The following is a 252,251-nucleotide window of genomic DNA, read 5'->3' on the forward strand; positions in this document are numbered from 1 at the left end:
AAAAATAAGGTGATGAGTAGGGGGCATGTAGGGAAAGTTGTGGGGGTAAATCTTGAAAAAAGCTCCATGGTATTAAATAAATACTTTGAAGTATAAATGATGGAATTGGTGGAAAAGTAGGGGAATTTTTTCTTTCTAGATTGTGGGTAATTGGGGAGAATATTTGGGATAAAGAAGTGAAATGTACGAGGGAAGTTTCATGTTCCCAAGGGAATGCTTTAGGCATGTGCAGCTTCTGAACTGCACAAGTAAGTCAGGCTCTCACAGAAACCTTCCAAACCTGGAAGGGACAGGGCAGAAAATTCCAGGAGTGGTGTGGGAAGTGCTTTCTCCCAGGTCTGGACACCACTGAGGTTGAAATGACTTAAAAATATTCCTTGTTCCTCTCTTGTTCCCAGCCCAGGTCTAAGTTGGTGTTCCCTGAGTGGCTGCAGCTCCCTGGATGCGGAGGGAGGAGGTCCCTGCTGGCTGCTGTGTGCCTGGTGGGCAGAGAGAGAACTCTGGTCTTGGCAGGATGGGTTTGTGAGTATTTAATCAATCCCACCTCCTTTTCATGAGGTGTTTCAATGAGCCATCAGCAGGGATCACTTTTAGCCGGCTTTAGTTGGGGTCTTCCCAGATTTCTGAGCTTCACAAGGCAGGAGATGGACAGGTGGGAACTGAACACTCCCGAGGAATTGCGTGGTAACACCTCCATGTTTGACAGCTGATCCTTGTGCTGAAAGGATCCCTCTTTCTTCCCTTCAGGCAATTCCAAGGCTCACTGCTCCCATCTGGGAAGAGTCCCCAGTCTGGATCTTCTCATGGAAGAGTATCCCTGCAGCCTTCCCTGCTGGGATCCTGCTCAGGAATCCATGGGGTACAAGTTTAGCCCAGTTCTAATTCCAAAGCATTTGGTGTCTGCCTTACCCGGCTGGAGTCTGCTTCCAACTCTGTTCTTGCTGCTTCTGCTGCTTTCCATTTCCCAGGAATTCCACCAACACAGTGACAGTGTTTTCACCTCCTCCAGGATTCCCTCTGTCTGGGTGCTGGAAGAATATCAAAACCTGGGCCTCCAGAGCTTTACTATCAGGAATTACATCCCTGGATTTGTTCATTTCCAAATATTACCTCTTCTCAACAAAGCCCTGGGCATCCAAGGAATGTAGAAATGGATGTGCTAACCGCTGGTTGCACCTGTGGAATGTCAGAGCTTGGAAAAATGGGCAGTTTGGGCTTTTCCTGGTGGTACCTGTGAGGTGTGTTTTACCTAAGAGCTCTTCCCATGTCTTTCCCTGTACCCACCAAAAATCCACTTGTTTATTCCCCAGCTGCTTCCTCCCTCTTTTCCTTTACCCAACAGAATTTTAACAGGTGAATATTCCCGTCTGTAATAGCACCTTTCATTCCAAACCTAATGACAAATGAATAATTTCCTTTGACCTTCATTATTAGGATTTCACCAAGAGCTGGTGGATGGAAAATGATCCTCTCCTGGCCCCTGCTGGATTCCTGGAGCAGGGATTCTTTTCCTCTTTCCCCCACTCCCTTTTCGGGCTTTGTTCCACAGCTTTTGCTTCCAATCCTTGGATCCTTTCCTTCACTCCAGGAGCTCCCAGCAGTTCCACGCCCTCTTTTCCTCATCCTGGTAATTTCTGCAAGAACAGATCTGTGCATTTCAGTTCCCTTCTCTTTTTTCCAACAGTTCCCACCAATCCAGACCTAAAGCTGACATAAGGAGCTCTCAGTGACCACAGATCCAAACCCAGACCTTGCCATCCCTAAACCAGCAACTCCAAACACACAACCCCGGACAATTTGCATTAATTAAAATCTAACACACCAAATATTTTAAAATTCCCAAGAAACATCCTGTTGCCTTCAGCTCCCAGGGGTTTTTTGCTTTGAACTCACACCGATTTGGGGATCAAGGGATTTCCCTGGAAAAACCTGCGCGGCGCATGCTGGAATCCCCAATCCCCTGAATCCAGGGAGTGTTAAAAGCTTAGTCCAACCTGGGCCACCATAAATTTTTGCCAAATATCCCCCCAAATCCTTGGGATAACAGAACCCCCTGGTACTGCATTTCTAGTGTTGGAAAACCAGGAATTACTTTATTATGCTGCCTCCTTTTCATGAGGTGTTTCAATGAGCCATCAGCAGGGAGCACTTTTAGCTGGCTTTAGTTAAGCTTCTTTTTCACAGATTTATTGCTGTTTTGATCATGAAATCAGCAAAACCTTAAGTTTGCTAAATTAACTCTGAAAAGCTTCAATGAACAAATCCTGAGAGAATTGGGCATTGGATATTTGGGATCTTATGGCCCTTCAAGGACATGTTGGGTTTACCTGCTGATTTTGGTGCCAAGGGAAACTCCAAGTCAAGAATAATCAAAATATGAACCAGTTCTCATGAAACTCAGCTTTCCAAATCTTTATTTAGGATAAAAAAAGATGAGAATGACCTTGGCAAATACAATAATGAAATAAATCTATGCATATCCCACAGTGATACAGACCAGCAGCAAAATCACTTCTCTCATATTTCTGCTTTTTACCTTCCAAAAAAGGGACTAAAACTTGAAAACTTGAGTAGTATTTCAACTTTGGAGCATAGTATTAAAGAACAAGTTTCAGAAGCACATATCAAAAATTCAAGACTCAAGGCAAACATCAAATTAATAAAATTAGTAACAGTATTACCTAGTTGAGGTTCCTTAAATTAACTGTAGTATCTTTGCCTTTTAATTCTTGCTGGAAAATGAACCTTTTAAATACACCATACCCACCTGTTGTAGGGGCACAAAAGAAAACACAGGGAGCTATGACCTCGAATTCTCACCCAGTCTTTAAAAATTGCTACTGTACACTGACACCTGTAGCTACCTCAGCACCCACAGTACTTCACACATGACTACACATCCTTTCAGTCACTCTGATGTCATCACCAGAACAAGGTTTTTAGTTTCCCAGACTCCTTGCAGGACACCTCTAACCTCAGCAGCATCTCTGCTGGTCAGAAGCACGAAGCTGGGCAAGCAAGATGCCTACTGCGTCCTAAAAACTAGGTAAAAGGCTGCTGTAAAAAAAGGATATTAAAAAATAAAAACTGAAGCTGTAGTAAACAGCTTCTAAGAAACAGTTTTAGACTCAGTGAGACACTTGAATTTGCTGTCAGTTTGGTGATTTAAGGCTGTTCCCGAGTATCCTTACCAAGCAAACCCTGGGGAGCTTTGCCTGATGGAGACACGGAGGCGATCGGGTGCTACTGCAGGCAGAGTTGGGCTGCCTGCCAACCCCTCCCAGCAATGAAACCTGGCCTCCCTTCAGGCCAAATCCATCTCTGGGAAACAATTAACAGGAAAAGCTGATCGTTTTCACCCAGCATTTTTTTTCACTGCACAGGACATGCAGAACAACTGCTTTTGTACTCCTATGCCATTGCCCAGTACTTAGGAGTAAATACAAAATTAAGATTTTTTTTTTCAGTATTCCACACATTATCAAGCAAAAAATTCAAGGTACTTGTGGAACAGTACCCAAAGCCACCTTCTGTAGTTTCTTTCATTGCCCAGGGATGAGAACTGTGACCAGCTGGAAAAGTGTTTGCACTTAAGAGAGGCTATTCCAAAATACAAAGGAAAACCATTTTTTATCCCTGCCTACCTCTCTGTTTTGATTAACACGGAGACTGCAACAGCTTCAGTCATAAATAGTTAACTGGCATCCTTCAGCTCAACAAGCATCTTTAAACTGATGTTGCAAAGGTTATGGGTACAAGGCAAACACTCCTGGCCCTCAGAGCTTTGTAAGGATTACAATTTGGCATAAGCAAGATGAATAATCCAACACTTTTCATTATTTTCATGGTTCATACTGAATAAAATCCTGGGTATGCACAGTGTTAGGAAGTAGGATATTACTGCCACTTGATTACAGCACTAAGAAAAAGCATAAATGAGTGTGTGCTGCCCTGAGCAGCTGCACTGTCCTCCCTGGACATGGAGCACACAACACAGAGCGCAAGGCATCACCACCTCTCCATACACAGGTTTAGCACACTTACGTGTCTTACTTGCCAGAGAGTCTGAAAATATGAAGCCTTTTAAATGTAAATGTATTTTCCCAGCACTGTGCATCAGCCACCTCTGTAACTTTGTCCTGTTCCCCATTAAATGTTTTTTTCCTTCCCTTCTACACAAGATCCCTGAATTACCAGTCGTGTTTAGAAGGAGAACCTCATGTCCTTGGCATAGCCCAGTTTGTCCAAGTTGGGAATGCAAGCATACTGGATCATTGGAGGAGGTCCACACATGAGGATCAAAACATCATTCTGAGGTGGGGGCAGATGGTCTCTGATCATCTCTTGGTTCACAAATCCTTGGCTGTAATCCCAATCTGTTAAAAAAAAAAAAAAAAGAAAGTAGGGGAAGGGGAATGAGGTTAAAAGAAGGGAAGGAAAGATACAAGTCACTTTAGAAGGGAGAAATCCAGCTGGTGAAGTTGTTCCCAGCTGGAACACTTACAGTGAAAGCCAGTTTTACTGGGATTCAGGTTTAACCATCCCTGGATGCAGAACAAACTTTTGCTGCTGCTCACCCAAACTTTTGGGCAGCATAAGACTACACATTTTTTTATCCCAGTTTGGTCAGGTTTCATATACGACCATGAAAGTCTGCAGAACAGTCCTGAGGAGGTCCAAGGAGGAACTTTTATCCCAACTGCTAAGATCAGCTTACAATTTCCCCAAAAAATGAATGGTGATCAGAAATTCCAGAACACTGATTACACAGGATGACACAACAGCACCAGACTGTGGGGAGGGCAAGACCCTTCCCTCACCGTACCAGAGGCGTATTCTTGGCCACAAGAAAGAGGAGGCACATGGCCTTTCCTTCTCTGCCCCAAACTCCCACTGAATACAAGTGTGAATATATCCTGACATGGGTGGGCATGACAAGGAATGGCAAGAAAGGAAAACCACAAGGAATGACACTGTTTAGCCTTCTCTTCCTCAAGCTTGTTCAGCAAGCTCAGGCAGGGATCTGTGCTGGTGAGCTACACGGTGCCTCTGGCACTGCAGCTGCCTCAGGGCAGGCTCCAAACACAAGGATAACGTGATATTTATGTCTGTGGGGGAAGAGAAAAGAAGGTCACAATGGAGACAATGATAAGTATTTGGGTGTAGCCATGGGAGGAACACTGCACTGCCACTGTCTTGAGGTGAGCTTTGGAAAGACTTATCTGCTTACACCTGAGCCTCTGTGCATCCCTGTGTGGGGAATGATGCTACTGGATGCACTCAGACATTCGTTACGCAAGAAATGAATCATTAGGCTCAGAAATACACACGACATAGCATGTCTCCTGTAAAACACATTAACACTCGTGAGTTTCACATGAAGTGGCATTTCAGGTCTTACTTTCAGGTGCTGTGTCCAGTGTGTACCAACACTTGAAGCGACTGGGATTCTGAGCCTGGATCTCATCGAGCTCGGAACGTAACAGGATATCCTTCTCAGTCTGCAGGACAAGGAAAACAACGATCACACCCTGCATGTGAGTGCAGCCCTCAGATGGCAACAAAGCAGCAGCTACTGCACAGCTCTGAGAGATGGAAGAGATGATTCAACTCCATTTGACAGGCTGAAGAGACCAAACCCAAGTTATTTCCACGCCTAGCCTGTGGCAGAGCTAATAAAAGGCTCATAACTTTCCTAAATCCTGACCATGAAATGCCTTCCCTCTAAAAATAAAACAAAGTAGAACCGTCACTTCACCAGGGAATCAGAAGAATAAAGCCCTTTTTAGCACTATTACATCAAAAAACTAATCATGACTGCACAGAAATATCTCCCTACCGCTTTGTACTGTGCCATCCATTCAGGAAAATGCCAGGTTTTTCACCTTTGCCAATTCAAGTATCAGCACTGCTATATGGAGACTGCCTGGCTTTTAAAAAGGATGTGGAACAAATAACCAAAAGGGTATCAAGTTCTGGCTGGAACAACAAACATTACTCAGGGTATCAAGTTCTGCTCCTCCCTGATGCAGCATCACTGAAGGCCAAAGGAAAGCCTTATTTCCCTAAGAGCAGCTGCAGCCTTGGCAGGAAGGAAAAGGGTAGGGACTGAAAGTGCTGCCATCCCGGGCACCCTTAGTAATTTGGCACTGAGGTCACCAGTGAGTCTGTAACTGTGGGAGTAAGCAGGAATGTGCAGCAGCTATTCCAGAGAAGGTGCCTATTCCTGGATCTGCAGCTGTGGGTGCTCCAGAAAAACTCCTACTGCCTCTGGCCAACTCAAAGTGTGCCAGCCAGAAGCACAGTAGGAGCCCTTGCACATAGGTTTAAACACTTTAAAATATTTTTTAAAAACTGCTTTCTATTTGTGCAGTTACTGGGTGCAAGGACTCTCTAAAGCCAGGGACTGATGTTTCCACAGGCTGTTGCTAACATGCAGGGAACTGTTCCCCAGGCTCTGCCTCCAAGCTGCAATGGGTTTCTCATGCTGCTAAAGCAGTTCCAGCCCTGTGTTAGTCATTCTGAATCATTCCTAGCAAATCCTGGCCCTCCTGCCCTGATACCACTGCACTTTATGCCAAATCCAAGGGCTCCAGCCAGAAGCAGAGAGCACTGGCAGGGCTCTTCAGAACTGGGAATCTCAGCACTTGGATCATATGTCCTGGGCAGATAAATCTCAGGTTATAACTCGGGTATCACAGAACTGCCTGGGTTGGAAGGGACCTTAAAGCCCACCCGGTTCCACTCCCTGCCAGGGGCAGGGACATCTGCCACTATCCCAGGTTGCTCAGAGCCCCATCCAACCTGGCCTTGGACACTGCCAGGGATGGGGCAGCCACAGCTTCTCTGGGCAACCTGTGCCAGGGCCTCCCCACCCTCACAGGGAACAATTTCTGCCTCATATCCAATCTAAACCTGCTCTCTGTCAGTGTGAAGCCACTGCCCCTTGTCCTGTCACTCCAGGCCCTTATCAAGAGTCTCTCTGCCATCTTTCTTGTAGGCCTAGATATGGCACAAATGAAATGAGGATACAATGAATATGAGAAGAAAAATAGAGGAGAGCCTAAAGAAGCTAAAAACCACAAGCATAAAGTGAAGCTCACCACAAATAATGACTCATAATCCAGAAACAAATATTAATGAGAGAGAGAAATCAAAAACCAGAAAGATTCACAGCAGAAGAACATCAGGCAAAGAAGGGGTGTTGCTCAGCAGCACACCAGCATTTGGGTTATCCAAAAAATCTCTCTTGCAAGGATTCCATGGATGAGAGAGCTTCCCTCTGGCCAGCATTCAGGATGCCACACCTCAAGGAGCAAGAGAAGCACGTGAAGAACTGACAGAGGGGATGGAAATGAAAGCAGACAAGCAGAATCACAGTTCTGTAACTGAGGGACCTGCAGGAGACCACAGTTAATTTTAGCCTCATGTGGATACAAATATTGCTGCTAGCAAGAATTTTTCTTGCTTCTTTCCAGTTCTTTCCAGTCCCATGAGATATTTTTCTCTCTCATGGAAGATATTAGCAGAGTTCTATAAACTATGAACACCTGCGACCTTGCAGAGCTTTGTTTATGGTACAGTAGAAGAATATTTTGACAATGGATGTTTTAGGATTTTAGCCAATCACCCCAAGGGGTGGCTGACCCTTTGACCAATTAGACTATGAAGAAAAAAGTCTATAAAAGAGCTGTAAAATAAATAAATAAATCAATCTTGCTGCACAATTCCTGCCTGCTGGGTATCTCTTCTCCTCCTTACCACTGCGGGATACCCGTAACAGCCTCACCCCAGACGTCCTCAGACAGAAAGATTCCACAGACAAACCCTGTTGCAAAGCTGGGGAGTTAAAACTGCTGGAGGAGACAAATGTCCACCCCTTTCATGTTTCCACTAAGAAAGACGGCTCTGAAAGTCTGCCCAAAACATTAACAACTTGCACAATGGAATGCAGGGCTTTAACATTCATAAACTGGATTAGAAACAGAGCAATGAGTCACAGGAAGGCAAACATTAGCAAACATTTCTGTAGTAATGCTAAACCCCCAATTTATTACAGTGCTTTTATATGGGAGGTTTCCAACACTTCAGTTCACTTCTCCCCTCAGGGTTTGTATCTGTGTACCAAATTTCCTCAAAGAGGTTTTCATTTGCTGAGTGGAGTTCTGCTAGGTAAGTAAAACACTACAAACAGAGAAAAAGGACAGAATTACCTGATTAGCAAACAGCAGCTGGCAAATGGTCGGGTCATCTTTGTCCTTTATGATTGCTCGAATGATCTGCAGCATTGGTGTTATCCCTGGAAGAGAGAGGCAGGTCAGTGATGTGAGGATGGGGAGTAAAAGAAGGGACAAGTGGGAAAATGTGAGCAAATGCATCCACCAGCTGTCAGAAACCACAGATGAAGCCTTACAGATACCTACCAGTCCCCCCTGCAATCATCCCCACATATTTCACTGTCTTGGTAACTGGTTCAGCTTTCTTTTCTGGCCGAATATCAAACTTGCCTGAAGAGAGAAAGAGATGGAAAACACTGAAGCAAGCAGGAAACACCTCCTGTTATCCTTTTCCAGCACATCCTGCTAAACTGACTTTGTTTCAGCCCTGTCACCCTTCCCTCCCAGGGAACAGAAAAGGTGAAGTTGTCCTGAATTAAAGCAATCCTGGAAGATGATTTTAAGACATGAGGTGGTAACATCAGACACTGTCACGGGTTACGAGTTATCCCTGACCACAGCCTACATACACACCACGTGTATTTCTATTTGCTCACATCCCAACCCCCAGTGACATTCACAAGCCCAGATTCTGGAAACAGTTCTACACTAAGGAACTGATCTGCTCAGTGAATTTATTTCCCTGTGTAGATTATTTTAAGGGAAAAACATAAAATATGCAGCATGGTTGGTTTTTTTAAAAATTTTTCTCTATTTGAACCCATTTGCCCGTTTCAGCCAAACACAACAGAGAGTCTGAAAGTCCCCAAAATGCTGTGTTGTATTCACAGCTCTCTTCATCCAGGATAACATGAATGCTACATACAAAGCTCTGGAAAACCACGTGTCGGGAGTTCTGCTTCACACAAAACTGCCAGAAGGTTTTTGTGACACATTTGTGGCTGTGTTATACAAAGTGAGATATTTTATATTGACATAAAAGTAATGCCTACTCATAAAGTTCATTTTTACTTGGGAAATTAGCAGTGGACAGTGCAAATACCCAGTGTTTTTGTCAGTGTATAAACTATGTCCATATAAGCATGGAAGAAACCCATCCCTTACTTGAGAACAGCATCAACAAAAAGCCCTTCTAGAGTAATAAGACATTTTTCCTGTACTGTTTACTCTGGATAAATTCTATCTTCCAAACCAGCCTTGCCTTTTCCTTTGTACACAAGGAGGCCACTTGGTCCTCTGAAGTCAATGGTGTCCCCTATTTTCAGGCTGTCCAAGTACTGAGACATCTTCCCCCCATCAGGAAACTTGGGATGGACACCTCTGAAGTAGACCTGTTAAAAACAATAATGAAGCAATTCAATCTCACAGCTCAGAGATGAGCATTTGCCCTTCAAATTTTTAGGTACAAATACTCCTCATGCAAAGAGCACAATTACTCCATGAAGTCTGACTGACAAAAGATCAAAATGCCACCTCTGCCCCAATTTTTGGACAGAGACTGGTGATTTCTCCATCGTAGTTCTGCAACACAGAAAATATTGACAATAATCAACACAATTTACACCCAAGTTTAAAAGGGGCTAGAAAAATAAAGAAAAAACCCAAAATACTGTGATTCCAAAGAGCAAAATTCTAAGAGGAAATCCAGTGCAGATATTCATATTTTAAAGCCATCAGGAATTTAAATGATAGGCAGTCTAGCTACCAAGAGGCAAAACAAAAGTACATTATCACAAGACTTAAAATCACATTCTTACCAATTAAATCTATCATTCACACTGCTGGGATCAGCAATGATAATGATCACTGCTCTCAGTGATCATAATGACCAAATTCCATTAGCTTCAGAAGCAGTTGCCCATTCAGGCAAGGTTAATTCCTTATTCCAGAAAGGTTAAAAAGTGTATGAACATCTGCAGGTCTACACAGAGGGTGGAAAATGATGCAACATCTCATGAGACACCCTCACTAAAGAAGTGCCTGCAAAATACCATGTGGACTGTAGGTAATGGCACATTTCTAATGAGAAGCCAGCACACCAAACTTCACATAAAGGCACTGTAAAGGTGGCTCAGAAGTTGCCCAGCCTGGGAACAGAGCATGACATTCTCACCTTGACAACAAGATCCACAAAACCCTTGTCATCATCACTGGAAACTGGAGTGTAAGGTCTGACAACGAGAGCTCCATCAATCCGTGCAGACAGGTATATGTGCTGCCCTGTTGCAGGGAAGAAAACACAAAAACTAGTTTTCTTTCAAAAGGTTTTTCTTTCAGTGGATGTGCTGAGTTGGCATGGACTGAAATGCAGCCTCAAAGCTCTAACTACCTTATTTTGGGGCATCACTTCTTCCCTTCTTATTTTCCTGACACTGCAACACCTTGGCCACAGTTGCTAGCCATGCACAGATCTACCTGAACAGACAGACGACTCCACTGCTAATTCTGTGTGCCAATCATAACTTCATGCATTTACATTTACCAAAGCCTGAACTGTACCTGAGACCTTGCAAAAGATGGGATTTGTCTCTCCTGTACAGACAAATAAAAGGGACACAGGAGGAGAAAACTGTCCAATGCTGTTCACACATCTTTAGTAACGTGTTAGTTGTAAACTGCCACAGTTTAGTTAAAACTGAGCTTATAACTGTTCTTGCATTGACCACAGATCCCTCTCATCTTCCAGGAGCTCTCCAGCTGCTTTTGTTCAGGCTGCCTAGACACAAAGCACTTTTCTAACCCTGCTATTCCTCCAGCTTAACATGCGAATGTAGCAATCACGTTTCCATCTGTCACACATCCTCTGAACTCTCTACAAGTTTCTCTTCTCAATGTCTACATCTTTTTTTTTCTGGAAAAAAACAAGAAAAGAATTAACTTCTATGGAAGGTTTTCCTATAAAATTCCAGCATTCTGAAGAGACCCAAGTGCAGATTAACTGGGAGGGGAGAGAGAGGTTTTGGGTTTTGGTTTTTTAACACCATTAGGTCAACAGAACAAAGCATTTTCAAAGATGGCACAGCTCCTCGGCCTGTTATGGCAACACAAAGAGGGGATTTTACAAGGAGCTAGTTTGCAAATGATCATAATGACCATATTACATTAGCTCCAGAAGCAGCTGACCCTTCAGGCATGGTTAATTCCTTACAGAATTCAGAAGGATTAGAAAGTGTTAGGTGAAGGAAGATGTGTTACGTGGTGACTTGGGGAATGGGCAACTCACCTGAAGCTGCACATGGACATCATATTCCAATAACCCTCCCAGCCAAACCTACAGACATCCTGCTAGGGCAGACCTGAAAGGAACTGCAGCAGGCAGCTCCTGTTCCTTCTCTAGGGCAGAAGTGGCTGCAGGCACAGACCCACAGACCTCTGGTGACCACTGCAGCCTGGACAGAGGTGCTGCTGCTGGGGCACATCTCACAAGAACTGGTACAAAGCCAGAAAAGGTGCCCTTTCCAGAGAGAAAATGTGCCTTATGCCCTCACCTGTTACAGCCTTACCCCACCCTGACAGGACAGAAGTTGGCAGCCTCTGCGTGGGGCCACACACAACCCTCTCCCTCAGAAGGAACCTTTCAGTGTTTTTGGTGATACAAGGCAAATGCTGGTGCTGGACTAAACAGCATCTGTTTCCCAACTGCAGCTCTGCTGTTCCCAGCTGCTTTTCCACCCTCTGCAGCTTTCAGCTTTCTCTGCTTCCTAAGTCTCACCCTGCAAACCACTCCTCAATGTCCATTTTGGGCAAGCCAGGGAAAGGAGCTTTGCTTTCATGGCTACTTAAAAAGATCAAGAGATTTTTAACACCCCAGACGAGAGGGAAATTAACACCTGGAAAAGGTGCTGACAACAACCACAAAGAAAGGAGCCAAGGATCACTGCAGCAGCTTGTTAAAGCAGAAGTCCTATTAAACACAAGTCACAATTAAATGCTCTTTATACAAGCAGGAGGAAACAATGGCACTAAGCTGTTATGGAAGGCACCACACCACGTGGCAGGGCGTTTGGAAACAGCTACCCCCGGGTGATTCAAAAGTTCCATGAAATTCAGAAGTGAGTAGATCATCTGGTAAACCGCATGTGTTAGAGAAGTGGATGAGAGTGGTGCCTCAGGGCACAGAAAGGGACTGCAGGGATTCAGCCCCACAGGAATAACACACGCTGGAGAGCTGAGACTGGAGAAGTACAAGTGAAGACCTGTGTTCCTACTCTCTGCACACAAACAAGCTGGATGTTCACTCATATACACTGCATTTCAGAACCTGCAGATTAGTCACAGCATGAGGACAATCTTGCAGAGCTCTCAGTAACAGCTCCAGCCACACGAGCAGTATTCAATTCAAAATAAAGGGAAAAAGCCCCCAAAATCTCTTATAGCATAATTAATACAAGCAGCACTTGGATTCTTCATAAGGAACGTACCTAGAGGGAGACCCAGAACATGCTCCATGGAAGGGAGAGCAAATCGAAATCTCCTTGTGTCATGGCTAATTTCCTGAAAGAGGAGAATCAAAAGAACAGTCAGCTGTGTTGTTGGGATTTAATGTTTGTGATTTCACTCGTAAAACAAGCCAAGTCTGGAGTCCTGCAGGATTAAGAATTAATGATACTTAACGATACTCATGTGCAGATTAAGTGATAACTTTATAAATATTATGGACATTTACACTGCCTTCTGTGAGAAGGCCACAAGATAAAAATAAATTAGTTCTTCAATTCTCACTTCAAGTTTACATATGCAGCAGTTCAAGGCCAAAGTATTCTGGTTTTCATCTCTCAAAATCAGATGAATTAACCATTTCAATGGAAGTAGCAACCTAGTTCCTTCTGCTATGGTAAGATCCTTAAAAATATTTTCCCTGTAAAAACTGAATTAATCCATAAATAAAATTGAAAAGAGCACTGTATTTAGATATGAACAAAATTATGACAATATATGCAGTCCTGCTGGGACAATTATTCTAATCTTCACTAGGAAAGTCACACCTTGAATAAAATTTTGGCAATAAGTAATTATTATTTCTTATATTATGTAAGTATTACGCTTCAAAAATCAGGTCATATTCACAGGAAAGAAAAACAGCAAAAAAAAAAAAAACAGAAAGAAACAGCATGCAGCTTAATGCCTCATCCAGTGACTTTCTGTTTTTAAGGGTTTTGCAACCCTTCTTTTGTTTGCTTAACTGTTTTTAAAGTAACCAGTGGAGACAAATTCCTTCCTCACAGTTTGTCTCCCCTTACTATGGTCATACTGATGAAATTTTCTTCACAGTACCTCATTTTAAGGCAAATCCTGAAGGAAGAAGGGAACTGATTGGCAGTCTCAAAAGGGCTTCTCTGTACGTATGTCTATTCAGGAGCAGTAACTGCCATTGAAAATTCCTTCAGAAAGACAACTAATGTGGACTTAACACTGCTGCTCTCACTCTGACTGCTGCTGTTTCTGTATGGAATTTTCAGCACTGTATGGAAATCACTGGATTTTGACAATAATGCTTCATTTTTATTATGCTGTCTTTAACAGCATGCAGAAAGAACAAAGCTTTGAATTCCCACTTAATCATCTCACCAATTAAAGTCGAGAGAGTTTAGCTGAAAGGTGACTAAACACAAGTACTTTGGTGCATCATGAGGCAATTGTGAGAAACTAAGAGGCTCAGGGAATCCCCAATACCTAGATCAGCACGCCTGTGCCTCTCTCTGTCACACAGCCAGGACACTGAGCCTGCCACTCTGCAAGGTGTCAGTCAAGGCTGGATTACAGACAGCCTTGGATCAGGATCCACTTCCAGCGCGGGGTCACCTCACACTATCACTCCCCTTTGGCACTGCCCTAAGCACCTGGAAGCCCTTGGCCACACACTTCTGTCTCAAGTTGCAGTGCCAAGGAGTCTTCCACTCTTGCCAAATGCAAAGCTGGATAACAGTTTTTTGCAGGCTCAACACTTGGATCATATGTCCTGGGCAGATAAATCTCAGGTTATAACTCAGGTATCACAGAACTGCCTGGGTTGGAAGGGACCTTAAAGCCCACCCAGTTCCACCCCCTGCCATGGGCAGGGACACCTTCCACTATCCCACCTTGCTCAGAGCCCCATCTGGCCTTGGACACTGCCAGGGATGGGGCAGCCACAGCTTCTCTGGGCAACGTGCACCAGGGCCTCAGCACCCTCAAAGGGAACAATTTCTTCCTCATATCCAATCTAAACCTGCTCTCTGTCAGTGTGAAGCCATTCCCCCTTGTCCTGTCACTCCAGGCCCTTGTCAAGAGTCTCTCTCCATCTTTCCTGTGGGCTCCCTTCAGGCACTGCAAGGCCACAGTGAGGTCACCCCAAAGCCTTCTCTTCTCCAGGCTGAACAATCCCAATTCCCTCAGCCTCTCCCAGCCTCATGAGAAGTAGGGAGTCTGTAATAACAGTGTGGTTGCAGTACACCTAGGAGATAAATTCAGCAAGTACACCTGGGAAATAAATTCAGCAATGCAACCCAGCCCAAGCCACAGGGAAGCTTTCAGTTCCCACAAACCCAGGATTCAAAATGACAGTGACTGTTTCCTTTGACAGACAGAACCAGGGAAAGCCAAGCTATCAGTGCACCCTCTAAACCTCAAACAAAGCTCTGTTCCAGTCCAAAGTCTTCTGAAAAATTTCTGAATAGCTTATAGCCTTAAAAAGTCAACACTAAAGATATCTTCAGGTGTGACTTTACACCTGAAAAACCAAGATTTCTCTCTCATGCTTTTGATGGTGGGTTTTTCCAAGGTAAACCTGAACTTTTCAACTTTGGTGTCTTTGGCTCACTTCCCACAAATTTAGTTACCAACTTCTGATGGCAAGATCCACCCCTGAAAGCATCATGACTTTCCTCTGGTATCCCACTTGAGCAAGAACTCAATTTTGTACCAGGAGGCTTTACTTTTAACAGAAAGAGAAGCTGAGACAGCTCAGGTGCTGTCAGGACTGCATGACTTAAACACCTGTCTTCCTGTAAGGCATTACAGTACATCAATCCAGTAACAGGAATCAGTGTCAACATAGTTCTGACAGCTGCTGTTGAATGCTACTGACCATGGAAAAGTTGCCTGCCCTGTCTGACAGCAGGACTTGTGTCCCTTAGCCCAGCCAGTAATGCACAGTTTGGGAATTTCTGCTGATGTGCTCCATAACATGAGATGCACGTGACCGTGAGTTTGATCTTTTCTAAAGCAGCATTCTCCACTCTAAACTGCTTGGAAACAAGCTGCCTGCAGAACTGCAGAACTCAGTTATACCACACAAAGAGCTTTTATAAAGGAATTCTTTCCTGAAGACAAAAGTATCCACCCTGTTGGGACATCACCCAAGACTTCAGAAGCTGTAAGCATTTCACAGCGTCTGTGGAGAGGTCATGCTCAGCACTGCACGTGCACCTACCTCCTTATCAATCAGCCTCAGTGCATACTTCACTTCTGGGTCCTTCAGGGTAATTGCAGGCCGGGGATTCCTGAAAATCCTCATGACAGTGGTGTAGATCAGCCATATTGGGTATGTCACAACCTGACGCAACTGCAGCAGCACAGAAACAGTGTCACACACACGTGCAGAATGAGAGAGAGTTATTTGGGTGACAAGGAAAAGGGTACTATGCCATGACAATCTAACCACCAGCAGAGAACATGGTTCTTCGAGCAGCAAGACAAAGCATTATTACAAAAGAAATCCCAAACCCACAGATTTGCTTTATGAAGACCTGGTGTCACTCCTGTGTTGAGGCACGTGCACACCAGCATGGGGTTGCCACGCTGGCAGCTGGACACAAGCGAGGCTGTCACAGCTCCATATCCCCAGGTCCCCTGTTAGGGAGCCTGAATCCCCATCTCCAGCAGGCACACAGACACATGTGTCACGTGTGTCCAAATACACACAGAATCACAGAATATCCTGACTTGGGAGGGGCCCATCAGGATCATCCGGTCCAACTCCTGGTCCCACATGGTCCAACAATCCCACCCTATGCCTGAGAATGTTGTCCAAATGTTCCTTGCACTCTGTCAGGCTTGGGGCTGTGACCATTCCCTGGGGAGTTCCAGTGCCTGGCCACTCTCTGGGGGAAGAACCATTTCCTGATACCCAACCTAAACATGTGGCTGACCACACTGACCAACACAGCCAGACACTCACACAAACAGCACCGATGGGCTCATCCCGTTCCTCTCCCCGCTGACCAGGATGAAGGTCCATGAGTGGGAATTCTGTACACGCGCACACGTGTGTGAGGTGGATCCCCCAGCAGCTGGCTTTGCCCTGGCAGACTGTGCCCACTCTCCAGGCTCCCCAGCTCTGGACATAGAGGCCACTGCTGCACAGACCCCTACACACCCCACCCCACGCGCTGCAGACACCCCGTAATTTGGGGTCTCGTGCCTGACCACAGACCCCATGCTGTCTCTGGCAGCTGAGCAGGACTTTGCCAGCCACCCCCACTGCTGCTGGGTGCTGGCACCATGCACACACCCTCCACCTCAGAGTCGGGGTGCAGGCATTGGTGATTCCACCACCACATAGACCCGTGCACACAGAGCGGCACCCCCTCCCTGGGAAAGCAGCTAAGCTGCAGGACAGAGCCAAGGGACAGCCCTTTTTGTCCCTTTATCATTTCATCTCCCCCACATTTGAAGCCCTGAAAGACAGCAACAGATTATGCTCTGACACCACACCACCCCCTTCACACTGGAGCAGGAGAATAAACTGCACAGCTACTTACAAAAATCCTCTCTGACTCAGTAATTTATTATTCAACACTTCAACAGAGGTGAGGGGAAAAGCATGACTATAGCAAAAATTTAAAAAAAATGAGCTCGAAGTTCTGCCTGCTTAGCTTTCATTTTCACTTTATTTTAAAGGGACCTGACCAGTATTTTAGAATGGCATTTGTGCAACTGTGACAGTCCCTCAGGAGGCTACAAAAACTTCCAACATTATTAATAATAAAACTGCGGGATGGCACAAATTCTCTCTTCTTAAAATGCTGCTGTACAGGTTTAAAATGTATCATCACTGTGTAGAGCCTGAGGGCACACCATGCTATATACACACTGCATTTTTCACTTTTACTTGGGAATACTGCAGTAGCTCCACACAGGCTGTTTCTGAAGAAGCTGAAGTTTACAGGAAAATTATTCCTAAACTCTTATAGATCCACCACATTACTGAAGCTCTGGGAAGAACTTTTGTTATTGAGTCACAAAAGAGGGCAGAGGGAGGAAAGTTGTTCAGGGTGACAGAGCAGCAAATAAACTCCTTAATAAGAAATTAACATGTGAGTGAGATCTGGTGGCAACAGCAAGCTGACTCTGCAGCAGGTGTTTCAAATGAGACATTAATATTTTAAAACAGTTTCATTTACAAATGTGACTATCTAAAATGAACAAAAAATAGTGCTGCTGTGGTCAGGCAATGACAAATAATTTTAACATAGCATTAACCTCGTGGAAAGCAATTTGTTGCTCATGGTCAATTAGTGCAAAAGTCTCATGGGATTTGGCCTGGAAAGAAACAGCACACCCACTTAATTCAGAAAGCTATTTTAGTTCCTTACTCAGATCTATGACCAGGTGGGCAGAAAAAAGGGGAAGAACTGAAGGCTGAATGATTACAAAAAGTCATGCTTGCTAAGAAAAGCATTCTCTGGGTTAAAAGTGGCCTATATACCCTCATCACAGGGCAGACCAAGATATTAATGAAGAAAACTGCACAGCATCAGGTCTATGGCAGCAGAGAGCAACAGGCTGACCAAAAGGCCTGAGAATCACTAAACAGGGACCTTGTGACTCATCATTTCCAGCTGCACAAATCTTTGCAAACAGAGAAGGCAGAATTAGTAACTGAGCAGGAATTTTTATTAATGGAAAGAGGCCTCTGTGTGATAACAAAGAGAAAAGCCATGGAGACTGCACTGCCGGGGTGTGGTGAGCACAGCACCTTCAAAAACACAAGCTCACGGCTCCACACTCCAGCACTGCCCTGCAAACACACAAACCAAACCCTGCTTTGGCATGACAAACCTTGGACCCTCAGCTTCAAAAACCCTGTTTTTGAAGTAATCTCAGCTAAACATTCTTCTCATCTGTGTCAGAAACCAACGAGAGGATAAACGGATTTCATAACTTCTGCAGCTTTAGCCTCATCTCCTCTGTTCAATGCACCTTACGAGCAGCTGTACCCAAACCAGCACATGTTGAATCCAGCTCTATCCTGCTTCTCTCACAAATCCAGAGACAGAAGTGTTTGAGCACCGGAGCAAAGAACCGTAACACGCAGCTGAGAAAAGAGGGTAACGATGCGTGGCAGAGGTGACAGCGCTGCAGAACCCCCGCTCAGCAGGCATGATCATAGAATCGTGGAATGGTTTGCGTTGGAAGCGACCTTAAAGATCATCTCGTTCCAACACCGTGGGCAGGAACACCTCCCACTATCCCAGCTTGCTCAGAGCCCCGTCCAGCCTAGCCTTGGACATTGCCAGGGATGGGGCAGCCACGACTCCGAGCAATCGGTGCCAGGGCCTCGCCACCCTCACAGGGAAGAATTTCTTCCTCATACCCACTCTAAACCTACGCCCCTCCAGTCTGAAATTATTCCGACGGAGGAAAAACACCACAAGCGTTCAGAGCCATCAGCGCGGGCCCCCAACAACAGCAGCAACAATAACAGAAACAATAACAAAACCAACAACAGTTATCCACAGAGCTGGGAGGGCAAAATCCCGGGCCAGGCAGCCAGCACAGGCACCAACATCGCCCCGGGCGCAGGAGCCGCGGGACGGCCCCGGAGCCTCCGCCGCGCCCGGCACCGCGCGGTCCCCGGGCGGCGGGGACACGCTGGGACACCCCGGGACACCGCCACGCCCCGGGGTGCTGCGAGCGGAGCAGGGGTGAGCAGGAAGGGACCCCCGCTCCCGGCCGACCACCGGCACTCACCGCGCTGAGCTGCGCCCCCATCGCTGCCCCGACACCCCGCGGGCACCGCCCCGCCCCGCCCCGTTACGCCGCACGGCGCCAGGCTGCACCGCCCCGCCCCGTGACGTCACGCACCGCGCTGGGCGGCGCCTGTCCCGCTCTGCCCCGTGACGTCACGCAGCGCGCGCTGGGCTGCGCCCCGCCCCGTGTGCTGACGTCACGGCCCGCCCCCCTCCCCCCCCCCCCCCCCGCCATGGCGGTGCGGCTGCCCGGGGCTGTGTGCCAGGCACACGCCTTGTGTGACCGCACCGCGCCCCGAGCGCCCCGGTGCGCTCTGTTAACTGCCTAAATAATCACAGACTGCTTGGGGTGTGAAGGGACCTTAAAGATCATCCAGTTCCACCCCCTGCCAGGGGCAGGGACATCTGCCACTATCCCAGCTTGCTCAGAGCCCCATCCAGCCTGGCCTTGGACACTGCCAGGGATCCAGGGGCAGCCACAGCTTCTCTGGGCAACCTGTGCCAGGGCCTCCCCACCCTCACAGGGAACAATTTCTTCCTCATATCCAATCTAAACCTGCTCTCTGTCAGTGTGAAGCCATTGTCCCCTGTCCTGTCACTCCAGGCCCTTGCCAAGAGTCTCTCTCCATCTTTCCTGTGGGCTCCCTTCAGGCACTGCAAGGCCACAATGAGGTCACCCCAAAGCCTTCTCTTCTCCAGGCTGAACAATCCCAGTTCCCTCAGCCTTAAGGATTCATTGATCCGAAAAGAACTGAGCTGTGCAGGAAGATAGGATATTTCAGCCAGGCTCCCTAAAATTTTGGTTTACACCAATGTGTGAAAATTAGTGACTAATAACCCCAATGTATCTTTGTGCTAAATGTGAAACACTTCAAAACTCTTTAATTAATATGTCTTCACATACTGTGTCTTCTCAGTATGTCTTCCATGATTCCTAGACGGTTTCTCCTTACAAAATCAAGAAAGGTGTACGCTTGGCTGTCCTAAAAATAAACATAATAAAAAAGTCCTCCTTTATCCCTTAAGCTCACACAGGGGTACTGAGCCTCTTGTGTGCCCAAGCAGATGTTTTCTTTTAGCCTCTTGGTTTGCTGAGTGTGCAGCTGGCTCATCTGGCTGTGAGAACATATCATAAGTCAGTCATGATTTACTTATGTCTCGGTTTTGAAAGACAGGTGTCTGCTAAGGAAGGCAGAGGCCCCCCTTGAAGTTGCAGATATAACCCCTTTTCCCTCCAAGTTATTATATTTTGAAATCAAGGACCTTTAGGCAAAGATGTGGGAAATAGGAATAACAGTTCTTTACTATATATATATATGTATATAACCAGTCAAACAAAACAACAACAACTATGGCAGTAACAGCAATCACAAACCCAGTCCCAGCCTTCTCGGCTGTCAGGCCCTTTCCCCTCGGGTGCAGTTCCGCTCGCAGCCGGCAGGGGCGCTGGCGGCTCCCGGTGAGCAGGGCAGGTGCGATGGTTCCCCCGCGGCTGCAGGGGGCGCTCCGGAGCGAGCTCGGGAAACCCGCGGCTCTGGTGCCCTGGGATCCCGGGAAGGGATGGAACAAAGGCTTCACAAACCCCTGGGCAGCTGATCCCGGGCTCTCAGGAACAGCAGGCTGAAACGGCAGGCTGAAACGGCAGGGACGGACGCAAATCCCGGGTGGCAGGCGAGATGTATCCAGATGGGAGAACCCCACGGAGGCCCAGGCAGGCAGGGCGAGCAGGGCTACAGCGTAGCGAAAAGCTCGAAGCAGCAGCGGGGCAGGGCAGCCACAGCCCGGTCTCCAGCAGGGCAGGGAAAGCGGCTTTTGGGGTCCCGGCGTTGTTTCCAGCAGGAAGAAAGAACGGCCAAAAAAGAAAGCAGCAGCAGCAGCTCCTTTCTCTGCAGCTTCTCTCTCCGGACGCTCAGAGCGAACTGACCCCACACCCAGGTGTAGACAAAGGAGTAGCCAGGCCCGCCCCACTCCCCTTTTTGTCTTTCTTAAGTACAGCTATTTGTCCCCTAGCAACATGCATATGGGAGAAAATTCCTTTAACAGGAAAACCTAAGACTAAACTAAAACCCCAACAACTTACTAAACCTGGGAATTAGCACTGGTAAGTGCAAGAATATTAACAGACCAGCCTAATGGTAAGAAGGTTGTGTCACAGTCCAGGTACATACATGTAGCTGCAGGGATGGAATAATTTATTCCTGGCGTTTCTATGACAAGAACATGCCCGGCTCTGTAATCCTCATCGTTTTCTCTTTCAGAATGACAGCTGCTGCACCAGAAACTCCCCAGTAAGTTGTAGGGATTGTAACGCCACTGGCTGGAGAGAAGGACTCCAGGACTGAGAGGCTGAGGCTTAGGAAAAGGGAGATAACCGAGACAGGCACAGGGATCCTGGAGTTTGGTGGGAAACAATCTGGTAGGAGAGGCTCCAACTTGAATATTAATATTTAAGGAAGGGTGGAGACCTCAGTGTCCCTGTGCTCTGCTCTCAGTGAGCTCTGACCTGGATGGGTTCCCACTGACCAACTCAGGCTGTGTCTCCACTGCTTTTCAGTGTGGGTCAGCTTGTGGGGACTTGGCAGCAATAGCCAAAGCTCCCATGGGAATGTCCAGCATCCTCAGTGTCTCATAAACTTCCCTCTTCCCTACATCCACACGCAAAACATGACCCAAAGGTCTGCTCTGCCTTTTCCTGGGAAAGGACTGAGTGTACTGTAGATCTGCAGGGTGTTTGTTCCAGCTGGCAGCTTTTACTCGGTCTCCCTGAGCGAGCCTGTCCAGCTGAAACGTGCCCTTTGTGCAGGTTTGAGCCCTGGCTGCATTGGTCTGGAAGCCTGTAAAACTCAGTGTTCTCACTCACACCTCTCTTGATCAACCAAAGAGGTTTAAACTAACTCTGAATCAACCCCTTCTCCCTTCAGGGAAATGTAGGCACCAGACTAGAGGTGACAAACCAACACTTACCTGTTGGCCACCTTGGCTGGAAAAGCAAAATATTTAGGCCAGAAATGTGCAGAGATGCCTACATGCTTTAGAAACATGTTTTATACCCAGGATCTCCTTGATCCTTGACCTTGGCAAAGGTCAGCATCTGATGCTTGAGGTGGTGGTTTTGTCAGGCAGAACATCTTCCACAATTTCTCACCCCACTCCTTTGGAAGTGCTGGTCACGTGTGAGTGAGACAGCACCAAACACTCTCCCTATTCCCTCGTGACAGAAAAAGAGGAACAGAGCAGGGGCAGCCTGGCCTCAACTCTTGCACAGAAACCACATCTGCTGCCCTGTGCAATGGTTTTGACAAAGCACTGGCTGGGCTCTGCTGCAGAGGAAGCCAACCCATGTAGATACTAAGGCTGCTCTCTGCACACTTTTTTTTTTTTCTGCATTAGACCTGGGGATGACCCAGATTCTGTGCTGATCTAATTTGCCTCTGATCAGTCCTTCGTTTGTGTTGGCAGACATACCCCTGCACCTCTTCAGGAACTTTGCATTTTTCTTAGCTCAGTGTCCAAATCAAAAGACAGAAGTTTTAAAAGAGATTCAAGTACACAGTTGGTTGTGAAATTTCTGGTGATGCTACTGAGTTGTAATTTTATTAAAGATTAACTTAAAACCACTGACTCTAGTGATGATGCTGCTTGTAAGTGAAAATTCCCTTGGCTCCCATCTGGGCTCTTTCTGTTAGTGTGAGTAAAGAAGTTGCAACTTTCTTATGGACAGAATATGCCCACTGGCTTTTGTATTTTAAAGGAAAGCTTAGAAGAAGAGTTCCTGCATTCAGTTGATAAACTGGGGCAGTTGACAAATCCAGGGTAATGGATTTTTGTCATTTACCTTGTTTACCCTGAACTGCAATAAATACTATGCAGAAATGATAAAGAAAATTATTTCTGTTAAAATTAGGGACATGCAAATTTGAGATACTTTCATTTCCCCTACCAGTGTCAAAAGGAAGCTTCACTTTTAAGAGTTTTAAGTGGGCTGCATGTCTTTTTCCCTATGCAATTCTGTGTGTCAGGTGTCTTCATTACCAGGGGTTTTATTTGGCCCTAAATTAATTCTTTGAAGGGGTACATGGACCAGCGGTGCAGAACCATTTGCATGACTGGTAGCTAGCATCAAGCCATTCTGGCTTCTCTCTCTCTCTCTCTTCCTGTATCTATAGTTTAGACCTAAGGCTATGCTTTTTGGAAATTAATTATTATGAAGAAGAAAATGCTACAAGTACCAACCAAAACCCAATAAACTTTAAACCATCTGAAGGTTGATTTAGCCACATAATGAATGCAAGCTTCCCAGGACAGGCACTGGAGTGGGTACCTGCACCTACCAGCACCTGCCACCACTTGCTTCCAGTGGCACATGCAAAGTTCTGCCTTTCAAAAACGTTTCCTTGCTATAACACCTCCTAATATTCACAAGATCCCATTTAGCAGTTTCAGCTGTAAATAAAGAAGCATTTGTTGGGGGTTTTTTCTTCCCCGCCTTTGTTTTTTTTTTATCTCAGTTTAATTATCATCTTCCCTTCTACTGTCAAATAATCACTAGATACAGAATAACACTAGAATGTCCCGTCTATCACAAGGCTTTCAGGCTTGCAGTGCTTTTTTCTGGGCTCAAACGTCATCCAGAGATGTAAAATCTGTATGGCAAATAATCCAAGATGCAAGATAAAGTGAGGCAACAGCTTGCTACAGATACCTCTGACTTCCTGGTGTGAGTGTTCCTGCGCGGAGAGAGGCGTGAGTTGTGGTGTTGTCCTTAGACTGTTGTGGGAACTGGCACCTCCTGCTTCTCCTGTGCCTTCCTGTCAGGCCGAGTGACAGTCCTCAGCGGGCAAGAGGGTGTAAGAGGAGCACAGCTCTGTGCCTTGGACTACAGGAGGATTGCTGAGCTTCTGGCTGCCTTCTCCCTGCTCAGAGTATTTGCCAAGAGAAAAACTTCTTCCTGGCATGGCAAGTGGGTAAGAGACAATCATACTAATTCTCCTCTAACAGGAAGGGTAGTGGGGATGGGATAAATTTGTCTGTAAAAGGGTGAATATTACATGACATGGCACACAGCAAGAACCCTGGTCCTCCTTCTGTTCTGTTTTACTGACTCACTGCTGTGTTTCACAGTGTAAAACATCGCTGAGGCTACTGAACCATTAGCTTAAAATAAAGGCGATGCTAAAATCAGACTGTGCTTAAACATAGCTGGTAACTTAGAATCAGTTCTTCAAACATCAGCTGCCTGCCCAGGACCTTGACAGATTGTTCCACTCTTATGTTTGCCCCTTGACATTGCCTTTTCCTTTCCATGTACAAAACCTGCCATATTTATCCTTCGGTATTTCAAATACCAGCTTTAAATGAAAAAATAAAAAAATCACTGGACTCAAATAGAAGACATAGATACTGGCATAAGATGAAAATCTAAAGAATTGTTTCTATCTTCTGTTAGCCATAAAAGCTGTTGCATATATTTCCTCTTCTTCTCTATGTAAAGATTAAAGGCTCTATAAAATTGCATGTTGTTGAAAGGATCTTGGAAGGTAAATTTGCTTTGGAGAAGGTGTTCAATCAAACCTTTGCAGGGCTTCATGTGACCCATTTGCAATACATGTTTTTCTTGCTCTGACACTGTTGACTTGCACACATTATTTGCCACTGACCTTTAATTCTCTTCGTGTCTTGAGTCATTTCTGATTTATTGCAATAAAGTCTTCTTCTTGGAGCATTGTTTTGGGTAGAATGAAGAATAAAATGAAGATGTTAGATTCTTTTGCTCTAACCACACTGCTGGTGCATCAGTTACTCTTGCAAAGAGCCTCTCCCAAGTTTTCTCAGCTCTTAAAAGTGCAGACTGAGTGTGGTTACTGGTGTGGTGCTTTGCTCACATAAGCACATCCAAGCAAGGTTCCAACTGGACAAAATCCAATTGGCCAGACTTCTTGCACAGAAATAATTAATTCTACGTGAAAGCATAAATTTAACAACTCAGAACTTTCACCATAGGGAGGCGATTGAGAATTGATGATAAACATGTCTGTGTTTGAGCCAGCCATGCCATTGTGTTGAAAACCAGGGAGTAAATATGCAATACCCTTTTCCAGGAAAACCTTACCTACTTGCTGGTGTGTCATGGATTTGCATGAAGGTGTTGGGCATCTTCTCATTGAAGTTGTCTCACCTTGTATGTGTAAGCTAAGTTTATGGCCCTTTTTAAAGAAATACCATCCAGAAAGAGTTTTTACAAGATGACTGTATAGGTTGCTAGACAAGTTTTTTTGCTTTGGCAAGGGTATATTTTTTTAAATCTTCATTTACAGCATAAACAGGTGCTCTCTCTGTTTGGAAACTAAAGGGACAACAAAAAGGAGAGGAAAACTTCATTATGACATTGTGGTAGCACCTAACAGAGATAAAGGAGAGTAAAGGCTTTTATTTTGTAAAATGTAGTGATTTCAGTTTTGGGACAAGTTTCCTGAATGCAGGAATACATTTAGTAAAAGAATATTTATTAAACAAAAACGGGGATTGAAATCTCTAGGTATATGCTTGCTGTAACCCTCTCCTGAGTAGACACCTCGAGCTTATGTGATATTCCATAATATTTCTAAAGGAGGAAAGGTCAAACAGAGCCCTACAGTGCTTTATAAACACAGGACAAATCTGCCAAGAGCAGACTGAGAACAAGCAGTGGGTATTAAAGGGATGACAGATCTCTCCTAGATAGGTGACTTTCACCAAAATACACACATACGAAAATATACGTATATAAAATACTGTATCTGTGGAACAAAATATTATAATAAAACCCAGCTGACACCCTCCCTAATGTTCCACATACCTTGGATGTTCAGCAGGCAGCAGACTCCTCTCCACCACCAGTAGTTCCTTCCAAAGTAAAAACTCTATTAAACATAATATGATGGTTCTCAAACAGACGGGATAAGCTGATGCAGAGGAGGAGACAGCAAGAAGGTCCAGAATCCAGGACAAAAGTGATCCAATAAAATTAGAGCAGTCCAAGGTAAAGGCTTGAAGTTTGAAAAACATCTCTGGTACTGTTCTATGAACTCACCAGTCCTGTCCTTGGGCCTTCAGCTGAGCTGCTGAGGTGAGCAGTTTTCTGTTTGGTGGTGGTTTGTAAGCTCTTTTGAGAAGGGCTTGCTCTTCTTAAGAATCTGGAAAGAATATGGAAGTATGGCTGGAAATAAATAAAACTGCTGCTGCTGGTGGCTTCTGAGGCAGCTCCCTGGGACATTGAGCAGGGGCCTTGTTTGGGCAGCCCAGCCAGTGTTGATAATGTGATGCCACAAGCACCACTTACTCTACAAGCAGAGCCTGGCGTTTGGGCAGGGGCTGAATGAAGCTCCTCTGTGACAGCCTCCTTCTTCTCCACTGCGAGATCCATGCAAGTACGTGTTCCAAGCACAAATCTTCCTTCATATTCCTGTATAACCCTGACAATGAACATATCCTTTGGCTCCTATACGCTAGAAATTTTAGCCTTTTTCCTTTTTTCAGGTATTGACACCTGTTCGAGCCCAGTTAAAAGTTCAAGTGATCGTGTAGATTTCCAATCCACAACTATCCCAAAGTACCAGAGAACCCGAGGGAAAATGCACTGTCAGTGCCTCCAGCGTAGCTAAGGAACACAGCAGCTCAGATCTGTGGTTACAGATGGACTGAGGCGTGGCAGCTGCAGTAGTTACGGTTATCTGCCCTGCCTTTGTGCCTTTGCCACAATCTTTGTTTGCTCTTTCTGCTAGAGAGCATGGAATTTGCCACTGGCAAGAGAATGCAGTGAGTTATCTCCGTCCTGGCCAGAACAGAAGGAGAAGATTAACACTAATCAGAGGTTCAGAGCTGGGCTTGAAGGTGCCTTGATTCAGTCTGGGAGAACCAGTTGGTAAAATCATGGCAAGTTGCCCCAAGAGCTATTTTAAAGAAATGCCAATTCTTGACAGACTTCTGTACTTTTCTTCTTCTCTGGAAAACATTTCTTTTGGAGAAGAATTCAAAATTATCAAGTGGTTCTTCTCTGGGCTTTGATTCATGTGCTGGTTTGTAACTGATTGATCCCACTGTCAGTCATTTAAAGATTAATCCACTTCTTTTTTTCTCCCCTCCATCTTCTTGATCTCCTCTTAGTGTGGACATAATGTACTTGAACTGGAGCTACCTCTGAGTGCTTCATCACAATAACAACCCGTTGTGGTTTGACACTGGCCAAATGCCAGGCACCGACAAAAGCCGCTCCCTCACTCTCCCCTGCCACAGCTGGGCAGAGGAGAGAAACAAATTAATGAAGGGTTCATGAGTGGAGATAAGGACCATGAGAAAACACTCCAAGGGCAAAACAGGCTCAACTTAGAAGTACAAAGTAAATTTATTACTAAAAAAAAATCAGAGGAGGATAATGAGAAGTAAAATAAGCCCTTAAAAACATCTTTTTCCCCCCAACCCCTCCCTCCTTCCCACTGACAGCGCAGGGAGACAGGGCATGGGGGTTTTGGTCAGTTTGTCACCCGAGATCTTCTTCTGCTGTGCAGGGAGAGCAGTCTTCCCCTGTGCACAAGACTGTGGAGTCCCTCCCACAGGAGACAGTTCCCCGTGAACTTCTCCAGCGTGGCTCCAAATCTCACGAGCAGCAGTTCTCCCCAAACTGCTGCAACGTGAATTCCTCCCACAGGCACACAGTCCTCCCAAAACTGCTGCAGCATGGGTCAGTCTTCCACGGGGTGCAGTCCTCCAAGGACAGGCTGCTCCAGCCTGGAAGCAGGGCCCTCTCTCTCCACTGGGTCTCCCACTGGATCACAGCCTCCTCCAGGAATCCACCCACCCTGGCATGGGCACCTTCCCTATGGGCTGCGGGTGGATCTCTGCATCCCCCATGGACCCACAGGCTGCAGGGGCACAGCTGCTTCACCATGGTCTTCACCATGGCCTGCAGAGGCACCTTGGCTCTGGCACCTGGAGCACCTCCTGCCCCTCCTTCTGCACTGACCTTGGTGTCTCCATGTTGTTTTCCTCATGTGTTCTCACCTCCTCCTCTTCTCTGGCTAGGAAAAACTGTGCCCAGTTTGTGTTGATTTTCTTTTAAAATATGTTTTCACAGAGGCATTACCAACCTCTCTAATTGGCCCAGCCTTGGCCAGCAGCATGTCCATCTTCAGAGCCATCAGTGATTGGCTCTGCTGGACATGGTGGAAGCTTCTAGCATCTTCTCACATAAGCCACCTCCGTGGACCTGCCCGCTACCAAAAACAAGGCCATGCAAAACCAAGACACAACCCTTCTTAAATCTTGTTGATAGACAAATGGACAGACTTCTGAAAACTGTACACTATTATGCAGGAAAAGACTCCATTAAAAATAAGGGAAGGAGAAGCTTGGGTAGGTCTGTATGTGCATCAGAGATCAGTGCATGAGGGATTTTTATTGTATGCAGACCTGGTGTTTAGAGCCTTACTCACCCTTTGTCACCACTACCTTTATGCTGGGATAATCACATGGCAAAGGAAAACATTCTGTGTGGAATCTTGCTTGAAGGAAAAAGGGTAGGAAGAGTTTATATGATTGCTGCTAGAAAAGCATCATAGAGAGAATTCTGTGCTTCTTGTTCAGTTGGTAGCGTTGCAGCATGCTAGCAACAATCTCTTGCTTGCCTCTGATTTGTGCACAGAATCCTCAAGAATGAAAAAGTACCATCTTCCTTTTTGTTTTGGTGCATGGAAAACCGCAGGAAGACTTACCAACAAAACTTTGTTGAAATAGATTCTGACATAACCTTAGGGAAGGCTCAGGTTTCCTTACAGGTTGCCTGCATTCTTTGAAAAGGAATGTGGACCATAAGCATTGGGGTTTTTCCAGCAGCAGTGACAGGAAGGTGTGGGGAGAAAGAGAAACTTAATGACAAGCTGATATCCCGAACATGGAGTGGCATTAGAAGACTCTAGAAGTGACTTGCAGAAATAACAGCATGTGCCCTTTTTTAACACATATATTCCTCTGTATTTCTTGACAGGAAGGCCTTAAATCATGAACTTTCTAAGCTTTTCAATGAGATGTGGGATGTAGATGTTCACCGCCTTAGGCCTGGGGAAGACTACACAATTGATGTGCAGGTAACCAGTTGGTTAGTCAGGATTACGGGTGGTGTGGTGCTGCAGCAAAAGTGCCTTTTGCTAAAGGAGTTGCCTGTCCTTTGTCGTGTCCAGTGAGGAAAGCATCCCTTAGGAGAGGGAACGGTGCAGAGATCACAAATGTTTCACACTTACCTGGACCTTGGTTACAAGTGGAGTCTCTCAGGTGTTTGTCTTGGGCCCTGTAATATTTCATATCTCTATCTGTGAGCTGGAGGAGGAACCAGCATGCAACCCTTCCAGTTTTACAGATGACAGCAAACTGTGGTGAGGAAGTCGATATGCTCAGGTGTATGGCTTCTCTTCCACTGGACACAGGAGGCTGGAGGAACAGGCTAAGGAAGGAACATCATGAAATTCAACAACAACAAAGGAACAGGATGCCTAGAGAAGCTGTGAAATCCCCATCTCTGGAGGTTTTCAAGAGCCAACATGATGACATCCTGAGAAACAGAGTCTGAATTCAGTGTTAACCACACTTTAAGCAGCACTAGAGATGTCCTGTTCCACCCTGGGTGTTTCAGTGTGTGAGTGACAACTTGTGTGTGTGGTCTGGGTGACTTGCAGCAAGGGAGAAAGGGAGAAAGGGAGAAAGGTCGCAAGTCATTCTTAGGGGAATAAGGGAGGAATTTGAGAAATTCCTGGGTTTCTCTGGGAGAGTGGGGAGTAGCACAGAGGGGTTGGTGAAGAAGACTTCAGGACTTGCTTCCAGTCCCAGGGAACTGTGAGGGAGGAGTGAGAGATTTGATAAGCAGCCATTCACTCCTTGCTAGCTCAGTGCAGTGCAAACATGACCATGTGTTTTGACCACAAATTGCAACAGGCCAGAATATTCACAATCCAGTTTTGTCCTCACACAAGAACTCACTTTATTCTGATGTTACTCAAACACTTTATTCCAGTTTTGCTTCATATTATAACAGAAAATTTTCTGTTGCTGATAAACTCAAAATAGTGGTACCTACCTCAAGCCAAAATGCATTTGGGAAAAACTTCTCCCATATGGTTTCTCCATTTGTCAGAACAAGGATCTAGGTACCCCTTGCCCGTGTTAACAAGCTGCTATTCATCTTCTGTCTTCTTTCCTTGAGAATGCCACTTACGAAATAGAAATTTGAAAATTATCAGGAAAGCCTCCTTACAACTGCAGAGACAGAAGGTACCCAAATCTCCTTTTAATTTATTTGTGATGGGAGGAAGCCCTTGCTCTACATCACTTCTGTTTACCATTTGTGATGTATAATAGCACAGCTGGTTACTGAGCAGAACAGAACTATCACATGGGCCATCACAATCATCTGTGTCAACAGAGAAATTTCAGGCTCTTACAGTGCCAGAGATTGTCTTTTTTCTTTATGCTGGCAGTTCTGTAATGTCTTCTCTTGTTTCATAGGAAGACAATTCCTAGCAAAGAATCCTGATAGCATTATGGGGTTTGGTTTGATTATTACAAAGGCAGGCACTATCTCCTCTAAGGACATCTTACTCCTTACATTGTTTTCCTCTGGTGTTCTTCCTAGGGAAAAGCAGGCCCAGCACAGCAAGGTGACAGTGCTGTCCAGGACAACGCAGCCAGACATCTCTTTCACAACGTAAATGAAGAACGCCTGAAGAGCATAAAAACTTTTGCAAGTGAGACCTGTTCTTTTGTTAATGGTGGATGTGATATAAAAAAATCTGTGCTGGTTTTGATGTGTTTGCCTAAAATATAACACTGTATATTCTTCGGATGGTGGTGAGGATCATCAGGCTGTAGGTCATTTGAAGGGAGTTTTCGTAACAGTTGCATGGAGGGTACCTGTACCTGAGCCTCAGGAGGAACATCCTTTTGTTCCTTAGGCAAAATCTGAATTCTCTGGCTCTTCCACTACAAAGTAAAAGGGATGAGACACTTACCACAAGCTCGAGAAGTGGCCCATGGGAATCTCACAGGGATTTAGCAAGACCAAGTGCTGGTGCTGCACTAGGGTCAGGACAACCCCTGGGATCAATCCAGGCTGGGGATGAGCAGAGGGAGCAGCCCTGGCAGAAGGACTCAGGGGTGCTGTGGGTGAGAGCTGGCCCTGCCCCGGCCGTGTGCGCTGGGACAGAACCCCCCTGAGCTGGGCTGAGCCCCAGCGTGGGCAGCAGGGGAGGGGGGATTCTGCCCCTCTGCCCCGCTCTGCTGAGACCCCCCTGCAGGGCTGCATCCAGCCCTGGGATCCCAGCACAGGAAGGACAGGGAGCTGCTGGAGCCAGTCCAGAGCAGGGACACCAAGGGGAGCAGAGGGATGGAGCAGCTCTGCTGGGAGGAAGGGCTGAGGGAACTGGGATTGTTCAGCCTGGAGAAGGGAAGGCTTTGGGGTGACCTCATTGTGGCCTTGCAGTGCCTGAAGGGAGCCCACAGGAAAGATGGAGAGAGATTCTTTACAAGGGTGACAGGACAAGGGGGAATGGCTTCAAACTGACAGAGGGTAGGTTAAGATTAGAATTTAGAAAGAAATCCTTTCCTGTGAGGGCGGTTGCATTCACAGTAATGAACAGTTTGTCCAGAGAAGCTGTGGCTGCCCCATCCCTGGCTGTGTCCAAGGCCAGGCTGGCTAGGGCTCTGAGACACCTGGGATAGTGGAAGGTGTCCCTGGCAGGGAGGGACCTCCCATGGCAGGGAGGGACCTCCCATGGCAGGGAGGTTGGAACTGGATGATCTTTAAAGTCTCTTCCAACCCAAACCCTTCTATGATTCTATGTATTGAAAAAGACGCCAAATTAATCTTTACTCCTTTACTCACAGCTTCTAAGCCCTTCTAGATAGTACTAGACCCATAGCTAGTTCTTGCATTTCTGTTGGGGGCTATACTTCAGCCAAGTCTATGAATGTATGTTTCCTTCCCTAATTTTTCTCAAGCTCAAGACATCTCGTATAGGTTTATGCTCTATTATTTCTCTGCTGAAATAATGCCCACAAAACCTTGTGCCAGCATAGCTCAAGGTCCTAAGCCTGTGTCTGTAATTGTGGTGGTCAGATATGATTTGTTTTGGTAGAAGGTAATTATTACTTCATCACTCAGCTCCGTAAGAAAGCTCAGTAGCTCTTTATCTTTAAAAAGATCTTTAAAAAGTACAGCAATGATCTGGCCTTGAGTCACCTTGAGGCCTACACCTAACAGTGTACCTGGGAGTGGAATCTGACATATAAAGGAATGACTTTCTCTAAGGGCTGTCAAGGCATATTCTATGGTGACTTTTTATGATGGCACTCTAATGCCTGGATCAGGCATATGAGCAGACTGAAAGTTTCTCTTTTTTCTGCAGCCTTTATTTCCTTATTGGACAACTATGAGACATCAACTGGTGTAGCAGAAGTAGTGACTCCAGAAGAAATAGCTGAAAACAATTGTTTCCTTGATGCTATCTTAGCGACAGAGGTCATGAGAGTGAGTAACACAGATCTTTTTTGTTGCTGAAAACACTGAATTAAAAACTAAACTGTGTATGTATCTTGGTTTTCTATCCTTCAGCTAGCTCATGACTATCTGCTGAAAAAAAATCTAGCAAAGCCAAACCTTGCTGATTTCAAGCATCAGCTTTATGACATCTGGTTCCAGCTCTATGCCAGGAAAGAGGGAGACAGGTATGTTCGATGGGTATGGGCACTGAAAATCTCTGTGCTATTCCGATTTAGGTAAATGTAAGCCCAAGTGCCATGTTACACATAGAACTGGAAGAATGCTTCACACTGACAGAGAGCAGGTTTAGATTGGATATGAGGAAGAAGTTGTTCCCTGTGAGGGTGCTGAGGCCCTGTTGTATGTTGCCCAGAGAAGCTGTGGCTGCCCCATCCCTGGCAGTGTCCAAGGCCAGGTTGGATGGGGCTCTGAGACACCTGGGATAGTGGAAGGTGTCCCTGCTTTGGCAGGAGGTTGGAACGAGATGAGCTTTAACATCCCTTCCAACCCAAACCATTCTATGGCTCTATGAAACATATTAAAGACCTATGTATTTTGTTTTTTTCTTTTTCATTATAGACCTGATTCTTGTGGTTTTGAACATGTTTTTGTTGGAGAAACAAGGCGTGGTAAAGAGATCTTAGGTTTGCACAACTGGGTGCAATTTTACCTTCAGGAAAAGCACAACCAGATTGATTACAAGGGATACGTGGCTCGGAAGAACAAAACTAGGGTAAGAACAAGCTGCTGGGGGCCTTTGCAAGACAAATGGATCCAGAGATAGAAGTGTAATGGAACAGGTGTAATGATGCAATCATAGCCTCAGAGTTTTGAACAGTAATAAGTATATACAGTATATAACTGTATATAAGCAGAATGACTACTAACATGCTTTCCAGCTTCTTTTTTTTTTTTTTTTGCAAAAACTATTTTAAAAAGAAGTGCTGGTGTTCACAGAACTGCAACACTGCTGAGGCTTAGTTGGGATAAATGGTCATGTATGCTCCAGGGGTCAGGGAAAAGACTGTGCTCCAGCTATAGCACCCAGGCACACAAAGGATGACTGAAGCTTACAAAGCTCTCAAAAATCTGGAATCAGAATTTCTATCTGTCCAGTCACAGCTGTGTTGGAGATTATTCTGTTGTTTCATTTATGCTTTCAGCCTGACAAAGATGACCAAGTTTTGAGCATCCAGTTCAGCTGGAAAGGCTCAGTCAAGCCAATTGGAAGCACCTTTGTTGGTGTCAGCCCAGAGTTTGAATTTGCCCTTTACACAGTCATTTTCCTGCTGTCTGAAGAAAGAGTCACACGTGAAACAGTGAAGATAGATGAGTATGAGCTACAGATGGTTGTCTGGCGCCACGGTAACCACATTGGAACAGCATACCCAGTACTGCTCAGCACCACTAGTGAAGACTAGTAGAGTGAGCAGGAACCATTTCTTTTTAAATCAGGGGAAAGGAGGAGTGGTGGAGAGAGGAGGAATGGATGGGGGGTGGACAGGGCCAGACAGCAAAGTTAATATGTTGTTTTATACAACTCATTTCAAGTAAAAATTTATGACTCTGTCTCTTTTGGTCTGCAATGGAGTGTTTAATCAGTAGTGTTCTGTGACACTGTCTGAGAAACCATGAAACATACTCCTGCTCACATTAAATTTATATCTAACTTACATCAGTCTTCCCTCGTGCATGGTAGCACTGTACTTTTCCGCAAATAATGACATTTAGGAAAAGGTTGTATTAAAACTGATATACATATTTCTCTTATTTGTTAGTCACTGCATATCTAAAAGAGCAATAACCACACATTGCTTACACTTTACCTTCCAGACAGAAGCTTTGATTTGGCACAGGCAGAACCCCAGGATGTTTTAGTCTCCTCTCCTCATTTCATAAGAGGTTAATTTCAAATGCATTATTACCATACAATGACCTGGACACACAGGGAACATATTCAGATGGGGAGATGGTCATCAGATCCACAGCAGGCCTTAAAATGTATTCTGCTTCTTAACACAATTTTCATATACTCCCTCTGTATTCCTGAAACACCTGGATGACAACTTCATGGTACAGGTACTAAGAGAGCTGACTCGGAAAGATGCCCTCCTTGCTAGTCAACAGAGAGGATCTTGTGATCCTCTTAGTGGAGATTGGTGGCTGTCTTGGCCACAGTGACCATGAAGCCACTGAGTTTAAAATCTCTGGTGACAGAGGGAAAAGCACCAGCAAAACTTCAACCCTGGACATGGGAAGAGCAGACTTCAGGCTGCTCAGGGAACCAGTAAATAAAGTCCCCTGGGAAAATGCTTTTGAAGGTCCTGGGGTTGATCAGTGCTGATCACTTTTTAAGCACCATCTCCTGAGAGCACAGGAGTTGGCAATTCCTAAAAATCATACGTCAAGCAGGTGAGGTAGAAGGCTACCTTGGCTGAACAGGAATCTTCTTTTGGAGATAAAGTGAAAAAGGAAGGTGTATGCCCACTGGAAGCAAGGTCAGGTGATGTGGAAGGAATACGGAGATGCTGCTCACCACTGTAGGGGGAGAATTCATGTGGCCAAAGTTCCATTGCAATTGAAGCCACCAGAAATGTGGGGGACAATAAAAAGAGGGGTTTTAAAATACATTAATGGCAAAAGGCAGTGCTGAAATGACAACAGCCCATTACAGGATGAGGATGGTCACCTCACAACCAGGGCCATGGACAAGGTAGAGATGTTTAATGCTTTCTTTGCCTCTATCTTCAACACTGATGATGGATTAAGGAGGTCCCAGCACCCTGGGCTAGAGGACTGTGACTGTGAGAATGATAAACTCTGAGTTAACCCTGAAGGTGTGAGGGATCTGCAGCTCCAGATAGATCCCTATAAGTCTTTGGGGTGTGAGGGGATTAATCTGAGAATACATAAAGAGCTGGCTGATGTCATCACGAGGCATCTCTTGATGATTTTTGAAAAGTTGTGGGAATTTGAAGAGGTCCCAGTTTTCAAAGAGGGCAAGAAGGATAACCCTGGAAGCTACAGGGCTATCAGTCTCACTCCAGTGCCTGGTAAAATTATGAAGATGATGATGATTATTCTGGGAAGTATTGAAAAACACCTGAAGGACAACACAGTCATTGGTCACAGCCAGCACAGCTTTATGAGAGGAAAATCGTGTTTATCAAAACTAATTTCTTTTCATACTAAGGTAACCCGCCCATCTGATCAAGAAATGTCAGTAGATGTAATCTTTTTGGATTTCAGTAAAGCTTTGGATATCATCTATCTCAGTGTGCAGCCCGCAGCTGGATAAACACATCGTGTGATGGGTGAGCAACTTGCTCACAGGTCAAGCACAAAAAGTGACAGTAACCGGGGTGACATCAGACTGGCGGCCTGTCACCTGTGGGGTTCCACAGGGCACCATCTTAGGCCCAGTTCTCTTAAAAATCCTCATAAACAGCTTGAATGCAGGACTGGAAGGGATACTAAGTAAGCTTGCAGATGATACAAAACTGGGAGGAGCTGTTGACTCCCTGGAGGGCAAAAAGGCCCTGCGGAGAGCCTTGGAAAAATGACAGGGCTGGGCAATCACCAACTGTGTAAAGTTTAACAAAGACAAGGGCTGGGTTCTGCACCTGGGATGGGACAGCCTTGGATGTACAGACAGACTGGGGAATGAGAGGCTGGAGAGCAGTGCTGTGGAAAGGGTCCTGAGGGTCCTGGTCAGTGGCCAGTTGGACATGAGTCACCAGTGGCCTGGAGCCAGGAGGGACATCCCTGTCCTGAGGGCACCAGGCCCAGCATCGCTGGCCAGGCCAGGGAGGGAATGTCCTGCTCTGCTCTGGGCTGGGGCAGCCTCACCTCGAATATTGTGTGTGGTTTTGAGTACCACAATACAAGAAAGATCTAAAGCTGTTAGAGAGTGTCCAAAGAAGGGACGTGAAGATGGTGAAGGGCCTGGAGGGGAAGCCACACGAGGAGCAGCTGAGGGCACTTGGTCTGTTCAGCTGGAGAGGAGGAGACTGAGGTCAGAGCTCACAGCAGTTCTGCAGCTTCCTCACCTGGGGAAGAGGAGGGGCAGGCACTGATCTCTGCTCTGTGTGACCAGGGACAGGACCTGAGGGAACGGCTGGAGCTGTGTCAGGGAGGGTTAGGCTGGATATCAGGAAAAGGTTCTTCCCCCAGAGGGTGGTGGGGCATTGAACAGGGTCCCCCAGGAATGGACACAGCCCCAAGGACAATGCTCTCATGCACAGGGCACGATTGTTGGGGTGTCCCATCCCCTGGCAGGGACAGGGGTTGGATTCAATGATCATTATGGGTGTCTTCCAACTCAGAATATTCCGTGAAATTTTCAAATACTATAGAGAGCAAGGCAGGGGTTCCTACAGCTGTTGAAAGATCACAATGTGCTGCTCAGACCGGGTTACAAGGAGGAGCCATTGGAGAACACTAGGAGAGGAACAACCGAGAGACACTGATGGACAAGTTAAACCTTTCTCTGGCCCTGAAGGACAGCAAGAGAGGCTGAACACACGTTCTTCTGTACATTGAAACACAAAGGATCTGAGGCAGGTATCAGGAATGGTACAAAAGCACAGAGGTGTCACACAGAAAACCTGAGCTGGGGTCTAGAAAGCAACTCTGGGGAAGGTCAAAGGCACTCGGCTTCCTTCAGTCTGGGGAGCATCCCTGCAGCCAAGGGCCCACAGGTCACACTGCAACGCCTTGCCCACTCTTCAGAGTCCTGTTTCATCTTTGCATAGGTGGCGGGGCAGAACTGGGAATAGAGCTGAGCCAGCAGAGCCTGGGATGGGATCTCTAACTTGGTCCCGTGGCTCAGTTTTGTTCCATATGTGCACTGCATAGGTGTGCTCAAGGAGTTTGTGAAAGCTCCAAGGCACTGACTGCCTCAAACAGCTTCTTCCAGTCCTGCCAGGGAATAGGATACACAGCTTCTGGGGCAAGAGCACTCACACCTTTGCAGCTCATGCTCTTGATAGTTCTGAGGGAGCACCATTTCTTGAAGACACGAGTTAGGAGCTCTGGGCCCTGGCGCCCCCACGACCCAGCCATTGTAGTTCTGCACAAAGTCCTGCATGCAAAGTTCCATGAACTCGTGCTTGGGCTTAAAGGACAGAAAAGCCCCATTCAGTACGTCTTCACTCTGGATCCCAAGGGCATTGGTGAGGTTCTGCAAGTTCTTAAGCACAATGAAGTCTGTATCCAGGTAGATGCCACCAAATTTCCACATGAGGACAATCCTGCAGGCATCAGACAGAACGGCTAAAATGTGAGGCTCCTGGTAGCGCTGAGGCTGCAAGTACCACTGTGCCAGAGGCGTTCCAGAAAAGAGCTCTGTCAAGTCCAGGGGCTGGATTTCCACGTTGGGGAAGCAGCTCAGCAAGGAGAAAGCCCAGTGCTTGGGTAAGGAGGTGTTCCCTTTGGCCATGCCTTTCATGAGGACGTGACCCTTGACCCAGGGTGTGCCCTGGCTGCTGACTCCACAGAGCACGAGAACAGGTAACTTGGGGTAGTTTGCTCTGATGTCTCCACAAAAAAACACATTCCCTGTGGAAGGAGAGGGCCCAGCCAGCAATGTTGAGGGAAGAAGGCACATAGTGAGCACAGCTGATTTCAGCTGACAAGCCGTAGGGGTGGCCTCTGCTGTTTGGGTCCTCCCAGATGCCCCAGTGCAACTTGTGGTAGACAAAGGATATGAACGTAACGATGAGGATAAACAGTGCCCAGGGCTTGTGGCTCAGCACCACCCTGGTCAGCTTTAGGAGGCAGCTGGGCATCCTGAGCATTCTCTCTCCAGCCGGAGCCTGCTCTCCTGAGACAGCCATCATGATCTGAAAGGAAGGAAAGAAGAGAAAAAACCCTGACAGGCGAGGCAGCGCAGTATGAGCCCTTCCTTCCACAGGTGTGTCCCCACCTTCACCTCAGTGAATAACAACCCTGGGAACACCATTAGAGACCTCATCTGTCACCTCTAGAACTTCAGGTCCCTGTGAACACGAGACATGGGACACGTACGCAAAGCCCCTGGCAGGAGGAAATAGGAATGCTCCTTATGACCCACTCCTGGAGCCCTGTCAACAGACACTGCCCAGGGACAGGTGTTGGTCGTGAGGGGAGTTGTTTTCTCCTGATACACACCATGTCCTTCCCCCAAAGCAAACACAAGCCTCAGTCTCCCAGGTTGCTGACCTGGCAGCTGCTGCCTTTCTAAACCAACCACCTGCCCCACTGCTGAGAGCCTGGCTCATTGTTCATGGCATTATAGCCTGGCAGGATGGATGGAGAGTGGGAAAGGAATGGATACAAGGCAGCTCTGGAGGCAGATGCAGACAAAGAAGGACAAGAACTGCCTTAGTAAAGGGAGTTCCAAGGCTGCTTCCCAACCTGCATGGGCCACGCTGGCTCTGACCTGCTCAGCTCTGCCAGTGGATCCTGGTGGTGGACAGGCAATCCTCCTACCCTTACTTCCTCTCTTCTTCTGGCAAAAAGGGAGGGATGGAGAGGAAGAGATTATTAATGAGGCAGCAACAAACAGATAAGTCAGTCTAGCTCCATCCTCAGCGTTAGCATCAGCACTGCTGCCCTTGCCTCTCCTTAAAGTGAAGGGCAGTAGAAGCAGCACCTCCTGTGCCCACAAGCGAGCCCCAAAGGCCCACGAGCAAGAGCACATGAAGAAGCAGAGAGGAAGGTTGTGGCATTAAGGACCAGAGGAAATGGCCTCAAGTTGTGCCAAGGGAGGTTAGAGTGGACATTACTCAGAATTTTACTCCTGGAAGAGTTACCAGACCTTGGCAGAGACTGCCCGGGAAAGTGGTGGAGCCACCATCCCTGGAGGTATTTGACAGACGTGTAGGTGTGGCACTTAGGCTTACTGGTGGACTGGGCAGAGAGAGCTTTGGGGCTGGAGCCAGGCATCTCAGAGGTCTCTTCCATCCTAAAGGATTCCATCATTTCTCCTGCCTCCCTGAGCTCCATCTCCAAAGCCCCACGCTCCAGGACAGAAAGGTTTGGGGAAACAGGAAAAGCTTTAATCCAACAGCTGTAAGCAAAGAGGCAGGGAATGGGATAGAGAACCCAGCTGACACAGCCCCCATTTGTCACTGCCCTCGATCACTGTGCCTGTGTCACATACGGAGCTTCCCCGTGGCCATTAACGACTTGTCAGCCACCCTGGGAGGCATCCAAATGTCAGAGCATGGGAGCCACCAGTGTGCACCAGGCACTGGGGCCGGGGGACAGAGGAGAGGCAGCCGACAGACCAAAGCATCAGCTTTGGATCCCCAGAAGGTTTTCTCCTGCACAGAAATGCCAGCGTGTGCTGCCGGTGTTGTAGGCAGCAAAAACCAACCCACCCAGTCCTTTTACAGACCCTTTCCATTCCCCACCCTCCACACTGCAGCGGTTGAACCCTGTAAATCATTGTTTGCCTTGCAGGCGCAAGAAGAGAAAGCGGTAGAGGCTTGGGGGGAAGTTCCTGTGCCCTAAAGGGGCAGGAAAGCGCCACTCTAACCACAAGCAAGGTTCAATGTTACTGGCGCATTTTGAGCAAAAGACAGAACTTTACTACCGTCACATCTCTGTGAAGTCAGAAATACATTTCTGCTTGTGGAGCAGGTAAGACAATGCTTTAGACACTGCATTAGCCAGTGCATTTCTTTGACAAAACAAACACAGGAAGCCTGGCTCTCCCTCTTCCTCTGAAATCACAAGCACCATTCCATAGAAACTGCAAATACTACTCACCGGTCCCTGACTTCAAGACACGTCAGAATACACTGCTCAGCTGGAGAAGAGTTTTAAGAGGTTGGGGTCTGTGAGAGTGCCTGCAACTCTATGGTCTGGCACTTCCTTCTTCTGAAATGAAGAGAGAAAAAGTCTGAATACGTGGAAAAAGACAATAAAGAAGGATGTGACATCACGCATTGAGCCAGCGAGTAGCTCATAAAGAGCATGTACGTAGTCCTGCAAAGGACCAATATAATCATAAAGAAATAGTGAAAAAAACGGCGGAAATTCAGACCCCATTGCCACTACACTTTAGACTGTGGCAGGAAAACGGCTGGTTTTGTTTTCTTCTCCTTTGCTAAGAATTCCCAGTGCTCGCGCTGCTTCTGGGGCTGCCACAGTAACTGAGCTGACCCTTCCATAGAGCTGCCTGCTCCCACCCCAAGGCCAAAGTACGGAATGCTCCTTTGGAAACACACTCTTTGGACCAAACACTTCACTCATTCATTAGGGAATACTCCCTAATAAGCCAGGGACCTCACTGAAGGACTTTGCCACCACGTTCAGGTGTCCCTCATTCTATGACTCTTCCCCCTTGCCCCTGTGATCAAGGCTGGCTGACTTTCCCTTGCACGAGACACGCTGGCACATTCATAAAATCCCACCTTTATCAGTGCAGCCACTAAATGTAGGGTTTACTGCAATTCCCCCTCAGCTGCCTGAAAGAAATATTGCTCTGTAGCGTCCCACACCCCTCTCCTCTCCCCAGATCCTTCCATGCACAGCAGCACCATGGATGGACTCGTGACCATCCTTGTCCCAGCACAGAGACTGCAGAACCGCTCTGGGCTACCCGATCCAGTGTTTCACCTCCATTCCTTTCATTCTAGCTTCCCACAGCTCAATTTGTGCCCATTGTGTCTCCTCCCATCTCTGCATTGAACAGAGGAGGGTCTTGCTTGTGTCCTTTACCCACCCGCCTTCAGTCAGGTGTTTGCACACCCTGACCAGACACCCCAGCCGGCTCTAGTCCAAGAAAAGTCAGCAGAGCTCTCCCAGCCTCCCCTCACGCACCGTGTGCTCCAGTCCCCTTCTCACCTTAGTGGCCCTTTGCTGGATCTGCTGCAGTACGGACACGGCTCACTCATCCCAGGATCCCAGAAGCAGCACCCACCCCAGGTGTGTCTCACCAGTGCTGAGTGGTGAGCAAGGACTTGCCTAAGGGGTAGATGGATGACCCCCCATCATCCACTGCCTACATTCTCAGTGTCATCTTCTACTTACCAGGTGTCTGCTGGAATCCAACCCAGCAGACAGGAGACACTCTAGGAGGTCCCTGCAGCATGCGGAAGAGAACTTCCTGATACAACTGGCAGGCGAGCTCAGCAGGGGAGCTGTCCCATGGGATGTGCACTTTGCAAACAGAGGAGCACTGATTGGAGGTGGGGTTACCAGAGGCCATCTTGGGCACAGTGACCGTGACATGATTTGGTTTCAATTCTCCGTGAAGGGAGGGAGGGTGGAAGGAAGGAAGGGGGTCAGCACCTTGGACTTCTGGAGGACAGGCTTTGGTCTGTTCAGGACACTGGTTGAGAGAATCCCTTGGGAAGCAGTCCTGAGGGGCCAAGGGGCCCAGGAAGGCTGGACATTCCTCAGGAAGGAGGTCTTATAGGCAGAGTAGGAGCTCTTCCCAGTGTGCTGTAAACTGGTTCAGGGAAGGCTGGCCTGGCTGAACAGCAAACTTCCACTGGGATTCAGGGAAGAACAGAGAGTTTAGCAGCTCTGGAAGAAGGGGCAGGCAACTCAGCAAGACTACAAGGATGTCATGAGCTTAACCAGAGAGAAAACGAGAAAAGTAAAACTCCAGCTAGAAGTCAATCTGCCCCCGCATAAAAGTTAGAAAAAAATGCCTTTCCAAACACCTTAATAACAAAAGGAGACCAAGGAGATTCTCCATCCTTTATTGCATGCTGGGGTGGGAACATTGCCTCCAGGGATGAGGAAAGGGCTGAGGTACTCAATGCCTTCTTGACCTCAGCCTTTAACCAAAAGCCCAGTTATCCTCAGGATATCCAGCCTGCTGAGCTGGAAGACAGAAACAGGGAGCAGAATGAAGTCCCCACACTGCAGGAGGAAGTTGTTAGTGAGCTGCTGTGCTGCCTAGACATGCACAAGTCTAGGGAGATGCCATCCTTCCCCCTAAGGCTATGGAGGGAGCTGGTGAAGCAGCTCACAAAACTCCACTCTCCATCGCTTATCAGCAGTCCTGGTTAACTGGAGAGCTCCTGGGTGACTGGATGTGGGCCAACGTGACACCCATCTGTGAGAAGGCTTGGAAGGACAACTGGGAGAACCACAGGCCTGTCAGCCTGACCTCAGTGCCACGGAAGGGCATGGAACAGATTACCTTGAGTGCAATCACACGATGTGTGCTGCACCACTGGGGCATCAGGCCCAGTCAGCATGGGTTCAAGCAGGTCCTGCTTGGCTGACCCAATCTCCTCCTATGAACACCTCATGGATGGGGAAAGGCTATGGGTGTCGTGTACCTGGGCCTTCAGTAAAGCCTTTGATCACTGTCTCCCACAGTGTTCTCCTGGAGAGCATTGTGCTGGCAGCCCATGGCTTTAACAGGTTCCCCGTTTGCTGAGGAAAAGCTGCCTGGATGGCCAAGCACAGAGAGTGGTGGTGGAGTTAATCCAGCTGGCAGTGGGTCACTGGTGCTGTGCCCCTGGGCCCACTTTCAGGGCCAGTCCTGTTTCATATCTTTGAGGTTCAACAAGGCCAAGTGCTGGGTCCTGCCCCTGGGTCACAACAACCCCCAGCAGCTCCAGGCTGGGGAAGAGCGGCTGGAAGGAGCCCCAGAGGAAAGGGCCTGGGGCTGCTGGTCCACAGCGTGTGCCCAGATGGGCAAGAAGGCCAATGGCTCCTGGGCCGGGTCAGCAACAGTGTGGCCAGCAGGACCAGGGCAGTGGCTGTCCCCTGTCATGGGCACTGGTGAGGCCTCACCCCAAGTGCTGTGTCCTGTTCTGGGCCTGTCACTGCAAGATGGACACTGAGGGGCTGGAGTGAGTCTGGGGAAGGGAACGGAGCTGGGGAAGGGGCTGGAGCACAAGTCTGATGAGGAGCGGCTCAGGGAGCTGGGGGTGTTTAACCTGGAGGAGAAGAGGCTCGGGGGGGACCCTCTCACTCTCTACAGCTCCCTGACAGGAGGGTGCAGCCAGGGGGGTGTCAGGCTCTGCTCCCAGGGAACAAGGGACAGGACGAGGGGAAATGAAAAGAAGGGTTTGGGTTGGAAAGGACAGTAAAGATCATCTCGTTCCACCGCTCCTGCCATGGGCAGGGACACCTTCCACTATTATCCCAGGTGTCTCAGAGTCCCATCCAGCCTGGCCTTGGACACTGCCAGGAATGGGGCAGCCACAGCTTCTCTGGGCAACGTGCACCAGGGCCTCAGCACCCTCACTGGGAACAATTTCTGCCTCATATGCAATCTAAACCTGCTCTCTGTCAGTGTGAAGCCATTCCCCCTTGCCCTGTCACTCCAGGCCCTTGTCAAGAGTCTCTCTCCATCTTTCCTGTGGGCTCCCTTCAGGCACTGCAAGGCCACAATGAGGTCACCCCAAAGCCTTCCCTTCTCCAGGCTGAACAATCCCAGTTCCCTCAGCCTTTCCTCCCAGCAGAGCTGCTCCATCCCTCTGCTCCCCTTGGTGTCCCTGCTCTGGACTGGCTCCAGCAGCTCCCTGTCCTTCCTGTGCTGGATCCCAGGGCTGGATGCAGCACTCCCTGCACCAAGGTAGGTTCAGCTTGGATGTGAGGAAAAATGTCAGCATGCTTCAGCACTGTGTGCCACAAGCTCCCCGGGGAAGTGGTGGAGTCACCATCCGTGGAAGTGCTCCAAAAAAAGAGTACACAGGGCACTTTGGGATAATGACTAGTGGGTGTGGTGATACTGAATTAAAGGTTGGACTCAATGATCTTGGAGGTCTTTTCCAACCTTCACATGCTTCTGCTATCTTATTTTTGTCGCTGGGCATACTGGTCTGAGTCCTGGACTTGGTCCTTTGACTGATGTGGACATGTCTCCCTCTGGACGTCCACAAGGGGCTCAATATTCCAGTGAAAGGAATGTACAGGTTCTGCTGTAAATGTAAATGAAACACAAAGGATCTGAGGCAGGTATCAGGAATGGTACAAAAGCACAGAGGTGTCACACAGAAAACCTGAGCTGGGGTCTAGAAAGCAACTCTGGGGAAGGTCAAAGGCACTCGGCTTCCTTCAGTCTGGGGAGCATCCCTGCAGCCAAGGGCCCACAGGTCACACTGCACGCCTTGCCCACTCTTCAGAGTCCTGTTTCATCTTTGCATAGGTGGCGGGGCAGAACTGGGAATAGAGCTGAGCCAGCAGAGCCTGGGATGGGATCTCTAACTTGGTCCCGTGGCTCAGTTTGTTCCATATGTGCACTGCATAGGTGTGCTCAAGGAGTTTGTGAAGCTCCAAGGCACTGACTGCCTCAAACAGCTTCTTCCAGTCCTGCCAGGGAATAGGATACACAGCTTCTGGGGCAAGAGCACTCACACCTTTGCAGCTCATGCTCTTGATAGTTCTGAGGGAGCACCATTTCTTGAAGACACGAGTTAGGAGCTCTGGGCCCTGGCGCCCCCAGACCCAGCCATTGTAGTTCTGCACAAAGTCCTGCATGCAAAGTTCCATGAACTCGTGCTTGGGCTTAAAGGACAGAAAAGCCCCATTCAGTACGTCTTCACTCTGGATCCCAAGGGCATTGGTGAGGTTCTGCAAGTTCTTAAGCACAATGAAGTCTGTATCCAGGTAGATGCCACCAAATTTCCACATGAGGACAATCCTGCAGGCATCAGACAGAACGGCTAAAAAATGAGGCTCCTGGTAGCGCTGAGGCTGCAAGTACCACTGTGCCAGAGGCGTTCCAGAAAAGAGCTCTGTCAAGTCCAGGGGCTGGATTTCCACGTTGGGGAAGCAGCTCAGCAAGGAGAAAGCCCAGTGCTTGGGTAAGGAGGTGTTCCCTTTGGCCATGCCTTTCATGAGGACCGTGACCCTTGACCCAGGGTGTGCCCTGGCTGCTGACTCCACAGAGCACGAGAACAGGTAACTTGGGGTAGTTTGCTCTGATGTCTCCACAAAAAACACATTCCCTGTGGAAGGAGAGGGCCCAGCAGCAATGTTGAGGGAAGAAGGCACATAGTGAGCACAGCTGATTTCAGCTGACAAGCCGTAGGGGTGGCCTCTGCTGTTTGGGTCCTCCCAGATGCCCCAGTGCAACTTGTGGTAGACAAAGGATACGAATGCAACGATGAGGATAAACAGTGCCCAGGGCTTGTGGCTCAGCACCACCCTGGTCAGCTTTAGGAGGCAGCTGGGCATCCTGAGCATTCTCTCTCCAGCCGGAGCCTGCTCTCCTGAGACAGCCATCATGATCTGAAAGGAAGGAAAGAAGAGAAAAACCCTGACAGGCGAGGCAGCGCAGTATGAGCCTTCCTTCACAGGTGTGTCCCACCTTCACCTCAGTGAATAACAAACCCTGGGAACACCATTAGAGACCTCATCTGTCACCTCTAGAACTTCAGGTCCCTGTGAACACGAGACATGGGACACGTACGCAAAGCCCCTGGCAGGAGGAAATAGGAATGCTCCTTATGACCACTCCTGGAGCCCTGTCAACAGACACTGCCCAGGGACAGGTGTTGGTCGTGAGGGGAGTTGTTTTCTCCTGATACACACCATGTCCTTCCCCCAAAGCAAACACAAGCCTCAGTCTCCCAGGTTGCTGACCTGGCAGCTGCTGCCTTTCTAAACCAACCACCTGCCCCACTGCTGAGAGCCTGGCTCATTGTTCATGGCATTATAGCCTGGCAGGATGGATGGAGAGTGGGAAAGGAATGGATACAAGGCAGCTCTGGAGGCAGATGCAGACAAAGAAGGACAAGAACTGCCTTAGTAAAGGGAGTTCCAAGGCTGCTTCCCAACCCTGCATGGGCCACGCTGGCTCTGACCTGCTCAGCTCTGCCAGTGGATCCTGGTGGTGGACAGGCAATCCCTCCTACCCTTACTTCCTCTCTTCTTCTGGCAAAAGGGAGGGATGGAGAGGAAGAGATTATTAATGAGGCAGCAACAAACAGATAAGTCAGTCTAGCTCCATCCTCAGCGTTAGCATCAGCACTGCTGCCCTTGCCTCTCCTTAAAGTGAAGGGCAGTAGAAGCAGCACCTCCTGTGCCCACAAGCGAGCCCCAAAGGCCCACGAGCAAGAGCACATGAAGAAGCAGAGAGGAAGGTTGTGGCATTAAGGACCAGAGGAAATGGCCTCAAGTTGTGCCAAGGGAGGTTAGAGTGGACATTACTCAGAATTTTACTCCTGGAAGAGTTACCAGACCTTGGCAGAGACTGCCCGGGAAAGTGGTGGAGCCACCATCCCTGGAGGTATTTGACAGACGTGTAGGTGTGGCACTTAGGCTTACTGGTGGACTGGGCAGAGAGAGCTTTGGGGCTGGAGCCAGGCATCTCAGAGGTCTCTTCCATCCTAAAGGATTCCATCATTTCTCCTGCCTCCCTGAGCTCCATCTCCAAAGCCCCACGCTCCAGGACAGAAAGGTTTGGGAAACAGGAAAAGCTTTAATCGAACAGCTGTAAGCAAAGAGGCAGGGAATGGGATAGAGAACCCAGCTGACACAGCCCCATTTGTCACTGCCCCTCGATCACTGTGCCTGTGTCACATACGGAGCTTCCCCGTGGCCATTAACGACTTGTCAGCCACCCTGGGAGGCATCCAAATGTCAGAGCATGGAGCCACCAGTGTGCACCAGGCACTGGGGCCGGGGGACAGAGGAGAGGCAGCCGACAGACAAAGCATCAGCTTTGGATCCCCAGAAGGTTTTCTCCTGCACAGAAATGCCAGCGTGTGCTGCCGGTGTTGTAGGCAGCAAAAACCAACCCACCCAGTCTTTTACAGACCCTTTCCATTCCCCACCCTCCACACTGCAGCGGTTGAACCCTGTAAATCATTGTTTGCCTTGCAGGCGCAAGAAGAGAAAGCGGTAGAGGCTTGGGGGGAAGTTCCTGTGCCCTAGAGGGGCAGGAAAGCGCCACTCTAACCACAAGCAAGGTTCAATGTTACTGGCGCATTTTGAGCAAAAGACAGAACTTTACTACCGTCACATCTCTGTGAAGTCAGAAATACATTTCTGCTTGTGGAGCAGGTAAGACAATGCTTTAGACACTGCATTAGCCAGTGCATTTCTTTGACAAAACAAACACAGGAACCTGGCTCTCCCTCTTCCTCTGAAATCACAAGCACCATTCCATAGAAACTGCAAATACTACTCACCGGTCCCTGACTTCAAGACACGTCAGAATACACTGCTCAGCTGGAGAAGAGTTTTAAGAGGTTGGGGTCTGTGAGAGTGCCTGCAACTCTATGGTCTGGCACTTCCTTCTTCTGAAATGAAGAGAGAAAAAGTCTGAATACGTGGAAAAAGACAATAAAGAAGGATGTGACATCACGCATTGAGCCAGCGAGTAGCTCATAAAGAGCATGTACGTAGTCCTGCAAAGGACCAATATAATCATAAAGAAATAGTGAAAAAAACGGCGGAAATTCAGACCCCATTGCCACTACACTTTAGACTGTGGCAGGAAAACGGCTGGTTTTGTTTTCTTCTCCTTTGCTAAGAATTCCCAGTGCTCGCGCTGCTTCTGGGGCTGCCACAGTAACTGAGCTGACCCTTCCATAGAGCTGCCTGCTCCCACCCCAAGGCCAAAGTACGGAATGCTCCTTTGGAAACACACTCTTTGGACCAAACACTTCACTCATTCATTAGGGAATACTCCCTAATAAGCCAGGGACCTCACTGAAGACTTTGCCACCACGTTCAGGTGTCCCTCATTCTATCACTCTTCCCCCTTGCCCCTAGTGATCAAGGCTGGCTGACTTTCCCTTGCACGAGACACGCTGGCACATTCATAAAATCCCACCTTTATCAGTGCAGCCACTAAATGTAGGGTTTACTGCAATTCCCCCTCAGCTGCCTGAAAGAAATATTGCTCTGTAGCGTCCCCACACCCCTCTCCTCTCCCCAGATCCTTCCATGCACAGCAGCACCATGGATGGACTCGTGACCATCCTTGTCCCAGCACAGAGACTGCAGAACCGCTCTGGGCTAACCTGATGCAGTGTTTCACCTCCATTCCTTTCATTCTAGCTTCCCACAGCTCAATTTGTGCCCATTGTGTCTCCTCCCATCTCTGCATTGAACAGAGGGAGGGTCTTGCTTGTGTCCTTTACCCACCCGCCTTCAGTCAGGTGTTTGCACACCCTGACCAGACACCCCAGCCGGCTCTAGTCCAAGAAAAGTCAGCAGAGCTCTCCCAGCCTCCCCTCACGCACCGTGTGCTCCAGTCCCCTTCTCACCTTAGTGGCCCTTTGCTGGATCTGCTGTAGTACAGACACGGCTCACTCATCCCGGGATCCGAAGCAGGCACCCACCCCAGGTGTGTCTCACCAGTGCTGAGTGTGAGCAAGGACTTGCCTAAGGGGTGGATGGATGACCCCCCATCATCCACTGCCTACATTCTCAGTGTCATCTTCTACTTACCAGGGTGTCTGCTGGAATCCAACCCAGCAGACAGGAGACACTCTAGGAGGTCCCTGCAGGCATGCGGAAGAGAACTTCCTGATACAACTGGCAGGCGAGCTCAGCAGGGGAGCTGTCCCATGGGATGTGCACTTTGCAAACAGAGGAGCACTGATTGGAGGTGGGGTTGCCAGAGGCCATCTTGGGCACAGTGACCTCGACATGATTTGGTTTCAATTCTCCGTGAAGGGAGGGAGGGTGGAAGGAAGGAAGGAAAGGGGTCAGCACCTTGGACTTCTGGAGGACAGGCTTTGGTCTGTTTGGGACACTGGTTGAGAGAATCCCTTGGGAGGCAGTCCTGAGGGGCCAAGGGGCCCAGGAAGGCTGGACATTCCTCAGGAAGGAGGTCTTATAGGCAGAGTAGGAGCTCTTCCCAGTGTGCTGTAAACTGGTTCAGGAAGGCTGGCCTGGCTGAACAGCAAACTTCCACTGGGATTCAGGGAAGAACAGAGAGTTTAGCAGCTCTGGAAGAAGGGGCAGGCAACTCAGCAAGACTACAAGGATGTCATGAGCTTAACCAGAGAGAAAACGAGAAAAGTAAAACTCCAGCTAGAAGTCAATCTGCCCCCGGCATAAAAGTTAAGAAAAAAATGCCTTTCCAAACACCTTAATAACAAAAGGAGACCAAGGAGATTCTCCATCCTTTATTGCATGCTGGGGTGGGAACATTGCCTCCAGGGATGAGGAAAGGGCTGAGGTACTCAATGCCTTCTTGACCTCAGCCTTTAACCAAAAGCCCAGTTATCCTCAGGATATCCAGCCCGCTGAGCTGGAAGACAGAAACAGGGAGCAGAATGAAGTCCCCACACTGCAGGAGGAAGTTGTTAGTGAGCTGCTGTGCTGCCTAGACATGCCACAAGTCTAGGGAGATGCCATCCTTCCCCCTAAGGCTATGGAGGGAGCTGGTGAAGCAGCTCACAAAACTCCACTCTCCATCGCTTATCAGCAGTCCTGGTTAACTGGAGAGCTCCTGGGTGACTGGATGTGGGCCAACATGACACCCATCTGTGAGAAGGCTTGGAAGGACAACTGGGAGAACCACAGGCCTGTTAGCCTGACCTCAGTGCCAGGGAAGGGTGTTGGGGTCTCTCCCCCTACCATGGAGCCCTGGGAGACGGCCCTGGGGGGGAGGCACGGGGTTTCCCTGCCCCTGGTCAGCCTCATTCCCTATTGGTTGGTTTGTGTTTCCCTGTGTGGCCAAGGTCCCTCAGGTCCCATGACTGGGGGCAGTTCCTGAGCAGAGCCCCGGCTGTGCGGCTGGAGAAATAAACATCTCTGAAACATCTACCAAGAATCCATCCATATATATTTCCTTTCCACAGGACTCCTGGTTTGATATATGCTTGTTACAGTAATCCCCACTGTAACAAACTGGTGGAGGAATGCGGGCAAGACACCGATCCGTGAGGAAAATTTGTGAGTAAAATAACCACTCTAGACCTCTCTCTTCTCATGTTGGTTTGGATATTCTCTCTGGACTATGGAAGAATCGTGGGAAATGGGGCTCTCTGAGCCACAGAAAAAAATGTATCTAGAAGTAAAAGGAATCCTTGAACAACAAAACAAAAAAGTAATGCAACTGGGAGATTTAGAACATTTTTTTATCTGGCTTTTCAAAAGGTTCTCCTATATTTCTCGAGACTTACTTTTTGATATCAAACCTCCTGGATCTTGTGAGGGGTGTTTCTGGGATGAGATCTGGGATAAGGTAAGGGATCAAAGAGAAGCTTTCCGTGCATACCTTATAATCAGGGAAGCTCTTGAAGAGCATTTGTATGGTCCCATTACCCCTAAAGCAGAGGATCATACTTATCCCATGGCCGAGGCCGCACGGCCGCCATCCCTGTGGCGCGTGACTGCAGCTGTGCTGGCGGAGGTGCCTGTGCTGGATGCGCCCGGCCCCCTCGGGAGTGCGCGCCTTATCGCGGACCCCATCCCTGTCTCGGGGTCCCCGGCCACGTGGCCGCGAGTGAGGGAGCAATGCCGCAGGCGCCGCGGGTGCCGTGGGCCACGAGCAGCCAGGAACCGGGCATCGGCGTGGCAGCCGGCTCTGAGCCACACGGCTCGGAGAGCCCTGTGGAGGGAGAAGCGGCGGTTTCCACAGCGACACGAGAAGCCGCACAGCGCCGAGCTGAAACGGGGCTGCTCTCAAAGCAGTGTGGAGCTGGTGGAGCAGAACCGCTCACAGGGCACAGAGCCGGCGATGGCAGCGTGGGGCCACGCAGAGCCCAGACACGCGCCGGAGCAGCAGTGCTCGGAGGGCGCGGAGCAGCCGCAATGCGGGGGCCCGGCCAAGACATCGGAGTCAGCGAGGCGGCGGCCACGCGGGACAAGCAGCCACGACGAACACGCAAGCACGTGATAGGAGGCGTTATAGCAACGAAAATCACAGAAACTGTGAAACAGTACAATGTAAAAAAACAACTATGGATTTATAACACGAGATGATACAGGGGAAGATTTATTCATCCATAACACTGCCATTAAAAGGAATAACCCTAAAAATTACCTGCAAAGTGTAGGAGATGGGGAAGTTGTACAATTTGATATAGTGCAAGGAAAGAAGGGTTTACAAGCAGCAAATGTTACTGGGCCTAGAGGTATTCATGTCAAAGGCAGCCATTATGCACAAAATTATAAACAATATCCATCCCAGCAACTTTCCTACCCACAGCCTACTTCCCCCTTTTGCCCTATACCCAATATGAACCCCTTCCTAAATTCACCCCATCCCCAGTTTATTCCTAATCCGTTTTTCACCCCATGGCTTCCCTATACAATTCCATTTCCCTACAATTCCTCTCCGATGCCAAGGGGGGGATGAAACGGGGGAGGGAAGAAATTAAACCTTCTCCTGCCTCAGTTTCAACACAAAGCATGCCCGGAGACTTCTGTCTCCCCATTGTCAGCCCTAAGATGTTCCACAGAATCTGTTTGGACATTTAAAGACTCAGGAGGGTGGCTTGTTTTGACTCGAAACTGTTCTTGTTATGTTTATCCAGTTGTTTTCATTATCCTTTATTAAAATAAAACGGGTGAGATGTTGGGGTCTCTCCCCCTGCCATAGAGCCCTGGGAGATGGGCCCTGGGGGGGAGACACGGCCTTTCCCTGCCCCTGGTCAGCCTCATTTCCCATTGGTTGGTTTGTGTTTCCCTGTGTGACCAAGGACCCTCAGGTCCCGTGACTGGGGGCAGTTCCTGAGCAGAGCCCCGGCTGTGCAGCTGGAGAAAGAAACATCTCTGAAACATCTACCAAGAATCCATCCATATATATTTCCTTTCCACAGGACTCCTGGTTTGATATATGCTTGTTACAGTAATCCCTGCTGTAACAGAAGGGCATGGAACAGATTACCTTGAGTGCAATCACACGATGTGTGCTGCAGCACTGGGGCATCAGGCCCAGTCAGCATGGGTTCAAGCAGGTCCTGCTTGGCTGACCCAATCTCCTCCAGTGAAAACCTAATGGATGGGGAATGGCTATGGGTGTCGTGTACCTGGGCCTTCAGTAAAGCCTTTGATCACTGTCTCCCACAGTGTTCTCCTGGAGAGCATTGTGCTGGCAGCCCACGGCTTTAACAGGTTCCCCGTTTGCTGAGGAAAAGCTGCCTGGATGGCCAAGCACAGAGAGTGGTGGTGGAGTTAATCCAGCTGGCAGTGGGTCACTGGTGCTGTGCCCCTGGGCCCACTTTCAGGGCCAGTCCTGTTTCATATCTTTGAGGTTCAACAAGGCCAAGTGCTAGGTCCTGCCCCTGGGTCACAACAACCCCCAGCTGCTCCAGGCTGGGGAAGAGCGGCTGGAAGGAGCCCCAGAGGAAAGGGCCTGGGGCTGCTGGTCCACAGCGTGTGCCCAGATGGGCAAGAAGGCCAATGGCTCCTGGGCCGGGTCAGCAACAGTGTGGCCAGCAGGACCAGGGCAGTGGCTGTCCCCTGTCATGGGCACTGGTGAGGCCTCACCCCAAGTGCTGTGTCCTGTTCTGGGCCTGTCACTGCAAGATGGACACTGAGGGCTGGAGTGAGTCTGGGGAAGGGAACGGAGCTGGGGAAGGGGCTGGAGCACAAGTCTGATGAGGAGCGGCTCAGGGAGCTGGGGGTGTTTAACCTGGAGGAGAAGAGGCTCGGGGGGGACCCTCTCACTCTCTACAGCTCCCTGACAGGAGGGTGCAGCCAGGGGGGTGTCAAGCTCTGCTCCCAGGGAACAAGGGACAGGATGAGGGGAAATGAAAAGAAGGGTTTGGGTTGGAAAGGACAGTAAAGATCATCTCGTTCCACCGCTCCTGCCATGGGCAGGGACACCTTCCGCTATTATCCCAGGTGTCTCAGAGTCCCATCCAGCCTGGCCTTGGACACTGCCAGGAATGGGGCAGCCACAGCTTCTCTGGGCAACGTGCACCAGGGCCTCAGCACCCTCACTGGGAACAATTTCTGCCTCATATGCAATCTAAACCTGCTCTCTGTCAGTGTGAAGCCATTCCCCCTTGTCAAGAGTCTCTCTCCATCTTTCCTGTGGGCTCCCTTCAGGCACTGCAAGGCCACAATGAGGTCACCCCAAAGCCTTCCCTTCTCCAGGCTGAACAATCCCAGTTCCCCCAGCCTTTCCTCCCAGCAGAGCTGCTCCATCCCTCTGCTCCCCTTGGTGTCCCTGCTCTGGACTGGCTCCAGCAGCTCCCTGTCCTTCCTGTGCTGGATCCCAGGGCTGGATACAGCACTCCCTGCACCAAGGTAGGTTCAGCTTGGATGTGAGGAAAAATGTCAGCATGCTTCAGCACTGTGTGCCACAAGCTCCCCGGGGAAGTGGTGGAGTCACCATCCGTGGAAGTGCTCCAAAAAAAGAGTACACAGGGCACTTTGGGATAATGACTAGTGGGTGTGGTGATACTGAATTAAAGGTTGGACTCAATGATCTTGGAGGTCTTTTCCAACCTTCACATGCTTCTGTGATCTTATTTTTGTTGCTGGGGACACTGGTCTGAGTCCTGGACTTGGTCCTTTGACTGATGTGGACATGTCTCCCTCTGGACGTCCACAAGGGGCTCAATATTCCAGTGAAAGGAATGTACAGGTTCTGCTGTAAATGTAAATGAAACACAAAGGATCTGAGGCAGGTATCAGGAATGGTACAAAAGCACAGAGGCGTCACACAGAAAACCTGAGCTGGGGTCTAGAAAGCAACTCTGGGGAAGGTCAAAGGCACTCGGCTTCCTTCAGTCTGGGGAGCATCCCTGCAGCCAAGGGCCCACAGGTCACACTGCACGCCTTGCCCACTCTTCAGAGTCCTGTTTCATCTTTGCATAGGTGGCGGGGCAGAACTGGGAATAGAGCTGAGCCAGCGGAGCGTGGGATGGGATCTCTAACTTGGTCCCGTGGCTCAGTTTGTTCCATATGTGCACTGCATAGCTGTTCTCAAGGAGTTTGTGAAGCTCCAAGGTACTGCCTGCCTCAAACAGCTTCTTCCAGTCCTGCCAGGGAATAGGATACACAGCTTCTGGGGCAAGAGCACTCACACCTTTGCAGCTCATGCTCTTGATAGTTCTGAGGGAGCACCATTTCTTGAAGACACGAGATAGAAGCTCTGGGCCCTGGCGCCCCCAGACCCAGCCATTGTAGTTCTGCACAAAGTCCTGCATGCAAAGTTCCATGAACTCGTGCTTGGGCTTAAAGGACAGAAAGGCCCCATTCAGTACGTCTTCACTCTGGATCCCAAGGGCATTGGTGAGGTTCTGCAAGTTCTTAAGCACAATGAAGTCTGTATCCAGGTAGATGCCACCAAATTTCCACATGAGGACAATCCTGCAGGCATCAGACAGGACGGCAAAATAATGAGGCTCCCAGTGCCTCAGAGGCCACAAGTACCACTGTGCCAGAGGCGTTCCAGAAAAGAGTTCTGTCAAGTCCAGGGGCTGGATTTCCACGTTGGGGAAGCAGCTCAGCAAGGAGAAAGCCCAGTGCTTGGGTAAGGAGGTGCTCCCTTTGGCCACACCTTTCATGAGCACCTTGACTCTTGACCCAGGGTGTGCCCTGGCTGCTGACTCCACAGAGCACGAGAACAGGTAACTTGGGGTAGTTTGCTCTGATGTCTCCACAAAAAACACATTCCCTGTGGAAGGAGAGGGCCCAGCAGCAATGTTGAGGGAAGAAGGCACATAGTGAGCACAGCTGATTTCAGCTGACAAGCCGTAGGGGTGGCCTCTGCTCTTTAGGTCCTCCCAGATGCCCAAGTGCAACTTGATGTAGGCGAAGGATACGAATATAAAGATGAGGATAAACAGTGCCCAGGGCTTGTGGCTCAGCACCACCCTGGTCAGCTTTAGGAGGCAGCTGGGCATCCTGAGCATTCTCTCTCCAGCCGGAGCCTGCTCTCCTGAGACACCCTGAAGGGAAGGAAAGAGAAAACCTGACAGACGAGGCATCACAGTATGAGTCTTTCTTCACAGGTGTGTCCCACCTTCACCGCAGTGCAAAACAAACCCTGGGAACACCATTAGAGACCTCATCTGTTGCCCTCTAGAACTTGCCGTCATTCTGAACATAAAACACATATTCAAGAAACTCTGGCAGGAGGAAACCAATCAAGCAGGGAACAGGACAAAGAACCCAGCTGGCACAATCCTGATGACAAAACTCATTTTCCCCTTGATCACTGTGTGGGGGTCACATATGGAGCTTCTCATGTGCCCTGAAAATGGCTTGTCAGATGCACTGGGACTTGGGCAACAGAGGAGAGGAAGCCGATACACAGATGATCGGTTCTGGATCCCCAGAAGGTTTTCTCCTCCCACACAGAAATGCCAGCGTGTGCTGCCAGTGCTACAGGCAGCAAATACCAACCCACCCTTTTACAGACCTACCACTCCACTCTCCACACCCCACCTTGCTGAACCCTGTAAATCATTTTTTAAGCTGTAGAAGACAATGTGGCACAAGCTTGGTGGGACAGAGATAGAGCTGTAGAGAAGGCCGGAAACTCACCTGTCCCTGCTTTCAAGAAACCACAGAATTCCCTGCTCAGCTGGAAAAGATATTTAAGACATTAAAGTCTATGAGCATGCCTACAGCTCTACGGTCTGGCACTTCCTTCTTCTAAAAAGGAAGGGTGAGAAATGGAGTCCGAGCACAGGTGGAAAAAAAACGGGGAGGATGTGACATCATTCATCTGTACTGAGTAGGTGATACAAAGGTCACACAGAGCCACTGCGAACAAACTGTTAGTTATAAAGTAATAAAAAAAGAAAAAAAGAGGAAATTGAAACCCCACTGTTGAGATACTTTAGACCATGGGAGGAAAACGGCTGGTTTTGTTTTCTTCTCCTTTGCTAAGAATTCCCAGTGCTCGCGCTGCTTCTGGGGCTGCCACAGTAACTGAGCTGACCCTTCCATAGAGCTGCCTGCTCCCACCCCAAGGCCAAAGTACGGAATGCTCCTTTGGAAACACACTCTTTGGACCAAACACTTCACTCATTCATTAGGGAATACTCCCTAATAAGCCAGGGACCTCACTGAAGGACTTTGCCACCACGTTCAGGTGCCCCTCATTCTATGACCGTTCCCCCTTGCCCCTGTGATCAAGGCTGGCTGACTTTCCCTTGCACGAGACACGCTGGCACATTCATAAAATCCCACCTTTATCAGTGCAGCCACTAAATGTAGGGTTTACTGCAATTCCCCCTCAGCTGCCTGAAAGAAATATTGCTCTGTAGCGTCCCACACCCCTCTCCTCTCCCCAGATCCTTCCATGCACAGCAGCACCATGGATGGACTCGTGACCATCCTTGTCCCAGCACAGAGACTGCAGAACCGCTCTGGGCTACCTGATGCAGTGTTTCACCTCCATTCCTTTCATTCTAGCTTCCCACAGCTCAATTTGTGCCCATTGTGTCTCCTCCCATCTCTGCATTGAACAGAGGAGGGTCTTGCTTGTGTCCTTTACCCACCCGCCTTCAGTCAGGTGTTTGCACACCCTGACCAGACACCCCAGCCGGCTCTAGTCCAAGAAAAGTCAGCAGAGCTCTCCCAGCCTCCCCTCACGCACCGTGTGCTCCAGTCCCCTTCTCACCTTAGTGGCCCTTTGCTGGATCTGCTGCAGTACGGACATGGCTCACTCATCCCGGGATCCCAGAAGCAGCACCCACCCCAGGTGTGTCTCACCAGTGCTGAGTGATGGACGAGGATCACTCCCCATGACCTTGCAAGCCATGCTCCACAGGCTGTGGGGCCATCTGCTGGCTTCTGGTGCAGGGAACCACCAGGCCCTTTTCTGCCCAGATGCTTTCCAGCAAAATACTGCCTATCATTTTCATGGCCTTGCTTACTAAATTTAAAAGCCAAGTTAACCAATACAGGGCTTGAAAGTAACAAACAAAAAATGTGTCCAAACAAGAATTGCAAAATGCACAGGGACACCTCACTGCACAAGGTAAAGGCTGAAATTGAAATACCATTAAGGATCCCTTGTTCCAAGCACAGAAGGGATAAAACAAAGGAAACAAACACAGGGCTGCCTCTGCAGATGATCTTGTAACTCCACCATGCAAGGACTGCCACCAGTCTGCTGCCGCTGGATCAGCACATGCTCACATGCGTTCAGTGCAGCCTGCTCTGAGCAAAGTGACTTCCTGCCCTACATGAATAACTGTGCTTCACTGGTATTTCCTTGGTAGCAAAACCACAGACAGGAAGAAAGGGAAACAACCCAAACTAGATGATAATTGAATGATTGAATGATGGTACAGCATGAATTGTGCAGGAAACCAACTTACATGAAGCCAAAAATCATCCTGCATTCCTGCAATCCTCTACTTTCCAAACTGTAACAGCAGATATTCAGAAGTCCCTGAAAGCTGGCAAATTATTCCTAATAGGAAAAAGTGTGCATTATTGAGTGATATTCTTATAAGAGATCATATGATCTTCATGACAGTTCAAACAGTGATAACAAATGGCAAGAAATGAACTGTAAAAATTTTTTAAGGGCATGCATTTAGTGATATCAGAGAATGAAATGTAACATTCTCAGTTTGCACGGAAAGCAATTAGGATTGTTTTTACATAATTATAGTAGACCTGTGTAATTCTCAGAGTATGAGTTCTGTAGAAGGTTTTAGAACCACCAGGCCTAAATCTTAGTGTACCAAGTAATAACAAGTGTTTTAGCCAGAGGTGATCAGACGATTATAGGAAAACCACAGTTGTCCATATTGCAGAAATGAAGGTGTTGTTTCAAAAACAGAATATAAACTGAGCATGTGAATAAGGACTTCGCTATTGTTTCCCTTCTAGGATTTAATTGATATAGCTAATACCTAGGTAATTAAGAGATTCAGCATATGAAGCTGGATAGGCCTGCAAATTAGCAGGACATTACAGGAAAGAGGGTGCAAAGGGATGATCTAGCTATTAGCAAATATATGTGTATCTATAGATACATCATATACTACTAAATAAAATGGATTTGCAATGTAATTCTTTGTTGCCCCTCAGAACATGCAGAGAAACTAGAGGTGGGTTTGCATCTTAAGCTGGGCAAGACGCTTTGGTTGATCCCAGCATTTTCCAGCAATAGATGTGCCCTCTAGTGGCCAAGTCAACTGTCATTCCTGCAGTTCTGGGCACTAAAAATCCCCGTCTGGGTTTAAGGAAAGCTCTGCTGGGGTAGCAAAGCAGAGGGTGGCAAGGGACCCAGCGCTGGAGGAGTCACACCTGGGGCCGGCTGGAGGATCTGGTACACCTGAGATCAGCCAGAATTTGTCATGAACATCCAGTCTTCACGGGCTAAATGAAAGTACACCATGGTATAGCTTCACTTCTTTCTTTGTTTTATTACTGCTTGTTGTTGTTGTGTATTTTTATCAAGACTTCAACTCCTTTATGGCATTAAACTACACAAAAGCTATGTTTGAATGTACATCCAGCACAAACGCAGCAACACAGCTCTGGTCAGCCTTGGAAAAAGTGTTTGCACCAGCCCCTGTTGTGTTCAGGGGAGCAAACCAAATACCCTTGAGTTTAGTGATGTCCTTTCAGGCAAATGTGTGGACATTGGAACTGCAAAACACCGCAGGGGGTATTTGTAAATTTGCTACAAATTCAGTAATAGAGAGGAGAGGACAAGGTCCAGCAAAATACTGCTGTATACCCAGGTAGCTGCTAAGGGTCTGGAACAATAAATATCATCTATCACAAGCAGCCTGAGAGAAATATTTTGGGCACCCACCAGAAAGCAGCTGAAGATCTCCATTTTCTCCAGATTTACATTACTAATGAGAGTAGAAGAGGTGATACTTGACAATAACAGCATTCAGCAGGTGACTAATCAGTCTGCTAGAAATAGAAACACAGTGGTGCCCACCAGGGATGAATCCACCAGCAAATTCCCCTATAGTATTTAGGGGAATTAGTTTTTAGTATTTTACCAACAGCTTTAGAGCTCCTCCTCCTGAACCCAGAGAGGACGGCAGACCGAGCACGTGTGAATGTTTGAGGTAAGAAGAGAGCAAATATTGTAAATGTAGTATATTAGACCAATAAAATACTGCAGCTGAAGGCAGAGGACATTTAAGGCACCTGTCTTAACTGTATCTTCTGTATTAATCACAACTTCACCTTTCCAGAATGAACCCTGCAAGATCCAATTCACTTACAGTGGATTTAGAACTAAATTTTCTCCTGAAATAAAAGAAAGGAGTATAAACACCCTCTTGTATAGCTGTAATGAAATACTGGATAGACACTCTATGGGCTAAGATGCATTAAAAGCAAGCCACAGCAAAGAGAGAATGAGATTAGCAAGTTTCTACAAAAAAATAAACAGATTGAGGGAAGAAATGATATGGCAGTTTTAACAGCCACTGATTCCCAGATCACTGTACACAAAGCAACCACAGATGTGATGGCATCTTACTGAAGCTGTCCAGAAAAAAATATCTACAGACTCTGTTAATTTGCAATAGAAAATATCAATGATGTACCTAAGTAATGATCACAAACAGAAAAGCAAATAGCCAGACATGGCAGCATCATCACGTTTCAATTCAGCCTCCCTAAATACAATAAGCAGTAGCCCAAGATGAATGGAAAACCGTCAGTAATGCTGTTACACTTAGTAGGAAATTTGTGGGCTCAGGTTTGTCAAGGAGGACCTGCCTCTCATGAACATGTGCTGGCTGGGCTTGGCCCCCTGGTTGGTCACGCTCACTATGATCTGTTCCATAGTCTGCCTTGGTATCAAGGTCAGGCTCATGGGCCTGTGGCTCTCCAGATCCTCCTTTCAGCCTTCTTGTAGATGGGTGTCACATTGGCTAACCCCCAGTCCTCTGGGACTTTCCCAGTTCACAAGGGCTGCCAGTAAATGATGGAGAGCAGCTCAGTGAGTTTGTCCACCTGCTCCCTCAGTCTCCTTGAGTGGATCCCACCCAGCCCCGTAGACTTGTGCACTTTTAAGTGGAGCAGCAGGTCACTGTTTCCTCCTGGACTACAGGGGGTTATCCTGTCCCTATCTTCCAGCTCAGGGGGCTTGACACCCTGATAATAACTGGTCTTTCAGTTAAAGACTGAAGCAAAGAAGTCATCAAGTATCTCAGCCTTTTCCGCATCCTTGGTGGCAGTGTTTCCCCTCTTATCCAGTAAAGGATGGAGAGTCTCCTTGGCTCTCTAGTATTAATGCATTTGGAAAAAAAATTTTTGTTATCTCTTGTGGCACTTGCCAGATTAAATTCTACCTGGGTCTTTGGCCTTTCTAACTTTCTCCCTGCATAACCTAATGATACCCTTGTAATCCTCCTGAGCCACTTCCCCCTTATTCCAAAGCTGGTAATTTTTTTTTTCCCCCTTGAGTTCAGTCAGAAGCTCCCTGTTCATCCAGGCCAGTCTCCTTCCCTGCTGGCTTATCTTATAGCATACTGGGATGGCCTGTTCCTGTGCCTTTCAGATGTTCTTCTTGAAGAATGTCCAGCCTTCCTGCACCCTTTGCCCCTCAGGACTGCTTCCCAAGGGACTGTCTCAACCAGTGCCCTGAACAGGCCAAAGTCTGGAAGTCCAAGGTAGAAGTTTTTAAGAACTGAAAACTCATTTCAAGACTACTATGCTCAAGATAGACTCCAATCATCACATCTCCCACCAGCCCTTCTCTGTTCACAAACAGCAGGGCCCAGCATTCCCAAGTTCCTCTTACCTGTGGCCAGATGCAGAAATTAATTTTAGGTTGTTTCAAAGTGATCTCTGAACTCCCTTCCAGTCTCATTCCCTACTGATCTTCTGTCTCTCTAGCAGGCTTCATGTTCCTTCTGCAACAGGGAAAAAAAAAAAGGATTAATAATATTTGTAGCTTTACTATCTTTTGAAAATTGTTTTCAAACAGTGTTTTCTACAGTCTTGTGGTGTTGCTGTATTTAACTTGCCAGACCTCATGTGCCTACTTTATTTTCCCCCTGGATACAAATGCCATTTTGAAGAATGCTTTATACTTCTCATACCTCTGCCAGCATATTACAGGATGCTGTTTGGCTTCATCATTATACACAAATTTAAACGTCAAGACCTCAGCTTGGGCTGTAATGGCAGGGTGTAGCTGAGTGACCTCTTCCTGCACTTGTCTCTTCTGGACTCTGCCTGATTTCCAGGAATGGTTATAAAGAATAAAAACAGAGACCACGAGCTAGGTGAACAAGGGAATGGTCACAATCACTTGAGAGAGATGAACCTGAAGTACCTATAAAAGACTAAAGGGCTGATGTTCATAAATGGCATATCCAAACAGAGCATGGAGAGAGCTTTGCTTCCCCTCTTCTCTCCTGCTGAGGACACACCAGCCCTAGCCAGAGCTCAGTCCCCAGCATATATCAGATTAAGATAGGTAACTGCAACTTTCCCACAAGAATCTACTTTGCACTATGGCCTTCCCAAACTACACATTTTGGGAGGAGGGAGATGAAACAAGGAGGAGAATAACAAGGGGAAAAAAAGAGCGCTACTGAGCATTACTTCTTACTGTCCTGGATGCCCCCAACACGAGAGCTCCTGGCACAGGAGAGCTCTCAGGCAGCACAGAGAAAATAATCATCCTTCTATCACTTCCCAGGAGACCAGGTCCAAGATTACCTTCCTAATCCTTCCATGCTCCTCTTCTGCTGCACTGGCCAGTTCTGCATCTTCAGCCCCACCCCTGCCTTCCCCCTTGAGGTACAGCACCCATGTACCAGCTAACCTTCCTGAGCTCAAGGACAGAGGAGACATGGCATGAAATAAGCTGTATAAATGCACAGTTTAATTGAAGGGCACTGCCATCAATGTGGCAACACCTTCCTCAGAAGTGCCTGGCTCTTAATAACGTTAAAAGCCCAGAAATATTTCAAAAGGAATATATTCTTTGAAGAAAAAAAATAAAAAGTTTTCTGAAAGTTGCACAGCATTTTAGTGTCTCCTCTGCTTTAATCCCTGTTTATCTTTTAGTATAAGTTTGCATAATTTAAAATAAATAAAATCGATACAATCCAACAGTAAAAACAGAAGTTCTGTCAGACAAACCAGAAATGTGCATAATGTAACAGAGAACTATATTATGCCTCCTAAAGAGAGCTATGGGTCAGCTTGATAACATAATTTTCCATTTCAGATTAATCACTCTTCATCAGAAAACAAGAAGAAAAATCTCTGCTGAGATTTTTTTTTTCCTCTCTCATTTTTTCCCCCTCTATTGAACAAAAGCCTTATTGTTCTGTGGCTTTTCCAAGACACCTTCAGCCCCTCAGACTGGCCACTTTGGAGTGCTTCTACACTACCTGACACGTTCAAGCAGAGGCAGAGTAAGCTACTCTGAGCAGCTGCAGCTTTGGTGTGCAATGGACTGGGTTTGTCTAGTTTGGAGCTGGCTGGAACCAGCTGGAATCACAGCCCCTTTCCACACAGGTGAGCCCTGCAGCCCCTGGCTCCCCAGGCCCTGCCAGTTCTCCCTCATACAGAGTACCTTGCAGTGTTTAAATACAGAGAAGTCCCTAGGTGTTTTTTCTTCCTACAAGGGTGAAACCTGGATTTGAATGTTGGATTACCAAGTGGCGAGCTGTTCTTCACTACTTAGTGCAAACAAAACTGGTTATAAAAGAAATTAGGTGGTGAGGGTTACTGACTTCCTGAATGACTCATGTATTTGTTTCCCTTCCCTTTGTGGTAACATCAATTTCCAAAAGTTACCTGTCCAATTCTTTAAAGAAGGAAGATGAAGCCATGTCATCATTTACCGACTTGAATGCAAAGGACTTGCCAACAATTTATTGATGGCATCCCATCCCACATTTTATTATTTGCTTAAGCCTGTCAGGAGCTGATCCCAAGCAGATCCTTAGATGTACCAAAAGGCTCTCTACCAGTTAAACAGGAAGATAGGGACATCCCAGCACTGCCACACACCTGTGAAGACTTCCCAGAAACCAAAGCTTTGTGTTGCAACTAAACCAGCCTAAGGAGAAGTTGCCAACAAAGGGGGGATTACCTCAGGTATCTGAGGCAGAAAACTTTGCCTAGAAAATAAATATGAGGGTTTGGTTTCCACAGAATACCTTCATTGAAGCACAGCTGTGAGGGAGAGTAGTTAAGAGCACTACTGCTCCCTCAGCACTTCTCCCTCACAAACAGCAAGGAAATAGCGATGTTCTCATTTGGTTTCTTTTAAAGACACTCCACAGCTTAACAGGAGAGAAATACAGAAGTGTCTCAGGCAGTAAACAGGCACAGCAAATTCCAACAGCTGCTTCAGCAACAATGGTGAAAGCAGCAGGGAAACTGCACAGTCCTCCAGGGCACTGCAAGCACCTCTAAAACCAGAGCAAAAGCTCCATTTCTTCCCATCATGTCTGATGAAGTCTCATCAGAAGCTACACAACAGCTAATGGTGATGCACCCCTGAGGTCCCATCCAGCAATTTCAATGGAGGCAACAAAGCAAGAGGAACGACCACAGGCACAGGAATGACTGCCACACCAATGCAAACATGCAGCTGTGTTTGCTTGAAATTCGCTCCTGTTTTTAACTTAGTGGTGCTTTGCATCTGCCTGAAAAGCAAAGCAAACATCAATAAGTTTCCTAGTCTTGTCAGAAAGAGGTGCTTTAAGACTTTGCTGGGACAACACAGGGATGACTTGGGAGCAAAGAGGTATGACAGCAGCCAGAGACAAGAGCTTTTCCTTTAAAAGGAAACATTAAATCACAAGAAAATATGCAAAATCTTAAAATCTCAGATTAGTATCACAATTGTCAAAATAGACTTTTAAATAACATTTGGTACACCAAAATTAAATATAGTAATCTTAGATCTAGAGCTAAGGCAATTTAGAAATAACCAGTGGGTGTAATCCCCAGCAAATACATTTGGTGTTAAGCCACACTTAAGTGAAATAAAAAAAAAAAAAAGCTGGTGAAAGTTTACATAAATCAGTTCCCAGTTACTGTGTTTTAGAGCAGCTACAGACAGTCATTTTCATCCTTTTGAGCACAGAGGAAAATTCAAGATTGCAAAGCTTGTATCAAGAACAAATTAGGAAAAACCCTCTCAGAACTATGGACTGCACAAATTGTCAAAGCAAAGCATGTGGGGTCTTTCCTTCCAAAGACCACAGACAAAACTAAACAAAACTGCCCTACACTGCCCCTTCTGCTTTCACCCCTTTGCTCTTTCCAGTTCAGCACATTTGCCAAGAGCACAAACAGGAATTGGTACTCTGAATTGTTACCACGTGCTGTGGAGAGCTGTGGTCAAGACTGGTCTCTAGAAGTCCTTGGAATGAGGCAGTCTGCAGCAGAGAGATGGGCTCAGGACTCATGTTTGTACCTGTGCTTTTTTGGTTCTGCCCCAGTGCTACAGGCTGCATGGGGGCAGCAGCAGGTCAGTCTGTGTGAAGCCATTCCCTCACTCCCAGCCTAAAGGGGAATCATGGGGCCTTTCCCAAGGCTGCCCCAGGTACTGTCCTTATCACATTTCAAATGCCTTGAATTTTTACACAGCCTGCATCTAAATTGTAGGTCACTGAAGAGTACCAAAACCTATGGAACACATGGAATACCAATAGCCTGATACCAGTAACACCAAGAGCTAATAAAATTGGTTCTGTTCACTTCTGCACACTGCATGAGAATATCCCATTTGCACTTAGCTCAAACAGGGCATACCAGGATCTCTGGTGACGTCCCTGAATGCACTCCTTTTAAAATTCCATACTGTTCGTGCTCCACATGGCACTCACACAGAGAATTCACCTGCCTGATCAAGAGCAGAGGTTTCTAATTCCGAAATCATGACTGCCTGCTCAAATGAACACAGGGCTGAACGACTCAAGGGAACAGCTGGAGCTGTACCAGGGCAGGGTTAGGGTAGATTTTGGGGTTTTTTTGGTCGTTCTTCACCCAGAGGATGGTGGGGCACTGAACAGCTCCCCAGGGATTTGGTCACAGTACAAGCCTGAGAGAGTTCAAGGAGCATTTGGACATTGCTCTCAATCCATGGTGGGATTGTTGGGGTGCAGGGCCAGGGGTTGGACTCAATGATCCTCATGGGTCCCTTCTAATTCAGCTTATTCTGTGATTCTACTCAAATAGAGAGCTTGTGGGGAAGTAATTTATGTCCTACAGCTTTCCCAAAGCCCTCCAGGGAGCTCTGCAGGTATGAGCTGCCCTTCCCGGGGCCAGGCCACCAAGGTGTGGAGCAGGAAGACTCCCAGGTGACATCTGCTCCTCACTATTCAGGAATACCTGGAATTACCCAAAAAGCCCCAGGAAGATTAATTTTCTTAACTTTACAAAAAGCTGTGGCTAGTCTTAAGACTCCTTGTTGAAATGCAAGGTTCTGCATGCCCTTGCAAGGACCTGGTACGATCTTGAGTGTTTCTTAAGTGAAGATCCATAAACACAAACAAAACACTGCAGCTTGATGTCTTCCTGAGATTTCTGTGCCTATTTCATGAAAGGAGAGATAAGATTTACTTGCACCTGTCAGACACAACAGCAAACAAGCAAAGCCCCAGCAGCAGGTAATGCACAGCTGGCCAGCCCCCCCCTGCTGCAGAATACAGCATGCCAGTGATGTGGGAGCTGTAACCTGCCTCCCAGCTCAAAAAGGCCTGCAGCAACCTGAAGCCCATTTCTCTTTTTTTTTTTTGAACCTTCACCCACCCCCTTCAGGATGGGCTGTGCCCCCCCCCACTTCCTCGTGGTAGTTGCATAATTCCCCAACACCTTCCTCCCCACCCTGCCACAGTCTTTGAGCCCAGCACAGGAGACACTGGGGAGCAGCAGCTATTGTAGGATGGATTCAGGAATCAGAGGTGACCACCAACCCACAAACCCTGAGCTGTGAGGCAGGACAGAAGAAGGAATTGTTCAACAGAGGAGAAAGCTCTAGTATCTCATATTCCACCCAAAATAATACAGGAGAATCATTCTCAGCACCCTGTCAAGAAAAGTTTTCAAACACTTTTTTTTTTGTAGAGCATCTTTTGAGTCTTCTTTAAATGAAAGGAGCAGCTTTGTACCTCACAGCTTTTAGTTTTCAGGAAGCAACTACATAAACTCATCAATACTTAAAATGGATGGGATGGCAGAATTTGGCTGTGTAAAGCTGCTGGAAAGGGCAAAGAGACAAAAGGGACAGATGCTAGCAGTGGGCGAGCTGGGAAACTGATACAGCTCCATGCCACCAACAGCTTCCAAACAGTAGTTTCCTGTTACCGCATTTCTGTAGGAAGCCATGCAGGCTCCTTGTGTGCTGGGGTATAAAATTTAAGACTAAACACTGTTTTAACCCTCACAGCTCAAGAGAATACTGGCACACAGCTAGATAAGGAGCTGCGCTTTGGTGGCACATCGGAGGAGACCATGAGAATACAGAAGTCGTAACTCCACCTGATCAGGAAGTGAGAAACTCCTGTTAATTTGCAATACCACTGCTAACTACAAGGAAAGATGGTCTAACAGCAGACTACACATGGATTTATGGGACTTCTGTTTATTTTGCTGCTCTGGAAAAGGTTTCTTACAGACCAAGGAACAGGTCACTTAGAACTGAAGCAGGAAGTGTCACCTCTGATTTGAAATTATAGTGAAGCCGATGTCTAAATTTCTTCAAGGATCTCAGGGGTTGTTTTTCTGTTTCACAACTTTCCTCCTATGAGTATTGAGGATGTACTTCCCTATCTGATGGAACAACTGCAAGGCTGAACTTATTAAATATTGGGAGACATTAACCTTGCACAGACAGGAGGTTTTATGTAATTGTACAAAAAAAGGTGTGAACATTTTCCTTTCCAAAAGAAAAAATCGAAACAAATGTGATTGTACTTAATCCTTTGCTGACAGGGGAATGGCTGGTTCACAATGCCATAATCTGAAGTTCCACCACACCTCATTTAAACTGTTGGACAGAGTTCCCAGCCCCAGTTTAAGATAATTGTAAACGTCAGTAAAGACAGCAAAGAAATGAGTTACAAGAAGTGAGTTGGTAGCATATCACCCATTTCCCAGTGAAAGCACCCCCCAAAATAAGATCTGTGAACTTGTTCTGGAACCTGAACAACCCAGCAGCTTGAGGAGTTTTAGTGTTAATTTGATCAGGAGTAAAACACACCCCCCTGATGAGAGCAGAGAAAGGAATCACAAAGCCAGAAGACACAGTCCAAGTTTTTGACAAACCTGGCAAGGACAACCCTTAGGGAGCTGAATAACAGCACAGCTACACTGATTTACTGGGGGGCTGCCAGTAAAGACAAGTGGGGTGCCCCCAGTCTCTCCTGCCACCACATACTGGAACTTGATCCAGAGCACCAGGGCACTAGCAGGAAGACACACCCAGCACATGAATACCCTGCTCCTCTGATCTCACCTTTACACAGGGAGCAGGCACTTCTGTATGGTTTCTTATGGTGACTGTGACTGGCACAGAGGCTTCTCTCCACACTAGAGACCGAACAAATGAAGCTAAAGTAAGATGGAAGAAGAATTACTTATAAGCATGTCATGCCAAAGTATCTGCTGATGACGAAGCCAAGGCGATGGCTGATGGCTGCTAAAGGAAGTGGCCCCACTCCCTCCCTCCTCAGCTCTTCCTTGGTGCTCCTCTGAACCTGCTGTGACCAGCCTTGCTAAAGAAAAAGCAGCAAAAGGCTGCTTCTGCTGAAGGTTTGGATGTTCTTCCTTGTGGCACAGATGCCGGTGAGACAGACACAAAGATTGGCACAGAAAGATTCAACAACAGGCATCCAGGAGGCTGCATCCTTCTGGTGCCACTGAACTTCAGCGCATGGTAACTTGGCACAATGAAGCCCCTGAACAAGAAAAACTTCATTGAAGCCACCACTGGATGGAGAGAGTAAATGCCTTGAGTCAGTAGAGATCCTGTGAGAAGGAAACCTTGAGGCAGAGGGACATCTGCTCCCTGAACTGCACACCTAAAGCTAAACCTGGCAGGCAGACTACTTTTCACTTAACTTCATACATTCCTGCCCTCAAGGGCAATGGCCATTTGTGTGTTGCCAAACAGGACACAGGAACAAGAGAAGGGCATTCACATGTGTTTCACCAGTCAGTGCTTCCTCCTACAGAGCCAGGGACTCGAGATGCTTCTGGGATTGCTACAGAACCCAAACCCAGGGGTATTTTAGTTTCTTGAGATTTGCTCCTCTGGCTTCCATTGCAACAAATGCCATGAATAATAGTGCAAAACCATCTCAGCTCAGCAGAAGCCGGAGACAGTTTCTTCAGAGTTAAGAAACATTCAGTCTATTCTGAGAAACCTCTCACGCATTAGAAAGCAACATGTTCACTTAACCAGGATAGTTCATTTTTAGCCAAAGCTTCTAAACTTGCCTTCTTTCAGCAGCATTAATAGTTTTAGGTTACTACGGTTACAAGAGTTCTGTAATTTTTTTTATTCCTCTTTAGAAGGTGCTCTCTTCCCCCTCTCCTACAGCTCTGTTGTGAGTCTCTGTCTTTCTTCCTCAGACCTTATCCCTGTCCAGACTCCGACGTTTTCCAGAGCACGTCTGCCCGGGAACACGGCAGCCAACTGACCCTCCCCGTTCACCAGTTCTGATGTCTTTCCACCCTCTCAGCCAAGCCGGTCCTCTTAGTCACCACTGGCAGAGCGGAATTGCGCTTTCTCCTTCCCAGCGGACCCTTTCCTCTTCGTCCTCCCGCTGTGGCCATCCTCCTGGACCTTCCAGCGTCCCACCAGTGCTCCTGGGGCAGGTTGGAGCCCTTACAGCCTGCGGCACAGGCGGGCACGGCGTGCGAGCTGCTGCCCTCACTCGCCCCTTGGCCACTGCCCCCGACCGCGCTGCCCGCGCCGCACAAACCTCACGGAGATGCGGGGGACCCGAGAGAGGCTGCCCTCCACACCCCGCGGCCGAAACGCCGCCGCCCCTCCGGGAGGGAGCGCTGAGAGCTACCCACAGAGCCCCGGCGACCGCACGGAGCCGGCCCGGCACTGCCGGGGTCCCGCTGCCGCCCCGGCAGCACGGCCGCCCCGAGCCGCGCCTCCCCCGTGCGGAAACACCCCTTTCCCCGAGCGGGACGCGGGGGCCGAGCCACCCAGCCCTGGCCCAGCCGAGCCCCGCATCTCCCCGCGGCCCCGGGCTCACCTCGGCCGAGAGCGCGGCTCCATCCCGCAGCCCCGGCGCCGCCCCCACCTCCGGACAGGACCGAAATGCCCCTCCCGGGGCCGCCCCTCAAGTCAGGTCGGGCCGGGGAGACCCCTTGGGAGGGAATCGTCCCCTCCCCGAGCCCCGGCGGCGCCCCCCAAAACGGCCCCACCGCCGGCACTGCCGCTTTCGGCCGGGCGCTCTGGGGATTTTAATTCTCACTGTACCACTTGAAATTGCCCAAAGGATTTTTATCCCCCCCATCTCGCTCTCTCCTTCCCGCTTCCAGAAGTTTGTGCTCTACCCCGCGGCCGGGTAACCCGAGCCTTCCCAGTGCAGTTGTACCTCTCTGGTCTCGCTCGAGTGGCGATGCGCGACAGAAGTAACCCACCCTGCCCAGAGACATCCCGACCTCAGGGGCCGCTAAGTACGGACAGGAGGAGGAGCAGGGGAGGGCCGAAATTTCCCACACCTGTTGATGCCAAGAGAGATCATTTACAAAGCGGACGCGAGTCACTAAAGATGCGAAACTGAAAATTTCAGTTAAAAAAACCAAACCCAAACAATTAGAAGAGGAAGAAGAAGAAGAAAAAAAATAGGCAGCCCGTACCTGAGCTGCTGACGTGTTGCAAAGCAAGTTTCCAACCTATCCTCAAGCAGGAGGAATTTTTTTGCTAAATGATTCCTGGCAATGATTGCTTAACAAGTTCTTAATGAGTATGAACAAAGAAAGGAAATTTGGGCTTTCAAGAAAAGCACCGTTGACTGCTGTGCTGTAGGGTAGAGTAAATTGCATTGGAAGATCACCAGAGATTTTGGGAAGCAGGTTAGGTGATAATCAAGAATGGCTTCGAGATAATCCTACCTGGAACAAGAGTTGAACACGAGTTCTTTAGAGATGCCTTCCAGCCCCATGTTTTGTTTGCCACGATATTTGTGTTACTGATGTGTTACAAATGTTGTACCTGTGACAAACCTTTCCACCACAGAAAGACTGACACTGCTTTAAATAAAAAGCACGCTTTCCCTGCAATCAAATAATCTGAAATTGCCTCTCCCCACTAATAATGTGTTATTTCTTTTATCAGAACAGGTCTTAATCAACTTTTAAGTTAAAAGAGATTTCAAGATATTTTTATCTGTGCAGCTGATCAGAATTTAAATTAATGAGAGAGTTGCTGCTGCTGAAGGTGTCAATGCTCATTCTCCTTGGAGCATCCTGCTTGGATGCCGTTCCTTGCCTGGTCCCTGGGTGAAAGCTGCCCTCGGATGCAGCGGGAGGCAGGAAGGGGTTTGTGAAGCCCATGGTAGCATTCAGGAGCCAGCAGCTGGACCGTGTGGGGCTCATAGGGCAAGCGCAGTCCCTGCAGCACTGCCACATGCAGACACCCCGTGGGGCGGTGACAAAGTGGGGAAGGAGGGTCTGGAGCCCAGAGATCTCCCCAGAAGAGTGCCAGAGCCAGCATTTATGTATGGGGCTACTACAGCAGGGATGGTAAAATCTTAGTCTCTGGACATGGAGATGCATCCAGCTAGCAGAATTCGGATCACACGTGTGCCTCCGGGCTGTTTTACCATCAGTTCCTGAAGATTGAAGGGGGGCAGTACTCCAAGGATGCCAGCCAGCCCCACTCACAGGTCAGGGCTGGGGTATACGGGGTCTCAGGGAGCCAAGTCGGCGTGTGGGAAGCAAATCATCTACCCCGAGTTCCAGTGGGGAGCATAACAAGGTGTAAATCACCCTCCAAAGCACCCGGCAGAGCAGCAGCATCATCACCTCTGAGCTCGTTTGACAGCTGCAGATCACCCGAATAAAAGAGTCTTCAAGGTTTTGCTCCGGTTTTGGTTTGATGAGCAGTTTCCTATGTCATGTGTCAGCCGGTGAGGCGACTCCGGTGCCACCTGGGAGGGGAGAGCCCCTGGGGAGGGGTTGCTGTGACAATACGGGTGGCTCGTCCTCGTCCCTGCTTCAAATAAGCCAGCGAGCTGCTGGCCGGAGCTGAGCCCTGCGGCTGGAAAGGGCTCAAACAGAGTTTATTCCTGTGAAAGCAGCGTAGCCACAGCACCGGTCTCCCAGCCCGGCGCAAGTGAAGGGCTCAGGGAAGGTGGGAAGGGAGAAGGGCGCGGCGTGGCTGGCACCCAGCGATTAGATTGCACCGTCAGGAGCGAGGGCTGAGGCCACGGCAGGGGAGGGAGGAAGGTCACTAAGCCCTCGCAGGATCAGTCTCCCACATGTTTTACGTACCATTTCCTTTGGAGAACAGGTTCAGCCCAGATGTTCACGGAGCTGCAAGGCCCAGCGTGGTAAATGGGTGTAACCACCGGCACGATCTTGCCCTCGGGGCTGTTTGTTCCTGCCTGAGGGCAGTCTCCTGCAGGCACGGGAGGTCTGGTGCAGCACTGCTCCTGCCTTTCCATCCAGCAGCTCTTCATGGGGTCACATCAGGGAGCGGCTCCTCCTGGGGTGCTGCAGGTGGTGACTCTGGCTGGGCTGAAGGACACTCACATCTGCTCTCCTCCCTCCTGCTTTTCAGCTTCAGCTGTTGTCTTGCTGTCTCTTCTGACTTTGGTTTTAGCCAAACAGGAGTTTTCTCTCCCTTTGGAAAAGCAGATCAAACCCTCTTGTGATGCAGCCAGCATCCCTTGTCTGGTTTCTCCTACCAGGAGCCAGACTGCAGACTGAGACCCTTAAAACACTTGCCTTTTTTGTGCTGTGGTATTCCCGATCAGCCACAATGGGATTGACCCAAGAGCATGTTCCCATTCCCAGATTTTCTTGATTAAGTTTCTGTGAGAGGAAAGAAGAAGAATAAAACCGGTGAGTGGCTTTGCTGGCAGACACTCACACTTTGGAATGAAGTTCCTGAGCCTCTACCAAGACCTTTTTTTTTAAAAAAAGATGAAGTTGGCAGAAACAGATAAATCCTTTTAGAGGCATTAGGACATTACAATATTTATTGATGAGCTTGCACCAACCCTCATTTATGCACTCTGATACATTTTTCCAGTTGAGTCAAGCGTGATAATAAACACCATGTCCAGCAAGTGGATTAATAATGGAGATGTGATGTGAGGGAAATTGGAACATTGAGAGAAATTGGAACAGCGTGGTACCTTCAGAGAGAAGGCAGGATGGCTGTTACATAATTTAAACCCAAAGTGAGGTGTTCTACCACAGATAAAAGGCCAGCAGCCCCCTGCTCTGCTACAATAATGGCCAAGCAGGTCTCTGCTTCACCTTTCCGCCCATTCCAAAAATCCTGAAGGGCAGCTCCCCTGTAACTGCTGCTGGCAGCAGGGAGACCCGGAAACATTTGAGTACATGGAAATCAAGTACTTGTTTGTCCCTTTCTGTAGGAGCCTGAGATTGCAAAAGCTTTCCCTGGCCAAAGCCCAAAGTTAAAGAGTATTGAATTAATCATCACCACCAATTTGGGTTGGATCATATTGTAAAGTCATGCTGATTGTATCAAAAAGTTTTAATTTCTATCACACTTAAATAGCTTGAACCATATTCAAAACTCAAATGCTGTTTCAAAAGGAGTATTTTTTGTGAGTTGGAGGGAAAATGTTGCTTAGAAAATGTCAAATTTGTAAAATATTTTTGTATTTTTAATTCACCTCACCACATTTCCTTTTAGTTTCAATACTCATCAAAAGTCACTCCTTCCTGCCAGAAACCCAGTTTGAAAGAAATGCCAGAAAGCCCCAAACCACTGGAAAGTCCCATACTAACTCCACCAGTTACAGCAATGATTTTCTAGGACAAATTTCATAGCTACTAATAAGGACCCAGACCTGTAACGCCGAGGTAAGTAAGAGTTGCCAGTTCCCATAAATCAAGTGGTTCTGATTCGGTACCGAGATCAAGTTACAAATGCCCAGTGTTTGACTGCCCCCACCCCTGTGTTTACATTTATTTGTAAACATTTGTTTCTTGTCAGGCTCATGTCACCATTCACAGCCATAAAGCGGAGTTTTGCTGAAGGGAGGGAAGCAGCTGCAGCATTTCCCAGCTCTGATGCAGCTTGAGACAATAATGCTCTGTGTTTCACACTTGACCCACCGTGGGGTGTGGAGGTAAATAAGGCAGGGAGGACACCCTAAACCCAACTGACTACTGTGTTTCTACACAAATAAAGGTCATTGTAAGTCTTTTGTTCCTCCCTTGGTCCTTAAGGATATTTGCTGTATTACAGCACTTCATTACTCTTCAGATGGGAGTTATTCTTTACTCAGAGACTATTTGGAAGTAAAATATAGTTAAGACTATAAACATAGATACAAAAGTCCATTTTCAAGAATCCTGCCTGGCTCAATATTGATGCAGGGCTGGTCCTCCAAGGTGCTAATGCAAGAAAGCAAATTGTCTAGCTTGAGTGCTGGAGCTTTGGGGAGTTGGCCATTTTTATTTAAATGTTCCCTCTTGAAGGAGACGAACCATTTTGATAGGAAACTTGTACCAGTTTGAAAGCAGCGTGCGGCTGTCTGAGATCTCTGAGCCACCAAAACTAACTTGTGAAACAGGCAAAAATCCTCAGCTAGAGGAATAGGCAATGGGCACATTGCATGCTCATCAGCCAGATCACAAAAATATCGTTTAACAGACATTCTTTTCCTACTTTGTGTGTTGCAAGGGGTTTCATGTTTGGGTGAATTCCAGCAGACCTGTCTGGTTTTCCTGTTGGTGACATCCCTCCTTAGTCCTACGTCGGTCCGCGCTGGTCTGGCTGGGCAGAGCTCCAGACACCTGAGCCAGAGGCCAGAGCCCAAGTCTCAAGGATTAGCAGATGCTTAAGCACTGACCTTGCCAGGTGCTAGAGGTGCTGTATGAGCCAAAAATCCCACAACACTTACGCAAAGCAGAAACTACTCATCCCCAGGGAAATTTATTCCGCTCTGGGATGGGACATGAGAGCAGGATCAACAAACCCACCAAAACACCAGGGAAAAACACGTCCACGGAAGATTTTCACTCCCCCTGAGACAACCAATGCCAGCACACAGCACTTACCAAGTTTAGAGTGGATATTTAACTGGTGAAATAGAATCCTTTTGTTCGCACACAGAACTGCCGATGTTTACTGAGGTTTTCCAGGTTTCCAGCAGGCTGTGGGTGGCTGAGTTAATTACGGAACATTTTCTGCAACTCATCCTCTCCTTAAAGCTAATGGTCTTTCAACAGCCCCAACGTCCTTCCTGGGCACTGCGTCAGGTTTAATTTTGTTTGATTTCCATTTGAAAAGCAGAATTGGTAGCACAGGGGTAATATTTGTCGTTACCTCTAATCATTCATCCTTAGCCACCCCATGACTGATAAGGAAGGAGGAGCGGGCAGGAAAACCGGGGCGGTTTTCCGTAGTAGCCATGGAGTCGGTAAACACAGCAGGACTGTGGGGCTCTTAGTGCTGACTAGTGGGTAAGGTGTGTGTTCACCTGCCAGCTGGCCGGGCTGCCTTAAGCCCAGAGGAGGAGAAAAAATATCCTTGCCTACAGGAGCAGGTTAGGATTAGGGATTAATCACACCGCCGTGACGGGGAAGTGCAGGCAGGGAAGCGAGGCACTCTGCTTTCCTGGATTGAGAGCCTGGAGCAGGTGCAACCTTGGGGCTGGCAGAGGAGACTCGTGCTGAGGGGACTCGTGGCCGTGCCCTGCCCTGTGACACTGCAGTGACCACGCTTTCCCTGAAGCTGCTCAGGGCTCGCCCACCGCAGGCGGCTCTGCCGAGAGCTGCGGCAGTCGGGAGCCTCCATCAGAGTTGCACAGTTTTGCTTTCCCTGGCTCCAGAGTGAAAATAACAGCCAATCTGGAGTAGGTTAACCAAAATAAAATGAACCTAAAATTAAGTGAAACTAAAAGCAGCAGAGCTGTGCACAGTGGTAGTGGTGTTTTGGGGATGGTCAGTGGGAGAGGCCACTCTCGTGAGTGTGAAAAACGAGGTTCAGTCTCCTGTGAGAATTTAAAGGGTTTAATATAAAGACAATAAGAGACACATAAAATAAAGCAAAGAGGTAATGGCTGGGTGCCTTGGTGCTCTGCCAAGAGCATCCCTGATGCTCGAGGTGAGTCCTTTTTATACCATTTTTACTGTCTGTTCTCTATTCATATTAAAACTTTTCCTGGAGCTGTTCTGCATGGCCACTCCTTGGTTCCTCCTTTTTAGAGCATGCGTAGTCTTCTGCCTTGTGGTTTTATTTCTTTTGATTCTTGGGGTTGGGCCCGCTAGGTAAGAGTTGATGGTAGAGTGGATCTCTTAATTCTCCAGACAGTCAGGGCTGATTGCAGCTTTGGGCCTCTTCATCTCTCCAGGCAGAGCGGTGATAGTGGCTCTTGGGCTCTCCTGGCCGCCCGTTCTCCAGGCGGAGTAGCCTTTGGGTCCTTTTGTTCCCTGGACAAAGTGTTGATTAGCAGCTTCTCGGGCCTCATCCTCTGCTCGCTTGGAGGTTATCTTACTTGCTCACACTTGCTAACATTCTTGCTAAAAAGAGAGAAAACTACATCCACACAGCAAAAAGCATTTCTAACATTATATAATATCTACCTTTATACTTGCGAGAAGCCAATATTATAATATATGTTTATAACATGAGTATTGTGAGCAGGTGAAGTCCAAAGGATCTTTCCCAAGCTGTGGTTTCCATTTCCAAGGGAAGCACAGAAACTCATACCCTCCCCAGGTTTTCATCAAATGAGTCTAAGGAGGCAAATGCCAGGATGAGCAGGGGTCACAGCTCTGATTTTGTCTCTGATGCAACACCTGGCCCTGGGAGCAGCGACAGTGGGGACTTCCCTGCAATGCATCAGCACTGACAGCCAAGAGCTACCCCCTGGAGCCATCTCTTGCTGAGGGCAGAGCTCCTGTGACAGTCTTTTTCCAGCCCTTGTGCCCTATGAGTAAAGGCACAGGACCTAAAAAAGGCAGCTCCAGCTCCTTCCAGAGTGGCTGGGCTGGGAATACTCCCGGTGTGGATAGCAGGCAGCTGCAACGTGGCCAGCCTGGTCACTCCTAGCGCATCCTCCCCTGCCCTCCCTGCACCCTAAACACTTCCAGGGCCGCTATTTTCCAACCAGAAATGCCGCAGGCACTGGGCAAAGCCTCTCCTGTGTTTTGCAGCACTTCTGCTCTGTCTAGCTCCAGGGCCAGCACTGTGGCCAGGCACTGCTTGCTGTCCAGGGCTGGTGCTCCTGCCCAGGGTACAGACACCCCAATGCTCCCACAGCTGGAAATGGCCCTGCCAGCACCCCTGGGGTGGGAGAACCATCCCAAAACCACCGTGCTGCTGCTCCACAAGAGCACCAGGATAAACAATGGCACAGAGACCCGCAGGGAAGTGAGGCTTTGCCGAGGGCAGGGCGCAGGGTCCAGGAGCTGCCCCCAGCAGCTGCCCTCACACACAGGTTACCTGCTGCCAGCCCCTTCTGTTCACCCTGTGGGGAGCCGCAGACTCCTGGGAAGCAGCTCCCAAAAAAGCAGGGAATTAAAGCAAACAGGATCTGACCTGGGGCAGCCTCTCAGCATGCCAGGCTGTGAACCATGACAGCTCCAAAGGGGCTTCCCCGTGCTCTCCCTGGAGTGGCTGCCAGCATGTCAGGAGCAGGAGCCAGTGCTCTCAGCTGTCACAGTCACTGAGCCCAGAGATGCCCTTACATGCTCCACTATTCTGTAACAATAACAGTGGAGACCCCTCCTGCCCTCCTGGGGCCTTGAGGATGCCTGCAACATCTTTGGTTCCCAGCTGTTAGCTTCCGAATTTTGGACACTAGGGATTTCTCTTAGGTGCCAATAGCTCAGTACCGGATGCAGGTTTGTGTCCTGGCTGGAGGTCTAGAGGTGTGATCTCAGCCCCCCAGAGGCATTTACTTGTTTCCCTCTAGTGGCTCACCTTCTGTTTCCCTCCCCCTCCCCAGTAAATCAATAGGATTACTGCAGTACAAAAGAATATGTGCTTGGATTTGCACATATTTGGATAATCTGGCCAGGGTTTGGCCTGTGTGCCCTGAGTTCCTGTGGTCAGCACAAAGCTGCTGCACACGTGCATGATGCACCTGGCTAATTCTGCTTGTTCTTTTCCACTCCAGAACCCAGCTCTCCTCACTGCTCCGACAGGGTTCTGTGGGGTAGCACCAGCCATAGGAGTTGGCTCAGGGAGTTGATTCGGTTGCTCCGTATCCCACTGATCCCTGCAAGAGCACCTCCTTAGCATCCCTGTGTGTCCAGAGGGTATCCCAGGTGCAGGGACAGGACATCTCCTTGCACACATCTTGGTCCTGCACAGGACGCTGCCCCTCAGCCCTTCCTACAGCTCCCAGCTCTGCAGCTCCAGCTGTCACCTCTGTCCCACCCCGCAGGAATGTCACGGGGCTCCTGGGGAAGACAGCCAGGAGTTCCATGGCACATTCCAGGTGATCCTGCCTGTCCTGCCACAGGAGGCAGATCACTTCATCTGCATGACTTAATGGCAGCTAATGATGGCATGGTCCACTGGCTGCCTGGTCAGGCTGCCCCTTCCAAGGGCCTTGGAAAAACACAGGGCTTTTGGAATGGCAGTGGTGACTTCAAATGCCTGCCTTGCAGAGCTCTTTGTGGAGAAGCAAGTGTGAGAAGTTTAAAAAACCGAAACAGAACCCCAACATAATCAGGAACAGCAGCAAAGCTTTCAGTTTCTTAATCCTGAAATCCCTCCCCCACTGCTAAGAAAAAGCATTTTTTCCAAAGAAAAATGAAGGAAAGGCTGAGGGGCAAAAGGCAGAAAAGAAAAGTCACTGAGTCCTGTATGCCTGAGAGTTGTTTTGCAGGATGTGGATTTTGAGTGGTACTGGGTCTCAGCCTGGGAATCACAACAAAACGCAAGGAACTGGCTCTTCTGCATTGTCCTGAAAGCAGGAATTATTTTAAGGTCATTGCACAATGATGTGTGGGCTTGCAGATCCCATTTTCTTCCCTCTCCTAATGATGCCAGGGGATCACCTCACCCAGGAACATGAGACCATCTGGAAAATATCATCCAGTGCACTATTCCCTGTGCCAGAGGGATATTTATAGATAAAGTAAATCATGCTGTCACAATCCAAACAAATAAGGAGAGGCTGCAAGGCAGTGGAGTGTCTCTTGCCCCGCCTCTGTGCTTTGGCCCCAGGAGGGGCCACTGGGATCTTTAAAGTCCCTTCCAACCCAAACCATTCTGTGATTCCATGATCCTTCCAAATTAAGCCAGTTTTGGGGGCAGCACTCAAACCAGTCCCTCACAGGACCAGGCTCCTGCTAAGTCCCTTGCCCAAATATGCTCCAGAAAACCATATAAGGCTCACAAGGGTGTATATTTTTGACACAAAATAGGGTCATTTCAAAGAAGTTTCTCACAAGAAGTGAAACCCTTCCCCTCAGCTGAGCAGTTCAGGTTATTATTCACTGTTTGGATCTAACCCACTGAACAAAATACTGCCTTTGCCTTTGGAAAGGAACAATCCATTGAGCGAGTTCAGGCCAGCTCTCGTTACAGGCTTCCTAAATTTGTTCATGGAAAATTAAACATTCTCTTCAGATAGGGAGATATGTACATATCTGTGTCTCCAAAGCGGTTTCAGGCTCTCTATTTGTAAACTAATGGATACCATTCGCTTTGCAGCACTACCTAGAGTGGCTCCAGGGTGTGATGTTATTATGGTCATGGAAACTAAACGAAGAGCACGTGGCTGACCTTTCTCAGCTCAGGTCTGTCTTCCCAAAGGAAGTGTGTAGAATAGGGGTTGTGTGTAGAATACCCACCGTCTGGTTTATCCTCTGTTTCCTTCCCATTGGAGCTTTACCTCATCATTCCTGGGAGCATAGGAAATCCTGTTGCAACACAGCCTCTTCTTGTCCACTGGATCCATACTGGAATCCCAGAATAGAATATTCCCAGCTGGAAGGGACTCGCATGGATCATCAAGTCCAATGGAGGGAGGGCAGTATTGGGTTTGGGGTCCTTGGGATCTGGCACTTTGCAGATGACAGAGAAACAGTGATGAACCCCATGCTGGGGGACATAAAGCAGGTAGCAGAGAGGAGAGGTGGGAGAAATGTTCCCCGACGGTTTTGAAGTTTAAGCAGGCAGCAGAGTTCTGTAATATGGATGTCCTCATGTTTGTGTTTTGGTTTGGGTTTTCTTGTCCTCTGTATTTTGTACTGCTCGTCCAGAGTATTCTCCAGTACCTTCAACTGAAGAATAACAAAACAGTCGTCATCATCTTCTAAAACCAGGCCTGCATCTCTTTCATATGCTTCAGACTGACTGTTCAGATGCAGCCCTTTGTGGACTGAAAGAAGGAGGATGTTGGAATTGAGAAGAAAGGATTTACTCCGTGGTGTTCAGTTGTCTACAGTTAGGAAGAGGAGAAGCGATTACAAGCAATTCCAGTGCCCAAAGCCCATCCATCTCCCTGGGATCCATGTTCTGTTCTGCTGACCTGTAGTTAGGTGTCAGATTTGAGCAGCTGGAGTCTTTGTTCTTTCTGGCAAAACACTGCACTTTCCATAGGAACATCCAGCACTTTGTATTTCTGCTGGGTGACGAAATGACAGAAGAGTCTTTCTGCAGGATCTTGTATGAAGTTCCACCTTCTCTTTTTCTGCCAATGAACTTGGTCCAGGCTCAATGTACAGCTGGATGCAGGAAGATGCAGGGGGGCAGGGAAGAGTTGTCACTGAGTGTGTCCAGTGCTTCTCCTGCTGTGCTCTTTCAAAAGAGAGCCTCCTTGGATCTTACTTCATTTTAGTCTTTAATTGCAGCTAATTTTTCTTTTAAAACAAACAAACAAACAAACTAAAAGCAGGCAAAACTGCATTTCCTTGTGGGGCATATTTAGAATGTATGTGTGTTATCAGAGTTATGGGTGTGTGTCAGTTTCTACAGAAGAAAAGATCCATCTTTTGTCTCCAGATCACATGGATTTACTTGAATGGTGCAGAGTAAATTTTCTTTCTGAATCTCTCTCTCAAAAAAAAAAAAAAAAAAAAAAAAGAGAAATGCTGTCATGTGAAGCTGGGTTACTCAGGATGGCCATGATGTACAGGAATCACCAAGGTATGTTTCACAGGTGGAGAGGCCTGCATCTTTATCTTTCCTTCTTTCTTCCTCTCCTTGTTCCTTTGCCCTGCACCGTGACTGTATTTCTTTGTCCCTCTCACTGTCCTTTTGCCTGTACCTGTCTGGATCTGCTCAGTCCCTCTCCCTCACTGCACTCTTCTCTTTATAACCCTCTGTCCTGCTGCCCGTCCCTCTCTTTCTCCATTCCTCTGCTGTGCCTTGCCCATCTTCCCCCCACACCCACCTGCCGTGGTCATTTCCTCTCTCTGTCCTTGTTTCCCTCTTTGTGTCCCTCTGTCCTTCCTGTGTGATTACCACTCTGTCTTTATCTGTCCTTCTCCATGCCTCACCCGTGTTGCTTTTTATTCTCTGTTGCTCTGTCCTGCTCTCTGTTCCATCGTTTCTCACTGGATCCTTCTGTCCCGTTCCCTGTCCCTATGCTTTTTTAATCCCTCTCTGTCGTGCTGTCCCTCCCAGGTTGTTTCTTTTTATCTCCATCCTGCACCCCGTTCTTCCTTCTCTTCCTGTGTCCCCTCTGCTCCCACTCCCTCTTTCTGCCTCTCCTGGTCTTTCCCTGGTGCTCCCATCGCACCGCTGGATGGGTCCGTGAGCGCAGGTTGGTATCCCGGCGCTCCAGCCTCCCAGGGGTAGCAGCGGCGCCGTAGGGAAGGGATGAGACAGCCCCTGGCAGTGCCCCGAGCGCAGGAGCGGAGCGGAGCCCGAGCGGGACCCGCTGCCCCGTGCCGTGGGGCGGCCGCCAGCCTGTGACACCGGAACAGGACTTGAAGGTCCCTTCCAGCCCAGGCCATTCTGTGATCTATGGAAACACTGCAATGTCTCCATGTGAATGGAGCGAAGTTTACAAATATAGGGATGTTTTGATAACATTTGAGTTTTGTTGACATTTCTGTTAACGGTTGTTAAATGTGGGGAGATACCAGGACAGATAGGAAAATGGAGTTTGTCCCCACAGTTATTTTTATTTATTTATTATTTATTTTTATGTACGTGTTTATCACGTTTCTGTAGATATGTGTGTTGTTATACCTATCTTTATGGGTGAGACACACAATCTTTATGAAGCTGCCAGGCTCTGGGGAGCTTTACTTCCTCAGAAAATGATAATTCAAATGCATATTGTGGTAGGCATTGGTGTAGTGTGGGGTGTTACTGAGTATTGCCTAAATAGTGCTTAAAGTGAGATCCCTGCTCTTACACCTTGTTAAAAGAGGGCCTAATTGTAGGAAATAAAACTCTTTGTGTGTCCCACATGAGTTACAAATTTCTCCAGTGGTGTGGTGTTGTCCTTTGGTTTAATAGGAGTGAGTTTTCTTGTAGTACTGACTTAAATAAAACAACTGCAAACTGTTGGCATGATTTAGCTCCACAGCCTTTCAGAGTTGTCATTTTTGATGTGGTGTCATTGTCTCAAAGCAAATTTCATAACAATTACAGTAGTTGTTTTTACAGTATTGAACACTTTTTTCTGGATTCCTGTCACAGTAACTTCTCTCCCCCTGTACCATCCCATGTGACATTTTAGGTGGGGTTTTTTTTGCTGGTTTTGTTTTTTAAAAGAAAATACTTATGGCCATTTATGTCCACGGTGTTTCTGCCTTTTACTAACATTTTCCAAGCAATTAAACCTTTATGTGGTATATACATAATTCTTTTTTATCTATGCATAATTATCTTTGTTATCTGAAAATTGTGTTTCATGTTCAACCCTTCTTGCTCCTCATAATTATCATACGTCTTTCACCTTCAGCCCATAATCTTTTGGTGCTTTATTTTTATTTATTTTGATCTACTATTTTACTTGCCTTATTTCTTTTCATATCAATACAATCTTGCTAAATCTGTCCAGAATCTCCTGTATTATTGTGCTTATGAAATTCTTCTGTGGGTAGTGATGGGACTCATTGTGTCAGTAAATCCTTACTCCTGTAGAAAGCATTTGGAACTGGCTACAAACGCAAAAGCTCAGCACCGCATCAAGAAGTGCTTTTCGTTGCCCAGCTCTCTGCCTTTCCCCACGTGTCAGTGATTACAAAGAACACCAGTAGATGGGGCTGAAATGCTGCACGGTGGGAAGCGCTCCAGCACGCAGTGAAAATCGAGAGGTGGGAAATGTGGCTGGGATTGAGCCCCAGGTGAACTGCTGCTGTCTGGTGCATTTTTTAGAAGAGGGCGCAGTGCTGCAGGAGGAGCCGGGCGGCAGAGAAGAGGCAGCAGAAGTTGTTGATCCGCAGCAGCTGGTGCCCGTGGGGGGTGTGTACCACACCGATGCTCTGCAGCTGCCACCTCAGGCCCAGGACGTCAGGGACTGGAGCATGGTGGAGGTGAGTGAGGAGGGGATCGGCCCCTCACGCCCTGGCAGCCCGAGGAGCTGCTCCTGAGGTTTGTCACCGCTGTCACCTGCACTGGACACGACGTCCTGAGCAGCAAAGGAGCGAGGCAAGGTTTGCAAATCGTCCCTTTTTCCTCTGGGAAAGGTGAAAGCAGAGTGGTAACAAAAATCCCCGCCGGTCCAGCTCCAGGCTCTTCAGGGTGGCTGAGGACTGCAGTCCCTGTGCTCTGGTGTCCTCTGCAGTGCTGACCTACCCCACAGCTGGCACTGTGGAGCTGGAAACCTTTAATGAGCAAAATTCCCAGCCACACTCAGCAAGCAGGACTGTGGGCAGGCCAGGAGGGATGAGCTCTTCATTCCCAGCCACCTGTGGCCTCTCCTTCCCTCTGACACTCTGCAGCCAGAGGGGAATTACACCTCTTTTGCCTCCCAGGTGCTCCTGGTTTTCTGAGGCTGTGGATCTGTGGAAAAATGGCTGTGCCCACTGTGTGGCACTGCCTTGAGGGTGGCCTTCAGCAGCACAGGAAGGGTTCCAAGGCCCCGTGGTAGCTGCTCTTCTACTGCCTTCAAAGCTGTAGTTGGAAATGTGCAATATTAGCAAACCCTTTTAAATGGTGTACTAAAAAACTTTGCAGTGGTTGGATGAGCTCAAAGAAAAACACCTGTATTTTCTGATAAACCCCTTATCTGTCCTTTTCTCTCTCTTTCCAAAGTTGCTGGATGTTGGATTGGAGGTGTATCCATATTCCCCAGGAGAGGCTGAAGATGGCACACAGGCAGCAGTACAGATAACCCTCAGGCTCCCTGACACTGTGATTTATTTTGAAGCGCCCGTGGTAGCCCAATGGGATCCTGCAGGTATGAACTCAGGACATCAAATTTAAAATAAATTCAATAGTGGAATTTATGCCTCAGTTGGACTATTGTCACAATGCAGCTGTAAAGATAAGGGCCAGTTTGGAGCCCAGAAGTAACTGGGGGACTTCAATGTTAATTGATTTGGGGATTTTTATTTGTTTTTTATTATTATTACTTTTTTGGTTTTATTTTACTTCTGCATTACTGCCAGAAGCCTTCCACATGCCTCTTTGTATTTTTGCATCCTTTTTGTCCAGGCCAGCAGTGGAGAACTGATGGCATCAGCAACATAACCTATGAAGCACAGGAAAGGAGCATCACCTTTGGGATGGGTGCCTTTATACAGTAGCCCTTCTCCAGGATGCTCACCTGAACCTGCCCTATCAGGCCTGGGAATTGCAGCCTACTGGTGTGGATGAAGGGCTCTTCACAGTCACTGCAGTCTTTGCAACCATTCAGATACAAATTAAGGTACTGTAAATATTTTTTTTTATCAGCCATTTGCAATTAAAACCTCCCATAATTATTACAGTGTCCCTGATTAGGAATTTGAGATACTTCCACAAGAGCAGTTTGAATCTCTGTCTTTTCCTTTCCAAGCACTGTACTGGTTATTTAATTTCAGTTATTTCCTATGAGACAGCATCTGTGCATTTGCTCTGAAAAGTTCCAGTCAGTGTTTAGCTGTTGGTGGTGCCTTGCTGCATTCAAGCCTGTTCCACCTGTTAGACTTGAAAATTGTTCCTCTCCCCTCCCAATTTTAATAAGAGACATTAAAGCATTCCTAGCACCCTGCTACTAATGCTCCTTGTTTCTTCTAAAAGTTCAAGCTACACATGATTATCCATGTGCTCACTGCTGTATAAATCAGTACACTAGTGTCATTTCTGAATTCCTACACAAAGCTGGCTCCTTCAGGATCTGTAAATGAAAGGTCAAAGCCCAGAGTAGCAGATGATGTAGGTGACATGATGTAGGTATTTGAAGCCTAAAGCAGAAAATGGCTTTCATGACCAGTAAGTTGCTTTCACTGCTTTGTACAACAGGATAATCAGTGTATGTTGTCTTCAGTAGTGGTGGAAGAGGAGGAGGTGCTTTCCCCCATCACAGGACAATGGATGAGTCCTTTTGCCCTCAGAGAAGCTTTGAAAAGAGCTGGAGTGAACATTTTCCCAGCAGAGCACTCTCACAAGTATGTCCCTGTGCCCAGGAAGGTGAGTGCCAGAGAGTTTCCTGTTGGCTTTTCCCCGTTTTTCACTCAGGTCACCCTTTCCTGCACTGGGGCCTGCTGTGCTGCCAGCTGAGCCGGGGGACTGAGTAAAGCATTGCTGTAACCCAGGGAAAGAGAGTGAGATCTACTTTGTCTAACTTGTCCTTCTGCTCTGCAGGCTGCCCTGGCAGAAGGGAAGGCCTATGAAGAGATGGCTCTGCTTGCAGCTGCTTTTGCTTTTGCTCACAGCAAGTGGAATGGAGAAGCAGGGCCAGGGCAAGTCATGTTCAAGGTTTGTGGAGTCAGACCAAACCTCCAGAGCAGACCAGCACTGACCCCTCCCCAGTTAGAAACAATTAACTCAGCCATGTTGGCTTCAGCCCCTGCCTCAGTTCAGTGTCACAGACTGCACTTGAGACAGCTCTCAGGGGACACAAGTCTCAGCAACAGAGACACTTGCAAAGGTGGCAGGAAATGGAACTGATAAGTCACCAAGGGAGGCTTTAGCCAGAGCTGGGGTGACAGAGCTTCATGCTCTTCAGAGGCCCCTTGGAAGTCAGCAATCTGCTCTGCCAGCTTTTTAGAGAACAGCTGGAAATCTCTTCCTGTCTGTAGGGTTTCTTTTGCTCCCTACTGCAAAGGAGGGACTAAGCAGCCTCAGAGCTGATTTGTCTCCAGCTGTGAACTTAAACACACGGTTAAAAACTTCTCCCAGCCAGCCAAACACTCCCAGGTGTGGCTGGAGATAGGTAACACCACGCTGCTGAAAGCTGGAGCAGCTTTCTCACTCTCAGGTTCAATGCATGTGCCACAAATATTACAATTTGTGCTCTGTCAATGGCACAGGCTTCACCTCACAGTGCATTGTCTCCTGCCCTAGGTAAGTGAGCATCTGAAAGCAGATTCTGCCAAAGACAACCACTGGTCTCTTTATATGTTTAATGGTGAGAAAGTACAAACCCTCAAGCTCACTGAAACCAGTGAAGCTTTTTCAGAAGAGCTGGAAGAAGAGTCTGAATTTCACTCCACACTCTACCATATGCTCAAGGATCTTGCCAGCAAGGAAGCCATGGATAAAGTGGAAAGAGCTGGCAGCCTGTTTATTGATTCTGTGTATCAGCTGCTCCTTGCTACCAGAGTTTTAGCATTCTCTTAGATACTGTATGCTTTCCTTTAAAACTTTATTATCAAAAGCTTTCAATAAAGTTACATTTCATCCTTTTCTATTCAAATAATTGAAACAGGTTCTAAAATGCAAACATTTTATCTTTGTTCAAGCAAAATAAATTCTTTATTCTCTTGTGGCTAGACCACTTAGACGTGTTTATTGTTAGCTATGTTCAAAACTGCTGTTCTGTTGTAAACCTCAACAGAACTGAGGCCCTTTTAGCTACTTTTAAAGATGACTTTTGTCAGAATGGGGAAAAAAATATATATATTTTTTTCATTTCAAGTCATGCTTTAAAGAAAAAAAGTTCATCTCCCCCCCAAAAACTACCCCCAACCCAGCAAAACGAATCGAAACGTGTAACCTTAACTAAATCTCAGCTTCAGCTCCTGTCCTGCAGCGGCGGCAGCGCAGCTCCAGCGGGGGAGCCGGGGTTATACCGGGGGAGGGCCGTTGTGTTGCAGTCCCGTGTAGGGCCACAGCAGCTGCTGCAGCGACGTCCAGGAGTCCCCGGTGCCTACGGGGGCTGCATCTGCCGGTCTCTGCAGGGACAGCCCCGTGAGGAAGCTCGTGAGAGCAGCCAGCAGGACCAGGATGGACACGGACACCCAGAGGGTTTTGTTCGCGTTGGAAAAGGAAGCCTTGAAGTGGGATGCCCACGCTGACACCAAATTGTACCTGGGCAGGACAGGAAAGCACAGAACCCTTCAGTGTTTCTTCAAAATGTGCAGCTCTTCCCACCCCACCCCAAAAAGCCTTAAAACAAACGAGATCCCACAAACAAACATCCTCACAAGTGACAGGTTGTTACTGTTCTGGGAGCTGTGCAGGGGGAGCTTCGGTTCTGGCTTTAAGACATGGTCAAGGAAGCAAATCCTTGATAAGCTGACCCAGCTCAGCAGTCCACCCCCGCTCCCTGTACCTCACACTGCTTCTGAAGAGGATTCACAAAAGCTGCCTTGCAAGAGCAGCAAGAAATCTTGCTTGTAGAAAGCACTGAAAGTCCTGGCCTTTAGTCTGAACCCTCTTCCCCCATGCACCTACCAAACACGGCTTTAACTTGTGAAAAACACTTACACTGACTCCAAGGTCCATTTGGATGGGTATTTTCCTTTTTCAGAGACACTTTCCTTCCTGGTTGGTTGTTCCTGTACTTCAGCAGGCAGTTCTGACTGCTCATTTCTGTGAACAACAATCAACAGTTCCAAAGCTTTGCCAAATTCACTACAGCTTGGCTTTAGAGCCCTGACCAGGTGGTGAATTAAAAGCTCCTTAAAAAACAAAGCAGCACATCTGGGAGGAGGCTGCTGCTGAACTTACTTGGTTTCAAAATGCTCCTCTTCATACTCCGCCCAGGAATAGGTGCTGAGGAACCTCTGCAGCGAAGGACGCTTCTCATTCTGCTTCACCCCTAGTCTGCCCCTGCCATATATTAAAATAGTTTGTTTAAATTTCCCCAGCAGATAGAGAGCAGGAAATGAGAAATTTAGCAGCAGCCTACTCATTTGGTTGAGCTCAGACAAATAACTTCCAAATTTAATTGCTTGAAATTAGGAGTATTAAAAAAAAAACAACCCCAAACAAAACTACAGATTCATCAATGGCACATACTTAGATTTCACATTCTAGTTCTAAAGCAAGAAAGTTGAGGGGATTTTTTTTTTTAAGCTCTCAATGCTCAATAAATAAAATAGGAGAGCTCATGAGCCTCATTTACCTATTATAGCACATAAAACTAATGTGAAAGGTGTAGCCTAAACATCATTATACCTCAAGATGCTCCATCAACTGCTTAATACAGGCACAGTTAGAGTTGAAAAATATTTCCCCCTGTTCAAAGACAAGCTCAGGTGACTTTACCAACTGCTTGATCTCCTGCTGAATCTGTCAGTCCGTTCATCTCCATCAGGCTCGTGGAACTGGGCCTGGAGGAGAAATTTGCCACATTTACTGCACTGCCATTCTGATGCTTCATCCCAGCTAGTTTTGGGGAGGTGAAGCACCTCAGCATCCCTCCAGCAGCCCCTACTTACCAGTGGCACCCCAATCCCTGCATTCCCAGCACTCCTGGGCACTGTTGCAATGCTAACTCTCCGCAGGGCTGACGAGGGCTATACAAATAAGAGGCATTACTGGCTCTTAGCAGGGCACAACTGGGTTACCCACTGACCACACAAAGTACCATCTGTTTTACACAAGCTATATTAAAAAAAGATGTTGATGCTTAGCTTGAGATGACACACAAAGAATCCAATCTCAAGTGCAGATGAAATAATATTTTGAAAGCAGCATCTTTCTACACCAAGTGCTTTCTGCCCACCTGAGTGAAGCTGGCTGCACACAGCTTCCAGCAAAATACCAAAATTGAATGTCTCTAAATTCCCCTAATCTTGCTCACAGGAATTCCTACACTCAGTTTGAACTACTCCCATCTATTTTTCTCATATTTCTGTGCTAAGCCCTCCTTTAACCCCAAGAGAATCCCACATGAACAGTTTTTCTTAACCAGTGAGTGAGAGCTCGACCATTTCAGCTTCATCTTCTAAGGGGGACCACTTAGAAAGTTAGTGGGGTGACTGAAAAGTAAACCTTCATGTTTGATTACATCAGCCCATATTTGTGACAGAAAAGCACCACATCAAGCATGCAGCAGAGCACCAGCACATGACAAAGCAAAGAAAAACACACACACACTTTAAAAAATTTTGAAATTTCATATAAGGGCCATTACCTTAAAGTTAAAAGGACTTGGTAGTTTTTTATTCGTAGATTCATCTGCAAAGATATCAAACATCAGAGCATTACAGGAGGAGTTTGCTGCTTACAGGAGCGCAGTGAGTTTAATTTGCAGCTTAAGGTCTGACTTTCTGCAGTGTTTAAGCAAAGAGCACTTTCAGAAAGCAGAAATGAGACCTCAGTGAAAAGCTTCCTGACATTCATAGCATTCACACATTACCCATCCTCTGCAAGCATCTACTTCTGTCACTATCATCAAATGTATTCTATTATTGAGGCAATGTCCTGTTACAAGACTTTCACAGTCAGGACTATGATTCAAAAGGCTCCTGCAAGGATTTTACTGGTGTGCAAGACTTCCTTTTTGGTTTTTACAGGACACGACCTCCTATTTTTCAGAAGAATTTAATACTTCTCTGGCAAAACCACAAGTGCACAGCATTGTCTGCAAACCTGGCTGCTTAGAGGGGGAAATAGACACTCCCTGCACTTGAGGGGTTTGTAATTCCCATTTTGAAAAGGGCAGGGTGCATCTGTAGAGAGCAGCCAAAGCTCAGCTACCTAGAAATAGCTACTGTGAATACTCCAGCACAAACAAGAACCCAAATTTACTGCTCACAAGGAATAAGATTATCACCAACACATGCCGTGCACTTTTCTGAGAGCCAGAACATTCCTGTGTACTTGCTATGGTTCCCCCGCCCCCCCTCAGATCCCTGACAGTTTAGGTACAAGTTCAATTTCAGAGAGCTGCTTTTAATACTGTTAATAAATTACAATTTCCCCCCATTTTTAGAAGAGGGGATAAAACAACCATATAATCCCACCACCTAAGATGTGGAGGGATTATATAATTATTCTGCAGCTGTAAGGGCCTGGCTGGCAGGTGCTAGCAAGGAGAAAAAGAGGCTTTTCCTGATTACCTCTGTCTCCAAGGGAGCTGAAGGACCTCTCGTTCTGGAGCAGGACCTGCTTGAGCTCCTCGAGCTCCGCATGTTCTTTGGCATACATGCGCTTCAGGTTCTCCACGTGCTGGATCATCACCTCCACGGCCTTGCTCACCCGGCTCTCCTGAGGGAGCAGGGAAAGGAGCAGCTCTCAGGAACTGCCTCATGTTTGGAGATTTCCCCCTCAATCATCTGCTCTCCTCTGGTATCACCATGGTACAAGAGCCTCTCACTTCTGTCCTCCCTTTCAAAGCTTCACTACAACCCACAACCCAATACATTTTTCTTTTCTCCAGGGATCACTCTTGTTGTAAAATAAATAAATTAGTCTTCAGTTTTCCAAGCCCTTACAACTTGTCATCATCCTCATCTCCTCTGATCTACAGTCTCAGCTGCCACCATGCATTTGCTGGTATTACCAAGTCACATTTTCATGCTGCTCTGGGGTATTATACACAACTACACCTAACATTTGAGCAGGGCTTTGTAATTTTCCATAGATTTAGCTGATTACTGCCCTTTCCATAAGGCACAGAACAACTTTTGCAGCATCAAGGCAATTGTTACCCACTGCTTGCTATTTTGTACATCCCACTTGCCAAATCTTTTGTTTTTTTCAACCAGAACCTTATTTCTGCCGTGGGTTTTTGCACAATTCTAGTGCAGCATAGCTGCTCTCAGTGCCTGGGATTCCTTATAATAACACAGAGTGAGAAGAGTACACTACCTACATCAGATTCCCAAATCCAATCCTGGAATCAGAAGCCCAGAAAGCAAGATGTGGCTATCCCTTTACATCTGGAAGATTTTAGTTTTGTACAAAGTACTTTTAGATGGAAATTGTTACCTGATTAATAGCTCCCAACATCTCTGCTCTGCTGGCGACTCGGGCTGCATATTGGCTAAGGAACTGCAGGCTTTTCTGCAGCTTCTTAATGATCTCCTGTGCTTGGTTATCTTCTTCACACAAAGGAGCTAATGCCTAAGAGCACACAGTGGTAAGAAAACTGGTGTGAGTTACTAACAGAGAATGAAGGGTTGAGCTGAAGGCACTGAGGAGTTGTGTTCAGGCCCACATCAACATCCTCAATCAGTGTAACTGGGATAGAGAGCTCCAGTGGGCAGAGTCTGGAGCATTAAATCAGCTGAAGCAGGGGTCAAATGTTTGTGCAAGAGAAAAATTCCCTGCTGCCTGAGCAGGGAATGTACTTGGATCAAGGTTATCCCTCAATCTCTCATATTTCAACTGCATTGCTCCCGAACTTCATTCAGATTTGCTGGTCATGTATCCCATGCACACACACCCCCTTTAAAGAGCTGTTTCAAGAGAGACACTCACATCTACTTATCCCATCCACCCTACCAGCCCTGACCAATACTGACCTCTAACATCTTCACAGCATTTGTGATCTCCTTTTTCAAATTTTCTTCAGCCAAGTCTCGAGACCTCTCTTCGAGCTTCACTCTCTTGTCCAAGGTAAACAAGTCACACTTAAAACCTAAAGACAGCCTCAGAAATTCAGCCTGTTGTGGGAGAGGAAAAGATTTCTGGGTAATCCAAATGATGCAGAAGTTTAAGTAGATTTGGACACTGACATGACATTTGGGGCTATACCCTAGGAACAAAGTTTAGGGGAGATGCAGAAGAGTAAGTGAACATGACCCACTTCCTCAAAGAAGATCTTCCCATCTGTAGTGATGGGGGGAATGTTCTGCAGCCAGAAGAGGTGACATCCTGGCAGCACACTGTGCCATCTGTGCCTTTTGACAAAACTGTCTTAAATCAGCATATTCTGCCTGGGAGGAGGTCACAGCTATGCTCCTTGAAGCTTGCAAACAAATGTCACAGTAGTGACAAGTCTTTGTTCAGTTTTACAGATTTCCACCTTTCTCCATCCCATCTCTTGCAAAAATTTTCATTAGGCTTAGAAAGAAAGATTTCACAAGTTAACCTACAGAAATACATCCAGTTTAATCTGGAACATTCTTTTACACAGGAGGAGATATTAATCAGGGTTTAGCTACAAGATCTGTTGTCCGAGACACTTCAGGGTACAAGCAGCTTACCTCCACTTCCTTCTCATTTGGGGAGTCACTGTAGGAGAAGAAAAAGAACCATGGAGCAGACTGTGGCTTTAAATTCGTACCTGCAGGTGATCACTGAAAGTCAAAACACTTACGGCTCATTTTGCTTGGTTTTATCTCCTTTAATGCCACCTGCAGTGGGTGAACTCCCTGAGAAGAGACCAAAAAAAAGGTTTTCAGACCAATGTGAAAAAACAGCCTCTCCAAACCAATCTGTGAGAGTCTTTTAAGCTTCCACAGAAGCCCCTGTTCAAGATTTCCAGTGTTGAGCTCTTGCCACTGGAAACAACTCATGTGCCTCAGGTTCTGCTCATTGCAAGACACCACAGCACTGCCACTTGTACAAAACCCAAAAAGTCAGTTGTTCAGGGGACTTCAGCTGGCATCTTACTAGCACAGAAATGGTTAATTGCAGGTTTTGGCTTCAGGATGTTATGTAGGTAGGACTTACTACCTTCATTAGCTTTTAGTGAGCTCCAAAGGGAAAAGAGGAGGTGATTTGAAAAGTGGAGATGTCTAAGGAGAAACAAAATCCTGCCTTTCTATATCATCTATAGCACACAGAGATGCTTCTTTTACAAATCTCTGGGGAGAGCAGGAGTGCCAGAACTGTTTCAAATATCTCAAACTCCTCTGCAGCTAAGAATTTTCCTCCTGTCTAGAGGAACATAGAGCTGGTTAGATGAGTGTCTGCAGAAATCAGAGGAGCAGATTTTCATGACACCACTGTCCTGCTCTTCATTTTCACCTCCAATTGCAGCTACTAAGCCTTAAAACAAAAAAGCCCCGGTCATGTTTGGTGTGGGACAGGCAGCTCTCTGCATCTTCCTACATAGCTCTGAACTCAGCTGACCAAGGCTCATTACTCCAGTAATGTTAATTTGTTCAGCAAAACCTTCTTACCTTTCCTGCTGGGAACCACAGCTGGTGCTTCCTCACTCCGCTCTTTATTATTTTTCTTTCCCTGGTCCACCTCCTAAAGGCACATCAGAGCAGTTACAGCGAGAAAGCAGCCACACCATCCCTGGAAGGGCCTGTCCCCTCCTTTGTCAATGCTCAGCCAACCCAGTTTGGCTTTTCACTGTCACCAGGACTCTTACCAGGTCTTGCTTCAAAATATTTTGAAACACGGGCTTGTGTTCTTCCATCACCAGGCAGGATTCCTTCTTGATCTGACTTGGTCCTGTGGAGAAACATTCCCAAACACAAATGTAACAATTAAAAAGACACACCAATCTTCCAACACGCACTGTTTTAGCCATGGGCCAACAGGGCTGAAAAACTGCACCAAATGCCAGGAAAGACCACCAAGAAAGAGAGGCAGCAGCAAAGAACACTACAAATACACATAGGAAGAAGTGTGATGATAACTATGATTGGAAAAAATCCCAGTAAGAAGTGTTATATGTCTACAGCTGAGAATATCATGTACTTCCTGTAGCTGAAGTTGCACGAGTTGCAGTAATATTCCCTCGGATGAATAAATTTTCTTATCTTGCTACCAGCATGAAGGTTTTTTTGTTGTTGTTATGTTTTCTGTTTAAAGAGGCAGCTTATAATTAATATTTATACCTTTAAGAAGATCTGGAATATTTTGTTTTCTCGTCTGTTTATGCAGTCACACACAGGTGTGAGACAAAGAAATGGCACAGGGAAAAACAAAAAAGAAAACAAAAGCCAACCAAAACTCCAGCTTCAGGTTTGAAGCCTGCAAGGGGAGATTTATCAGCTCTAATACTAGAAACACTTTCTTTTCAGATATGTGCAACAAGCAACTGGATTCTCAGACTGTAAAGCTCTTGGGGCTCTTTTTGATCTGTTCTGCATCTCTGTTTTCTCTTTGCCAAATGCACCTGGACCACATATGAAAGTTAACAGTAGAGGGAAATCAGTAGAAAGAAAATGCTTTTAAATGAAGGGACATAATTAGATTTCAGGAAGATAGTACTGAGGAAAGAAACAAAACCAAACAAGAAACTATAGTCTTATATTGAGGTAAAGATTAAAAAAAAATTACAAACAAGCATGCACAGCTATTCTGTGCTGCTTATTCAGATCAGCTTTACAAAGCCAGCTTAAATACAGTGTGTACACACACTCCGTTTTGGTTTGGTTTTATGGTTTTTCAGTGGAAGAAAACCATCAGATCTGGTAAGAATCTGGTGGGTGTTAATGGCTCTCGCAAAAGACAGAACCATACACAAATGCCTCTCCCCTCATCTCTCCTCTTGAACCATCCCAGCTTCTTGTGCAACAGCCTTAAAAGAGAGGAAAGTGTTTAGTGGCACTGCTGAACTAAATAACATTTTAAACCCATAAAAACATTTTTTTTTTCTCTTGTCAGAATTGTCTAGGATTTTGTACCCACTCAGGGTTTTGCCAGCTGAGCAAGCCCCAAGATCTCACCAAGTTCTTTCATGCTCCCTGTCTGCAGTGCTGTCTGTAAGGTGGGTAAAAAACTTTATTCCTACTCAGCTTCAGGGAGGCTTGAGAGCACTGGTGAGTGAAAATACTTTCAAAAATAGAAATTCTCAAGTTGTTGCTCTTACTCAGCTTCCTCACTTCAAAGATGTGCTGGAAGCAAACCATTTCCTCAGTGGGTGAGTGCCAGGCAGTGCAGCAGCCACTGTACCTGACACAGGAGCAGCTGTGTCCTTATCGCTGTTTGTCTCCGTTGCTGCAGAAGTTGGCACATCTTCCCCTCTCTCATGTAAACCCTTGGGTGATCTTTCCTCCATAACAAAGCAGCCTGCAACATCAGACAGCAGAAGACACAGTTTTTATTGCTCAGTAAACACACAGACTTGGGCACATCCAGGACTTTCAGTGCCCCAAGTTAAGGACTCACTCGGTGCCGGCGCTGTGCTTTCCACTGAGGATGCAAGAGCTTCTCGGGCTGACGTTAAGTGATCACTGCCAAAACAAAACCCTTTCAGATACTCATCCACGTGATACAGATCTTGATAAAGGCTTTTAAATCTTGCACAAGACCTGACCTGGATGGGATCAGAGTGGCTGGTAGTGTTGACTCCCCACAGTCAATCTTCACAAAGAGAGAGAGAGAAGAGTTAGTATCAGAGTGATAAGCGCCAGTATAAAACTTGTATGTCAAAAACTATTCCAGCAGTGAAGAACTAGCTGGTAAGTGCAGAGATTCACCCACTAGTCTGAAGCCATCTCAGGAATGTCATACTCAGATGTGTTTGGTTCCTGACTCCATGGTTTGCTCCTAACAGACATTTTCAATGACCAACAAATGAGTTACTGCAGCACCACTGTTCCATCTTAACTCTGTGTGTTAGGAAAGATCCACTTGCAAAGTCTGGACCTCAAACCCTACAAGTGAGGTGCACAGAGCTCCACTTGGATGTAGGGATCAGATTCATTAGGTAAATAAAAGTGTTAATAGTCACATCAATGAGCAAGCAGATGGTTCAGAACACAGAAAACTTGCGTGCTGCGTTGTACGTCTTAGTGACTGCCTTTCAAGGGATCCAGTTTTAAAATATTACATATAACAATTACCCAGCCTCTTCAGAGGCCTCAGGCCTCCATGGTGTGCAAACAGCAGAGGAGCAAAGCAATTAGAAGCTGGCAGTTTTGCTCATGTTTCTTGAGCTACCACAGTGCGGTTTTGGACCCGAGTCTTATCACATCACAGACAAAACCAATATCCTCTTGAGGCTTTTAATGTCAAGGGAAGTGCTATATGTGCACTATCCCTCTTCCTCATTTCATCCTGGAAAGCTGCAGCTCACTCATTCAGTTGTTAGGTTGGTCTCTCTTTATGGGTAAAAATACAGGGGGGAACTGAGGTTTAAAGGGTTAAGCTGGTAATGACTTTTGCTGAATTACACCCACTGTTGAAGAGAAGTGCTGAATAGAAAACAAAACCACCCCAAACCCAATCGTCTCTCCAAGAAGAGGAGGAACAAGGCCGGACAGCTCACTACACATCAAGCACCCAAGAGCGCTATTGAAGTACGTGTGGAGAAACAACAGAAAAACCACATCAGCAAGTGATTGCCTGCATTCTGGTATCTTTCTTCCCCCCTCAAATGCCCTCAGAGGACACAGGAAACCCAGCAAATGAGAGCAGGAGCTGTCCAAGGGCCCTGGTCATTCTTAAGAGTGACTAACTTCTCCCAGCATCAGTAAGTGCCTTTTCCCTCCTCCCTGCCCCATCAGAGCTGGGCTGCTCTTGCATAGCCCTGCCCCAGTCAGGTGGATGTTTCCTCTAATGCAAATTCAGGCTATTTTTATTATTATTATTTGAATTCTCTCATAAGATTGAGGAAGTGCAGCACTGCATTTGCCTTGTTAGGCCATTGGGTCTGCAGGAGTATTGGGGAGGGAGAATAACACCATGCTGGAAAGAAAAGAAATCTAAAGGGCTTTTAAAACTAACACACAGCACCCAAGTAAACAGAGAAGCCCTTGCATCATCTAGAACTCACTGAAATTATATATTTCGCTACATGATCTGTCCCTGCCCAGGTGGGCACATGGTCAGTGGTTTCTGTCTGCAATGAAGGCAAACCCTGAATTCAGTTTTTAAAACCCCAAGCTGAGTACCAGGATTGTACACTCCCATGGATTCCACTTAAAGGGAAAAAAATCCCCAACCCAATAAAAGAGAAACACCACATTCTAGATTTCTTAATAAAATAGAATTATACAATGGTTTGGGTTGGAAGGGACCTTAAAGATCAAAGTGCCAACCCCCTGCCAGGGGCAGGGACACCTTCCACTATCCCAGGTTGCTCCAAGTCCCATCCAACCTGGCCTTGGACACTGCCAGGAATGGGGCAGCCACAGCTTCTCTGGGCAACCTGTGCCAGGGCCTCAGCACCCTCACAGTAAAATCTGTTTGCCCAGGATTTTAGAGAATAGCACAGTCCTTTTATGAGGAAGAATGGCCAAAGAAGATCCTGTGGTCCATCCCCGATCACTTCCCCCACTTGCATCCCTCTGAGCAGCATAATAATCCAAGGGTTCTCTATCACAGCACACGAATTCTGGCCACGGTCTGGTACAACTCATCTGAAACAATTACTAACATTTGGAAGACCTCTCATCTGGCTCTCAGACTGGGGTATGGCTTCCACATTTATAAGTCAAAACAAGAACAAAACCCCCAAGCTTCACTTGGGTCTTGCAAGTTCTCCTTTATTAAGTAGCCCCTAAACTTCTATGGTGACAATGATTTGACACAAATAATTTGAGTTACTTACATGCTGATCTGCTCAACTACATCTGCAATTGCAGTGAAATAAAGCTCCAAAGAAAACTAGAGGGACTTTTTCTACTGAGCAAGGATATACGAATTCTCCTGCATGCCAGTGTTTAGAACAAATACCGGACACAGTCCCTTTGCCTTTTCTCCGGGGCAAACTAACATTTTCATTTTCCCCCTTCAGAACATTCGTGTGCAAAGCTTATACTAAAAAATGATAAGAATAGAAAATTACTTTTCTGAGCCCAGCTGGAATTATAGAAAGCTCCAGAGCAACAAAGCACAGGTGTTTCACACACCTTTGCACAGACGTGACTTTCCAGAAGGACCTGGTAAAGTAAGAACCCTTGAGATGATCCTCTTTGATCAGTAGTAGCAGCACAAGCTGGGAGTTCTTCACCTGCTCTACCCCAGTGTGCTGAAACCACAGAGAGTCCCCAGCACTCTTACTTTCTACCCTCACTGCATTTTCTGCTTTGATTTACCACTACAACCAGACCACTGCTGCACTCACAGGTACCACACACCAGCCAGGATCACCCTGAGGTTGGCTGCTCTTTAGTCCCAAAGGTTATTTCCAGGTTCACAGAAACCACTGACCAATATTCTTCCACCATCCCCACTAATACTGGAGTTTGTAAAGCCCATTAGAAGCCCTGTGTGGTGGAGCTGAGGTGTAGATTTCAATAGTGAGGATTGAGGCACAGCTTAGGTGTGCTGAGCTGCAGTTTCTCTTGCTGTTGCCACAAGAAAACTGAAGCTCAAGCAGTAGATGCAGGATTCAGGGCAGCAGTGAAGGCATAGCTGAGTACATCAGCTGAAGGAAAGCTCCCATACAGCAAAGATGGCATTTTTCAGCTGTTACATGGTGCCCGTGGGAGAAAGTGTAAAGAAAGGCAGTACTCCGAGCTAAAGCATTCTGTGGCTTCTTGCAGGTGGAGAAAAAGAGCGAAAACACTCAGTTCTTCCCTGGCAGAACCAACTGTCACTGCAGAACCAGCACTGTCTCCAGCCTTGAAACCACATTTAAAACACTCCACAGCTAAAAGCATGACCCAGTTGCACGTGAACATTGAGACATTTAGATTTATAACCAAGGTATTGCAGAAACATGCCTAAACAGAAGGGAACACCCCCCACAGCACCCTGCTGACTGATGCCAGCTCCATCCACCGTGGAGCAGTGCTGATTTATAGCTGAGCCATCTGGACCTGGGTCTGAGCAAGGCATGAACTGCTTGAGCCTGTTCAAAACCACATCTCGGGCATCAGAGCCAGCACTCACCTCAGCAAGTGAAGAGTCCATCATTGTAATGGAAACAGGAAGGTCTGCATCAGTGTAGTCATCAGCAGAGCATATTTTCCACCTGGCAACACAGGCTTTATTTGCATATTGCCCAAACAACAGAGAGATAGAGTGCCCATTTTCCTTAAGCACATAACAACTGAAGTCACCACTCTCTGTGTAGTCAGTCAGCTGGTCTCTCAGGGAAAGACAAATTCATCACCAACATCAATCCCTCCTCCCCCGAGCAGCAAGAACCACCACCAGTCCTTTTCCCAACCTCCTCCACACTGCACAATTCTACAGAAAACCAGTGTCAAAAGCTTTGAGAGCTGCTGAGTAGTCTCTTGCTGCAGACTGCCTGCTTCTGCACCTTCAGGAACATCCTTATCTTTTAAAATATTCACTGCAATTCACTACAGCTTTCATAATCTCAGGCAGTTCAGTCTCTATTTTAAAGATCTAAGGAGGCAGCTTGATAGGCAAAGACCTCAGAATTCCTGCTCTAAGCTCTGCAAAAAAAAAAAAAGTGACTCCTCAAAGCCAATAGGATTTTGGCATCTAATGGGAATGTCAATTGTGAGTTAAACATGAAAAATAGACAAGAATACCTAAATCACATCTCAGTTCTCCAGCATGAAATAGAAACACCATCACTATATTTGGCTGGTTACAGCAGCTCCATTAAAGAGTTTTGGTATTTGTGAATAGAAGCAAAGTGTTGCCCTGGTTTACCATGAGCTGATCACCAGGTGTCCAGTATTCCCTCTAAGGGAGGCTCCTGCAGCTGAACTCAGCACATGGAATCTGCTAGACCTTGTGGACTCTTCCCCCCTTCACCCCAAAGAGGTTATTCTGCCACCTTACCTGCATTCTCCTGATGTCACATCTGAGGTGGACACTTGTCCTGCATCACACCTGTCCAAGATGCAGCTGCCAGAGCTCTGCCTGCAAGGCTGGTCCCAGCCGTGCCCAGGAGGGTTATTTGGGCAGGAGATCTCCAAGGTCAGAGCATCTGTTAAGAAGGACAAGCGTGAAGAGAGGTAGTCCTTGGCAAAGTTTGATTTAGTTACAAGTCAATTTTTCAGCTAAAATTTTAACTCTAAAATAATCAAGCAGACCAACCAAGCAAAGATTTATAATAAGGCAACTTCCATCTTGCTAAGAAGGGGTTTGGTTGTGTGGCTTCCACTTGTTTTGTAGATGGAGAGTTTGACAAACTGAAACAGCACTTTCAGAGTAGCAGACTGCTCTGATAAGGAGTACATACAGCAAAACAAGATCTACTTCCATTCCCATCACTATGGCCTGGAATTACACTTGAACATTTATAGTCTGTGTGAGAAGAGCCTTTGTGTGGTACCAGCTCACTGCTGGGAGAAATGCTTGTGTGTGAAACCCCAAGTGCAGCACCCTGCAGCCCTGCAGTGCACAGCTGTCAGTGGCTGCTTTCAATCCTTGCAAGGCTTGAGAACTGCAGGGAAGTTCAAACAAGTCAGGAATGCAGGAAACAGTAGCAAATACAATCTGCTGTGAAAGGTGGGGCAGTTCAGCCTGGAGAAGAGAAGGCTGAATGGACACTGGCACAGGGTGCCCAGAGAAGCTGTGGCTGCCCCATCCCTGGCAGTGTCCAAGGCCAGGTTGAATGGGGCTCTGAGCAAGCTGGGATAGTGGAAGGTGTCCCTGCCCATGGCAGGGGGATGGAATTAGCTGATCTTTAAGGTCCCTTCCAACCCAAACCATTCTGTCTATGATTTTATTCTCAGTAGCTCTCTTACTGTTCAGGTTGTTAAACCAGGCTGCCCTCAGCTCAGCAGCCAAGGAGCAGGACACCTCAAGGTGTGCCAGTCAGAGGGAATGGGAAGAACATAACCCATGCCCTCTAGATCCAGACTGACAAGCATCCTGTCAGGAATATACTTGGATGTATGATTTATACCAATAGTCTTAAGGTTTTGGGAACTGTCTGTCAGGTTGACAGACAGCCACCTTTTCAGGCCTTTCACTGCAAGCACTGTAATCATGGTTCAGATTCCTGGATTACACGCAGAAATAGGTTAAAGCCCACAACAGATTTTCCACACTCTACCAGCACATTCAGCACTATTTAGACTGTTCTGTCGACTCTTTCTATATTTCAGCTGAAAGACAGAAATGTCCAACACTACCAAGTCTTACCTAGCAGAGGGGAGCTGTGCCAGTGTGAAACACGTGAGGGCAGTGCCCAGGGAAAGTCAGAGTACCAGGTGGGTCCTTCACTCCACGGTTGTTTGGAGCAATGGAGCTGCTAATTGGAAAAAAAAAAAAAGAAAGAGAACTGCTGCTGTTCCACCACACTGAATACATTAATGCCACCAACTCCCCCCACACACAGGCATCTGCATAAAGTAACACCAACAGTTACACAAATACAAGTTCTTCTGCGTTTCTAGACAACAAAGCCACAGAAGATGTATCTGTAATGGGCAGAACAGCTACAGGAAGAGATAGGATACTTAAACTTTACACTTGCAACAAAAGTGTTGGTTCAAGCTAGGTCTGGAAATAAATACTACAAAACCAGGAAAGATGAGCACAACGGGAGAACCAAAGAAGCCACTGAAACCCTGTGAAGGGGGTAAAAAGAAAAAAAAAAAAATCCAAAACACACTATTTCAGCCAAGCCAAGAGGTGTCATCTGAAGAAGGCATCTGGGAAAACTTCTGAAGCAACATGTGCATAGCTGTATTTGACCTAGCATTGCTTAAACAATGAAAAATGGAAAAGAAATTGGAAGAATTGCTATCTTCAGCCTCTGACCCTTCTCAAAAAGCAACTTGCCACACAGCTGTGTTGTGCTTCAGAGGCAATGGGAACCTGGCATTGCAATAGGGTTTGGAATATGCTTTTGTATGCATGTAAACACCTGCATGCACATACACACAGATATTGATCTCAAATTTATTTTTAGTGAATGTTTAACTCGGCAAAGTTTCTCACGAGGAAAGTTATTTATTTCCCTGAGGTGATGAAGAAAAAAAACCCCAAATTAACCCAGCATCCCATTTTAACAGGCTCAGCAGCGGTCACAGGAAGAACACTTACCTTCCCTTTTACGTGTTCAGCTGATGTGGACAGCAGAGCGTAGTCAGATTCTAACTCTGCACAGCACTGTTGCAATAGAGAGAGAGTTTAAGGCAGGCAGGTAAGAGAAAGAAAAAAAAAAAAACACCAAAGATGAAAAAATGAGAAGGAGCACTGCCACCAAGCCTGAGCAAAATGCAACTTTATCTTTCAAATGGAACAACTTGCAGCTACCAGTTGCAAAACTGCAACTGCAAAACTCTGCAGTTGTTTCCCCTTGTGACTTTCAGCCTTTAATTCTGCAGACCCTAACTCACAAATATAAGTTTTATTCGCGTGCAGCTGGCCCAGTTTTGACTCTGCTCCTCTGATGCCCCTGTCACAGCCTAGGGAACATTTCGGGATCTTCTGTTTGCTGTTATAAATACCTTGCTGTTCTGTGTTGACTCCAGAGTTCTCAGATCCTGAGCTATAGCATTCCTTACTAGAGTCAGTTGGGAAAAAAGTCTTTCCACAATGTCTCCCCCTCCACCCCCTCCCAAAGTTGAAGCAAATAATTTTATTCAAAGCAAAGCACTCCGGAGTTATGTAATTTCCAACGTATTTCTCCATAGAGGGCCACAAAGTTAATAACTCTTTCATTGTCTATTCCTGGGTACTGAAAAAAAATCTTACATTATGGGATTTTAAACATTTGTTGTCAAGCCAGCCTGCAGAAGTGAGGGCTGGTTGTGGGACAAAAATCCCACCAATGCATGAGGGAAGGTTTCCCTCAGCTGCTTTTGATACGGTCACCAAAGAATTGCTCACAGTGAAGACCAACACCACACCTGTAGAGTCCTGACAACATTTTTCCCAGAAGGCTGAATAAGGAAAATAATGTGCAGATTTGTACACGCAGCTTATGTACGTGTTAGAAAAGAAGATACCAGGTGCTGCCAAATTGTTTGCAGCTGGTCTCAGCTGGGTTGTCCTTCCACCAGAGCCCCTCCTGTGCAAGCCCATCTTTCCTGCTCCCAGCAAAGGGCACCATACCTGGCACAGCAATTCACAGAGCCGCCTCTGCAGCAGTTCCCATCTCAGTGCATTAGCAGTTACTATGAAGAGACATTTACAAGTCTAACAGGGTTCCTTACAACTTGATAACGATGTTACAGCATCTCTAACTACTCGTTATCAAAATTCATTGCAGTTTGCCTTAGTCTGGTTAAGCCTGCAACAGTTTTTCACAGGAAAGAGAAAACACTGGACTTCTTCCCCTGCAAATCACAGGCAATGCTTCCCCCCATCATTAGTGTTAGGATGCCACAGTTCCCTGTGGAAACAGATCCCTCACTTACGGCTTAGGGGAAGAGAAGTATTTGGCCTTTCAAGCTGACATCCTGTACAGGCATTTTAAAGCCCATGGGCTTTATATTTAGAAGCATTTTCCCCTCTTACCATGCAGGTGAGAGGAAGTAGAGGATTGGAGTGTGTAGGTGGGGAGGAGACCACAGCCCAGCCCTTCAGTCAGAAGGGGCACCAGACCTGTCTGGCTTTCTGCAGGAACCAATATAAAGCATTTTTATTCTTTCCTTCAGTGCTAGCCTTGTTTGTCAGCTCTGTTCATCATAACACTTTGCAACTTTTCTACACTTCTCCCAGTTTATTTATCTACAGAAAGAGATTTCTGCAAATTAACTGGAGTCATTTAAAGCCAAGGTCTTAGCCATTTTCAGGGTTGTGGGGTTTTTTTGGGGGTCTCTTTGGGGTTTGGTTTTTTTTGTTGAGTTTTTTTTAGTCACAGTGGCACCAGTCTCACATATCTGGGGTTCTCTCTCAATCTACTCAAGCTCACTTTACAGAAGAACTTCATCTATTCAGAGCTGGAAAATGACAAACTATTTCCACTGTCATGCCTCTTGCTAAGAGCAAACTGAAGCAGCTGCACAGTTTGAGGGAAGCATGAAAGCAACCTGAGCACATACACATGAACAACACCAAAACACTGATCAGACTGGGGCAAGCAGAGTCTGGGGCTGTTTCTGCCACATCAGTGCAAAGTCGTGCCTTACAGCTAAAGCAAAGGGTCCCAGGGAATTTTTCATGCAAGACAAACCGTGGTTTCACATGGAGTTGTTTGTTATGCACATATATATGTTGGGCATATATGGTAAGCGCATGCCTGAGGCCAAAACATTCAGAGGGTTTCAATCAGTCAAATCTCTTTTCTATAAGAAAGTGATCAGACTCCAGAGTTAGGAAAGAAAAAGCTGCGTGTTCTGGACTCAGACCACTGCATTATTTAATTGCCCAGGCTACCGAGGTGCTGATGTCAGGAAGTGAGTAAGAAAGAGGCAATATGAAGTTTCCATGGCTCTGGCAGAAGTTGCACGTGCACGAGGCAGTGACAGGATTGCTTTCCACTAAACAGAGCAGCCTAACACCATGCAGTCATTCAAAAACACAGAGCAAACACAAGCAGGACACAGAGTGTACAAGAATCAGGTCTATTTGGTTCAGGAAGCTTAAGAAAGAGGGATGGCTTTGTTAGGGATAAGGTGGGGAACAACACCTTTGGTAAAGGAGTACCTGTGCCACCCATGGAGTTACTGATCTTCCCTCCTAGGACTAGGGGTTTCATCGGGAGCTTCTGAAGCTTTGGTGGATCCCAACACCCACTCCCTTGGGATCCCACCTTCTTCTCAACTCAGATGGTGGCAGATCTCTTCAAGGAGAAGGAAAAGTAGAAAAAAAGGAAAAAAGCCCCAAAACAAAAAGCAAGACTCCACAGAGCATTTTACTGGATGACCTACAGATCGATCCTGCTCTCCCTTGATGTAACTAAACCCTAAAGTACTTGCCCATGCAAAAAGTGAATGCTGGCACATTGCCAAGAGTTACTCACTTCTCTGGTCTTCCACCTTTTCTTGAAGGAACTGGCAAGTGCTTCCTAAAGCTGTATTCACATCCCTGAGCTTCTGCTGCTCAGAAATGGCTTCCTCCAACTTGCTCTTCAAGGATGCTGCTTCCTCACAGGCAGAGTGAAATGCTTCAACTTGATCCTCCGCCTAAGCACAAAACAATATTTAGGGAAAAAAGAAAGGAATTAAAAAAAAATAAAATAAAGCAGCCTGGCTAGCACAAGGAGCCTCTACAGTTCATGTAAATGAAACTAAACTGCATCTGTTCTTTCTCAGGAAGTGATAAAGCTCCCTCTGAACTTCTGCATTTTTACGCTGGGGTGGACTGTGTATGGAGGCTATTTTTGGGCTTTTTTTTCTCTTTTCTCTTTTTTTTTTTTTTAAGCCACCACAAATATGCAATGCTGCCTCTTTCATCAGCAAACTGTTGTCACCACCCCCTCAAATTTTACTTCCTCTGCTGGTTCCACTTTTGCAGGGAGGCACACCATTCCGAATACGCGATTCCCTTCCCCAAGGGCAGCCGTGCGCTGGTCGTGGCCCTTTACATCTCCTGGTGCCCCACACAGAGGGAACTGGGCTGCCCCTTACATGTTTGCTGGCATCCTCCAGCTTCTTGGTGGCTTTTTGCAGCTCTAAACCCAGGGCTTCTGCCTGGCCAGCAGTTTCTTCTTGTAGCTGTTTGACAGTTTCCAACTCGTGTTGCCTGCAGGGGAGAGAGCACAAACCACAGCCCGTTAGTGACGTCTTGGAGCAGGCTGGCCCAGGAGGTGACACTCTGGTTACTGGGACACGCACCAAAAGTCAGCTGTTACACACTGCAGCTCCCCAGGATCCAGAACCAGGGAATCACACATGGTTTTTCTACAGCAGGAAAGGGATGAAGGCTTTCTGTGATGTGTCTGGGTACCACAGAGGAATCACCAGAGAACTCACAAGGAGCAAGAGCTCAGTGGGGCAAGCTTTTGCAATGGACAAAAGAATGTGTTTTTCTCAGGGTTTGGGAGAAATAGTGGTTGGATACAGTCAGTCATCCTAGAAAAAGGTACCCTGGAGCTACTTCTGCTTCACTGGTTTGATTTCTTAGTGTTTTAGAGGGAACTTCACTTGACTGCAAGCAGATACCATCAGAACCGGTGCTGAAGAGGACAGCTTTCAGCAAAACCCTTCTTTCCCACTGCAGAAACCTTTGCCCATTTCCCCTCTAATTCACTTTCACTTTTTTTTTTTGGTTGCTATCATCACAAGCAATTTTGACACAGAGACAGCTTTAAGAAACCAAGCCATCAGTATTTTATCAGCTCTTTTACGAGCGGAGGGAGAGCATGTGGGAGGTGGTTCAGTGGAAGGTAAGTCAGCAAAAGTCAGTGTGGTACAACTGCTCTGCATCAGCTCTGGGGGCTGCCAGGCCCTAGGGACATCCCAAATACAGGAATGGGGCTCTGAGCAACCTGGGATAGTGGAAGGTGTCCCTGCACATGGCAGGGGCTTGGAACTAGATGATCTTTAAGGTCCTTTGCAGCCCAGGCCATTTTATGATCCTGTTTCTAAGATCACAACTCATAGAAAGAGCCCTACGCCAATAAAGTCACATTTTCATATTTAATGGCAAGTCATTTAAGCTACACCCTTGGGGAATTGAGACATCATCTTCCCTGAGCCTAGCAACTGTATCCCAAAGCAAAAATACCTGCAGATATATTTTACAGCTCTCCTGCTTCACACAAACCCACCAGTTTTTTTAATGGCTGCACCTGCTCAATAGGCAGTGCCCTCATGCTTTAACTTCTCAGTCTGTGGTCTCCCTGGTGTTTTCAAAGACACCTCCAAGACTGTACATCAGTTCAGACACAAACCTTAACTCCCACACAGTGTAGACGTTGTGCTAAAACCAGATCCACTCTCCAAAACAGAAGATCACTTCCTCTGTGTGAAAAATTCTTGAGAATTCAGCAGACTTTGCTCCACAAACCCCCCCAAAATAAAATACTAAACAGCTAAGGAACCAGTGAAAAACCCAAAAAAACCCCACAAAATAAAAAACCAAAGCCAAGCAAAACCCAATCCCCACCAAAAAAAAAAAAAAAAAAAAAAAAAAAAAGACACACATGGCTTTGAAGGGGTACCTAGCAGAGAGCTCTTTCCTTAGGTGAAGCTGTTCTGTCTTGGTTCTCCTCAGGTTGCCTGCCACTCGAATAAAATCCTTGTCCAACGAATCCTTGCATTTTTCCAAGAGCTGGAGTTTCTGGGTCCAAAGATGTCTTTTTTCTCCTAGCTCTTGCTTGAGAGCCTGTGGAATTTTGAAGTTGCCATGTGGTTAGAGGAGGAGCAGAGCCAGAGAATGAGCCAGAGCCTCAATTTACATGGTGAGGATTGAGTTCCCTGCTGCAGCAATTAATATCATCACCTACATCCCACACTGTCAGCAGTAAAGCTAAAGCTCCACCAGCAAGGTGCCCAGACACAGCAACAAAACCTGTAGCTTATAAAAGGAAGTTTTAATAATGGCCATCCTGCAGGAAGCCCTAAAATTGATAATTAAGGCTTCTGTGGCCCTTTCCTCAAAGTACAACTAAGTCCACTGGTACCAAATTGAGTTCATATTACAACAAAATAAATGAAATAACCAAGAACCAATAAAATCATATTTCAGTTTGTCGTACATGCCTAGCAGATGATCTTTTCCAGGGATGATCCCCATAACACAGGCTTTTAGATTTACCTCTGGTTTGTAGGAAGAAAAAGAAGAAAAGGGTAAAAATTAAATATTAGGTAAAACTGAGCCCTCTATTTCTCTGAACAGTGACTTGGAGTATAAAGTACTGAGGAAAAGAATCCAGTACTCTCTCTCTGACCTTGCTCAACTGAACACATGAAAGAGTGTCCTCAGCTTTTAAAGAATGCTTAATGAGAGTCAAACAGAGGTCAGGAAAGAATGAAGTTTATATTCCTGGGATTTTGCAACAATTCTAAGGGGAAAACATCAATCTTACAAACACAGGCCACGTTATCTGCTTGCAAGTTGGAGTCAGATGTTCATGAGCTTCAAAAAAAAAAAAAATAGCACATCAAGTATCATGCTTTAAAAAAAAAAAAAAACCAAAACAAAAAACCAAAAGCGGTTTTGCTGATAGGTTTCCTAGGATGTCATGGGATGTGACCATGTGCAACTGCCCACATCCTGAGGATCTGCTTCTCAGCCGAGGCAGGCAGCATTCACTAGTAGAAATACCATGATTTTGACACTTAAGTGGTATAGGCTTATCAGGGCACGTGTGCCAGTCTTATCTGCCAGTAGAAGGGTGAAAAATATTTTGCTGTCGCTGTCTATATCTACTTAAATATGTGTATATATGCACAAAAACATAAGCACATTTCAAATTCACTTTAATGCCTAATATCCTTTAGACATACTTGGAAATACTAAACCCAATAAAACATGGCCACAATGTATTTCACAGGAAATGGTGGGCAAGGCTTCTAGTGACAACTTTTGTTGTCAAACATTAAATCTTGGACCATGTGCTTCCTCTAAGGCTGGAAGAAGCTACTTTGAATCTCTTTTTTATCGGATCCACTGTTGCTCAGCTCCGTGCACAAAATTTCACACATATCTGGCTTCTTCTGTCTAGTTGAAGATAATTTTTGACATGAAGTCACTTCTCATCCCCCACCAAATAAAAGGATGAGACCTTTTATTTTTAAAGGATTTTGTTCTTTCTTGATCCTCTGTTAGCTCAGTTTCCAAATGCATCACTCTTTAGCAGCCGGAATAGGATTCACTTGCCACAATCAACTCCAACCCCCACACTGAAAGTTTTTTAGCTTCACATGTTTAACAGGAATATGATCCCAACGTGAATGTAACTTCACAAGCGTTTTTGAGCTCTGACAGCTTTGAAGGAGGAGGTTTCCAGTCAAGATCAAAAAGCTACAGCAATTCATGAGCCAGCAGTTTCCTTGAGTCTACCCAAAGTCACATCTGGGTGAAGATACTGAGATGATTGCACCTTCTCTAAGAGGAAGGTTTCAGGATTTACCTAAAGAAAAATTATTAACAAACCTGGCTCCTGAACTGGATGGCTCCCAGTGATTGCTGCAGCCCTGCCCAGGAGACATTAAGAGGCCCAGCTACAACATTCTGCAGCACCAGAAGAAAAGAGAAGGGCAGTTTTCTGCCCAAAGAACCAACAACTGCAAGCAGCACATCCCCTGGTGGCACCTGCTGTCACCCAAGGGAGATGGATTGAGGGGTTTGACATCCATTAGGGAGCTGAAAAACAGCATTAAAGTACAGCTTGAGGTTGTTCGAGCATTCCTAACAACAGATCAGCAGGAAGAAACAGGTTAGAGAAAAAGCCACGTCCAATAAGATGGAAATTTCAGAAACTGTGCTGTTACAGGGGAGAGGAGGAAGGAACAAGAGCGTTTAGTTGTGTCCAAAGGCACCTGCTACTACATGGGGAAGATATTTCTACCAGTACCTTGAGCAAAAGTCCTTACTTGCAAGCCTCACAAGAGGTATGAGGAACAGGAGAAGTGCATTATGCAAGATTAAATTGTAAAACAAGGTTTTGTTGAAAGTTTTCCTGTGGAATATACCCAGTAAAAGCAGAACTCTTTGCCTTTCACAACAAAATAAACCCTGTGAAGGTTTTGATCTGGAAATTTGGTTATAAAGCCTCATCACTCCTCTTGATGGTGAGACCATCCAGTGCCATCACCAAATTCAGAGCATGGGGGAAGTGGGTTCAAGGCACACAAACAGGCAGTGGGCAGAAAAGCTTCATTGTTCACAGGACACGGTGTTGCCACTGACCTCATTTTCCTCTGCTAATTGACCCGCTCCATCTGCCCTTTCCTTCAAGGGGTTTGAACAAAGGGAGCTCTTGCCCAAGACAAGCCAGCAAGAGCACAGCATGTAAGTGATCATCCTTTTCTTCAAAAAAACCCAGTCAAAAATATTTCTCTCCATTTCTGACCCACAGACTCTGATCTCCAGCAATTAGCATACGCATCATGCAGCGGCAAGATACCCACCTGGAGTTTTTGCACAGCCCCACCATTTCACTAAAGGCTTCAGAGAAAGTTACTCACCACAAGTTTTCTTTCCCAGGCTTCTTGCATGTCCTCATCAGGGTCTTTTACCCATTCTAATGAAGCCGTGACAAGCTCCTCTGCTTCAGAGGCTTCCTCTTGCTGAAAAACAAAATAAACCTCAAAACAACTCCCCCCAAACTCTGGCATTTGTAGTGCTCATCTAGAACAACTCTGCCCAGAATTACCCAGGATATAAGTTAGAGTAGGTGCCAAGTGATATTGTTAAACTATGCCCCCCTCTACTCTCAAACTATTCTTATTTTTGCAAAAGGAGTAAACAATCTGATTATCAATGCCTGGAAAATTCCAAGTTAAATTGCTGATCAAAACAACATTGTTATCCATGTAAGCTTTGCCACTGACCAGGTTTTGCATGATAGTCTTGAATTTTTCTCCTGCATATTCAGGCCCCTGAAGCAAAAGCAGCACTTCACGGTCCAGTGTTTCATCCAGGGATGTCCATTCAGTCCTGAGAATCTTTGAAGAGATGGAAGACCCAGCTAGTTTATTTTGACATCCCCTTATTAGAAACCAGCATCAGTGACATTTAGACTTTCCTAAAGTACCCCTGCTCTGTATTTACCAGAAGGTCAGTGCTACTGAAACTTCAGGCTTGGAAAAGCTTTGTCAAACTCATCACATCAATGGGGACTCAAAAAACCAACAACAACAACAACAAAAACAAACACACAAAAAAAAAAAACCCAAAACAAACAAAAAAACCAACCAAAAAAAAGGCAAGCCAGCCAAGCTGCTGAGTGATCCAGTGTAAATATTCATGTCGGGGTAGGCAAGAGGAAGTCAGTAATTAGTTATCTTGATTCTGAAGAGGCTTTACCAAGTGATGAATAAGCAGAGCCCTTCCTTGCTTTACAGGTGACTCGGTGGAATCGTGTCTCACTGCAGCGTTTGAAGGGCAAACAGTGACTCACTGGAGCTCTGGGGAGCTGCGATTTGAGATAAGGTACCTTAACTCTTCAAAGCTGCCTAGCCAAGCCTACCTCTCCTTCCCAAGCCTGAAGTTTTAGTCCATTTGTACATTTTTCTGGTTGTTGTTACAAATGTGAACTCTGCAAATGCACCTCGTACAAAAATAAGCAGCAATTGCTTAGCAGCATCTCTCTGCTGTCAGCTGTGCTGTACAGCTTGTATCTGAGGGGAAAACAGCACACAGAGAAGGATGAGACTCCATGGATTGTCTAAGGAAATGGGAACAGGATAGCTCAGTTTAAAATCAGAACCAAAGGCATAATTGTAGCAGGATGCTCCACCTAAACTGGGGTAAAACGGCTTCAGCAATACCCTACCTGCAAAAATTATCAGTGGTGGATAGAGAAGGGGAATCATGCTGCTGTTGGCATTGGAGAATGCCAAGACCAGCCTGATCCCTCGATCCCAAAATGAAAAGTTCTGAGGATGTGAAGAACACTGTTTCCTGACAGAAACTGGCAGGAAGTGGCAAGGTAAAGCTCCTGACAAGGGAACCAACTGAGCTGGCACAGCTGGCCTGGAAAGGTCTGACAGTTGATCACTTTATACCATAAAAGCCCAGTCCCACTTTTTAAAGTCAGGGGCTTCTGACACACCCCTTCAATCAAGGTGTGTGTGGACATCCCTCCCTCAAGTGGGGACACCCCTCAAAGTTATTCCTCAAAGCTGAACAGAAGATTTGCCCATGGTCATCAACATGGGTGAGTAACAACAAACTCTATTGAATAATTATTAAGCTAGCTTTGAAATTATTGATTTAATAGCTAGTGCACTGTACAAGTAGTTATAAGTAAATAATTCTGATTAAAGTCTTTTAGTCTAATCATTATCCTCTATTTATATAAATAACATATTTTATTCATTTAAATACATTTGGTTTACTGCCAGAGATGCTTATCAGAGTCCCTTAACAATACATTAGATGAAGACCCAACAACTTTATTAAGATGCTCACTCTAATGCTGAATTTCCTTTCTCACTACATTAGGCTTCAGAGAAAAAAGAAGTCTCCTCTTTCACAACTGAAAAAATCATTGTTCATGTCTGGTGTAGGCAGCACAAGAAGCAGACTGTCAGTTACTTTCTGCAGCATAGAAGCCTTTTTATATTGGAAAATTGATATCTTTTCCCATCAGTCTGTTCTTCTGCCAGCTAAACGCATGACCCAAGCTCCTCCAGATTTACTTTGGAGAGCAGAGGGGGGTTGGAACTGGATGATCTTTAAGGTTCTGTCCAAACCTGGCCATTCTAGGATACTATGAGCTAATTTTTTATATCTACAAGTGTTCTGTTTGCTCTTCTTTGGGCTTTCTCCAAGGTGCTTGGGACAATATTGCAACCTCCTCATTCTGTGCTTACATGCTAGGATTAACGGCTTCAGATTCCAGAGTTGTCTAATCACCTACAGGGAACGAGCTTTGTTATGCCTCTGCTGATGCAAGACAACTGCCAAAAGATTAATTTAAGGTTTAATTCATACCTCAGAAGACTGTGCAAGCTCCAGTTCACAGTGCAGTGAATTAATCCCTTCAGGAATATTGCTGTTAAATTTACACAACAATGGGAAACTCAACCCATTCCTGAAAGGGGCAGGAAAAAATTATGTGTCAGTCTTTTTTGGATTTCTGATGAGCCACCTTTCCTGGGATTTGGTCACAATACTCACGAGATCAGCTCTTGCTGCATGTGTTGGATGTTCTCCAGCAGTTTATTCTTTTCAGCCCGCAGTGTCTAAAACATCCGTGGGGTTTCGTCAGAGGCTGACTTTGCCACACAGGATCAGCACAGGCCCTCCCTCACACAGCCCAAACCAAACCCATACCTCTATTATCGAGGAACACTCCACAATGGTTAACTTGAGTTCCTTGATATTCTGCTCCTTCTGCAGAGATTGTGGAGAAAAAAAAACAACAAAAAAATTACATTCGATCCTCCATCGCAGCAGTGAGAGGTATGATTTAGCTTGAGCAGCAATCTGATTATGACATAAAAATAGTTGTGAATTTAAAAGAATACAGTGAGTTACCATGCATATTAACTAATAAAAAGCACTCAGATGATCTTTTCTACCTAACTGCTGGAATTAAGGAGACAAACCCTCATTTCCAGGTGCTGTACTTTAATTTATTACTTACCTGGTTTCAGGTCCAACAAATTAGAGTTAGACAGAAGCACTCTAGTTTTAGCTTAAAACATGATCTATATTATATTCCAGCATGAGTTTTAATCCCAACTGACCCTGAGAACAAGTTGCAATGTTCCAAGTTTACTGTAATTGTTTTTCATTATTAGAGTGTAGCACTCCATAGATTAAACATGACCTAACAGAAGGGCTGAAAAAGAGTCAGCCCTCATGGTAGGAATGAGGAATTCGTAGAAGAAGAACCTTTCTTAGCAACTAGCAATGAGCTCCAGTCAGGTTATGCCATTCAAATAAAAGGCACTGCATAGACAGCAGAGAATTTATAAGAGAAAACAGGAATTTCGAGTAGGAGCTCTTGTCCTCTCACACCTTTATGAGTTCTTCCTACTCTCTCTTTAAAAATCATTGAGGTTTTTGAAAGAGATGAAGTGCACAGAAAGCTAAGCAGGAAAAGTGAGGTTTTAGAACCAGATTATCCTAATGCCAACAAGTAAAGCCAGTTTTCCACACCAGTTTCTTCAAAATTACACCAACCACACACGTTTATCCACACGTAATTTAGCAGTCTACTTTCAGAATTCCCATTTAGTCAATAGACTAAGAGAGTCTTGTTGAAATAAAATGATACTACAGAGCTCACAAAAGCTTTGAATCATTCAACTACAAGAAAGTGAAAGGTACTTTAAAAAAAAAAAAAAGAAGAATTTAATAAATTTGTACCCTTAAGCTGCTTCTGGAAAAACAATCAACCAAACCAAAACTATTAAAACAGCTACAAAGTTATCAGCTGAATCACACTGGAGTTCAGTTCTCTTTGTTACTATTTGAATTCAGCTGCAGCCACTTTGCAGGGAGCCCAAGAGTCAAATATTTTATCAGGAGATTTATACCATGTTCTGCTAAGTAGAAACTCCACTAGCATAGAAGGCTCTTTGCATAATTCATGAATCCAGAGAAAGCCAACACGTTTGTATAGTCTTATATCTTTGTGTTCTTGTCTATAATGCAAGAAATGTTCAGTCCTCAGCAAAGCCTAGGCAATTACACCTCTGTAATAAAAGGACAGATTTCCTTTTCCAGTGGGCTCCAAGCCACCATTTCTAATTTGACACAAACAACTTCAGTAAAAGTCATGAAGGGAAAGACCTTCTGTAGGTCCCTGCTGAAGGAAGTAGACTTTAGAAATTTCTGGACATTTTGTCTGAAGTTTGCAAGTTTGTTTTAATAGGTTGTGATTTAAAAAAAAAAAAAAAAGAAAAAGCAAGTAAAATCCTGAAACCTTTAATTATGCTGACTCATAACCAGGTCCTAAAGTAGAGCTCGCCTACTTTGAAGCCATTTATAGGATCAGGTTCTGCAGTGTGAGAAGAGTAGAAATAAGAGTGCCACAGTGAATACTACTGCCTTGCCTTTTTACAAATCATCCCATCAGTGCAGACCAGGAACCTGGGCCAGTGGAAGCTGTCCCTGCCCATGGCAGGGGGTTGGAACAAGGTATCATTAAGGTCTCTTCCAACCCCAACTATTCTGTGATTGTGTGGTTTTCAGTCAGTAATGAAGTAAAAGCAACTAACCTGGATCAGGGTTGCCTCTTTATTCAGCACAGTGCTCTCATAGATATGGGCTTGGATCTGAAGAACGAAAAGACCAAAAGTAAACCCAGCCATCAGTACAGACTATAATAAAAGTCTGTTCCTACTTGCTATTAGGAAGGGAAAAAGAGTATCAATGTTCCTTGCTTAGAAAAATCAAATTTTTCTTTGAGTACCTTGTGTGGTATTTGTTTCAAAGTACAAGTCTTGTACCCAAAGAATGAAAGCATTCTCAACTTTCAGACACCTTTGTTTCCTCTCATCTGTCCAGGCCAATATTTCCAGCAACATCTCCCAAAGCATGACCTTAATATACTTTCTTGAATAGTGAGGGAAAGGTATCCAAAAAGAGCTTAACTTGGAGGAAAGGACAAAACTTTGGACTGTTTCTATCAGCCCAGTTTTTAGCCTCCAGACAGCAATTTCCTTACTGAAAGCTGTCACACTATCCAAGCTATTATTTCATTGCAGTCCATCAATGTAGAGAGGTTCATGGCTGTCTGCCTTCCAGCAGCAGGAACTCCCCCTTCACTAGACCCAAATGAACTACAGGTTGACTTTTTATTCCTCCCAGCTTCAAAATGCTTACTTGAAGTTGTGCTGCATTTTTAGACAGCTCCAAAATCTTCTTTTGCAGCCCATCGGTGTCCATGCTGTTCCTAATAATCTAAACAAGACAGAGAGTGTTTAGGCACAGCTGAATGGATTGACAGCTTCTCCTTGAAGAAACCAGGAAAAACTGACATCTCCACCCCCAAGCTGCTGCCTACTCTCGAGCACTACCAGCATTTTTGCACATACATTGCATGTGTTTGCCCCACCAAAACTGCTTCTGCTCCTTTTCCCACCCAGAGCACTGGTAAAAGAGAAAACCCCTCAAAATGTGATTTATAACCACTGCCAGACCTCAAAAGCTAAAGAAAATGCCCTGCAGCATTGTTTTCAGAAAGATGTGGTTTAATAGCTATTTGGACTAAGGAGCTTTGCAGAAAGATTGATCTTAAGGTGCTTCTTTTCATTACTATGTTGGATTTAACCTGTTTCTCCATTTCCCCCTGAATAGTCTGAAATACATTCGGTAAGCAAGCATTAAAATGTTTTATCACCTGATAAAAACTGGTTTATAAAATATTTGCTCCAATGAGTAAAAAAAAAAAAAAAAAAAAAAAAAAAAAAGAGTAAGAATGAACCGGTTTCCTCTGAATAAAAAAAAAAAAACAAGCTTAGGGATACACTGCTAATGTAGCTGCATTCCCTAAAAACCTCCTGTACATCCTTGGTCAGTGTCAATGGAGCCATCTGTGAGTGGAGACCCACCCACTGCATTTTTTTTTTCTGCATATTTTAATGTTACAGCTCTATACAAGGTTTCTCCTTTGTATCTTAAGGGAGGAAAACAGAAGTGAATATGAAATGAAGTGCTGGATAGAGATTGTTTCAATATAGCTTTTGTGTATTTATAGCTGTGGGAACCAGAAATACATGGAATTTGCCTATAAATCTTGGAAAAAAGGTGGTGGTGGGAGAGAAGTAGCTTGTCCCTATGCTTCCCTAACCTCATATCCTTACTTATCCAGCAAGTGGAAAATCTGAAGCACAGCACAACCCCAAGATACAAAGTTTTATGACAAATCATCCTTTTAAAATGTTACATATTTTGATAACCTAATTAGCATGCCAGTTTTCAAAGTCTGACAAACATTTAGTTTCTTAATGGCAAATTTTAGCTAGGCAAGAGCACATCAAATCATGACTTTATTTTACCTCTTCCTGGAGAGAAGTAACTTTGATGTTGAGAGACTGATTTTCTTTTTCCTGATCAAGTTTATGAGGAGAAAAAAAAAAAAAAGGAAAAGAAATAATAGAAAAAGAGAAAAACAAAATAGTTGGTTTTAGCATGTCAGATTCAAAAGGAATTCAAAAAGGAACAGAGCACAAACACATCCAGAGCTGTGGTGTTGAATCCCTTTGTTTCAGAGAGCACACAGTAAGGGGACAGCTGAGGCTGGTGCACCTCATGAACCCTCACTGAAGGTACAGAGAAGGTCTTACTTCTGATTTTTAACAGCCTGAGCGGCCACAGCACTGTTACAGCAAGGTGTGAGGTGCTGTACCAGGCAAACCAAGAAGGAAGAGCACCTACAAGCTGTTTGTTCTGCCAGAGAATCTGCTCTCTCTTCTCTTCTGACAGGTTCAGGTTGTTTCTTGCTTCCTCTAGTTCTTCTTCCAGTGATTTGGCTTTCAACACAGAGTGTTGGATGCTGCACAGGGGGAAGCAAATTCAGAGAAACTTTAGCCAGTTAATGCTGGTTGTTTAGATAGGCTGGAAATAGAATATTTTTAGAAGCCACCAAGGACTTATTTTTTGGCACAGAGACTTAACAGAAGAGCAACAATCAAGTTTAAACCCATCATTTCTGCCCAGGAAGCAAAGGCTCATGGTTCTACTTCCTATTTATCACCCCCTTCCACCCTTACAGTGAGGGATGAAACCCCAGGCAAACAAAGCCATGTTAAACATATTAAAATTTTAGCTTGTTACAGTTAAATGTATCAGGTAACCTGGGCACAAACCTATCTTTACAACACTTCACAGTTTACAGTTGGAGAAACCATTTCAGTTCAGTTTTCCGGGATAAGCTCTGCACCATTTTCTTACCCTGATCTGATAAACCCCAAATCATGTGTATTAAAGTCACAATAGGCCCTTTTCCAAGCTAACTCTATCCTGCAGAGCATCCCAGAGCAGGTGGTCCCACAGAAGGGCACATGTCCCACGCCAGCTACCCTGCACAACTCTTGCCTTAATCTCCCCCAAAAATCCTGGGAGCAGTTTGGCAGTGGACCAAGCCATATCACAGTGTAATTAATTAGACCAGATGAACACAATGAAAAATAGGCTTGTACTTGTGGCATTGATATGTCCCCAGGCTACAGAAACACTGAACAAGTGACACAACTCACCTCAGTCCTGCAAATGAGTAGCAAAACAGCTCTCAGACACTCATTTCCCCTCTGCTTGGCAACAAGAGTGTGGTCTAGGATTGGAAGCCTTCCAGTGCTTGGCTGTTCTCTTGGTAATATTAAGCCTTTTTTTTTCCTTTTCTTTCCTTTTTTTTGGTTGTTACTTTGTTTGTTTTACCCTGAGATTTTTCCCTGTGTGTACCCACACCACCACATGCTGCAGAAACCTGGCTCTGAGATGAATGATTTTCTAAGAACCAGGAGGGACAGAGCAGAACAATCAGACAAGAGGGCTAAACCTTACAGATATTACATAAAGTCAAGAAAGCCACTGTGGTGAAGAACTGGTGAGGAGAAAAGCATGAAAGCAAGGCTGGAAGAACACAGCTCTGCCCATGGCAGGCCTGGTGCCATCAGGGTCCCCCACCTTTTTAATTGTTGATGTAGATGCTCATTATCTGCCAGGAGCTTGTTGTTGGTCTCATCCACAGCTTCCAGGGTGAGCTTCAGCTTGTTGTTCTCTTCCTGAAGCTTCTGGTTGTTGTACTGCAGGTCCGCAACACAGGCTATCAAGTCAGAGGTCTCCCTGTCCCAGTAAGAAAGCCAGGAAAGACTGAGAAAGGTGATTTGATCTATTGCAGACTTTTAAAACATCCTAATGCACAGATCAAGGCCAGAGGAGAGCCCATAGAGGACTTGTGATGCTGCAGTGTCCAGTCATTTGCTCTGCACAGAGGTCGTGGAGCATCTTCAGGTCAGTTCTCCAGTTTTATGGACACCAAGAACAGTTTTGGTTTTAAGCACTTTTTCTGCTCCCTACAGCTGAAGTTTTCTGCCAGACAAGTGCCATAGCTGGATGTCTGTATCAAAATGCCTTAAACTAATCACCTCTTGGGCCACTAACTATGCTTCTGTATTCACTCTGCAATTTCTGGATCCTTTCTTTTCCCCAAGCCATCCCCCACTTATGCTTTCAACCAAAACTTGAATGAGGATCGCTCTTCTGAGGTCCTGAGAAATTATAGGCAAGCATTACAGAGCAGATCTTGGATTTCTGACTATGCATGAATTGCAAATGAAACTTCTCCTCTTTGTTAAGTGCTTTGCTATTAACGGAGTCCAAGTCATAGACATAACTGCTACTACTATGATAAACCCAACAAGCTCCCTATCATAAGAAAAACAGCCCCAAACAAAACCAAGATCAGATTTTTCAGGGCATAATGTCTTATTGTAGACAACTAAGAATTTGGTGAAGGGAAGGAACCAGTTTAAACAGGGAAACACATGGCAAATCTCTGACCACAGGGAATTAAAAAGGCAAATGGACACAGAAGCACCAAGCTCTCAGTAGGAAAATTACTGGTGTGTTTTTAAGTCTCAGCAGAAGCTGTGAGGAAGAAGGTGACAGCACCAAGAACTCCTGCAGACTGAGGTGAACATTAAACTCTGCCAGGATAGTGTTCCAAAACAGAGGTTCTAGGAAGTTCTGTAAGTAATTCAATACTACATTCTGAGAAGGAATTGCTTAAGTGGACTTACATGTCTCCTTTAGACACATCACCCCCAAAGGCCTCCAGGCTTCCTGACGTAACATTCATCCGGACATGTGTCTTTTTGGCTGAAAGAGGTGGGGGTTTTGGTTATAAAGCAAGAAAGTGGAGCTTTCCTGAACAGAAACAGAGGAAAACATCATGCACCTTCAGAGATGTTTCTAGGTACTTGAAATTCCAGGTCCTCCATGCTTGCTGATGATTCTTCAGTAGCACCTTCTTCCCTGAAAGAAGGGAGCATCAAGGGTCACAAAATCAGCAGGACACTGGGCTGCTTACCAGCTTTGTAACACAAAACTTCAGCCAAACCCAATATTGTGGACATGGTGCCCCAATAACACCTTCTTTCCAGAGTCACAGGGGAAGTTTATATCTCCTGTTTTCACAGAAGCATTATGAGAGAAATTTATTAAAATGCTGTTACCATTTCCTCTTACGGTCTTCAATCCACTCTCCCATGATGGCCTGATATGTTTCCAGATCCATGGAGATATCTTTGTGCTCTGGGTCAAGCATGTTGCACAGCTCCTCAAGACCACTGTCCTCTGATCCCCGACTGGTTGTATGTCTCAAATAATCAACTATTTTGGACACTGCCACTTTTCCTAAAGCAGAAACAGGGGTCAGGCTCCAAAGCCAGGCAAGGCATTATAAAAAAACTGTAAAAGGCCACACTACTGAACTGCACTGCATCCAAGTGCCCTCAAGAGCTGCAGACAAGCAACTGATCCCTGCAATTGTAGTGTGTCCTGGAAAAAAACGGTTTAGAGATCTTGTTTGTTGTGTTGTAGGGTTTTTTTGGTGGTGGTGGTTTTTGGGTTTTTTCTAGTACAGTAAACTTGATTTTTACATTCCTAATTTTGTGGATTTCAGTTCAAGAGAAACAAAAGTTGACACACAATACTAATCCTTTCTCTCAGGGCCAGGCTGGATGGGGCTCTGAGCAACCTGGGGTAGGGGAAAGTGTCCCTGCCCATGGCACGGGCTTGGAACAAGATGATCTTTAAAGTCCCTTCCAACCCAAACCATTCCATGATTCTACCATGTTTGAGCTGGAACTGGGAGAAATTGTCTCGTGCTCTGAAGTGTCCCAAGTTTCTAACAGCATAAAGGCTGAAAGAAAGAAACAGTCATTTGCAGTGAGGGTAATTCCTAGAAACATGTTGCTCCTCTATTTCTCCTGCACTAAAACACTGCAAAGAAGAGCAGGGGAAGGGTCAGGCACCATGCAAAAGAGGCACAGACTCTTATACTTCTATTCTGCATCTGCCACAACAGAAGCACCTAAGCATGTCAGAGACTGGCATCTCTCAGGAATCATAACACGATCTGAACCTTGGAAATCTGTTGAGAGGAGACCAAAAGAGCACTGAAAAATCCCTGGCAAACCTGTGTGATGGATGTCACATGCACAGAAGATGGTGGTCAGCAGGTCCTCTTCACAGATCAAGCTCACATCGTACATGTTTTCAGCTTTGTAGGCCAGTGTCTGCCTCCCTCCTGCGAAGAATAAATCTGTTATTGCCCATTTTTATTTGTTCATGATAACTTTCATTCCAGATGACTGAAACAACAAAACCAACTAAGCAGCTTCCCCTCTAATAAAAACAGAGCTTTTACTGCCAAATAACAACCAGAACTGGCCCTAACTTGAGCCTCTGAGCTGGAAATTACCTCATGCATCTACTTTTAAACATGCATTTTTGAAAAACTTTTTTATTCTTTCACCTGGAGTAAACATATGAAACAGGACATCTTAAGAGGCCAGGTATTTCTTCCCTCTCCCTCCAGATATATTGTAGAGAAATCATTATAGTTGAGTCAACTTGTTAAGAAAGCAGTCCCTAAAACAAACAAACAAAACACCCACAAAACCCCCAAACTAAGAGCAACACCCAAATTCATATATCTTCTAGGTTAGTCTATATTAATAGCCAAATCATAGTTTAAATTAATAGCCAAATAAAATTTGGTTATAAAAACAAAGCTACTAGTAGTCTACATCTTTTAAACTGTTAAAAATATCTCCATCTCTTAAACCAAAAGTTAATTACCAAATTAGAAAAAGTTTTTGCCTTATTAATTCCTTACTATTTACATTCACATTAATATTTTTTAGAGAAATCTTTGGAATTTCCTCAGCTCTTTTTGCAGTCTTATAAGATTTGAGTGCTACTAAAATGTGTTGCTACCAGTTTAAGTGGTAAATAAATGTTGTCTATGTAGGCTGAGTGTTCAGATGTGTAGGATTTTGAATCAGGGGATGTTTTTCTTCAGCATTTTTACCGCTTTCGCTCGAAGGAAACATCTTCGGCACAGGAGGTTGGACCACAGCACTTTCTGGCTTTTTCTCAGATGTGAAGAAATATAAATTTGGACTTGATGTCAGATATTTCTGCTTGGACTGCACATTTTTAGGTTCAGCATTTGCTAGAGCACATGGTTTGTTCTGGGCATTGGCCTCCCTGGATCCAAAGCAGTATGGAGAAGAGCTCTCCATGGTATAGGGAGGCATCCACGGGCTGCTGGATCTCTCAGTGCTTTTAAGGATTGAGAAGGTGGTGTTTGCAGAGTAGGGGTCAGAGGTGGCCCCAAGACAAGGCGAGTTTGCAGAGAAAACACTGTCACTGTCAGGGCTGACCAAGGGTGAACAAGGACTCTCCCGATTTCTGCAGGTTCTCCCTTTCAGTATTTCTTCCAGGTTTTTTTTGGTATTGCTCTGTGGGCTGTCGAAGTTCCGGGACTGAAATTTTGGTATCTGCAAAGCTGGATTGGAGACTTGGTCCATCATTTGGATGGATTTAATCTTCCTGCAGATGCTGTCGACTGGATTGCGGTGCCGTTTCTTAGCTCCGCATTTCAAAGACATCATCAATTCCCTTCTCTTGCCAAATATCTGGAAAGAATAGGCACAAGATACAAGAGTCAGGGCAATCAGCACACACATATTTATGCCAATTTTTCCATTCAGCAGCCACCTTGGAGCTTTTGCATCCAGTGGTTTGAAAACCCTTGTTCCACTTACCAGCTGTGACAGAAACCTTTAGGCAGGACATTTTGTTGTCCAGGGAACTAGAAGTTTATGTGCATGTGGAAAAGTTAGAGAAGAAAGACATAAATACTTCCTGAAATATCACTGCTTATTCTTGAATGCCATAACCATGGCAGGGAGGTGAGGGGAATGAAAATAAACACTGAAGAACACCCTGCAAATTAGCACAGGACATTTTAGATTAAAGCAAGTGCTTTAATTGTATTTGGGGAAGTGGGGAGGCAGGAAAAGGGAGGCCAACAAGAGTTTCAGCATTTCTGTGAGCCTACAAGAACAAAACCCCCAAAACCCAGTGTTTCTTCTGCTAATTAGCCACAGATGTCATGGTGCCACACTGGGAATTACACAAGAAACACATCCCACAGAGGAACCTCATCTTGTTTGTATTTTTATTATCTATTCTCCCAGGCAACATTCAAAAAAGACATTTCCTACAAGATAAGCATGTCTCTGTGTGACTAAGGCATGGGAGGTTCATTTTGCCAGGATAAATCCACATTCCAAGTGAGGTTTCCGTGTCTACCCTGCACATTGCAGCCACCTGAACCAATCAGCTGGGAGCTTTCAAGGGACAATGGGGACTCTGAGCTTCTCAACCCACCAAAGCAGCATCTGCTAAAACATCAGCACCAAGAATGTTCACTGGGGGAAGCCCTCAGCAGGCCTGGGACAGGCACCCACATCTTGGCTGAATCTTTGTCATTGGGAAGAAACAAGAGGTGAAACAATTCCAGTTGGAAGCAGCATTGAGATTATCAGGCTATATTATTAAATAATAATAACATACCAGATGAAGCTGGCTGAAGCTCCAAAGAATGAGATTTTAAGTGATTTTTTTTAGGTAGAAAAATTAATTCCTTTCCCCAAAACCAGCATCAGGCTTCACTAGCACTTAACACTTGCATAATATTTTGAAGCAAGGAATAAAATCATATATAAGTATTTATTAATCTAGATTGAAATAAACATAAATACCAAGTACTTTATTTAAACTGGTTTATTACAAGCTGCCTGCATGGCAGCAACTTAGTTTTATATAAGCAGAGGCAAGGGCTCCAAGTTTATTTTTCTGATATTTCTATAAGTAGCAATATTTATGTTAATGAACACATCTCTAGCCACAGGAATACTTCAGGAAAACCACAATAAGGAAAAGCTCAGAACAATTTTACAGAAGAGACTACTTTTTAATTATGGCTGTCTTAAAAGATTTCATCCTCAAATAAATGGCAGGAAGTTGAAGCAATCTTCTGTATTAGGATGCATTATCTTTAAAGAGATAGACAAATTAGCTTTAAATTAAAATTTTTAAAACACTGCAATTAGATTTAAGACTGTTCTTAAAGTGCACAAGTACCTTCAAGCAGATACAACTAAAACTCTATTAAAGGGTATTTCACCAGTAAAAAAAATAACCAAACAACAAAAAAAACCAGCCCAAGAGCTTATACTTACACTAGCATGTGGAAAAATAACTTCTCTTCCCTCTCTGAGGAAGCCAGCACAGCTATTTTAGCTGTTCCTCTGAGGAGCAGTAGCTGACTGAACTTCAGTGTTCAAATGAGCAGAGGGCTCATCTGCTGCAAAATCAGCTTTACAAGGTACAACTGCTGCCACTCAGCCCTCAGCTGAGAGGGTCCACCAGCTGCAACCAGGTTCTAATCTAGCATCAGGCTCCAGCTTTCTGGCCTTTTTACTTTCTTTTTTCCTCACATCTCTCCTACAACTGTTAAATTAATTGCCTGGGAATTCAGTGCAACTTGAAGTCTCCCTGCTCTTCTACTTGTTTTTTAAAACAGCAAGGAACGTTGTGATATAGGTTATTGTTGTGTCAAAACTTTGGTTCCTGGGATGTTTCTCACTTCTATTAGCAGTTCTTTTCTGCTTTTCACACCTACAGCAAAATTTCAGGCAGGAGCAGATCTCTCCTAATTTCTGACAGTTAGAACAGGGAATCCAGGAACTGTATGAATTTCATCACTCTCACCACTTTTGAAAGGAAGGAAGTGTTGAAGTCTCTTGAGCTGATAGTGTATTAAATAGTCTCTGTGTTAACTGTCTGCTCTGCCCTTGGTTCTGTGAAAAAAAAAAAGAAAAGGAGTATCTTGTCATTAGGACCCTTAACTAATTCTTCTTTTTTTTGCGTTATATTATCAAGACATGTGCAGTAGGGCCTGTCTATCCAAAGAGCTCTACGGCTCCCGCTAAAGCCCCTTGTAAAAGCCTATGCTTAGATGGCCACATCTCCTTTCCAGCCTGCAAACTGGAGAAAATTGCTTTTCAGCTGGTCTTTTCACCTGGTGTTTGCCCCAGACTTGTCCATTGCTGGAAAAAAAAAATGGTTGTACCATCCTATAGCTTACTGAACTTCAGAAGTAACGCCTCTTTCTGAGATGTTTACACATTCCAAAAGTTTGTGGATTTCCACTCTTTCCTGATGCTTTCAAACATACCTCACCCCACATAATATATTTAAATTTTACTTATAATTATCCCCTTCACAAACACACTTGTGAGAAAAGCAGAGCCTGGACCTGGTTGCAGCACTGCTCACATATTAGTCCTCAACAAAGTCCCTGTTACCTCTCTTGTGTGAGGCGTTTACAAGACCTCTAACAGGCTGGATTTTCTACACCTTGTTCTCTTCCTCAAGCAGGTTTTAGCACAGTTCTTCTCATACAGTCTAGAGAAAAGACAAAAAGCTTCTCCAGCAGATCTGCAGTGCTTGAAACACACCCACATTCAGACATTGAGGTGCTGAATGTGCAACAGAATAGTTCAATAAATTTGGGCCAGCGACTGATGGACTCTCTGATCATGCACCTGGTTTACACCAGAGGGTATCTCTTCCCTTCAGAGCTGCACCATGAAAATTCACCTTCCCAGAAAAGATAAAGACATCCCTACTTATTGCAGGGGGGTTGGACTAGATGACTTTTAAAGATGTACTATGGTTCTGTAAATTAGGACCTATTATGAAAATAAATAACACTGAAAAACATGTTTGTGTGGCATAAAATGTATTGATGGATCCCAGATAGGATTGTCTTGGTCAATAGGTTTTACAAGGCAAATATGGAACTTGTACTCAAATTTCCCCCTAGTCTGAGTGGGATATATGAGGTTAAAGTCCACAGTCAGCTTTGAAGGATCACAGAAACACAAAAAAACCGTCCAAAAGGAAGGTATTAGGAGGTCATACAGTTCATCACCATGTGTCTGGGCAGGATCAGTTGGGCAATGAGTCCTAAAAAGGGGTTGTCTAATCTGTTCTCAGAGTTTCTCAGTGATAACAAATCAACATCCTTCTAGGGCTATCTATATTTGACTTTGCTACTGGTAGGAAGCTTGCCTTACAATACAACTTAGTGCAAATTAAATGCAAAATACTTCGTAATTTCCTACTTTGCAGGCTCTGCCATGACATTTTACAGCCTTTTAGGATGCTACAGTAGCACGTAGGAGCCAGAAGTACTCTGAGCTAGGTGCTGTTCAGGTGCCAGACAGAAGTGGGATGTACTTCCCAGAGTTACCAAACTAGCAGAAAAAAAACCAAACCAAAACAAACCCAAAGGAAATGAGAGTAAGCACAAAGGAAAGATCACAAGTCCCAGGAGGTTTATACCTTGACGGCACCAGTGTTTGCTGACGCACCCACTGACCACCTACACACACGACAGCTACACCTTTTACTCAGGAGCAAGCCACAGATCACTGGTGTCCCTGCCAGCAGTTAAAAATACACAGGCACAATGACTGGATCCTGTATTTTCAGGGAAATATTTGGGAAAGTTCACGGTCGTGACGTGAGTCACTGAGGTAAATTCGACCCCACTGGTTAAAACTCCAGCACACGAGAACATTTTTCTCTCACCTCAGCACTGAACTTCAATGCCAGAAATTGGCTTTTTATCACTTACAGTGCCAGGATATGCAGCCTGTGCCCTTTAGATCATCTCGAAGAATAGGAATAGGTTATTTTCTTTCTAATAAGGGGTCCTGCTGCTATAGCAAGCTTCCCTCTGCTTCCTTCACTCAGGGTATTGATTACATGCCAGAGCCACTTCCTCCTCCAGGTGAATCAGCTGAGAAATGGCAGCACTGGCAATGAGTGTTTCATGCACAGCTCATCCTCCTGAAGTGCCACAGTTTTTTAGTGTGTTATGATCCATAACCCAATTATAGGCTGCTTCATTTTTCAAGAGTAGGAGCTCACATGTGCCCATACACAATCACAGCTCTTTTGTGAATGCAAACACTCTCAGTACCTGCACTGCCTTCCCAAAACATTGCCTCCTGTCCCTGCTCGCAAATAAATTGTGTCCCATACGCCATCCTAGAAGTCTCTGGGAAGGGTGAGGTGACCACCTTCTCATAGGATCATGGCAAGAAAAAGCTTTGAAGGGAGAAGCCAAACCTTTTAAATTTTGGTCCTTGAATTGACAAACCTGGAGTTCTTTGTTCTGCACGCAGGCTTCTTACAGATTTCCAAGATGATGATCTTGAAATACACTTTTGTTTGAAAACCAAAGCAACTTGAAGTCACTGGTCATAGTAAAAATAAATGGACTTAGAGCCAAGAGTCACAAAGGAACAGACAATTTAAGGGAAAAATAAAAACCTTTTGAAATTAAAAAAATAACAAAGCCCCATGCCATTTTGGAAATACAATTTGAAATTGGGTTCATTTCACCTGACGTGAAAGGTCAAGGTCAACTGTCTCTTGCTATAGTTTGCAACTAAATTCCTGACTTTTAGATACCTTGGTGCCACTGAGGCCTCTGATGGTACAGCAATAAAACCATTCAATTTAAGATGATGCTGTCAAGATCCTGCTTTTGTTCTGGACTGGTGGTCACCTGTCCCTCCAAGGCAGTTCAGATTTTGATCTGCTCAGTTCAGCTCCCTGCTGCCCTCCAAGCACCTTCAAAAAAGCCCCAATCTCCACAAGGTTCCAGTGGGACTCAGAATACACCCAGGTTTGGAAGAGAGACTGAGACTCCAGCACAACCAAGTCAGAGTAGTTCAGATTTTGCAAAATGGTCAAAAGACAAGAAAAACTGAAGCTGTTTTTCTACAGCATGGTAACAACACAAATCTTTCTCCATGCCTCCCATTCTCCTCCTCTTCTCCCCAGTTGCAACAGGAGGGCTGTTTATTTTGTGTTATCTTGTCTCATTCCAGTGACAGGAAAAGCAGGGTTCATTTTCAATGCCAGACACATTCCGGTTTTCCTACCAGGAGGACAACCATCCTGAAGGGATTATACTTCACATTGCTCAATCCCAAAGGCAGGGGGTTAATCTTCACAGGCTCAGCTGAATATTTTGATTCCAGCCCTGTGGTCTGTGTGTAAAGGGGAGATCTAAAGTCACTCCAGAAGGGAGTAGAGGAGTAGCTTTACCTTTTCCAAGCCTCTGCATGTTAAATGTCTCTGGGATGCAATGCACAGCCCCCTTCTAAGGCTAAGGGTTAAGCATCATCAAGAAATGTCTCTGATCTGTCAGAGCACAGGGAAAAGAGCAGGGAAAATGTAAACTTCACAGTGAAGTAGATGCAAGTAGAATCCCTTCTGCTGGCTAGGATGCATCAGGGCATGGCCTTTTAAAAAGGATAAAGCTCTAACAGCAGCTCCCAGCCACCACAGGAGCTGCTTGAGACCAAAACCTGAACTGCCCTCTGATTTCTTGCCTCTACACCAGCATGAGCTGCAGCTGATGGCAGTTCTGTATACTCAGTGAGCAATTCTGCGCAGCATGAGCAGAGAAAAGAGCGATACCCCCCAAAAGCTGGACAGCAATTGCACCTTCACTTAATAATGTGCTTTGGAGCAGTGTCCACAGACACATAGTGCCAGGGAGGAGCTCACAGTGAGCAGCCTGTCTGCACATTCCTCCTTGGACTCCACATTCATGAGCCAGTGTCTGCCACATGCACGGCCTGACCTGGATGTTTGTCACACCACAGGCTGGCCCTGTTCGTGAGGCTGCTGCAGTAAACTTTCCATTGGTCAATCTTCTAATCAGCAAATTTCTACCTGCCTGTTTGCTTTGCTTCTCCTTCTGCTTCCATCAAGTTTACAAAGGAAAAAGTGCAGGAGGAGAGACGATAACCCTGCGTATAGAGCAAGCAAGGCCAGGCATCAAGTGTGATTAGCTCTTTGCCTGAAGACCAAACCCACTCTCCATGACTGCAGTGAGCCCAACAATCACCCAGAAGTAGCTCATGGAAATGACTTCTCTGATCCCTGCCTTTTCTTCTGTTCACTGCTTCACTGTTTGACCTATTCAAGCCCATGATCTGGACTTTTACTCCAGCTAATCCATGACACAGAAAAGTTTTTCTGACTATGAGAAGTTCAAGGTCTATTGGTTTGGGTTTTGTTTGTTTGTTGGTTTTTTGCTTGTTGCTGTTGTTAAGCTTTGTACTTTTACTTGTGTGTAAGAAACCTAGATGGAAGAAATCATTAGAGAATCACACCATAGACTACATCCTCTACATATATGCGAGGAATAACCTCAAGCTAGTGACACTGGGTAAGTCACTTTTTTCTTGATGCTGGCAAGTCATTTACCAGCTTTTCCAGCCCCTACAATGGATAGTAATCTGATATATGATAGATTATCCTGGGTAAACTCTCGCCATCCATATTAATACCCACCCTGGCTGTGATTATTGATCATCCAGCAGGAAGGTGATGCATTGCAAACACACAGGGCTGATGCTGATGTATTCAGGAGGTGTTCACCTGGTTAATGGGGTGCATCTCCAAGTGCATCCATCTTTCAATCATTTCAATCATGACTTCCTGCAAGACTGCAGGTTTCCCTCAGGAGTCATCAGACCTTCTGCTTTTTCATCTACAGGGCTGACAAGAGATCCCTTCAGATTCCTCCGCCCTGCCACGGAAGGGGAGGGCACCTCCACTCTGAAGATTTAAAAAGGGACCCCTGGACATGTAGGAGGGAGATCTTGTGACACATCATCCCGAGGAAAGAAGACTGAAGGTTTGTCACTGAGATAAGTATGAAGGTAAGTGAGAATTTTTTGGTGTGTAGGAAACATTTAGTTTGTAATTAATGTTTTTGGGGTTTTTTTCATGTGAGTGCAATGTTTAGGAACTGCAGGGAGGCTTAATAACTTTTCCTTAAAAATAACCTGAAAGAAATATACACACATATATATAATGTGTATTTAAAAAAACCACCAGTGGCACAACATGCTCTCAAGCCCAGGATGAAATAAACCACTGTGAAACATAAAGTTAGATGCTCTGCTGCCCATCACTGTTATCAATACGTGAATAACAACATGGTCTGTGTGAACAAGCAGAGATGCAACTTGTGCACAGAGGATTCATGCTCAATGCTTCCATTTGCATGTGCTGCATCAGTGAGCAAACTCAAAGAATTGAGAAAACCCATCTTCTGACTTGTGTTAATCATGGTTGATATTGATAGGATGCTAAATCTAAAACATTTTTTCCTTTTTTTCTTTTTTACCTGAGGAAGTAGAGATTTGGTCTCCTGGTTTGTTTGTTTGTTTGTTTGTTTGGAATGACAAACCCCCTACATTTGCTTGTTGTCTACAGTTTGGTAAAATCAAGGTAGATTTATACCATCCTTATCCTTGTACCTTATTCTCATTTCTGGAGGATTTGATATCCTTGCAAACAGGAACACAAAAGGTGCTTGCATGATGGCAGTTCTCACCAGGATGGAATGGATTTGAGAAAAAAGAATAAAGTTCTGTTTAACATTAATCCTCTGATCAGATCAGCGTGCACTGCAACACCCCTTGAGCAAGAGGAGGTTTGGCAGCAAGACAGGGACAAAGCAGCAGCTGGAAACACCCTCATATTTAGATGTGAAGTTGGGAGGATGTGCAGATGTGAAAGGCTTTTCCTGCACCTTGTGGTTCTTTGTTGTGCACAGGGGCTGCATAAACTCACAGCGTCTGCCCTGGCCCTGTTCCTGGCTGCATCCTTCGTCACCTTCTCCTGGAGTGCTCCTCAGGTGAGCTCAGGCTGGAGCTCATGAAGCTCAGAGGTTGGTGCCATTAAGTATTTGCACTAATTAGCAACAGCATGGAATGTTGACATGTCTCTTTTCCCTCCTATTTTTTTGCATAAAGACTCACTTCCAAAGGAGAAACTGGACTCCTCAGGCCATGCTCTATTTGAAGGGTGCACGTAAGTCCCGAGCTCTTTCCATCTTGAGGAGATAATTTTCTCCACCCCTGGATTATTCCTTGGTTCCACACAAGCAGGAGATCCTGAGGATGCTGTGGAGGTAGAAGTTCTGAGGCTTGCAGGGAGGTTGTGTTAATTGCATGGTGCTAATTATGTCAAGGTCACACCTTTGGTCCCTGTACAGGTAATCCACTTCAAAGTTGGACTCAGTGGTCCTTGTGGGTCCTTCCCACTCAGAATATTCTCTGATTCTGTACTTAGTTATTTCTTCTTGTCTCTGAAATTGTGGCATTGTCAATATTTTTTTTTTAAAGAAATCAAATCAAAAAAGCAAGCGTTGAAAGAAGAAAAGGAAAAGAAAGGGCTGAAAATGTATAGGGTTTGACACTTGATTGTAAAACCTATTGCAAAAGCAGTTTCCTTATCTGAAATAATCCTAAAGGGGGTTTAAGACATCCTGGATATAGTTATCATTCCTTATTCCCACTCAGGCTTTAGTGAAACATCTTCTCAAGCAACAGAACACACATTCCTGTTTCAAGCATCTTGCAGCAAAGTTGGTGTCAAGACCACAAGCGACCTCTTCTAAGGAGAACTTAGATGTCAGTGCCACAAAATTATGGTGTTACAGTTGTGTGAATGAAATTTTGAGTTTCTACTGTTAGTCCAGAGTTAAAGAAGAATTAAATATGAAAGATAAAATTTAGAGCCAAAGAGAGATTTTGTCCTTCGATCCAAATCATCAAATTTAACAGAAATACTAACATGAAAAATTGTATTCTGAATTGTTGACTTAAAATTAAAAGCTATCAGGGAGGGCAGGTATTAAGGGAGGAAGAAAAAAGTTCCCTGTAAATTAGGAAAAAAAAAGTCATAATCCTGAGAGAGTGCAAAAGGGAGACAATACAAATAATAGTAAAACAAAATAAATACAGGCTCCAAACGACTGTAAATATAGCTGAAAGTTCTAGTGACTTTAATACAATTATTTCTAGTCAAAGCAAAGATTTTGACTCTTTTTTGTTTGTTTGTTTTAATTTTTTCCGACTGAAAAATGCACTGTGTTACTTCCCTACTGAGCTTTTTATCATTCTTTTTATGCATAAGAAGCAATGGGATTTTATTGTGTTAGTTTGGGATTTTGGTGGGTTTTTTTCATTTTTTGAATAGAATTACAATTTAAAAGGCAGTACTCTATAGTCCAGTAAAGAGACTGAAGGCTCTTGACCATATAGAAAATTGAAAACAGGGGATTTAGGGATTTTGAGGTTGGAATTAGAACAAATTTGAAGGCTGTTTTCACCCTTCTCCCACTGCTTTTGTAGAGGGACGTCGCTTCATCTCAGATGAGAGCCAGAGGAAGGACCTGTATGACAGAGTGCAGCTCGGTGAGTCCATGAGCACAGGGGTGTGGAACTCATCCACCTTCCCTCAGGTTATGGGAGAAATCCATGGAAATGGGAGGGGATTTGTTTTCCTGGAATCATAACCAAGGAAACAACGAACTCCCCTTTTTTTAGTCCCTTCATTCCAACCAGCACATGACAAAGACTGACTTTCCTCTCTGGTGCATCTGTGTGATTTCATTTACATAATTTCCAGACTGACCTGGCTGCTAAGTGGGATTTTCATCAGTGCTTTTGACTTTCTTTAAAAATAATCAAATCAAGCTATTAATTGTGCTGAAGTGACAAATAACAGAAGCAGATGACATCAATCCACACTAGGCGATGTTTCTGGAGGGATCAGAATGTTGTAAAAACAGTTAGGAACAAACAAAAACGGAAAATGTTCTTTTTACCTTCCAAAGGATTTTGAAATAACCTCCCTTTAAAAAAGATTGCTAATCTCTCTTTTGTTATTTATCAGGCTGGTTTTTAGCAGACACTGCTATAGAATGAAGGACACAACAGTATTTTCTTGTCTTTGGGTCCCTAGTTGTAGAAATAATAAAAAAGCAAAGAACAAAGTAAAGAAATGCCATCAGACACTAACAAACCATGCGCCTCTGATTTTTTCATTCTAGAAACACGCAGCCAAAACACAAATCCTTTATCTCTTTCTGAAGCTGCTGCACTGTTCCTTAGATCCTTACAGAAAGCACAAGAAGGTAAATGCACATTTTATCTTCCTCTAATCTTTTAAAAGTGGTTTTTCAGTATTTCATTTACTAACAATTTAGCAAATCAGTCTAAAAGGTCTGTTTTGAATGAAGATATTGTTCCACAGAGTGCATTGTATTGGAGTGGGCATTTACACAGATTAGAACATGAGCCACATAATGATAGCAGGTAAATATTTGTATATCATGCTTTTAATTTTCTTTTCAGACATTTTCCTGGTTTGGATTCAAGGGAATGGCTATTTTTAATTGAATTTTCAAACCCAAATCTTTACTCAGGTTCCTTTTTCTCTGTAATATTGTTTGCTTGTGAAATTTTTATTCCTCCGCTGGATTTGGTGCAAAAGTTTAAAAGAATCCATAAGAGTCCCAGGAGAGGAGCTGTTGGTTTCACATCACCAGGCTGAGACCCTAAACCTTTGCTCTCCATGTCCTCTGTCCTTAAATCTTTCACCTCTTCAGCTACCACAGACTTTTTTTTTTTTTTTTTTTTTTTTTTTTTTTTTTGGAAATGGAGCTGGGGCTCTGTGCTCAGTCCTCTCTTCCCTACCCTGGCAGAACTCTGAACAAAAAAAAATTCAGTGGCATTTTGGAGAGAGAGAGAAAGGCAGAATTAAAAACAAGCATAGTGCTTTGGATAAAATATATGAGCAGTTCTAAAGTTAAAGCAGTGAAAGTGTCATTTGTATGCCCACAAAATCCTCTGAAGGTGGATTTTTACAAATTTTAGTGGTATTTTCCTGCCTGCTGCTGCTGTGGGAGAGGAGATGGTGGACAGCAACTGAGAAGAAAGGGTGAAATATCTGAGAGCAATAAGCAGAACTGGAAGCTTGTTTGGAAAATACTGTGTGGAATAACATTTCCATCACTGTAGTAGGGAATAACCAGTCAAACCTGGGTAAGCCATGCACTTTCAGATCAGCTGATTTTAGACTGAGGGCAGTGTGCAAATGAAGAACAAATCCATTATTTTCTTCAGCATGAAATTTCTTTGCTGTGTGCTAACTTACCCCTGCGGACATGGTTTGTATCTTTGTTCTTCAGCAAACAGAAAAATTCCTACATTTAAAAATGAGAGAAGACATGAATGTTTTTAGAGGTGCTGCTTCTCTTAGCTGAGCAGTCACACTGCACTGAATCTGTGCCTGAGGCACATCTGAAAGCTGAAAACTTTGGCTGACTGAACTTTCCCTTATCTACAACTTACTTCTCCCCATTGTGTGCTGTCTTACAGCGGAGGAAGAAAACAGTGATCACCCTGGCTACTTGGCAGACAATCTATCGAATTGGTGAAATTATTTAAAACGTCTTTAACATTTGTACAGCTGTGAGCCTGAAAGCATAACTTTTGTAAGTAGAGTGTTTCATCCATTCTCGCTGAAGTTCCCAAAGGGTGAGGTGTTTGCACACTGCAAAATTTTGAAGGCAAAGGGATTAAAAGGTATTAGTTCACATAAGGAAAGCATCTGTGACGTTCCCTCTTTCTTTAGAGCATTTTGTATGTCCCATCCAAAATTTAAAATACGTGGTACCATCTAACCTGAAAAGATGATTAAAACTGTCTTTTTGGATGACCATTTCATTAAAAACAGTTTTTCAGTTATCATTGGGAAGCCTTTTACCACCTTCCACTCAGCTGAATATTGAAGCTTTTTAAAATGATAAATATTCCTTCACCACTTGACTGGCAGCTCTGTGAGCTGCTGATGGTCAATAAATTCAGTGAGATGTAAAAACATTCCAACTATTTGTGACTGCAAAGCTGGTGACTTTTAAATTTTTTTTTTTTTGGCAGATATCTGTCAGCACAAAGAATAGGCAGCAGCACTTATTGCCCCAGTTCACTCCTGCAGAAATACTCTGCATAATCCTATTGAGCAAGCCCCACCACATAAAAACAGTTTGGGGACAGGTCTTGCATTATCAGGGCCTCGTTAATGACTGCATTGCGATTGTATTTTTTTTTGTTGTTCTTTCTTTCTGAGTTGTAAAACTGGAATTATACATAAATTTGTTAATTACCATTCTGTGCTGATAAGGATGTATCTCACATTATTTATGTAGTTCTGTGGTCTTACTGGTAAGCCCTCTGTAGCTCTGAAGTAATTAAAGAGTAGCCACATGATTTCTGTGTCCAAGAAACTATATTTTATTTTTTTAACCTTCTACCCTACTCATGCTCTTCATCTTCTAATGTTAAGTTCCCCTGATCTTTCTCATAACACTGCTAATTAATTTTAACTCACACTATGATGTTGCATCTCCTCAACACAAAGAAACACAGCTGAAGGGACAGAGGAATTAACTTTTATCATGGGGTTAGAGGCACTTTTAATAATTATTTATAGTCTGTATCACTTCATGGAGGAACATAACTGGAGAAATCAAATGTCCTGCTTTGTTCATTTTTAAGCACTCATATATCTTCCAACAGCAGTGTTTGTTGTATGACAGAACACATTCAAGATGAACTTTACCTCAAGACCAGTGCTATCCACCAGAATCCTTTCATTAATTTAATTGCCCTTTGTTTAGAGCATATTTGGAATATCTCAGGTGCATCTAAAGTGATTTTCCAGCATGTTTTACAGGATCATCAGTCAGTGCTCAGACAAAAAGTAGCATAGAATCAGGGAACAGAGTCCTAGAGTGGCCTGGTTTGGAAGGGACCCTAAAGATCCTCCAGTTCCAAATGCCCTGACATGAGCAGGGGGACCTTCCACTAGAAAAGTGAAAAGTAGAAGGGATTTACATCCTTTGGTTTATCAGTGTCTTGAAATTTATATGCCTCTGCCTGTCCCAGTGATACAGAAACTGTACTCACCCTATTCCCAGCTGACTGATTTTTGTACGTGTTCCTGATTTAAGGGCTCAAGCTTAAACAATTCTTCACAAATATTATGAAATGGAATAAACCTTCTGCCTCGCTGGTGAGCTGCTTGTGAAACCCCAGTATTTTCCATCTGGAAGACAATCCCTTATGTAACAGAGAGCTGCTACCAAGCTTGTCAGGTGTCAGTAACTGTTGGGAATGTGTGGCATTTAATTTAGGCAATCTGTCGCCATGGCTGAATGAGAAGCCGTTCCCCCAGTCCTATAAATTCAACAGGCAGAAGTGTTCTGCTGTAGATAAATTGCCTTGTTACTAATGGTTAATCCTGGAATCAAGGCAGAACTAACATGAGCCCAAGGCATGGGGCAGAGGTCGCTTTGGCCACTGCAGGACCTGAATCTGAGAATTCAGACTAAACCTATCTCAAAAGCTGTGCACTCTTTAACACCAGGAGGGTGCTCAAAGCATGTGAGTGTGCTGAAACACACACAGCTTTCCTGCTCTACAACAGAGCTTTGAAATACAAGCCATAAAGATGGATTTATCGATTTATTTCTTTATGAAAACATTAACTTTCAATCAATATGCCCTTTAAATGTTCTTTCTTCGGGACTCTCAGCCATTACATCCTTTGACTCTGCAAGGGAACTCTGATTGAGAGCACTTTGTGGAAGAAACACAAAATGCAATTGTTCTCCCCTTAGTAAACTGTGTGAAGGAAAATATTTGCAGTATCTTTGCCTTCATCACTTTTATATGAAAAATTACTCATTGTTTTAATTACCTCTTAAATGGCTAAAGAAATAGTGACTCCTTTTAATTCCAAGTAAGATTTTACCATAAAAGCCCGGACCTGATTTCTGAGAATAGTTGTTCTTTCAAGTATCCAAATCAGCTCAAGAATGAAAGTCCAATTTTAAAACTGATTTTAAGTGGCCAAATACACAAATAGGCACATTGTCACTTTTATTCCAAATGTCCTTTACTAAGAACCATGTCATCAAGCATTGGTTAAGTGCTTGAAAGGTAGGAGCCTAACCAAAGTTGGACATCTAGGCTTCCCCTGGGATTGACAGGAAAGGTAAATACCTCCAAAGCTCACATTGTCCTACCTGCTGAAGGACAGGCTGAATAAATTCCTGGAAATGTCTTTTCTTGAACAGCATGAGAAATTTTTGATGCACAAACTTGCAAAACAAAAGATTGATCTCCTTCCTAACGTCTTCATGTCAAGATGTGCTTCTGAAGAGCCAGTTCAGGCACTCTGCATCTCTAGGAGCTGAAATACTTCTAAAAGCTTTCTGTAAGGCAAATGAAATGTTTAGTTCTTGTTGTGAGGATCAGTTATTCCCCAAGAACTTTGATGTCTCAGGTGCTTTTCAAAAGCGTGTCTGGAATTTTTTTAGCTTTATTTATTAGGATTACATCTCTTCTAGAAGAAGTGAAATAGAGCATGGACTGATAGAAATTACTGATCTTTGAATGTTATCACATTGCTCTGTGGCATTTTGTCTGCAGGGGAAGGTGCTACTCAAGGAAATTTTGTCATTCACTTTAGCCAAGTTACATTAATTTCCTCCCAAACCAGTTTGTTAACAGACTTAGAATCTACAACAAGATGAAAATAAAAGAGACATACCAGAGGAATCAGAAAATAAACGGTCTGCTGTTTATTGTGGGTCTAAATGACCTCAGAAAGATGACTTCATTTGTCTCTCAAATTCAAATGGCCACTCCATAAGACTTTATATTGTTCCACAGGAAGCATGTTTTACCACTGGATCAAGACACTTCTGTGTGCTGTAAAAAAATGTTTTAATTATGTATGCTTACAATAAACAGCATCAGGAAAAAGAAAGACCATTTTCTTTTCAGTGCATCTTTTTAAACTCTTCCAACATTTCTCCAGAGTAACACTTTTTTCCTCTAATTTTTTGAGCTCTGGTTTAAAGTTCATGTTAATTTAGGAGGGGAAAAGGGGAAATATAAATGGAGCAGGAATTCCTTTGGGATACCCAAAATGTAGCTATTCATGTAAACTATGATTAATACAGATGATTCCATAGACAAAGGTATGATCTGCAGTTTGTATAAGCTCCTGAGGGGATTGTCTCATTCTCTAGTTTTATTGAGCTTGAAAAATCTCTTCTACCTCAAAGGGACACAGAAAAATTGTCATTTTAACTACTTTCAAGGTGAAATAATATTAGGCTTTCCAGCAGTGCAGCTCAAATAACATTTGAGGTTCCTCTAATTATACCACACTGTCCTTAACACAAAGCTTGCCAAGCCTACAGGAGAAACTGTTGAGTGGAGGGGGAGACCACAGCAGGGTGAGAGCAACGAGTTCAGTTCCTGTATTCTCCGTGCTGCTTCTTTTTCCCTTGTGGCAAGGCTCCAAGGGTAAAGGGGGACTTGATGTTCTGCCTATCCCTTTCAGCTTCCTCATCCTCATCGTATCTCTCATCTTCATCTTCATCCTCAGCTTCACTGTGGTGAGGGCTGGAATGCTGGGAGGCAGAAGGCGATGGTGGCACTGATGAAGGCCTGGGGAACCTGAAGCCTTCCGTCTGGCAGAGAGAGAAGCAAGTTGAATGAATTAATTGAGTTCCTTGGTTGGTTTTATACAGCAATTTAAGGCTATCATCACTTCACAGGAAGTCAGTGGTGGGATGTAAGCTAGACCTGCCCTGCACTCTAAAATTAAGCTTCCTTCAACCCAGGTCCCCTCAGTCCTCCTCTGCCAGTAAGTACACACTTGTATGACAGAGAACTTTACCCTGTGCCATAAACACCATCCTGCCCTTCCCAGCATCGCTTTTTTGCAAAGCATGACTATCTTTACTGAGCCTTAAAACAATCAGCACAACACAAAATCCTTCTGTACTTTGTAGTCAGAATATGCCTACTGAAATTCAGGCTTCAATCTGAACATTCAAAACAATTGTCTAGTTATAATGTCAGCATCTGCAAAACCCAGCAAGGGGTTTTCGTCTGAACCTCCTGTCTCCTTCTTATTAAAAAAAATTAGTTGCTCTTTGGAGATTTTGTTTCAAGTCACTTTGTTCTGACAGTGGGTCTGAGCAGCCTCTCTTCTCAAATTGGTGCTAATTTGGACTAGGCAAGAACTGTTTGAAGGTGTACCTTTAAAGCGACCCCTTGCAGCTGCAGCCAATGTACCATGTCTAGATGAAGGCAATACCTTGCCTTGCTTTCCCTAGAACATCCTTTCCCAGCTGCCCCTCTATCTGGTTGATGCAGAACATCTCCATGGCATTTAGCAGAAGCAAAAATTAGAAGCTGCCACTCTTCCCAGAGGAATTCAAGGGCTAGTTCCTCAGCTGGTCCAAACTGGCATAATCCCATCCAGCTCAGTCTAAATCATCTGAAGAGCTGCTCCTCTGTCACACCTGGTATCCTTTGTGTTTGAATCTGACCCCAATAGGTTGTGGTTTAACCCCAGCCAGCAACTCAGTCCCACACAGCCTCAGCTTGCTCCCTCCTGGAGCAGTTGAGGAGAGAATCAAAGGGGGGAAAGTGAGAAAGCTCATGGGTTACATTAAGACAGTTTAGTAAGGAGAGCAAAAGCTGTGCACACAAGCAAAGCAAAACAAGGAATTCATTCCCCACTTTCCATGGGCAGGCAGGGGTTCAGCCAACCCCAGGAGTGCAGGGCCCCATCACAGGTAACAGTGACTTGAAAAGACAAACACCAGCATTACAAACATCCCCCTTTTCTCCTTTTCCCCCCAGCTTTGTATACTGAACATGATGCCATAAAGTCTGGAATGTCCCTTTGGTCAGTTGGGGTCAGCAGTCCCAGCCGTGTCCCCTCCCAACTCCCTGTGCACCCCCAGCCCCTCACTGGTGGGGTGGGAGAGGAGCAGAAAAGGCTTTGGCTCTTTGCAAGCCCTCCTCAGCAAGAACTAAACCATCCTTGTGTTATCAGCACTGCTTTCAGCACAAATCCAAAACACAGCCCAGCTACTGTGAGGAAAATTGACTCTGTCCCAGCCCAAACCAGCACACTTCTGACTGGAGACTGGGTCTATAACTTGTTAAGCTTTTAACTGGGAGTTCCTACTCCCTTTAGTTAAACCCAAACTTGCTAACTCTCTTCTCCCTCACACTCTTTCTTTCTCTCTCTTTGTAAAGCAGTTAAAATGAAGATGAACTCATCTCCAAAAGCAGACTTTACCTTTGGTGGAGCACTTGGTTCCATCTCAAATTTATCTGGGAATGCTCTGCTGAGGGCCAAGTGTCTGGCATGCATGTAATACTGCAACAAAACAGAGAAGCCATTACAAATCATAGAAATCTTGGGCAGATTAAAGCAAAGGGGGAAAAGAAACATAAAATGAGCATCTTCTAAAAGATGGTGCTGAAAAAAGTCTACACATGTTTTCAGATAAGCAGAATCCAGCTGATATCACTGCTTGTAATGAACACAGGGCTGTGAAGTGATGAGCCATTCATGACAGATTCACATCAAAGAAGTCTGGAACAGAAGCTGAATAAGGTGCCTGTAAGACGTATTAAGATGGAAACTAGGACTTGTCTTGGTCAGTGTAATTCCTACTGAGTGACAAGTATGCTTTATCCCTCAGGAAAGACCTGGGGTTTTTTTAAGCAGGAAAATTTACATGTACAATTTCCAAGTGCGCATATGTATTACACATAAGCTTTAGACTTACCCAAAGTCACTTTGGACTGCACAGAAGCATGTGTAACAGTGACAGAGAAGTAACATTTATGAGTTTACTGATGCCTGGTATTTAAGAATTTGACAAAAATATTGATAGATCCACTATATCCCTGAGTTTTCAGCACATGCACAGAAAAAATAGCTTGTTACATCCAGGTCTTATACTGTGTTGGGAACCACATAAATACTAAGGTTCTCACACAGGTATCAGAGCAGGACAAGGTCCAAAATAGTTACAAAGCTCATATATGTGCATCCACATCTTTAACCCTGTGGACTTGAGAACACTGCTTTGCTACAGTCTTCTTAGTAGGTGGTGCTGCCATGCTTTCTGTGTCAAATTAAAAGCACTATTTGCATTTAAGGCACAGAGGCAGTTTAGGAATGTTGAGGAGCCACAGGGCCCAGCGACATTTCATGAAGGACAGGCAGGATTTTTGAAAGTGTCCAGATGACTTCGGAGCACATCCTCCTTAGTGTAGGTGCTGCCAGCAACACCAGTTTTTTACATTGTGTTTAGCATCAGAAAAAGCTCGGTGTGACTGGATTCTGCTCTAACCTATTCAGTCTCTCCTTGCCACTAGAGCGTGGAAGGATTACACTGAAACGTAAAAGCTCTGCCTTTAGCTCCTTTGAGAGGGGAATTTCAGCACAGGGCCGTGTCCTTGCATTGCAGCACTGTGCTGAAGGCTGCTGCCTAGGCCCATGAGCCTGGAATTTGTAATGCTTCTATCCCACACACCCTGCCCAGGTATCTCCAGTCCAGGAGGTCCGAGAGCCGCTCGGTGCGGTTCCTCTGGATGATCCTCTGGCGCCGGTTCTGCTGGCAGAAGCCGTACAGGAACTGGGTCAGCTGGTTGCACGACTCGTCTGGCGAGCGGAACCTCCTGTCCACGATGTAGATCCCTGAGGGACACAAGAAAGGGTGAGGTGAGTGGGACTGCAGATGGGATCTGACCTCTTGCACTTCCAATCCACCTTCTGTCACGTAGCCTTACAAATACTACATGCAGTATATCCTTTTTAATGTTAAAAGGCAGCTACAACTGGAACATTCGTTACCATTCTGATGGAATGGAGAGATGCAGAGCAATATGCATTTTTTTTTAACTTTAATTTTCTTTACTTTTTAGGCTGAAATTCAGCAAATTCTTCAAAACTCAGAGGCTTTGTTGTTGCTGTGTAAGTATGTCCAAAAGGGTTCGAGTTTCTGGATGAAGACGCATCATTTTTATCTCCCAAAATTTTTAAAATACTGACCTCTTAAAGAAATCATAACCTAGTGCTTTCCTAGCTTCACAAGTGTGGATGGCCAGAATCAGGCTGTAGGAGAGAGGCTCTGTTTTCTGTAGAAACATAAGTGTTTCCATAGAGACAGCTAACTCACATGCATCACTTGACAGACAATTCTGGGAGAGAGAGGGCAGAGGTAACCTTTGCCTCTACATAGTTTGTTGAGATTAATCCTTTATTTTTGCCACCTTCCTTACACCAGGGTGTTGGGAGAAAGAGGGTACCAGACCTTGCAGCTCTCTTAATGGACATGACAGATGTAAAACTACCTTAATGAAGTGCCTGGTGCCAGCACAGTAATTTATGTCAACTCACATCTATGTTTTGGCAGAGAAGAGCAAGTGACCTGTGCTCTGTGTCTCTGAGGGTCTCAAAGATATGTCCACCCAGGCAGGTGTATCTATATATTGTACCTGGCTCTGCCCCTTGCCCCTAGGTCAGGCAAAGCTGGCACCAATGTGGGGTTGTCACTGCCTGACTGTGAAAACAAGCCAAGATGCTTGGAAAGAGGCCCTATTTTGGGAATATATTCAATACTCATGGAATCACAGAATTACAGAATGGTTCGGGTTGGAAGGGACCTTTAAGATCATCCAGTTCCAAGCCTCTGCCATGAGCAGGGACACCTGTCCCAGGTTGCTCAGAGCCCTGTCTAGCCTGGCCTTGGACACTTCCAGGGATGGGGCATCCAGTTAGCCCTGGCTAAGTAAGGAGGAAAGGACAGGGAGGGCCGTGCCTTGCTCTGTCCCTCGGGGAGGCTGTGGCTTTAGTGACAACAGCACCAGTTGGAAAACAAGGACAATCAGGCCAAAATGAAGCATCTGCTGAGGCAGAATTGTCCTGATATACCAGGCATTGGCTTCCTTCCTCCTCACCACACTCCAGTCATGAACCATTTGTAAATCTTCCCAAGCAGATCATTATTTGAAGTAGATTCCTTGTATTTCCACAGCTCTCTTTTTTTTTTTAGTGTACATGATAATTTACTGTTTGTTTGGTGAGGGACATGTTTCACTGGTCTCAAAGTCCCAGACTAGCCCAAGAGAAGCAGACTTTCCCTGCTTCCTTGGAAGGCTCAGAGTGTTATAGTGCAGAGGCACTAAAGGGATGTGCTGGAAGACTCTAGATGGGTATGAGCACTGATGGGTTTTGGAAGGATACAGCAGACAAAAAATTAAAGGGAGGCAAAAGATAAATAACCTGGAAAGGGTTTGGATAAATATGACAGCTGAAATTACTTGTCCGACTTAACACGATATTCAGAGCCCTGAATATATTCCCCCAATGAATTCCCTTGTCCTAGAGAAACACCAAATTGAGGAGTAACAGCATGGTTGCTGTGCTTTTTGCTTTCCTAACTCAGAGGTGATATTTGGATATGCTGTTAAAGTTTTTACCATAGGCTGCTGGGTCAGCAACATGTTCCTGCATGAAACAGCCAAATCCAGAGAGGTTTGTGGTTACACTGGGAATGCCCATCACAGTACACTCAGCTGCAGAAAGAAACCGGCAAAAAGGATTTCAGGGCAATATACCTGCAATGGTTTCACTTGAGAAAGAAAAAGAAAAAGAAACAGGCAGACAGAAGGTCCCATAACACTAGAGCTGCACTAAAAATATCAGTGAAAACCATGATAATGTTTTGTTGTGGATTCTGAGAGAAAAAAAAACATAAAAAGAAATTTTAAACACGAAATTCACACTGTGTTTGCAAACATATCTTTGAGTTTCAACGCAGACAAACTGAAAAGTTTCTGGGACTGCAGTTTTGAAACAGAAAACCCCAATATATGGTCAGGGCTATTTGGATTTTAAATTGGAGCCTGATGTACACCTATGTTAATTAGTTGTTCACAACTATTTGCAAAGCTGAATCTCTTAGGAGCAGGAGCGTATCAAACTTTGGATTTTGATATTCATGGCTTGCAAACAGGTCTCTATAGCAAGAAAAAAAGAAAAAAGCCCACCCCAAAACAACAAACCCCATCATTAATTCAGGACTGCATTCACAGTGGATATGGAACTAATTTTATAAAATCAGAAAATGTATGCATTTTTTGTAGTTTTTTTCTGTCACAGTCATGAGTAAGGATAACTGCTTATCCTCCTTAAAGAGGTTTTGCCAAGGAGCCTAAGCCTAACCTAAACCAGCATGCAGACTCTAGTCTTAGAAATGTGCAAAGCCATCTACATAGCCTTCATTCATGGGACAATAAAACTGGTGTCTACAAACTAATTATAAATCTACCTTTAAAAAGCACACTTTGTTTCTGGGAGACTGAAATGGGTAGTGACAGAATATTTGAAGGCAGAATCTATATGCTCTCTGCATATTTAGAAATTTCCAGTTAATTCAATGGGATTCACTACCAACACATGTATTTCTGCTAAATAACTTAGCTATGGTAGTACATAATTCTCTCAAACTTGTTATCTTGAATTAAATCCACTGAACTATGTCAGCTGGTAGCATCAGATTTCTTGCCCTGCTTTTTTTAATATGCACATTCCTGCACACCTTCTTTTAAAATCCTTGAACCAAGTCAAGAATTAAGTTTTAAAAATTAGTTTTTGTTCTAAAGCCATAGAAAACCAAAAGATTACACATTAGTATGGGAAAGAGTCCAGTGCAGGGACAATTTTGCCAGCAGTAAGACCTTTGCATGGCAGAGTAAACAGGGCCTAAAGAGTTTTTTTAGCACTCCAGAAGGAACTGGATGCATCAACAGAATGGGTGTTCATCTTTCCACACTAGTTAAGGGTACAGAATTCCTACCTGGAGTGTAGCCCCAGGGCTCATAGTAAGATGGGAATACACCAAGGTGGCAGCCTCTAACAAACTCCTCATAGTCCAAGGGCAGCAAGGGGCTTGTTGAAGAAAGAAACTCTGGATGTAAGATCACCTGGATATTCAAAACTTATGTTAGAGGTGAAAGAAAACCATCATTGATACATTTTAATTATGAATAAGCTTAGGCAACTTATTCACCCTGGTCTTTTTCTAAGTATCTGGACAACACCTCCTTTGACCATCCATCTGTTATCCAACCCACTTCCCACACTGAAGTGCATCCTGCCTCTGTGAATTGTTTTCCTGGAAATAGAACTGATAATGAACCCATTTTGTTTCTGGACAGGTATTCAGCTTTACCCTTCTTCATCAAGGAGGCCCATGTGCACTGAGAATTAGGTCTAAGGCTGTGGAATTTAGCAAGATTTGGTCTGGTGTACAAAGGTACAGAGGATTTACAGGGACTGGAGTGACAGGACAAGGGGGAATGGCTTCACACTGACAGAGAGTGGATTTAGATGGGATATGAGGAAGAAATGGTTCCCTGTGAGGGTGGGGAGGCCCTGGCACAGGTTGCCCAGAGAAGCTGTGGCTGCCCCATCCCTGGCAGTGTCCAAGGCCAGGCTGGATGGGGCTCTGAGCAAGCTGGGATAGTGGAAGGTGTCCCTGCCCATGGAATGAGATGATCTCTAAGGTCCCTTCCAACTCAAGCCATTCTATGATTTTATTGGGATGTCTCAGTAGGAGGAGGCCTCAGGCAGACACAGCACTTCTGAGCTTCACAGCATTCCGTGAAATAATAAAGGAATGTTCACCCTACTCAACAGACCTCCCAAGAACAGAGGGAATATTGAAACCAGACACATTACAGCCCTGTCACCACAAATCTGTGCCTAGGCCAACTAATCTTGCTGAAAGACAGCTCTCAGGACTGAAGTTAATTTATCTGCACGACTCTGCAGGGCTTGGGGTCACTGCCTCATATCCACTGCTTAGTTGAGAAGTGCCTTGTACGTGGTGCCCAGTCAGCTTCAGGAGGAAGAAATGTGAGGGAATGGTTTAAACTGCTCTGGGTTTATTTTCCCGCATGAACATACCACAGCCATTATTCCATGCCCAGGATATGCTTTTATCCCTTCTTAATAAGATTGTCATGCTACTCACTTGAGTAAATAAGTGAATGTACTCAACCAGTAAATGTAAACTCATTTTGCAAGCTTAGTTGATCCCAGTGATTCCACTGGCATTGCTGAGGGTATTTTTCACAAGCCAGCTGTGTCTGCCTGGATATATCATACCTCTGTCAAAATTACTTTCAATTTGAAGTTTACTGATTTTCTTTAATGATATTCAGCCCATTAAGTATTAAGCCTGCTGATGTAGGAGGCAATTTTTCAGTGGCAATAATAGTTCTTTATAAACTTGACATCTGCTGAGAAGCAGGAGATGTTTGCTGTGTTATACCCTATCTGCTCTCTAATACCTTCAAGCAGTTAATTCTGAGGCATTTTTTACTACTTTTGTACACAGTGCATCCTTCCCCCCTACTTTTGTCACATCTATTGTATTATTACCATGTTATGATCCCAGAATTCATTGGAGTTAATGTTCATATGTTAAGCCAGGAAGAAGTAACTAAGAAGTGTAAGAAAAGATTTGCTGAGGTATAGCCATGGATTTAAAAAGAAACTGAGGATAAGTGACATGCCATTGCTAGAGATACCTTGGATCTGTCTTTAAAGAAAAGGGTTGGAAGAGGAAGAATCTGCAACTTTATGTTCTACTTTGACTAGATAGATGTTGAGATAGTCATAGTTAGAATGTCAGAGATTGCCAGAAAAAACCCCAACTTTGGCAGACCTGTGAAAGCAGGAGCTGATAATGTCTGTGGTTTGACAAGGTAAACATGGAAATAAAGAAAGGATTTATTTGCATAAATTTAGTTTCAACAGGTGATGCAAACAGGAGCATGACATGAACAGGAATTCTTTCTGCTCAGAAAGAGCTCTGGTTACCTTCTACAGCAAGTGCTGACTATCAGGGTGCTGCTCTTAACAGATGAATCAATACTCCAGAAATATCTGTGCTCAAACCTTGGACCTCCAGTTTTAAGCAAGTGAATCTATGACAGAATTTTACATCTGGGTGCAAATGACCCGTGGCACTTTTTTGATTTCAGGAGTAGCAGCTCCTCATTCAGTGCAGGAGGCAGAAATGAAAACAATTCCCTAACATCAGATTTCTTGCTTGAAATTAACTTGGCTAAACAGCACCTGAGGATCTTTGTGCAGTGACAAGTTGTTATTCCTGGAAAGGGAAGGAGGAAGAGAGAAGTAGTACTCTAGGAGTATACCACCTATCAGGGATTTATTTCATGCCCCACACTAATGATCCAGACTGAGAATGTTTAAAGAAATCCCACTTTGTATCTGAAATGAGAAGGCCACAACGCACCTTCACGCGGTCTGTGCGGTTGTTGAACAGGCCAATGCGCCGGATGGTGTTGAGGATTGGGTCATTGCTGTCATCAATCATGTTGTGGGTGGTCACTGGAGGCAGAGAGTGTCTCTGAACATAGAAAAGGCAATCCATAAGTCAGGCAAACTCTTGGCAAACAGTCCTGTTGCCATTTCCTAAGGCTATTGGAAGACAGTGGCAGATTTTGTCATTGATGTGAATAGGTTTAGTTTACCTCAAAATAAATGAATTTGTACTAGCTTTTAGAAGGGCCCACCATTTAATTTTGAAGACTTTTAGTCAATGTTGTATCTTCTTAGAATTTGATTTTACATATTTAATAAAATTGGAAGAATCCAGGCTTCAGGAACAACTCCAAGTTCACACTTAGTGCAGAACAAAAGAATTAGGAATGCATGTAACTGAAGGAATATCCATGGACTCCCTAAAACATTAGTTTGGGTCATACTCATTAAAAACAATCAGAGCTGATTTTAAATGTTATTGATGAGAAGTATACTTACTGAAAACTTCTTCCCAAAGCACACATATCGCTGTAGGTCATACACAATCCTTTTAGGTCATCACTTTTATTATTTAGATTAGATGTTCATATAAATAACACATTTTCTGACCTGAGTTGAAAAGATGGCTCTTTTCATAATGGTTATGTCATCTCGGTCAAGAATCTTGTTCAAGTCTGGGATTTCTCCTCTGCAAAGGAAACACACAATCTATTTTACCAAATGACTCATTATCCTTTTCGTAAAGAAAATGAAGAAATAGCCAACAAGGTGTGAAGTTTGCTGATATCAGCATGAACCTTCCCTTTGTTTTCATGGCCCTTCTACATTCCCTATATTGTGCTCTCCCATATACTTGCTGACCTGCCAATTAGCTTCCAAAAAAAAAGCTAAAGAATTGGTTTCTTCTGGTTTTTGGACACAGCTTGTTTTTACTGTGTTTTGGGTCATGCACTTCCAACTGTCTTTTGAAATGATATGACTGAATCATTAACACATATTACTTGGTTTCTGGTGCTTTTTTAAGCTGAAGTAGCTCATTCTTGACAGTGGCTAAGCCTTTGTGTTACTTAGACATCCCTTGTGTCTCTTATGACTCTTTCCACTACAGGCTGCTAGTACCTTTAATTTTTTTCTCTGTGATTTGCCCATTAAACAAGTATCTTGTTTATAGTCCCATATCTTCCTCCCATGCCCTTCTGTGGATGTCAAAATTCCTTACACAAAGAGCAGAAGCACAGAAACAGCACAGGTAAAGCCACCTGAACATGTGGCTCTGCAAGGCAGAGCAAAGCAACCTCTTCACTCACTTCAGCAGGGCATTGTAGAGTTTCCTTCCAAACTTTTCTTTCACAGATTGTGCAGTGTCCCTAGGAAGATAAATAAATATTCGTATAAAACAGGAGAATACAGGACAAAGACAGTATAGAAGAGATTCCTGCTGTTGGAAATTAAACTGATATATTGGTGGAACCAAGGATGCAGAGGCAGACAGAGGTCAGCATCACATCAGCCAGGAGCTGTGCTGATGGATTCCAGAGGAGCTGAGGATTTGACCTGCATCTACAGATGAGTGCACTGGGAAAGTCAGGGGCAAGCTTCACTAGGGATTCCTTCTAACCCTCTGCTCTGACCAGTAGGCCACATATCAGCTGTGAAAAAGTGAGCATATGTATGACCCTAGGTACTAAAACATGATCATTAATAATGGACAGAGAGACCTCCAGCTTCACTTGACCTAAAAGAGAGATGCAGGATATAAGAATTAAACAAATAAGAATTGTCAAGGCAAGCTTCCCCCTTCACTTTCTGCCCTATTTCCCAACCCAAAAACTTTTGGAAACAATTGTTAGACTAAAATTTTAATTTGTTTGCAAAACAAAAAACTTCCTGAAAAGTTCAGACCAAGTTTTAAGCTATCAGTGAGGCATGTGTCAGTCAAATGTTATACTTCAGCTAAGGAAGAACTCCAGTGAACCACTGTTCTACATGCAAGGAGTAATTTTTATTATTCTGCCCCCGGCTGAAAGTTCTGTTGTCAAAACAGCAAATGCACTCCAAAGTTGAGTAAATCCACTGTGAGTAAAGCTTCACTTCATGGAACTTTTCCTGCCTTTCTGATTTCCAATTATACTTTGGGCTAAGGCAAAACTTCTGAAGTGAAATCCTAAACTTTACCAAGCTGGGAATCCACACACCTGGTTTTAGGTACTCCCTCCCAACTCACACAGACACAAAAGTGGATGAATGAATTTTGGGTGAGTTGTAAACCATCTAAATGTCAAACCACACTGACCCAAACCCCAGAAGGATAGTTCCCACATGACTGTATTTTCATAGACTGCCATGCACAATATCTATAATTTAATCCAGATGGGATAGACTGCTTTTTCAGAAGCAGAGGAAAAGAAGGATTTTACATCCTGAGTCAGCCATCACCTATTAATTTGTAAGTGCTACATTCCTTTATAAGCGCCAGCCTCTTCTTGTCTTTAATTTCTGTGGCATCCTGAAAATCACCTGATATTATTATGTAATGCTACTAGCAGGTGGGCTTATCCTGGAGTTCAGATTATGACCATGATAATGCTGCATGCAGTGATGCAGAGAGTCTTTTGCTTTTCACAGAGAAGAGCAGATGGAAGCAGCATTTTTTGCGTGATTTCACATTTTTAGTTTTAAATTTACTGTTATTATTGTGCCTGCATTACTAAGCACCTGTCTTAGGTGACAATGTGAGATGTAACCAGAAGTATGTATTCTATCACCATCTGTTAGGACCAGGTGGGGCAGGGTTCCTTATCTCTTCCAGGACACATCCCTGATAACTACCTCTGGGGGGGCTATCTTTCTGCTAATGGGCCATCCAGCCTCACTCTGTGACTCATAAATTACATCATCCCATTGTGGGAGGCTCCACCCAGGGGGAGGAACCAAGCATCCCTACCTGGATATAATCTGAGGTTTGGAACACCACAGGCAGCCCTTTCCTGCTGGATTCCCAGAGGACAAGAGCTACATAACCACCCCTGGACCTTCAGAGGAAGACCAGACCCTTCTACAGGACCACCACTTCAGCAGAACAACATCTATCATCCCAAGAGGACTGCAGCCACCCCTTAATCAGACTGCAGCCACCACCCTGCCCAGCAGGGTGTCAGGTCATATCCTGACTCTGGCAGTGTTTTTGTACTACTGCACTTATTTTTAATTTTCCTATTAAATTGTAGTTCTGATCTCGAGTCTCTCACTGGTTTGCTTTCAAACTAGTACAGTTCCAGAGAAATAATCATGCACTAGAGACACAACCTGGAATATTTCATATTTCATGTAATCTAAACCTTCCTTACATCCATATATTGTTTATTTCATTTGTACCTGTAGTATTCTATTCAAAGATGACATCCCTTATATCAAACACAAAGCAGAGGCCAAAAGCATTTCAGAGAATTATTCCTGTGACTCATCACACTTCCAGAATGGGACAGGATAAAACATCATTTGGACTGAACCATACTGTCCACTGGCAGTGAAGGCAGCAGCTCAGACACATTATTTTTAGGAAGCCAGAGATGGACAATTAATTCCAGTCTCAACTGGAATTATTTGTGGTTAATTAATTAAAAATTAATAAATTAAGCTGTTGTGGTACCGGCTTCCAGAGTGGCAGCCAGGCAGAATGTTTCCCGTAAATCCCAATAAGGTGCTAAATTATCCAGAGATAATTCAGACAGCAGAGAGATTTCTCATATCTATTCCAGACTTGGCAAAAGCTACATGATTTTAGTGACCCTTATTAAATTATTTCTGTCACTGGTTTTGTAGAAGTTTAATATCCATTAGTCAAGGACTTCAATATCCATTAGTCAATTACTTCAGCTTGATTACTGATGTCCAGAAAACTGAGTCAGAGATCGTCTGCTGGAGGCATTAATGAGATGACACAAAAAATTTTATCTCTCTCTTACACCAGTGCCTTTCATCTACAGATCTCTAAATGGGTTAGACTTCTATCCTTTCACAAATATAGAACTGGCATCACAGAGAGGTTAAACACAGTGAGAGATGGGCATAAAAGCAGCAGCTAGGTCCTGTGGGGTTTCGTCCCTCAGTTTTAACACCAGTTTCCTTACTTCTGCGCAGAGTTTAACCACTGTAGCCACCTGATAAAGTGCACACTTCCATTTCCCTGCTTAGAGAATTAATCTGTAAATATATTGTGTGGACTGGCATTTTTCACTTTTTAAAACAAAATTCCTCCTTGATAACCCACCACTGATTTTCTCCATGAATTTGAAGTTTCAGTTTTGCCGCGTCACTTAGTTCAGAACCCCCTCACAATAGACTTCTTCTCCTATACAGGATCACACAGGAGTTAAAGTGATGGTTAATTCTGCTCCTGCTTTGCTTTTTTGTTTGGAACATTGCAAAGTAGCAAGGGCTGTGACAATCTTCCCTTTACAGCTGTAAGTTTCACTGCTTGGTTATGGCCACTGCTTGTTGCAGTCCGTAGAGAAAATTACAGACAATTGTTATCAACTGCTGTTCTGCTGGACCACAGAGAGCAATTTCCATATTTCTAAATAAAAGAGGATGTGCAATTAATTTCTTTTTCCCACAGAGTAGCTCACTGTGATAAATGAGCAGTTTGTCTTTATTTTGTGGGAGCTCTATGGCACATCCAGAAACAGCCAGAAGACATCCAGAACAGTGGATTTTCAAGAACATTTGACTTTGTTACTGCAAAACAAGTACTGCTTGCTAATAGAATGGCAAGGCAAGTTAACTAAAAATAACTTTGGACAAAAAAAACCCCCAAAAAACTAAAAGGAGAAATATTTGACCTTATTTATCTTTCCCATCTCTTTCATCCCTGAAATGCATTCTAGTTACCCACAATCCTCAGTTTTAGCAGAGCAAAAAGAAGGAGCATTATTCCCCAGCTGAGACTTTTGCAAGTATCCACAACAGATTGTACCACGGTGGGAATGGCAATTACCAGAGCTGCTTCCGGACTGCTTGTCCCTTCAGGGTTTCCACATTGAAATTGTTGGTCTTTGCTGGCATGATGAAGAACACAACAACTGTAACATCAGTCTTGTGAACCTACGTGACAAGAAACGGAGAGGAATTAAAAAAAAAAAAAATCTCACACAGTGTATCACAGCCAACTTTAAGAATTAGTCACAGGAAACACCAAATACACTTTAGTTTTCCAGGCAGGCTCTGATCTAGTAGCTCTTGCTACAAATGAAGTTTTGTCAAATCAGAGATCAAGACAAAGATGTCCCCCACTTTCAGTTTGGGCAATCAGATCTTCCTGAGCTCTCATGGTTTAGAGAACATGGCTTTGGATGTGCACTTAAACTGCAAAAAAATTCAAATCCTACACGCTTTCTCACCCAACACAAACTGCACTGGCAGGAGTGAGTGATTGGTTTACTAGCTGAGGTATGCCTAGGCATGAGATGAGGGATTCCCTACAGCAGCAGGTGTATGGGCAGGAAAAGAGTAACCATTTTCTACCTGAACCCCTGGCTAAGAACTGCCAGACAACAAAAAGCCACAAGTAACTTCTTGTTCCTCTCTCCCATCCAGCTGCTTCAAAGGCAGAAAGCACTTGCTGTAAATTCTGATCCTTTATTTCCAGATGGTTTCACTTGCTAGTTTCTCCTGTGCACGAACAAGGTTCAAAATACCAGGTCCATTCCTTGCTGCACAGATGAGGTTTTACTCCTGTCAGCAACTGTTTAAAGAACAGCTAAGGGTGAACTCTGTTCAGAGCTGTAAAAATTCAATCACTTTGAATTGCCTCCATTTCAAATTTTAGACACATGAACATGCTGTTAGTGTGCCTTCTCTCAGACTGAAATAGAGGGAAATGTACATTATAAAATAACCTATGGGAGTCATCTATCACGTTAATATTAATTAATGTTCTTCCCTTCCCTCTCTTCAAAGCAGGTTCCAAGTCCATCATGCCACGATCCCAGTGCTCATTAACAATTTCTCCCAACATTCCTATTTTATTTCCAAAATTTTAGTGAGGTTTTCAAGCAGCAAAGGAAAAAATCTCTATAAAATGAAATAATTCCATGCAACAATGTATATTTTTTAGGTTCAGGCCCACCACTGGGACTTGTTTAGAAAGCACCATCATTTCCAGATTTTTAAGTAGTACAGGTAGTCTGCTATTCCCAATGGAGTTACTTCTTGAAATAATTACAGAATAAGTGTTTGAACAGCTAATCAGATGCTGGCATCCACATTGGAAGAATAATGCAATAAATCCAGGCTACTCAGCTTATGGGAGAAGCAACAGTACACTGTTCTACAGAGCTTGGGAAAACTAGCCCCAGTTGCCTTTAATTTCCACCAGCTTTGCTTGCCATGGATGTCATCAGCAAGAATTTCTTCAGAGAAAGGTTGATCAGGGAGTGGGAGGGGCTGCCCACGGAGGTGGTGGAGTCACTGTCCCTGGAAGTGTTCAATAAACAGCTGGACATGGCTCTTAGTGCCATGGTCTAATACACAAGGTGGTGTTTGGACAAAGGTTGGACTCAGTGACCTTGGAGGTCTTTTCCGACCTTAAGGATTTTGTGATTCTATGATTTAAATCATTAACTGCAACAAGAGATTGCTGCAATATTGCTCAGCCGATTCTTTCCCTCTTATCACACAAGACCTTCCATGTTATCAGCATTCACAGATAACAGCCATGTAAACGCCACTAACACTGCCCAGCACTGCCAAACAACCGACTTCTGTTGTGGAAGAAATACTTCAGTTCTGTGAATGAAGGGATTAAGAATTTCCAGAAAACCCAGAGGCTCTAATGGTGTATTAATAGAAGGTGGTGGTAGAACAAGTGTACTCAGGGCTTTGAACATTAGTGATTCTTTTATCCCTGCTGGCAGTGCAGTACCAAAATTTTTATCCAGATTTTCCATATCATTCAGCTGATAAGAGTACAAAAGACAGAGTCTGGGATGACAGCTAATTGACCCTTGCCAGATGACTGAAAACCAATTAGCGTTTTTTCTGGGTTTTATTTTCAATATACCAGTCTTTGGGACACGTCTGGAGACATTTTCAATGCCCTCACTGTAGGTGGTAAGGGCTCTGCTCTGTGATATAACAAGGCCTTGCTCTTATCTGCGTTGAAGTACGGCATAAAGGCATTTAGAAACATTGCACTCATTTTGTAGCTGAGGAAACGGGACCATGGAGAACTGCATGGCTTCCCACTGCTTTACACCAGGCCACTGTCACTGTGAATCTTAATACAAGATTCCCATCCAATGGGGCAGAAGTACTCAGAGATTTAAAAGATCATGACCAAGTCCTAATGAATTAAGCAATTTGCTTAAAAGGATGTTTTCAAAATGCAGCATTAAAGGCTTACTTTTATCTCCATTATTATATGTAAGCCATCAGGGCAAACTCTAGAATACTATTTTCATTACTTCTCTCTAAAAACCAGGGAGGTAACCATGGATTAACTTCTTGAACTATTTTTAAATTGTCTGAAATCATGATATATTCTGATGGTTCAGGGAGAGAGCTCTATGAAAACTGTGAATATCCCATAATTACTTTCCTATAAACCAGAGTATTGAAAGGGAATTTTTGCAGGTGACTTCCACAGTATGGTAAATTTGAGCATAAGCTCTATGCTTTCAACAGCTGTGTAAGCTTTCTTACCCTCAGCAAAAAGTTTAATCTTGATAAGGCTTCTAGAAACATATCAGCTCCTTTGTTGGAAAACTCATATCTCCCAGCAATGAAGAAAAACAAGGTTTTGTCAAGATTGAAGTCGAGGTGGCTGAAAGCAAGAAAACAGACAAGAACAAAGTATGTCTCAAGATATAATCAAACAAAACACACAACAGCTTTCTGCTCTGGAGGAACTTACTATCTCAAGAGGAAAATGAAAGTGAGGCTTTTCTGCCATGCTTTAAATTGACTATCTTAATCTGACAAACTGCATCTTGGGTAAATAACAAACAGATCAAGATCTGTTATCTGATATCATAATCTGTTAAGCAGAGTTAGATCTGGTGTCTAAAATTCCCTTAGCTTCTGACTGAGAAATCCCAGACAGATATTTGAATAAGCTGGTTTCAACATTTCCACTCCTCTATGAAGTACTTGTTAGTCCTCCTGCTTTGGTTCTTGCTTTAAATAGTGTTGGACAAGCGTTGCTAATTTTTGAAAAGTAAAAGCATACCCATAGAAATGACCTCGAATGAACTCTTGGATCCTAGCCTTGTACATGGAATGCAAATTCTGAAACTCATGCATTGCTGAAAATTTCTTAATGTTCAAGCCATTTGGTGTGACAACATCTGGAAAAGCAGAGAAAAGGCAGAGGTAGACATCTTCAGAGTCAGAGAAATTAGTCTTTAAGGAAAGAACCAATGTGTCTCTCAGCTTTATGTGAACAGGTTACGTCTTCACGTTACTCATGGGGAGGGAACAGCACTGCCTCCACAAAGCTCTTGCACGTGGTTCTCCACTGTCTGCAGCATCAGAGCAGCTTTCACCTGTCCTCAACACTGGGTAGACCCTGCCCTTTTGTCCTGTCAAGACTCCAGTAATGTCTCCATTGAGCCATATGTTTGTTGTGCAATTTGTCCTTTACCTCTTGATCCTTGGTATCACTGTTGCCTGCTCTATCACTATAGACTGAGAGCCCTGGAAGCAGAAACTGTGCCTTTGTTTAGTGCATGGCACAAGAGATATCCATTCTATCAAAACTTCTGAGGATTTATCAAAAAAGGGAGCATATTAGAAACCTTTTTAAAACATCCTTTTTCCAGTAATCTGTTGCATTTCTCCTAAAAACAGCCACAGAACAGTACACTTCACATTTTTACTGCTGCTCTCCTCCAAGATTCTATAGGATCTTATGATTAAAATTTGTTCATTTCCAGCATTTTGAAGGTAGAGTTATAGGATATACACAAAGGACAGACACTGAAATTCAGTCACTCTTAGCCTTTCTGGTAGGTCACAGCAGCTTTTCAAAGGCTTGCCCTAAATCCAGTCCAAGTAGATGGAAAGAATGCCATTTTCTGTCCTTTGAGCTGGGTTATGAATGGAAATGAAAGGGAAGGCCAGTTCCTCAGCAGACATATTTCATGGCATCACAACTGACTGAAACAGACCTATACTCATTTATGATGCCAGAGATTCTTCAAATACAAACCATCTCCAAAGAAACAAGAAGCACTAATTGTTAGGGGATGCAGTGAGGCAGATTCCATCCTTGTTCTCCTGAAAAGCATCATAACCCATGAACTGGAGTTACTTTAAAGGTCCTGTGCAGCATTCAAAGGTCCTTCCGTAAGATATGATTCCCTACAACATGTGGTTCCTGCAAACCAAACAGCTCCTCCTGTGATCTCAGTGCTCGTGGTTAATCCTCCCATACACCAGGGTTACTCCTGGGAGTACAGCCTCTTGCTTGGCACTGATACAGGTCCTGGACATCCCTGCTATCGTGGTCCTTCAGCCACAGGTGCCTGACATTCACTGTCCCCATCCATTCCCCCATCAGCAGAGGTTTGCCTGCCTAGCATTAACATTCTGACAACATAAAACTGTCTCCTATTTCTGGGCAGACTTATAGGGACTTCTTTAAAACACCTCTGGCTCCTCTGGTTGATTCCATATCCAGGTGATCTTAAAATAAGTACAATCAGTTCTCTATATGCTATCCAGTCTACTTGCCTGACATTATGCAAATGTCACAGCCATTTTTAATTACTTTCGTGAAAATTACAGTCTGCTTCAGCAATATATGTGTTTTCCTGCCATGTAAGTGATCTCTGATTAAACCTTCACCTGTAAAATATCCTGAAACACTCTAGGTTAAACAGCAATAGATAAAAATATAACCTTTAGTGGTAACCATGAAATAGCAAAAGTCTTGATGGATCTGTTTCTGGAATACAACATTTGAGACTAAAGACCAGGAAATCTTTACTTGTTAGGTACTTAAGATATGGGTTTCAATGACAAAACAGTCTTGGTGGACCTGCTTTTACCTTCTCCTGCCCAGCACTTAAAACTTCTCTGAACAAAGACCTCTGGGGAGAGGCAACAGAGCAGAAACATCCTTCATTGTCTTAACAACCTTCTCCTTTCTGTGGCCTGCTTCTTGTTCGGCATGGAAGAACTGGCTCGTGCAGGACATGAGACTGCAACCATTTCAAAGTCTTCCCAAAAAAGGAAGAATCCCTGCCTGGGTACTTGTGGCGGGCTTCCTTCCACTCTCACACTTATTTATCCAGGAGTTTTAGACACCTTCACACATCAGCAGCAGCCTGTGTATAACCTATTCCCATGTCCTTTTGTTGAATCCTTTCATGAGGATTGGGGCTCAATCCATCTCTTGTTTAAGGCTTTGAGATGCATGACAGACGTGGTGGCCCACAGAACCCAGTTCACTGTTTCTGCTCAACCTACAGGATTATTTTGAACATGTATGAGGGATGAAGTGATGAAACAGAGCTTGGTCCCTATGTTAACTGTTTTGGGTTTATTTTATTGTTGTTGTTTAGTGAATTAATGACATTTTTGTTTGAAAAATTGTCCCAAGTAGGTCAAATCAGAATGTTTTTACTTCTGTATTAATACAAAAGAAACTTCCATTGATTTAAGTAATATTAGCACAGTATGAAGTTTTCTGTTGATAGATTACTAACATTCAGGGTTGACTCATACTTTTTCAGTTTCCTTCTATGATTTGGATCAAATATATACAAGCAGGAAGCCTAGATCTAGAATTCAAACAATACCTGAGTCTCTTGGAATTTTGATTCAAAGTCTTCTCTACTGCTAATGAGAAATATGTTTCATACCTGAGTGAAAGCATTAGAAATCCCATAACATCAGTTTTCAAATCACAAGAATATAACTTATGATCACTGACAGAATCTTGCTGGATACATCAAAGATACTCAAGCTTTTGACAAATATGGTTTGATAAATTGTTGATCACGTAACAACTGCAGCAAGTGGGACCAGCATAATGCAAGCAGTCATTCTGCCAGGTTTAGAGTGGAAAATTGGCCTTTGTCCTGCTGCACAAGTTCTTTATGTAATCAGGTTTACTAAATTTTAAAGGGACTTTTCCAAGTGATGAGATTTATAATTTAAATCATAATCCAAGTTTGATGTTAAAGAGGAGTAGCAGAGACAGCTCAACAAAGCATATTTCTGAGTTATTTTTAGCTAACAATTTGGTTACAAAGTTTATGTCTCAATAAATGTAAATAAAAGTTAATTGTGCCAATTCTGCATCCCCCCTTTTAAAGGTTTATTTTTAAAGTGGATGGAGAAATGTACACATGCTTTCAGTATTCATGTTCCTTTGCAGAATTCAAGCTCAATGACCTACTGAAGGATTGCTGGACTTTCCAAACAATCAATGTCTGTGCAGATTTCACAGCATCAGAGAGAATAAATAGTGTGAGAATAGGCTCCTCCACAGTTTATTTGTGTTCTTGGATTCAGAGAAACTATTGAAGTACTTCTTCCCATCAGAACATACTTTCCACTTACAGTTGTCTCTTAGGATTTGGGGTGGCAATTCCTACTGAATTTCTTTCTAGCTGTGTCAACATGAAGCATGACACGTGTCAGTAATTTTTTAACCCAAACATTAAGTATATTTACTTGGTTTCTTCAAAGTTGCAAGAATAATCACAAAAAGCTCAGGCCTGTGAATCTCTGCGCATGGAATTCTCTTCAGCTCCAACTGATGTTTTATCTCTGAGCAGTCTGGAGATTTTCTTCCCCAAATTAAACTGGATTCAGACTCATTTCAATCTCCTAAAATCCCAAAACAGAGACTATGATTTTCAAGGGTAGCTGTTGTGGGGAGAAGCCTCATGCCGACATAAAACAGCTTCAAAAGTCTTATTTTCAGAGTGCTCCACACTTTGTAAAAATCAAGACCTTTCAGAGATATCCCAGTTTAAATGACTGAACTTAAGTGACTTTTAAGACGTGGCTTTCATGCTGAAAATAAAATGAAAAAAATAATCTAAGTTCACCATCCTATTGACAGCTAGTCAGCAACAAGGCAAAGGATTCAATGAACAGCTCTTTTGTTCTGGTTCAGGAACCACAATGTGGCTTGAAGCATTGAAGTTAACCAGGATAAAAATAAAGAACTATAATTAGCACTGCAAACCAGCTAAAAGCTCTACAAAAAATAAGCAAAAAAAACAACCCATAAACAAACCCAAACAAACAAACAAACAAAAATTAATTTGAGCACTGTTATATTTAAAATAACCAAGATATGAACACACCTGCTAAATAGTCTCCAAAACTGTTGTGCCGTTTTCCCCTCATGCTGCTTACCTGCAGATGGAGTATTGGGGTTTGTCCCTATAAAGCACTGAGATGATTTAAAAGAGAACTTTAATGACACATCAAACCGGGATCATGACCTTACTCAAAATCCATGCATGGAACAGGACAAGGTTTCTAAGTTTCAAATTTCATGAGACTAATATCAAGGGGAAAAACAGACAAATTATTGGGGGCACAACTATTTTTCAAACTCTACTTCTAGGCCTAATAGAAAATATTTTATCTATATGAAGCTTATCATGGTTCAGTTCTAAAAGCATGGAAACCCTGCCACAGACAAAATTCCTGAAGTTGAGGAGTCCTGGCAAAAAAAGCCCAACATCCATGGAAAATTGGTTAATCCCTGTAGCATAGCCAGACACACCTGTGCATGTGTCCTTTCTCCTCATGTTTGCATACCTGTCTCTGTTATGTTCATTCAGTCTAAAGAAATTCAGGCATTTGGAGGAAATACAGTAAAAAAATTTTTCAGGTCTTACCAGGGCTTTTTTTAAGCATATGTTCTGCTTCTGTAGCTGTGATCTGGGACACTGTGGTGAACACGTGGGCACAATGCACAGATGCCCGTTCCATACAGTACCGATGGTAAATCTGCCTCTCTCCAGCCTCCTTGTCAATGTCAAACTGTTATATAACAAAACAAACAAAGAACATGCCTGTGTGATGTGACCATCAGACTGTCTCCCTCAGGGAAGGTTGCTCCTGCTAGGCTCGGTTTCCCCAGGGAATGAGAACCATGTGAACATGCTGCTGTTTAGTCATTCTGGTTTTTGAACTATTTTATCAACTTCAAAGAGCTTGAAAGAGTGAGAGAGCTCTCAGTTCCTGCTTTTTTCCTGAAAAAATGGCAGTTCTGCCATGGAAGGAAACCTAAATTAATGATCCCATGAAAGATAAGGGTCTGTGGAATTTGGCCTGCTGGCTGGCAATATATCATGTTGCAGCTTCCCTGGGCTTGTTGGGAAACTTGGGAGAGCAGGGAGGTTGCTGGTAGCTGAAGGGGAGAGAAGAAAAAAAAAATGGGGATGAGGACAGAACCTGGGGACTGGGTAGAATGGTAGAAATCACAGGCAAGAGAGAAATGTGGTGTGGTGGAAAGGCAGGATGTAAAGACTCAGTAACAAATCCCAAGGGAACAAAGAAAATAGAAAATGAGATATTTTCTGACACTCAGAGATGTTCTTCCTCCAAATCCAACTGTTATTTGCTGCTTCTTATATTTCAATTTGAACTCCCTTAATTTTTAGAGGCAGATGTAAGTTAAACTGCTAGATAAGACATTCCAAACACCAAAGTATTTCTAAATCACCTTTAAACCTTGCAGCTACCCTTTTTTAAACTGAGCTTATGTTATCCTGGTGCAAAGAAAATGCACAATTCCCTTGAGCCCACGCTTAAAGGTTCAAATGTTCACTAACAGTGTCCAGTGCAAAATCGTTACAACGTAGTCTAAAAAAGGTGTCAATGCTTTCAACTAAATCACAATCCTCTTAGTCTTCCATGATGTTTCACCTCTGGAAACAGAAATCTTGACCCTCTAAGGTCAACAGCATGGGCACCCAATGGACTGTGTGAGTTTCACGGAGGGTGACAACGACTCTCAATGAGCTCTGTCGTGATCGCTGCCTAATGCTGGCTGCACAGCCTGATTTTGATTGCATTTGACTGTGTAACTTCATGGACTGTAATAGATTTAACCCTTATCACAGGCAGGGCAGACAGCACTTTCTATAGTTAGGATCGTGTGACCCCTGCCATGGCCAGTTGTTTTTAGCAACTTGGACAGAAATAAAGCTATTTAGACCATGACCTGTCCTGCCAAGTAGATGCTTAATGTTGGTACAGAACATACTGTAAGAAATTTGACCCAGTGTGAACCATTTCAAATTGAAGCAAAAAACTTCTTGTTTTCACTTAGATAGGTGCAGACACAGATGTAGATATAGATATCTTATAACTGCTTTGCTAACAAAGTTAGTTGCTTTTATCTGCTCTAATTCTGCAGCAGTGCTCCACTACTTGTGGGAAAGTGGATTCCACTGTATTAGCTGAAAGTGCCACTCTACTCACCCTTGTGTGACCAAAAAAAAAGGACTCTAGTAAAATCTCAGCTGAAAACTTCCAAAGAAACTAGATGCTTTATTTTGGTATTGACGATCCTCTATATCAAGAGCTTTTTCACGTTTGCCAAATACACTCTACCACATTACGTGCTAAATACCATGATACCATTTCTCAGTTGTATCATCATGTATCGTATTTTCCACATTCCCCGTAAGAATCTTAGAGCTTGAAATACAAAAGATTATATTTCCTCTGGAACATATATCTCATTTGCCACAGAAGCCGAGTGGCAGAAAGAGCACGGAGAAGAGAAAAATAGAGGGGAATTCATCTGACTCCTTATAGTGCCACACGTCTCAGCATCGTGCTTGGTTTACACTAAACTGATTCACAAGCAGCTCTTAACTGCATTTTTGATTGTTCAAACACACTGTGCAAAAATATACAAAATGGGGTGGTTCTTTAGCATGCTGAACAAACACATGAATGGGATGGGCACCACCGCACAGTCACAACTATGCAAATCTTTTCAAACACATTTGGCTTTCTATTAAAAATAATTTTTAAATTGCTAGCAAACAAATAGCTGGTCAGACTTCAAAGGGTTTTCTTTCTCTTTTCCCTTTCTCAGCAAGAATGGGTTTTAATTACAAAATGTGATTAAAAACTGACATATTCACTAACTGTAGATAAACACTCCCTGTAACCTTACTGGGAGAAAAGTTAAAAAAAAGATTAAGTGCTATGACTTATTTCTAGTTAACTTTTATTTCTGTGATTGCATGAAAGGACTTTACATATTTAACACATATCAATGTGTATTTCTTCATTGCTTTTCATTTTTCCATCTTTTGGAAAAGGGAAGTATTTTATCTTGCATATGCTTGTGTGACTTTTGGCATGTTTTTGCAAAGGTACACAATTCCACATCTACTAGGAAGTACAAACAGAGGTCATGGGGTTCTCACATTTCATTTGCTCTCACTCTCCATCAGCTTCCAGCACCGATCAGTAAAGCAAGACCTTGACTTTTGACCTCACTTATAATGTGGAGTAAGAACTGTGCGCTTCTGAGCAGGCTAGACAAGCGACTTCAGAAAAGAGCCTTAGCCAAGCTGAAGGGCAGGTTAAATGAAAATTAATTGATGAGACAGCGCAGGCGACAAATTTAACCCACCCAGTCCTGTACAAAGACAGCTGAGCCTGCTGTGACAATCTTAGCTCCAGAACTAGAGGCACTGGGGGGCATGGGGCAATATGCTGAAACCAGCAGGACAGCCAGGCAGCTCCTCACGCCCAGCCTAATGTTCCTCTCAGCATTCAGCCCTGCTCTCTGTCCAGCCCAGCTCAGGCTCCCGTGAACTCTGTTCCATATCCTTCATGTTCAGCGAGAGCAAAGAGAGATACCCGTGAAGTGCGTCACACCCGCTTTTGTTTGTTTGCTGTTATCAGCAAATGGGAACACTAGCACAGCCACAGATGACAGCTGCATCAAGAGAAAACAGATCGAAGTCAGATGAACTGTTTACAGAACCCTTTAGGGTGGAAAAGGTTCTTAAGATCCTTAAGTCCAACCATTTCTTCCCTCAGTGATATTTAAAGACTAACAACTTCAAAATCCACCTCCCTGTAAATTTATTGGAGGATCCCCTCCTTCCCTGACTGGTAGAAACCAAGCCGATTATTAGAATTTACAAGATGGCATGGATTAGAAGGGGAAATGACTCATTTATAAGTCCACTCTAATTTCAAAGCAAAACAGGAAGATGTTCCACAGGTATAATGTTTTGGAATAAAATTTGCATTTTCTGCAGTGCAATTCTGAGGGAAAATTTCAGCTTGTTTCTGTCCTTTATGTGGATCCATGTAATGAGCACAACATCTCATTCATGTCTTAAAATTCAACACATTAGGGGGCACAGCAGGTAATCACTGAGCCTCCCAGCATGACATTCTGTTTAAGACAGCTACGGTGAACTAGGAGTGAAAAAAGAAGAGAATATTGAGCAGTTATGGAATACTGGCATTATGTTTCTTCTGGAAACAGTTGCTGAAGTACTAAATCCAAATCAGCCATTCCTACTTCAAAATTTTAAAGACAAATAGCAAAGTGTTTCCAAACCACAAAAATCATTTGAGAGTGGAAAAGGAGGAAGGACTATATTAGCTATGTAAATACTTTTCTGAAAGACAGATAAATTATTTGTTATAGTCTGCATAGAATCTCTAGATACTGATATTAGGCTATGCCTTCCTAAAGAAAAAAAAGTATGATGAAAACCAACAGAAGTTGAACCAATACAAATTCAAACTGGAATTAAAATGTGCAATTTTCCTAAATAAAACTGTGACACCTTTGCAGAAATAATACATACTACCCTCAGCATTTAAACCTTACCTCGAGAATGGATAATATCTCTGTAAATATTTCATAATTCAAATGGAAGGTACAGGTTTGATGCATGAGGATTTTACAGACAGAATGAAATAATCTCTCTTGGTCTTTTAAAACAGTGGTACACTCAAGTTCAAAGTGATTCTGCAGGACCAAGGAACAGAGACTGGTTTGAAGTTCAGATTCCTTACCTACTAAAAGGTAGAATGGAAACATTTTTGCTTCCAGCATAATCTCACTGGCTGCCAATGTCTGAATTAGGTAATAACTACTCTTTTAAAATCCAGCTTACATCAAATTTACCTCCAGTTGACTGTTACCTTGTGCAAAGAGAACATCCATTCTGGTATAGCTCTGCCAGGCCAAAAGAGAATGAAATTTATGCTTCCTGGCTTAAATCAGATTTTCATCAGCTGCTCTGCTGACAAAGAGGATTAGCTTTGTGTAACAGTGAGCTCAGTGACAAACTGGACAGTACAGCACTAAGTGGAGTGAGATATTGTCAGCAAAAAAGCTCTTGGCTATTAATTTTCATTGGAATTTTTAGTACTTTTCCATTTAGACTTCTTGGAACAGGATTTTCTACCACTTTGCAAAGTGGATTCAGCTGCACCTGCGTGAGCTGAATGAAAATGTTCCAAGTTCTAAACAGAAGTTTTGCACATTGGCAGGGCAACCTAAGGAAAAAGGCAATGAAGAATATGACTAGCCTTTTTTTCCTTCTCCTTGGAACACTTCTCCCATTAAACTCAAAGTGGTTTTTTAGTAAGAAGCATCAGAGGCTAAAGCATACAAACCTCTCCATTATGCCAGGCCAGTGGTCCCAAAAATCATTTCAGATGATGGCCTCTCAGATGAAATTCCAGGTTAAATAATTTCCCAAAATGAGCTGCCTATTCACCTAGGAACTTGTCTGGATCAGTCAATTTATGGAAAGTGCTGGTCTATTTAAAACTCTAGAGGGATGAAAGGATACCAAAACATCCCCAACCCAACTAAACAAAGAAATAAACAAAAAACTGAATCGGTCCCTTTAAACAATGGGAAAAACAATAAAAAAGTAACATTCTCGATTTTCAGCTGAGAAGTCAATTCCTCCTGAAGAGAGAAAGGCTCCACAGACTCAGAGTTCTTTTTCACAGAAATTCCTAACTTTTACCTAGGAGTTAGCTAGGAATAACTGGTTCAGTTTATCATGGCAACAAAAAAGCCTTACACTCACCAGTGTAAAAACGACACTGGACATTGGGACAATAGGAAAAATGCCCTGCTGGTTGGACTAATTCGACATACAAAAGTTCTTAAACTTCTTTTGGGAATTAAACTCATAACAAACCCTGCTTGTTATTGAAATTAGGAAGTGTTGAGTTTGGAAGAGTTCAAGCCAGTAATCCATAGGTTTGGTTAGCAGTCCCCAGCCCAGTCATCTACCCAGAGTTCTTCAAATGTTTAAAAGCAGATAAAAATAAAGACACTGCCAGTTACTGTACAAGTCACCCTCTGTTTTGCGCTTTTGGTTTTCCCTCCCTTCCTTTCTCAGAGGTGAGAGTGAATTAAATGTGAATCTAGGAACTAAAATATGCACTAAACAGTAACACAACAGTGTTACTTCTGGTGGTCACTGTGTTTCTGGGCACCTGCTAAGGGTTTAACAGCCAGGTTCTCACTGGAGCAGAGGCAGGTAAATTCCAGCCAGTCCAGATGAACTGGGTTAAAACTGTAAGAATAGAATTCTATAAGCTCAAACAGTAACCACAGAACCATTAAGGTTGGAAAAGACCTCCACGATCACCGAGTCCAACCTTTGACCACTCACCACCTTGTCAATTAAAGCACAGCCCTGAGTGCCATGTCCAGTCGTTAAGCTGTAATGCTGCCTAAGAACCAGGATCCCATCTCTGACTGAGGCAAAGAGCAGATGGCTCAGGAAGAGGTCAGGACTCGCACAACATTACAGTCTTACATCCATAATGCACCCTCCCATCATCCAACCATCCACAGCTCTCCTCTACTACGCGGACTGGGCTTGCAGCCTCCCAGAAAATGTCCTCTTACAGATTACAGGCTGACATGTGCCCTGAGCTCATGAAAGAAGGAGTTTTGGTAGCCTACAGTTCACAACTCTACTGATCTTGCATCTTCTGGCCCTGCTTATCTACTGGGATGATTTGACACTGCAGTGGGAGAGTCCTGCACTGTGTGGGTGGTGTAGAACTGCCTACCAGGCGTCCTAACTCAGCATTTTGTGGACTGTGTTGGGGACTAGAAACAGAGACATGAGGTTTCCTCTTTTCTCTGTATGAGCTGTACATGCCAGATTGTGTCTAGGCACAATAAAGCCACGCACTTCCATTCTGTGCTGCAACCATTTTGCTGTGACGTCTGGCACAACACATCCTGCAGCTGCATCTTTCTCCCCATCTCAGCTGCTGCCTGGTGGGAACTGTGTTCTAACTGTGAAACACTGGCCAAACGTAATTATACTTCAAAAGAAAACATTTATGCAATAGCACTGAAACAGGAAACCCAGCTATTTTACTTTGGGGTGGAAGGGGATGATGTGCTCTAACAAAATATTGTTTCCTCCAAAGATTAAACATTAGGAAGCCCTAAAATAATCTTCTTCACTGACATATTGCTTGTTTGACCTAAATAGTTTCCTGCTAGAAGGCAGCAACAAGAATAGGTCTGAAGATTTAGCTCTCTCTTAATTATGGTACTCTAGATCAACCTCTTGTGTCTCAACTGACTTTTGGGCCAAGATGACCTTTTCACAGCCAAAGGAGCCCTCACTAAGATAGTTAACTTTTCCAGGAAGAGTTTTAGCACCCTATAGGAATGTTAAACAATGGTATAACAGCTTGATATCATTTCCTCTATTGGTAGATTTAAATATCAGCCCACAAGAGGGTATAAAGCATGATGGCCTAGAAATCCACAATTTTCTTCCCTTAAATATTATTTACAGCAATTGAGAATAATATTTTAAATTTGTACTTATGTTTCATTCCACATATTCTTGGAATAAAATCTGAACAGACATTTCTGTATTTGTGACATAGCTGATGGTTGCCTATGGGACTTCTGAGGCTTTGCAGGATGGACAGTGCCTTCTTGCATAAAGGTGCCCATGCCATGTGTGAACAGAAAAAATTATTTTAATACTGTGGCTAGTTTATAAATATATTAAAAATCTGTAGGTTCACTCAGATGTGAGATCATTAGTTTTTCTTTTGAGTACACAGAGAGGGGCGAGACCCCCAAAAGTTATCATGAAGAGAAAAAAACAATAGCTTTGAGAAAAACAGACTCTATTCTGGACTGCTTGCAGCTCACTGAATTAACCAAAATCAAACCAAACCATTCTATATTATGCATATATACACATGAAGAGACCATGAGGGAGCAGGAATGTCTGGACTCCTACACAACAGGACTGTGGTATTCATGCTGCCTCATTAATGCACCCAACAGCCATAACTAATTTAGGAGACTAGGCGAGATGATTTACAAGGGCTTGGAGTGACAGGACAAGGGGCAATGGCTTCACACCGACAGAGAGCAGGTTTAGATTGGATATGAGGAAGAAATTGTTCCCTGTGAGGGTGGGGAGGCCCTGGCACAGGCTGCCCAGAGAAGCTGTGGCTGCCCCATCCCTGGCAGTGTCCAAGGCCAGGCTGGATGGGGCTCTGAGCAAGCTGGGATAGTGGAAGGTGTCCCTGCCCATGGCAGGGGCTGGAAAGAGATGATGTTTACCACCCAACCCAGACCATTCCATGTTTCTATGATCTCTGTTTCTGAGTCAGGCCAGTAGCACACAAATGCTTAGGCCTTGTCTTTGGAAGACACAGTTCCCCAGCGTAGCAAGTTTCAAATACCCAGCTGAAAATTACCAACTAAGTAATTTTCTTCACAGATTTCAGCCAAGGAAGTGTCTGAACAATGAATAAGGTGATTCTTTTAACTACCTCTAGCTTCACTAAGTGCTGGAATGCAAAAACCTCTTCAATTAAAGTTTGCCTGCGAGCATATGAGAAATCCCAGATGATGCAAAGTACCCCTGATGAGGGCAGTGCTAAAGACATTTGAGTCCTTGCAACATTGTTTGTGTCACACTTTGAGTGGAAAGAGAACAGTGAAAACCAAACCAGTAGACAGTTTACACAGATTCCAAGAAACAAATGTGGGTCTTTTGAACTCAGAAAATACTTCCTACATTTGCCAGTTACAAATTAGGCCCAACCTGAAATGCTTGAATTAGAAGGACTCTTTATGGTTTGTTAAAATTAAGAAGCGGGCTGGGGGAAAAAACCGAAAGCAACCATCATCCACTGCAATTCCAGGGAATTTTTATCAAGAGAAGGGTTATTGGTTATTTTTTCTACTGTGTTACATTAAGAAAGAGTGCTGTGAGGGTTAGATGTTGGCTAGAGCTGAATAGGTTTTACTAGTTTCCCACTGAGCTTTCAGACCTGTCAGATGACACAGAGGCATTCATGCCTGGACACCTCATGGTCTTACAAGTACCATTTCTCATGCTCTAGAATCAACATCCAGCTGTGGGTCAGTCATAAGTGATCACACAAAAGAGAAAATACAATAAATGGTATAACACAGTAAACAGAAAGGGAGCCAGGAGATGATTTGCTGAAAAAGAAAAACCAGGGAAGAATAAGGACAATGTCTCCTACCTGGTCCAGATTGTTGTAGAAGTCAATACTGGCTGCACAGAGGTATCTCCCAAGCAGAGTTGCATGTGTAGTAAAAATTGTGGCGACGGGAAGTTTCTGCGATCGAGACAGGATTAAACCCACTCCTGCCTGCCACTCGTGGAAGTGGGCAATTATACTGGGCTTGTCATCAAACTGACAGGAAAGCTGAAAATAGAAAGAAATATATGAAACATGCATTATCCTATCAACCATCCCAGCTCCAGAAACCCCTTTTTTTTTTTTTGTGAAGCCTTCTGTATGCTTGCTCTCCTTCTTGTGACAAAACAGTACAATTTTAAGTGGTCATTGCCTTGATTCCCGTCAGGCCTAATCCTTAGCCCAGGAAAAACCTGTGCCTTTCCAGTATCTCAGAAGAGACTCCTTTCTAGAGTGTCAGAGGGTTCTGACAAGCACAGTCACTCAGACTCCACATTGGGCAGCTCCAGTGCCCTTCTTCTGGAAAAATATAATTAAATGACCACTTAACATTTAAGTTTTAAATACAAATTTGATCTACATCAAGATCAACTTCCTTAAAATCATAGTTTTCTGTCTGGAGAATAGGAACCACATGTCAAAGCAGTTTTGGTCTGCAAAGCTCTAGATTTAAAAACTGTACCTCTTTTAAAAACCAGGCTGTTAATGATCCAAAAATCACAGCATCATTGGCTTCTCGGTCATGAAAAGGGATTCCTATGTTGCTGACTTCCCAAAATTCACCTTTCCACTTGTCCAGGTTCCAAGCTGCTGATCCTATATCAAACAGTAAGACATATGGGCTGCCCTCTATCAGCCATCTTCCAAAAAAGGCCTATGGAAAAGAGGCAAGGATATAGAAAGAAAATGTTAAAGTGAATGTAAAGGCCAGTTAGCACAATGATTTTCATCCATCACATCTGAAGTATTCCACACAAAGAACATGTGTGTTCACAGTCCTACACACCCAGGACTTGTGGTTTTCCTTGCAAAATACATGGAGTAATACTGGAACAAAGGAAACTGCAGTCTTTAGGAACATTTTATTTTTAAGACTATCATTTTAGATTTTCATTGCAATATTAACTTTTTTCCCATGGGGGGTGGGGCGGGGGGGAAGGTTAGGAAGACTGCACTTGCTTGAATAATGAGGTCTTCTGTTCTTATTGAACTACGCCACTTTTATTCTTATTTCAAAATTATTGTTTTCTTTCGTTCATATTTGTCTCCAGTCTTTTGCCATTTATGCTAGATTACTAGGGAGAGGTTTTGTAGGACTGATGCTTGGCACCTGTACATACTATGACATTTCTTCCTTCTTCTCAAGCAGCACAGAGGGGAAGGATTTCCACTTCCAGTTGGAAGAGTGGAAGGATCAATCAGAAGGTACCTCAATACCTAAAATCACATCAGGCTAAAAATGCAGCTTTCCTACTTTATCTGCATTGTTGTAGCTAAACATTTCTAAGAGTATTTACAACTTCGCTGCCCTCACCTGCCCTCCCAACCCAGCTGGGCCCACACTACAGTCTGCAAAGTCGAATTATTTCACATTAAATCCACCATCAAAACGGCTGGGACCTCAGGGATTGAACCCAGCCCTGACGCGCCAATGAGCTGAAGAGAGGTCAGGTCTTGAAAACAAATGAGATAAAAACTCTTGGCCTATTTTCACAGAAAGCACAAGGCGTAAAAAAAGACAGGTTTGTTCCTTTTCACTCCTCATGTATTTATTTCAGACTGTCCAGATTTGCTATTCAGGAAAATAAGGTTAAAAAGCAGGGAACCCAGACTTCATCTAAATATGTGGTCAGGTTGTGGCAAGGAACATACCTGACCTGAGAAGTTTGGAAGCATTCCTAGGCCCCCCAGTTTAAAACCATCTATTGTGATGCATAAGCAAAATCCAGACATAAATGTTAATAGGATAAGTGCAGCTCCTGGAAACTAGAGCGTCATTATTGGAGATCAAAGCTATATTTGACGTCCCTGGGACAGATTTGCTGCTGTATATGAATACTCCAGCAGCACAATGCACATGTTGGGCTGGCAGAGGTGGCTGATTAAATGGGATTTCTTGCTGGAATAACATAAAGCATTGCAATCAATCTGCCCCACAAGACTTCAGCTGTTTTCCAGACAAAGGAGTGTTGCACAGCTTGCAGAGGCAACATGGGAAACTTGATCAATCACCTATGAAAATCTGATGAAAATAAGAAATGGCAGATTGGACCTTTCAGTTTGAGCCTGAACAATACAAGCATCATGTCAGTGTCCCCAGCAGACACTTTCCTAGCTGTGGCACATACTCATCCAACAAAAACCATCTGCATAACAGGGCACTAGATCCTAAGAACAGCAGAACTGCTCTTACAAAGGAGACAACACAGTGCCAGTGCCACAGCTGGTGGCAGCCCAAGAACTTTAGGAATCTCTACACTGAAGTGTGTCAGTCCCCCCAGCAACAGGAAGTATGCTTCCTTGCTTCTGCCTCTCAGTGCTCTCCACCTCTGTTCAGCACACATTATGAGCAGACAATTTTTCCTCCTGCAAACTGGCATCTCTGAGGGGCTCAACACTGAGCCAGAGTGCAGGTGAGTTCTACATCTCTGATGAGGGCTTCAAGAAAGGAGGTCAAATTTAGCACGAGTTACCCTCCACCCATTTTCAGCCAAAGCTGCTTGCAGCTTAATAACTGCCCATCAACACAACAGGTTCCATTTCTTTTAGCAGATAATCTTTATAGGAAGAAGTTTATTCCTATTTTATTGTTGGAGAAACTGAGTCTCAGAAAGGCTATGAGATCACACAGAAAACACTGGTTAAAATCATGTTGGAAAGGGAGATGAATCCACTCCCTGTGTTGTAGTTTAACCTCTCTTCCCAGGGAACTGACAGCTGGTTGCACTGAGCTGAGGAAGTGGATTCTTTGTCAGGTGGGTGCTTTTCTCAAGTTCCTTTCTGGCTTTCAGCTCAATATTATGATACATAAGAAAAATTGAGAGCTACTGGAATGCTCTTCTCACTCCCATGCAAGAATGTGAAATGTAAGGGCTCAGTCAAAGTAAGGTCATATTATATCTACTAAAATCTCACCGTGCTTAGAGACCAGATAAATAACTCATTAATCCAATTAAGCAGCCTTGCAGATAAATGACTGTTAAAACCCATAATTGGATGAACTGGTTCTTCCTCAAAAATAACCTTTAATGAATTGACTCTGCTGTTCTAACAGTGGATTCCGAGCCTTTCCCATTGTGACATTGACCAGGACTGCTGTGTCAAGTGGAACGACAAGAGCATTAACCCAAACTTTAATCTCCTCAGAGTCAGATTTGTTGCCCTGGGAAGCAGCAGCACATCTGATTTACCTGACACCCTTGGCTTTTCATGGTGTCCATCGCCTTCTTAATTGCAGGGTTTGGAGGCTCACAGAATTCCACCTGAGTCTTCACATTCTGCTCAAAATAGGGGCCAATCAGGAAATAGTTTTCGCCCCATTCATCTGCTGTAGTTTTGGCTTTTGTCTGGATCACAGTGTAAATGCCTCCCACTGCAAAAGAAGATCACAAAGAACAGAAAGTAAAAAGGGCCACAAGCCACAAATCTCTGTACTAAGCTCCACCCCACCTGTGGATCAGATACACTGCTGGTTAAATCCCTTCACATACAGAGATTTTAAGTGAAATGCAGACTCAATCAAATAAACAGAAGTTCAGTCTCTTAAATGGTGTCAAAGCTTCACTGTTCCGTTGAGGGATTAAAACCCTGGGCCTCATACTTCCACTCTCCCATGTCTGACCTTGATTCTGCTGCATCCCAAGCACAGCCTTCTGCTTTTGTTTTATTGCTGCAGTTACAATTTTCAAACATATTTTTCATCATGTGGTAAGAACTGAGCTTGTTTGACACAAATCACTAAGAGAAGTTGAGGAACTGATGGATTTCATTGACTACTGACTATAAAAATGGGTTTAAACCAATATCCCCAAAGCATAAGGAGACTTGTTCCATCATCAGTCTTGAAGAGCTGTTAAAGTTGGAATGACTGTAGCCTACACTGACAGTATAAATGTCTGTAGCACCTTTCACCAAAATATTGTCTGCTTTAAAAACAAATGCAGCATTCAAATAACGCATAAAGAGAATACAGCACATCCCCTGCCAAGTCAGTACAGATCTATCTAGTCTTGCACATGGTGTGCAAGAGTCCCTTAGCTGCTCTTCCTCACAGTTTTCCATAGCCAGCCCCGGAATTCACGCATTGGCAGGGCAAACCTCCCTTTACCACAGTCCCCAGGGTGCCAGGCAGTGGACATTGCACCACCACCAACTCAGAAGAACAACAGTGCCTGCTGGAATCCAGCAAGGGGGAGGGATGGCAAAGGAAAAGAAAACCCAAAGGCAAGCAGATGCTGCACACCAGAGAGAGTGAGCGTAGCTCCAGCGTGGTGGGGGAGAGGAAGCACAACAGGTACAAAGAGCAAAAGAAACACTAGGGAAGGGATTGGTGTTCATTTCTTCCTCCACTGAATGTTGAAGCTTTGGAAATCCTTGGCAGCACTCCAGGCAAGGAGGCAGTGCTACATCTTCCTGCAGTGACATCAAAATTACCTATGGAGTCAGCACTGAGAGCTGCCAGGGTCTGAGAGCTGGCACTCCAGGCTCACCCTTTTAAAGCTATTGGGATATCCAGAGCGGCCAATGCACCACATCCAATTGAATTAAAACCATTGAGAAGTTACCTAATTCTCCTTAAAAAATCTGCCACCACTAGGTACAATATGGCAGCTGAAGTTGCTCAGCACTTTGGGAGATTAGTTCCCTGATTAATTAAACTGTATCCCCTGACAACTACAGAAAGCCTTCTGCAAAGCCTGGTGTCTTGCAGCCCTGAGGAGCTGAATGGAGCTACAGTTTTAATTATGCTCCTAGAAAATAAATTGTTCACTTAGATTCTTTTTCTCTACAAATATCCCATTTGTTTTGAATGCTGGAAGGATCCCTAGTCTTAATATTTTCATGTCTCAGGATTCTAGGTATTTACAAAGAAAAAAAAAAATGCAGTTCCAATCTACCAGCTTGCTAAGTAGAATTAGTACAATAAATTATAAGCCTGAATAATTCAAGACCTAAGAAGACAAGAATCTTACAGATGTCTGTTCCTAAATCAAGCTCTAGGTTCAAGAGTTTCACATCATGTAGACATGGAACTGCAGAAGGAAACCTATGCATAAGACTATTATTCTCCCCTTCAGCAGGACAAGGAATTCATTTACAGTCATCGTATTCTTTCATGGCTGCTTTGGACAGGGATTTAGAGAAATCTTAGATAAATAACACTGTATTTTCCCTCCAAGTTCCTCTGCTCACAAGCTGAGAGAGTCTGTTTGAATAGCTTGGATTCAGATAAACATAAAATTTTAATTATATGAAACAACTCAGGACATTCAACCTATAAAGCAATAGTTACGATGATACATCTGTTTTTATGGGGTGGTAAATTCATCATAGGAGCATAAGGGGCTTCAATCCAACATGGATAAATATGAGGCTTGGTAGAAATCTTAGTCATGAAACTGGCTGGTTTGAATTGGCAGGGATACAGAGCTCAGAATGAGGAAGATCTTAGTGCAAAGCAGCCTGGTGATCCAGGGAAAAGCGAAAATATGACTTGCAAGATGAAAGACACTAAATAACATGATAAAGTATATGCCTAGAGTGAAGCAAAGCTCCTTCCCCCATCACAGGAGCATGGATCAGCCTCTTCCATACTGCAAGGGGTTCAACACTGGGATTGGCAACGTAGCTGAGTTTCCACAGCCACGGATTTGAAGAGGAAGCTACAGCTCACAGGCTGGGTAGAGCCTGGACCTTTGTTTTGCACAGCCAACAGCTGAGTATTTCTTTCCACAGGGTTATCCTTAGGACCCCTGTGTGCCCTATAGGGCCAAAGATGTATGGAAGGCCTCTTATGGGGGAAAGAATGGAGAGTGTGCTGTGCTCTGCTGGCGTAATCTGCTGCACAGCAAGGTAAAAAAACAAATCAGGGCACTGATTTGCCTGAAATGCAATGATAAAATCCAAAGAGTACATTTTACAGGCTGTAAAAACTCCTTAGAAGCTAACTGTGATAAAAGCAGTCTTACCTGGCCCCCAAACTGGCTTTTGTCTTCCCTGTTACTGTGGCAATATGACTCACAAAACATGTCTGTGCATAAGCTTTAATTGACAGCAGAGGGAAACTGCAAGTGAAACTATGTATGTGGGAAGTGTTGGGTATAACTTTAAAAAGACATCTTGAGAAGAACAGAGCAATGTCTAGAATAATGTATTGACTTTGGAAATTACACTTCTCCATAGCAAGCTCAAGGAACACATTATACATCTTTAAGAGATAGCTTCTATATGCTCAGTTGCTTTGAATTCCCTGGAAATATCTGTGCCAGTAAGCAAAACATTACATATCCTACTGAGTAACAGAGTAGGGGTTTACATATTCACCTCACAGAATTCTCAAATTGCTTCAACAGTTTGGTAAACCCTCTTTTTCTTCTCTAATACAATGTTTTAAGGCCATACTAGAAACAGAAAACCTTTCCAAACAAGAGGGATGTACCGAAATGTTGCAAGTTTCTCTATGCTGCCTCTGAAGTTCTGTACTTTGAAACAGGCTTAAAACAAACAAGAAATGACAAAATGAGAAAGAGAGAATCAGCAGAGATCAGAACAAGAGAATTGGTTTGGAGCCTCACAAACATGGGGAATTAGCAGTAAAATGTTGATACAGGGATAGTGTTCTGATCTTCAACAAAATGCTTTATTCAAATATATTAAGTTTTAGTCATTTTAAAACATCCTTGAAAGAAAAATATTTCCATTATTTCTTTTTAAAACATGATTTTAACCTTTCCACCAATAAATGAAATCAAGTTTAGAAGGAAATAAACAACAAATTTTTTCCCCATTTATTTCCTTTCCATTCTTCCTCTTTTTTTTTTTTTTTTTTAAGGGAAAAATTAAACTGGCACAGAAAGGGGAACTAAGATGTTTGGGAAAGAAGGATTTTTTAAATTTAAGACATGTTTGACCTCTTTTTAGTGACCTCTCCAAAAAATAGAAGATGAAACCAAAATACTTTCTCAGAAAATATTCCATAGAATTATTTAAAAAGTCTGAACGTTTTTATCTACGTTACCACTACTATGAATTTGTCTAAAGGAGTTCTCTGCATCACTCCAGCATTTTCTTCTTTCCTTGTTTCAAGTCCTGCTGCATTATTTCTTTTGTGTATTTAAAATCCAAGCAGCAATTAGAGCTTGTCCTCCCACCCACCTCACACTGCAGAAGGACAGAAGGAAGGAGCAGCAGAAACCAAAAATGAGGGAGAGAAATAGGAAGTGAACTATGGAAGTGAGACAGAGGTAAGTGGAGATTGTCACTGTTCAGAGTCCTTTCCCACACACCTTTGCTACACAGAGAGAGGATCAGGATGACTCCAGGGCTCTGCAGCTTCTTTGTTATGTCCTGAGCAGGCCACTCTGAAGGCACTAAAGCTTCCCAGAGAACCATGACAGCCACAGGATCCATGGGAGCAGTGTGAGCCCAGGCTCAGGATTCAAACTGACTTCACTGCCACAATCACTCATTACAACAACTGTTTCACCCTTCTCCTCAGAATGTGTCTCTGATCTGCACAGGTGTGATAAAAGTTGGGATTGAACTTATTTTTTCCTAACTTTTGATTGGAATCTTATTGATTGATTGATTGCCCGTTGAGGTACCATTAATAAAATCAGGCAGTAAAACATGGCAGGTGAAAAACAACCAGCATCTTCAGCTGGCAGATATTTTTCATGTGGTTTTTGGGCTGTGTTTGTGGCCAGGACTCCTCAGAAGATAGATCTCCACATTCTTTGAAATTCTGACATTCCAAACATATTCTGAAATAATACTGAACCGCTGAAATTTATGACAGATGTCCACAATTGAGAAGCTATTTCTGTGTGCATCATGCCCAGTGCACAGGATTTCATTTGGAATTGATTTGACATTGATATTCCACCCCACTCTATAAATGCACAGAGCTCTGAGGCTGTGCTTATGCCAAGTTTATGCCAGCACATCCCCACTCCCCAAAGGGTGTTACTTCAGCTGTGTCACTAATTACAGCAATCACCTTCCCCCAAGGAACTTTCATCATGGGAAGATGTTGAACACAGAGGAGGTAAAATGATGGTCCCACTGACCTCAGTGGATTCAGGACTGAATTTCCAAAAATCCAGTTTTTCACCAGAGGAACTGTACTGAGATCTCTGCTCCAGGGAGAGCTGAACCAAGTTTTGTTTTTAGCACAGTCTTCATTCCAATGGGGATGGAAAAAAAATATTTGAGATTCATCTACCAATGACTCTTGAGCTAAGCTGTTCACAGCTGAATGATGATACAAGCTGGCTGTTTGCCCAGCATTTTTAAGCATTCTTCTATTTTCTCTCTAAAAGCTGTGAGTGGTACAGCAGGGGATACTAATCTAAATATCACTGGAATTATTTTCAAGACATCTTTCCAGAGAAAAGAGCAGATCTTGAACATTCTCAACCCTTCTCACTAATGTGTCAGAAAACCCACCAGAGAGAAACCCAACCCAGGCACTAAATCTTCATAGCTTGGTAGCCACTTTTTTGTACTCCTGTACTTAAAGCTTTTATTGATCTTCATGCTATGGAGGAAAGAAAGCAGTTCCTTTTTTTCCACAGATACATGACCAGACCTGGCTTTACTGGAGCATGATGGCCAGGAGAGAAAGGAAGAGGTAAAAATGCTGATCTCCCCCACTATTACCACCAGGTTTGTGGCACTGCAGTGCACTGGGAGCCTTCACTGCTTACATTTTCCCCCTTCTGCCACAGAAACTGTAGATCCACCTCACACAGGGTTATGCCCACCAGTGAAAAGGCAACTAAAGTGAGGGAAATCTCACAAAACAAACTACACATTTCTCATTTCTTTGGCAGAGGACTTTCAATGCCAGAGGATTTCAATATTGTGTTTGGTTTAGGTGGCAAGTTCCCTCGCATGTGACTTGAGGGAAGGGTAAGGCAGAGTGACACTGGCAGATGAGCCTTTTTTATTTCCCATTCTCTCCTACAGCTACCTTATCTTTGCTTGCTGCAGACAGAGAAAAGGAAGAAGAGCAGTAACTGAAAGGCCAATGTTTTCCATGTCAGAAGTTGTAACTTAGCACAGGCTGCAGCCAGGACAGAAAATCCAAAAAGGAAACATGGAGAAGTAGAAAGCTCTGCCTTATTAGAGCATGTGTTAAATGATCTATATTTAAAACAAAAAGAGAGACAACTTCCCTGTTCCAGCTGTTGACAAAGAAGAGATGAGACTCTGGAAGTAATGGATACTTGTAGATCTCTGAGCCCTCAGTTCATACAACCATCTTGTTCTTGCCACAGCTGCACCTCATGCCTCAGTACCAACCAGCACCATCAGGGAAATCCCAGGGAATGCTTGCTCCCCGTGAGCAGCCTGGCACGTGAAGACCCTCTCCCACTACAGAATCACATATTCTCCAATTTGTAGGACCCCCTCACCATCCTCTGGCTCTGAAGAGGTTCAGCTCAGCACCTGCAGAGGTCATTGGTTACAGGGGTGGATATCCACCTGTGAGCTCTGCTATCACCTTCCTCACAGGAAAGAAGACAATTCAGCCTGATTGTCAGTGCCACAAGAGAAATGGAGGAACTACTAAGAAAAAGCACTGGCCAAGGAGGAAATGTACCCAAGCACCTGGTGATGCACACAAAATTAACACAAAGGCTGGGGCTCACTCCTGTGGGCAGCAGCAGCTTTACACCACCTCGGCAGTGCAGACCAACTTCAGGCTGAGCTACTCTGACCTTTGCATTGCCAGAAAGGAAGAAAGAGACCGTCATATTAAATGCTCAAAATTAGCTTGTCAGGCAATAAATCCAGCTAATGCTTATCTTGCCTTCTATGTTAGGAACATATACAGCAGCACAAACACTAAAACATGCAGCAGAACTAAATCTCTGTGTGGCCAGCTTACTTCATCGAATAAACAATTCCTCCTGCTAAAGGAGGTAGGAAATATACAGTACAAGGTATTATTTCCTAAGCCTATATAGCTTCTGTGATGACTCTCCCTGTATTTTGCTGGCTACTCTCTCTCACAGTGCCCTAACATTTTCCCAGAACTGTTTACAAAAGTTAGGTCACCAGGGAACAGTTCTCACCATGTGACTTAGACATCCAATTGCCTGGAAGATACAGAAAAAAACCTCCCAAACCCTCAGTATCAAGAATTTACCAGAAAAATAGGCTGAAACAGGCTTATAAAAGGGGTTTTGCAAAGATGCTTCTAGTCGAGGTTGGTTAATGGAAACTTTGCACAAGGTCAGATTCTAATGAAAATTGTTTTCCATGCCATGTTCTTTCAGCCCTGTTTGAATATATGGGCTTGGAAAGTGGTGTAAGTAAAGGCACCTGATTTTTAAACATACTGAATAAAATTGACTTATATTAATATTAATTCTCTCATAAAATGTGTGAATAGTAAATTTTAGCTGTGTCGGTTGATTTGGCTCCAGTGAAGTCAACCAGAGCTCTAGGGAAGATTAAATGATTCACTCCATTTTGTACCTGCACAGGTAGAATCTAATGGGTTACCTTTTCTTAAATGTCTTGTGTGATATCTACAACCACTGGGTCCAGATGACTCAGAAAACACATGTACTGTGGAGTTCAGAGAATTTAGTGAGAACTCCTGAATTTCCTAGATTTCTGCTGCCATCTGCTTGCCAGAGCCTTACTTATCATGCACACTGCAAAAGTGAATGCTGCATGCTCCAAGTTCTGGCTTTAGCAAATTAAGTCTAAAAGCTTCACTGAAGCTACTGAAAAATAAGCCCCCAGGGATTCAAAGTGCCAAAGCTACTCTGTCCCACTTCTGGGTATTGATAGGGCTCACCACCCGAAAAAGAGCAATGTAAACCAGCAGAAATTGTCACAGAACAGGAATTCCAGTTTCCCCATGGTGATAAACTCCAGCACTGCCTGCTCCTCTCATACACATTTCCCCTTCAAAGTTAAATTCCTAACAGACTACAGATCCCCTCTCCTGATTAATCTCTGTGTATCTGCCAGGACAATAACACACATGAAGTCAATCATTTACTCATACTAACACTAACTCGCTCTTGTGTTGAAAATGGACAGTTGCAGAACTACACCTACCTGAAAGGGGATTATTTGATGGGTGAATTAGAAATGGAGGAAGGATTTTTGCCCAGCAAGCAGCGTGCCCATTGCCTGACCAGCTGCAACCAATGAACAAATGAAGCCCCTGTCTGGCACCACTTGTGTTTGCAAAGACCAGCCCAAAGGAGCTTCAGCTGGCACACAAAGGCTGCTGGTCATTGACTCCTGGGTTTTGTTCAGTGGCTGTAACACAGCTCTATTTATTTGTACCTCTTCCAAGCCTGCCCTCCTCTCCACACTGCTCTAGAAGGCTGAGGGGGGACTGCTAAACTGCTCTGTATCTGATCTCTGTTGTACAGCTCATTTCCATGCATCACATTCCCAAGTGAATTTGCATGGAAGGCAGACATAAATATGTACAAAGAAATATAAATCAATCAATCAATAAATAAATATGTATCTGCACACTCAGACTTATCACTTAGATGTTCAAACCCCCTCTCCCTGGTGGTGGAACACAAAAAGACACAGCAGCATCCTGGCTCTGCCCATCCCACACAAGTCCAGGTAGGTGCAGCCCACACTCAGCATGCACGATTACACACCTACACTTCTTCCAATCCAGCAGCTCTGCAGCCCTCTCCAATCTCCCTGTTAATGCCTTTCTTCTCCAACTCTTCATCCTTCCCTCCACTCCTGAGAAAACAGCAATACTAACCCCCAAGTGTGGTACAAACCTTTGTTGGTAACTTCCCAAGAAATTTCAAAGAGTAACAAATCCTCCACGGGCAGGTCTTCATCCTCCCACTGAGGAAGCCCGTTCAGAGATGTCATGGACAGGGATCTTGCCAGTGGCATTTTCTTCAGCCCTTGAGTGCTCACCACACAGGCCACAGCAGTCAGCAAAGGTCCAGGTCCCGTGGCAGTGCTCTGCAGTTCTGGTTAGAGCAGTCTGCCCGTGTGCTGGGATCCCAGGAGAAAATTATTCAGATAGCTGGGAGCTAATGGGTTTAAACTGTCTGACCACCAGCATTAAATTGGCTCAGTGAAATCCTCAGGGCTTGAGAAGCAGCTGCTGGGAGAGGTAAGAATTTAAGACTGACCTGAGAAAGGTCTTGACTGTTTTGGGGCCAGAGCTCTTTCTTTTTCTTCTCTCAGAGGGAGGTAAAAAAATGGGTTTGAGCTCCTGAGTCAGAGCATTCAGTATCCAGCAGCACCTCAGGGACAGTTGACACTGGACGGTTGTAAATTCAGCACCGCCCTGAGCAAACTCCACCAGGGAGGACACTTGGAGTTCACCACCTGATTTGAGTCCAGCCCCTAAGTCCTCCCCTCGAGACACACCCTCCCCTTGCACGAGTGGAGCTTCCCTACCTGCTGGCCATCCACAAAGGGGTTAGAATACACTCATTGGACACGATGTCTCTTGGGTTCCTTGCCAGGTTAAACGCTGTGTCCTCTTCTTCTTCAGCAGTCTGTAAGCCCCAGTTTACCTCATCTCCTGCCTCCACAATTATCTCCAGCTCTGTTCCCAGGACTCTGCACCAGCTGTTGGCTGCTTTAGCAGCTCTGCAGCCCTGCCAGCTTTTACAGAGCTAAAAAGGCTTTACCCCTGTCTTGGCATGCACTCTGCCCCTCCTTGCAGTCCTGTCCCTGATTTTCCACCTGCTGTCCTTTGTTCTATGCCTCAGCTCTTCCCTGGCCTCTGGGCCCATGTCCTCCACCCAGGGAGCTTAGTGAGTACCAAGTCAGGGCACAGCATGCCCCTGTCTTCTCCAGCACAGAGCTGGGATGCTGCAAGCAGCGAACACACATCTGCAGAGATGCTGATCCCTAACTCACAGCCTGAGATCCCCAAAGCTTCCCAGAGCAGCTGCTTGCTTGCTAGATGCTTATGTTACACATCTGGTTGAGAAGCCAGTGAGTCTGGAACAGCTGTGCAAGCTGAATCCCATGCTGAGCTTAGAGCACAACCTGCCCAAACCCCCCAGTTCAGCAGGGAGCAAATCTCCAGGTGAGATCCAGGATGTCTCTGGCACTGTGGAGAATTACACTGCACCAGAAGGCATAGAGGGAAAGGCTCTGAGCTCACCTGAGGTAAAACAAGGCCAAGACAATTGGTTCAGGAGACAGGCAGCCCATCTGCATAGGAGTCTCTTAGACATAATACATAATGCATGGCACATCTGAGCCTCCCTTAATGACTAACTATTCCCCAAAAAGACTTGCTCTTCCACTTCCACTGCCTGTGCCCTCTCTGCATGCATGGCAGTCAGACCCATCCCTGAGCTGGTGGATACAGCTCACTGAAAAAACCTAAGGGTACAGAAAACTTGTTTGCAGAGTTGAGAACTTGAGCTGTCTCAGAAAAGAGCCTGGTAAGAGGCCAGGGAAAGATTCAAGGGTTTATGGGCTGAGTGTCATTTTGTCTCAATGGTTTGAGTTGCCCTATTTACCAGTTCATGAAAAAAAAAGGCCTGGCCAAAATCATTATTTTTGGAGCAGCTGTGGCTTTTACTACCTGGAGTAGGTAGGAAACCAGATCATCCCAAAGCTAAAAAATCATGTTATTTAAAAGAAAAACCAGTAATATATTAGGGCTCACTTCATTTCTGAACATCAAATCTGCCCAAGTCACACTTTCATACTTTTCCTGGGACATTCACGCTGAGGGTGAGGCTTAAAGCTGCCAGGTGCACAAAGGCCATCTCAGATGAGGAGTGGAGAACAGAGAACAAAGCAGCTGACAAGTCCATCCTCACCCCACAGGTTTTCCTCACCCTGTGCAAATGATTACATGGCAAAACTTCTCATTTTAAAGGAGACAGGGGGTGCAGTGAGCCCCCAACACCCCTCACTGACCACACCGAGTGTGATCACCTTCACTGTGAGTAATACCAGGAGCTGCAGCACTCCAGAGGGAATCCTGACAGATTTGTGGTTGTGTGGGCCCCATTCCCCACTGCTGGCTGGGTACCACTGTGCTCTGCAGGTCTTCATACAGCTCTCAAGGTGCTTAAATCAAAACTGTTCACATCAGTTACCTCTCCAGGGACCACAGAATCACAGAATGGTTTGGGTTGGAAGAGACCTTAAAGATCATCAATTTCCATCACCCTTGCCATGGGCAGGGACACCTTCCACTATCCCAGCTTGCTCAGAGCCCCATTCAACCTGGCCTTGGACACTGCCAGGGATGGGGCAGCCACAGCTTCTCTGGGCAACCTGTGCCAGGGCCTTTCATCTTGAAGCCACCACCCCTTGTCCTGTCACTCCAGGCCACTGTAAAAAGTCCCTTTCCAGCTCTCTTGTAGCATCCCTTCAGACTGTAATGAAGTCACCCCAGAGCCTCCTCCAGGCTGAACATCCCCAGTTCTCTCAGCCTTTCATCATAGGAGAAGCGTTCCATCCCTCTAAAGAAAACCTCTAGGTGATGCCAGATAACCAGTGGCACTGGTTCACTGACATACCACTGTCCCTAAGCATTCAAAAGCCTGAAAAACATGTAAATAATTTTACAACAATGAAGTTGTAACAGCAAAATTTTCAAGCTCCTTACACAGTCTGTGGTTTTCAGGCTCTTGAGTGTCATGTTTTTCCAGCTTCTGTTTGTAATAAGATGAAAATTCTTTTACTTTTTGAATTTGACAAAAGATTATGTAATTCCCTAAACCTTGGCAAATGAGTTAGAAAGAATGGTCAGATACCATGAGATAATTTCACAGGCACTGTCAATGCCATCCTTGGGTGAACCTGGGAGTAACTCACCTTTGGCAGCTTGGAGATAATGGAGGTTTAACTGATAAAAAGTGCTCAACGGCACAGTGAACACCAGCACTCCTTTGTATCCTGAACACAGCTCATTTTATCCAATCTGCATGTCTTAAAGAAGGTTGGGTTTTGGGTTTTTTTCACACAGTGCCATCCCAAAGTCCTGCTTTTCTATTATTAGCAAGAAAAAAAAATTTGAATTTTCCAGAAAGGGCAAGCTCCAACAGATAGTCCAGAAACTTTCATCCCTGCAAATGTTCTTAACTGCTAGAGGGCAAAGGGCCCTATTCGTTATATTTATGGCCTGCAAGGATTAACTGTGGGATATATGGGGTGCAGCTGGAGTTACCTGGGTTTAGGGCCATAAAGGAGGTTGTGTGTGTTGCTGTGCACATATAGTAAGACAAAATAAAAGCTCTTCAGAAGAAAAGCTATATTCTGATATGAAGAAGGGCATTAATTTAGCTGTCCTCCATGTGAAGTGCAGTAAGGTGCAAGTGCTGAAAGGGATGCTCTGCTGACACTAGAACAATGTGTCATTTTTGTCACAGAGGCAGGGAAAGGTTGTGACTATGATTATGCAGTTCACTCCTTTTTCACCAAACAGAGACCAGCTGCTGAAGTGGGGAGATGGAAACATACCAGAAAGGCTAGTTTTTAAAATATAACACTGATTAAAATATTTCCCAGAAATCTGGAAACCAGTGAGACTGGTTTTGAGTCCAGCCTAGCTTCTCATATAGTTCTTATCACAAACGATACAAATGCCCTTTGGTAATGCATTATTCATTGTGTTGCAATTCTGCCAGACACCAGTTGTTACCGAACCAAATTCTTTTTCAGCCCACAGAAGTGAAATAATCTTGTTTGCAAGAATACTGGGCCAAAAGAAGACTAAGTTTGCAAGGTCTTTGAACAGAAATGTACAAAGTGTGTATTGTTTTTCCCAAATTTCCTAGAGTTCTCTGCAGAGAGCAATTCAGGGACAATGCTGTGCATTCTGCCTACCTAAATCTCATTTGCAACTGTTACCTCTAGGATGTTGTCTTGTCTGCACACTTTGATCCAATTCCTATTTGGGGAGAGCAAAGTTTTCTGCAAAAAACTCAGTACATCACTCCAAGAAGTGAGTCGTGGATGTTGTCTTCACACCACAGTCCTTCCAGCAGAACCACTCCAGACAACCTTTTTTCTTGGAATATCAACCTCAGTCTCCCTGGCTGCAAGTGAGAAGGTGCCTGTAAAGAAAGAAGCACTCCACATGTGTGGAAGTTTATGAGGAAAGACCTATCTAGGACTGGCTTGCTCTGAACAGAACTGTGCTTCCAAGGTTTGCCTAAATTAACTGTGGGAAAACAATCAGGCATGGATGTTAAAAATGCTTGTAGCTATTGAGCCAAATTTGAGAGGAGGACAGGACAGAGGTTTGTAGGGTTTGTAGCAGTCAGTGATGCACACACACTGTACTTGTGATACAGAGCAGTAGGTGGCACTGACGGTATTCGCATGAGTTCTCCAGTGTCGCTGTCGTTCTGTCATTGCAGAGTTTAGGGAAGATCAGGGAGGGGCCCAGACGTGCTCTAGGGCCAGCCCTCCTTCCCCGGCCTGGCAGCAAGCTCACCTCATTCCAGCTATGAAGTGACGGCCGTCACTCCTGCCCTGTGCAAGGTCAACAAATGCTCCAAAGCTCCCACGAGTGGAGAATTTTCCTTCCAGTTAGAGGACAGCCATGTTCAGTAATCCTGTGAAATGGCCAGGAGGGAGAAGGGGCTACAAAACATTTGAGGAGACACAATGGATTTTTCTCAGTGACACCTGGTATGTTTTGTCCCAAATTAGGAATTTGGGAGTGCATGGACTCCAGGAGACACCAAACAAAAGACATTCCCATCAGCTGGTCTGAGAGGCTTACATTCCCAGCTCTGCAGAATGTTTCAGCCTCTGCTGTTTCATCCAGAAGTGACAATAAGAATTAGACATCCTGCAAGTACCAGCTTGCCATGGGCAAGTTTAAGGTTAGTCTTTTTGGAGTTGGCTTTGGAAAATCATGCCAGAGTAGCTTGGCCACTAAGAGAGATCTGCAACTTGGATAAGCATCAGAATGCCACCATCCTATTTAAAGTTTAAAATAAATGCTGTGATTAGCAGGGATCCTTCTGAGGGACAGGACTGCTCAAAAAAAGCTGTGCTACAATTCATGTATGCCATGATTCCCGTGTGAGCAGAGATTTGGGAATGTTCCCTTTTGACCCCAGGCACCTGGAGTGATCTCCTGACAAAGGAAGGACATACAGCTCACATGCTCTGAGAGGGAGCAGTGTCCCTTTCTGTATCTCCAGAGAGGAACTAGGCTTCAGAGACTGAAAAAATCCCACTAATTCTACTGGCAAATAAATGTACAGCCACATGGCACATGCAAAAAACTTAGGAGAGGCACCAGGATTTCCTATATGATGCCTGATATGGCTCTAACTTGAAAAAGTAAAATGTAAGACTAATCCAGTGTTTTGCCTCTTTTCTACTGTTCAGTGCCATGCCCTTGCCTATAATTCAGACTCATGTACAAAGACACAAACACTTTCATAGATATACACACACATATTTGCTTTGGTAATTTGTTTTCTGAGCTCAGCACAGTGTTTGTGTCATATTTAGCATGGGAAATTGTCAGTATGTTGGTGTAACTTGTGGTATTTTCTCCTTAACTAAACATTGCAATCATGGAGAGATCGAAGCCTCACTTGCTTAATATCATAAAATCACAGAATGGAACAGAGCTTAAAGATCATCCAGGTTCCACCCCCTGCCATGGCAGGGACACCTTCCACTATCCCAGCTTGCTCAGAGCCCCATCCAACCTGGCCTTGGACACTGCCAGGGATGGGGCAGCCACAGCTTCTCTGGGCAACCTGTGCCAGGGCCTCCCCACCCTCACAGGGAACAATTTCTTCCTCATATCCAATCTAAACCTGCTCTCTGACATTGTGAAACCATTCCATTCCCCCTTATCCTGCCACTATTTGCTCTTGTAACTATACTCTCCGGAAGTTTCTGGTTTTGTCCTGAGTCCTTTGCTTACAATAGGTCTTTTTCCTTTCTGTTACATCAAAGTCAACTCTTTTCAGATTTGCTTTTTGTTGTGATTTTTGGGGTTTGGTTTTTTTGGGGGTTTTTTTGGGTTTTTTTTGGTTTGTTTGTTTTTTTTTTTTGTTTTTTTTTGTTTTTTTTTTGTTGTTGTTGTTGTTGGGTTGAGGTTTTTTTCCCTGTTAAAAGACACAGGCTAGGTGTGACTTCTTAGTATCTTTCTTCTCCGGTATGACCTTGGAAGAATTGTTGCCAGGGCTGGCAGCAAGTGGCCGCTACATGATTTTACCTCTCTGGTTGCAAAGGTTTCCATGCTTTGAAAGACTATGCTGCAGACAGAGGTGCAGTGCTGAAAGAGGCATTTCCATTCATTCAGCTATGGAAGTATAGTGAGGATTTTATAAAAAATAGATTATGCCATGATAACCCTTCAGATTAACATACTGAAATGTAACCCCATTCAACAAAGCACTTAAGCATAAACCCTACTCTGTGGAATAGAGGCACTTGAGCTAAGGTCAGTGTGCTCTTAACTTCTATTCTGCCTCTTTGAGAGCCCCTCTACTGACCTGAATGCCCTTGAAGCATATAAAAAAAAGATATTTCTGCTTATTCTTCTGTCTTTTATCTTTAACAAACCAAATCAACCAAACAAAACCCTACAGTGTGCAGAATCAAACCAGTACAAAAGTAATTTTTAAATTATTTATTTCCTTCTGCACAGCAATTTGCTATGGGAAAAACAAACTCAGTAAAATGAACTGAAGTTCAACACATACTTTTCTAGACTGATCTTCAGTCAGAGTATCAGAGACTCCTCTACTGTCATATGTGGGTAGGAAAATGAGTTTGATATGGTTCTTAGACATGCCTGATTCCCAGTGATACTGGGAGAGTATTGCAGTATCTACTACTGGTGGAGACTGCTGAGTGAACAGAGACTTTGGAAATCATTGTATTTCTGTCTTATTGCCCAAAATACAGAATTAGCATCACAGAGAAAACAATATCTCAAGCAAAATGGTTTTTTTGCTTCCCTTTGTATATTCATTTAGTGTATCTCACAGAGCAAGAATTATCAAAATTCCCTTCCAGAAATCAGTATTGCTAGGAATCCACCTTCATGCTATTTTGACAAATTTTCTGGATTTTTTACCTCAGGTATTAAATATGTAAACACACCTAAATAACGTTGGAGAGCTATTAAAGAGAAGACCATAGAGAAGAAAGTATTTACTCAGAAATCTTACTTTGCATAGCCACTGCCTGGTCCTTGTTGCTTATGGTTGCAGGTAAATTATTCATTTCAGATACTGAGCAAATCCAGCCCTCCCAAGCCCGACCTCTCCAACAGACTATTCTAAAGTTAATTATTTCCACAACTCCCTTGCTGGCACAGAATAACAACTCACACAGCAATGGTATCTCAGGAGCAGTTTATAAAAATGTAGTACACCACAGGGACTGGTGTGGATTTTAGGAACGCCCTGCCTAATGTAGTCTGAAAGGCTTTGGAAGTTTTGTCTTGCATAAGGCTGGATACACACACATGCATTAGGGGAGAAGTGTTTATAGAAGAAAGAAATGCCCAAAATTAGGCATTGCCCTGGAGGCCACAGGAGCACAATGTAAGGACCTGGCTCCTAAATATTTCTGGGCTACTGGTCACACTGACATCAGGGAGTTCAGCATCTACATTCCACTGAGAGTTTGTGGCTTAATTGTTCTGACTTACACCTGTAAATCAAGGGAAATAGCATTTCTCTGCAGCACAAGGCTAACACGAAGTGTGTAAACACAAGGATAACAGGAACTCTGTGAGCAACTGAAGTCACCTACTTACCATAAACCACAGTTCTAATTCAGCTGGTATGAAAGTCACATAAGCACTAAAAGTCTTCAAAATACATTTATAAAACATTTTCATCCTCTGCAGCTGTTTTCTTTTTAACACTGTCTCACTGTTCAAACCTGCCTTCAATTCCCTGCCCCAATTTTATCCTTTGACTAATACAAAAGTACATGGTTTAACACTAAAAGTCAGTAAAATCCCTTGTGCCTCTGTTGTCTGTCAACATCTACATTTGCAGGGTAGTCACACCAGATTTCTATTCTGCAGCTAGTATTTGTGCACCTGCAAAGGCAAGGGGGTCCAGAGCCTTATGGCAATTAAAATACCATTACTGATCTTACCCTGTGTGAGTGAGCAGAGCAAGCTGTCCTCAGTGTTCTGAAGCATTTCCTCTTGCTGGCTGCACTATTCTGTCCAACAGCACCACAATGTTCTCTGACCAACAAGTGACCAAGGTACCTCTTGACACATCAGAATGTGGCTAAAAACCTCTATTGCCTTTCTTGGGATAAAACAAGAAAAAGGTTCATGTATCAACGGCCTGGACAAACAAAGCATACAGAAGATAAACATGAGCCTATTATATTTGGATAAAACCACACAGATGTCCTACAGCAATACTGTTATTTAGGAATTTATATGGTTGATATAAGACTATACTGTGGATAGACTCTAAGTAACAGGAGGTGACAGGCTGGTATTGTATAATCACACAGGGAAGCTATTCTACAGCCATGCAACTGCAATGAAGATACAAGATTGTGTGGTAAGACTCCTAACAAAAAATACTCACAATATAATTGATGTATTTGCATAGGGCTTACAAACATCAGTGGATGCAAGTAATAGCTGAAGAGCCTATTTCTGAAATCTTAAAATCCACTAACCTAGGATACTCATTCCTATTTAACCATTTGGAACTAATCCCCCATAACACCCAGGAGGCCTATTCACTGCTGCTTAATTTTTTTAGAGTTTTCTTTCATGATGTCATATCCCCAAAAGTAGAAGTTGAGAAAAGGAAAGTATAAAGGGAAAAAAGGTAGTAGTACAATGAGGTTGCTGATGTGCTGAGAAAAGTTCTCATCGTGCAAACCAATGTTTTTTTCATTCCTTCAGTTCCCTCCTTCACCTGTATCCACATAGTCTTTTAACAGAACAGATTTTGTCATTAGCTCTCTGGTTGCTTAATGTCTAGGCACTAAGTATCTTGTATTAAGTCTATGATCACTAACAAAAAAACCCCTCCCCTGTGGATCTGGAGGGGATTGAAGTTATCTTGACAGACAGCAGGTGACAGAATCCTCCCAGCTCAAGAACCAGGACCATGTACACTCAAAATGTACCTTTGGGTCTCAGTTTGCCAACCACAGAACAGGATCTGACCCTACATTTTAATGGGTGAGGATGCAATCAGTGAGAAGTCATTTACTGTGACCTTCAAAAATCAATCATCACCACCAGAAGGGGAAAGGGCCCCCTGTTCTCTGAGACAGCTGCTGCCTCTTCATGCACATCACTCAATCCTGCAAGATAAGGTCCCACAACACAACTTTGAATTACTTCATTAACTGAGGACAGTGTAAGAACAAAGCCAGGAAGGAACTGTGCAAGGTTCCTGTACTTAATGTGCTCAGGTGAATTTTCCTAATGGGTGTGTCCTGAAAAGAGCAGCAGCTTGTGCCATTTACCGTGTAACAGCCGATCAGGAACAGTTCTTAGCAGGAACTTTAATCCATCCAGGTGTGGAAAGCCTTCCAGTAGGATCTCCACACCAAGCTAGGAAAGCAGAGAATATAATTTTCTCCCTCCTACTGGCAAAGAAGTCTGGAATTTAGCCTGTAACTAAGAATAAAACATGTCCCAAGGTCTCCCTGGGATACCCTTTGTAAATAATGCTGCCAGCAGCATCCCATGCATATTTCAGTAACTACATGAGCCTTACTGAATCACAGAGTTATCCTGCAATATAACAACATTTCTATGATCTTCCCTTTAAAAAGGAACTACAAAAATTAAGCTACCTGCCTGTGAAAGTGTTTTAGTCCAATATCCAAATCATTTTAATGCAGGTAGAAAAGAGTTTTAAATTGCTCCAGCATAGTCTCAGACCTTTTGTTATGAAACAAAACTTACAGGCCCCACAAGACAGATGGATTTGATACTCTGTCCCCTGGACATTTAGGTTGAGCAGTTCATTTTATGGTATTTACTCCGTAACAGTAAGTGATTAAGAAATAAACTGTTCCCCCTCCAAGTATATAAAGATTTTAACAATCATGCTGAAATTTAGAGATTTAAGACCCAACTTGGCTTGTTTAATAAACAAGACTGTAACTACAACATTTCAGCCTAAGTCCAGAAAAAGTCTTGAATTTTGGATAACTAAATAGAAAATAATTTTGTTTTTCCAAACATTATAAAAAACTAGACACCATTAACAAGCAAAGAATTTAATCCAGAAGAGAGAAGGATCTATGGGACTCCTTCTAGGCCAGTAGCATACAAAACCTTATTGCTGGCATATTTCTGGCTGGTTGCACAGAGTCAAATGCCCATTCCATTTCCTCTACCCATCAGTAAAAAATAGGAAGTTCTCTATCAGAAAGTTCTGGGAATGAACTACACTTAGTCAGCACTTGGACTGAGAAAATCCTTGCAGCAAGGTGGCGTTAGTGAAATCACACCAGTTCATTATCACTACTTTGTTTCTATCCTTTTAAAAGGACACATCAAGTCTATACTCCCATGCAGTCTGTGGCAAACATTAAAGGAGAATGCCAGCGTAAGGTAAGTAATTGACATACTGAAAATGAGTCACTAGGACAACCAGAGATGCCTGAAAATTGCTTTATTTGTTCGTACGGTTTGTGCGTTACAGCAAGCGTCAGTTTAGCTACCATGGACGAAAGTCTGGAAGAGCATTTAATGTTAACCATTGAGATGTGTAGTGAGTAGAGCCCACATCTGAACACAACATGCTGTTTTCCTATTGCTGGAACCTAACATTCATGAGTTACAGATCCTTAATATCCTTCTGGATGTTCCACAGTGTGTCTGCGCTCTTCTTCAGCTGGGTCACCTCATCGTCCTTCAGCTTTTGGTTGATGACACTCGTCAGGCCAGAGGCACTTAGGACAGCAGGAAGGCTCAAGAAGACATCATTCTCAATGCCATACATGCCCTGCCACAAACAAAAGAGATCAAACACAGGCCCCTCACCACGGATCTGGGGTTAGTTTGTATTGCAGGGAACCTCCTGAGAGCAGAGCTCAAAATCCATCATTTTACAACCTGGAGAAAAATTTCAGCCATGATGTATTTGAGAAAATAAACAGTATAGAGCTGTTTTGGACCGAATGCCTGGCAATACCAAACAGCTGGTGGCAGAAACCCCACCTTCAAACCTCTCACTTTTAGTTCTATACAGCAAGGAGCTGAAAAGATTCAGGACAGGTCAAAAGAGGGAGCGGTTCCCCCTGCTCAGAGCCCTTGCTGCAGCAGGGGTTGTGGAGCCGGTTACACCAGCTATAAAAGGACACAGCTCTCCTCCCTAGCACCTTTGCCAGGCAGTGGTTCCTGGAATCACAGATGGGCTTCCAACAAGTCTTCCACTTTTACACTGAAACTTCCTTTCAAGGAATCTGCATGCCACACATGGCAAAGCTTCACACAAGGGTAGTACCGCATAGAGAACTTTATTTTCAGCTCCATACCTGTGAGAGGAACAGGCTAAAGAGGTCAGCCTAGAAAAACCAACAGTAGTGAGCTCCTTTTTGAAATTCAAAGGAGCATTTTACAAAGCTTCCTTCATTTAGCACGTTGCTAATTGAGACTATTTAGCTTGTCCACAACAACAAAATGAGCCAGAGTGTCCAATTAGCCCCCACTACTTACCTTTACCAGAGTGGAGACTGAATGAACCCGGCACAGGTTCTTCAGTATGGTCTCACAGAGGTCAGCCACACTAAGGCCAATAGCCCAGTTTGTGTATCCCTTTAGTTTGATCACCTCGTAGGCACTAAGGAAACATTGAAATACAACTGCATTAAGATGTCTTCACGCAAGACACTGCAAATTACAAGTCTTAAAACCAGTGAATCCTACCCATTTAAAAATTTTCAAACTCCTGCAAAACACTGTAAGTTTTGGAATTAAAATGTCCAAATTACGTGTTTCAACATTGGAAGATAAAGCATAAAGTCTACGTTATCCCATATGCATAATAAAGAATCCTGTTGTTCTCGCAGGATTAGCTGAAAACAAAATTAGCTCCCATCTAGGAAGAGATCCTAGTGTTAAGTAGAAAACCACACCTATACCTGACAAGCTCTCTGTTTCACTCAGGGACACAATGGAAAAGGCAAACATTTAGTCAAAGCACCACTACATCCTGAGGTTTTTAGCCAACATCTGCACACACTTTATCCCACTGAGTGCACACTCATTTCACAAAAGACTTAGCAACATGTAGTCAGCTGTACACAAACTCTCCTGCATCCATGAACAGAATTTTTCCCAAACCCAACACTGTGCTCACAGAAACATCCTACCTTTTCCTGCTCTTGTGCCCTCTGAACAAAGTTACCCACTGAAGCAGCTCCATGTGGGAAAACAAGCACACACAGTTCTAGGTGCTCCAGCATCTGAGTGGGTTTGTTATGCAATAGCTTGTCTCACTGCAGGGTAACATCTTACCAGCTGAAATCCTGCATTTCTGTTTTTAAACCAGCAGTCCCACTCACTCAAGCAACCCTCTACCTAAGAGGGCATAAAAGCTGCACCAGAGTAGAGGCAGAGTGCAGACAAGCTGTTGTCAGCATGGCATCCACCCACATTATCCCTCAGGTCATCATACCTTGCAACCACTTGCTTGTGGACCTCCTTCCAGTTCTCAGGATCTTTGTCAGTTCCCATGGCAGGGTTCAGCTCCTGGAGGGAAACCCCTGCCACATTAACTCCACTCCAAACAGCCACTGCAACAGAGGCAGGACATCAGTGTCAGGAGCAGCTGACAACTCCCCCTCCACTTTTCCTAGGTAAAATAATTGGAAACCAAGTAGGAGCAGCCAGAACCACAACAATGGCTGAGGCAGGTTTTAAGTTTTTATTTAGCTACAGTTAAATCTGAGAACTCTGGGAGTGAAATATGAGACCATTTTAGTACTGGCATTTTAACAGGTCAGTTTTAACATGTGACAGCAGAACTTTCAGACCGTGGAAGTTTCTGAAGTCAGAATCATCAAATTCTAGTAAAAAGGCACATCTTAGCTACCCAGCCTTTTAAAACAGATTTTACTCAAAACTGCAGCAAGGAGGTAGTTGCAGTTTCACTAATCAGTATTAGGGCTAGCCTTCAAGAAGTCTATTCTTATTTACATGAATAAGAGGGTAGCAATATGCAAACTTAGAATATCAAGACAGGGATTTGCACCTCTCCCTGCATCCTGGAAGCTTAGAGGCAGGAACAGTCTCTGTTCTTGGGAAGTAAGTAGGAATTCTGAGTTACTTTAAAGCAAAAGCAGCTGTGACAATGACACAGGATAAACTCTGCATGTGCTCAGCCAAACTCTGCTTTCATTGGTGTAGGGCTGGCTACAACAACTGCTGCTGTTCATCAGACACTGTACTTCGATCAAATGCAATGGGACATTGAAGAGGTGGCTCCCTTAGAAATACACAGCATGAAAATATAAAGCAGTACCAATCTACATAAACGTTCTGCTGCATCATTTCAGACTTGAAATACAGGAACTGAATTAAGACAGATAAACTTCTTTGATTTCACGTTTTAAAACTATCTTTGCTTTCAACAGCAAGGAGAGAAGTCATGGAATAAGGTAAGGGATAATTTTGTAAGCCTGAATCTGGACTGCTCTGCTATTGACCTAGCAAGTGTGGATACTGCTTTCAGAGGAAAACTGTGCTACAGGCTATGGAATGGTACTCCTGAGGATAAAGAGAAGGAGCAAGCTGTAGCCTTCAGGACACAACTTCACTCACAAAATTGGCCTTTTCAGTTCAGGCTTTAATCATACAGCCACACTCACATTTGTTAAATATGTGTAGGTAGATTCCCTAGACTTCTCTCAACTCTAATATTCATAAAAATACAGCAAAGTACCAGTTACTTGAGCTCAGCTGCAGCTGTTCCTTCAGAATCCTGTAACACACCTCAGGCCTCAACATCTGATATATTGCTCATTCCCAAGGAGAACAGAACTACTCCTTACCACTGGAATCACCATGCTCTCCCAAGATCCAGCCATGGCAGCTGCTTGGATGGATCCCAAGTCTCTCAGACATCAGATAACGGAATCTGGCCGTGTCCAGATTGCAGCCACTTCCAATCACACGGTTTTTTGGCAGCCCACTCAGCTTCCATGTGACATAGGTTAATATATCCACTGAAAGGAAAAGCATGCATGGCAAATGAAACTCCACTCACATCAAGAATGCTCCAACAATTACCTTACTGAGTGTAGCAGGGCAATCAGGAGGACACAGTTGGGCTCACCGGTCAATGAATTTTGGATCTGACTATTTGGGGCGTTAAAATAGAGGCACTACTTGAAATTTTGATCAGTAGCTTGATGGGTCCTAAGAAAATTCAAAGGTGGTCTTTAGATTCCTACCAGCTAAAATTGGACACACTTATTTTTTGTCACAGTTAAAGCCCTAGGGCGTGCAGAACTGGGACTGATCTCACATGGCTAAAACATTCCAGCAATTTCCTGAAGAAATGTTCTCTTCCAGTTCACCATCACAATAGGTAAAACAATTCAGAATCAAAAGTCTGAGATCTACATACTCTTTGTAGTTGGTAATTCCTTCAGTTTAATTTCCTGATTTGGATTTGTGCACCAAGCAGTTTCTGCATTTATCACCTCTGCAGCATGAAAAGCCAGATGAGCAATGTGCTTTAGCTGCATGTGTTTCTAAAAATACAGTTTTAGGAAAAAAAAAAAACCAAAGCTAGGTAGGGCAGACAGAAGTATGTGAGCAGAAAACTTCTAATCCACAGCTCAAAGCAACAATCATAACCAGGCTGCAGGAATTAATTATGACTCCAGCTCTGAGGAGCCAGGCAGTTCTCAGGAGGGAACACATTTGTGTACACAGATCTGAAATGCATCATTTGCTCTGCTCAGATACCAAAGCACCGTTCAAACCTCACAAGTGGCATGTTCCCAACAGCTTCAGCTGGGGCAGGGAAGGGCATCAAGGTTACACCCCTGAAGTCCCTTCTCATGGGCTCACAGTGACCTTCAATATATAAAACTTGTGGACAAAACTCCACACACTAAGAAAACAAAGGATTATAAAAATAATTCTGAAAAAGCAACATGCAATTCTCCTCCTGAAGCTGCTCTGCTGGAGAGAAGTCTACAGGTTGAATTCATCCTTGCTGGAACAAGAACAGCCTGATCTTTGTCTCAGTTTGATTTTTAGATAAATGTTTAAAACTGCTGCAAGTTACTGTATTCGCTCAGAACACTGGCTAATTGTACACCAGCTAATTACTCAACTCCAAGCAGAGCAGCAAGCTTCACATGCACTGGTTCCACTCTGCCAGGTTATCTTTAAAAGCAGTGTAACTTCATCACAGCTCTTCAGTACTGGCTTCACTCAGATGTTGAATTAAGCAAAGACAGCCCTACAGGGACACCCTACAAAGCACATCAGAACATTTACAGTCACCTTTGGACATCCAAACATCCAAGCTGTCTCAGTGCAATGAGATACTTGCAAATGAACACACAAATATGCATAATTAACTCTTTTTCTGTTTTAACTGAACTGTGAAGTACAGCCAGCCCTTGTTTCACCATAAGCTTCAGCACGTAAATTCTTTTTCCTGAAAATACAGCCACGACTATAGGGCAAATCCTTCATGTTGAAAAACAGCCCTATCCTATCCAGGCACAAAAGCTATCTATTAGAGATAAAAAATTTGAACTTCCTACTGCTTAAGCCAAAGGATGGAAAGAACTTAAGTATTTATCACAAAGCATTCTTTTAAAATATGGACACCTTGACAAGTTCTGAATAAAGAGAGCATCAGAAAGTACAGAGTATTTTGTCTGTATTCTCAGATGTCCACAAAAAGCTATTAAGTTTCAACAATTTGTATTTGAAGAGATTTTCTGAGAACTAGCTAGAGTTTTGCCTTGTCAAAGCAAATTTTTAAGTATTTAGCAAAAGACTGCCTTACCTGGGTTGGAAACCACCAGGATGGTGCAGTTGGGGCTGTACTTGACGACCTGAGGAATGATGAATTTGAAGACATTCACATTCCTCTGCACCAGGTTGAGCCGACTCTCCCCCTCCTGCTGACGGACTCCTGCAGTCACCACCACGATCTTGGAGTTGGCAGTGACAGCATAGTCTAAGCAGAGCACAGGGGAACAGATACAGAGAGGGTTTAAAATAATTCCACTAATTCCAGTAGCACTGTGTTAACACAGGAGTTACAGGGAGCTTCTGCACTGTGCATTGCATTCAAACCCAAAACCACAAGACATCAGTTTGAAAGCCAGCACCATCTTGTAACACTGACCTGATATATCAGTATGTGGGTGTTGAGAGTACATTTAACCTTTCTGACCCTTATTTCCACCGTGAAAATAATACTATTTCTTCTACACACAGTTTCACTAAAATCAGTTTTACTAAACAAGCCCCAAATTGTAAAGAGATGTAAGAGAGAGTCTGGCTTAAGAGCCACTCCCACTATGGTGTTCATCTGAACTCTCACCCCAACTGACACACTTCACATTTTCAATACCAAATCCTGAGAGTTCTTTAGGATTGCACAACTAATTCTCCTCTATTAAGCAAAGTCACAGAATATGTGTTAAAGAAATGGAGGTGAACCTTTGTCTGCCATGATCTTGTGAGTGTGAAGGAACAAGCTCCCGTGCTGCAGGTCCATCATTTCTCCTTTTAGTTTGTCCTCCATAACATCAACCAGAGCAAGCTCATCACAAAGACCCTGAAAACAACAACATTTGGAGTCAAAAAAGCAGATCAAATGCATTTTGAAGTCAACCCAGAGCTCAGCCATATAGCATTTTAAAGTAACACGTTTCACCCATCTGAAAAGCATCTCTTCTCCCAATAAACCAGTGGGACAACACTACCTCGGTGTTCTGATGTATCTCACAAAGTCAGAGGCTACTACAGCACAGGTTCATGAAACTCACTGACTTTCCAAAAAAAGTATCATTTGTGGGGAGTTTGCATGCACAGCCAACCCTCTGCTAGGAAAGCTCTTCTTAATTTAGTTATTACCCTTGGAAAAAAGTTCCATCTTTCAGAGTTGTAAGGAACCCTCTAAATCTATCCAGCAAATTAAGCCTGTTTTAAATATTTAAATATCTAAAGGAAGACACCACATAATCATCAAATAAGTATTCTCTTTCAACATACCATCAGTCAATTCATTTCACAAAAATATACAATGGGAACAGACTTCCTCAATACTAAAATTAAGAGAAAACAGATTCTTTAGCTATTTTTCTGTACAGGAAAAATAGCTATTTTTCTGTGTGGTATTTATGTTGCAGAACAGATTTAGCCATGTATTTGTTTTCCAGAATAGGTTGGGAGATAATGTCATACAGCCTCAGAACAGGAAAACACTGAAATATGGGGCTGGAAGAGAAAGGCTTTCTGCTCTAATGCAAACATTTACTGCCTTTTGACAGAAACGTTTACTACCCTGGTAAATTCCACTGTCCTTAAAGGCTTACCATGCAAAAAACTACACTGAAATTAAGACTACTACTTCTCTTTATTTTCCTAGATACCTACACCCCATTTGAAGGCAGGTAAGCCATTTTTTGCAACTAGAATACTTCAAACGTGAAAGAATACACAGTTTTTCCTGTGGAAAATATATTTAACAGCAGGCATATTCCAAGTTTTTATTTCATACTTTAAAATAATGTTAGTTAATTGCTTTTCTACATTGATTCCTTTAGCAGCTGATTTTATTAACTGATGAAGGAAAAGCATAGGAATCTGTATTTGTACTTTTTCTGTTTTCAAAATAGCCTGCAGGTTAAAATTATTCTCAGTTGTTTAAACACTATGAGAAAGAATCCTTAAGTGAAGTCACTGGTGTTAAACTAAGAAGTTAGTGCAACCAGAATCTGAAATAATGTGTGCACATGTACAATTATGGATAGATTTATACACCCACAGGCAGACCACACGGGACTTGCAGTCTAGAACTTGCAACCAATATTCCCCATACTCTACAGGATCCAGGAGCCAATTCTCACTAAAACAGAAAAGCACCTGGAACACCTCTCCAGTGACTCGTTTCAAGAATTTGCATCACCTGCCTAGAGGAGATTTCATCTCTTTATTACCATACACAGGAGTGAAGCTTCACACAAACTCAGCTTAAAATATTTTCGTTGAGAGCAGCTGATTTGTGACTGTGGCAATGTTTCCATTTCTAAATCAGTATGGCAACATCAGTGATTTGCCTCTAACTGAGCAGGAGCTAAAAATAACCAACGTGGAAGTTTTAGAGTCATGCAAATTTATGTATTTAATACCACACCAGTAAACTGACATCAGTATTACAGCCAAGCATCTTGCACAAGTCAAACCCACAGCATATTGGTCAGCAGTGGCTGAACATGAGCCAGCCCAGCTGGCCAAAAAGGCCAAAGGTGTTCTTCTGGCTGTATCAGGAATGGTGTTGATGCCTTTTCCTGGTCTTAAAATCAAGAGTCATACACTGTTAGAAGGGGAAAAGGGATTTTATCTTGGTATTTATTTTAAGGATCCTTAGGTGCACACGTCCAGGTCATATGCATCGAAATGCACTCCCCTGAATATGCCCCAAAAGACCCAGTATAACATTATAGGTCTTACTAATTAGCATATCTATCAAAGATTCCCCAATGAGAGGCTCAAGTGAGCCCCCCTCCCCAAGGAACCTTCCCCTGGATGGTTCTATCTTGGTTTACAGAATGGGTTCTGGAGAGGACCTTGGGGTCTGGGGCACACTGATCCCTAGATACGAAGCTTCTAAAATGTTTGGTCTCTTAGCTTGACAAACAAGCCCAAGAATGTAGGCAAAAAGCACTAAGAATACAGAAGTTGTAAAAAGGTATAACAGGGGTATAAAGAAAAAGGCAAAAAATCTTCATGGCACCAGTGTGGCCAGCAGGACCAGAGCACTGATCATCACCGCGGGCTTAGCACTGGTGAGGCCTCACCTGAAATTCTGTGTTCCCTCACTACAAAGATATTGAGGGGCTGGAGCCCTCTCTGTTGTGTCCAGGGAAGGAGATGGAGAAGGGGCTGAAGCATCACAAGTGGCTGAGGGAGCTGGAAGGGCTCAGCCTGGAGAAAAGGAGGCTCAGGGGGAAACTTCTGGCTCTCCACAGGAGGTTGTAGCCAGGTGGGATTGGGCTCTGCTCCCAGGGAACAAGGGACAGGACACAGGCTGTGCCAGAGGAGGTTTAGATTGGATAGGACAAAAAAATTCTTCACTGGAAGGGTGGTCAGGCATTGAAACAGACTGCCCAAGGAAGTTGTTGGGTCACAATCCCTGGAAGTGTTTATAAGACTTTTAGATGTGGCACTTGGGAACATGGTGGACTTGGCAGTGCTGGGTTAATGGTTGGTCTCAATGATCATAAGAGATCTTTTGCAGCCTAAAAGAGTCTATGACTCTTAATTCAGTTACAAGAACCAGATGGCTGCATTATAGAAATGTTTTATACTGCAGCTTACAGCTGTGAGAAAGAACAAAAGCCTGGCCGAAACAAATTCCATGTCATCATTCATGCTTGAAGAATTTAAAACCAGTTTTTACTCTCGGTTTGGTGCATACTATTCACTAACAGTGAAACTTTGTGCTTAGATATCTGACAACAGAGTTTGATCCTGCTTAGAGCAGTGCATTAAACACAGATGAATGCTGAATTGTAGATTCAATTTGTGGTAACATCACCTGGCTCCCTCACAGGTTACAGCACTTCAAAACCAATTGATTTTAGACCATGTGCTTAAAAATTATAAATATAAAAAACCACAATGAACTATCACTGTTTTTCCAATAAATTTCTTCTTTATATATGTTGTTTTAAAAACTAGTTGCCACTTTCACATCAGTTTCACACTTAGTTTCACTGTGGCCTGTTCTTATTGTCAGGTTTTCCTTGCTGCCAGGGCTCATGAATATCAGCAATTGAAAGCCCTTACTGTCTTTTTTTATAATTAAGCATGCATTAAACCATGCATCTTCAGGGTAATACATTGAAGGATCATCTACAAACAAAATACAGCTGGTTTAGTAGTACAAACACGATTTTTCGTTCGACTGTGAGCTACCTGATTTAAGATCCGCCCCCTGCAAGGGAGCAGAGCATATCTGTTGATGCCTTCTTTAAAAAAAAAAAAAAAAGTCTGCAATTTCCATCTGTCTTTCCAAATTTAACTAATTCACAATATTCTCTAAAAACAGAGTGCAAAACTACAAGATATCCTCATTGATTAAAAGCCTTTACTTTGCTCAAAGACTGCACCATGAGATTTCACAAAAATATCCCACAGAGCAGTAACAGGAAAAGTCATAATAACCTCTAAGTCCAGCCCTCTGTTTTTAGTTTTTTAAAAACCAGCTAACACCCCTCTAGAAAAAATAAAGTCATACAAACAAGCAAAAAGGGCTTAAGAGAAATCAAGAAGATACTGAAGGGGATACTAGTATTTTCAGCTATTAGGGCACACATTCTTTAAAAGAATAAAATGCAAACGCTCCTGATTCCTATCCTATATTTCATCTAGATTTTTGCTCTGTCCCCATTCTTTGCCCAGCAGAGCTCCTCAGCAAGCAAACTCCAGCTTTGTGGTGGAAGAATAAAAAAATTAAGATGAGAATGAAAGGTTTGGCAGGGGCTTCAGAGCCATTCCTCCCTACATTTCCCCAGCAGCCTGGAAAATAACTCTGCCTAATGAGACATTTACTGCTAAGCACAGGCAGAAAGGTGAGAGAACAAGGAGAGGCTGAATGTGGAGGTCAGGCTTGTAGGTCACTGCTAACGGTTCACTCCTGCAGCAACCTCTCAAATTTCCCACCCTTTGCTAAGACGAACAGGCAGCACACAGCATGACAGCAGCCGGGGCTTGGAGAGCACGAGGTCCTTGAGCCGTACCTTCCCAAGGATGCTGATAGCAGCGGCCATCCCAACCTGGCCAACCCCCACAACCGTGATCTTGTTGTTGGGGACCTTGGCTCCCTCCGCGATGGGGCTGATCAGCTTGTCCTTGAGAGTAGCCATGGTGTTCTGCGAGGAGAGATGGAAAGACGTGGATCAGAGCGGGCCAGAGGGAGCTGAAAGGCATGTTGTGAATGGAGGGGTCACCTGCCACAGCCGGGTTTACATAAGGCATCTCCGGGCACGCCGCCCTTGCTCGATGGGCTCCTTCCCAGCCATGAGTCACCACACACCACCCCCACGCACCCTCCGCGGCCACGAGGCTTTGGGTCCCTGCCCTCCCCGTGCCCAGCCAGGGCCTGAACGGGGGCGATTTCGGCAGCACACTTCGATACCGGCGTTCCCAGAGCCGCCCGCCGGAGGGTGAAATTCCACCAGCGCTGCCGGGCTCTGGGCATTCACCTCTCGGTACACCGGGGCTCCGGGACACGGCTCCACGAGCCAACGGGAGCGGGCTGGGATTTCCCCGGCTCCTTTCCACGAGCCGCGCCACGCTGCAGGGCAGCCAGGGCCCGGGGCGGCACCGGGGGAGCGGAGCACGGCCGGCGACCAGCCCGGAGCCACCGTCCGGCTCCGGCCACCCCAAACCCCAATGTTCGGGGTCCACAGCCTGGCTCCGGCCAGCCCAAACCCTTGGGAGCCACAGCCCGGCTCCGGCCAGCCCAAACCCCAACGTTCGGGGTCCACAGCCCGGCTCCAGCCACACCAAACCCTCGGGAGCCACAGCCCGGCTCCGGCCAGCCCAAACCCCAACGTTCGGGGTCCACAGCCCGGCTCCGGCCGCCCCAAACCTCAACCCAAACCTCCGGGAACCCCAGCTCGACTCTGGCCATTCCAAACCCGAACCCTCGGGAGCCAGGCCCAGCTCCGGCCCCCCAGGCATCACCCGTCCTCTACGCAGGGATGCTCGGCCCGCGGGAAGGGGAAAACCCCGGCGGGACCAAGCCGCCCGAGGGAGAAGGGACAGGCCGGCTGGGCGGCCCTCCAGCACCCCCCGTCCCGTACGGGTCTCCCCGTACGCACCGGGCAGCAGGAGCGGCGAGGAGAGCGCGGTGTGCGGGGCTCGGGCAATGAGCACTCCGCAGCGGAAGGGGCGGGCCGGGCGGCGGGGTCGGGGGGAGGCGGCGGCCGCGCTCAATCGCCGCCAAGGACGGAGTCTCAAGGATGTCGCCGCTCCGCCCCGGCTCTGCAGTGGCGCAGGGCCCGCGCTGCGGGCCCGTTACCGGCGCTGTGTCCGCGCGGGGCGCGCCGCCCGGAGCAGTTGCGCTGCCGGGGCCGGGGGTGGCCGGGCGACACTGGTCACTGGTCACTGGTGGCTTCGGCAGCATCACCACCGCTCACTTCCACAGGAGACAGCGGGGCTCTTGGTGCCTAAGCGCCACAGAGCCACAGGCTCGGCCAGAATCGCAGTAAGCGAGGTTAAAATACGGCAAAAATAAAGCATTTTACCTGATCTTCCAGGGAGAGGTTGCTCAAGTTGGGGGTATCTCCTTAGTCAGAGGTATCTGATTTTTGCGCTCTCTGATTTCTGCCCTGGGGCTGACTCCGGTTGGATTTTTGGTGGTTGGACGAATCCCGCCTGGAACCACAGAGGGATGCCTTGGCAGGAATAAGGGATGTAACATGAGGCAGGGCAACAAGGAACGTAACCTGAGCAGAGCCACTACCACCGCGCCTCCTCCCTCTCCCTTGGCTTCGGCCAGACCCACATCACACTATTTCGCGATGTCCCAGTAGGGCGTCCCTTAAAAATGGTAATAAGCGTGAATGTAGTTTCATGCCGTGTTGGAGTTATAAGCACATCTGGCACTGTAAGTAGCAAAAAGAGTCAGACGATATTTTCCTTTTCCTCAGACCCACGGAACACACAGACTGAAAATCTGGGTGTACAAGCGGCCACTGCTGCTGAGCACAGAAGGAAGTGATTTCTTGGAATTCCTCCAGGACCAAGGCAAGCAAAATACGGAATAATAGCAAACAGTGTTTTCATCTAGTGCTGGAACATTACATCTTTCTAGCTGTAAAGGAAGAAAGTAGAAGCAAAACACTGAATGGTATGCAATTAGTTCCACTGGGGGGAAAATCCAGAAAGCTTTAGGTTCCTCATCACACATGATTAAGTCTCTCTCACAAGAGGGAAAACAGAATAGTGGGTTCCAGAGTCCTCCCAAGTAAGTCACTGGGTTAAATGTGACTAGGCAGAGAGCCTAGCTCTGCTTGCCTATGACTACCTTTTTTTTTTTTTTTCTTTTTTTAATTCTGTTGTTGTGGCTAGTTTAAAGTTTTATTGATTTTTTTTCTTTTTGCCAGGTATTTTGCCAGGTATTTTGCCTGGTTTAGTAATAACTGGATTCGTTCCCTGTGGCTCACCAAGTAGCCAAACAAAGGATGGTGTGAGCATGAGAGAGGTGGTGAGCAAAGGATGAAACCTGCTTTTCTGGGCAGCAGATCGGTACAGACCCATGCTGGCTTTAAATCACTGTCTAACTGCAGCCTACTTCGCTTCTTTACGTTGTTTGATGTTGCAAAGAGTCCCCTGGAGGGAAAGAAATTAGTTAAGCCATCCACATGACACTTGAGGTAGCAGCTTGCTGTAAGAAAATCAATTCAAGACTTTGAAATTACAGTTGCAATGGGAGCTGGAGGTAAATAATTACACAATGAAATGTAAGGGTAAGAAAATCTATAGTCACAACGGGAACGTGCACAGCTGAAATTTAAGGAAATAGGGAGGAAGGGAGATGAAAATGTTCTGGAGAGATTAGGGAAGGACCAGAGCAAGGTTTTTTAATTCCTGGACCATAACCAAAGGTCCTTGTCCTGCCAGTGCCTGTTGTGAGGAACGTTCACCACTGCATTGTGTCTTCTTTGGACAGGATCCTTCTCTCTTCTTATGAGCTTTTATCACAGTAGCATTTGGAATTAGAGACGGAAATGCCACGTTCATATTTGCAAGGTAATAAAGCTTTAAAAGGCAGGCTGGACTATTTACCACAGTTTACAACAGCTCTTCTGGGCCCTCATTTAGATCAGGCTTCATTTTGCATGCAGTGCTAAAAGAACAGGGTATTTAGTCCCCTCCCTGAAGTCCTTTCAATCTAAATAGACAAGGCAGGAGCAAGAGGTGGGTGGAAGAAAGAAGCTTATTCCCTCTTCCTGCTCTTAATTATTTACATACTTGTTCCAGACGATGGAGGATTGAGGCACAGAGAGGTGAAAAGATCTCCCCAAGGTCACACGGGAAGTCTCCTGGTGACAGGTCACAATTTCAAAGTTCAGCTCCAGTTTGGCAACTCTGGCATTTTTGATGCAGTGTGGTTTTCCAGAAAAACAAACCCTAATATTAAACAGTGTAAATAAATTTGCCTGCTAACCTTTATACAATTATGACGTATCTTTTGTGTATATATTTTAATCACTTTCAGCTTTTGGGTTGTATACAAAGTGTGTCATTAGATAAGTCTGAGACACTTCACTACTTGCATCTGTCCCATCAACTTCTCAAAACACATAAAAGTAGATAGACTTTCCCTGCTGTTTCTTTTTCCAAAACTACCCTTAAACCTGATTAGAAAGAAAGATCTCAGTTGAAAAACTCTATTCATGGGACTGTTTCACACAGCAAGATGCTGATGGTCTGATGGCCATGGTCTGATGATGGCTGTAGCCCTAAATCATGAAGAATTTAACCTAGGAAGGGAAGGAACCCATTACACCACAGGATGGTATGCAGGGCTGGTGTCAGGAGAACATAATGTAAAGATTCTCTCTCACTGTGTTAGACTTGGTAGATCAGGTCCTTGCCCTGCAAGATGGTCTTGTTCTAAGCATTATTTCACATGGATGCAATGGAGGAAAAAGAATTAGATGTTCAGCTTTGCAAAATACAGAGACCTGAATTAATCTGCTGGAAGTCATTAAGTGCTGTCACATGCAATGCTGGCAGATGCTGAATTAAAATTCTGGTCCACCTATGTTAATTCTATGCTTCTTCACCTGGATTTGCCATTTGGAGGGAAAATACATCACACAATAAAGAAAAATGATGTTGGAGTGGCAGCTTTGCAAGCTTCTTTCTCCCTGGTTTTGTTTGAAGGAATGGTTCCTTATTTTTGGCAGCGAGCTGACTTTCTGTTTAATTTTTGTTTAAAGATTAGACAGTGTTAAACAGATAACACATTCATAATAGTTAAGTGCTTTATAATGTAGTTAATAAAAAAAGCCCAAACAAACACATCATGAGCTTGGGGGCTATAGTGCAAAAGGAGTGAAATGTGATGATCATATTTAATGATATCTTTGATGCCAGAGGAAACAAATGGTGATAAGTTTTACAATTAGGTAAATAATTGCACCCAGTTTGTAAGAAGTAAACTGCATTGATTTAATGAGCCCTGGCTCATTAAAAAGTTCATGAGAAACAACAGCTGCTAAACAAAGTGACAAGACAGAAATGGAGCAAACAGTGCATATGCAAGTAAAACTATATGGAATTGAAATTACAGACAGTGATTTTTTTAATCAATAGGTGAATTTCCATACCATAAGGATGTGTGTTTTTTCTCTGAACTGTTCAGAAAACTTAGTAGTCCTAAGATTTTTATGTATGGATTTTGTGGTTTAATTTGTATGTCTGAAGGAGTGAATGTGGCTTTGTCAGCCTAACACCTCTCCAGACACAGATGCAAGGCCATGTTCATGCTGGAGAGTTTTTTACATTCGTGCAATCACCCCCTGTAGTCACACACAGAGTGTAGCACATCTGGTGTGTAGCACCTCAACTGATCTTTGTACAGAGATTTTTGTAGTACTCCTGTACAGCGCTGTTGTAATAGCAGTGAGTTAGTAGGTAAGAATTGCCTCCTGTAATACAGTAATACATTGTATTACAGTAGGTTTTGCAGTAGTGCTTCACATAGAAACACATCTTTTGCATTTAATGACTTCTGTAGTTCCACAACTGCAGGACTTAACACCTCTTTAGGAATTGAATCCAGGTTTCCTCGTATGTGTGTTGTACTTGGAGAAGGATCTATGCTATTTGATCCCCCGTGTCTGGATATTGCTTACAGTGAATTTTGCTAAAGAACAGATTCACCTCTCCCACTCCCACCTAGACTTTTGTTTACATGATCCCACAATTTACCTTGTTAAAAGTAATTCTGGAGACAAACTAAATACATTTTTGCCTGTTTTACAGAAACCTCTGTCTGTGGTTTACATAAATCTCTCCAGAGCTGTCACAGGCTTCCAGCTACTGCCTTTGAAGCAGATTGCTGATGTGAAGGGTCAAGGCTGACTGACCGCCCTCCTGTTTGGGAAGCATCCAGTGATATCTGAAGAACCTTTGCCATATTGCACTCTGGACCCTTAACATTGCCATTCCCAGAGCACAAGCTCTGTGGAAAAAGCTGTGGACACAGCTGAGATTCCAGAAAGCATTATTTAACATTTCCCAGTACTGAGGGAGGTTTGCCTCCATCGCTGCATCTGAGTCCTGTGTCTAGGAAGGACAAGCTTTGCACTGTACACAGAGGGGACTCATAGTGGCAGGGACTTGTTGATGGAATTTGGCAGAATTCCATCAATCAGGTGGTCTGGGGGAGCATCCTACCCTTGACAGTGTTGGATTCCTGGGGAGGGGGAAGAGAACTGTTGGCAAACGCAGTGTGTCAGTTTACATTCAAATGCTGGGGAGACTCCTGGAGTGTCCTCAGTCACAGCTTGTTTCACCTGACCCTGTCAATCTGTTCGTCTGGTTAGAGGGCCTTGCAGGGGGAAAAATCATTGCTGGAAGTGGGGACAGATGCAAGTTCCCCATGAAGTGATGAGAGTAACATTTTCCAGCAGTGGTCCTAGAGGGTGATGCACAAAAGGTGAGGGAATATATCTGTGGACACGTTTTGAATCTTCTCCTTCAAACTATAAAACATAGCTGGGTTATTCAACCAATCAAGCTGCCACTTTATTTGTAATGCTGTAGGCAAAGCAAAGTGAGCCGTGAACTTTAGGATGACTGCACCAAATATCTTTGATTTTAGATTTTATCTTTGATTTATCCAGATCGTGGGATCTAACAGCTGCCCATGTAAAATTTCTGTCATGGACAGAGCAGCCAAGGGTGGTGTTTCCAAGCAGAGCTAAGTCCAAAGCTGAGCTCTGTGAGATCAGGCAAGCCTCAAAGGGCTGCCCTCCACCCCTGCTTATCCCTTGAACCCACAAGCTTCTCTAATCTCTTCCTGAGCCATTTCAGCTCATTAAATCAGCAGAAAACTGTAACTTTTATTTCCTTGAAGCAGCTTTTTGTCCAGACACAGCTCAGGAAGGCCTGGGATGAAGAAGCACAGGAAGAGTCCCTTCCCTGTGTCATGCCTGGAAAACACTAAATCAGTTCTCTGCCTCTCCTGTAACTTGAGTCTAAGTTAAGCTTGTGCTCTGAGCTGCCTTCCAGAGAAGCTTACATTTCCACAGAGTGCAGAAGGAGCTGGGGGTGTGAATTGGCTTCACTCAGCTCAATTTAGCATCCATGAATGCCTCTTCCTGTACCTGATGTTGTAATTCCAGCATTTCTTATTAATAGTAACCCATGCACGTAAACTGTTGTAAATTGTCTTGAATCAGCCCCAGCAGCAATATCAGCTACACTGACTAGATAAGCACCACAATTTTTTTCCTTGACATGTGCCAGCGATTTACTGTGTGTATTTAGCTTGTACTCCCAAAATCGCCGGGTCATTGTAAACTTGCAAGCTAATTCTGAGACATTCAAGAAGTCACAGGCTTCCTGCAGTTTGTTGATTTGCTTTTTAGCACGTTAAGGAAAGTAGGTAGAAATGTACCCTGCATGGATTTTAGTTTTATTGATCAGTACTTGGACTAGGAATTCAAATTAATACATTTAAAAGGGTGCAAGTTAGATGGCAGGGGCTTCCAGCTTCCAAAAGTGTAATTAGAAGTGGTTTATTTTAAAAGTTTAAAAATAGTGAAGCATTCTGCATGAAAACTATCCTGTAAGCAGATAAAAACTGGATTTCGTGTGATCATGAATTGTCTTACCCTTTTATAACTTCATTGTGACTGCTCTGCCTGGCTGGGCTGGATCTATGCCTGAAAGCATAAGCCCTTATCCGAGCTATTTTGAAAAGTTCACAGAACTGAAGACAAACAGTTAATGAACCTTATGGGATAGGTATCAACACCCCCCATTTTTTCCAAGTCATTCCAGTAGTTACAGATTGGTGCTCTTCTCACTGCTGCCTTCAGTGATCGTCACACTCATGTATTTCTTCATCAGTGAGTAGATTCAAAGCCCTTTAAAATGATGTGATTTCCTAAACTTATTGTTTACTTTTCCTGATGCACCCTGTAGTCACTCACTTTTGCAAACTTATTCCTCATTGCAATTATTGAATGTGTGATGCTGCTTAATGCATTTCAGATTATATTGTGCCTGCCTATGTTATGTGATGTTCAGTAGCACTGCAGCTGCTGGAACTGCTTGGGGATGTGGAGCTCACCTTTCAAATCAAATAAACCCACAAAAGTAATTACATTCCACTCTCTCTCCATCATTGTTCCATCGTTGTACAAAACATAATTAAATTGTCTTGCACTATGATTGGAAGTACACCTAGAGGACATCTACAGCCCCACATCCTTCATGGAATGAAGGAACTTGACATCTGTCCCTGTTTGTACAAGGTAATTTCAATAACCTTTAATAAAATAAACAAGTTTTTGCTGACCTGACTTCCAGAGAGCAACTGAATGACCTGCACAAGCATGGATGATTTATCCTCAAGTGCTCATTCCTGTTCTCTTTGCACTCTCTCTCCCCCTCTAATTCTGCCCATGCTAAAACTCCACCAGTGCTGGAAAAGATTTGTCAGTGCAGTTAGACTTCGGAAAGCGTTCCAGCCAGGGAGGCTCCCCTGGTAGAGCAAGCTCCTGTTTCTGGGACAGTTTATGTCACCTCTGCATAGAAAACCTGCTGAGTCAGCCCAGCCACCTTGGATATCTAACATGTGTCTAAGAGAACTGTTCCACTATGGCACCATTACATTGCTCCATATAGTAAGTGCTACTGGTACAGTGTGGCATTCTGACAAAAATTGATTTTAGCTGTAGCAGCAGCACCACTTCTAAGAACCAGCCAGGGCTCTGCTTCATTTTTGCTGTAGTAAATGAGAAAAAAATACAGTTGTGACTTCTGGGCAACCTCTCAGTTGCCTTTTAATGTAGCATTTGTGACCTGTAATATTATCTAAATGCCCATTATAAGATGTTGGCTATTAAAGGAATGCAGAAAAAATATGTAGAAAGAGCCTACTCCTCTTCTACATGTTTTTGCCAGGAAAAATGCCTGTGGACACTGGTCTTGGGCAACCTTTGCTCCTATGGATGGCTCCTTGGCAAAGGAAAGCACTTCACTGAAAGATCTGCCAGGCATGATGAGGCTGTGATTCTGAAACCTGATACGACAGAAGCCATCCTGGACTTGCTCAGCAGTGAAGTGTTGATCTAGGAATTTAACGGGAGAAAACACAGCACCTCACAGATATTAATGGCAGAATATCAGCACCTGACATGTGATCCTGGGGACAGTATGACTAATCCTAAAATACAGGCTGAGAGGATGAAGTGCCTGCAGGGCTGCTCACCTCCCAGTAGGATTTTAGAGGGTTCTGGTCAACTGGCTTAGAAAACTTTTCAATGGGGAACTCTGAAAAGGAAAGATGGATATACACTTTGATGATGGGGTTTTTCTCACCTACCTTTAGATAAACAAAGCATACATTTATAGTTGTCTAGTCATCTTAAGTGAAAGAAAAAAGACAAGTTACTTTGACTCATCTGTTCTAATCCAGATGTCTGCCATGGGGTAAAAATGTGTTGATTCTTAAAAGTGCATTTTCCTTCCCTTCACTCTGAAACTGGGCTGAATCTTAGAGGGGAAAAAAAAAAACCCAATTGATTTTCAGTCTGATTCAGTCTGGAAAGTGAGTAGGAACATGTATTGGCGGGGGGGGGGAAAGGAGGTGGTGTCACTGTTTTGGGAATAGTCCTTCTTAGCTGAGCATAAGGCAGCCACAAAGCTGCACCTTCAGAGCAAGGGGAAGGTCATTCCTTCCAGCTGAGCACCAGGGGCAGCAGGGCATGTGCTCCTCTTGAACCCCTGCCAGCTGCAAAAGAGAATTTACTGCAGCCAAAGCAACTGCCAAGGTCAAGTGGCTGCTGTGTATTTATAGCAACACTGAGTGCCCAGGCTAACAAAGGAAAGGGAGCAGGTCTAGGAGTGCCACCTCCAGCTCAGGTTCCCTCTGCTGCCTGCCTGGCCTGCAGCTATGATGAATTCTGTCATGATCTCTTTAGCAGATGTGAAAAATTGAATCAGATCAGGTTACCATATGAATGAGACTTAGTGGATCCTTGCAAAGACTGCTCTGGAACACTTGGGTTGACCAGTCCTCAGGGATCTGATGGCACTTCAGGATGCAAAATGACACACTGACCACAGAAATAGGAAAAGAGAAATTCTAGGTGCTTCTGTCTGTTCAGGGCCTCAGACAGTGGTACTTGGAGTTTTATTTAGACCAGGGTGCTTCTTCACTGGTGAAATGTCTTATAGTATGAGATTTGGTGTTGCAAAAGGTTATGGGTATTTCTATCTCAAGCAGCAGGTAACAGCAACATCCCTTAAAAAAGTAAATGTGTAGTACGTGAGCCACTGAGGCTGTTCAATTATGTAACTAATTATGTCTTTGTCTCTGATGTTTACATGGTGCTGCCCTCACTGGCTCTGGGATACCTATTCCAGGTATCTGGGTCAGGAAATAAAGTGTGCTTTACTACTGAGTTTCATATAAGCCCTTCTTTGCTGCCACTCCCCCTCAGAGCATGCAGAGCCTCCTGTTTATTCTTATTCCTTTCCAGCTGGTCTGAAGATTGAAAACCACAGTGGAGATGGCCCAGCTTGAACTTATCTATGGCTTCCTTCAGGTGGAAAATGAAGATCAGAACCATACAGTTGGATGGCTTTCTTGGAATCTGTTTTTATTGAGAACTTTCATCCTCATATTTATGCTCTGGTAGGATAAATTCCTCAGCTGGCCAGCTCAGAGTGTGCCAGGGTAATGTTTATTCTCCCAACTGGTATTTTTTAGTCTTTGCTCTACTTGTAGCTTCAGCCTAAAAGCCAGTGGAAACTCAAACTGGAACAGGAAGTATCACTGCTTTTGATGAAGGTTTAAAGTTTTTTAGGGGGAATGCCTTTGAGAAATTGGGGAGCCATTTTATGCTGTGGGATCACATGATCAGTTTCCAGACACAGTCATGGCACAAGCAATCTTACATCATGGTGTCTCACATGTTGCCTCCATCTCCATTCTGCCTATCTTTGCCTCCTCCTAACTTATGCTTTGCCCTGTTCTCAGTGAAATCTAACTTGTCCTGAATTCTGTGTCAGTGTAAAATCTGTGTGTTGTGTATACCTGGCTCCAAAGAATTTGTAATGATCACAACTCAGCTGATGATTTCTGTCATCCAGTTACTCTTTTGACCATGAAGCAGATTTTTATTTCACTCACAGTGTCAGTAGTGTATATGAAGGGCCTGGCATCTTTAATGATTCCTACAGACTCTCCAGATTTAAGTTCCCTTTGCTCCAGCCTTCAAGGTCATCACTTCTGCCTGAAAAAACCTTAGGAAACCTTACCTAAGCCCTGACTGCTCTTTCTTTTCTCTCATGCTCCAACTATTTTTCTTATCTTACAGTGTATTTTTTTATCTTTAATTGTGTCTTTCCACTAGGTGCAGAAGAACATAAACCCAGGATGTTTTATAGACTCTGGGGTCCAAAAGCACAAACTTAAGTTGGAGCTTGAGGTTTCTTACAATGGGAATAGAGCATTTTACAGCAGGCATGTAAACCAACAGCAAATAAATGGCTCCAGATAGGCTTGGCCATCTGTGAGACAGCAGGACCAAGGAGCAATATAAAAGGGGCTGTAAAGGTTGTGTCAAGGCCCAGAGGTTTATCATTTATGTGTAATTGGATTTGCTGCCAAATGAAGAAGAAAGCGGGACTGTTACCATGAGGCAAAACCTCAGGACCTCTGCAGTATTTAATGCATAATAAGCATTGTGAGTGACAGCCTCTGTTATTATTTATTTCCACTGCGTTTCATGGTCTAGCAAGAGAGATAAATAAGGGAAGGGTTGTAATTACAGAATCAGAGCACAGATAAACCTCCAGCAGTCAGTAGCTTAGGGATGGAGTTTGCTGCTAAATCTGTCATTTGTTGGAATTCACAGGGGTGAATTCCTAAAGACTCTCTGACAAGGAGTCCTCAAAGCAACCCCAGCTGTAGGATGGGGGAGTGGTTAAACCTTGGGAAGATCTGGCCGCAGTTGTTTCAGAATGAGCTCCAGATCTAAATCAGACACTTTGGGATCACTTTAGTTCTGGCATCCCAGCATGGAAAATGCCTGGAACATTCAATTCAAGCTTATTCCTCAGAAGGAAAAATCACAGCTCATGCCTGTGTCTGCTTTCTAGTAATTTTACATAACAGGTAAAGAGAGGTGTATAAAACAACTTGTTTTGAATTTTCTTAGCAAGGCATCTCCACTAACACACTTTTGGATGTAACCCTTAGGCAAACCCAAAAGCCCTGCTGTGGTACAATAACTGAAGGGATGTGATCACCTCAGGCATTTGGAACTGCTCACTGACACAAGCAAGCAATTCCAGTGCCTGCGTAGCTTCCAGCCCTTCTGGAAGGTAAATCCATGTTCCTTGGCTCACATGACCCCTCAAAAGGACAAAGATCCCATTTCTGCAACTTTATTGTCTCAGGGGCTTGTAAACTTCTTTACCTAGGCTAGCATTTAGCCTTATTTCTTTCATTTACCTCAGTGGGAATGCTTATTGTAGTTTTTGTCTGAAATGAGTACAAGAAATTCCTTTAGCAGAATAAAAGCATTTCCTATCTAGTCACTCTTGTATTTACATCCTTAAAACAGTTTTAGTATTGTTTAGACAAATATCTGCTTATTTTCACAATTAAAGTAACTTATCCCCTAATGTGTCAGGTGTTTACGTTTTGCCAGGAGCTGTTCTTGTAGATATTCTGCCAGTTAGGCAAAAATACACTCCAAGGAATTTAAACCAGGAAATTCAAGAGAAAAAAATAACTGCAGAAAGCAGTGCATTTCCTCTTCAGAGCCTGGATTCGATGAATCCAGGAAAGAATTTCAAAGCAGCATCTCAAAAAGGAATAGAAATTATCAACAGCACTTAGAAGACAGCACTGTCTATTCATGCATTGTGTTAGTAAAATAGAGTATCCAAAAGTATTAGTAATCCGGAAATATGTAAATCCAATTGTTACTCGGTAACTTAACTAATTAAGTAAAATTAATAAAACCGACTTATCTTTTCAACTACCACATGGTTCCACATACACAGCCACAAGGAAACTGTGTGCAGACTCAGTCTTTTATAATTGCATCTTCTACAGGGCAGAATGAGAGCCTAAAATACACACGAAATACAGCAGAGAAAAAAAGATAATGGAATGTCATCACACTTTCATTTTCCCAATCACTTAAGTCATCTTCCAGTTAGACCTGCTGGAGTTGGATCTGTTTCTTCCCGTGTAGAAAGTGAAACTTGAGAAAAAAAAAAAAAAAAAGTATTTTTAATTTTCTTCTTGCGATTTCTTCACATGGATACACATAGATTTTCCTACGAAAGCAAACAGCTGGAGAAAGGTTAGGCTAAAGTTTTCTCAGGAGCCTTATCTCAGCACATAAACTCTGAAGTGCCTTTGTGTTTCCCTGAAGTCCATAGGGAGTTTGCTTAGCTATTCCTCTCTGTGAACAAGGGCTACCCAGAAACATCAGCATTCTTTTTACCAGAGATAACCTTTATCTCCAGCACTTCAGAGGATAGCTGTAATTACTCTACTTGTTGGAGTCAACAGAAGACCAGCGGCGAAGTTGTTTGTCCCAAGCCCGGTCTCCTCCAACAAACAGAGCAGGGTACAAACCTCCTCCTTCAGCACTCTGGACTAGAGCTGGGAAGACAAAAAGCTCAAATACTTTCATCCCCCTCTCCAAGGCTGCTTATTTTATTTTCCACCCTGCCTCCTGAAAGATATCACAGCTTCAAATCTGATCATTTTTACAGGCCCTGCCTGTGGGTGACTGTCAGTCTCTTATCTCTTGAGAACTACCAGTAACTCCTGGGCAGTTCAGTAGCAGACGAGGGAGGAGCTGTGTTCTCAAAACCACTGCCTGTTTACACACTCAGTGAAAAAGCACCAGAAGAGATGAGAATTTTTCATGCTTTCTTCCTACATGGAAAGTTATGAGCTTGCTTTCTTCCTAGCCATCAAAGAGTCTATATGATAGAGACATTTCATAAAACAGACTCCATTCCTCCTGCAGCCTGTAGCATTTCTCAGTATGCATGGTCCTCAGGACAAGCTGGAATGAAAGAATGGGCAGAATTTGTCACTCCTGTTGCCACAGGACAGCAATGGAGCCATTGCAGGGATGGGACAAGGAAGGTTTGGGCTGGCACACCCACACACACAGGCAGAAGAATGTGGTGTAAACTGGGTGTCTGGGAAGTACAAAGGAGAAAAAAAAAAATATGGGAAAAAATGTACTAGTTTGTTGATTAGTAAAAAAAACCCGTTGCAGGCACAGCTTGTCCCTTTGTTCTTAAGCCGGGGCAGGGCTCTGGTGACACAAGGACAGGCGGGTGTGTACTGTCAGGGTGGTCGGGCAGGGATAAAACAAAAGCTGGAGGATGAGAGCAGGAGGTGTGCTGATGCGTGAGGATGTATCGCCGATTAGTGCACCAGCAGCGGTGCGTGGAGACCAAGTGAGTCTGAAGGAGGACAAGTGCCCTGTGTGAAGTGACGCCGAAAGAGCCGGGGGCAGGGGTTGTGCCTCCACCGCTGGCACACGTGCCAGGACATCCCACGTGCCAGGACATCCCACTGCTCCCTGGCACTGGTCCCTGCTGAATTCAGGGTCCCCTCCAACGCACATTCCTCTTGGCTGCTCCCTCTGCCAGCAAACACTCCCCACTGGTTGAACCAGCGCCTCTCTTTTTCAGATCAGGCCAAATCTTTAGTTTCTGCCTGCCAAACCCATTCCCATTTTTTCCCTCATGTACTGGTTTTGATGAATGCACTCAAGCACACCTTGGCAAAGCTAAAAAAGCTTCTAAGGATGGCAAAATGGTTGTGAAGCAGCTCTGCAGTCTGATGGTTTTGTATGCAAGAGGTTCCGCCACCAAGAAGCAGCACAGCACAGCTGAAGAGATTAATGACTCCAGCTAAGAGGACAGATGGTAATTACTTAATGTGCTTGGGACACGTTGGGATCATTGGAGGGGTTCCTGTTGCATCATTTCCGCTCTCATTAAGTCTTGATAGACTCTTTCTTCCCCTGTGTATTTAAATTTTTCTTCTCCCGTGTATTTCTAGACAGCAGTGATGAAAAAAGCAGAAAGTGTCGTGCAGTGGAAAACACCGGAGATGATTTAACTCAAACGGTTTCTCAGGACCAATCTAGGATAGATTTTGCTACCAGTTACTCTCCTGCTACCTTAACAAAATTATCCCCCCGGGGGGGTGGTTTTGCTCTTCCTGAGAAAGAAAATTTTCTTTTTGCATTTCAATGAAAGGCATTCAGCCTCCTTTCTCCGCCCCCAGGCTGTTTCCTGTGCAAACCCTCAGATTTTCATTTTCTTTTTGAACCAGCTACATTTGCATTTCACTGAGCCCTCTGAGGCATCTTCTTTGTCAGGGTGTGAGAGAGGGCTGTGCTGGGGACATGCTGAAGTCTTCTCTTTTGAAACTGAGGAGTCACAGTCAACATCCTTGATCTGGTACTGAAAGCGAAAGACAACTGCACTTGTTCAGAGTACATAGTATCTGAATATCTATTTTCGAAGACGCCTGTATTCTTTGGTAATTAACTGTCATGGGTTAGCATAGCTACGGAAGTGATTTTCTTGCAAAGAGGAGCTTACAGCTTCCTCTATCACCTAACAGAACCTATCAACTGGCTAGTTTGAATATTGACAATTTTTTAATTGTCTGGAGTTGTCTGAGGGAGCCAGGACCAGGTCCTTCGCAGCACAAGCACAGTGACAGCTGCAATGTCGGCCTTTCTGCCAGCCTATGGCTCCTGTGCCAGCTGGTTTTTCCCATGCAGGCCGTGTTTGTGCAGGTATGGATGCAGACAGGGGATAACATAGGGTTGTTACACTGGGCTGTGAGATGTACGGAGAACTCGAGCTTGGAGTGCCTGGAGTTTCTGCACGGACAAGAAGTGTTTGGAGCACTCTTTAATGTTTTAACCCCCCAATCCCGCTTAGGAAGTCAGGATGCCAGAACAACTAGAGTGCCTGATGGACCTGAATGTGAGGGTCTCCAGCATGAACATATATTTAGCAAGGTGAATTCTGACCAGCATCCTTGACTCAAGTTTTCACTCTGTTGTGCTATCTGTCTGTGTGCAGTGGATAAGCAGATTTGCTATCCCTCATGCAGCTCTAAGATGGATTGGCTTCCAGAAGTAAATTGGAAAAAAATAGCCTCTGCTCTTGGGCATGGTGACGTTCAGTGAGGTGAAATCATATCCATGATTGTCTGTGGTGGAGGAAATTCCTAAGTGGCACAGGGGAGGAAGGAGCAGAAGCAACCTGAGATTTTTCTTTAATATGTCTGGCTGGCACACGCTGGCATTGTGAAAAGCTTATTAGTAATTTATATTCGTCCTCTAGAGGCTTTATCTTTACTCCATTCGATGTTGATGTTGCTCTGCCAGTTCCACGTGGATGGCGAGGCCTGCCAAGTGTACAAAAATAATTGGGAGGATCAGCAACATAGCAAGCCGGTTTGCATCACAGCAGCCACGGGTGTGCATTCCATTCACCACCATTAGGAATCATCCTGCCACGAGGGGAGGTTATTTCAGACACTGACCTGGAAGCAGCACCTGTGCCAGAGGGAATGAGGCAGAGCCTGTTTCAGAGGCAGATGTGGGCTGAGGTGAGTGGCAAAGCTGCAGATTCAGATATGGGCAGTGCCGAGCAAGGAGCTGGGATTCCACGTGTAGGATTCTGGTGTGGCCAACCAGATCTCTTAGAGAGATCCTCTCCCAGGAGGGAATTAGGGTTTCCATAGCGTGCAAAACAAAGCCAAACTGCTTAACAGTCTCATTGTCCTCCTCAATTCAGCCCAAGGGCAATACGGCCAAGCAAAGCTGGGGTAGAAATACCAGAGGAAAGATTAACCTTTGGCAGCTTCCCCTTCAGCTTTGTTGCTGTGTGAAGAGTGGCTATTTCAAATTACAGAGCTATCTCTAGGCTGGACCTTGGGAAATGAACATCAAACTTTCATTCTGCTTTGTAGGGGTGTGCAACGGCACGGCAGAAGCTGGGATGATGGCAAGTCCTCAAGTTATATTCCTGGTTTTGAAAAAATGTTCCACCGAAACAGCCATGGATGCTCATTCCACCACGTGTATTTGTGCTCTGATGCTGTGCAGAGTCAAAGAACAGCCGAATCTTTGGTAGGATATGTGAGGGTTTCTTTTCTCACCTGCTGATATCAAGTATCTGAACTAAAAAAAGAGTGGTGCTGTTATTTGGGAGCAAAACAGGCTGTTTGAGAGGCAAAAGCAGTGCTTGTGTTTTGCAAACTTCAGCAAGAAATGTAACGTTTTCACACCAAGACACACATCAGGCGAGTAAACTGGATAAAACCCCCAGTCATGTTTTTGTGATGGAAGTGTGTAATTTTCACAATTGAGATATTTTCACAATTGAGATATATGATATTTAGAAATCCATAACTTTTTAGGGAGAAGGTTGGAAAGCATACATTTGAGGTTCCTGTGCAATTATTATATAATCTTTCCTGTCAATAACCTGAATTGTCATTGCACATGTAATTAACAGAGTGAAAGTCCTATTTTGCAAATAATTGGGATTTATATGTTAAACAGGAAAAGAGCCTTGTTTCAGCTAGCAGGCTGCTTCTTTTTCTCTGTGCAGAATTAGTTTAGCACGTCAATCTCCTATTCATGCGTGAAAAAGGATGGAATCACAGATGCACAAAAAAGGAAGCAAACAGTTAAGGCAGCCCTTGCCTGCAGTACAAATATGTCTGGACTGCCTCTTGATGAAGTTTCTTGGAGATCATTTGTGTTCATAGTTTGTTATTTTGATTCCTATTGCTGCAGCCTTCTAACTGTGCCATCATAAATGAATAGTTTTTAATATATCTTGTAAAATACTCCTGAAAATTCTCCTTGTGACTGCAATTTTTTGACAGAGGTTGCAGCTTGCTTTGATCACAGACTACACAGAAACATTTGTACCAGTGCAGGCAATGAAATGTGGACTAAGTCATTGCTCTGGTGGTTTTAATACTTGACATTTGTTGGGTGGAAGAAAAAGAACCTCTGAGTTGGGAGAAAATCCATGGGACATTCTGATCTATAGGAGCTGCATGGTTAAAGAACCCCAGGAGTCCTTTACTCTCTTGGACAATGTTTTATTTTTGTTTCTAGCTTAGGAATGGTTTTGTACGTTACTTATAAACTGGAATTTAAATCGTATGCACATGTGAAACAATGTGAATTTTAAAGAAAATAGAGTTCTATCTTATATAAGCTGTCTGATGCCACATGAACAAAGCAGTCCAGTGTTGGTCATGGTTTGCATTAATGCCTGTTAACCCCAGCTCTTTTGTAAAACACTGATGTGGAAGCTCCCTTCCCTGCCTTTGGAATCGAAAAGAGAATTAGCAAAGCAATAGGGAGCACATGAGGGAATGAAGCCTTGGCAAAACCAGCCTGTTTTCCTAGCAATACCCCAAACACAATCCTACCAGCACTCTGCATGTCCTCCTGCAAAGGTTAGAGGAAAGGGGAGTGTGCTGTTTATCAAAGCCTCTCCCATCTGCTTGGGGTAGATTGCTTTGCCCTTCAGAAACTGGTAATTAAACCACCACTAACCTGGGGGCTGTTTAGTGCCCTGGACCACCCAAGAGGTGGGTGTGGGAGCCATTTTTTTAAGGAAGATACACAAATGCACCCATCTCACAATCCCAAAGCAGCTTTACAGGTAAGAGAGGCCTTGGAAAGACAGACACTTGCTAATGATTCTCTCAGCAAATAAAAACTGCTCCCAGTCGCATGGCTTTGTTTGTGCAGTGGTTGAATATTATCTAAATTACAGATAGGAGAGGGTGACTGGCTAGACCAGCAGTCTTTTGTCCAAATTCTTGTTTCCCTTGAGCCTTCCCTCTGCCCCAGGCAGCCATGAAAATCCTGGTGCCAATTTCACCCCACCATAACTTTGAGTAATATCAGAGGAGGAAACCATGTTTGAAGTTTGTCACCTGGAGCTGCTCCAAAGTGGGAAGACTGCTGGGGACACACTGGGAGAGGGGACACCTGGTACATTTAGGGGCCTGTTCTTGCAGAGCAAAGTGACTACATTTGACAGCATGTGCTGTAAGACCTCAAATCCGAGGGTTAGCAGCATGGCACAGGGTGAAGAACAGTTGTCTCTTGCCTCACCAGGTTTATTTTCCATTGACTTGAAGAGTTATGCCTTACCTTGCCTCTTCCTTTACTTTCAGTTTCTTAATAGAGGACATAGCAATCAGTCAATTTAGTTTTAATTATGTGAGGGAGGGGTAGAAGGAGAGGACTGAACACTGCAGACCACAGAGAACATTTTTCCGCTTACTACTTATTTGTTGCTAATTACTAACCCTTTACACTGAAGGGCTTTCCAGGCACCTGGATGATTTGCATTCATTAAAACAGTGTAGCATTTCCATTCTCCATGCGTGGCTGCCTTTCTGCTATTTTCTGCACTCATATGAACAGTGTCTGAAGTATCCCAGATGACCTAAGGGAAAACCCAAAAAAAAAAAAATCAAGTGAACTATGAAAAGTCTTCTGGTTTCCTTATATGCCTTAAATTGCACTGCTGCTGTGTCACTGAGAGCCGAGTTAGAAACAAAGGAGTCAGAGGGGCTCACTAACAACACACAGCTGTTCCCTTTAACTTAGACGGGGTTTGCACCAGCCTTTGACCTCCTCCTGAGGGCAGGGGAGAACAGGGGTATTCCTTTCACAGTCTCTTGGCTTTGCTGCTTTTATTTACTGCAGACTTCCTGCTGCTGGGTGGTTTATTTCAGTTGAGTGTTCACGGCTGTGCACACACAAATCACTCTTGACTTTCACTTCACACTGCACAGACACCAGAGGTCCTGCTGAGTGTTTGGGGCTCTGTCATGGGTGGGGTAGAGCAGAAATCCTTCATTCAGAGCCCCTCAAGTCTTTCCAGAGGTCTGGGCTCTCCTGCTGAGCTGCATTCATGGCTGTGGAGCCAGAAAAGTGACTGGTTCTCACTGCAGCCTGTCACTTCCCCTGCCTGAAATGAGTACCACGTGAGTCACTCATCTAAAATTTCCCTTCTTGCAGATTTTTCTTTCATATTGATGCTGGTCTCAGAGGTGTGATCAGTTCTGCCCAGGCTTCTGTTTCACTCATGGTTAAACTTGTAATTTCCTTGTATTTTTCTCAAAACTTTGTTCCGTATCATCTTCACTTTATATCCCAGTAGTTGCTGTGTTCTAATTGTCATAACTTTTTTTCCCAGCAGTGTCCTAATGACAATCATAAAATAAAATTGATCAGAATAATTATAGTGTTGGGACAGAAGGGAGTGTTGTTCCCGTTTCTGCCTTTGCCACGGGCAGGTACGGTGACCTTGTCCTTGGAAGCTCCTCTGTGCATTTCCTCCTCTGTGACGTGTGTTGGTCGTGATGGGATAAATTGCAAGGAAGTAATTCCAGTGGCCTGTCACAGCCAGCCCAGCCCAGGCTTCCTGCCAGAGTAGTGTGTATTTCCTTATGTCATGGTGTAACCCCAGATGGCAGCTCTGCACCATGCAGCAGCTGCCTCATTCCTCTCCAATGCTGGGATGAGGAGGAGAATTGGGGAAAAAAGACATAAAACCTGTGTGTTGATGTAAGAGCAGTTTAGTAATTGAAATAAGTTAAAATCTAATAATAATAGTAATGGTCATGAAAAAGGAGATAGTAAAATAGAAGGAGGAACCAAAGGCAAGAAAAACAAGGGCTGCACGGTACAATTGCTCCCCACCCACTGCCCAATGCCCAGCCAGCTCCTGATTGGGATTGGTAGCTCCCAGCCAGTTACTCCCAGTTTCTATACTGAGCATGATGTTCTGTGGTATGGAATATCCCTTTGGCCAGCTTTGGTCAGCTGTTCTGGCCATGTCCCCCAGCTTTTTGACCACCTGATTGCTGACTGAGCCTGGGAAACTGAAAAGTCTTTGATTTACAGTAAGCACTGCTCAGCAGCAACTAAAACATCAGTGTGTTATCAGTGTTATTCTCATCTTAAATCCAAAACATAGCACTATACCAGCTCCTACAGGAAAATTAACTCTATCCCAGCCAAAACCAGGCCTCCTTATCAGTGCTTTCCAAGCAGATTCAGGAGATGTGTCAGCTGTGTGCTGCCCCTGGCTGCTGTGAGAATTCCTCCCATTCCTCCTGGGAGCTGCTGGAGCAGGGCAGGTGCAAGCTTGGCCTTTCTGGCTCAGTGAGAACGATTTTGGATGTGACCATCATCAGTTCTGCATTTTTCTTTCCGTAAAGTGCTTTACCTCCAGCCATGGCCTATGAAATCAGCTCCAGAAGAGATTTGCATCAAGAGTCATCATCAAAATACCAGCACAGTGTTACCCACACCACCAAAAGTAAAATGGGGCAAGTGGAAAGAATTATAAAGGTTGAAAAGAGGAACACTTATTTTAATCGGTCAGTTTACACTGATTTTGTCTCCCTCTATCACCATCTAATACATCAGACATTGTGCTGGCAGGATTTCCTTATGGAGACACATCATTCCAAATAACTCTAAATGGAGAGCAGAGGTTGCTGAGTAGCTGAGTAGCTGTGAAGTGCATGGAAGGCAGAAGCAGCTCTACACAGGTGTGACTGCAAGGACTTTGAGTGGTATTTTAACTGAGTTCATCCCATCTGAGCTGTCATTTGTTCCACAAGATGATCTTCTCTCTCCTTTGCCTGTGCTCCTAATTCACATCTTAGTTGTGTGGGCACAGCTCTGTGTCTTTTTGCCCTCAATCAACACCTGTCTTCTAATCTTTGATGTGCCTTGATAATCTGCTACCAACAGATTATGGATACAAATATTGCTGCTAGCAAGAATTTTTCTTGCTTCTTTCCAGTTCTTTCCAGTCCCATGAGATATTTTTCTCTCTCACGGAAGATAGTAGCAGAGTTCTATAAACTATGAACACCTGCGACCTTGCAGAGCTTTGTTTATGGTAAAAATAGAAAAATATTTTGACAATGGATGTTTTAGGATTTTAGCCAATCACCCCAAGGGGTGGCTGATCCTTTGACCAATTAGACTATGAAGAAAAAAGTCTATAAAAGAGTTTGCAAAATAATTAAATAAATCAATCTTGCTGCATAATTCCTGCCTGTTGGACCCCTCTTCTCCTCCTTACCACTGTGGGATACCGTAAGGAACTTTTTGATTCCCCTAAGGGAACAGTAGCCACTTTTAGCTCTTAATCAAGTGATTTTCTGGGTTACTCTCTCTCACAGCCTTTTCTCTTTAGCTGTTTTGTGATTCATGTGGGCTATTGCTTTTTAGTTTGTTGTTAAAGGCTCTGTTCTGATGCACCTAATGGCATTTGTGATGGAAAATGCATGCTGCTGTCCCAAGGATGATGAGATCTGACAGCTGGTATCCAGATATAACCACAGCAGAGGTCTCCAATCTTTCCCACTATTTTCCCCATGGCATAGACTACATTCAAGCTTTTGGTGAACTGATTGTAAGAGCCAAGATCTCATTTATGAACAGACTCTGCCCTGAAAATGAAAATAAAGAACATGCTGAACTCCGTGGAGCTGTGGCTATCCAGTTTTGTGACCAACAAAGGAGGAATTGTATTTGGAATGAAAGAAAAGGTGAAGCCCATAAAGCTTTGTCCTCACATGAAGAACAGTCTAGGTACTCCTGATGCCAATGATGCCACCACAATTTTCAGGATATACACAGAGATAGATAGATAGATAGATAGATAGATAGATAGATAGATAGATAGAATTTTTCTTAAAGTTCATGGCATCTCAGATTGTGTGACTGTATGGGAAAATAATCTCACTTAAAGTTTAGGGAAAGCAAATGTTCCTACTGTGCTCTAAAAAAGCCAAGCCGGAAGGCAAACAGGGGCTCAACATTTAAAATTAAGAGACAAAGACTTACTGTTTTTTCATGTCAGAATGAGAATTGAGAAACCCACTCAAACTTTCATCCTGTGTCACAGTGGTGGAAATGGCTGCTATTCCTGTAAGGGAGTGACTGATTTTGCTATTGCTATAGCCCTGGGTACATCCCTGGCTGGCAGAGACACCTTGCACCTTGTAGTGGTTCTTTCCCACTTGTCAAGCTGGGGCCTGCATCCTCCTCATGTACAGAGAAGATTTAAGACAGAAGAAAAGCTTCAGAACTTTGTTCTTTGTCCTCAAGGAGCTCACTGTACATAGGAGGGGATTGCCAGCAGTCCCTCCAGGCATTTTGGGTATCTTCATTTTGTGGAGTGGATTCAGCTCTGCCTGGTCTTTTTCCCTCTCTCCTCCCTCTTTTCCTTTGAAATACTGGGGGACACAGCAGGATACAAATTTCATTTAAAGTAATGGAATGTAACGCATGTGCTCACTACTTTAAATATTTTGGTAAATATGTAGCTGGCATTTTTACCAAACTCAAAGCAGAGCTTAGACATTTTCCTGTCTGAGGCATGGGAAGCTTCAATTTAAACTGGAACATTGCTTTTCTTACATACTCTCTGTGGCAGAACAGTTCAGGCTTTCCAAGTTGCAACGTTTTCATGGTAATTAGTCAATTTATGAAGCAGAATTATGTTTCTTTTTCTTCTTAATTGGCATGTTCTAACCTACCACAGACGAACTGGTCTGTTACAAAACCAACCCACTAAACTGTGAGTGGTTTTATTAATTTATCCAAAAGGATTATTTTGTGACATTGCAAGTTTGCTTCCCCATATATATGAGTGTATGTGAAGTGTATGGGGCTTTATTTATTTATTTGATCATCACAGAAAGTGCCAAACATCTAAGGAAAGGTTAATGATATCACCTCTACCTGGCTGGGGTTGAAGAGCATCCCCTGTGCACCCTGCCTCTACCTGAGCATACTGTGTCTCAAGGAGGCAGCCAGCATTTAGCAACATCCATCTCTTTCCTTTTGAGCGAGAAACAGATGGGAGAGTCAAATATCTATGTGATACACTTCCTTTAGAGGGACTGTATAGCAAAGGGCTGTTTGCCTGGGCACAGCAGCAACTGGGGAGAAAGGTATACTTTTTTCCCCCATTGTTTTGAAACTTACTTTAAAAGTTTCCCAGGTTCATCCAGCAAGTGCCTGCCTAGTAATTTTGCTGTCTCCTGTGGCTTTTCTATCGTTTCCCCTCTGCTGATGTAACTCCTTGTAGTTTCCTTCACCCTGAGCAGCACCTGTGTGTTTTGGCCCCCAGCCTCCATGTGAGATGCCACTGAGGAGCATCCAGAGAAACTTTCATTGCCCTCTTCCCACGTCTCATCTGACCTTTCTTGCAGGGATGCCAGCAAAAGCTTGGAATGTGTTTAACATAACTCGTACTGTCTGATTCCATCTCCTTGTTTCCTTCTATTTTCCATTCAACCTGCCCCCATCTGTTGCCTCCTCTGTGTGGCACTTGGGGACATGGTTTAGTGGTGACATGGCAGTGCTAGATTAATGGTAGGACTCGATGATCTTAGAGGTTTTTCCCAACCTTAGCATTTCTATGATTCTCTTACAAGCTGCTGCTTTGTTCTGCCTGTGGATGGTTCCTGATTTACCGAAGTCCTGATCCATGTGGGGGCTTAATAGGTGCTCTGGGCATACATGGAAGTAATAGTGGGGATATTTTAGATCCATTTCAGGCCAGGTGAGCCATCAGAGTGGCCACTTCTCACATTTTCAGAGTGGAAGGTGTTTCTCTCATTCTCAGGCATTGGCTGCTATGTACAGCCCATTACAGCTGATGAAGTCTCAATGAGGATGTCAGGTGGCCACTCCAAAGAAGACACGTCCCTTACAGAGATAGCAGCCCTGAGATGTAATAAGTGACTCCTGGCCTGTCATGCAGAAATTACTGCTTCCAGAGCCAGGCTGCTGTGGAGATCCTGACCCTGCTGGTAGCCAGAGGTGATACTTTCCTACCTGCTTTCAGTCAAGTGCCTTGGAGTGCTTTACAAACACACATTACTTGTGCCTCACAGCACCTCCTGAGCCACTTCATATCACCTATTGGAAGGTAAGCAGTGCCACAAACAGGAAGGAAAAAATATTACGTGGTGCTGCCATGTGGGTGCTAAGACATCTGTTACAATTTATTTTTGTGGCAACAAAGCTTGGGCAATTTTCAGCAAACAAGAAAAAAGAAAAAAAAACCAAACCAAACCATCTCTTTGTAAAGCTTTTAAGATGACTGTCAAAAGAGAGTAAGATGCATATAATTTACATTCTTTTACAGGATTTCTTTTTGTTAAGATTTCAGGTGACAGCAATAGATAAAGAAGGGCTCAGATGACAAAGGCTGAAAGCTTGTCTGGAAATTGGAATGGACAAAGAAGTGAGTGAACACAAGATTATTTCCAAAGTTACATGAAGAATTATAGGTAAACCAAAGCTGGACAGCCTTCCTCGCAGAGGAGGATCTGATGTTTTCATCCACCTGGACTCCAGGAAGGTCATTTTACCTTGATGCCATTTCATGTCTGGGTTGGCATCTGGGAGTGCCTTGTTTAGAGCAGATTTTGTGGGCTGGGATGGAGCAGGACAACTTTCCCAGGGAAGGGAACCTCACCTGTGGCCGTGCCAGAGGCTCCTGTCCATACCCTGGTGGGACACTGGAGTGTGGAGAGCTGTACTGGATTAGCACAACTCTGACTGTTGGCAGCACAATCTCCTTTGTAGGGAATGTGAGGAAAATCTTATCTAGAGCCAGCCAGCAGTGGAAACTGGCTGCTACTGACTCTGACTTCAGAGGAGGGAGTTTTGGAAGGTGGCATAAGGCTCTGCAAGACAATATTCAGATGAGAATCTGGCAAAGTGTCATTCTCCTCCCTTTCACAATCTATCCCCCAGATCACCTGCTATGGAAAGAGAACCTGCAGATTTTTTTTCTTGCTGCTTGTTCTTTTTTCCTTTTTCTTTTCTTTATTTTTGGTGGGAAAAACAAAACCAAAACAAAAACACCACAGAAGACAATATTTCTAAACTGCTTTGGATTGGCCTCTGCTCAGTTCATCAGTCCTTCACATAACCCAGTACTGGTTCCTGTGAACACAGGGCCTGGCTCTGCTTGGTGGGAATGCCATAACCACAAATGGAGTGGGGAATTCACAGAAAATTTAGCTGCTAAGGCCTGAGGAGTGTGCATGTTTTATAACAATTCAGTCTTCCACGTGCAGAAAGAAAAAAATTTGTTATCCACATGACCAATGGCCCAGCATAAATAGAAAAGGGCAAATATTGTAAAAACATAAAAATTCTGAAATATATAGACCATTGGTATGGTAGTATCAGCATAGAAATGGTTACAAAGTTGGTTAGCTGACAGAGATAAAAGATTTCGATTAATTGCTCTCTAATTAGCTGCAGCAGGCAAATGCATCATTAATCATAAATGTAAAGCACTGCAGGAGTCAAATAATTTTGGGGAAAAATAAAAGCTGTACCTTTCAACTTGATGGATCTATTGTACTTAGCAGCAATGATCCTGATTCCATATGGATCTTCTGTTTAGCAGTCTACAATTGATTTGGAATATCTGCAAAAGATACTCAAGAGAGGTGGAAAATATATAGTAGTAGAATAAGCAGTACAATAACCTGTGAGGGCTAAGCAGGAATATACAACAGAATCACAGAATGTTTAGGTTGGAAAGGACCTTAAAAAGAATCTCATTCCAACCTCTGCCATGGGCAGGGACACCTTCCACTATCCCAGGTTGCTCCAAGCCCCATCCAGCCTGGCCTTGGACACTGCCAGGGATGGGGCAGCCACAGCTTCTCTGGGCAACCTGTGCCAGGGCCTCCCCACCCTCACAGTAAAAACCTGACATGAAAATCAGGTTACTCTCCTGCAGTTATAAAATGACAGAGAAGGAAGTGAAAACGGAGATCTGCTCTAGATGAAGCCATTCCCAATCCAAGTAAGGATTTTTATAGAACCCCGACCTTTTTTAAAAAATTATCTAACTACACAACACAGCCGCAGCTTTCATTTTGAAGAGGTAGTTTTGAGCCTTAGAGTCCCTCCCTCTGCAAGGGAAAGCAGTCAAAACTGATAAATGCCCAGATAAATCTTATCAAGAGTCAAACTAAGGGAGACAACTGAAAACTGTGTTAAAAAAATTGCACTATTTCTCGATTTGTGGACTGCTTAATGACGTCAAACACCAGGAGCCGATCATACTACTATTGAGAAGACTAAAATAAAAAGCCCTGCTGGGTTGTTTTACCCCAATTTACAGCACCTTCCATGCTCAGATACCACTCTGAAAACACTCCATAGTTCTATTTTCCCCAAAACCACACCGTTCTTTTTATACTGTATTGGAGTGATTTATGATGATAGTGTGATATACCAAGCCTGAGCATCCTCCAGTGTGACTTAGCTGGCTGCAGTTCTGCTGCTGTGAAAATGTGGGTGCTACGAGAAGAAATCCTGTTAAAAAGGAAAAATTCCTATAAAACAATTGGTTAGAGAAAAAGGCAAGGGTATAAAAGTCTAACTCATAAGTGCTTCACCTTATTGGTCTGTGCTATAGTTAGAAAGGAGGTTTTAGGGAGGCTAGTTTTAAAAATAGGTAGGAGAGTGGGCTGAACACTGACAGCACAGCTCTGCAGAGAGCCTGCAGCATGAGACTTCCAAATGCACTTCCTTATTCCCCAACCCTGCATATTCCTGTCTATTAAACATGTTTGCTTTCTCTCTCCTCAAGGAAGCATTTCCAAGGTGTTTCCAAATTAAGTGCACAAATGGAAAAGGAGACAAATGCAAACTCATAGCAAGATGTCCTGTTAGGCCTGTGCTCAGTCAGCCCATGGGACGCTGCTTTTTGATACTGCAACAAAAACAAGGCCAGGCTGCAAGAGGAGGCTGAAAAAAAAAGAAAAAGACTTGGTATACCTGACTAATATCTACATTTACTCTAAGAGATAGAGGTATATGAGAAATATATATTCTAATTTGTAAGAATGAGTCATTTTCTAACTGACTCAGATTAGTAGGATTAGTAAGAAGCTTCCACGATGGATATGCGTCATCAAAGTCACCTTTTTTTTAATACTTCTGAAATGTTTGGCAACGACTGCCTTCAGAGAAAGCCTTCAGGAAAATCTGTTTTCAAACTGGGATCTCTGTCACTACACCTGGATGTGCACATATGTATGTGGGTGTACCAAGAACTAAGAAAAGCAAGCACAGAGAGGTTGTTTTGTTGGCTAATTCATGGAAAATTCAATACTTTCACTGACTCTTTCGCATATTGAAAAGACTTGGAATTTGCAATGTCTCTAAACCAATCTGAGCTTCTGTTAGTGTTCCCAGGTGGGCCAGGATTTTAGAAAAAATAATTGGCAAGGCAGTTAATTTGTGGAATGGTCCCCTAGGGATAAAGCCAGGGCAGGAAGAGCTAATGGAGATGTGCACAGCTGGCAACAAAGTGGCTTCGGGTTTCTGCGTATCAGACGTTCAGTGCTGAGCTCCAGGGTTTAAAGTACCTTTTATTCCAAGCCAGGCATCCCAGGCCTGCACGGTGCCAAATCATAATCATGTTTTCCCTCTGATGCCAATTTCTCCTATGGTCCCAATCCATAAGCACACACGCTGCCTCTGAGGGGAACTCAGGCTGTTGAGGAATTTCAGGAAGAGAATGAAGCATGTGTGAAAGATGAAACACAGAACAAGTATGGCATTTACACAGCAAGTTTGCATCAACTTTTTGTTTTGAGTATTGAGAGCTTGGAAGTATTCAGTGCAAAGGAATCAATAGTGATCCCCTCCATATCGTGAAAAGCCTGGTGTATATTTTAATGCTGGTACCAGAAATACTCTGGGAAGCACCACTTTGCACACTAGGCCTGCAGGGAGTGCTACCCTCTTTTACTAAATTACTTGGGGGAAAAAAAATAGGAAAGTTTTCAGGCATCAGGGCTTCAATAACAGGTGCTGGGTTAAATGAATGTTAGGAACTCTGTCTTTGGGGTTTGTGTTCCTTATATAATTAAGAGACAGAGTTACCTGAAATACAGGCAGCCGAGGTAGTCATGTAGTAAAGATGTTAAACAATTCCTAAAAGCAAGTATCAATGTACAGTGGATCACAATAAAATACTCACTTCCAGCATTTGGTATTCACTGCAGATGAGGGGTAGCTCGTATTAGCAGGAGCTTTTTCCCTCTCCAGCTTCGTCTCTTTGCCCAAGGGGGCCAACGAGTAACAAAAGCAGGTGAGAAATAATAACTAAGCAATACTAAGTTCCCTTGCTTTTTTCAGTAATAGTCATGTGTAAATGCTGGTGTTTTTAGGAAAAAAAAAGTACTCATTTCCTAAATATTTGTGAAAGGGATGCAAACCTGGCCCAGGTCTGGATCATTTAGGACAGGTGTATGAAGCTTTGAAGTCAGGAGAGAATTAATGTGCCTGCAAATGTTTCAAGTGCCCTCATTTGAGGTGTTACAGGTGCTGTACTCAGCTGGCTGCATTCAGACAGGCCTGCTAAACCTGTATGGCCGCACCAGGGCATTCACAGGATCTAAACTGTTTTAAATTTGTGCCTCTGCTGTGAATATTGCATGAGGAAACTGTGGTTGGAGCTGTAGCATTCATGTACCCAGCTAAAATTGGGGTGGGACCTACAACTGAGTTTCAGGTCAAAAATAGTTTAAATAGTGATTATCTGACAAACTTCCTTTGCATTGACCAAATCAGAAAACCCTAACACCCTCTAATAATTCCCTCTTTGATCTACATGTATTAATCTTTTATTCCTAATACATGAGTTCCCTTTTATTGTCTTTATTGCTGGAAACCTTTGACCAGCCTTGAGCCTGGGTCTTTCCCAGGCATAAAGGGAATGTCCAATGATTATCCCAAGACTTTCAGGGCTGGCCTACTGGTTTTTGGAAAGACTTGCAGCTCTTTGTAGCAATTCAGCAAGCTGTGAAGCTATGGAAGTTCTGGAGGCTTAAAAATCCACACTGAATTTATTCTTGAATGAGATGTTCAGTTCTGCCTGTCTGTATTTACTATGTTGCAAAATAAACCATACTGTTAATAAACTCTACTATAAACTGGGCTGAACCGTAATGAGTCAGTCCTTAATTCATGTTCAGTAGAGAAAGATTTAGGATTAGCCCATCAATTGAAACATTCTATACTTTTTAACAGTGTAGCTGTGGAGGGGGCACACTAGTCTGGAAAGGGAAGGTGAGAATGCATGTTTTCCTCAAATGAAAGCTTTCCAAAATTCAGACTGAAATGATATATGTCAATCCTGAATCTGTCACTACCCAATCGTGCTGTTTCATCATATGTAGGACACAGGAATCTCCAGTGTTTCTCAGGAACATTTTCCCTCTGAAATACATTCGCTTCTCCTCTTTTCCACCAGCTGCACCTTGACACCAAGGAGGAAAAAAAAAGTGTTACCGTTTTTTCTGAAGCATCCTGGTTTCAGGGCTTGTCCATGTGTGGTTTTCCTTGTGTATCACTGACATCTACTGACCGAGATAAAAACCACAGCCTTAGCACGTGGAAACTGCTTCAGCTCTGCCTCTATTTTAATGGTTAACAGCAAAATTTGGAGTTTCCCCTCGTTCAGCGACCCTGAATCCAGACCCATACAGTGACATTAGGGCATTTTTCCCAAGAAAGCCAAACAGAAACTCCACTGGCCGCATCATCCAGGCATTACTGCCCAGTTCACTGTGTTCATTCCTGTACATCTGGACTTTGTTTTCCAGACCTTTGGGATTGCAGATCACTTTAGATGAGCTGTGCTCACGGCAGGGGTGCAATTTCATGCCAGGGACAGCATGGAAATTCACGTTTTATGAAATTCTGTCCCAAGGTTGCACTGGAAAAACTGGCACAAGCAAAATTTACCTTGGCTGGTATCAGCAGGTTAAGGCTCTGATCCAGTTTTAGCAAATATTTGTCTCATTCTCGTGTTTGAAAATAAATAGGTGGAAGGAAATAAGGACAGGAAGTGGGAAATGCAGATAGCAAAAGTCTCTGCCAGGTTCTCTGGTTAAAGATTCAGAAGAAGAGTTAAGAGAATATGTAGTAAATCAGAGAACCTGTAATGTGCTTGTCAGCTAATGAGTTTCCCCTGTTCCAAAGCACAGATGTGTAAGTTTTCACATTTAAAGCCCCTCTGGAAGGTGTGAATGTTCCAACAGGTGTCTCATATCTTGTTTAATTATCTACTGAGCCTATAATAATTAAACAAGATATGAAACACCTGTAGGCACATTATTTAAAAAATAATTTCAAGTGTCTTTTCACTTTATTGCTTTATAAGAAATAAGAAAAATGAGCATGCAACCCTTTGCTATATTCTATTATTTTATATAGCCTGAATCTATCTCGAAATGAACAAGCGAAGTACCAGTAACTCCCATGATACTTTGTCTTTGACTCCTTTTAATATTTAGAGAGAAGATCACCAGACCAAAAATATCTGGAAAGATGGGGAAAAGGTTTATGCCACTACAAGTGGTCATATTTTAAAACCATTTCTATCCTCGCTCAGTATATTTTAGTTTGCATTTTGCAGTTGTTATTGCCCAGTGCTTTGAGGTTGGGTTGGGATTTTCTCAGGAAAGAAAATGTTTAGACAATGCTCACATGGTGGGATTCGTGGGGTGTCCTGCTCAGAGCCAGGAGTTGGACTCCATGACTCCAACAGGTCCTGAAGTGCTCGCTGAAAGCCTACCCTGGCCACCAGTAGATGGTGGTAACAACGCAGTTTCTTGGTTGGTTGTTTTTTTTCTTTTTGCTGTTGTTTGAGGAAAGGATTGACAATTTTATGTGCTCCCCATCAGACTTCAGATGTGATAATGAACCACAGTTTCATCACCCAGCAGTGGGGAAGAACGTGGCTCCCCCTGAAACAGCCACAAAAGGCTGGCTTACAAACCATGTAGATGCAGTTCTGATTTCAGAGCAGCTGGCTGCAAAGGGAAGGGGTTGTTTTCCTTGCTTGCAACAGAGGGAAGAGGCTGTTTTCCTAGCTTGCGACAGATTTTCTTTGTTTTTCTTCTGTATTTAAAGGCTGGAGATTCATGGTTCAATTCCCTCTTTTGCAGTAGCACCCACATATTGCAAGGGTGATGCTGCAGCAGCTTTGATTGGTGTAAGGTTTAAAAGCTGAAGGCCCAACCAAATTCCCTTTTTTCTTTTAAAAATGAAATTAAATAAAGAAAATAATATAGAGGATAAGGTAAAGATCTTCCTTATTGTTGCTTGAGTATTTCTTTGTCTGCAGCATTGGTTTGGTTCCAGTGGAACAAAATTTAAGCTAATGAATGTTTAAATGTATTTTGACCAATCCCCTGTTCTTGCATTCCCCAAATAATCATTTCAAACAGAAAACTCACCAAATCAAATGACCAAATCTATGTCCATTGGACCAATGTCCAAACATTGTTCTGCATATGTATTTTCTTCACCTTTGCAGCCAAGTCCTTGCACAGGCAGCACACTACCAGCCAAGGTTTACCCCGACAAAAATCATACTGGAATGTAAAATTTGAATTCCTTCTGTGTCTAAATTAGCACTTGTATTTGCTGATAAAAGCATTTCAGCTGGTATAACTACTTAATGTGTTCATTCCACTTAACAGTGAATTCGATGTTGTAGCTAAAAGTATAAGAATATGAAGGAAGTGACACTGATATACAATTAGTTGCAATCTGAGATGAAGATTTACTGGATTATTGCACTCATCTTGATTAAAGAACCATTTTCTACAATATTTAGTACTCCAGTTGGAAAATTTATGAAGCCTTCCGAGACTCCGTTGGTAAAGTGAGTGCATTTCTCCTGCAACATAAAAGCTACTTTATATGAAATACAAAATTCTATTTTATGCTATCAAATAAAATATCTGAAAAAGAAATAACATTATATATCACATAGAGTTTTGAAAAGTAGAAGGCTTTTATTCCTAGTTTGAGGCAAATTCTTCTGTGCATTTAGTATTTTTGGAATTGCAGGATGTGTTACATTAGCATTCAGTTGTTTTATTATCATGAATCTTACACCACCGTGTGTGCAATGATTAGGCAATGTTGTGATTTATTGGAGCCAGGTGGCCTGCCACCACAACTAATCATCACCTACAGAGAAGTTATACACTAGGAAAACATCTCTCTTCTCAGGTGTTCCCTTCGTGCCCTTCTCCTCCCTTTTTTCACCAGACTGGTTCCAGAGCTTCCAAAAAATGAGCATAAATCAGGGCTGGGTTTGAGACCCAGAAAATCTGAGCTACTGGACAGAAACTGAGTTGAAAGAGCAATGAGTCAGGCCCTTTTTGTGTGCTTCACAGCAAAGCCTGAGCCGCCCCACTGCTCAGAGACATGACTGAGAGCGGCTGTGCACATTGGTCACTGCGCTGCGCTGGGGATCCAGGATATTCCCTTTAATCCTCCCCGTTAGTAAAAAAATCCAGCCAGAAGAGGTCAAGAAGCTGTAAAAGACGCAAAGCCTCTCGTCTCCAGTGCATTCTTTGTGGTCTATTTTTACAGAAATCTTTCTTGGTTCAAGCTGTCCCAAGATTAATGGTTCAGGGAGGGTTAGTCAGCCTTCCCGGCCATGGAAAAGTAATCACGCCACTCAGGGAGTACAACAAATTGATAAGGTGCTGTGGGAAGTGCTCTTTCATATTCTGGCAGCCTGGGCCCCCAGCCTGTGTCAAGTGTGTTCAGAAGATGCCACAGCCACTCAGCCTAGTGTAAATATCTGCCACAAAGCCTCTCCCAATAACGTCAAAGCAAACTCACTTGAGGGAAACGAGCCCTTCCTGTAAATACTGGTGAAAGAGCCGCTTTGTTGGCTGATGGGGGTATTAAACATTGTTTTCCTGGAACATTTACACCACGGCTAATAACAAATAAGCCAGAGTACACTGAAGCTTTGTCATTTGTCATTGCATTTGGCAGGTAAATTAGGGTTTTGCTCAACAACAGCAGCTCTACAAGCTGAGAGAGACTGCAGGTTCAACAACCAGTGAGGACCATCCCCATGCTGCAAGTCCGTGGGAGATAAGAGGCTGTGGGGGCACAACCTCTCAGTATGACCCTTTAGCAGTGTCCCTGACCCTCTTTGGGGATGAAGTCAGGTGGCACAGCTGGGCTGGTGCCTGCTTACTTGTGCTGATCCTGCTCTGTCGTGCTCATCCCAGAGCTGCTCAGGGTGATAAACTGGGTGATAAATCTCTCTCCTGCTCTTTTAGAGAAAGTCATCTTTCTCTTTTAGCTCACCAGGCTGTCAGAGGAGCTAGTGCAGAAAACAATTTATTCAGCTCAAACCACTGTGTGGCACTTTGCCCTGACTCTAAGTAGGATGGGAAGTGGAAACTATGGGTTTAATTACCTTGTCTCCGTAGATTTTACTCAAAACCGTCAGATACAAGATTTAACACTTTGAGTACCTAATGATGCTGGTTGACAAGTAGTGATGATTTGAAAAGCCCTAAATCTGTCTCACTGCTTTACAAGGGAACCTGAACCTGAACTCGTGTTTTCAAACTCTGTCAGGCCTGGTGCTGTGACCACTTCCCTTGGGAGCTGGTTCTGGTGCCCAGCCACGCTCTGGGTGAAGAACCTTTTCCTGATATCCAAGGTAAACCTTCCGTGACACAGCTTCATACCATTCTCTCAGGTCCTGTCACTGATCATCAGGGAGAAGAATGGCACAGTTGAAATATACCACAAAAATTCTTTGTATCAGGTTGAGCGCTTGGTTTTTTGCATGAGTCTCTCTCCTACCCTGGACTGCTCCACTGCAGACTGCTCACCAATTTCTGCTCAGGAAGGTTTTGATCTGGTGGTTTACCTCCTCCAAACCCTGTTTTCCTGGTGTTACAGGACATACAAGAACTGGTCTCTCAGAGGTGGCCAGGACAGCTCCACAGAGCGTCTCCCTCATCCATCATACAGAGCGCATTTACAGAGGGAGTCCTCTGGCATGGTACATCCTTAGAAGAAAATATTTGTGTGTATATTATGAATTAGTTACAGTTGACACAGAAATTGCTTTTGGAATATTAGCTGTGATTATCTTTGATTTTAAAATTTCTTTCCTTCCTTCCTTCCTTCCGAATTCCTTCCTTCCTTCCTTCCTTCCTTCCTTCCTTATTCCTTCCTTCCTTCCTTCCTTCCGAATTCCTTCCGAATTCCTTCCGAATTCCTTCCTTCCGAATTCCTTCCTTCCTTCCGAATTCCTTCCTTCCTTCCTTCTGAATTTCTTCCTTCCTTCCTTCCTTCCTTCCGAATTCCTTCCTTCCGAATTCCTTCTGAATTCCTTCCTTCCTTCCAAATTCCTTCCTTCCAAATTCCTTCCTTCCTTCCGAATTCCTTCCTTCCTTTCCACACTTAGCAAAGTTATCTCCTTGTTATTTGGAAATAAATTTCTCCATCCTGAAAGACATAAAGCTGTGTTTTCTTTTACGTTGTCCCTGTCTCCACTGCTCTTTGGACAATCTTTGGCCAAGTGCTTGTGCTACTGAAGTGTTTGACAACGAGGCAGAGCCTTTCTTTCCTTTGTCAAGCATTGGAAGGGGCTGCCCAGGGAAGTGCTGGAAATACTCAGGAAACAACTGGCCATGGCACTCAGTGCTCTGGTCTACTTGACAAGGTGGTCAAAGGTTGGACTCCATGATCTTGGGGGTCTTTTCCAGCCTAAATGATTCTGTGATTTTTTCACATGCTGTTGGGTATTTCTAGGGCAACACATGAGAAATCTGCTCCTTTTATTTCCGGTGGAACCAGATTGAGCCTCTATTACCAACTGACTTCACACCTCCAGTACCAGGGGTATGAGTAGCCATTAAAAATAACACATATTTGGGATGATCACTTTTAGGGCAGGTACTAGGAAACTGCTTAATTCTCAGCCAGATTTTTCCCTTTACCACCTATTTTTTAAAAGTTCACTGGTTTCCATCTAGGACAAATAACCATCAGATCTGGTTAGCAAGACAAGTCATCCAAACAACAGACCTTAGACGTGATGCAATTAATCTGTCGCTATTAAGGCAAAGTTCTGCATTATTTCTATAAGGAGAATGAAAAGAAACAGAATGTTTATTTAATTGATGTTTTGATGACAGTGGCTTTGGAATCCAGACAATTTTTGTTCATAGATCAAAAAACCCTTGAAGCTTTAGTGGTGCAACAGAAAGGGAGATGTGGCAAGAAGCTGAGGTTATAGAGTTCAGCTCTAAATACTCTTAAATATAGGGAAGCTCTATTGTTGTGGAATTTGTGTACCTTGATTTAAAAGCCTCAGTCTGACCATGAGCTACCATGAGTATGAGCTTTGGGACTCAGACCCAACATAATAACTGGTTGTTTATGGTCAATGGCTCCAGCTTTAATTTGCTGAAACAAGGACTATTGGGCATTTACATCTTTGTTCATGCCCTTCCTCTTCCCCTTCTCCTTCTGCTTCCCCTTCCCATTTCCTTTTGCTTTTTAACTTTCCTTTCTCTTCTCCTTCTCATTCTCCTCCTCTATCTCCTTTTCTTTCTCCTTTTGTCTTTTTCTTCTAGAAGAAACAATTAAAAAAAAAACAAAACAGATCAATGCTCCATAGAACTGTAGAATCACAGACTGATTTGGATTGGAAGGGATTTTACAAGTCATCTTATTCCAGCCCCCCTGCCATAGGCAGGGACATCTTCCACGAGACTAGGTTGCTCAGAGCTCCATCCAGCCTGGCCTTGAACACTCCCAGGGATGACCAATCCACAACTTTTCTGGGCAGATACACTTGGTGTTGTCATTGTGTGCTTTGTGAAATTTTTGCACGTGAATTCACCTCACCACACTACGAGAAAAACAAGGTTCAGCATCTGTCAGGTTATTATTTTTCTTTCTCCCAGTCCTATTTTCCTGCTAATGGGTTAGCCTACTCTTAGGTAAGTTTTAAAACTCTCAGGGATCCAGCTGCTGAAATGCATGTTAGCTTAATCAAAAAACAAATAAACAGCCAAGATGTGTGGGAAAGGAAGCAACCGTACTCACTGTGAACACAGCAGTGTGCAGGATGGACATCTTTTCCCTCTAGTTCCTCTTGTGATTCAAAGTTGTTTTTTTTTTACCCATGAACCAGAGAGTAACATTTGATCTCAGTTTGACTTCTGAAATAGGTCACTGTCTGGTTGGGGAGCAGAGATACGCAGAGATGATGCATCTGCTTGGAGATCAGTTTCTTGTGGCTAAGGGAGAGCACATAGGAAAGCATAAATCAAAATAAATATCTTTGTCCCTACTGTGGTTGAAATGGGCTCCTGTGGTATCCAGGGACAGCAGAGGATTTGGAAAGAAAGGTTGCATTGTGATAGTATTTTTCCCTTTGTGGGTTACTCAGGATCTTGCATGGGAAGATGGGGAATGGCTCTGAGCACAGATAATTGGGATGAATCAGTGTTTCTAATTCCACCCAGGATAGCCTTTGTGAGAACTGGAGAGATTAGTACCAAAACATAGCACTGGTTTGGAAACATTGCTGCTTGTTTCAAAGGAGCCAGAGTAAATAATGCACACAAACACGGCTCTGGGCTCTCATTATAGAGAACAACATTAAAATTATTTGATCTCCTCTTCTTTATGTTTTATAAACTAGATTACCTTGAGGGATGAAGCAGAGAGTGAACACTGCAGTGTGGGAGAAGTCTCTGACTTCTGGCTCTGTTAACAGGATGGTATGCGGACTTAAAAACTTGCAGACTGTGAGATGACAAGTTCAGCACCACTGTTTCTAGAGGTAGAGAAATGAGTCAAGAAAATGATTAAAACAAATGTCAAACCAAACAAACTGGACATACACAAGCCCATAGGTCCTGATGGGTTGCTCCCACAAGGGTTGACCAATGTCATTATGAGCCCATTTCCAATTATTTTTGAAAATTTGTGACAATCAGCAGATTTCTGAAGACTGGAAGACGCAAATGTCACCTTTGTCTTCAGGAAGGGCAAGAAGGACCTTCTGTGGAACTACAGGCCAGCCAGCCTCACCTTAATCCCTGAGAAGGTGATGGAGCAACTAATCCTGAAAATTATTTCCAAACATACAGAGGGCAAGAAGGTGACTAGGAATAGTCAGGCACAGATGTACAAATCGTACCTGACCAAGCTCATAACCTCACAGACAAACTAGCAAAGTGGAGTTTAGATAGGTGGGCAGTGAGGTGACTGGATGACCTCCAGGATCAAACACTTGTCATCTGTGACATGAAGTCCAGTCACCAGTGGTGTGCACCAGGAATTCATACCGGGGCCAACACTGTTTAAAATTTCTGTTGATGATCTATATAAGTGCTGATAGTTCAATTTCTTTCTCTTAGTTTTATTGCAAAGTAAAAATGATCATGGATCCTGTTTTACTTCCAATTGCACAAGTCCCCACAAAGTTTCACTGCATCAAAGACTGAACTGAACATATCTAACTAAATCCATACTGCAGTAGTAATTACACTCCAGATGAAAATTTTCACCTCAGCATTGAAAAGCAGTGGGAATTTCTTGCATTTTCATAAACCAGAGAGGGTTATATGTGCTTCAACTGTTTTGTTCCTTCTTACTACTCTAAAAAAAAAAAAAACCTAGAAAAGTTGAAAGAAAACAAATGTAAGGAAAATTACTCTGTAAAACAACACTGTGAGCTTTTTTTTTCTCTTGGTGTAAACTATACCAAGCTCACAGGAAAAGAAAAAAATTCTTCAGTAATTGTAAACCTAGCCTGAACTGCAGTAATCAGACTGATATTTTATACCTATCCTACTATGGGAAAGAATACTAGATAATGTTGAATTGTGATGTGTTTTCTTTGGGGATTTAGCAGTTATTTCAGATCTTTAGTAGGTGCTCCAGTTTTGGGGTACTCATAATCCCCTGCTCCTCCATGGCCTCACCAGCTGCAGCATGACTGCCCCTGGCTCAGGAATTCCACCCACCAGGGAGGTCCAAGTCAGTGTGTGCTGGGAGAATGGGAGTACGTCAGCCTGACCTCATATCTGGGATATCCAGAGGATATCCTGCCTTCACCAGGCCTGGGAGAAAGCTGGGTATCTCTGGAATGCATTGAACTGAAAGGTCATCTGTGAGATCAGGTGCTTAGGTAATAATAGAAAGTGAGGCAAACCAAGAGTGGAGGTGCACCCATATTTTTGTGCTTGTGTAAATGCCTGCCTGGCCTTCCGATGTCGGGGACAGCTGGAAACCTGCTGCAGCACCCTCAGGGTTTCGAAGAATTTGGACTTCAGCTGCCTGATGGTGGTCAGTCAGTCCCTCACGCGCCCATGGTGCTCTGAGAGCTGTAGTGTTTTCATTGGGAAACTGTGAAGGAAAGGTGTCTCATTCCCAGTGAGTGTTCTGTGGCCTCACTCCTCTTCCTGAGCATTAATGGGACTTCGTTCAGAAAGAAGAAGAATCAGGGATTTTTTCCTAGTTCCTGCTGTGTCAGTGAGTGTCCTGGCATGACTGAGCATGAGAAAGCCATTTGAATGGCTGGAAAAATCAGTACTCCCTGCTGGATGTCTCTCAGAAGGCTCTGAGGGCCGGCATCCCTCTGGCAGATAGGGGGACCCAAGGAGATGGTGTGTGACAGGAAAGCCCCTGACCGTGCAGATGGGGGAGGAGATGCTGGTGTGAAGCTCCATCCGTGTCTGCTGGACAGAGCAGCAGCTGAGGTGCAGGCAGAGTCTGTGAGCCAGGCTGCAGGTGCTCAGCGAGCCCACAGCTGTGCAAACAACATCACCCATGCTCCCCAGCTCCCACAGACTGAGTAGGTACACAAACCCTGGGATTCAAGGCTTCAGGCCAGCCAGCACTGAGAACTGTTTGCATTTGGCTGGGAGCACATTCAGAACTGCTGAGAGCAGAGAGGATCCGTGGGCTTAGACAGCCCAGCTTGCATTAGGTCAGCTCAGCTGGTCAGAGCCTGGTGCTGATAACACCAAACTTGTGGGTTTGATCCCACATGTATGGGCCATGCACTGAAGAGTCAGACTCAATGATCCTTGTGGGTCCCTTCCAACTCAGAATATTCTCTGATTCTGTGATCTGAAGGCCCTGGTAAATAAAAACTGAATCTGGTCTTGTGATGCTTCTTTGTAGTTTTTCTGGCTTTCCATCTCAAAATAGGCTACCAATTCGGCGCTAAGAAGCTCCATGATTTAGGTTATGCAGCTGAAGCCGAGTCCTTACAAGTTTATCTGACAGAGACAGAGATTTTTTCATATGTGCATCAGAAAGTGGCACATACTTCCGAAGTACGGTCCTTCCCTGAGCGTTTCCTAGCACTGATTCTGTGAATCCCATTGCCAAGGGGTTGTTTGCCTGTGTGGCAGACCAGCCATCTGCTCAGCTCTGGTGGTGCAAATCCAGAGTAATTCTGGTAACTTCAGCAGAGCTGCTCAGGAGAGACACATGCAGCTGAGGTCAGGATCTGTTCCACTTAATTAAATAAATAAAGGTTAAGTGTCCTGGAAGATCCATTTTCCAGTGTCCTTAACCTTGTCTTTGCTGGTGACCTCCTTATTTATTTATTTTTATTTAGATTTATTTTCCAACTGAGCTTTTCATGGCCATTGACATAAATTTTCCAGCTTTTTTAATACAGAACATCTGTGGTCCCTATGCAGTGTCCTCTATAGGTCGTGGGAAAGCTTTATCTTACTAATAAGCTCCATTCCTCTATATATTCAAGCCCAGTTGATGGGGCCAAGTGTGTTTATAAATAAATATTGTCTTGTAATGACCATTTCCATATGTCCCAGAGGAACAGAGATTTTGTCCTTTTGAGCTGGCCAGCTGCCTCCTTTGTAACAGTGAGAACAGTTTCCCCTGTCTGGTTAACGTTTGATTTATGTGGAAATGAACTCCCCAAGGTGACACACCAGTGATACTGAAGAATGCAATGCTCCCAACTACCCTTTAATAGTCAGGGAACTCTGTTCATCCACCCACCCATCATTTTTCTCTTCATCAAACAAAATTATGGTTGTATTTATTGAACTCTCTATTTGTCCCTGACCAACTCTGTGTACCTCAGCCAAAACAGGGACAAAAGCATGAGGAAGGCAAGCAAATTTCACTGGAGTTCTGTCACATATCTGTCACTGAGAGAAATGACCACTGATGTAGGACATGGCTAAATTATGGAAAAATATGTTTGCTGGGAAATGCAGAGCGTGGATTGCCAAAATATGTGGTGAATGATTGGCCTTTCTTTACTGATGAGTGCACCAACAAGTATGCTGCCATATGGCTTCTCCTCTGCACGAAGTGTGATCCAATAGCTCCTTATTACTGAAGGATGATACTGCACCCATGGCTTATTTCTTAACACTGTTCACCAGAGAAAATACGTATTTCTTATACAAGCCTTGATCTGCTCTGCATCCTCTTCCAACCAGGCAGCAGTGCAGAAGAGGTCAGGATCCATCTTTTAAAGGCTTTCAGAAGAAATCCGTTGGAGATTTCAGAAGATCAACACACAAGACTAATGTAGGATATCTGTTAATGTTTGCTTCTGAAGTTGTTCCTTGAGCTATGTATACACGTGCTTATGTGGAGATATACACACAGAGTAAAGAATGTTTATTCCGATTTTCCACTCTCCCAAAACGTTGTACTGTGTGGAAGGGAATGAATGCCTGGGGATTTCTAGGCTTTGGTTTCTGGTGAAGCCAGTCTGATAAACAGCCTCCAGGCTTGATCAATAATGAGAATACATTCCTATGGCTGTAATTTCATCCTACCCTGTAGTCTATCAGAAAGGTAATGAGAAAAGAAAGGTAATTTTCCAGAACTTCATTTTATTATGCAGAAAAATAATCAAAGTATTATCCTTCTCCTAGCATGCTGGGGTTTAGCACTTAGTAAAGAAAGGTTATATCATAATAGGACATATATTTTGGAGATTTAGGTGTTTCTCCAATTTTGGGAGAAATCCAGTTTTGACTGATGCATGAGGGACTAGACAGAGCCTCCCTTTCCTGTACTCTGGAACATGTTCCATGGGAGAATTCAGCAGTAAACCAATTCCTGTAAATTAAGTTATGACATCCTTATCATGCTTTCCAACTCCTCTCATATAGCACAGCAATATATGTCAGAAGGGGATGTGTGCACTGTGGTCTGGTTTTGATACCAGTGAGATTTTGTAGTGCAGTCCTGGCTCTTCTGTTTCAAATGGCAAAGGGAAAGCCGTACCACGAGGAAAATGATATAAAATACTGTTTGTGGATGTTTAATTTCAGGTTTATGAACTAGGAAAAAACCCAAAGCAAAACAATCACATGCCAAACCAGCACAATTGATCTGTTCCTGCTGGGATCTGTTCTTTTTTTGTTGTTGCTATGTAAACTGCGTGACGGCCTGGGGAAAATCGACGGTGGGAAAATCTCCTGAGAAGAAACGTGTCCTTCGCTTCCTCTGGGAATGCTCAGTACCCTGGAGATTCTTCTTGCTTGACATTTTGTTTCTCAAGTGACTACTGGACCTTTGCTCAGATGAGATAAGTCATTTTTCTTTCCCTGACTACAAGTAGTACATGTAATTATGTAATTGTAAGGCTTAAGGCTAAACTGGTTTATGATAGTGGACATGCAGGGGTTTGTCCTCCCAGGGCTTTTCTGAGCCAGACTGAGCTGGGCTGGATTACTTTGGCCATGTTTTGGTGGCAGGTAGCACAGCAAGCTCAGGAAATCCCTGTTCAGTGGTGGGCCATTGCCCATCCCTGCTCTCAGATATTCTCCCACAGCAAATTTGGGGGCCAACACACTTGAAAGCAAACTAGGGTGTACTTCTTATGTTCCTGAACAAGAAACAAACCTTGTTTATAAAATTAAAACATATATTTGTTCTATCTTCTGGAAATACAGCAGAGTTAGTGGGAATAAAGGTTGTGAAACATGATGAGGTTGCATCTGGAAAACTTGAAGTCCTCCACAGAACACCAGATTCAGATTATGCTCAGATTGTGACAGATTGTGTCAGAACAAATCACAAATTTTAGCAAATCTGAACCTCTTCTTTGCACCTGGTAGTATATTCAGATAGGAGCTGCTCACATTCACGGCATGTGGAAGGCACTTTGCAGGCTCACAGGCTCACTTTGCAGGCTCTAATAAATGCACACAAGTGATCCAAACAGTCTACTTCAATTTATTTTCATTGTACAGTGTTCACATCTGGTGTTTCAAACAGCAGCAGTCTACCCTGCAGTGTCTGGAGGTCTGTCTCTATCCAAAAGGAGACAATGCTTTCAAAATCGGTACTGAACCATGAGATACATTAGGGAACACCAAATCTTGTTCTCTTACTAGATTACTGATGTATCTTTTTTCATTATTAATTGAGGTTCTGTTACTACATAATCTTCCTCTCCTTTTTTTTACCAGAAAACCTATGGAACAAAAGAAGCCTGCTGCCATATGGAAAGGGCAGCTAGAACCTTCCTGCTGTTTCCTTTTGCATGAAAGGTTGCACTGAAATGTCTAAACAAAGATCTTTGTAGTTGTGTGTAAGTTTAGGGTTAAAGAGCTCCCTGGGGCTGGAAGGCACACACCCACGCTGCCTGGGAAGGGCTGCTTCAGGATTAGGAAAACTCCCCTGCTAGACAGATTTATGCTGTGGGGTTCCTGCCACTTTTCCCTTTGAATGCTCTTCCTGCCTGAGCTCTTTAAGTAGATATTTAACTGTAGAATCCTTAAGAATTCTCCTAATTTGGAGGGGACTTCACGCAAGTGTACCAGGATTGCTGAACTGTTGAGGATTTCAGAGGTGTTGAGGTGTTTTAATGAATCACACAATCGCTTGGGTTAGAAAGGGCCTCAGAGCTCATCCAGTTCCATCCCCCTGCCATGGGAAGGAACACCTTCCACTAGACCAGGTTGCTGAGATTCCCATCCAGCCTGGCCTTGAACACTTTTATCTCAGTGGGTAACACATCCCCAGCATTTTAATTTCATTATATTTATTCATATTAGCAGACACTACTCTACAGTTCACACTTTATTAGGTACCTATGTCTTAGCAAGAGATTCCCAGCACAACAACTGGAATCTAGCACTTACAGATCTCCCCTTCAGAATCCTTTGATCCTAAAAAAACCAAAATCATGTTTACTTCACCAAAAAGAATAGTACATCTAGTAAGAAATGTTCTTAAAACTGTGACCAGCTGACATTGACTGCTGCTTTCCTTAAAAGCCGTCCATCTCTTGACTTCTTCAGAGCATTCCCACATTAGCCTGGTTCCCTAGAGGAGCTGTCTTCTCCTTCTCTGGATGATGTGTTCCTTCAAGTCTGCTGTCTCTGATATCCCTCTTTTCCATCTTGCCTGGTCACATTACAATACTCTGTATGTGCCAAAGATGGCTTGTCCTGCCATTCCTGGGTTTTATCCTTTCTTTTGCCCAGCAGCCCTTTGTTGAGCTGGTTCACTGGAGTGGCCCAGCCAAATTGTTTCAGCATTCACTCTCCTCTATTTATCACAGAGAATCCACATTGTCAATGCTCAGAGTGTGTGCAAGACCCACACATGCCATAATCAGTTGTTTCGCAGGAGGAAAAGCAAAAGCCAAGGAAGGGAAGCAGGAATCTGGTTTGCTTCTGACAGCCCTTTGAACTGTGCTCTGGCAGCTCCGAGTCCCCAGGGGCACATCAGGCACATGTGCTTTGGAGAGCAAGAGGATCCAGGGCTGATCCTCACTGCTGCTGCTGGGAGTTTGCATGGCCACGGCATGTGACCCAGCTGGGAGAGAGTCCCTGCCTGGCTGAAGGGGCTGCACGTAGCTCTGTACTCACTGCTGATTTCCGTGACCAAATTCCATGTCCTGCACGGCGTGTGCAGCTCCCATGTGATGGCATCCATGGCTGGGGAGCTCCCCAGGGATACAAATGGGCACTGAGAGTTAAGTGCTAGCCTTTCAAAGCTCACATCTCTGAGTGAAACCATTTGGCAAGCTCTCTGTGTCTTTGCTAATGATTTCACCCCTAGGAAGGTATTTTTACCCTCTTCTGTGTGCATGGTGCTGATGGGTCCGTATTGATGGGAGGTCTGGAATCTGTTTCTACTAAGAAAACCCCTCCCCTTTTCCCAACAGGAACTAAACAGCAACAATCTTCAGATGTGTATTTGCACACACACATTTGTACATGCACACACTTTTCCTCTGCATTTTATTTCCCCAGTGTTATATCCCAAATGACATTCCCAAAATACTCATATGAAATGCCCGTAAATCCTAATGGGGGTAAGAGTTCCCAGCCTTTCTCCACCAGTGTGTTCAAATGTAACTCAAGCTGAAAATTTCCAAGGGGAAAGTGATCATGAGGAGCTCACTGAGACACTTGACAGAAATCTAAACCAACCCATTGCAAAGAGTTACAAACAAAAACTGGTCTCAAAACCAGTGCTCCTCCTGTGACATCATGTCACATTAATCACTGCTAAGTTGACCTAATAAGGATGAAAATTCCCATTTTGCGGCCTGCTCTCCCAAACAAAAAAAAATGCATCTTCTGCTGTGTCGGACCTTTCGTAATGTCTGCCAGAAGAGATGGGGTTGGGAGCTTTGCTCAGATGTCAGTGTAGTTAGCTGAGGCCCGAGGTGAGGGAGAAGTCCATCTTACTGAGGGTCTTTTCTCTCTAAAGCACATGGTGGAGTCTCTGAGAATGAGGACTCATGAGATATAGATATAGATATATATGTAATGTGTGTGTGTGTGTGTATGCGACCAAAGACTAAGCTTAAAGTGGAATCTTTTGGCTGGAAAACCAAAGTAAAAATAACTTGGAGAATCCCTACTGTCAAATCTGGCAGTTCAAACACTTGCTTCTTTATACATATAAATGTGCATGTACATATATATATATAGATATCAAGTTAAACAAACTTTTCTCCTTTGATTTGAAAATGTGCACAAGGAAAACTTAAGCTGAAGGATTTTACTGATGAATTAATAGTTCTGTGCTTGAAGTGTAATAGGAAAGAATGTGTTGATGTACACAGATGTACAGTTTTGGAAAGACATAAGGAGTCTGAGTGATCTGCAGTGGATTGCAAACACTGTGCAAGGTGTGGCTACCTACTTAAAATTATATTTCTTTTTTGTGGACACCACTAGCAGCCTCTTAGTGAGTGAGTGCTCAGATGTTGACATCTGAAATGAGAAAGGGATGATCACGTTTCCATGCTAAATTATTGTGCTTGTATGTGTCTTGTGCATGGTTTCAATTTAAACATCTCCACCTGTAAAGTCTCTGGCACCTCTGCTTTGAAGACTGTTCCACCTACCGTTCAGTACATGGTCAAGAAGACTTTGTTTTAGTCTTCTGAACTTCTTATTTCTCTGATTTTGTGCCCTTTCTCTAGTAACTGATTTGAATGAATTAGGACTCATTACCTGTTGCTTTTTATATTTAACCAGAGGATCTGAATTGATATTTGAACAGATTATAGTCCCTTAAGGAAAACACCCATGACCAATAACACCATACTTACTACTAATATAAACTGAAGGATATTCATGTCTTTAAAATTAGGTTAAATTTAATATTTCATGGAGCACATTGAGTCTTGTATTCCATTTTTCATGTGGATGTTGACAGTATAAAGCAGCTGACTATAAGGAGAGCTTCAGTCCAGAAATGTCATTACTCTCTTAATTTAACAAAAAATATGTAAAGAATGATGTGAGATTTTGTATATGGAAAAAATAGCACATCCCAAACAATTTAATCTGATCAGCCAAGAATAGTATCTGTTTATAATATGATTTAAAACACCAGCTAAGGCTGGGCAGACAACATTTATTAGTACTTGATATATTTTTGAAATATATTTATTAGTACTTGATATATTTTTGAGATGAAAAGATGACCACGCAAAGGGCAAACAATTGTCACTTGCTCTGACTCAAACTCAGCAGAGTTTCTTTCAGTGTCACAACCCTTCAGTTTTGCTTCATGTCCTGCCCCGACTGAATTTGAAAACCATGACAGTCAGCAGAAACAGCCCCTCTCTGACAGACCAACCCAGATCACCCAGAATCAAAGACCTAACATCAAAAAATACACCCTGAAGGATAATGAGGCTGGGCCATGAGAGGATGCAATCAATTTACATGGCTATTGTGGTTACAAAAGAAAAAAAAGCACTTGAGGAAAGCAGTGATGTTCCCTGGATGAGGAAGATGCTGAGTCCAAACCACAACAGCCCTTCACAGTCACTCCAGTGCCATTCCTCAGCTTTATGGTCTTTGTAGTAGACCTCAGACCATAAAACCAAGAAGTATCATTTCACTTTGGCCCACACAGAAGCTGGCTTTCTCATCCTTGCTACTGAGCCAAAATTTAACAACAGCAGGAATCCAAGTAAACTCCTGTAACAATGAGATACCCTAATTTTTACAAATTATCCCCAGGGACACTTGTCAATGCTGTTTGAAGAATCCATAATTAGCACTGAAATGCATTTGTCAACATAAATCAGCCATCTGGGGATGCCTAACTCTGCTGGGGTTTTTTTCCCCCATGTTTGTTTGTTTCCTCAGTGGGAGATTAATTTAAGACTCAGAGGAAAGCTTTCTCTTGACCAAAACTCATTGAACTCTCCCTAGCCATAAATTTGGAATGCAGCAGGGACCATTAGATCACCCCATGTGACATATTGAGCGGCACAGGCCATGACATCATGCACAGCTACTCCTGCACTGGGCCCAGAAAACTGTGTAGAGATTAACACTTATCCTCGAGAAAATTACAGCATGTTTGTGGTGGGAGTGATGTCTTCAGACAGATCAACTCTTCCTTAGAGTACAAAAAAAGGTGTTAAACCTTTGTTACAGGTGAAGAGAGAATCCATTCCATTTCTGTTTGCCTCTTTGAATTTTTAATAACCTAAATGTTAAAATAATTGGTAGCAATAACTAAAGTATGGACAATATTTTCCTTGAATGCATGTTTCTTGTAGTGTGTCTTGATGATCCTAGAATATTCCCATCAATGCTAGGCAATAACTCGTCAGTGTTCTGAGAGTCCTCAACCAGAAACCCCCTGTATACTCATATTTTAAAATATTTCTTTCAATCCAAGCCCCTTGGTGATGTGTCCTGACTGTGAGTGCCTCAATCCCAGTGGCTGTTTCTCTTGGACAGCACTGATCTTGCCTCTGCAGGCTAAATCTCTCTTCAGCATCCAATAAGGGAATGTGGGAATGTATTTTATCTTTACTATCCAGTTATCACATGAGAAATCTTTTTTTTTTTAAAGTTAAAGAATTCTTAAGGGAAAATAGAAAACATAATTCAGGGAGATAGGGCTGAGAAGCATTATTAATGTGCTAAGGGTGTTAGAAATTGATGCCTATCGGCTTAGATTAGTCTGGATGTCATGTAAATATACACAAATATAGGGAAAAATATTTTAATATAAGATTTGGGGTTAAGTCTCACCTGGCTTTTCAAGCAACCCCCACCAGTGTTTTCAAAGTACCAGGCCCCACAGAGAATATGTTTTGTCAAAATAATGAAAGCTTTGTTCCTTTCATCATGTAATATCTAATGTTTTTTTCTCCTGTCAAAGCTCCTTTCTGGTCTTGGACTAACTACTTTTGCAGCTTGCAGCAAAAAACATTTGCTAATAATAACCACTAGAGTGCTTGGAAACTGGTTTCACAAAATGTCCTCAGTCTCTAGTTTGTGAGGGAATAAAACATGTGGAGAATTAACCATCTTTTTTATTTTCAATCAGAAAAAATAGTGTGTCCATGCTGCTTTCCAGATGGCAAGCAAAAGCATGATTCCTGGGCTGCACTTTATAAAGTGCAGATAAAGGCTCAGGCTTTTATGGAATTCATTCACTATGGCTGTGAGGCAAGGCCTCTGAAACGACCCTTTGGCCTAGAGTGACACATGGCCTTAGGGTAAAGACCCACGGCACACAGGAGGTGTTCAGTAAATCTGAATATTCCTCTGGCTCTCACTTGACAATGTCTTGAGTATCCCAGAAAGCCCAGAAAGAAGGGTAACCCTTGTGTGGAAGGAGCCAGGCAGTTGTATAGGCTAGGGCAGATCGCTGTAGGCCAACGTGCTCATGAAGAAATGCTCAAGGGGCAGAACTGTTTTACAAGGCCAGAATTGTTTTACAAAGCCAGAGTGATGCCAGGGGTAGCAGAGAGGTTAAAAGTGAGGCTTGCAGCAGGCCTTTCAAGTGTCGAGCTCCTGCTTCTGTCCCTGGCTTGCAACAGATGTTGCAAAAGAGAGCGCAAGAAATCCTGAAGGTGACAGCCACAGAATCAGCTGCCAACAGGGGAAGTTTGTTCCAAATCCTGTTACTCAGAGGTTGGCTTCGACCCTGGAGCATTAATCTTTATATCCCCTGTAAGCACTCCCTGTGTTTGTTTGCTCTGTGTCCCCACCACGGTAACTCTGAATCTTCTGGGTGTCCCAAACATGGACAAACACTCTCACTGCCATTTTTCTGTTTAAAACAGAGAGGTTCCTTAGGTGAAAGGTAGAAAGAAAAAATAAAGTGCAACCCCAGACATTATGCCTGTCCTGGAAGGACTTTATAATTACTTTTCTGAGTTTAGAAAATAGTTTTGCTCTTCTGGTAGGCTGCACAAAGAGCCAAAGCATATTAAATACACAGAATAAGTGATGTCAAGTAATGCAGTTCCAGTTACACCGTGTGCAGAGGGATGGGAATGGCAGGGACACGAGTAAATGTGAAGGGATGATGTTGATACCTGGCTGCTTCTGTCCCTGACCTCTTGCAGAACTGCAAAACTTGCTCAAGAAAGGGGCTTTGCACTGAAGGATTTTCTGCACAGAGCAGGAGCACAGCACGTATGAACATTGTGATAGACAAATGTTATAATACTGGCTTTCTGCAAATGTTAAAATGAATGACGTTCAAGTAGCTTTGTAATTGTAATAGATACATATTATAATAATGGCTTTCTACAAATAGATGTTATATGTATAATGTAGCTTTGTTATATAGTTTTGTAACAATAACTAATGCCTTTATTTCTGTCATTAACTAAAAACTTAGACATAATAGTGAAATAACTAATATAGTTATGCTTGTGAACTGTCTGCTTGGTTGGATAACATTGTGTTGAAGACCCCCGCTACTGACTTGCCAACTATCAGCAACTGCCGTCTGCAGAAACCATCGACCAAAGCCCACTCTGGAGGTGATGATAAAAACTGACTAAAACCACAGCCAAGAAATGTGCGTGCTCTGAAAAGGCAGATCCAAGGAGGAGCCCTGCTAAACAGCACCTGGAACATGTAAACTAGTTTAAGGAAACGTTTGAATATGCATCATTGATTATGAAGATGCACTAGGCTGATGCAATAGTACAGGTATGTAAAGGTGTCTACGAAGTAACAGGTGTGCTCTTGGCTAAGTGCCAAAGCACCCAGCGCTGTGAATTTTGCTTTATTATCTTTGTCCCTTATTGTCCTTTATTAAACTTTTAAATCCTAACAGGAGAGTGAACCTCATTTTTCACAAACATGACATTCACGGCACGAAGTTCTGCCTTGTTTATCTGTTCAGCATCCTGGCATATGACTGAGGTGTATTAGTGTTACCTCAAAATACCAATATCGTAGTGGTCCAAGAAACAGAGTGCATTAAATTGTGAAGCAGAGAGAGCTCGGATACAGGAAGGTCCAAGAGTATAGAAGAATGAATGAAGAATGCAAAGAGAAAAAAAGGAAAGGAACAGGGAAAAATCAGAGACAGAAGAAATCGTTGGAGGTTAGGATTTTTCATTTTGTTTCTTTCTCTCATGGAATTTTGTCACATCTGTTGCTAAAAGACAATAACGACCTGTACTTATGAGAGGCAAAAGAAATGGCCAAGGTAGGTGAAGGGTGCAGCTGGCTACTCTCTTACCTGGGAGGTTTTCTCTTTGGAAGGGCAAAGATACTGTGAGATTTTGGCCAGGTGGTGAGGGCCTGGGCTCGGCTCCTCTCGCTCTCTCTCTTTTGGCATCAGAGGAGGCACAGGCGGTCTGCGGTCGCTGCCCAGAGGATTCACTGCAACTACGGAGCTTTTGTCCTCCCATTGCTTCTCCTACTGTGGGTGAGCCTTTGCTCATTAGAGCAGCTGTTGGACTGGGACCTTATCAACACCCTATCCCTCACCATCTATTCGGGTGCCTTAGGGGAAAAACCCAGGACCCCTACCGCCTCCCCCTTCCCGGGGGGTGCATCTCCCCGGCTGCGTGCAGCAGCTGCTATGAAGAAGCCCAGCCGCCACTGTCCAGCTCCGCTGCTTTCTGCCGCTGCCTCAGGCTGTTTTTGGTACACTCTAACCCACACCCCCTGCCTGCCGGGACCCAACAGCTCCTCCTACAGCTGCGGAGCTTCTGATACATTTCCTTTACTACTCTGGGGTCTTCCTGCCATCCCAGCCGCTGCTCCGAGGTTCCTGCTGCACCCCTTTCGCCATCCAGCCCGCCCGCCATTACCGCATGAGGGAGACGCGGCTGAGCTGGCGCCACAGCGCCCCCTGCAGGCGCGGGGGAACCATCGCAGCTGCCCTGCCCGGCCGGGAGCCAGCAGCGCCCCTGCCGGCTGTGAGCAGAACTGCACCGAGGGGAAAGGGCCCGACAGCCGAGAAGGGAT

General features: G+C 44.3%; 9 protein-coding genes, 1 long non-coding RNA gene and 1 pseudogene across 13 annotated transcripts; 4 read left to right on the forward strand and 7 right to left on the reverse strand.

The window, feature by feature from the left end:
* Positions 1-2,391: 2,391 nt before the first annotated feature.
* LOC104696148 (NADH-cytochrome b5 reductase 3) lies at positions 2,392-19,183 on the reverse strand. The gene is made up of 9 exons (XM_039571209.1): positions 19,131-19,183; positions 15,589-15,720; positions 12,599-12,671; positions 10,291-10,397; positions 9,379-9,508; positions 8,424-8,507; positions 8,214-8,299; positions 5,402-5,501; positions 2,392-4,376 (listed from the first exon to the last, which is right to left on the reverse strand). The coding sequence occupies exons 1-9, from the start codon at positions 19,149-19,151 to the stop codon at positions 4,204-4,206; spliced, it is 906 nt and encodes a 301-aa protein (XP_039427143.1). The 5' UTR covers positions 19,152-19,183; the 3' UTR covers positions 2,392-4,203.
* Positions 19,184-23,914: 4,731 nt separating this feature from the next.
* ENDOU (endonuclease, poly(U) specific) lies at positions 23,915-34,261 on the forward strand. The gene is made up of 7 exons (XM_010410308.4): positions 23,915-24,093; positions 29,148-29,247; positions 30,786-30,897; positions 32,557-32,678; positions 32,763-32,875; positions 33,270-33,423; positions 33,854-34,261. The coding sequence occupies exons 1-7, from the start codon at positions 24,083-24,085 to the stop codon at positions 34,109-34,111; spliced, it is 870 nt and encodes a 289-aa protein (XP_010408610.3). The 5' UTR covers positions 23,915-24,082; the 3' UTR covers positions 34,112-34,261.
* A 3,071-nt stretch (positions 34,262-37,332) lies between these two features.
* Positions 37,333-42,285, reverse strand: LOC120411912 (annotated as a pseudogene).
* A 1,853-nt stretch (positions 42,286-44,138) lies between these two features.
* On the reverse strand, positions 44,139-47,998 carry LOC120409617 (lactosylceramide 4-alpha-galactosyltransferase-like). The gene is made up of 2 exons (XM_010410304.4): positions 47,786-47,998; positions 44,139-45,881 (listed from the first exon to the last, which is right to left on the reverse strand). The coding sequence occupies exon 2, from the start codon at positions 45,876-45,878 to the stop codon at positions 44,745-44,747; it is 1,134 nt and encodes a 377-aa protein (XP_010408606.3). The 5' UTR covers positions 45,879-45,881; positions 47,786-47,998; the 3' UTR covers positions 44,139-44,744.
* Positions 47,999-53,703: 5,705 nt separating this feature from the next.
* LOC104696146 (alpha 1,4-galactosyltransferase (P blood group)) lies at positions 53,704-61,361 on the reverse strand. 2 transcript variants are annotated; one of them, XM_019292389.3, is made up of 2 exons: positions 61,258-61,361; positions 53,704-55,462 (listed from the first exon to the last, which is right to left on the reverse strand). In XM_019292389.3, exons 1-2 carry the CDS (start codon positions 61,324-61,326, stop codon positions 54,335-54,337), a joined length of 1,197 nt encoding a protein of 398 aa, XP_019147934.3. In that variant the 5' UTR covers positions 61,327-61,361; the 3' UTR covers positions 53,704-54,334. The 2 variants fall into 2 exon arrangements, with proteins under 2 accessions (XP_019147934.3, XP_019147936.2); XM_019292391.3 differs by lacking the exon at positions 61,258-61,361 and adding an exon at positions 56,061-56,184.
* Positions 61,362-82,499: 21,138 nt separating this feature from the next.
* LOC104696144 (dynein intermediate chain CFAP94, axonemal-like) lies at positions 82,500-86,413 on the forward strand. Its single transcript, XM_010410295.4, is given in 7 exon segments — positions 82,500-83,111; positions 83,833-83,977; positions 84,235-84,312; positions 84,315-84,448; positions 85,024-85,191; positions 85,366-85,479; positions 86,068-86,413. Coding segments are annotated over 7 exon segments (1,191 nt in total). The 5' UTR covers positions 82,500-82,835; the 3' UTR covers positions 86,344-86,413.
* On the reverse strand, positions 86,355-119,015 carry IRAG2 (inositol 1,4,5-triphosphate receptor associated 2). The gene is made up of 35 exons (XM_039571430.1): positions 118,941-119,015; positions 117,826-117,984; positions 116,578-116,695; positions 116,199-116,249; positions 115,024-115,101; positions 114,417-114,473; positions 112,522-112,581; positions 112,366-112,430; positions 112,180-112,279; positions 110,043-110,186; positions 109,707-109,808; positions 106,736-106,899; positions 105,201-105,315; positions 104,594-104,756; positions 102,742-102,803; positions 101,728-101,793; positions 100,822-100,930; positions 99,511-99,658; positions 98,644-98,725; positions 95,120-95,166; positions 94,972-95,036; positions 94,756-94,872; positions 93,224-93,306; positions 93,027-93,099; positions 92,219-92,273; positions 92,106-92,133; positions 91,422-91,562; positions 90,886-91,020; positions 90,015-90,162; positions 89,087-89,130; positions 88,389-88,466; positions 88,216-88,280; positions 87,676-87,777; positions 87,433-87,537; positions 86,355-87,033 (listed from the first exon to the last, which is right to left on the reverse strand). Exons 1-35 carry the CDS (start codon positions 118,997-118,999, stop codon positions 86,790-86,792), a joined length of 3,432 nt encoding a protein of 1,143 aa, XP_039427364.1. The 5' UTR covers positions 119,000-119,015; the 3' UTR covers positions 86,355-86,789.
* A 9,913-nt stretch (positions 119,016-128,928) lies between these two features.
* Positions 128,929-134,441, forward strand: SPX (spexin hormone). Of its 2 annotated transcripts, XR_002048033.1 has the most exons (7): positions 128,929-129,035; positions 129,938-130,018; positions 130,137-130,194; positions 131,520-131,582; positions 132,221-132,304; positions 133,551-133,666; positions 134,112-134,441. XR_002048033.1 is itself a non-coding variant. In XM_019292760.3 (6 exons), exons 1-6 carry the CDS (start codon positions 129,030-129,032, stop codon positions 133,607-133,609), a joined length of 351 nt encoding a protein of 116 aa, XP_019148305.1. In that variant the 5' UTR covers positions 128,929-129,029; the 3' UTR covers positions 133,610-134,441. The 2 variants fall into 2 exon arrangements, 1 of the variants encoding a protein (XP_019148305.1); XM_019292760.3 differs by having other exon boundaries at positions 133,551-134,441.
* Positions 134,442-136,796: 2,355 nt separating this feature from the next.
* Positions 136,797-180,438, reverse strand: GYS2 (glycogen synthase 2). Its single transcript, XM_010410294.4, has 16 exons — positions 179,919-180,438; positions 171,327-171,508; positions 168,599-168,790; positions 167,959-168,144; positions 159,288-159,432; positions 154,649-154,766; positions 154,123-154,243; positions 151,418-151,524; positions 147,729-147,788; positions 147,031-147,109; positions 146,393-146,506; positions 143,924-144,050; positions 142,545-142,640; positions 140,597-140,760; positions 139,348-139,428; positions 136,797-137,719 (listed from the first exon to the last, which is right to left on the reverse strand). Exons 1-16 carry the CDS (start codon positions 180,037-180,039, stop codon positions 137,498-137,500), a joined length of 2,115 nt encoding a protein of 704 aa, XP_010408596.1. The 5' UTR covers positions 180,040-180,438; the 3' UTR covers positions 136,797-137,497.
* Positions 180,439-190,722: 10,284 nt separating this feature from the next.
* On the reverse strand, positions 190,723-202,750 carry LDHB (lactate dehydrogenase B). 2 transcript variants are annotated; one of them, XM_010410293.1, is made up of 8 exons: positions 202,585-202,750; positions 201,073-201,204; positions 196,766-196,883; positions 196,104-196,277; positions 194,122-194,295; positions 192,747-192,864; positions 191,786-191,909; positions 190,723-191,072 (listed from the first exon to the last, which is right to left on the reverse strand). In XM_010410293.1, the coding sequence occupies exons 2-8, from the start codon at positions 201,196-201,198 to the stop codon at positions 190,905-190,907; spliced, it is 1,002 nt and encodes a 333-aa protein (XP_010408595.1). In that variant the 5' UTR covers positions 201,199-201,204; positions 202,585-202,750; the 3' UTR covers positions 190,723-190,904. The 2 variants fall into 2 exon arrangements, with proteins under 2 accessions (XP_010408595.1, XP_039427134.1); XM_039571200.1 differs by lacking the exon at positions 202,585-202,750 and adding an exon at positions 202,159-202,261.
* A 12,408-nt stretch (positions 202,751-215,158) lies between these two features.
* Positions 215,159-220,022, forward strand: LOC109146149. Its single transcript, XR_002047987.3, has 3 exons — positions 215,159-215,503; positions 216,988-217,211; positions 217,575-220,022. It is a non-coding gene; the product is annotated as an uncharacterized LOC109146149 (long non-coding RNA).
* The last annotated feature ends 32,229 nt before the right edge of the window (positions 220,023-252,251 follow it).

This window comes from Corvus cornix, chromosome 1A (genome assembly GCF_000738735.6).
Source record: "Corvus cornix cornix isolate S_Up_H32 chromosome 1A, ASM73873v5, whole genome shotgun sequence".
Lineage (NCBI taxonomy): Eukaryota > Metazoa > Chordata > Aves > Passeriformes > Corvidae > Corvus > Corvus cornix.

Coding starts and splice junctions, on each gene's coding strand:
- LOC104696148 (XM_039571209.1), bottom strand. CDS start 19,151: ATGGGGGCGCAGCTCAGCGCG. Junction 15,721..19,130: donor TGGGGGCGCAGCTCAGCGCG/GTGAGTGCCGGT, acceptor GTGCTGCTGCAG/TTGCGTCAGGTTGTGACATA. Junction 8,508..9,378: donor CCTTGTGTACAAAGGAAAAG/GCAAGGCTGGTT, acceptor TTCTCTCTTCAG/GCAAGTTTGATATTCGGCCA.
- ENDOU (XM_010410308.4), top strand. Junction 32,679..32,762: donor TAGCGACAGAGGTCATGAGA/GTGAGTAACACA, acceptor TCTATCCTTCAG/CTAGCTCATGACTATCTGCT. Junction 32,876..33,269: donor GCCAGGAAAGAGGGAGACAG/GTATGTTCGATG, acceptor TTTTCATTATAG/ACCTGATTCTTGTGGTTTTG.
- LOC120409617 (XM_010410304.4), bottom strand. CDS start 45,878: ATGATGGCTGTCTCAGGAGAGCAGGCTCCGGCTGGAGAGAGAATGCTC.
- LOC104696146 (XM_019292389.3), bottom strand. CDS start 61,326: ATGAGACTGGAAGGGAGTTCAGAGATCACTTTGAAACAACCTAAAATT. Junction 55,463..61,257: donor ATTTCTGCATCTGGCCACAG/GTAAGAGGAACT, acceptor CCTTCCCTTCAG/GGTGTCTCAGGAGAGCAGGC.
- IRAG2 (XM_039571430.1), bottom strand. CDS start 118,999: ATGAATGTTACGTCAGGAAGCCTGGAGGCCTTTGGGGGTGATGTGTCT. Junction 109,809..110,042: donor AAGCTTACATGGATAACAAT/GTTGTTTTGATC, acceptor TTTGTTTTTCAG/CAAGAGGAAGCCTCTGAAGC. Junction 100,931..101,727: donor CTGAACACGTAAAAGGGAAG/GTAAGTGTTCTT, acceptor TTTTCCAATTAG/CAGCTCCATTGCTCCAAACA.
- SPX (XM_019292760.3), top strand. Junction 130,019..130,136: donor TCTCCTGGAGTGCTCCTCAG/GTGAGCTCAGGC, acceptor TTTTGCATAAAG/ACTCACTTCCAAAGGAGAAA. Junction 131,583..132,220: donor GTATGACAGAGTGCAGCTCG/GTGAGTCCATGA, acceptor TTTTCATTCTAG/AAACACGCAGCCAAAACACA.
- GYS2 (XM_010410294.4), bottom strand. CDS start 180,039: ATGCCACTGGCAAGATCCCTGTCCATGACATCTCTGAACGGGCTTCCT. Junction 168,145..168,598: donor CAGCCTGGTTTTTAAAAGAG/GTACAGTTTTTA, acceptor TTCTATTTTCAG/CTTTCCTGTCAGTTTGATGA. Junction 154,244..154,648: donor ATTCGAGGTCATTTCTATGG/GTATGCTTTTAC, acceptor TCTTGCTTTCAG/CCACCTCGACTTCAATCTTG.
- LDHB (XM_010410293.1), bottom strand. CDS start 201,198: ATGGCTACTCTCAAGGACAAGCTGATCAGCCCCATCGCGGAGGGAGCC. Junction 194,296..196,103: donor CCTGGTGGTTTCCAACCCAG/GTAAGGCAGTCT, acceptor TTTTCCTTTCAG/TGGATATATTAACCTATGTC. Junction 191,910..192,746: donor CACAAGCAAGTGGTTGCAAG/GTATGATGACCT, acceptor ATGTTTCCTTAG/TGCCTACGAGGTGATCAAAC.